The 288,358-nt window shown below is 37.1% G+C and overlaps 1 protein-coding gene and 1 non-coding gene across 3 annotated transcripts; both read left to right on the top strand.

Moving 5' to 3' along the window:
- The first annotated feature begins 75,302 nt into the window (after positions 1-75,302).
- On the top strand, positions 75,303-75,439 carry LOC131763149 (U4 spliceosomal RNA). The gene has a single exon (XR_009337543.1). It is a non-coding gene; the product is annotated as a U4 spliceosomal RNA (small nuclear RNA).
- Positions 75,440-123,520: 48,081 nt separating this feature from the next.
- Positions 123,521-225,111, top strand: MDFIC (MyoD family inhibitor domain containing). 2 transcript variants are annotated; one of them, XM_067041670.1, is made up of 5 exons: positions 123,521-123,660; positions 124,221-124,409; positions 145,332-145,454; positions 186,602-186,874; positions 224,838-225,111. In XM_067041670.1, the coding sequence occupies exons 2-5, from the start codon at positions 124,325-124,327 to the stop codon at positions 225,083-225,085; spliced, it is 729 nt and encodes a 242-aa protein (XP_066897771.1). In that variant the 5' UTR covers positions 123,521-123,660; positions 124,221-124,324; the 3' UTR covers positions 225,086-225,111. The 2 variants fall into 2 exon arrangements, with proteins under 2 accessions (XP_066897771.1, XP_058929940.1); XM_059073957.2 differs by having other exon boundaries at positions 123,521-123,948.
- The last annotated feature ends 63,247 nt before the right edge of the window (positions 225,112-288,358 follow it).

Below are 288,358 nucleotides of genomic sequence, written 5' to 3'. Positions count from 1 at the left end.
TCTGGTCTCTGTTTCCAACTCATCCTCCCCACAGCAGCCAGAGTATTTTCTAAAAGGCTGAAGGTCTTATTTCCTTATTAAAATGCTAATACTTGGCTTTCCAACGCTTTCAGGATACAGTTTTCACTGGCCACTAACATCACATCCCAGTAACATGGAAATGTTTACATATTGCTTCTCCTCTCTCCACCTTTCCCTAATACACATAAGCAGTATTTCCTCTGTTCTTCTCCTACCTGGTAAATTTCACCCACCTTTCAGTAATTCCTCCAGCAATCTTTCAGACCCCTTTCCCCTCATCCATAAACTAGGTTAGATGCTCCTCCTCTGCCTACTTAATCCCCTGTGCCCCTCTCTTAGCACCAACCTTCCCAGGTCTCATTATCTTTTTATCTCTCCTTATCACTCAAGAATTTGTGTGTGCCTCGAGGGTATTATTTATTTTATATAGACAGTACCTGGTACTTGGTAAGTGAAGGAAATATTTTTCTAGAATAACTAGAGGGGTGGTATAGGGAGGGTGGGAGGAAGCTCAAGAGGGAGGGGATATGGGGATACATGTATACATATAGCTGATTCACTTTGTTATACAGCAGAAACTAACACAACATTGTAAAGCAATTATACTCCAATAAAAATGTTAAAAAAAAAAGACAAATGAATGGTTGCCTCATGACTTTAGCCAGAATACATACTGAGAAATCAGCCTCCTGTTTAAGATGGTTTTCTATGAATTCCAAGGTGTTTCTTCGGTCTGACCTTCATAGCTTCACTTGTTGGTCCCCCCATGTGTCTCTTTTTGTAATTATTTATGGCAGCAAGTCTTTTCAGTCATTCTAGATTTGATTTGCTTAATTTATCCTTACTCCCATCCTTAGGATATTTATTGGGTAGCCAAAAGGGCAAAGGGAAATTTTTATTCAGGTCATGCCTTCACCTGAATAAAAATTCTTCATGGCAATGAAGTCAGCCTCCTTCTAAAGAGATTAAAAGCCTTACATCTGGGGAGTCATTTAATAAGATGTGAACATTCATATGTTGTTTTGCTGACTTTTAAAGGTAATTAAAGTTGTAAGTCAGCTAACAGTGAAGGTTCTTCGTTGATAGGAATGGTTGTTGTTCAGAAACACTCTAGAAGCTGACTAGTTAGAGAAGAAACTGTCCCAAAACCTCCCAAGCAAGAATCTGTGACATGTCTAGGAAGCAAGCTCATAAATCAAACTTATCTCACACAGTCATCATGCTCAGTGGAGTTTTGAAGGTTAAACGTTTCAGTTCCTAATTTGGTCTTATTATTTTAAATCAGATTACATATAGATTTTGGTTAAAGGATTAGTTACATTGCTAAATCAACAGAGCATTTTCAACTATGAGATTAAAAATAAAAAATATTCAGTGTATAAAAACACTTACAGGAGATATTTATTTTTATCATTGTTATTGGTAAAGTAATAAGCAGAACCTATAGGATTTCATAATTTATTGGTCTTAAGAGATAGTGATTGGGCTTCCCTGGTGGCGCAGTGGTTAAGAATCCACCTGCCAATGCAAGAGACATGGGTTCGAGCCCTGGTCCGGGAAGATCCCACATGCCGTGGAGCAACTAAGCCTGCGTGCCACAACTACTGAGCCTGTGCTCTAGAGCCTGCGAGTCACAACTACTGAGCTCGTGTGCCACAACTACTGAAGCCCGCATGCCTAGAGCCCGTGCTCCACAACAAGAGAAGCCACTGCAATGAGAAGCCCGTGCACCACAACGAAGAGTAGCCCCCGCTCGCCGCAACCAGAGAAAGCTCGCACGCAACAACGAAAACCCAATGCAGCCATAAATAAATAAATAAATAAACAAATAAATGGGTAGTGATTAAAGACTGTTTCTTTGCTACTATCTTTAGAATAGTGTATTTATACTGCTGTCCCCACTCACAGCTCAAGTGTTAAATTATAATAATTGACAAAATGTTTCTAAATTGTAATATACCTTTTTTTTTTTTTGAAGTAGTGTTGATTTCCTCCCTCTACTCCCTTTCCTGTCCATTTCCCTCATGGTTTCCTTTCTTTAAGTTTCTGTCTAGAACTAAACCCTGAAATGGAGAAGTGAAGACAACATTCTGTAATAATCAAGCAATTTTTCTTTTCTGTTAGTTGTGGCAATTTTTTTTAACTAGAATTTTCCTGATATTTCCCCTCAACTGTGTACTTCCCACTGTTAATACTAGCAACAGCTGTGAATATTGAAAGGAGCTTAACACATCTGGCTGCCACTGTCTGAGAATGTAAAAATCTACCATGCCTTTTCAAATATTCTGCTTTGGGGTATTATTCATTTACTTTTTAATTATTAGTATTTATAATCTTTTTTCTTTACACGTTACTTAAACGTTCAAAAGAAATGCTCCCTGGGCTTCCCTGGTGGCGCAGTGGTTGAGAGTCCGCCTGCCGATGCAGGGGACACGGGTTCATGCCCCGGTCCGGGAAGATCACTCAAGCCGCTGAGCGGCTGGGCCCATGGGCCATGGCCGCTGAGCCTGTGCTCCGCAACGGGAGAGGCCACAACAGTGAGAGGCCCGCGTACCACAGAAAGAAAAAAAAAAAGAAAGAAAAAAGAAACGCTCCCTCACTGCCAATCTGAAGAGCTGCTTTTTGAAGACATGAGCAGCATGAGGAGTGCCAGCATGTGCTGAACGGAGCCAATCTAAATAGTTGGCAGTTGGCTGCGGTCGGAAGTAATTTTGAATCATACTACATTTGCTTTTCAAAAACAACTGAAACGTGTATTAGTAGCTCTTCCCCCAACAGTGCTCATTGGAATCTCTTAATTTATCACTGTGTCAATTTTTTTCATTTATCTATGTAAGTATTTCCTTACAGTAAACCTTGAGACTTATGTGATGCGGTATAATTGAAGAATGAGAGATACCTTACAAAGTGGAAGCACATGACTAGGTGCTGAATGTTTTGGAGAAGAATTTCCATGCATTCATCACCTCAGATCATGCTAATTCCCAGGGGACTTGTGTCTGCAAAACCCAAATCTCTGCATTTACCCAGCAACCAACCAGAAAGCTTTTGGGGCTTTTTTTTGTTAATTTTGAATTTGTTAAATTATCATAGTTCCCCAGCATTTTTTTCTTCTTTTTAAATTACATATCAGAATAAAAGAGATATACACTTTTACAGACACACATGTACCTTAAAGTAGCACAGAATGGGATGAAATGCCTAAATCCTCATTGCTGCAATCTCTTTTTCTCAGTAATTTTTCTTTAGGCTCAGAACTTAGCTTTCTGATAATCATGCTGGGACCCAATCTTATTTTAATGTCTAAATTAACATTTCTCATTTACCTGGTTGAAGAATAATATTAAGCACTGGAAGTTTTATTAGAAATGGATAGAAGTATAAGCGGGTCTTTCCAAGTTAATTTTGCTTTACATTAGGCTCATGGTCTCAAGAATTTGATCATGGATGTCCGTTTCAATTAGAGTTTGCTTTGTTTTAGAGTGACCAAAAGTTGCAACCTTCTAGTAACTGACTAGCAGGTCATACTGAAAGAGCAGATCACCCCAATGAGTTTTCTGAGAGATAATTCAACCACCCAAAGGCCAGTTTTTTGATTTTCACCTAAAAGAGTCAGGATTAAATCCAGGTTTTTACTACTGTGGAGGATATCATGTCTATTGTTCTAAGGTAAAATGTTTATTTTAAAAATACAATAAGTGTCAGTAAAAATGGGCCTAGCAGATTTAATAAGTATGGGATAATTCCTTTCCTGGTGATATGTGACAATCACGAACATTTCTCCTGATATCTTTATGTGTTGATGAATTAGCCAATTTGCACTGGTAAGCCATGTCTGATCCAGTTATTTCAGTCACCTTAATAATCAATGCAGATCACTGCATCATCGATTCAGCAGTAGAGATGGGAATTAATCATAAAGACAGTTCCTAGACTGTGGTCAAATGCTCTGCCCACGAATAGATGTGGTCTAATGCCAAGGATTCTTTTCACAGGACTGTTTCTCAGGTTCCTCCTTTTTGATCTTCCTTTCGTTGGTGTAACTACAACTCCAGTTCAAGTCTTAAAACATCAGAAGCAACGTTGTGTTGATGACATCACACTTAGATGACAACCGATTTGAACTTTACGATAGGTAAGTCGGATTTTTAAAAAGCCATCTAAAGGTAGTTTAAAAATTAAATCTTAAAAATGACAGATTTTTTTTTTCTCCTCTCCTGGCCTGTTAAAATCGTTGAAAATAAACATTTGCTAAGCATGCACACACACTTGTGCTAACATACTTGATCTGTTTGATCACTTCCACGTGTTTTTGGCAAACACTATATTTTAAATATGGGATTGGGATTTTCTAAAGATATTTTTTTCTCAAATTTGTGGTCTTCCTGGTGTTAATACTTTTTGTATGGCTCTTCCTGCAATATCTGCAACGATAAGCGTGGCCTGAATTTTTGCATGGCTATGTGTAGTCTATCAGGTGACCTTCATGCCCACTGGCACAATAGTCATTAAAAGCAACTGGATTGTACTCCCTGTAAAGTTTGTGCCTGGCCAAAGGGTTAGGAAGTCTGAAGACATCTATAGCTACTATGATACTATGACTTAAAAATACTCGTTCCTCAGTGAACTTGAAGTAAATGACTAAATTAAGTGAAACTGAGAGTCTATTTGCGAAGTTTCCTAATGTGAGTAAAATATGTGAGAAGAAAGGACTCGATGGAAAAACATGATACCACAGGATGTTTTTCAAGTTTTAGTTCCACTGAACACCATGTGAGAAAGTAAAATTCCTCTGGAGAAAGCTGAAACCCACTCTGACATCTACCTAGCCTGAAGCTGTGTTTTACAGAGGTTTCTTCACCTACCCTGAGTTTAACAATGGGGCGTGCATTGACTTTTCGGTACAGTGTTCAGTAGATTATATTCTGTGGAATAAGTAGTTTGCCATACTCTAGAAAAGACCCATTGAATTTACAAAGCTTTATGGAATGTCTAGTTCATACTAGCCACAGCAGGACAAGATCCACTTGGGGGCATTATTCCTGGAAGGCTGTCAGCTGCTTTGCCTGATCATGCTTTGTGTGCCTTCTTCTTCGGGATCCATGTATTTGTGGGCCTGACTTTTCTTTAGACCTGGAGAGATAGTAGTTTATGACGACAGTTAATTAGTGTGCCTTGTGTGTTTTTTCTGTGCATAGCACTAAGCTTAGGTGTTGTCATTTTTTTAATTTCTCTCACATGTTTGCAGAAACAGTAAGAGCAATCTGAAGGGCAAGAACACATTTAATGGTCAAAAGCCTTGGACCTGATGAAGTTGGGTGCTTAAGGGCAAAAATCTGAAGATGATTAAGCTTGAGAGCTGTAGCCTCAGGAAGGTACCTTTACCTGGCCCTTAATTCCCTTTTCAAATGGTTGTCCTGTCATTTGCCTTCCAGTGCAACCTACCATTAACTCAGTAAGTAACAAACCCAAGAAGTAAGGCAAATATTTAAGTCAAGTGGGCTGTTTTAAATGCAGCCAGATGGGGGACTTCCCTGGCGGTCCAGTGGCTAAGACTCTGCACTTCCAACGTAGCGGGTGTGGGTTTGATCCCTGGGTGAGGAACTAAGATCCCACATGCCACGGGGTGAGGCCAAAAAAAAAAAAGTGGAAGAATAAGGAAACAATAAGACTAGTTAATAAGTTAATATCCGTTGATTACTCATTATAGATGAGGCACCAGGCCACAAACTGCACAGGAATATCTCATTTGATTCTAGCAAAGAAAAAAAAAAGTTATAAATGCAGCCAGAGGAAAATATTTTTTTTTTTTTAAGTTTGAGTTTTTTTTTTTAAATCTACATGCCAAATTACCAGTTGTTTCTTTGAAATAAACATTTCAATTGGTTAAGTGAACTAAGGCCATTTTTAGACATGGCTGTTGGTCTGAATTTGATGGCGTAACATCTTTTTAAAATTTGATCCCCAAATCCAAATAAAATCAGGCCTAAATCTACAAATTCTCAGAAGACTTTACCCAGGACTCAGGCCTCATCTCCATTTGCCAATGGAAGGATTTTTTTCTTAGTCCCCAGTTTCACTGACTTTCTAGCCCCTTGAAGGGCCCAACTTTGCATGGGGATCTCGGCTCTAACTCTCTACTCTGTGTGAAGACCTAAGGCATTGTCCTATCCTTATGAGGCGCTTGGTGATCAGAAATAGCAGGTCCTCAAAAGTAGCCCTTGAGTCAACTTCCATTTGTCACTCTGGTTAGAAATTCTCCTTCATCTTGGGACCCTGGGAGTTTCCATTAATTTATTGCAAGCTCAGCTCTGCATTATAAAAATATTACTGTATTTTGTGCAGCATTTCTAGGTGTTCTCTTAGGAAGAGTTTTAGGCTATGTAGCTGGTAATACTGCCAGAAATAGAGGTTCACAGATGCTTAGAAAATGTTTAGACTAAAACTACTCAAGTTGATCTCTCCAGCTTTAAAAAGCCTCAGGATGCAGAATACATGTCACTATAGCTTTTGTGTGTAATAGTTGAGGCTATTATGAATTATTCTATGTAGGCTGATATTAGGTGGTATGTATTATTGAGTCTATTTACTTAATCTCTTGAAGTTTGTGGACTGCATCTTCCTTTGCTTCTGTATGTCCCATGTGCCTAGGACAGTGTCAAGTACATAATAGTTTAGTAAACATTCATTGCTTGATTGAAGCAATCGTCACCTTCTTTCTTGTGAGTTGAGAACACTGTTGCCATCACTTTTTCTATCATTTCTTTTTATTTAAGCATTTGAATTTTTTTCCTTCCAGTGAAAGGTATTGAATACTTATGATTCAATAATCCCTCACCCTACCGAGGGCAGTCTTTTACAAGCAATTAGTATGGAAACTGAAGACCCAGTCTAATCTTTTTACTTCTCTCTCATTATTGACTGATATAACCCTGGACATTTCAGAGTTCTAAATTTTGGTTATGTTTAGGCCAGTTCAGTTCTTTTAATAGCTGTGATCTGATTTTTCAAAAAGGGCATTTGAAGAGAAAGGTAGAGTTAGTCATTTTTGAAGAACAGAGGAATGCTTTTTGAAGATAACCAGTGCAAAGGCCTAGTTTTATGTACTAGTTAACCTACAAGAGCTTAGAAATTCTGAAACACATGTGATGCACACCAGCAAATAGGGGATTTCTGAAATTATAGTTGTATGCTAATTACTCATTTTAAGCTGTGGTTTTTTGAAGTAGTAAATGATCCTAAACCCTCTGTCTCAGTGAGGGGGAAATAAAAAACTTCGAAGTCGGGGACTGTTAGTCACCAATATAGGAAATGCCACTTTTCTAAACCTGAATAGAAATGAATTCAATAAAAAGAGACATAAGGACGGATTTATAAAAGTAACGTTCCTTCACATAATGGGTTTCCTATTCTAATGTTTCTTTACTGTAATCCTTTAAAATTATGCAAAAATTTATTATTTAAGTGATAGTAAAGAATTCATTAAAAGATGAATAGTTCTGGTTTACCAATTCACTTACTAGGTCACTTAATTATTTAGTTCATTAATTCTGTCAATGTCAGACTTACCATGAACTCCAGTGATTTGCATAAGTTAAGGTTATAGTTCTACTGGTAATCACAGTCTAACAACTTCAAATAGGAATTTGGCATCATTTATACATTTCAAATGAAACAAAGTTTTTTTTTTCTTTTTTCTTTCAAACCAACCAGGGAAATCCAGCAGCTGAGAAATTGAAACAATATAATCTAGCTATTCAGCCTCCAACTTTATCCATTAAAAGGACCACGATGGGCAGCTGTAATGCAAAAACATCTCCAAAGAACAGGTCAGAAATCGCTTCTAGATTAAACAGTAGGAAGGACTCTACTTTTGAGACACATGCTTTACTTTAAAAAAATATTCCTCTCAAAAATATATATATTCACCTCAGTGAAAGAACTACGAAGTCTTCTAGGGATCCATATTTTATTTTATTTATTAAAAATGGTTACTCACTGGGAAAGCTTCAGGGAAAGCAACATCTCATTATCATAAGGGTCCTAGAGCAGAGCTGGCAGTTCATATATAATGAATATCATTTCCACCATATTAATGCATTCACATCACTCACAGGCACTGTTTACATTTAATACAAGTGAATTTATACAATATAAAATTGGCACATTATTAGAATTAACAATGGAATTAGTATAAATAGCCATCAGCTATTATTTAAACTTCACCAGAAGTCACTTGGACAATGCATAGAATAAGATTTTCTTTCTATTTTTTTCCCCTTTATGCAGTTTAACGTTATCTTAGCAGGTCTGAATAGAGACAGTCTGTTGTTTATTAAATAAAATGAAGAATTTGGAACCTTTGGACTCTGTAAGAGCACTTATAATGTATAAGCACTTTCTTGGGGTGAAATTCTTTTCCTAAGGCCCCCTGGGAGAAGAGCAACCATTTATTTTAGGCATGTTTCTCAGCAATCCATAGCCCATTGGTTTTTCCCATGACAGCACTATATGTACTCAGAGTTCTAGATTCGTTAACATTTGCTGACGGAGAAAGTGACAGAGTTAGGCGTGAAGAAATAAAGAAAAATTGGGTTCTCCTAGGACAATATTTTATATTACAGGCTAAAGGGAAAAATGAATCACAGTCATTCACAGAGGAGGTTATAACATTCTGCTGTTTCTACAAATCCATGAGTATGTGCATATATTCTCAGCTTGGCATGTATGTTCATGAAGATAATGAAATCATGAGAAATGGAAACCTGCTTTCAGAGTTGTACTTTGCTTAAAAAAAGAGGCAGTAACCCAGTTACTTCCATATCTGTGTGGTCATTTGCTGACAAAAATATCTTCATTTGATTTTATTGAAGGAGCAGTTGAAATTATGGTTCCTAGGAAAAGTTTGTGAGGGAAACTCCTCATCTGGGTCATTCACTTTGCCAAAAATATGGCAATTTATTTGCAAAAATAAAGACTCAAGCTGATGTTATCAGTTAGGAAGTTATCATCTGCAAGAAACAGAACCCGAACTCAAATGATCTTAAATAATGGGAATGTATGGTAAGTCAAGAGGTAGGAAAGTCGTCAAGACTTTTCAAGGCAGAAGTTTCAAAATACCATCAGGTCCTCAAGTTGTTTTCCACCTCTCCTTGGTTCTGACACCTTTATTGTGATGGCGTTACAGTTATGGACATAAGATGATTAAAGCAGTTCTAGCAACACATTCAGACATAGCATCTTCCTCAGAGTGAAAGGGGAGCATTCCTTCCTTATCTCCTTTTTTAAAAAAAGAAACCCATTCTGAAGATTCCACATATGCCTCCTAGGACATGGGTCATACCCCTTACCACCTCCCTCCCTTGCCCAAATTCTAATCACAGGTAAAAGCAACTGGATCCCCTCGATTAGTCCAGAACAATCAGAATTTAATAAGGGTCACCCTTTCTTGAGTGAAGTCTGGGCTTGCCAACAAGGAGAGGGGAATTGACATTGGGGAAAAACCCCAGTGATTCTTACACCTGTTATCCCAGAGGACCTTGAGGGAATTCTGGGCTTGCAAACCAAGGCTCTTGGTCATCTGCCATGAGACCTTCATCTGGGAAAACGTTATTCTGAAAAATTGTTTTCAGGGGAGGATGGTTCCACAAAGCTTAGGCCATTCCATCTCCAAAGGGGACAGTAGCAAGGGAGCTTTCGTAACTGTGCCAGCATGGGATTGTGGAAGGCATTTTGACCTTGGCAATAAAGTCACCTTAGCTTGAATCATTTTTCTAGCACTTACCCATGGGTTCATTGGCTAAAGCAAGAGTCTCTCTGAATGTCAGTCCCCTTATCTGTAAAAAGTCCCCTTATCTATAGTACCAGCCTCACAGGGTTGATTCGAGGATTCAGAAATGTATACGAAACTGTTCTGTAAACTGTAAAGCTCAGAACTGTGTAACTGAAAGGTATGATTATCTAATGAACCAGTCAATTTTACCTCTGCATGTCACACTTTTCCAGCCGTTTAGTCTTGTTTTCCTGCTGGCTCACCAAAGTAGCTTCCTGCTGTCTCATTACCACCTCATGTTTAACATGGCAAAGATCAAGATTTTAATTTTTTACCGGAACACACTCTTCTCTTTTCAACTCTGCAGTCCCCATGGGGAATATTACTTCAGTGCCAATCACACAGGCCTGAGTCTGAGGCTGTTTTAGAACCTGCTCTTTCAATGTCTCCCTTCACGGCCATGAGTTCATTAAAGCCTGCCACTTCCTACATAGCTTCTCTAATTTTCAGCCTCCCCCCTCCCGCCCCCCCCCGCCCACCACCAAAAACAAGTATCTAGTTCAGGTTCCTGTCATTTAACACCTAAACCTTCTGCAACATTTTCATCAGATTTGCTTCTACAATTTCATGTGAAATTTCCGGAGACAAGATTTAAAAAGTGAGAATTCCTACAACATGTCTCTTCCCACATGCTCTGCAAACCTGACCACCTCTCTGTTTTGCGACAATATAAAAGCCACTGTGAGGTGGGGTTTCCCCCTACTGCCTGGGGTTCTTTTTTTTTTTTTTTTTTTAAACATATTTATTGGAGTATAATTGCTTTACAATGGTGTGTGAGTTACTGCTGCATAACAAAGTGAATCAGCTATTCATATACATATGTCCCCATATCCCCTCCCTCTTGCGTCTCTCTCCGACCCTCGACCCTCGACCCTCGCTATCCCACCCCTCTAGGTGGACACAAAGCACTGAGCTGATCTCCTTGTGCTGTGTGGTGGCCTGGGGTTCTTAAATTGACACAAGACAGATTAACTGGAGGAAAAAACAAATTTAATTTGTATGTGCGGAGGTCTCATAGAAATAGGACCTAAGAAGTGGCCAAAGCTGGCAGCTTTTATACTTCTTGTAGACAAAAGAAAAATAAGTTTGTGAAGAGCTGACAAGATAAAAAAGCTTAGGAGTGGGTGCTTAGTTAGTGAAGAATCTAAATAGAGTTTGTGCTTGGGGTAGTACATTAGTAAAGAAGTAACAGAGTTTGTTTATATAGACTGTTAGCCCTGAATTCCTTATCTCTGGTGATAAGGATATCTCTCTACCTCTTGGTACAGGGAGGGTATTTTTCACAGGGGCAATTTATTTCCTGCTTTCATGGAGACAGAGAGGGGGGTCAAAGTGTCCTTCTTGCCCTGGCTGTTTCTTAAGTAAAGGTAATTCAAAATAATCAATATGTCACTTGGGCATATTTGGGGGCAGCCTGCCCTGAACCCCAACACTACTAAATGTAGACGCTTGATGTTGACATTGGACACTTGGGAAGCAGGGCCATTCTGCCAATCTGGGCCAGTGAGCTCTTTGAGAACTTTCTTCTCCCCTTTGTTTTGCACTGGGGAGGGCAGGCAGGAGAAGACCTGATCAATCTTTGGGGAAATGTAGGACTTCCAGAGCAAATCAGAACATAGTCTTCATTCTTTTTGCCCCAAGCCTCTGAATACTCATCTATGAACTCTAGGATGGGGCAAAGGTACCTCCTACTCCCAAGGTCAAGTTGGGGAAAAAAAAAAAAAAGAGAGATTGAGATAACGTTTGATTTGAGGAAATGGTGGACATGAGTTACAATGATAGAGACACATTTGACCTTCAGTTTGGATGGGGGGAGAGCTTTGGAGATGTAAGAAATCCATCCTAATTCATAATGGAATGAATTGGTGAGTATAATGGCAAGGAAAGGTCATGAGTGGAAAAGGGGAGTTTGACCATGGTACTGAGGTGTGTGATTGAGCTAAAGGCAGTACACCTGGAAAGTGTAAGACATAACGTGTCAAGTTGTTAGTGGGTAGTGCACGGGAAAATGGAAGATATGGAATGGACCATAGAGACATGATGATGGCTCAGATTGTTACATGCAGAGTGAAGGGCAGTGACGAGACACACTCAGATTTCAGAAGTTGAGGGGACGGTATGGGAAAGGAATGGGACAAATATGTGTTGAGCGCATACATTAGACACTCTACTATGTTCTTTAAGTACATCATCTAATTAAATCTGTAGCAATTCTATTAGCTAGGTATTATTATTATAGTTGTTACAGATGAGAAAAGTAAAGACGCTTGCTCAAAGTCACAGAGCTGGCAATTGGCCTGACTCCAAGAACTTGCAAATTTCTACCAAATCTCTGAATTCTATTGTATGATCACCTTTGCAATGACCACAAGGGGCAAAGCAACAGCAGGTGATTTTAGATTTAAAGGGACTGAAGCTCAGAGAGGTTAAATGCCTTGCCACACAGCTTGTTTTCTTTGAATCTGGAGTTTATTTTTTTTAACTTAATTTAATTTTTATTTTATATTTAAGTATAGTTGATTTACAGTGTTGTATTCCTTTCAGGTGTACATCACAGTGATTCAGTTATGCATATATCCATTCTTTTCAGACTCTTTTCCCATACAGGTTATTACAGAATATTGAGTAGAGTTCCCTGTGCTATACAGCAGGTCCTTGTTGATTATCTTTTTTATATATAGCCGTGTGTGTATATGTTAATCTCAAACTCCTAATTTATCCCTCTCCCACCCTTTCCCCTTTGGTAATCATAAGTTTGTTTTTCGAAGTCTGTGAGTCTGTTTCTATTTTGTAAATAAATCCATTTGTATCATTTTTTAAGTGAATCTGGAGTTTAAATTGGAATCAGCTTGGCTTCCAAACTCACTAAATTATACCCATGAATATAACAAGAAAAAACATAGCTTAACCTCAGCCCTTATATAGGGCTTCATATATTAGCCATCATTTCACGGATGTTAGCAAAGAGATTTCGAAAAGAGATAAGTGAATCAAGAGAGTGTTTTTGTATTGGGTAAGAAATGGGGATGCTGTGTCATCCTTATACTCTTCTGGGCTTGCCTTTACTTGGTATCCACAGTGATGCTCCCAGCAGCTTGACAACTCTCCCAGGGAGAAGACTAGAAATCAGGGCAGCGCCCCTCTAAGGCTTCAAGGAGTTTAGAGAGAAACCTTTGCTCCTTCTTAGGTGCTTTCTTTATTCCAAGTGCCCTTAGCAATAGCCACTCTCCTCTCCCTACTGTCTTTAGGTACTGCTTTCTGTCGATAAAGACCATCTTAGCCTCTGGAGAGCGGAGGTTTTCTGAACTGCTGGGGAAGGAGTGGGCAGGGACAGGGCAGAAAACTGTGAGACTGTTTGGCACATACATTCATCAAGCAAAGGTATGTTGAGCATCTACTGTGTGTTAGGGACGGGATGGTGAAAAAATATGGACCAGGTCCCTGCTTTACTTTAGAGCTGGGGTCCAATCCCCATCCTGCCACTTATCTGTGTGATCTTGGGAAGATACTTCACTTCCAGGGTTTCCATTTTATCTTCTTTAAGGACACACACACACACACACACACACACACACACACACACACAGTACTCAGTGCCCAGAACCATAGGTGCTGAACGAATACACAGTGAAGTGAGCTGAACGGAGAGGGGGGAGCACAGAGATAACATGTAAATGCGGATGTTTCTAAACGGTCAACTAGATTGTAATTATGTTAAGTAAGAACTTCCGTAAAGAAATGCCTGGTGACCACAGAAGCGTATATCATGTTGAACAGGTTTATCAAATGAGGGATTAGTCAATTTTGAAAATATGAAGTTGCTGAGCCTCCCCTCAAGAATACTCCTACTCCATTTAACATTTTCCCCTCCTATTTATCATCATTATGCAAATGATAGCGCTGCTAGGCTCTGACCACCTATTGAACCACAGCTTCTTGTCTCTATTTACAATGAGTTCAGCTAAAAGATAGCTAAAAAAAAAATTAAATAAAAAAATAAATAAAAGATAGCTAAGAAGATTGTGCCCACCGTTCCCCCCTGGCCCAGGGCCTAAAGGATATTATTAATGCTCCTGGGCAAAGATCTCCTCAGCATTTATTGATCCATGGATTGGATTATTAACATGATGCTTGCTTAATGTGACTCTCAAAAACACTTCTTCTGCTCTCCGGACCAAAAATGAAGTGGACCATAAACCTCCTCTTGTTAGATTTTTTTTCTCTGCTCTTCTAAATGACCTGCGTCCTACAGCATCTCCCCAGCCAACACTGGATCTTTTATGTTCCAGTATAGCGTTAAGAAGTGCACAAGGATTTTATAGAAAAGTTTCTCTTCAATAAGTATATTTTTTAGATATTTATTCTCACTTGCCACTTACCAGAAGCGAAAGTGTTGCATCAGAAAAAGCAAGAAGGTATGATTTACATTTGTTGTTGTTTGTTTGTTTGTTTTTCTTTTTTTCTGCTTAATAGCTGGGCTATTCCTTAACTTGGGCAAGTTCCTTAACTTTTTCTGGGCCTCGTTTATTAGTGTTTGGACTTTGAAACCAGCCAAAGCAAAGACTGGTAAAAGATGCTGAATGTAAACCCCCATAGGCAGACTTGATTTGTTTAACAATACAGGACTGAAGAGACAATCTTTTATAATTCATTCACTTGTTTGTTAGTTTTCTCATTCGCTTGACAGACAAGTAATCAGCCTCAACTGATTTGTTCTTCAGATTATACAAATGAATGATTCAAGTTAAATCCTGTCTTCAAGGAGTTTGCTGCATGATGGGAAGGAGCCAGATTGATAAGAAAGAACCCATAATGCAATGTGATGGGTGCCCAAAGTGTGTGTAAATCATTATGTGGGTAGAAGGAACTGAATGATTAATTCTTCCTAGGGGAAGGTTTCAAACGATGGGTAAATGGGATGTAGGAACTGAGGGAAAAAAAATAGTATGGGCAACAGAGAAGAGAAAGCAGAGGAATATTCCAGAATGTCTAGTCGTATGATTTCAACAAGAGAGGAGGGTAGACACAGAGTTTGGGATCAGATAGTCTTTGAAGGTTTTTTAAGAAGTGGAGTGGAATGATTAGTGGGGTGACTCTGGAAGCTGTGTGATAAGGGAAGAGAAGGGAGATGGGATGCGGGCCATACTAGTTTTAATGAAACTAGTTAATAAATGATTTCATTAAATTAGGAGAAAGATCAAAAGGCTGAATTAAAGCAGGGGCAATGGTCATGGCAAAATAGAGACCTCCAAAGGGATATTTCCAAGGAAGAAGAGACAAAGTTTGTTCCTGGGGATGAAGGGGGAGGAAAGGGGCAGTGGACGATAACCTATCCAGGCACACATCTATCGTTCTGTGTTTGTTGCTATCCCATTCACACCGAGTCTTCAAAGATTGGAAAGCATTTGACTCATGAGATCACATTTGAGAATTTACCTATTGAAGTACATGTTTCATCATAGATTACTTTCTTTTTTATATCAATATGAGAATCAGGGCACTATTTTGATTTTTTTTAATGTTTGTAGGTGAGTTATGTTTGTAGGTGAGTTGTATGTTTGTAGGTGAGTTATATTATCTATGAATTCTATATCAGTACAGTAGTGGAAGTGTTGCAAAAAGATGGATTATAAAAAGGGGTATGGTTCTGATACGGTTTCAGTTCACTGGACTAGAAGAAAGAAAGAGAAGGCCAGTTCAGATTTATCAGTAGCCTGGAAAGGTAAATGGTGCTATGTGTGTAGACTCCTGAATTTCAATCAAGGTTTTTCTCAATATGGTCTTGGTGGGGAGCTGAATGACTTTTGGTAAGCTCTAAGGTTCTAACAGCCCTATAATGTACCCTTAAAATGTTGATGAATTTGGTTCTTCATTCTTTTCCCAACTATATTGCATATTCTATGGTGTGTGCATGTAAAACGCATGGGTTCCTCTCAGCCTATTTACATCAACCATAGCTACTTGCCTTGGTCTATTCCTTAGTCCCCATTGTGTTGGTGACAACCTCACTGCTGAATAGCTACATTCCTTTTCCTCCCCTTGGTCAGTTTCAAAGCTTCCTCTAACAGTAACATTGCATTCCTCAATGACCATGACTTAACTGTAGCTAGGATGACCCTAAAATTTATCATTCATCTAGAATGCTTTTGAGAATGAAAAGGGATGCTATTAATAACTACTTGGGGACAATAAGAATAAATTGGGACTGTCCTGGAAAGCCAGGATATATAGTCACCCTACCCATACTTTCCAAGTGTGGTTGAAGAATTTGTAATTATTTATTCATCATAGATGTAACTGGGCATTTTTGCCTAGACCAAATGGTAACTCAAAACAAACCCTTTCCAGAAAATGAACGCTTGAGGCCAGGGGCCATTTAATTCATCTTTATGTCTCTAGTGTTCAGTTTATATATGAGAAATAGGGTTCAGAGCCCAGTCAAGAGATTTGGATCAGCTTGTAATTAACTGATCCACCTGATATCAAAGTCATCACCCAGCGATCAGAAGACCTAATAATGCTAATAAACAGCTACCACCTCCCAGAGTGGAAAACAACGTTTAATACAGTCATGTAGGTGGTTGTTTAGGAAATACAGGTACTTTTACAAAAAACAGAGGCTCTGAAAAACAGAAATACAATAGTCAAAATCTGGGCCTTTCCTTACAGCCCAGCCCAAAGCTGAACCCCCCTAGAGTAGCACATCTCAAACTTCATGTATGTATGAATGACCTGGAGATCTTGTTAAAATGCAGATTCTGGTTCATGGTCTGGGTGCAGCCTGAGACTGTGTTTTAATAAGCTCCCAGGAATGACAATGCCACTGGTCCCCAGGCCACACTCTAAGCAGCAAAGGCCTTAGAGTATTTCAAATCTAGTCTAGGTATTCATTTCCTGCTTTTAATTGTTTGCTTTCCCTCACGGGGCCAAGCACTCCTTTGAGGCCTCAAAGTATTTCATTCATCTTTCCGTCCCCAGGCCTTAGCACCGCACCTGGCATGGCTCTGTGCCTGGCATATTGTAGCAGCTCAATATAATTTTAATGACTGAAAGAAAGCACTTCAACCTGTGTCTTCTTACAGAACCTGCAGCCAGTAAATCACCCCTTTCCTCCTCTAGGAAGACTTAGTAGATGATACTGCCTTGTCTTTGTATATGACACACCGGGTCTTCAGCATATTCTTTTACCTTTCAAAGCCAATTTCTTTCTTTCTTTCTTTGTTTATTTATTAGAGGTTCTTAATTAGTTTTCTATTTTATACGTATTAGTGTATATATGTCAATCCCAATCTCCTGATTCACCGCCGCCCCCCACCAACCCCGCTTTACCCCCTTGGTCAATTTCTGATTCGATTTGACTTTTAGAAAACAACTTCCACTGAGTTGGATGGCCTGTCTCCAGACTCCAGCTAGTAAGTAAGCCCAGCTTAGCTTCAGCCCTTGACTAGGAATGTTGCCTAGACCCAAACTAAAACATCCACTCAAGAAGCTGCTCTTTATGGATTTGCCTATTCTGGATATTTCATATAAAGGGAATCATAAAATGTGTGACATTTTGTGTCTGATGTTAACTATATTTCTTGTTGAACTGTCTCTCTCATTGATTATGTGAATTTTTGAAATCATGACCAATTCTCGGTAAAGATCTGAACAAACCTAAATCAATTTTCCCTTGAGTTACACACTAATTGTATCCCTGGAAATCTGTATGTATGAAAGTCATTAGGAGACATTTGGTGCTTATTGTACAATAGAGTTTTCATCACAAACAGATTATTCAACTGCATGAATGTCCCTTGGGAAACTTGGTAGTTGTATGGGACATGGAAAAATTCTTTCATTGTATCTCATGAATTGCAAGGTTTCTTTCCTCCTTGGTCCCAATTATACAATGCCATTTGGGCCTCTAGTCATTTTCCAGGCAAAACCACTGCTGCTACAAATTTATAACATGTTCCCCACTCTGACTGAGAACCACTGCTTACTTAGCCTCAGAGATGAAGCACCTGTTCTTTCTCCTTAATGCTCATTCGTTTACCTGTGCCCTTGGTCTTGTCCCTTGTTTCTTTTAGTTACTTAGCCATCAATTATTCTTTTTCAGAAAATTTCAGCCTCTCATTTGTGGACTCCGCTTTGGCATCCAGCAACTGTCTATCTCTCTCTTTGTTATTATTAAACAATCAAGTACATGAATAGAATGAGTTATATTCTAATTTTAGCTTCCTATTCACCTCCCACCCCATGCCCTTCAGACTTTCTGCCCCCACATCAGCACAGCTGCTCTATCAAAGGCTGCAATACACTGACCCCTCCATCCCCCAGTCCTTCACCCCCAATCCTTGACCTGACTCTCTTACTTGACGTCTTTATGGCTTCTGATACTGTGCCCTCCTGGCTCCTCAGCCTTCTCTAACTTATCCCATTGCAGTCTCCTTGGCCTCTTCCATCCTCCGGGCATACCTTAAATGTTTGGTGGAATTGTCTTTGTCCATAGGCTCATGATTCCTGAAGCTCTATTTCCAATGAGATTTTTCCCCCGACTTCCAAGTTTCCCTCTGGAGTTCCAGACCTGCACATCCAACTGCCTGTAGTCATTTCCATCTGGATCTCTGAAAATGACAGCATTAAAAAATACAATTGCAAGTTAATGATCAACACATCCAAATCTGTGCTCACCACCTTCCTTCTGGTTCTCTCTCACCCTCATTATCTTGTTTATAACACCATCTAACTGGCATTCTTGACAGAAACCAAAGCCAGTTCGAACTATTCCCTTTGTCACCCGTCCTCTCCCCATCTCCCCTTCCCGTTAATAAATATCGCATATGTTCTTTCTCTTCTTCACCAGCCATCTCCACTATTCCTGCTTGCCTTCAGGTTTTGTCACCTCTCATTGGAGCTATTGCATTATACGCCTGAGAACAAAGAGCAAGGAAACAAATTCAGAAAGAAAAATAATTTAGGATAGAATATAAGTTGAATCTAAAATTTTTACTGTTAGTCTCACTCTCCCCCAAATTTGCCAGTTTTGATTTAAAAGATGTCACTATGCTCTTCTCATTCACTTACTCTTATCTGCTTTATGAAACCTCTGACCTTTTCAGAGTTTAACCTGTGAGTCAACACACAGCCCTTCAATCCAGGGGTCCAGCAGAGCTTTCCTTGAATTGAATTGAAAAGCTTTAGATTGTCTTTTCTGGACCTCTGATTAGCTTCCTGAATTGTTTAAAATTTATTTTTTTTGCTAATCACAAATAGATATTAAAAGAGAAAGATTATGGAGACTAGAATTTTCCAATGGGATTCTCAAACAACTGTCTGTCTTTCCCCTAGTCAGGAATTTCTTTTTCTTTCTCTGACCCCTTTGTGGCTCAGTGTTTTGTTCTGTGAATATTTTCCCTAATGCATGCAATGCAAATTTTTCTCATTCAGTGTAAGATTCTCAGTACTTTAGCAACTTTTAAAATGTGGCATCTGAGATGGATTGCTCTCTTGTTAAAGAACAGTACTGTTTTCAAGGAGCAGTGTGATGTGGTAGGTAGATTTATGTATGATATTTGCCGCATTCAAATCCTGTTCCTACTACTTAGATTTACTTGGCAAATATGTGCAATTAATTTAATCCCTCTGAGCCTCTGTTTTCTGGTCTGTGAAGTAGGGTAATGATAGGTTCTATTCTTTAGTTTTCTTGTTAGGAATAAATTACAGTGGACCCTTGAACAACACTGGTTTGAACTGTGCAGGGTCACTTATACACAATTTTTTTCCAACAGTAAATGCTGCAGTACTACACGATGCACGGTTGGCTGAAACCATGGACTCAGAACTGAGTATGCAGGGGGAACTGCATATATAACTGCATGTAAATTATTACAGATTTTTGTCTGCAAGGAAGTCAGCGCTCCTAACTCCCCATTGTTCAAGGGTCAACTGTAGTTAATTTGGTTAAACATAATGTCTGGCATGAAATAAGATGTGATAAAAAAATTGTACAAACTGATAGAAACAAATAGGGCTATAAAGCAATATGTAATCCTGATATAAATGTGTAATTCTAGCAGGAAGTCTACATGTTATTTTCCAACTTAATAATGCTGGCTTGTATTTCAGTTTACTCCTGCTGGTGGATTGTGTGACCAGGTGAAAAGTGGTACTAAAAACTTTATTGCTTGTAGGTACCTTTGCCCAGGTGTCCCCCTGGCTCCCTGGAGCTCACTTCCTTTGGGTCTCTGCTCCATTGACTGCTTAGCATGAGGTCTTCTGCTCTTTCTCTCCTGTACACCTTACTCTCTGGTTTATTTCCCTTTTCATTTTCTGTACATCCCCTGGCATTACATGTGTTTAATATATGTGATCTATTAGACAAATATTTAAAGTCTGTCATCCACGACTAAAACTTTTCTTCCGCAGGATAGTGTCTCTTCTGTTCCCTGATGTATCCCCAGACCCTAAAACAGTGCCTGGCACATAGAAATTGCCCACCAAATATTTGTTTAATTAACTTTATCTAATATCCTGGCAAAGCTTAGTGACTTCTGGAAGACAAGTGTTGTTTCCCCTTTTTACATAACAATGTAAAGAGCAAGATGGATAAAATTCAGCATGTCCTTGAACTTGAATGGGGAAAAAAAATTTCATCTCCTTTCACTAGCCCCTAACTGAAATTTAGCATTTATTCTTTAGTGAATGTAAGCAACAAAGAGCAATAGTATTAGAGGTACCTATCATTTTGTCATCAATCGATATGACATATATTTTTATATCACGTTACAGTAGTTGCAGCTATCTCAAAACATTGTTCACATTCATCGCTACTTCCAAATTACAGTATTTATGAGACCTGTCTCTTGATAGTGACATTTAATATAATAATAAAGAAGCACATTTATTACTACATCAGAAAAATTAATAATCGGATTCTTCAAAATCCTGTGTTATTTTACACAATTATAAAACCTCATTCGAGAAATCATCCATAGTTTTCACCAGATGTTCCAAGGGATCCATAGCACACAGAATCAGAACCCTGGTATAGAAGCTTGGGAAGGGAGGTGATTTATTTGTCCAGTTAGTATAACTGGTAAATGGCGGTTGTAGAACTAGAAGCCAAGCCAGGCCTTTTTGTATAGCCTTGTTGCTCTTTGTGATCAACATTAGAAGTGAAGGGGATACTTGTATATAGCGGTAGAAAAGGCGCTCCCTGGAGTTTTGCAGCGTGGTGGCCTTGACTGGGATCTTTGATCCCATGTCTACTACTCTTTCTCCACACCTGCTGCATGAATCTTGAAATACTCATTCTTATGGAAAGAATAGTTGATAATTCCACATTCCCTTCCATCTAACTAGTATGTGGGTCAGTCAGCATTGCCCATTCCAGCCACCTGGGTTAAGTCATGCCAGAATGTGGAGATTAAAAATTATCAGACTTGAGGAAAGCATCTCTCACTGGATGAAATTTACAGCTCTTGGTTGCAATTTCTTAACTGTTTGGGTCACTGGAGATTTCATGGTCTGTGCTCTGGTTGATGTCCTGTCCAAATTCTCCTGAGTGTAATTATTTTCTGTTGACCTCTGTTCCTGCATTTGTTTCACTTGGATATAACATTCTTCATTTAGGGTTCTAAGTTGTTTTTTGGCATTTGTACACATAGTTAAACAGTTGGCATGCATCAGTGTAGATTTCTATTTCAGCATATACCATTTTCAGAGATATGAACTCTTATGTATATTTCATATAACCGTTGAGTATATAATAATTCTAAAAGTACACATAGAAAGGTGAGTTAATAACTAAGATGGATGCAAAATATAGGGTAAATATATGTATGCACACATACACACATGTATTTATTTCTGAGTGGTAAATAATGGAATTGAAACTTGGACGTGCATTACCAAATTCCAAGGTATAATACCTGCATTGCCCCAAACACACACATGTGATGGTATAAGCACTAAGCCATAGTCATAGACAAATAGCTGTATGTGGCAGGTGGGGGTGTGAGAAGTTGGAAAAGAGTAAGCTGGAAAATCAAGATAAATCCTTAAAAGATTATTTTTAAGTCTAGTTATTAATGCACGTTGTAGCAATGCATTAATTTATTCCTTGACGAGCGTTTCTGCATAGGAGAGCTTGACCTTTGGTGGAGAAATGACTAGGCATTTGCCTATAGCTTCCACCTAATTGTGAAACCATAACTGTTTGATTTTCAAGAGGAAATTTCTTTGAATCTACAGCTAGCAAGCTGGAGGAACCAGCTGGACCTCTAACCAGATAAGGACGGGAACTGTTCCAGGGATGTAGTATAATGGGTGCCTTGTGGGGACGAGTCCCTTGTGGAATGATGGCTTGGCATACATGAAGTTCCCTGCACTATTTGTAGCTTCCTTCTTGTACAAATGCAGCATGTGTTTGTGCATTCTTGGTTTCAGAGTCAGCCTTTCCTTCTCGGGTACACCCTTTTCCTACCTTACAGACGAATATAACTCACTAAAGGGCACTCAAATGACTGGTTAGGATGTGACTTTCCCTGGTACACAGTAGTTATTTTTCCCTCAGTGTCTTCCAATGGTCATTTCTTTCAACATGTCGTTTCTTCAGCTGGAAATAATTATTGTAGGTCATGGCCTAGTTGCTCTTCCCTGTAAGAACCAGTCCCTGTCCTGGGTTTTATTTTGGCCAAAGAAACAGCTTAGCTAGGCTGGGAAACTATTTTCTACATGTCTTGACTCCATCCCCACCCTCAGATGGAAGGATTAGCTCAATCATCCCCCATCCATACATCACTAGCACATCCTCGTGGGGTGTCGTCCATCTGCAAGGCAGGGTGACACACCATATCTCTACGCAGTCTCTGTCCTTAGGGCACCATGTCCATAAAAATTAGCCAGCAACCTCACAAGATCATATAAGGTAAGTATGAAGGGAATATTAGCAAAAATAGAAGGTTCATTGGAAGTTGGAGTTAATTGGGAAATATTCATGAAGGAATTGAAAACATTTGCAGCTAGAAATTCCATGGAAAAATCTGCTTAGTAGTAAAAAGACGTTTAACCGTACCTAATAATGATGCAGAGACAGTGCTTATAAGTTATTAAAAGATATCCTTAAACATAAAAAATGTATGTGAATACAATCAGCTATTAAAGAACCCATTTAATTTGGGAAGAGGAAAGCAATGTTTAGAATCAGACTGACTCTCTGAGAAGTCCTTCCTTGCTTGGGATGTGTCAGGATAACCCTTTGTGTGTTGTTCTGTACCCAGTAACTTTCACCCTATTCATAGTGTCAACTTAAAATATGAGGAAAATGTAGACTATAAGACAAAATTCAGCATTAAAAATGGAAAGGTTAACAGAGTCTTCTCTGCCCAGTGCCTCGGGTTAGTTCACTTGCATTTTTTTTTCTTGTGAAAGAAGTAGATTCAAAGAAGTGCAGAAACAGGGGGAAATGAGCTTTTAAGTAGGTGGTAGAAGAAAAACCACACCGATAAAAGTTATAAACAATACTGCAGGGGCCCCTCACTAAGAGGGCTCTGAATACCCCATGAGGCATGTTTACCAGAAGAAGAAAGGTAGGGTTGGCTGGTGCCTCCTGAATGTGCATTCTCAGGAGTTGGGGACACACATGTGCTTTTATGTGTGTTTTCTCAGAGGGCATTTTCAGACTCCAGTCTTTTCTAATCACCGGCGTGTTTTTAAATTGAGGAACGTATGGGATTTCCATAGAGGACATAGATATGTAAAGGTCCATTAGGAAGTTATCTGATATTTAAATGCAAAAAAGGCAATTAAAATCTCACTCACTGCCCTTTTCATAGTTTGTTTTCTTTATTTGAAGCGGTCGGGAATTAAAAACAACTGAAATGTTATTTTTTTTTATAAACCTTTCAAGAAATTCATTTTTGGATTAAGCTGAAACATACAGTCAGTAAGCCAGAAAATGGACTATTTTCACAAAGAGTTGAGTGATGGAAAGCAGAAGCTGTCATGGAAAGTGTTATGTGAATAATCTCATTTTTTAAAAAAATGGATATAGATTGGAAGTAGGCATCTCTTTACTTTTTAAAAACTCTGGCAAATTATTTCCCTTTGGAGGATGATCATTTGAGCTAATTTGCCAGCATTCTAAATATTATGGGTCTTGTGACAGTATGCAATTTTTTTCTTTTTTTTTTGACAGGTTTCCCCCTGGTCTGTGGGCAAACTCTGGACATATCTCAACCAAAAGTCAAGGCTGTTCAAACTGTAAGTGTAATGACTGTCTCACTGGTTTTGATTGACAGGATTTTGTACTGTGTAATTCACTTACTAATGCAAATTGTGAATATAGTTTATACTTCCGTTAGCTCCCACTAAAATATTGCAATAAGGTATATTCTAAGATGGACTCTTCATGGATCATTTCTACAACTGTTGAAAAACATGGAGCCTTGGTTCTCAAAGTTTGGTTCCCCAACCAGCAGCTTCAGCATCGCCTGGGAACTGGTTAGAAATGCAAAAATTCTCAGTCCCCAGCCCAGGCTTATCAAATCAGGAACTCTGGGGATGGATCCCAGCAATTTGTGATTTTACAAGCTGTCCAGGTGATTTGGATGATCTAAACACTGAGAGCCAATGCTATAGAACACAGAAATTGCAGGCATAAGGGGAGCAGAAATAGAAATATTTACTACTCTAAAACGACGCTCAGTATCTTTTGGAAAAATTTTTTATCCTGGGGCAAATTTGACTGAACAAGATTTCATAACATGCCATCCCATGACATGATAAATTTAACATTTGCACATTCATTCAACGTAATCTAAGTATTTGAGAATTTCTTAAATGATCATCATATGGGTTGTTTAATACAGGGTGACTCTGACGTGCTATCTACTAGTAATTTTCCAGATGCTAGTTTTGGATGCAATGAGATTCAGAGAAAATTTTAGTTCTGCTAAACAAAGCTAAGGAGATCCCTGTTAACTTTAGCCTTTGAGAAATATTCCAAAAGTGAGGATTAATGGTAATATCACAATGACTGAAAATTCTCTCTGCTTGAAAACAATCTTCCTTCTGTCATTTGTAATTCTCTTCACATAACTTAGAAAAAAGGATCTGAGCAATACTGTCAGATAATATCTATATTCTGACTGTAATGAATATATATAAGGCGCTTACAATTATATTTAACAAATGCCATTTTATGATTCTGAGACTCCATTTCTCTTGGCAAGCTTTCACTGATCTCTGTTGCCAAAAAGGAGAAAAAGAAAAGCAGAATTGCAGGACAGAAAGAGCTTTGGCTGAGGAGCTGGGAAATGCAATCTCTAAACCTGGTTCTGCCACGGACAACCTGTAGATGTGAACAAGGCACTAAACATCTCGGGACCTCAGTTGTCTCCTCTGTAAGATGGAAAAGTTGAATTAAGATCTCCGAATTCTGCTTCAATTAACTCTTGTGGTGTAACAGACTATCATAAACACGGAGGCTGAAAACAGTAGCTATTCATTATTTCTCACGAGTTGGCAAATAATCTAGGTGGTTCTGCTGACCTCAGTTGGGTTTGACCAGTCTCCGCTGGACTCACCGTAGTAAGACAGGGGGAGTGGCTGGAAGCTGACCAGTCATGATGGCCTCATGTGCTTTCTCATCCCCCAGGAGGGCAGCCTGGGCTTGTTCTCATGCCCATGGCAGAGCTCCAAGAAGTCGATTCAAAGCATGCAGTCTTTTGAGGCAGAGATTCTGAACTGGCACAGCAATATAGCTGCCACCTTCTATTGGCCAAAGCAAGTCACATGGCAGGGAGATTCAAAAGATGGGGAAATAGAGCCCACCTTCAACGGAAGGCACCGCTAAGGTGCATGGCCAAAGGTATGTTACAAGAAGAAAATTGGGGATGCTTTTGCCGTCAATCTACCTTCCTAGCTTTACAGTACTATGAAATATCAGGAAATATGCTCAGTATAAAACTGTAGGATGTTCACTGTGGAGTGTTTCAAGTATACAGAAATATTTAGAAAAATGGAAGATGCAGAAAGGATATAACATATTTGTAAAAACTGGAGTAAGCATGTTTTAAGCAAGGCTTCTCTTTAATTATTGTCTGAGTTTCACATAAAGTCTGCTTCATCAACTGGATAAATATTTGACTGCTGTTCAGTAAATTGCATTAGTTTACTTTAACTGTATGCTCAGCCTTATTCAGGCATCCTACATTAGGCAACGTAGTGTGTAATGCATCTCTGCAGGTGACCAAAGCTATTCTCTCTATGAGGTAAATTAAAACTCATATTTTAAAAATTAAACATTCTTGCACTTCATGATTTCAATATTTAATTATAACCTGTGTCAAGGCCTAATCTCTGACTGAGTCAGGCATGAAATTAATCAAAAAAAAAAAAAGAGGCAAAAGCTTAGCAATTCTTCTACACTGTAAAAGTAATGTGGTTTCTTTAGTTTCACAGTGATATTTATATCCATTTTATAAAGAAGATTCCAGTAGCCAGTAAGTTGGGAGACTAAATTACCATAAGTGGGAACAGTGACCTGTTTAGAAAAATCAGTTACCTGAACTGTTGTTTATTAATTTTAACAGGAAACCAAATCTCTTTTCTTTTTAAAAGATAAATTATTGACCTTATTGGAAAAGATGATAGAAAATAAAGTGAATGTGTTGATATCCCGGGTGGAATAAAAATGAAATATATCCAATAGTACATTTGTTTAAAATGTCATGTTTATCCCCATTTATATTTTTTATTAGGTTTTCAAAAACTTCTTGTATGATAAAAATCCACACAAGTTTTGTAAGGAATATATGACTATAATAAGAAGCATTTGTTGCAAGTTTTCTTATCTACAAGAATTTGCATAGAATTTTTTTTTTTATAGGATTTATCAATCACAAGAGGGATGTACCACATGAGAAGAGGAAAATGCATGGAGGTTAGTTAGTAGAACTGGATAGCAGTAAGCCAGTGACTTCACAGCATCATGTACAGGTTACCAAGTCATGGTGATGAAACAGGAAAGTTAAGGAGGATGATCACATTATTTTCTTCACCACACGAGTGACATGAACGTGAAGGGATGAACCTGTGTTGTATGTAAACAGATTGTTCCAAGCCTGGATGCTCTAGAACATTTTGGATTCTGCAGTCTTGATGCTCCTGCCACTAATTTTGGTTACAATCAGTGCCGCCACTGATTTTATATATAATATACATATATATGTATACATATGAAAAAGATTAAGTATCTACAACATTTAAAATAGTTAAATAACATATAACAAAAGATTACCCAATAAAAATAAGCAAAACTTAGTAGAAATCTAAATGTCATTGTGAAAATACAAATTTAAACAACAGTGAAATATAATTTCACACCCAACAGGTAGGCAATAAATACAAAATCTGGCAATACTGAATGTTGTGCAAGATGTGGAGAAATAAGAACTCCCAAGCCATTTTGGAGAGGAATTTGGTGATATGACGTAAATGGGAAGATTTACTTATCCTCAGACCCTGCATTTCCATATCTTTGTACTAGATTGTCTATCATAACATTTGTCTTAAAAGTAAAAATTTGGAAACAGCACAAATATCTTTAGTGGTGTTAATACATTGTGGTAACTCTTGTGTGGAATAATATATAGTGGTTAAACAAGTAAATTAGAGCTATATACATGAACATGGATAAAATTTTGAAAATGTTCAGCAAATATAAAAACGTTATAGAACCATGTGTATGGTAGGGTACCATTAATGACGTTTAGAAACATGCAGTTCTGTCGTCTGCTCATGGATACATATCCTTGAAGGAAATGTATTAAAATGTTCATGGAACTGTGAACACAAAATTGATCTAGTTTCCTCCCTCCCTCCCTCTTTCCCTCCCGCCCTCCCTTCCTTCCTGCCTTCCCTTCTCCTCCTTTTCCTTCTCTCTTTCTTTCCTTTTCAGGTGCAGCTGTAATGTTTTTTAAATGTCTGAAGAAATATGACTAAATGTTAAGCTTTGTTAAAGGTGGGTGTAGTAAAAAGAACGTTTATTATCTTATTCATATATTTCATAATTTAAGAAAAAGATTATTTCTATTTTTTTGTTCAGATTTAATGATTAGCCCATATTGGTGAATCTTTAACGTTTGTAGGTTCCTCCCCTTCACTCCCAAATTAGGGCTCTGTGTTGTATCTAAGCCCAATGTAAGACCCGAACAAGCACGTATGGTAAACGCCTGTTTCACTGTGATATTACACACTTTACCTATAGAGTGGGTAACAATTCTGGCTCTAGCACCTGTGTTAGAAAGTATTCTACTATATTTTGAATTTGGAATTCAGAAGCTGGCTTCTGTGAGTGAATGAAAGGGCAAGTCATTATATAATATTTTCTGCCAGGAATATATGAATGATTGCCTAATGTTTTTCAGTATTTATGCTATTCATCAAAGATATTTTAATTAAAAACTGAGATCTACCCTCTGTTCTATGAAAATTACTATGCCTGTCCATTAAAGCCTGATCCAATAATCACATCGGTTTGGAGAATATTCTTACTACATGATTTGCCGCTGATTAGTGACATCTTCATTGGTGTTCCTCTTCTGTACAGAATATATACCCACAGTGGGTGCTTCTGTCTATAGCAACTACCCTGATCAAACTAACACATAACTGTCTGCTTTAAAATTTAACAGTGGAAAAATTCTGGCCATAAAATCCAAGTGACCCAATGGGAGGTGAGACACGTACCTGAGTCAAAGAGAACCACTTGATCAGGTAGGAGATGGTGGTTAATTTGCTTCCCTCCAAATAAATCTTTTATCATTAAGTTTATGGAAAAACTGATTTATCACAAATCTTTATCCAATAATTTTGATGTGGCATGTAATTTATTAGAGAGTATTCCTGTGATAAGTCCTGTAGTAACACATTATCTTAAAGAATTTGTAAAAGCCCCTGAGTTGTGCATTATCATTTTGCAGATGAGAAAACTGCAGATCAGACAGGTTTTTAAAATTGCCTGTGTTTATATAATGGGGAACTGGAGAGGTGGATTTCAAACCCTGGTATGGCTGATTTGAAAGTCCACAATGCTCTTCTCAAAGTTTTCTCCCAGTATTACTGCATTAGCAACAGTAAATCTCTCTGCTATAGCAAAATATAGCATTACCACTTATCATATAATGTTGGAAATTTTTAGTGCCAAATCCTAGGAAAAACAGTTTATGAAAGGAAAGGGAAAAAAGGAAAAGAGATCAAATAATACAGCTCTTTATCAAGGCAATAGTAAAGGAACAACATTGGCCACACCTTTGCCATTTCCTCTTAAAAAATATGTTGCGGCCTTCCCTGGTGGCTCAGTGGTTGAGAATCCGCCTGCTGATGCAGGGGACATGGGTTCGTGCCCCCGTCCAGGAAGATCCCACATGCTGCGGAGCGGCTGGGCCCATGAACCATGGCCGCTGAGCCTGCGTGTCTGGAGCCTGTGCTCCGCAACGGGAGAGGCCACAGCAGTGAGAGGCCCGCGTACCGCAAAAAAAAAATAATGTTGCGCGGATCATATTTTCATAAGCTGTCTCTGATACTTAAGTTCACACTCAAGAATACCTACATACATGGACAAGCTTTTGTGGTTTTTAAATTTGTAATTAATAATAAACTTCAAAACTACAAGTATTCATAACGTACCTTCCTACGTAGAGTTCCGGGTTGTATCTGCTTCAAGGCTTCTGGAATAAGTCAGGAAGACCTAGATGAAACCATCAAGTTCTGTTAGAGTCCAAATGGCCCATTCATCTCTTCCCTTTGGTGACTTGGAAACTGGGATTATCAATCTCTGGTTTAGTCCGAATCAGTAGTTCTTTCATTCACAATTTGGGAGACTATGAAAATACTAACTTCTGATGCTTATGTTAGGTGTGTACCTCTCAAAGTTGAGGTTGCTACCCATTAGTAGTTTGGGACAAACTAGTAGTTGTCAAAGCAATTAGTGGATTGTGACCAGCACTAAAAAAATAAATAAATAAAAGGAAAATAGAATAGAATAAATATCATAGTACATGACATGTCATAAGGGTACATAAATGCAAGTATTATTTCAGATATATATATATGTCTGAAATTCAGTGTAAGATGTTTTCCTTACTGTATACCATGATCAAAAGTCAGAAAAGCCAATGTAGGACTTCCCTGGTGGCACAGCGGTTGAGAATCCAACTGCCAGTGCAGGGGACACGGGTTTGAGCCCTGGTCGTGGAAGAGCCCATATGCCGCGAAGCACCTAAGCCCGTGTGCTACAACTACTGAGCCCGCATGCCACAACTACTGAAGCCCACGCACCTAGAGCCCGTGCTCCGCAGCAAGAGAAACCACCGCAATGAGCAGCCTGCACACCGCAACAAAGAGTAGCCCCTGCTCGCTGAATCTAGAGAAAGCCCGCGCAGCAATTGAACACCCAACACAGCCAAAAATAAATAAATAAATTTTTAAAAAAGAAAAAGAAAAGTCAATGTATTAGAATTAATTGGATCTGATTGGAACATTTGGCTGTCTTTCAATCAGGTAAAGTCATAGGCACACCCTCAGACCAATGGATTACTATTCTTAAGTAATATTAAGACAGTTATGTTAAGACAGTTAAATAACCACTGACTCATGAGAAATCTAATTAGGAAGCTGGTCAAGATTTTTTCATCTGTTGTAATTTCTATCTCCTCCCCTATTTTAAGATAGAAGTGTCCCTCAAATGACTGTCCTAATTGCTGACAGTACAATCATCTTTTCAGAAGCTTAAATTGTTATTAGTTTTTACCACTAAACTTTAGTCTATTGAATGGGGAAAAATAGTCAAGTCAATTGTGTGGTATAAAATGGAAAACAGAGCATCTGAATGGACTTCATCATTTTTTGGTTTAATTATTTTGACTTAAGGAAGACATAATTTAAATGTTATCCTTAACCACTAAAATAATCATCTAAAATATTCGTAATATCTAACATTTTTGAGTACTTACAAGCCAGAAGCTGTGCTAATACCCATTGTAACTAGAGTGTAAGAATCATGGAAGAAGGCATTTAAATGAAGTTCCCAGGCCCCTCCCCTGGACCTTATAGTTCATGTCAGTTATGCAGCCCAAGAACTTACTATGTAGAAACAGTTGTTATATATAAAATTGCATTGTCTCATTTTATCCTCACAAAAAGTCTTTGGGGAGCATATTTTATCATCATCCCCATTTTACAGGTGAGGGAACTGAACTGAACTTTACATAGATGAAGCAACCTGCCTCAAGTTACCTAGGTAGTAAGTGGAGAGGTAGGGATCCATGTGCAGGAGTCTCAGCTGAGATGCCAACACCCAGCATATAGGCTGCATCCAGTAATGAAACCAACCAATGATTCAAATCCTTTCCCAGTCTCCCTTTCTTAAACTTCCAAGCCAAGTTTCCTGGAGAAGAGTCCTGCCCTCCCACCTCCTCCGGTCTTTCCCCCTCCCTTTCCCTCAGTTCACTTCGTGACCCAAAAGCTGGTTTAGGAGGGGAGAATAACAGCTACCTCTTAAAAGGTAGCAGAGCCCCTTTGAAATCCTCAAGATGGCTTTGGTGCAGGATATGCCTGTGGCGTAGGGGGCACATTATCACTGGGTCCCAGAAGTACCATTATCTTTTATACTCCCTCCCATGTGGCTTCAAGGCTGTAGACAGAAACTGTGATTTGGCTGCTGAAACTTCAAGGATGCCGCTGATACCTCGTGTTTTTCAGGGTGGGAGAAGTTTGGCTCTGTCACTGTAAAAGGTGGAGACCTGAGAGAAACACTGGGGCAAGAGATCTTCTTTGTTATCATAATTGAAGAATTGTTGCCCTAAGCATACAAGATGGGAAATACAGTGTTTCAAATCTGTATAGTGTTTAGTACATTCACAATATTGTACAATCATTTCCTCCATCTAGTTCTAAAACACTTTCATCACCCCGAAAGGAGACCCTGTACCCATTAAACAGTCATACTCCATTCACCCTCCCCCAAGTTCCTGGGAGCCACAAATCTATTTTCTGTTTCTATGGTTTTGTCCATACTGGATATTTCATATAATATGTGAACTTTTCTGTCTGATTTCTTTTGCTTAGCGTAAAGTTTTCTAGTTTCATCCACATTGTAGCATGTATCAATACTTTATTCCTTCTTGTGAGTGAATAATATTTCATTGTGTGGATATACCACAATTTGTTTACCCATTCATCAGTTGATAGACATTTGGGTTGTTTCCACCTTTAGCTGCTGTGAATAGTGCTGCTGTAAACATTTGTGTACAAGCATTTGTTTGAGCACTTTTTTTTTTTTTTAATAAATGAAGACTATTACTTCAAGTGTTAACGATAAAAATATTTCAGCACAGCTGTTTCATTTAAAAAAGTGAAACTACATACTATGTTTCTAGCTCAGTAAACAGATGAACCTGATGGCTCTGAATATGTTTGAGCACTTTTAAAAATTCTTTTGAGCATAAATCTAAGAGCAGAATTGCTGGATCATATGGTAATTCTATGTTTAACTTTTGAGGAACCACCAAATTGTTTTCCACAGTGGCTGCTACATTTTACTTTCCCACCAGCAGTGTGTGAGAGGTATACTTTCTCTACATCTTCACCAATGCTTGTTCTTTCTTTTTAAGTTAGAAAAAAAATAATTCTAGTCAGTCTAGTAGATATGAAGTGGCATCTTGTGGCTTTGATTTGCATTTCCCTAATAGCTAATGACTTTGAGCATCTTTTCACGTGCTTGTTGGCCATTAGTATGTCTTATCTTCTTTGGAGAAATGTTGATTAAAATCCTACATTTAACTTTTCAATCCTCCTCGTGTCTTTTTGCACCTAGGCCTCTCTTTCCCTGTCTTCCTCATATGCAGTAATAATGGTGATAATTATAGTAGCTGCCCAATGCAAGGCACAGTGCTAAGCACTTTAAGTACATTATGTCCTTTAATTCTATCAGATTTTATCTCCATTTTAAAGATAAGAAAACTGAGCCCCAGAGAAAGTTAAGTTGACCATGGTTCATTAAAAACCAAGAGACAGAGACTGATTTCTAAGCCAGTTCTCCCTGATTTGAAAGTCCATGCTCTTAACCTCTGCATCAGAAGTCTGCAGTCTAGCTTATGTTGCTAACATATACAGTGAAATGATTTTTAGCTATGTACCATCTTATACATTTTTAATAATAAGTTTAAGTGACTGAAAAGGATGTAATTTCCCACATATTGTAAATATTATCATTTAAAAATGTAACTGTTAGATCAGTCTTTTAAATGTTTCCAAGGGACTCTAAATGCCATGGTGATATGGTATCCAAAACCACTGATTTAAAAAGTTCATGAACAATTCTCTTTTTATTTTGCTTGAAATTGTACTTTTATTATATTACTTCCCCAGAATGTTATCATAATATAACATATTTTTCATGCTTGAAAGTCTTTTATTGATCACCCTCTCAGAGTTTCCATATCAAAAATATGAATATAAATTAAAATTGAATTTTAAACAATTTCTTATAAAGCTCTGAGTATTAAGGATTCCTTCTGATTGAGTTATTATAATTATTGGTAGCAGTCAGCTGATAAAATCAACAAAAACAGATTACAGATTTTGAAAAATTACCATTAACTTTAACAAGTAAATTTATATTAGAAACATACCTTTTTAGTAGAATGGATGGGGCTGTTTTGGTACCTTGATTAAAGGAGAATATGTGCATACAATTTTTCAACTTGTCTCTCTGACACTCCAGAGCATTTTAACTATCTAATAACGCAACACATCAAATGGTGACATGTGAAAGGAACACTTTTTTTTTTCTTCTGGTCAGTTGGGAGGAGCTAATTTGAAAGGAGTTGTAGGGAAGGGAACCTGGCTGGTGTGCTGCCTTCACCACGTATAGGAGCGTTCGAAAACAGGACAGGTTTAGAAAAGGACACATATAGCAATTATGGACCTGGAAGTTGGTTCTTTAAAAAATGATTCATGCATCTCACTCCTTAGAGGCTGTCTGTGTACTCCCGGGGGTTTGAAGACTAGATTAATAAGCACTAGATTAATAAGCAGGGGCGGGGTGACCTCTCAAGACTTCAGCCCAACCCCACTAGTGGACCCCAGAAAAAATAGCCACTTAGTGCATGACTGCTGTCTGCTAAGAATTTCGCACATGTGATTTTGTGTCATTGTCAGAACAACTTGGCAAGGGAAGGTTATGTTCAGTGTACAGAGAGAGAGAGAGAGTAATTTGTCTAGATCACAGAAATTTTAAATGGCTGAGCAAAAACTTCAACTCATTCTATCTCCTCCTTTTTCCTTAATTCTTTATTAGGCTCATGTCGACTAGAAGCAATGTGATTCAATTCAAATAATTCTTGTTTGACTTTTTTTCAAACTTTTTTCAAAGCATTCTTTGTCTTCTGTTTAGTTCACAGGGAGAACAAAGAGCTTACCCTAAGTGTGTCTGTAATTAGTGGGCAATGAGGAGGAGAGTTTTTTTGAAGAGAGATGTCTTATATCCGCCATCTACCTGTGGCCATGGACCACTCCTTGGGCAATTTCAGTATGAATGTGGGCAAAGTCTCACACTGATTTTGAAAAGGTGTAGAGCTGAGGACCCCTAGCTCAGACTTTTCTAAATTATAAGGTTGTGACTCAGATTTTCACCGAAGAGATAATTGTCCGTGGTTGGGGGAAGGAGGGTCACTGCACAAAAACATTTTCTTTTTTTAAAGTGAGATTATTGTAAAACCAGGTCGCTAAACTGTTGGATAGTTTCATTTCTCACTCAGTCAAGAACTCAGATTTTTCAAAAAATATAAGACTGACTGTGTAATTTATTCATGAGTTGTAAGGTAATGTTAGGTTTAGCTCTCATTCTATAAATAGAGCAATAAAAGCACAGACCAACACCTTTCAGTTACCCTGTAAGTAACTTCATGGTCAGATTTATCTGGTATACTGAGCAGAAAGCCATTTTCTATCACATAATGAAAATATTTGGAAACCCACTAGAGCAATGAGAGTTATAGAACTCTTAAAACTGTAATTGTCTGATTCCATTATTAGAGTGGAAAGTATTTGGAAATGTTTTAGTTTCCAAGTAAATGGCAGTGTATCATTCTGAGATTACTGATTGATTGCCCCACCCCTTTTCTTTAAAGACTAAAGTACAATGAGGTCAAAAAGAGAAAAAGGAATATCAAAAGGAAAAAGAAAAATGTTAAAAGGAGGACTTTGCTTTTGATAGTATTTGATGGTTAGTATTCCTTTACGTGACAGGTGTGTAAACAAAAAGTATTTTAAAAGTACGTAGAAAGACAACGTGTTTGTAGAAAAATAGTACTTGAATAGTTCCTTTCCCCCAAATCCTACATGAACTTTATAAAGAAAATAAGCACATACACAAATGGAAAAATGAGCGTCTTGTTTGGTAGGAAAAACGTTAACTACAGGAAACTTTGAATTTTTAAAGGTTCCTTTCTTAGGCACTTCAGGCATTTCTTCCCCCTATCTTCTGCTTCTTGCCTCTTAGATAATTTCACTGCTTGTTAGAGGCTTTATTACAAGTCAGACAGGCTTACAACAATGAGATGAAACTGACTTTACTACTTTTTTAACACACTGTAGGAACAGGATCAGAGAAAGGTAGAGAACAAGGGTTTTGGATTATCAGGAGATTTCAATTATCTGAATTATCTGGATGCCCCTTATCCAGGCAATGCAGATTTAGTTATGGCTTACTTCAGTATTCCTCCATAAGTTTGTGGAAAAGCCCAGGAAAAAGACAAGGCATATTCATGAGCCAAGAACTCGGCTGAATACACAAAAAGAAAAAATAGCAGCTTGGCATCAGCTGTTATTCGGGAAAAATCCACTTAGTGAAGCTACCTTGAAAGAATGATAAACACTGGCAGACAAATTGGTCCATCATGGGACCAGTTTTACAAGATAAGTGAACACTTGCTTCTTTGAATCCAAGAACTATGCTGCAACCTGCCAAATCCTAGGCACAGTGTATCAAACAGCCGCAACAGGTTCCTTAGAGATCTCACAAATGACATTTCTTTACGTGCAACTTGATAAGTGTAATTCCCTATCTCCAGCTTTTCCTGTATTGCTTCATATCTAATCTAATTCTTTCTTCAAGAATTGTTTTATGCCTCTTAATGTATTGTTGGGAATTTGCTTTTAGGCTCTTGGGTAACAGGGGGAAAATGAATTGCAATCTAGTGGAATCTTGACAATGTAACCATTACATTGTGAATGCTACAACCGGAAAAGAAAGATGAAGAGAGCCGTGTTTGATTCTGGTAAATTGTATCCTTCACTATTTTGCTTTTGTGGAATAAATACAGTACATGAAATAGCTGTCTAAGGATAATCTGTTAGTTGTTTTACTCAAAGAAAAGCAGAAGGAAATCATTCAGCTTTGAAAGAACTGTGAGGATCATTTGCAAGAACAGACATATATTGTTATTTTGCAAATAATTATTTGATACATTTAATAAATGATACTTAACAGACAACATTTACAAAGTGTATCCCTGTCATGAAGAAAAATACACAACTCTTATAGTGAGAAAGCTACTGCTTTCTCATTTCTAGGATCAGAGAAATGACTGACAAAAAATTAATTTCAGCTTTTGAAACAGCAAATTTCTATAGTTGTTAAGCCTCAGTTATGTGCATAATGTCTATTAATAACTGTACTGTGTAAGTACAGTTCAATGAAAAGAAAATAATCTTTGTATGAACACACAGTCCAAGGAATATCACAAAACATTTCCTTTTTTGCCCTATCAAGTCACTTCATGGTTCTTATAGCGTGAACCTTAGATAGGCATCTTGAAGCCCATTTGCTTTCTGGTCTCCTTCTCCTTGCTTTCCCCAACATTGCACTTGGTCTCTGGTCCTCTGCCCTTACCTGTAAGTTTTCACTCTATCCAATTGAAGGTTGTGGACATTATTCATAGCTCCCTAATAAAAGTGCTTCAGTGTGTTCTCATGATTCCTTGCAAGAGAAAGTTTGTCATTTCAGTGATGAAAGAGAAATAACTATAAAACATTTAGAGAGTTTTCCTTCTAATTTTGATCACCTCTCAGAGCATAATATCTGGGTTAGTACATAAGGCTATCTCTACTGATTTATCAAAGCTGGGAGGGTCAAAGAAAGAAAATGGGGAGAAGAAAGAAAATCTCATCTTGCCTTATAACCCATAAACAAACTAACATTTTGAGCATTTATTTAGCACCATATTTGTAAACTTGATAGCAATTTTAAAATACCTTTTAAAATTTCATGCACATTTAAGGTAAGAACTTACAAACAATATATAAAGTAATGAAAGTTCAAGATGAATATGGAACTAAAATAGTGTCATTTGAGTTTAATTTTATTTAAAAATTATTTTAAAAGTATGATTAACTTAAAAATCATGCATCTATTCCAATATGTTACTGTTCCAGTAATGATAATAATGATAGCTAATATTATTGACTAGTTAATACGTATGTGGTACTGTTTCATATACTTTATAGGTATTATTTCAAAATGGCAAATTAAAAAAATAGTTATTATCTAAGATACTGGATCTGGGAGGCTTTAAAATAATGTGGCATATGTTTTTCTAATGGTTTCTGAGATTGGAACCTGATTGCTAGAGTTCAAGGGGCAAAAGGTCAGTTTGTGAAACTCCTGGGTCTATCATTCTTCTTAATAAATTTATTTAGAGACTGAAGTTGAGGAAAAGAAATCCTGGTGCAAATTTTTAGTTGCTTACATTTATCTCCGAAACTCTTGAAAACATTGTTATTCTGGAGATGAAGCAATTTTTTAATGTGACTATTCCAACTGGTTAAGCACCTGTAAGTAAATAATGAACATCCTTGTAATTCAGTAATTCCATGGCTTGTCGAGTAATGTGGTAGTATCCACCCTAGGATGAATGTTGTTTATGCTAGTTTTACTAACTCTGATTCTGTGGTCCTGGACTGCATCTCCTTCCCCATAACGAATTATAGGACACATATATCCCATGAATTTAAACTGAACACACTCTCCCGGTGTCTGTGATTTGCCTAATCCTTCTTAAAACATGGAAACTGCTTCCGAGCTGTCTAAAGATCTTCTCAATAGCAAGCATTTAACTTGGAAATTCCAACATGTAAAAGAAGAAATTATGTAAAGATATTCCTTTAGAATATAAAAAATATATATTCATATATTAAATTCCAACATGGAGTGTCCATTGCCTTGGATACAAGGGATTATCCAGAGGTAGAGTAAAATGGCCAGAGGGCATGGTTTCTTGAATTGCACTGTACCAATAGGATGCTTTCAGTTGCATCTTAAATTTAAATTTCCTCAAACCATAAAATAATTATTGGGTCATCCTCCACCTTCTCTCCTCAGCTAGATCCCTATTCCCAGGAGAATGCCATGTACTGATTAACTTAAATGTAGGTTAACAAGACCAATCACAATGCAAGGGAAATGTGTTTAGCTAATTGGTTTATCCCAGTTTTAGATCACCTCAGGAGCTGGGAGTAGCATCACTTTTACCCCAAAGCATTCTATTCCATAGTGAATGTGGAGTAGACTTGATAATGGGGCTAGAATCATAATGTCCAGTGCATCTGCATTTTTAGTATTGGACGTTTATTACTGAGGAATTTTCTTGTCTACTGCCTCGTATTTTTGGATCAAAGAAAAATATAAGTATTTCTGAAAGATTAGGAAGTCTAAATAGAAAAAACGGCAAGCTATCTCCAATTGTTAGGGACAATCCTCTTTGGATCTCTTGTGTTTCTGCATATCTCATGAGCAGAGGCATTGACTGCCTTTGTTCTAGATCACCTTTTCAAGGAGGTTTATATGGCAAACATCCTTGAAAAATGGAGATAGTATCTCCCTCTATCACAAAGGTCAGGCATGCTTACTGCCCTTTATAAAATATTCAGGTTCCCTAAGCTTGGGGTCCCTCTCTCATAAAAGCTCACTACATGTTTAGGCATCACCTGGCCTGCTTTCATTGCTCTGTGGAATTGGAGCTTGGGGAACTGGTGCAAATGCTCATACTCTGGCTACTTCCATTGCTGTCAGTAATAAATAGTTCTTTGTCTCTGACCCAGGAGTTTCCTGTCTTCTACCAGCATCTATGAACCTGTGGCAAGGTAACTTGTTAGCCTGCAAGTAGGGCAAATTTCAGACTCTTCACAGTTCTTAACAGTCAAATATGGTTAATATGTGAAACAGACAAATATTCCACCTTTAAGATTTCTTGCAATAGACAAGTAAACCTTATACTCTCTACTAAGACATCTATGTGATAGCCACGAAATTATTATATTTGCTGATTTTACTGGACTGCTAGCATTTCCAGGAGACTGCTACATCAGAAAAGTCACTCTCTACTCTTGCAGAATGAATTCCAATCCAAGGCTCTTTTTATTAAGTCCGTACCATACTTATTCTATCATTTCATTAATTGGCTTGAAGAATTAGGCAAAAGAAAAATCCTTGTTGACAATTTCACCCTGCACCTAGACTCTCCAAGCAAAGCCTTAGCAGGACTCCTGCCTTGCTCTAGGTAGTACTTTAAATTTTAGCAACGGAAACACTTTGGGGCCCACTTTCTGTTTCAGCAGTACCTGCCTTGCTTTGTATGTTAAATAGTACTCAGCATAATCTGTTCAGTCAATTTTAGAAGCAACTGGCCTGGGGTTTGATTTGTACCTGAGTTCAACTACTTAAGCTTATTTATAGTTTTGAATAACTGATCTTGCAGTTTTGTACTTAATATCCTAATACTATACAAGTTGTTTTATGTAGTTAAAATTACTGTGACCATATTTTTCTCAATTAGTAAAGATTAATTAGATTTGGCTTGCTTTCACTATAACTCTCTTTTACATAGAACAAAAGTGAGGCAATTTCTCTTTGGGTCCTTAAATGCCGCCTTCTGGGCTCTTTCTCAGTTTTACCTCTCTGAGCAAACCTTCTTTTGGGCTCCTAATGACCTCCACACCCCTGCTTACTCAGTTCTCTCCCTTCAAAAATCAACTTTCAGAAGAGTCTACACAAGTGTAAATTATTAATAGTGCTTAGTGCTATCATATAACATCTCCCTTCACAAACTGCTCCAACCCTAGCCATAAGCATTATTTTTAGTTATAGAAACTCTAATTTTAAATTTCAGAGGAGCTTTCAGAGATTGGAGGAGTATTCCTGGTACCCAGAAAACACACCATGTAACCTCTGCTTTTAACTTCTAATCATAATATAATCTTACCTTGTCCCAATTTTTCCTTCTATAAAATAGTATTCCCTGCTCCTATTTCTAAGATAATCCAAGTTAAAATAGCTTTGAGTAGAAGTAAAGTATAATTTTTTAAGCCTTGGTTCTCTCCTAGGGGAAACTAGCATTCCTTATGTTAAAAAAAAAAAAAAAAAAAAAAAAAGAAATAGAGCTTTGCTTTTAGTTTGTGCTACAATGGCCTATCATGCCTGTATACTAGGCAGGCTTGATATTTTCTATTTCTTTGCAGGAAGGAGTATTCCTGCCAGGCAGGCTGTCTGGCTGCCCAGCAGTGGGAATGCTTACTCTTGAAATCTTGAAATTAAGAATTCAGCTTTTGATAACTTCACAGGCAACCTGTTCTGTCATGTGTCTCGAGATTTAATAGATACTGGGATGCAATTATTGGCAAAGATTAACAACAAATACAAAATGAAATGATCAATTCTCAGGTATGCAACTTAATTGAGGTCATTATTGGAGGTGAAGCACAGTATAAATGGTTAAGCCACAGGCTCTGGAGCCTGACTGCTGAGATTCAAATCTTAGGTATGCCATTTGTTAGCTGTGTGACCTTGGCAAATCACCCAACCTCTCTGTGCCCCAGTTTCATCCACTATAAATTGAAAATGAGAGTACTTACCTTGCAGAATTGCCATGAGGATCAAATGAGTTAGCATATGTAAAGTACTTAGTACAGAATGAACACAATATAAATGTTGTTAAATAATAATACTTGAAAAAATGACAACCATGGGAAAAGAGAAGAAAGTTTTGAATGTGAACTAAAGTCCCAAAGGAGTATAGTTATAAAATCAGATTTTAAAAAAAAGAAGCATTAATATATCAACATTTATTGATGCATGGAGTGAACCACAGCCCTGCCTTCTTTGAGTTCACAAAAAGAAAGAAAATTTATATTAGAGACATTTACTCTATAGTTCTTCTGAATGTAATAAAAATGAACATAAAATGTCTTAAACTTGTTGATAATTCTCATATAATTCTCATATCTTATATCTGAATGAGATAATGTTCAATTTTACATACCTATTATCATGCCACATAGACTACAAATGCCCAGTAAATCCATAGATGTTCATGGCCACTCATGCAGAAATGAAATATTTAACTACAAAAATATCTTGTATTTAAGAAGCTATTTGCTGACATCTCTTCCTCTGATATTTGGAGAGCATTCAAAGTGATTTATGCACAGCAACTTGAAGAAAATGCTCCCATAGTGATTTTCAGAATATTTTGAGAATACTGCTAATACATATTTTAAAAGTGCTTTCTACTGTGAAGTTTTCAATTTTTTTTTATCATGTAAAAGCACATTGGGCAAACTAATCCTCTGGGGAACTCCTTAGTTTATCTCATCAAAAACAGTAAGAGGATGTGGGTGTCTATTTTTTGTAATAAAGCAGACAAAATGTGATGTGTATTAATTATGGTTATTAATTTAACTATTGTTAAAGGAAAGATCAATTATAATGCTTTTCTTGTAGAACAGCCCTTTATTACTTTTAACTAACACTAAACATTTGCAGAGTAGAAAATTATTTTGGTTCAATTAGAGCAGTTACTAAAGAAAGTTAAGCATTTGTTTTGTATTTAAAACTAACTAGAGCTGTCTCTTTTTGTAAGAAAACCTAATATATCAAAGTTCAGATTTGCCAAAGAGATGAACCAAAGGATGACATCTTGTGTTCCAAGTGATTTTTCATTTTCAAAAGGGTTTCTTTAAACAGTAGTCCTCCTATTACATGTCAGCATTAGTTGCAGACCAATCTTCTCAACAAAGTTTAGCGGGCCAAGAAATCTAAACCTTACATGTTAGATGTCACTGCTAATTGGAGTTCAATCATGTGTAAAGTTATAATGTAAGTCAATGGGAAATTGTGATTTCCAAAAACTTAATTTGTATATCACATATATGGTGTAAAATGAAGAAAGTTCATACCATGTGCCTTTAGAGATAGGAAGTATGTTGGGATATACTGAAGAACTCAGAGTTATTGGAGGGAAAGTTATGTCAGTGGTTACATCTCTGGCCACAGTTAGTATTACTGTTAGCAATTTATGTGAACTTCAATATCCAAATGTATTTTTACATGCTTAGAAGATGTGTTTATTTTTTTCACGCTGGAAATATTGATGCCAAAATTTTGGTGAAATGATTAATAAATAGCCATTTTGACAGATGGCATGGTGAAAACAGCATCTCACCTGACTGATAGAGATCTCAGCCATTAAAAAAAATGTATTCGGGGGACGCATCATACAAAAGCAGTTTTCCTGATGGGTGCATATTGGCTAGGCTGGTTGGACATTCAAATGCATAAAAGTTAGAATTAATTTTATAAAAACTGTGAGAACCAGAACCCAACAACATGATCGCATTTAACATTATTACTTATAGCTGATGTAAACTACATTGCTAAGAGTTAGAACAGTTAAAGTTTGCTTTATCAAGTGATAATCTACCATATTCTATGTGATTGTGAAATTTCTAATTTTTCTTGAGCTTCATTCCAAGGCTAGCAGAATTCTTCCTACACTCACAAGACCACCTCAGTTCTTCTAGAAATTTTAATTGGCACACCTAAACAAGGAAAGTAGAACTGTATATCTGACAAAGGATATTAGAAACCAGTATTACTTTGTGTTTTGTACAGGTGTAAATAATACTCTGTTTTCTTTTGAGATATATATATGTATTTACCATAGTTTTTCACAAATCAGAATCAGAATACATGGTCTTAAAATATGATGATCAGCTTGCTTCCATGCACAATCAAATCTGTGAGTATCTAGTTTGGTGCTAAAAGTAAAATTTCTAGGTAGAATACTATCCATAATCCTTTTGTTATCATATTTTCTCAGAGAATGGATATATAACACATGTCAGGCCTAAAGGTCATTAATTATTATAGAGGCTATTATAAGATCAATTTAATTTGCCAGTAATGTTGAATTACTAGGAAGGCAGTAAGTCAAAAAATTACAAGATTTGGTTCCAATTTTTCCCCAAAATTGATAGTTAATGATGTTTTCAGAATATTTTCAAAACATTCTAGACTGTTCTCAGAGTAAGTTTCTCTACCTACTGCTCTTTAGAATGTCATTTGATTACTTAATTACAATTGGATAAGATTCACAGTACATTGATAAAGTATAATAAATATGGTTTGAAAAGTAGACTGAAATGGTTGATTTGGTATTCATTAAATTTTCCAAGTAGTCCACTGAAACATGACTAAAAATGAGAAAAATTAGAAATCTTAACATAGTAGAAATTATATTACTGCATTTATTATTTGTAGACTTTTTGGTGATGGCCATTCTGACTGGTGTGAGCTGATACCTCATTGTAGTTTTGATTTGTATTTCTCTGTTAGCAATGTGGAGCATCTTTTCATGTGCCTGTTGGCCATCTGTATATCTTCTTTGGAGAAATGTCTATTTAGGCCTTTTGCTCGTTTTTTGATTGGCTTGTTTGTTTTTTTGATATTGAGTTGTATGAGCTGTTTGTGTATTCTGGAAAATTAAGCCCTGGTTGGTCACATTGTTTGCGAATATTTTCGTCCAGTCCATAGGTTGTCTTTTTGTTTTGTTTATGGTTTCCTTTGCTGTGCAAAAGTTTAGAAGTTCCCATTTGTTTATTTTTGCTTTTATTTCTTTTGCCTTGGGGGACTGACCTAAGAAAATATTGCTACAATTTTTGTCAGAGAATATTTTGCCTATGTTGTCTTCTAGGAGTTTTATGGTGTCATATCTTGTACTTAAGTCTTTAAGCTATTTTGAGTTTATTTTTGTGTATGGTATGAGGGTGTGTTCTAACTTCATTGATTTACATGCAGCTGTCCAGCTTTCCCAACACAACTTACTGAAGAGGCTGTCTTTTCTCCATTGTGTATTCTTGCCTCCTTTGTTGAAGGTTAATTGACTGTAGGTGTGTGACTTTATTTCTGGGCTCTCTGTTCTGTTCCATTGATCCCTATATCTGGGGATTTTTTGCCAATACCATGCTGTTTTGATTACTATAGCTTTGTAGTATTGTCTCAAGTCTGGAAGAAGTGGGAGAGGGTTCTGGGGAGGGACCTGGCCTAAAGATTAGAAGGGGGAGAGGATTCTGGGGAGGGACCTGGACTAAGGACTCTAAGAAGATTTTTCTTTTCTCCTGCTTTGTAAAACTCTTCTGTTGCCACTGTGTATAAAGTGCATCCCCTTTTCCAGGCAAATTATCACACTATACAGTTTGATTTTCTTCAGAGCACTAACCAACATTAGAAATCCTCACTTTTATATATTTATTAACCTGATTATTTTGTGTGTCCCCAGTTTATATGTAAATACCATGAAATCAGTAAGCATACCATCTTCTTCAGGCACATATGAATCAAGAACAGATGGACATAAAAACAATAATAATGACAACAGCAATAAAAGCAATTACATATCCTAGAAATAAAATACCCCAGTACTGCTGTCTAATTCACTAATTCTCTCTTTAACAAGGTCGCATCTAAAGTTTATCTTGTCTATTAAGGGATTTAAAAAATACTATTATTTCAATTATTATAATTTTATTTTGGGGATTTGTAATTTTTGTTATTGCTTTATGTCCATCTCCTCTTATCTTGTCTTTGCCTGTAAAAGACAGGTAAGTATCCTACTTTCACAGCATTTGCATTTTATTTGGAGAAGCAGACAAAAATCAAGTAAACAAACATATTAATGTGAACATTTCAAATGATAATTAGTGCTTTGGAGAAAATCAAAGCAGTATTGTGATGGGTATTATGGTGATTTGCCTAGAGAAGGGAATGAACTTTATGTAGAGAGGCAACAGAAAACTTTTACAAAGAAGCAGAAGAAAACAAAGTCCTCTCAGAGTCTTTATGTCAGGTTCCCTCACTGACCTGAAGAGGTCAGCTCTCTCTAGCTGTCTTTCTCCTCAGGTTTTATTTGCTGCTGCTAGAAGAGACAGTTTACTTAACCTCCAATACTTCAACAAGTCTTCCTTTCCATAATCCAAGTTCCCATTCTTCTTAGAGCTACACAAAGGGAAATAAACCAACCACTTTCATAGGAGGGAACAATTTGCAGAAAGTCTGCCCACCAGACTGACCACCATTTATGTAGAGAAATTCATTAACTGACAGAGACAATGGTCTCCATGACAGAATAGAAAACAATTGTATAGTCAAAAGTTACATGAAATAAAAGGTGAATTCAACCCTGAACCACAAGGGAAGTATTTTCCAAAGTATTTTCCTCACACCTCGGGATCAAGGTACATTATTAATTAAAAATACAGATTTCTAGTCCCAGTCCAGACCTAATGGCTCTGGGAACGGAACCTAGGAATCTATATATTTGATGGTCATCCAAAATGAAACATGCAAATATAAGTTTAATAAACTATCAAATGGTGACTTTTCTTATTTTAAGGTATCTATTTTTCAAATTTATTTTCTATGATTTAGATTTTACATGGGCTAGATAAAATTTAAGTAATGAAATGATTAAGGTAAATAAAGAAAAAAATTCAGAAGTTTAAACTGAGATGAATTATAAAATAATGGGCCATTCAACATTCTTACTATAGCTTTAAAAGCTATGAATTAGACAAGGAGGCCACCAGTCATAAAAATACAGAGATTATATATTACTGCCTTCTGATGAATGTAAGATACTTATTAATTCTATTATGGGATATTTTCATAACATATTCAAGTTTCATTTTGAGATGAAAGAGTAAATGTTCAAAGTACCTAATAGCAGATCTAATTCTCAAACAAGCCATCAATAATGTAAAACAGAGGATTCAAACGTCTTTTTTCTTTATGGGGAGATATTTTATTTTTTGCTAAATTCAGTTTTCTTAGTGCAAAGTACTGGGTAAACCCCGATGAATAAAGCCAGACTCATGACTACTCTCAAAGAGTTTACATTCTAATGGAGGGACACACCATCATCAATAAAATCACAAATAAACCTATAGTTATAAATTGACTTTTTCTACAGTGAATTGTCTAAATTTTCTATGAACTCCATCTGACAAAAATGAATCCAAAATAATCAGGCCCTTCCAGGACAACAAAAATTACTACAGGGACTGTCAGCTCCGTATTTTGTTTTGTCTTAGTTTAATATTTATCTCCTAAAAGTGTCATGTTTCTCTCTCTGTCACATAATTTATCTATAAGAACATCTGTTGTGTGTGTGTGTGAGACATCCATGAAATGATTAATTTGACAAAAGCCTTTGTAAATAGCTAATAATAGCAGTGAGCCTGTAGGGCATGATCACCCAGTGATGTGGTTAGAAATGGTCATCAGTATTCCTCAAGGGTCTCATGGGTTGAGAATGTTATTCTGTTAGAGAGTAAAGCTGTAGTTTTATTTTTGTTCCAGATATTCCAAGATTCAACAAACTTTTCCAAATGGGGAATTTCACCAGTCAATTTAAACTAGGTCTTCTGAAAACAAGATGACAGGATCCTCTTTTGGGGTGAAAAGGCCATTGTTTGTGCCTATGAACTTCAGCCACGAGTTTATGGAATTTCAACTTTAGCAGAGGTGTTAGCTCGTTTAAATTTTGTAGAAGCAATGATTTATATTTTTAAAAATTGCTTCCACTTTTTTATCAAATGTGAAAATTTTGAGGCTTGGGATTGCCTATGACTTAATATCTTTGACTCATAAGAAACGTACCAACTAGAGGAAGCAGCTACACCAGGAGTGATTAAGAATTCATGAGCATGCTAGGGTGATGAGCCATCTCTGAACCAATCACCTCCTGACTATCCTGACCCTGTTGCACGTCCACAGACACTGTTGATACCATGAGATGTGGTTCTTCACTCACTCTGCTCAGCACACACATCCTAAGTGTTAACTTATGGATATTCAGGAAGAGCACTAGGAGGGCACGTGGTATTTCTGTGTCAGCTAAGACAAAAGATTTGACATAGGCCATCAGCTGGCATTGACTCAGGTGTTCTAGGCTGCCTTCAGTAATGTGATGTGATGGCAACAGTAAAAGCTAGGTGGGGAAGAGAAGTCAAGGTTTACAAATCTACCATTAAAAAATAATTTGAACCTGTCAAAACACTTTTCAAACTTTCTTACATCCTGCTTCCTAAGTTATCATCCCAGAGGAAAATCAGCTGGAGATTTTCTGCAGTCCAGTGTTTGTATTGGGGTACAGGTAGCCAGGGCCTGGCCATTTGTGTCTTTCCCTATTATGTACAGTTCAGCATTTGTATAATTTATTTCTTCACACATATTTCATTATTATTAATCATCATATATAAGTAAGTTGCATCTTTTAATGACATAGGGGTTGAAGAAATAGACTGTGTGACAGTGCTGCACTGTCATCGTTAAGGGGATTTATTATTATGGAAATAAAGGCAGTTAAAAGACTCAGCTCAGTAGTCAAAAGTACAATTTGGGGTTTATTGTGCAAAAACCTAAAGTGGAAACAGTTCTTCTGAAACTGTTTAACATACATGTAATTCAAACAACTTCTTTACAAGGCCTTCAGTGCATTCATGCTAGTACAACAAAGTTCTCTGTCAAAGTTATTCCTTTCAAGCTTCCTAGTTTAAGCACAACATGAATACCTTGGCCATAGGAACTCCCTGAAGAAGCAAACACTGAGCTCGGTATCTCTCCTTCAAATAGCAGGATTCTGGAAGCCTCCTTTTGCTCCCTTCAGAGGCAATTAATGGTTTTGAATACACCTGGAGATTATTAATCCTGGGAGCGACCTCCAAGCTGCAGGTCACATTTCACTTTGGTCTGGTAAGAAACCAAATAAAAGAGAGATTTTTTTTTTTAATGTAGGCAATTTTTATTTTAATGTTTTTGCCTGCAAACTGTTCTGCCTTCCTTTGGCAAAGGAATAAAAATTTCCAGTCTAGGGAGCTTCAATGTATCCTATGAATATTACATTTTTACCTCAATTTAACCGTTTCAAACAGGAAAAAAAAAAAAAAAAAAAAGAGAGTTTGAAGACCCACGCCAGGCAGGGTGGTTTGGTTCTCCGGAGCTTACCTGGAGAGATGGCCAGTGTGGAAAGAGGGCCGGCGCACATCAAGGAAGGCACTCTTTTCAAGGCTGCTGTGTGATCACTGACTCATAATCCCAGCAGCTCAGCATGGTCTCAGGTACTTTTGATTTCTGGTTGTGTCATAATTGAAGAACAGATAGAGTATATCGTCAGTTTGGTAAGGTGACTTCAAACTCTTAAAAACAATGGCTCTCTCGCTTAAAAATTAAATGCGTATTTCTTACTGCACCGCATAATAGGGTTTACTCTAAATCAATGCTCTCAACCCTGCCTGCACATTAGAATCCCTAAGGGAGCTTTTAAAACAGTAGGAATGTCCAGTCCCGCCCAGTATCTGATTTTAATTGATCTGACATGAGGCTGAGACATTTTTTAAAAGCTTTCTCAATGATTCTAATGTGCAGCTGAGGGCTGAGAACCACAGCTCTAAATACTTACAATAAGTATGGAAATTATTCTGATCATTTGTCTAAGTATATTTCACAATTTAGTTTATGATACCTAGGAAGGGCATTCACTGATATATTATATTGCAACATCCTGAATCTTAGTTAAGGAAGTTTTGAGAGAGTGACTTGTTTGTATTTTTTGTTCTTATTCTCTCCCTTTGTCAGTGTTTTATTTTCTTTTTCCTGTCCCTCCAACACCCCCCCCTCAACATCCCCCCACCACACAAACAGGCACACACAAACACTTCTGGTGTTATAATTGTTTGTTTTTTAATTGGGAATATATAATCTTAATTGGGAGTATATAATATATACATCATTCAGGATAACCAAAAATAGTTATTCTTCCTCTTATTTCTGCCATCCTTCCTTCACCAAGCAAATATTTTTAGAGCATAATGAAGTTAATCAAGAGATGGGGAAAAAATTTCCCAACCCATGACAAAAGTAGATGATAATTGACACTTAAAAAAAATGGTACCCTGAAAAAACCATAATTCAAAAAGAGTCATGTACCACAATGTTCACTGAAGCACTATTTACAATAGCCAGGACATGGAAGCAACCTAAGTGTCCATCAACAGATGAATGGATAAAGAAGATGTGGTACATATGTACAATGGAATATTACTCAGCCATAAAAAAGGAATGAAATTGGGTCATTTGTAGAAACATGGAGGGACATAGAGACTGTCATCCGAGTGAAGTAAGTCAGAAAGAAAAACAAATAGCATATGCTAACACATATATATGGAATCTAAAAAAAAAATTTCTGAAGAGCCTAGGGACAGGACAGGAATAAAGAGGCAGATGTAAAAAATGGACTTGAGGACACAGGGAAGGGGAAAGGTAAGCTGGGACGAGGTGAGAGAGTGGCATGGACATATATACACTACCAAATGTAAAATAGGTGGCTAGTGGGAAGCAGCTGCATAGCATAGGGAGATCAGCTCGGTGCTTTGTGACCACCTAGAGGGGTGGGATGGGGAGCGTGGGAGGGAGACACAAGAGGGAGGGGATATGGGGATATATGTATACACATAGCTGATTCACTTTGTTATAAAGCAGAAACTAACACACCATTGTAAAGCAATTATACTCCAATAAAGATGTTAAAAAAAAATGGTACCATACATAATATGGATATACCTACCTAGAGTGAAACAAGGAATTGAGATAAATATTTTTAAAATTCACTTAAATAGTCCTACTGATTAAAATGAATATGAGTACTTTTTTTATACTTGAATTACTTGGGTAATTTAATATAGTTTTGAGCAAATTAAATGGCCAAAAGTAATAACTAATAGTCAAATCAAAATGAAGGGTAAGATAATGTGTAGTCCATATTGGAGGAGGAAAATGAACCTTCTAGATTCATAGAGAAGGAAAGTCCCTTGAAAGTCAAGTCCATTTGCCTTCATTTTAGAAATAAGGAAATGGAGGTTAAGAGAATTGCCAGTTTGTCTCTTGTCATTTCTTTGCTTATATTAAGAGCAAGAGCAGCTGGCTTCTCTAACAGACAACAGTAGAGTTTAAAAGTTAGAGAAGTTGGGCTTCCCTGGTGGCGCAGTGGTTGAGAGTCCACCTGCTGGTGCAGGGATCATGGGTTCGTGCGCCAGTCCGGGAAGATCCCACATGCCACGCAGCGGCTGGGCCTGTGAGCCATGGCCACTGAGCCTGCGCGTCCGGAGCCTGTGCTCCACAACAGGAGAGGCCACAACAGTGAGAGGTCCGCGTACCACACACACACACAAAAAAGTTAGAGAAGTTTATAATTAAGTGATTTATTTTATTATGAATGAGTCCAAATTAAAGGATATCCAAATGGATCTGTCACTTAATTTTGTACCTATGATGCATTTTATACCGAATAAGGAAAAAGCGAATATAGATATTTGAAGATGTTAATATCAACAAAATTAGAAGTATTTGAAAATCTCTTGCAACCCATGATGTGTGAATGTGTTACCATGTAATTATCTGGAGCTCTGCACCTTGAAATAGAGAGAAGCTAAGTGCCTGTGATTAGGCCCCATTATACATACTGAGACTATTACTACACATCACATCTCAAAATGGGTTTATAGTAATAAATACTCTTATCAAAAAATGTATACTAAAAGTAAATATTTTATTTTATTTTTTTATTTTTTTGTGGTATGCGGGCCTCTCACTGCTGTGGCCTCTCCCGTTGCGGAGCACAGGCTCCGGACGCGCAGGCCTAGCGGCCATGGCTCACGGGCTTAGTTGCTCAGCGGCATGTGGGATCTTCCCGGACCAGGGCACGAACCCGTGACCCCTGCATCGGCAGGCGGATTCTCAACCACTGCGCCACCAGGGAAGCCCTGATTTTAAAACTATAATGGTAAAATACATTTAATCACAAACATGTTAAATAAGTAGATTCTTCTAACAAATACTAAAATAAAAACATGAGATGTTTGATATAGGATCATATGCTTATTTTTTTCCCTTTCATTAATACTAAATGCTCGAGAGTTTGGTACTGTATTTCACCGTCTAATTGAACATTTTAATGTTCAAATGACAGAAACTTCAAATATATTGTTACCATAGTGAACATTATTTAAGATATTTTAAACAGCATGCATATCCAGGCAGAGACTATTATTCAACACCAGTAAAAGATATTTACCAGTGAGATTTGGGCAAAAAGATTAAAACTGCTGAAAGACATTGTTTCTTGGTGCTCTAGAATATAGCTAGAAATACTTAAAAGACCCTAATGAAATGGTCTTCATCTTGGAGGGCTAAATAAAATGTCAAAATAAGGTTGAAAGTTTCCCCAGTCTCTGAGACACAAATACCAAAATACTCTGGGGAATTCGATTTAATTGGTGTCTGGAGCCTACTCAACTGTGACTTATTTACATGGATCCATATGACAATCTAGGTATAGACACAGAACTAAAGACTTCTGAGAGTCCTTAGGATCAAGGTAGAAATGAGGTCAGCATTCTTGTTTCATTTTGGTTTGGAATAGAACCTTGGACCCATTCTGGAGCACTCCAGTAGCCCAAGGGAAGACTGGAATGAGACTGGCTTCTGGGAGAAATTACAGCAGTCATCAAGAGATGGGCTTTGGGACCGTATAGACCTGAATCCTAGTTTGAACTCTAGCTTCTTTACTAATAACCTTTAAGATATTGGCTAAATTACTTAATCTTTCTAAGCCTTTGTTTTCTCATCTGTTAAAACAGTAACATCTATTTTAAAAGGTTATTGTCCAGATAAAATAAGATCATCTATGTAGAAGTCTGCACAGAGCACCAGCCACACAGTAAATGCACACTTCCACTCATTCACCAAGTACTTCTATGGATCAGGAGGATAAGCTGCACAATTTTTGGCATCCAGCAGAAAATGAAAATGTGGGTTCCTTGTTCAAAAAGGAGGAAAAGTGCCATTAAAAGTATGAAAATACAAAGCCTTTTCTTTCTTCACTTTTCTCTCTTTTGATGTGTCATAGGTTTTTATTTTGGCAATTTATTGTTCTAATTAAGAAAAAATTAAAATTTTAAATTATTAACATGAATTTTATGATTCATCTTTATGTTATTCAATACCAGTTTTTTTTAACATCTTTATTGGAGTATAATTGCTTTACAATTCTGTGTTAGTTTCTGCTTTATAACAAAGTGGATCAGTTACACACATACATATGTTCCCATATCTCCTTCCTCTTGTGTCTCCCTCCCTATCCCACCACAATGCCAGTTTTAAATGAAAGTGTAAGAGCATTTAATCCATATCCAGATTTACCAAAATTAGTATTTCATACTAATTCATATTTCATAGCTCATACATGCATATATGTAGTTTGTAATAGAACAATAGAGATATTACACAAAACTAACTCAACTGATTTTTTTTTTACTTTTTAGTATGTGCACATTCTATTAGCACTGTCTCCTTTTGTACTGAGTAAGGAAGAACCAAATAGAGTAATAAATTTATTCTAATACATTTCCTTGACCATTCATGTTTCTTAGAACACCATTGCTGTTTGTATTTTCGAAGCAAGTTCTGGCTTAGATAGAAAGCATGGCCACGTGGGGCTGTCAACACCCCATTTACCTTGTAAGTAAGTAGGTAAGAAACTCACCTTGTAAATAACTTTGAATCTTGTTGAATGCCCATGTACGTAGGTCCATCAGAATTTTGTGCTCATGAGGCATCACAAACATGATGTGAGAATGGGGCAGCAAAGAAAAGAAGACATATATGTTGCGTGCATTTCCTCTGCTCACAAACATGCCTCATTGTCCCATTACCCTTTACTTAAAAAGCACAAGTTGAAAGATAAAATTATTATTGTCTAGATAGTGACAGCAGAGCGTTAAACTAAGTAGAAGGCCAAGTGCAACTGCACAGGTTGTGTACCCATAAAACCAACCCTGTGGATCAGGTATTGTTTTATGTGCTGAGATACTGTGCTGAACAGTACAGGCCATGCCACTGTTTCATGGAACTTACAAGGAAATGAAGAGATAAGTAAAGAAAATTCAGAGGGTGCCAGTGTAATTAAGAAAATAAAATAGGAAAAAGCATAGATTGTTACAGATCAGTGATTGCATGGACCACTTTAGATAGGGTTATTTAAAAAAAACCTTTCTCTGGAGCTGACATTTGAGCAGATACCTAAGTGACAAAAGGTGCTAGACAAACAAAGATATGGGGGAAGCAAGATCCTGGCAGAAGGAACAACAAGCACCGTGTTTCCAAGGGGAGAATGAGCTTGGTGAATTGCATTGTTACTCATAGTGGTGTACTGTAGCCTGTCAGTGTCAGGAATGAGCTGGCACCTTGCTACTTAAAAGTGTGGTCCCAGGACCAGCACCATCTGCATCCTTGGAGCTTATTACAGATGCAAGAATTTCGTCCCCTTCTCCAGACTGACTGAATAAAAATCTTCACGAGCAAAAGTCTAAATTTTTAGCAAGACCTCGGGTAATTTGTATGTTCATTACAGTTTGAGAGGGACTGCGCTAGAGGACCAGAGTGTCTGAAATATAGTGAGTCAATGAGATGAGCTTGGAGAGGAAGTTTGGGCTAGATCTTATAGATTTTAAAAACCAGAGAAAGGAACTTAAGTTCTCTTGTAAGTTTGAAGTAAACTATGGTAGAGTTTTAAAAGAAAGTGCAGTTGGGGACCATGAGGATTTTTCAGGCTTGGGAACCCTAGAAAGGGTACAGAAATGCTAAAAAAAAGGAAAAAAATGGGTGAAAACAATTTACCACTTTCCAAATTGCTCTAAAGTTTCTCACTGGTGGAAATGGCACAGAACAGCCGTATACCTCACCCAAGTGTTCTGGTCCTAAACACAGACCTCCAACAAAGCACATAGCATGTTGTGTCACTGTATTGTTTTGCATTTATATTTCTCCCTTTTCTACCAGCCAAAATTTCTTCCATAGCATAAACCACATTTTGACCTCCTTTGTACTCCAAGATCCTTGGGAGTGCAATAAGTGTTTATTGATTTGTGTTTATTGAGAAAGTGTGAGTCAAAGATACAGGAGATTTGGACATTCTTATAGGATACTAGCCTATCCCCAACTCTCCTTCATTTTCTGTGTGTTAGAGGAGCCCAGGAGGGCAGTGTTGAAGAGTGGCCCATACACAAAGCATGCAAATGGCAGACACCGTCTTCCCTGTCATCCCCCTGGGCTCGGACCTGTTGTCAGAACCTCTTGCTATCTTCTTGGACACTTGGCTCCTAAACCCAGAATCCATCCTTGTCTAGAAAAATTCAAGAAGCTCTAGTGCTGCCACTCCCACCTCTGCCCATGGGAAACTTAACTTCCCTTTGCCCAGGAGGAGGGACAGGGTCTCATATGCTGTCTCCAGTTGTTTCTGCTAGTGATTAAAAGTTGAGTTACAGTCAAAGTTGTAATCCAATTTATACAATGACAAGAGAATATGTAAGCAAAATTGATTATTATTTTTTCTTTAGGAAATATGACAATATTTTTTATTTTTCATTGCTTGATTGACATGTCAAATCTTCCTTGCATCCCTGTTTACCTTATTTGAAAGAGGATTACAACATTTTTTTAAAATTAGTGAATCATAATTTGATTAGTCTGAATCACATTGCATCAATACTATAAGCTTTTATTAAATCTAATTTGATTTCACTGCTGACAGCATAGAGAACAAAACAAGTTGGTTATCAATTTATTTATTGTGTGTCAGTGCTAAAAGTTCCCTTGCTTTTATTAATATAAACTATACTAACTTTAAAGCTGAATCTCTTTGAATCACCGTTTTAAATAACAGGCTCTCTTTTCATCAGTGAAAGTTTGGTTTGCTGGCATGGATTCACTCTTGAGCACATAATCATTTTAGTAACCTGTGAGTAAGTGTCAAACATTATGTGCTGGAACAGGGTGTCAACTATGACTGGCTTAATGGAGGCTTCTTCCTGTTCCAGACATCCATCGTTTCTATGGCTGTATCTTTGCCAAAGGACTAGGGTTTCTATTCCTTTCTAGCCCATCACTAGGTACAGTAAACATATTTCTCTTGCAGATTTTATCAGTGTCATATTATAGACACAAAATTCCTCAGGCAGAAGATAATCTTTCAGGTGGTTAAGAGTTTTATTTATTTATTTTGCACATATATAAATAGAAGATTGAGACTTCTTGCTATTCCAGCCATCCGAGGTGTTACCTTTGCATTTTGGTGCTAATCTGGTTCCTTAGGACTTTATACATCAAGTTTTAAAAATTAGAGAAATAGAAATTGAATCTGTAGTAGAAAATTACAAGAAGAAAATAACAGGCATCAGAAAATTAATCAATCTCACCTTGCTGTGTATACCACCTGTGTAAAATCCGGAATGGATGAAAACCTTATACAACAGCCATTCTCAGTGCTTTCAAACTTGTCTCTATATCTTGTTTGACTTGTTAAGCTGCAGGGCTTCTACCCCTTTATTGAGAACTTTGACTGCTGAGGCCACTTAACCTCATACTAGATTCTGGAACATGTCTTTTTCTCTGGAGGGAAAAGATAAGCGGTTACAGAATGAGCCCTGAATCAAGGCTTGCTTAGGTCCTCTGATTTGCAGCCTGGAATCTTACTTTCATGCGTGAATCCCTGCAGTGACTGGTATTATTTTCCCTGGGTCCATTTTTCTCTACTAGAGCTTCCCTTTGCCCATTGGATCAAGCCAATCCCAGTCCACCCACCTGCTCCACTCCCTAGCAAATGCTGCCACTTCCCTGAGTGCCCACGTGCCCATGCAGATTTAAGATGATCTGAGTCTTAGGCTTAGTTCCCTTGCTTTAACTAACATATTCACATCCTGTCTGTCTCTTGTGTTTCTAGGCTTATCTTTAGTTGAATTTTCCCATTTCGTCACTAACTCTTGGTCTCTCTCCCATGACTATCCCCCCAACCTCTATCTAGCTATATGGATATAATTGGATTTTTTATGGTTAGACTCTGTTCACACCCATCCTATTGCTTGTGCTTGAATTATGAGGTAGAGGAATTCTGAGAACTGTGGATGTTGATATACTATAATTCATGACAAAAATTATTAATCTTGGAAGACTTCATTTTTCTCCATAGAACATGTGATGAAAGTGATATGAAATCTGGATAATAATTTCTATTTTGGATATTTGCTATTACCGGATATTTTGCTAAGCACTCTTATATACATTGTTTGACATATATAATATCCTCAGCCTCAATAGAATCCCATGAGGTAGGTATTACATCTCATATTGTACAGATGAGACCCAGAGAGATTGAAACACACACCAAGGTCACAGTCAGTAAGTGCAGGAAACAGTATTCAATCTTCAGTGTGTCTAGGTACAAAGTGCATGTTCTTAACCACTAAGTTAACATGTGCTTAAAGATAGACTGTATTTCAGTTTATTAATGGCATACATTGCCTTCTACTCCAATAAGATTGCATTAATAAAGTTTTACTATAGATTATGTGCCAAGAAAAAACTGCCAAATATCTGATGGTAAAGTAACAGAGTGAGTAAAAGAAAATCTATCTAATAACTTCTTTCCTCTATCATATCCAAGATATTGGAAATGAGGCCTATGTGGAAAAAGACAATACTAGGACTGTTTTTCTACTTCAAACAACAAGCACTTCTAAATACCGACACAAAAATAACTGGAGTATGTGAACATGTTTTTTGTGTTTAAAAAAAATTTATTCCCTGTCTAGATATAAAAAAGGTCAAGATAGCTTATGACATTAAAACAATACAGATAATTGCAAATAAAGACACAACAGGAAGTAGAGGTTTGGGGCAGAAGCCAAGCACCATAGCTAGTAGAAGCGAAGAGGGAAGTCTGTGACATTATATAATTTTTATTGTCTCAAAAAAGAAGGCATACACTCCTAGACATCTAATTAGAGCAAGTGTTTTCTGATCCTGAGTCATTGTGAAGAATCTAGTCGTTTTCTCTTGCACTGATTAAAGGAGAAGGACGCCATGTTAAATCTTAAAGGGAGAAAAGATGGCTAACATTTGGTGAGTATCTATTTGGGCACAACTTCATCTGAGGCAATTTTACGTTGCTTAAACACATCCTCCCAAGAAATTTCTACTGTATACTTCAATCCTAGCACTTACTGAAATTATACTTTTGTTCCTCTCTGATTTCTTGATCATCTTTTCTTATCATTCATATCTGTGTCAAATGTCCACCTCCTAGATGGAATCTTTTCTGGCTCTTGTTTCTAAAGCAGCCATATTCCCACAAAGTCACCTGACCCTTCTGCTTTATTTTCTTCATAGTTCCTATCACTTACTTGAATTCATATTGAATTAGTTCTTGATTTCCTTGCTTATTTTCTGAATATTTTACTAAAATATAAGCTATGAGGACAGGAAATTTGTCAGCCTGGTTCAAAGATTTATCCTTAGCCCTTAGGACAAGGACTGACATAGAGTATGTGCTCAGAATAAATACTGGGTCAATAATGAATGAATTTTTTTATACCTGACTGCAGCACAAAGAATGGGGCCTAACAGATATTCTAAATATATTTGCCAAATTGAATTGAATTTCCAAAATTATCTGAACAGTGAGGAAACTGGACTTAAGGAAATTAAGTAATTTTCTGAAGGTCACATATTTAATAAGTGGAGAATCTAGAACAGGAACCCACGTGTGTGCAGACATCGTGTATCATTCAACAATGCTTCAGAGAGCTGTGAGAAAAGAGTCCAGGCATGTGGATTTCTGGTAATGCCGCTTATTAGAGGATGAAGCTTAGAGAATCTTGAGAGATGAATAGTTAATCTCAAGTGAGTTTTACACAAGGATAGAATGAAAGCCAATTCATGAGTCATTTCTTTGTATTATTAACTGAAAAAAGATCCATAGGCTTTACCAACTAGATATAGGTGATGCAGAATTAATATTATGGTGTAAAAGTTTAAGAACTCAAAATATATTTTCTTTCAGTAAGCCAGCCCACTTGCACATGGAAGTGGGCCAAGGGAGTACCTTTTGGAAGGACTAAATTTTTCCTTAAAAGGAGCCTTGAAATTGACCCAGCTCTTGAAAAAACTGTACTCGATATAAAATGTTTCATTGCTTCATTATACAACATGGAAAAGGAAGAAAAAAATTTTAAGACACATTTTAATAATGGAAACGAGTTGACCAGAAATGTTTCTGTGTGCCCTAAGAAATATTTAATTCTTTTGAAAAGTAGTTTATCATGATGGCCAATCGTGATGAGTGGGCTTCAAAATGCAGCCAAAGTAGGTGAATGAATTGACCTGCTGAATGAGGTCTTTAGGATTGTTTACCTGAATAATAATGTTTACCAAATATACATGGTAATCATTTTTACTAAGCTGCTGCTTCTGACAATGAATAACTACTGTCAGCTGCTTCTGAAAGTCTGCTCCTAGTTAGACATAATAAAAAACATACATCAGCAGAGAATGATTCATGATTTCCTGGTGTAGTGGAAATAGCATATGCTACAGTCAGTCCAGCCTAGTTTGAAATTTTAATTATGCTACTTACTAGAGGAAGTTACCCCTCTCTGCTTCATAAAGTTGTTCTGAAAAGGAAATGGAGTAATATATGTGAAGTATCTACCTGACCCAGCACCCGCCCAAAGTAGATGGGACTCAACAACTCTTCTATAATCTAGACACAAATTCCAAAATTAGGAGTCCCACATTTAGTCCAAGCCAAAGCATTAGTAAAGAATTCGATCTTCATTTGTATCTCTTTAGGAACATGAAATTCACCCTAATTCAAAGCTCACTTTAATATTTCCTAAACCCCCTCTTGTTTCCTCCACAATTTTCACGTCCCCACAGCTTCTCTGATGCCTTTCACTTAGCACTCTTCCTCTCTCAAATAACAATAAGATTTAAAACATATTTTTTCAACACCCATTCATGTAGTTACTGGATTTGTTTCATTCATGGTTGGTGTCTGCTAAAGGCTAGGGGCAAGTATCCAGTTGCTTATAGGGAATTTCATTATGATATGCTCCTGCATAGTAAATGTAAATGAAGGCATTCAGCCTTCAATCCAAAATTGGGCTTTGTAGGGTTTTAGGAAATTTTATTCAAAGATTGAAGAATGAAGTTATCCTGAGCTACTAGAGACTGGAAAACCCTTCCTGTCTGCTAAAATCTTCCCAGCATCTTGACCCTGAGCTCCATCACTAGAACTTGTTTTTGGTGTGTGGCCAAGATAGCCACAGAGAAAATCAGAGAGATCTTTTTGGGTTACAAAGAAGTCCAAGGTTGCTTAATAAATCTTGGCTATAATTTGTTTCCTCTTCAACTTTGAAGTAGAGCAAGACCTGTCCTTCAAGTCATGTTCTTCTGTCTGCTGATGAAAGGCTCATAGTGAACACAGGGCTGGAGCACTTTCAACCCTCTTATTGATTTACAACCCTAGATCCCAGCCCCTATCCACTCTGCTATACATTTGTTCTAGGTAATGTCTTCCAAAGAAATCAAGTCAAGATCACTTTATATCAGAGAATCGTCCCAAGAGATCCTCACTTAATCTCTGCTATTTCTCAGCATTTAGAAACTAACACTTTTGCAGCATCTGGATTCCATGAGTATCCAAGACTTTAAGCCTCTGCTCCTATCCCAGGTCCAGTGTTGTCTGAAAGTTTTTGTTTTCTGGCAGAAAGTAGCCACTGTGAGTATTTCCAAAGCCTACTTAATTGTGAACCACAAGATGGCAGCCATGTTTCGAGCCTTTCATCTCTGAGGAAGTATGGGGCAGCATCCCTAAACCCATGTGAGTAGCTCTGATAGTGATGTCTTCTTTCTATTGAAACTATATGTCTAAAGAGGTTGAGTTTTAAATTAATTTTCATTCCACAACTTCATAAAGTGAATTTTGAAGGTTATATATAATGTCATAAAGATCTGGCTTTCTTCCTAAAAGATGCACTCTTTCTTCCTAAAATATCAGGTATTCTTCCCCCAAATACAAATTCCAACATCTATATTGTATCTACCATGTCTCTCTAATGTTGAAGTTGTGCTCCTAGGCCCATAACATCTAATGTTCGGACAATGGGCACATTTTCCCCCACAGAGTTCCAGAAGTAAGGTGGACAATTTCTCTAACTCAATTCTAGAAAATAATGTTTTAATCTGAGATGTAGTTAAGCATATCACCTAAAAGTCAAACTCTTTAAGGAACACCAAGATATAAAAGCTGAAACCCAATAAGAACCCACCACGTTTTCTTGCTTTACTGAGAAACACTTGTGTAAGTTTGAGGTGTATGACATTATGACTTGGTACACATATATACTGTAAAATGATTACCCCAACATGGTTAGTCATAACATCCATCACTTCACAAAACTACTTTTTTGTGGTGGGAACATTTAAGATCTACTCTCTTAGCAACTTTCAAGCATATAATACAGTATTGTTAACTGTAATCGCCATGCTGTACATTACAACCCTAGAACATATTCATCATATAACTGGAAGTTTGTGACATTTGACCAATAGCTCCCCATTTCCCACCCACCGGACCCTGGCAACCACCATTCTACTCTCTGTTTCTCTAAGTTTAGCTGTTTTAAAAATGGATTCCATGTCTAAGTGAGACCGTGCAGTATTTAAGGTCCCACCTTTAATAGAGTTGTATTCTAGCAAGCACAATAACATTCTCAAAAGTCCTTTCCTTTGTATTTACCTTGCACCCTATCACCTGCTTTCACTAGGAAATGGTAATGCCTGACTTAGAAAAAAATGTGTTTATATATTCTGAGCCCGTCAGTATTTCATATCATTCCTCAAAGAGCAAGATGATTCCTAACTCTTCTGCCATCAGAACAAGTTTGAAGTCCATTGTCCTAAACTATTCAGTTCCCAAGTTTATAATCACCTTACTCCTCCTATACAGTTTTCCTCCTCTTCCACTCTCCTCAATGTCTTTAGCTAAGGCATAGGAGGTGTTTGTTATGACTCTAATAAAGGATAGAGATCTGTTCTTAGCCCATGGAGGACCTAGAGTGTACCTCTTTTCTTGCTCCCTCTCCAGCCAATGTCATCAATCTCATCACATGTGGATGCACACACACACGCACAGTCAAGCACAGGCACACACGTCTGCAGCACACAAGCACACTGCTCAGCTGCACTGCATCTCCGTGGTGTTGTCCTATCTCCTTTCTTGTTTATCCTCTTTAGTTTCCTTTCTTTTTCTATGATTATTCGATGGTTTCTCTTTTGAACTTTGTTTTCTTCATTGATATTTGCAAAATAGAACAGAACTATGTTGGCTTAATATGAAAAACTAGGTTATGGATCAGTTGTTTCCAAACCCAGTTCATTACCAGAATCCTAGTGAAAGGTTAAAGAATACATCTTGGCAGGTCCTCTCTCATAGATTAGTAGGCCTGGTGTGAAGTCCAGATACGTGTACTCTAAAAAAATGCCCCATGGGTGATTCTAATGGCCAAACCTGGTGCCTTTTAGCTTTAAATTCCCAGTACCTAGCTCAGGGCCTGGTTAGTAGATGTTAATAAATGTATTAATTACACAATTATTAATTAATTGATATTGTAGCAAATAGGAGTGATAGTTTACCACTATGGTAACATAGTGGTGACATTTACCACCATATTGTAGAGCAGAAAGTTAAATATTCCTCAAGGAAGTATTTTCTTATTATGAAAAACTTGGGGGAAATCTGAGTTCATCGGCAATAAACACGTTTACTTGAAGCAGAACTTCTCCAGTATTTTAATATACTAGGTGAAAAGTGAATCTTCGAGAGATATACATATTATCAAACAGTTGAGGGGCGGCCACGGGGCTGCCGCCTTTTGCTCACGGACATGGCGCTCGACCCCGCAGAGCAGCATCTCAGACATGTCGTAAAAGATGTTTTGATCCCCAAAATAATGAGAGAAAAGGCCCAAGAGAGATGTTCTGAACAAGTTCAAGATCAAGACCAGAAAAGTACTTTGACATCAGGGGTGGCCTGGAACTTTCTTTAACCTGGATATATTCTCCAAATCACTGACTCCTTTCATCCCTTGGGCCTTCTTTGATCATATTTCAATGTTTCTTTTGTATCAGTGTTTTCTGTGGCAGCCTTTTTGATCTATTGGCCAATAGGATTGGTTCTAAAGGAATTGTATAAAGTATAAGGAAGCATGGATTGTTTATTTGACACATCACAGAACTGTCGTTAAATATCACAGAAGCTTGATAAAATGCCTGCCCTCTTTATCAGTCACACACAAATGAAATATGTTATATTTTGCTAAATTCCAAAGATGGGTGAATTAGCAAAAAAAGAAATTCAAATTAAGAATGCTTAGGATATTCTTTAGGATATTTGCAGGCAGAGAACTATCAAGACATCATTAAAACAAATTGGAGGGCTGCAGACTGTAAATGGTCAAAGTAATCAATCTTCTATTCAACTCTGTTACTTGAACCTGCCAAAAACTTTTCATTTGTTGTTTGAATTGTACGTGTATTATCACATATATTTTTGACATTTAACTGCTTCACCAATGTTAAGTCACACTGAAGTAGAGATTCAACACATCTTTAGACTGGTTTGGATATATTAGGAGGATAATATATAAAATCACAAAATATGATTATCTGTTATGAATAAGAGTATGTTATATATTCTAAGAAATATAAAGAGATTTAAGGCACAGGTCCCCTTCTTTGGACCTACCCTGGACTGTGTCAGAGTCCCCAAGACCACCCCTGGGTTTGGTGATTTCCTACAAAGACTCATAATACTAAGTATGTAGTCATACTGAGGCTAAGATTTATTAGAGCAAAACCAGCAAAGGGAAAAGGCACATGCGACAAAGTCCAGAGGAAACCAGGTACAAGCTTCCTAGAGTTCTCTCCTGGTAGAGTCACTCAGCATGAGCTTAATTCCACCATGGTTAAACTGTGACAATGTGTGAAATGTTGTCTCTGGGGGATCTCGTTAGAGACTCAGTCCTCAGACTTTTAACTGGGAGTCGGTCATGTGACAGCCTCTGCATAGCATGTACCAAAATTCCAGACTCCCAGGAGGAAAGCAGGTGTTGAACACAAACCATGTGGTTTACCCAGACAGTTTATAGATGCAGTGAGCGGCTCTCATCAATTAGGGAATGGCAGAAACACTCCCCAAATCCAGGTTCTGCTGCCAGCTAAGGGCCAGCCTTGTAAGCAATCCTTTCTAAGGAGAGCGGTGTCAGCCTGCCATGGTAACTCTTTTCTACACATGGACACAGTAAAAGTTATTATGTATTTAATAACTTTATAATAATGAAATAATTATGCATTCAATCAAAGTTATTATGTATGTCTATTGGGCCTGATGTCATGCCAGTGGCATCTGGCATCATAAATAATAGACCTCTGTCACTCACAAGTACAGCTGAATGATTTTTAAAACAACTGAGCAAAGTATATGATATGGTCATTACTCATTGACTTAGTGGTTCTCAGTTACATTTATTAATTCACACTTCTGTTGCAGGACTTAATGATTGTCTTGACTTATTGGTCTTGTTTCTGAATAATGACAATTTTGTGATAAAATTATCTATAATTGGATATTAGTACTCTTGAATAAAATGGCTAGTACTTCTTTCACAAAGAAAGGTGCTTTAGTTTTAAAAGTTAAGCTAAATCTTTAATGGACTAAACTAGCAGGGAATATTGTCAGAGCAGATGAATCTAGTATTTTTAACAACTGATTTATGCAACTCATCTCTAAAGCCATAAGAGTGAAAAGTCTACATTTGAACACAAAACCAAAAAACTACATGGCTTGAAACTTAGAAATATTGTTAAAAGGAGTAAATATTATTACTAAAAATGTGAGTTATAACTTCAAAAAAAAAAAACGTAGTTGATTCTGTATCCATACATTTTAAGTTACTTTTTTAAAAAAAAACATCTTTATTGGAGAATAATTGCTTTACAATGGTGTGTTAGTTTCTGCTGTATAACAAAGTGAATCACTTATACATATACATACATCCCCATATCTCTTCCCTCTTGCATCTCCCTCGCTCCCACCCTCCCTACCCCACCCCTCTAGGTGCTCACAAAGCACGGGCTGATCTCCCTGTGCTATGCGGCTGCTTCCCAATAGCTATCTGTTTTACATTTGGTAGTGTATATATGTCCATGCCACTGTCTCACTTTGTCTCAGCTTACGCTTACCCCTCCCCATATCCTCAAGTCCATTCTCTAGGAGGCCCCTGACTTTATTCCTATCTTGCCCCTAGGTTCTTCATGACCATTTTTTTCTTTTTCTTTTTTAGATTCCATATATATGTATTAGCCTACGGTATTTGTTTTTCTCTTTCTGACTTACTTCACTCTGTATGACAGACTCTAGGTCCATCCACCTCACTACAAATAACTCAATTTTGTTCTTTTTATGGCTGAGTAATATTCCATTGTATATATGTGCTACATCTTCTTTATCCATTCATCTGTTGATGGACACTTAGGTTGCTTCCATGTCCTGGCTATTGTAAATAGAGCTTCAACGAACATTGTGGTACATGTCTCTTTTTGAATTATGGTTTTCTCAGGGCATATGCCCATTACTGGGATTACTGGGTCGTATGGTAGTTCTATTTGTAGATTTTTAGGGAACCTACATACTGTTCTCTATAATGGCTGTATCAATTTACATTCCCACCACCAGTGCAAGAGGGTTCCCTTTTCTCCACACCCTCTCCAGCATTTATTGTTTGTAGATTTTTTTGACGATGGCCATTCTGACTGGTGTGAGAGGATATCTCATTGTAGTTTTGATTTGCATTTCTCTAATGATTAAAGATATTGAGCATTCTTTCATGTGTTTGTTGGCAATCTGTATATCTTCTTTGGAGAAATGTCTATTTAGGCCTTCTGCCCATTTTTGGATTGGGTTGTTTGTTTTTTTGATATTGACCTGCATGAGCTGCTTGTAAATTTTGGAGATTAATCCTTTGTCGGTTGCTTCATATGCAAATATTTTCTCCCATGCTGAGGGTTGTCTTTTTGTCTTGTTTATGGTTTCCTTTGCTGTGCAAAAGGTTTTAAGTTTCATTAGGTCCCATTTGTTTATTTTTGTTTTTATTTCCATTTCTCTAGGAGGTGGGTCAAAGAGGATCTTGCTGTGATTTATGTCATAGAGTGTTCTCCCTGCATTTTCCTCTAAGAGTTTGATAGTGTCTGGCCTTACGTTTAGGTCTTTAATCCATTTTGAGTCTATTATTGTGTATAGTGTTAGGGAGTGTTCTGATTTCATTTTTTTACATGTAGCTGTCCAGTTTTCCCAGCACAACTTATTGAAGAGGCTGTCTTATCTCCATTTTATATTCTTGCCTCCTTTATCAAAGATAAGGTGACCATATGTGCATGTGTTTATCTCTGGGCTTTCTATCCTGTTCCGTTGATCGATATTTCTGTTTTTGTGCCAGTACCATACTGTCTTGATTACTGTAGCTTTGGAGTATAGTCTGAAGTCTGAGAGTCTGATTCCTCCAGCTCAGTTTTTCTTTCTCAAGATTGCTTTGGCTATTCAGGATCTTTTCTGTTTCCATACAAATTGTGAATTTTTTTGTTCTATTTTGTGAAAAATGCCATTGGTAGTTTGATAGGGATTGCATTGAATCTGTAGATTGCTTTGGATAGTATAGTCATTTTCACAATATTAATTCTTCCAATCCAAGAACATGGTATATCTTTCCATCTATTTGTATCATCTTTACTTTCTTTCAACAGTGTCCTTTAATTTTCTGCATACAGATATTTTGTCTCCTTAGGTAGGTTTTTTCCTAGATATTTTATTCTTTTTGTTGCAATGGTAAATGGGAGTATTTTCTTAATTTCACTTTAAGATTTTTCATGATTAGTATATAGGAGTGCAAGAGATTTCTGTGCATTAATTTTGTATCCTGCTACTTTACCAAATTCATTGACTAGCTCTAGTAATTTTCTGGTGGCATCTTTAGGATTCTCTATGTATAGTGTCATGTCATCTGAAAACAGTGACAGTTTTACTTCTTCTTTTCCAATTTGGATTCCTTGTATTTCTTTTTCTTCTCTGGTTGCTGTGGCTAAAACTTCCAAAACTATGTTGAATAATAGTGGTGAGAGTGGGCAACCTTGTCTTGTTCCTGATCTTATTGGAAATGGTTTCAGTTTTTCACCATTGAGGATGATGTTGGCTGTGGCGTTGTCATATATGGCCTTTATTATGTTGAGGTAAGTTCCCTCTATGGCTACTTTCTGGAGGGATTTTTATCATAAATGGGTGTTGAATTTTGTCAAACGCTTTCTCTGCATCTATTGAGATGATCATATGGTTTTTCTCCTTCAATTTGTTAATATGGTGTATCACATTGATTGATTTGCATATATTGAAGAATCCTTGCTTTCCTGGGATCAACCCCACTTGATCATGGTGTATGATCCTTTTAATGTGCTGTTGGATTCTGTTTTCTAGTATCTTGTTGAGGATTTTTGCATCTATGTTCATCAGTGATATTGGCCTGTAGTTTTCTTTCTTTGTGACGTCTTTGTCTGGTTTTGGTATCAGGGTGATGGTGGCCTCATAGAATGAGTTTGGGAGTGTTCCTCCTTCTGCTATATTTTGGAAGAGTCTGAGAAGGATAGGTATTAGCTCTTCTCTAAATGTTTGATAGAATTCACCTGTGAAGCCATCTGGTCCTGAGCTTTTGTTTGTTGGAAGATTTTTAATCACAGTTTCAATTTCAGTGCTTGTGATTGGTCTGTTCATATTTTCTATTTCTTCCTGGTTCAGTCTCGGAAAGTTGTGCTTTCCTAAGAATTTGTTCATTTCTTCCAGGTTGTCCATTTTATTGGCATATAGTTGCTTGTAGTCATCTCTCATGATCCTTTATATTTCTGCAGTGTCAGTTGTTACTTCTGCTTTTTCATTTCTAATTCTGTTGATTTGAGTCTTCTCCCTTTTTTTCTTGATAAGTCTGGCAAATGGTTTATCAATTTTGTTTATCTTCTCAAAGAACCAGCTTTTAGTTTTATTGATCTTTGCTATCATTTCCTTCATTTCTTTTTCATTTATTTCTGATCTGATCTTCATGATTTCTTTCCTTCTGCTAACTTTGCGTTTTTTTGGTTCTTATTTCTCTAATTGCTTTAGGTGTAAGGTTAGGTTGTTTATTTGAGATGTTTCTTGTTTCTTGAGGTAGGATTGTATTGCTATAAACTTCCCTCTTAGAACTGCTTTTGCTTCATCCCATAGCTTTTGGGTCATTGTGTTTTCATTGTCATTTGTTTCTAGGTATTTTTTGATTTCCTCTTTGATTTCTTCAGTGATCTCTTGGTTATTTAGTAGTGTATTGTTTAGTCTCCATGTGTTTGTATTTTTTACAGCTTTTTTCCTGCAATTAATATGTTATCTCATAGCGTTGTGATCTGAAAAGATACTTGATACCATTTCAATTTTCTTAAATTTACCAAGGCTTGATTTGTGACCCAAGATATGATCTATCCTGGAGAATGTTCCATGAGCAGTTGAGAAGAAATTGTTTTCTCTTGCTTTTGGATGGAATGTCCTATAAATATTAATTAAGTCCATCTTGTGTAATGTATCATTTAAAGCTTGTGTTTCCTTATTTATTTATTTTTGTGTGATCTGTCCATTGGTGACATTGAGGTGTTAAACTCCTGTACTATGATTTTGTTACTGTCAATTTCCCCTTTTATGGCTGTTACTATTTGCCTTATGTATTGAGGTGCTCCTTGTTGCTTGTGTAAATATTTACAATTGTTACATCTTCTTCTTGGATTGATCCCTTGATCAATATGTAATGTCCTTCTTTGTCTCTTGTAATAGTTTTGTTTGTTTGTTTGTTTGCGGTACGTGGGCCTCTCACTGTTGTGGCCTCTCCTGTTGTGGAGCACAGGTTCCAGGTGTGCAGGCTCAGCAGCCATGGCTCATGGGCCCAGCTGCTCTGCGGCACGTGGGATCCTCCTGGATCAGGGCACGAACCCACATCCCCTGCACCGTCAGGCGGTGTAGTCTGTCAGGCGGACTCCCAACCACTGCACCACCAGGGAAGCCCCTAGTCTTTGTTTTAAAGTGTATTTTGTCCGATATGAGAATTGCTATTCCATCTTTCTTTTGATTTCCATTTGCATGGAATATGTTTTCCCATCCCTTCCTTTCAGTCTGTATGTGTCTCTAGGTCTGAAGTGGATCTCTTGTAGACAGCTTATATATGGGTCTTGTTTTTGTATCCATTCAGCCAGTCTATGTCTTTTGGTTGGAGCATTTAATCCATTTACATTTAAGGTAATTATCAATATGTTTGTTCCTATTACCATTTTCTTAAGTGTCTTTGGTTTTTTGTTGTAGGTCTTTTCCTTCTCTTGTGTTTCCTGTCTAGAGAAGTTCCTTTAGCATTTGCTATAAAGTTGGTTTGGTGGTGCTGAATTATCTTAGCATTTGCTTGTCTGTAAAGGTTTTAATTTCTCCATCAAATCTGAATGAAATCCTTGCCTGGTAGACTAATCTTGGTTGTAGTTTTTTCCCCTTCATCACTTTAAATATGTCCTGCCACTCCCTTCTGGCTTGCAGAGTTTGTGCTGAAAGATCAGCTGTTAACCTTATGGGGATTCCCTTGTTTATTATTTGATGTTTTTCTCTTGCTGCTTTTAGTAGTTTTTCTTTGTATTTAATTTTTGATAGTTTGAATAATTTGTGTCTTGGCGTGTTTCTCCTTGGATTTATCCTATATGAGACTCTATGCTTCCTGGACTTGATTAACTATTTCCTTTCCCATATTAGGGAAGTTTTCAACTATAATCTTTTCAAATATTTTCTCAGTCCCTTTCTTTTTCTCTTTTTCTTCTGGAACCCCTATAATTTGAACGTTGGTGCATTTACTGTTGTCCCAAAGGTCTCTGAGACTGTCCTCTATTCTTTTCATTCTTTTTCTTTATTCTGCTCTGCAGTAGTTATTTCCACTACTTTATCTTCCAGGTCACTTATCTGTTCTTCTGCCTCCGTTATTCTGCTATTGATCCCTTCTAGAGAATTTTAAATTTCGTTTATTTTGTGGTTCGTCACTATTTGTTTGGTGTTTAGTACTTCTGTGTCTTTATTAAACATTTTCTTGTATTTTCTCCATTCTATTTCCAAGATTTTCCATCATGTTTACTCTCATTATTCTGAATTCTTTTTCAAGTAGACTGCCTGTTTCCTCTTCATTTGTTAGGTCTGGTTGGTTTTTACCTTGCTCCTTCATGTGCTGTGTGTTTCTCTGTCTTCTTATTTTGCTTAACTTACTGTGTTTGGGGGTCTCCTTTTCACAGGCTGCTTGTTCGTAGTTCCTGTTGTTTTTGTTGTCTGCCCCCATTGGCTAAGGTTGGTTCAGTGGGTTGTGTAGGCTTCCTGGTGGAGGGGACTAGTGCTTGTGTTCTGGTGGATGAGGCTGGATCTTGTCTTTCTGGTCAGCAGGTCCACATCTGGTGGTGTGTTTTGGGGTGTCTGTGGCCTTATTATGATTTTAGGCAGTCTTTCTGCTAATGGGTGGGGTTGTGTTTCTGTCTTGCTAGTTGTTTGGCATAGAGTGTCCAGCACTGTAGCTTGCTGGTCGTTGAGTGGAGCTGGGTCTTGGCATTGAGATGGAGATCTCTGTGAGATTTTCACTGTTTGATATTACATGGAGCTGGGAGGTCTCTTGTGGACCAATGTCCTGAACTTGGCTCTCCCACCTCAGAAGCAGAGCCCTGACGCATGGCTGGAGCACCAAGAGCCTGTCATCCACACGGCTCAGAGTAAAAGGGAGAAAAAAAAGAAAGAAAGAGGGAGATAAAATAAAATTAAATTTAATTAAAAAGTTATTAAAATAAAAAATAATTATTAAATTTTTTAAAGGAATAAAAAAAGGAAGAAAGAAAGAGGAGAGCAACCAAACCTAAAAAGAAATCCACCAATGATAACAAGTGTCAAAACTATATTAAAAAAAAAAGAAACTGACAGAACCCTAGGACAAATGGTAAAACAAAACTATACAGAAAAAAATCACAGAAAGTCCACCATCTCAATTTTGGGATGATTCGTTGTCTATTCATGTATTCCACAGATGCAGGGTACATCACGTTGACTGTGGAGATTTGATCCGCTGTTCCTGGCTGCTGGGAGAAATTTCCCTTTCTCTTATTTGTTTGCACAGCTCCTGGGGTTCAGCTTTGGATTTGGCCCTGCCTCTGTGTTTAGGTCGCCTGAGGATGTCTTTTTGGAGGTCTGAGATCTTCTGCCAGCATTCAGTGGGTGTTCTGTAGGAGTTGTTCCACATGTAGATGTATTTCTGTTGTATTTGTGGGGAGGAAGGTGATCTGCCCTTCTTACTCCTCTGCCATCTTGAAGCTCCTCTAAGTTACTTTTTATTGTATTTTATTTTAGGGAGCATCTTGGTGGACCAGTTACGCAGAAGGCAGTTTAGAGAAAGTTACTCTGAGACTGGGTTAGATACTGACAGAGCTGTCTGATGCTACACATCTGTGTGGGTTATTTGGATCAAATCTTTTCAACTTTGACTGCATTTTGGAATGACCTGGGGAATTTTTAAAATTCACAGATGTCTGGGCCACACCCACAGCCAACTTAATCAAAATCTCTAGGGATTAGGGGCTTCCCTGGTGGCGCAGTGTTTGAGAATCCGCTTGCCGATTCAAGGGACACGGGTTCGTGCCCCGGTCCAGGAAGATCACACATGCCGCAGAGTGGCTGGGCTTGTGAGCTGTGGCTGCTGAGCCTGTGCGTCCGGAGCCTGTGTTCTGCAATGGGAGAGGCCACAACAGTGAGAGGCCCGCATACCAAAAATAATAATAATAATAATAATCTCTAGGGATAAGGCCAGGTATTAGAGTTAAAAAAAAATTCTCAGGTGATTCTGATGTGCTCATGAGGTTGAAAACCTTTATTTAGAAAGCAAAATGTTAGATATATTCTAAGTTATTGGTTACCAGTAATAGTTAACATTTATTGTAAATTTTGTGCTAAGCATTTCCCTCCTGTGTTCTATAACTAAATCCTTGTGGTTATTTTGTAAGGCAAGTGCCATTTTTATCCTCTTTTATGGATAATAAAAGTAAGGCATTAGGGAGAAAGAGCAATTTGCCCAAGGACATGCAAGTTGTGAGTTAGGGGCTTCCTGTCTAGGCACTGTGATTCCAGAGCTTGGGCATTTAACCACTACTTCCCTAAATTCCTCTTTTGACAGACTCTCTATATGCTTGAACTAAGACATTATCTTCACTCACTATGTTAAATGGCTAACAGGAACTCGAATTAACTCAGTCCTAAGTTCTTCTACCCACATAATCAAATACTTCAGTATTTTGACCATAGTAATATATTTTTATATTTTTTAATCTACTCCATCAGAGACTTCTGTTAATAGTTGTACACATAGAACGTAACAGAAGTTGTTCCCGTCCTCCCTCCCACATTTGACAGTGAAGTAGGGAAGTGATTTCGGCCAAATCTTCATGCGAGTAAATTAAGGCTGATTCAGGTAGTCAAAATAACACAGCCCTGTTTTCTCTTGGGTTGTAAACTGTATTTGCTGAATTCACATCAACTAAGTATAGAAAAAAACAAACCTCTTAATCTAATTATCATTCCCTATTATAGCAAAACCTCAGTTGAATGGATGCCAAATAATGGAACTTTTAAATAATTGAGGACATTTTTTAACATTTTATTTCTTCCTCATTGAGAAGTAAAGGAAGAGCAAGTAGTTCAGAATCAAGAGCCTTCAAAAGGTTCATTGCTATTGTTCCTTCTTTTGAAATTCTGTCCCACTAATTATCTGCACATTTAAGTAATGTTAGTTTTCTCTTGGAATCCTTTAGAAATCAACACAGAGCTGGCTGGTATGACCTCAGAATCAGGAAGACAGCTAATCTTCCATTTGGAATTTAGGACATGCAAACTTGTATTGCTATTTATTCTTCTTTCTCTCTTAAACATCCATACTGTTGCTGCAATTAGACATTAAGTCCCTAGGGTCTGTACATTCTTTCCCTTTTGATTCTCAGCTCCTAGCAATAAACACATAAGGATTGCTGGGTGATGATGGGAGGAATACGGTACCAATCTCCTGTGCAGCTGGCTTTTACAACTGTGACATACAAGCAAATTGATATTCTTCAGGAATTTTAAGGTCATTATTGACATATGTTTACTATGCAGTATTTACAGTGCTATTTTTAATATTTATTTCAAAATTAGGCTGTCATATGTGGTATCATTCTTTCCCTATGTTTACACTATATTAATGTTACAGGCTATATCATATCTCCCCTCTCCCCAAATTCATATTTGAAGTTCTAACCCCAAGTATCTCAAGATGTGACTGTATTTGGAAATAGGGTCTTGAAAAGACAATTAGATTGAAATGAGGTCATTAGGGTGGGCCCTAATCCAATATGACTGGTGTTTTTTATAGGAAGAGGAGACTGGGATACTGACAGGCTCAGAGAGAAAGTCATGTAAAGACACAGGGAGAAGACAGCCATCTGCAAACCAAAATAGATGACTCAGAAGAAACCAACCCTGCCAACATCTTGATCTAGGACTTCTGGCTTCCAGAATTGTGAGAAATTTCATTTCTATTGTTTAAATCTGTGGTACTTTGTTATGATAGGCCTAGCAAACTAATACAATTAATTTAGCCTATTATAATCTTATGAGCCTACTTGCTGTTCTGGGTAAAATAATAATGTCTTACATTTCTTTAGTACTTTTAGCATTATTAAGTTGTTCAACATTCTATTTTGTTGTCTGTTTGGGTTTCCATAACCACTGGACAGAATACAAGGTAGATCTCTATTTCTTCTTGTCTCCTTTCCTGGAACAAAATTTAACCCAAAATGAACAAAGCAAATAGCATCCTTCCTGATACCTAGGTGTGAATTTATGTAAAGGTGAATTTTTATTTGGGAACTTTTAAAAACTCACTTTCTGTTTTGAAAGGAAAACAGAAAGGATTCTTCCCAAAATATATACAACAAAATACGAATATTTAGGAACTAAGTATGATGATTTTAAATGTCACCCTAAATCTCAGATTAGCCATTGGAAGGCTTTGGTGCAGAATCTGGCCCTCTTGGTGATGGATGTCAGATCTAGAGGCCTGTGTGGGCTCCCAGAGTTTTGAACATTAAAGATTGGGATGCTGTACAAATTACCTGAAAACTTTTACTGATACCAAACATAGTTTTTTAAATTGGCCTTCAAATATGTCCTTGTAAAAGAATTCCACACCAGATATCAGTAAGTACCAATAATTTTCAAGGGTCTAATTTTGTTGTGTAACAGACATTTTCTGTATTTAAATATTTTTTCCCCCTCCATCATACAATGTCTTTTAGTTAGCCCTCTTCTCCTTTGACAAACGTTACATTTCTAACCCCAGCTCAGTAACTTTATCTCTTTAACTTCATAACTTATAAAATGGGTAGAATAATAACCCTTGCTTTATAAACATTGTTTTCAGGTTGCAGAGGGTGAAACACATCAAGCATTTACTAGCTTGATGTTCATATTCTAGGAACTCAAATAACTGTGAGCATTATTATTATAATAACAATTAAAATATCTTTCAGTAGGTCTCTATGTATGTAACTATTTGTGAATTCACATAAATTATCACCATAAACAAGACCAAAAGACAACCCTCAGAATGGGAGAAAATAGTTGCAAATGAAGCAACTGACAAAGGATTAATCTCCAAAATTTATAAGCAACTCATGCAGCTCAATAACAAAAAAACAAACAACCCAATCCAAAAATGGGCAGAAGACCTAAATAGACATTTCTCCAAAGAAGATATACAGATTGCCAACAAACACCTGAAAGAATGCTCAACATCATTAATCATTAGAGAAATGCAAATCAAAACTACAATGAGATATCCTCTCACACCGGTCAGAATGGCCATCATCAAAAAATCTACAAACAATAAATGCTGGAGAGGGTGTGGAGAAAAGGGAACCCTCCTGCACTGCTGGTGGGAATGTAAACTGATACAGCCACTATGCAGAACAGTATGGAGTTTCCTTAAAAAACTACAAATAGAACTACCATACGATCCAGCAATTCCACTACTGGGCATATACCCTGAGAAAACCATAATTCAAAAAGAGACATGTACCACAATGTTCATTGCAGCTCTATTTACAAGAGCCAGGACATGGAAGCAACCTAAGTGTCCATCAACAGATGAATGGATAAAGAAGATGTGGCACATATATACAATGGAATATTACTCAGCCATAAAAAGAAACGAAACTGAGTTATTTGTAGTGAGGTGGATAGACCTGGAGTCTGTCATACAGAGTGAAGTAAGTCAGAAGGAGAAAAACAAATACTGTATGCTAACACATATATATGGAATCTAAGGAAAAAAAATGTCATGAAGAGCCTAGGGGTAGGATGGGAATAAAACACAGACCTACTAGAGCATGGCCTTGAGGATATGGGGAGGGGGAAGGGTAAGCTGTGACGAAGTGAGAGAGTGGCATGGACATATATACACTACCAAATGTAAAATAGATAGCTAGTAAGAAGCAGCCTCATAGCACAGGGAGCTCAGCTAGGTGGTTTGTGACCACCTAGAGGGGCCAGATAGGGAGGGTGGGAGGGAGGGAGGGAGGGAGATGCAAGAGGGAAGAGATATGGGAACATATGTATATGTATAACTGATTCACTTTGTTGTAAAGCAGAAACTAACACACCATTGTAAAGCAATTATACTCCAATAAAGATGTTAAAAAAATAGATAAATTATCATGTGGAGCAGTTATAGAATAATTTTCAATATATTTGAAAACATAGTTAAAAGATTTGTAGATAATATAAAGAAATGAGTATTTCAGATAATGTAGTGAAAAGCTGTTTATATGCAATATTTTGCTTAATCTTCAGAAAAACCTTCTGAATAGGTATTATTAACTCATTTTTACAGGTGTGAAATCTGGGTGTCAGTAGGAACATCCATGACCTGTCCCAGCAAAATCAGACAGAAGTTAGTGAAGCTCAGCTTTGTACAGTGGCTGTATCGTAGCCAATGAGGTTTATCTGAGGTGCAATTATTGCTAATTGAAAACTTTTCTCTAATGCTGAAAGGATGTGACATACTGTCAGCCTTGGCAATATGTGAGAGTCTCTACAGAGACTGAATTTAAAAAAAAAAAAAAAAGAGAGAGGGAAGCTGGAGCTCAAACTGAGGCTTTCACTTCAATCCAGTGTTCTTTCCAGTCTGCCACAGGTGAATTTCAGGGATTTTTTTTTTTTTTTTTTTTTTTTTTTTTTGCGGTACGCAGGCCTCTCACTGCTATGGTCTCTCCCGTTGCGGAGCCTAGGCTCCACACGCGCAGGCTCAGCGGTCATGGCTCACGGGCCCAGCCGCTCCACGGCATGTGGAATCCTCCCAGACCGGGGCACGAACCTGTGTCCCCTGCATCGGCAGGCGGACTCTCAACCACTGCACCACCAGGGAAGCCCTGATCAGGGATTTTTAACTGGCAGTTCCTGCTTGTTAAACTCTAAAACAAATCACAGCATAGAAATATTGTGCGCCGTACTATTTATTTTATTACCTTCTATTTTTCAATAAATAACAAACTGTAATGATATACTTGGGGCTGTTAACTTTCCTGCCTGGGAGTCATTATTGGTAATTCAACACCTAATTCTCTCCCACTCCTGAGGCTCCTCTTACAACACAGGCAATATGTCAGCTGCTCTTTGAGGGACATCATTAGACACAGTGAGAGAAAGTCCTTGCTATGTCTCCTGTAATGATGGGAGCTTGTTGTTCATTCCTTTTTAAAGGATCCCCTCTCTTCCTCTCAGATTGCAAATCAAAACTTGACAGACTTCTTTACTAATGTTTCCTTTTTTCACCATAGATACTGTCAAATTTGTAGTTAAATACAGTTTTCTCCTTGATGGCTCAAGCTTAGAGCACATTTTAAGTTCATCCTTTGCAAGTGGATACCACCTCGTGTATCCTTGTGTCTTGCCCTCATTCCTGGTTCCTTCTTTCTTTCCTCCTTCATGTTCTTTTCCTTCCATTCTTCCTACAAGTTGGATATTATTTTTATTTTGCTACACTGTATCTTTGTATATACCTAAAATCCTTCTTCAACAAATCAATCAAGCAGCGGTGGCTTTTGTATGTAATTAACCATCTGATTTCAGGATACCTGGCTGTTCCAAAGAAAAACCCAGAGATGTCATGTTTTTTATTTTGTTTTGATTTACCCAGCTGACTTACAGGGTAACAACCTTGGGATCTAAATATAAGAAATTCAGCACTGCTTCTGAGCAGCAAAAATGCTCATAAAGTGATTAAGTATCCCTGCAGAAAGTTGTAAGCGAGTTTGTCTATGTGAGAATTATTAGGCCACAGAATACTTTGTTGAGGAAAATGTAGGGAGAAAATAAAGCCTTTCTTATTAGTCATTTGCAAAAGAAAACTAGATAAGGCATTAAAAATTATACCATAGAAAAAAATGCTCTGCTAAAACTGGATTGACTGGAAGACCCAAGACTGTAATGAAATCTCCCATTCATAAATCAAATGACTGGATGAAGATTCTGCTTAGCAAAAAAATAATAATTATTCCTTTATATAATATGTTAGTCTCTCACAAAACATTTATTTAAAATATTTCAAATAGTGCCATCCAACTGCCTTCCCTTTCCACTGACCTCCTACCCAGCACCTTTAAATTGGGCAGCAGGAGATGCTGTAGTGAACATATTATCTTTATAATTTCACAAGCCCCTCAGCTGGAGTTCAGGATCAATTCTCACAATTTAATCCTATCTGCCAAAGAATTTTTAAACTACATAACTGACAAATAACCTGAGCTGTAATTTATGGATCCTTCCTCTGTGGGAAATAGTTACAGCTGGTTTTTAATACAAATTGCCTTACAGTGTTGTAAAAGCTGAGTGATCTTACCAAGACCAACTGACTCCAGAAACAAAAACAAAAAAATAAAACACAAGAGCAACGTCAAAACAGTTGCTAAGCCTTGTGTCTCTAATAAAGGACAAATTCTGGACCTAGTCACATATTTCATCCTCAGCCTAATCTTATTGTGTTTATTTTGTTTTGTTTTGTCTTTTTACATTTCATTGATACTCTTCCAGTTCTTCTCCCATAAAGGTATGATGGTCACATCATTGTTTATTTTCCTGATTGGAATATTATTGCTTTAGTAAAAAACTCTATGTAATGCATTTAGACAGTGACATTCTTTGAGTTACACATGTATACAGTTGACCCTTGAAAAACATGGGTTTGAATAGTGCTGGTTCACTTACACATGGGATTTTTCAATAGTAAGTACTACAGTACTGTAGTACTACATGATCCAGGGATGGTTGAATCCAGGGATACAGAACCATGGATATGGAGAATGACTGTAAGTTATATTTGGATTTTCAACTGCAGGAAGTATTGGCACCCCTGACCCCTGCGTCATTCAAGGGTCAACTGTATTTGGAAAAGATGTCAATTTTTTGCCTCATTTATGTGTCAGAACTCCATAATGCCTATCCAGATTTTCCCATGTATCCAGCTGCTTATTTGACATGCACAACCAGTCTTTTCAAAAGATGGACAGCAGATCTAAAACTACATTCATCATCATCTTTCCCTATACCTAGTCCTCTTTCCATGGTCCTATTTCACTGAATTCCATGGCTATTTTGCTTTCCCTCACTGAGTACATTCAATCCAATGCCTCCTCTAAAGCTTGGAATTCCATCCTCTCTCCTTCGCCAGTGCTGTTGCAACCTCTCACCTGGATTAATGCACATGGGCTCCTGTGATGGTTTATTTTATGTCACCTTGACTGGGCTAAGGGATCCCAGATAGCTGATAAAACATTATTTCTGGGTGTGTCTGTGAGAATGTCTCTGGAAGGAGTAGCATTTCATTCAGTAGACTGAGTAAAGAGATTCACCCTCACCAATGTGGGGTGCATCATCCAATCAGTTAAGGGCCTGAATAGAATAAAAAAGGGTGAAACAAGGGCAAGTCCTTTTTCTTTTCTTGAGCTGGGACCTCCATCTTTGCCTGCCTTCAGACATCGAAGCCACAGGTTCTTGGGCCTTTAGTCTCCAGGACTTAATGCTAGTAAGCAGCCCACCCCTCTCTACCTTGAGTTCTCAGGCCTTTGGAATTGAACTGAATTATTATAGCACCAGCTTTCCTTGTTCTTCAGCTTGCAGGGAGCAGATTGTGGGACTTCTCAGCCTCCATATCCCTGTGAACTGGTTCCTATAATTAATCTTTTATGTAAGTCTTTGTATCCTATTGGTTCCGTTTCTTTGGGGAACTCTGACTAAGACAGCTCCCAATCTTGACTCATCTCCTAGATTTTAGTCTTCCATTCTTTCCATTCATTCTCCAAAGGCAACCAGAAAGACCACCCCAAAGACTTGACACAATAATGCCAGCCCCCAGTTTAAAACTCTTTGGTGTGGTTGTTGGTTTATTTGTTTTTATTCTTTTAGAAGTTTTAAGCTCCTTACATAGTTACAGGGCTCTTCCAGATTTTCTTTCTTCCTCAGCCTCACCCTTCACCTTCTGATGTCCGTGATGATAGTCTTACCAAGTTACGTTTATTGTTATGAGGGCTTATATTCCCTTTGGCTCATTTTTGCTCCTACTCAGGCAAGAAATTTTCTTCCAATGACCTTTCCTCTACCAAGGCTCATTTAAGTGCCCCTGCAAGGTACTAGGATATGACTTTTCCTGTTATACTACTCGTCCCACAGTACTTTAATTGTTTATTTCTTGTTTGTGTCTCATCCACTAGACTATAAGCAATGTGTCCTGTTCATCTGCAAATGCACAGCACCCAACATGTTATTCAAGTCATGCATTTTCAATGCAATTTTGCTTCTGACTCTTCAGCTTTCTTTTCATATTTCTTCAATAACAACTCATGTTATATCTTCATTGTTTAAAAGATTTTTTAAAGTACTAACAGATATATTAAAGATTAAACTGCATATGAAATATAAAATGTACTAGATGATTATTCAATTTTGGCAAAAATTTAAACATACTCAGATTATGGGGACATCAAAAAGAAGCTATAATTTGCTAAAGATATTTATATACTACTAAAAACAAGATCTTTCAAAATTTTAGAGTATTTCCAGGTTGTGCCGCTTCTTTTGCGTTTTTTTTTTTTTCCCTCCTTGGCAAGAATTGGGTTTCTTTTTCCTATTGAACATGAAATGTAGTCACTATTAACTTGATTATATGATGCAAATGATAAAGCTAAAAAAAGCCTTTAAGAAGTTATTCTTCTGCCCCTGGATAAGGCTATACTTAAAACTTTCCAAAGATAAATCTGTTTAAGAACAATCTTAGAATGTATGTTTTAGGAACAATATAACATGAACATTAATTATAACTAGTATGTATGTGAAGATACAATACAATTCATTTATTCAGGCAATGAGTGATACTGCTTAACATTATATAAAATACTACAATACATTTAATAGTAGACTCCTAAATAACTTCCTTTAAATAATGAAATATTTATGTATACATTCAGATAGCAAAGATAAAATATCAGTCACATTTTTCCATTTGGGAAACTTTAGTGTTTCTTTGAGGAACATGATAAAAATCTCAGTTTAACAAATAGTGTAAGTTTGTAGTTCATTCCCGGTTCTGTGACTTTTCCTGTTTAGTTTTTAGCTTACTTGGTTACATAACCATTGCTTTTGCTTAAAGGTCAGCCAAGAGTAAAGTTATATCTTGCTGGAGGTGAGATGTAAACAATGTCTGATCTTGCCCTGCCATTTTTCTTAAATCTTCCACAGAGCTGGGTGAAATTGTGCCAGTATTCATAAAAGAAGATTATGTTTTAGAATCTGTATTGTATTATTCAATAAATATTTCAAGGTGTCTGCAAACAGGGATTAATGGGTATTATATTTCAGGAAACCAGAAAGGTATCAACCTGAAGAATTAAATAAAACACTCATGTCTGATGCTCATATAAACTGTAACTTAAAATAAAATGTGTGTAAACTTCCTTTTCCTTTTGTTTCATTTTCCTGTCATAAGGTAATACAGAATAAAATGAAATGAGACCAAAATGAAAGGAGATTAAAAAAAACTAAATCTGACCTTCACAATGAAAAGTAACACCTCTCTTCAATCATCATTGTTAATAGTCAGCAATGGCATCTGCATGCAATTAAAACATCTAGATGAAAAATGCATGGTTCAGAGTCTCAGTGACACACTGCACCTCAGTGCAATTGGAGGCATCTGGACATGAAGGTACAGTTACTATAAAGTTTTTCAACTGAAATTAGTGGGGAGATATATATTAAAACATTCAATCATCTTAAGAATGATTGGATTCTATGGAAATGTCTTGGCTTTTAAAACACATTCTATTTATGTCATCACTGTACATGTTAAGTTGGATCTTCATTCATTACTTTAGGGAATCATTAGTGATCTTAAATGCGTTTTTTTATTTGCTGTAAAACTCCTGCGAAGAGCCTAGCTGAATGCCCTATCCCCGTGTTTCTCTATCTGTTCCTGCTCTAGAAAATTCTGCAAGTAGGGCAGCTACTACTGCCTAGGACATCCTTTTGTCATTTAAGATGTCTTTTATCCTCATAATAATCAAATTCATTTTTATTTTTTAAATGAAAAAAATTTAAATATTAGCTCCTCTCCTTCAATTGTAACCTAGACCTTGAGCAGAGAAAAAAAATAATGTGTACTTAAAATCTCTTCTAAATGTTATTTTCATTGGTTTTTCCTTCTAAGAAGAGTCATATTTTTCAAACAATCCAGGTCACATTCTGGGCTAGGGTTAAGAACTCTAGGAAGGACTAGATCCTGACTAATTCTCCTTTTTGTATTTTTGTTTTCTCTCTCTCCCTTCCTTCCTTCTTTTCTTTTTTTTATCTCCAAGTAATTTTGTATTGAGATTTAATTGACATATAACATCATATTAATTTCAGGCATACAACATAATGATTCCATATGTGTTTATATTATGAAATGTTCACCACATCAAATCTAGTTAACATCCATCCAAGTGATTTTTATGCACATTAAAGCTTGAGAAGCAAGGCTTAGATAAGTGACTCTCAGCCCAGGCTTCCAATGAGGATCACATGTGGCGTTTTAAGAACTCTTGTCACCTGTGCCCTCCCCCACAAATTCTGTCAATTTGGGTGGGAACACCAATGTTGTTTTAATTAAGTGCTCCAGGTGATTCTAAGGTGAGGCCACGGTTAAGGGTGAGGGGTCACGAGTATATTAGGAGAGTTGAGTCAAGCCCGTAGTCCAAGGGGAGGTAACAGAGTCTGCTTTACGTGGGTCTGGTACGGGCAGGACAGTGTAGCCCACATTACCCAGTCTGTAGCAGAATTTGGGGGTGTCTGTGGGAAGAGAGGGTCCCTGGAGACAGTGAAGAAGAAACTCAAAGTTTAATCTTCATGTAGGAGCTCATTGTTTCTGAATTTCTCCTGAGACAACAGGGAAAATGTATTTCAAGTTCCTTCTTCCCATGGGTGTGAGAGCAGCGAAGGGTCTGTGCTGAAGCCTTTAAAGTCATGTTCTCAAGACGCATTTGTGATTTCTCCACCTTATCTCACCTGAGGAGGAAACCCAGTGAAGGAAAAACAAGAAATGGAAGGTTCTCAGGTAAATGTCGTGTCTTGGGTCGTGGGCAGTGTTCTCTTTTCCTCCTGAAATGTTGTGGTCTTAGAACGTGCTAACGTTTACTTCTGTTTCTCTGTTGTTAACAAGTTTGATTTCAACTACTTTTTTCTTTCTCTTTCTATGACAGTCAAGTGATCTTCAGAACACTTCTGCCCTTTATCCCAGAGCCTTCTCTCCATTTTCTCCATTCAGACTTCTAATATGCCTTGAGCAATTCTTACTACTAATGAATGACCTAAAACTACCAAAAATGTTCCCTTTGCATCAGACCAACTTGGGAACGTGTTGATATCCAAGATTCCTGTGTGGGATGAGGTGGGGTCCTGGGATATCAGTGAAGAAGGAGATCGTGTAGTCTTTAGGTCTCATCTGGATGCTCCATCAGCTCTGTGTAGACAAGGATTAAGAAAATCCATGTCAAACAGGATGGCATTAATGGCCCAGAATAACTCACAACTTCCTGAAAAAGAAGAGTAATTAGGAGAGACAGGATCTCTATAACACTCAAGATTAATGACAAATACTATTAGAGATTATAGAATACTGGCACTATATGTGGCTAGATATTTGAATAAAAGTGATGTTTTTCATGATCAGATCTAGATTATCATTTACTTGTTTTTCTGGCCAATAATGCCATAGCAGTGATTGTGTTCTTTGGGGAACGTTAATATCAATCTGCCCCATTACTGCTGATGTTAACTCCATACACTTGGTTCAAGTGCTCTCTGCCTGATTTCTCTACTACTCCTCTTTGTACTTTAAAAAAAAATTACTTAAAAACATAAAAATGTTCAAGGAAATGGATTTACGTTGAATTTTAAGATGCTACTTGTCCTATGAGACTCTTTTTTTGTGGTAGGAACCAAACATTTTGAGCTTATAATTAACTGATAACAGTATCAGTGTACCTGTTCCTGTATGGTTCTATACCTAAATCTTTTTCACACATGGTAACTTATTTGCTCAAAATTGGGTTCTGGTGGCAGCCAATCACTCCCATTCTTGGCTGCCATTATCTTAGAAGATGAATCACCTTAAATACCTTCAGCTTGGTCTTTGGCTTCTGTTTTCCCCATTTGAGACTTGCTGAAATTAGGTCTGCAGACCAGGGTCTGCCCAGCATGCCTCCAGAGAGTCAAAGAGATGCCTTTAACAGAATCCATTAAAGTTAACATTAAACTTGGCATTGGAAAGAGAATCTAGGAAAAGTACCTCACATATTTATCATTTTGGCTCATGGATAAGAAGTAAGAAAACAAAGCAAATCTGAATTTGAGAAGATATTATCATCGCCTAAACTCTGATACTTTCCCTTTCATTTTCTATTCCTTGAAAATGAAATTGCTATTTTGGGGGCTAACAGTTTCCAGCTATAGTTAACACAAGAATATTTGAAAATATCATCCTGAGCTAGTAGTAGTGTGAAAATCAGCAAGAAAGATGAACTTTCTCTATGCATATCCAGAAACTTTACTGGCAGTCTCATTTGTCAATTTCCTTACTAAATATAGCCTAACCTACTGCAATAGAATTTTAATCTCTGAGGAAGAAACTATGTATTATTTCTTGATATCCTTTCTTCCCTTTTTCTATAGTGATACAATTTGTGATTTTTTTTAACTGAGCAGATGCTATCCAAAAAATAAAAATTACATTTTCCTGCCTTTGTTATCTAGGAGTGATCTGGTACGTTTAGGTTCTGATAGATGGAATGAAAGGGAAAGTGGTATGTCCAACTTCTAAGATGTTTTCTTATTGAGAGATGGTATGTTCTTCCTTTTCCACCTTCTGGCTGGCAGGAATGTGGACATGATGGCCAGAACTGGCACAGTTACCCTGGACATGAGATTATCTGGGCAATGTAGGTCATGGTAGAGCAACAGGATAGAAGGAGCCTGGGTCTCTGACATCTTGAAGTGACATACTGAATCTGGGTCATTGACCTCTGAACTTACTTGTGTTTGAATCTTACCTGTGTATCATGCATTGATAACAAAGAAGCAGAAATGATTGCTTTATAGTAACTAGTGTAATCAATACAATTGCTTCTCAGTAGTCCAGCCTATACACTAATGAATGAATCATTATAAAATTTTTATGGCGTACCATATTATGGTCATATGCTTAATACAGTATTGGAAACATTGTTGCATTAAAAAACCCACTTACCTTTGATGACAAGCTGATAGGCAATTTCTCTAGGAGAGGCATAGTGTACTACAATGTAATTCTTTGCAATCAAAGTTATAAAATAAGAAAACTAACACATTTTTATTAAATATCATTCACCTTATGCCTGTATAAGGATAGGCATACAAGTCTTGCACACAGTGTTCTACATGATGAATACTTAGGCAACAATGATGGTGACATAAAAACATCTCATACAGTTCTTGCTGTGCAGTTATTAGATTTCCACATGCAGATGCTCACACACATACACAATAGATAAGTTTATTAACTGTGTGGCATGATGAATATTTACTATTCATTAAGTGGAAGTGGCATCAAAAGTTCTTTATCATCTTCACATCGAGTAGGCTGAGAAGGAGGAGGAAGAAGAGGGGTTGGTCTCGTTGTCTCAGGGGTGACAGAGGTGGAAGAGGTGGAAGGGGAGGAGGGAGAAGCCGGCGCACTCAGTGTTACTTTATGAAAGTACGTCGTGATTTCTGTCTGACTTTATTGCTTTTTAATTTCTCTAAATATGTTTTCCTATAATACCAATCCTTCTTCCACATCCAGCTTTAATTTCAGTACCAGTATCACAGAGGGGTGCATGTCATAAGAGAACTCAAAAGCAGTCTTGAATAATAGGAACACTTTTGCCCGATTGTCTAACGTCAGTTTGTTTTCTGGCACTGCTTTCTCCATCTTTTTCTTCGTGTGGCACTGGTTCAGAAGCACTCATCTCCATCAGGTTGTCTTCTCTTAATTCCTCTGGTGTGGTGTCTATTTGCTCTTCAATTCCTCCAAGATCCACATCTTCTTGGCCATATCCACAATCTCTTTCATGGTTTCTTTGATTGGTTCTGTCCTAATTCCTTTGAAGTCATGCACAATGTCTGGACTGGACACAGTTTTCTCCAGTAGGAATTTATTGTTTTGGGCTTGGTGGCTTTGATGGCTTTTTCTATAACAACAATGGCACCTTCAATGGTGTAATCCTTCCAGACCTTCATGATGTTCTCTCTATCTGGTTCTCTTCCATAGTGTTGATAATCCTTTCCATAGTGTACCATGTGTAATGAGCTTTAAAGGTCCTTATGACCCCATGACCTAGAGGCTGAACTAGAGACATGTTGGGGGACAAGTAGACTACTTGAGTGCCTTCAGTGTTGAACTCATGTGGTTCTGGGTGGCCAGGGACATTGTCTAATATCAAAACAACGTTAAAAGGCAGTCCCTTACTGGCAAGGCACTTGCTGACTTTAGGAACAAAGCATCAATGGAACCAATCCAGAAAAAGGGTTCTCATTGTCCAGGATTTCTTGTCGCAAAAGCAAAATACTGGCAACTGGTATTGATCTTTTCCGTTCAAGGCTCAGAGGTTAGCAGCTTTATAGATGAGGGCAGTCCTGATCACAAACCCAACTGCATTTGCACAGAACTGTAGATTTAGCCTATCCCTTCCTGCCTTAAATCCTGCTGTTCACTTGTCTTCCTTACTAATAAGTAAATATCTTTTGTGGTATTTTCCCCCAGAGTAGGGCACTTTAGTCTACACTAAAAACCTGTTCAGGCAGATACCCTTTCTCCACAATGATTGTCTTAATGGCATATGGGAACTCATCTTTTGATTTCTTGATTGGTAGAAGCTGCTTCTCCTGTTATATTGACATTTTTTAAGCCAAATCTCTTTCTAGAATTATCAAACCATCCTTTCCTGGCATTAAATTCTTCAGCTTGAGAGTCTTTTTTTTTTTTTTGCTTTGAGTTGTCATTTAATAACTTTGCTTTTTCTCAAATTATATTAGAGTCTTATTGGTATGATTTTCTTATAGAAATCCTGCACCCATATAAGAGCTGCATTTCCAATATGAGAAAAAAGTATTTCACCAAAAGTGCAAAGATTTTGCATCTACTGGCATAGCTGCAGTGACATCTTCATGAATTTCCTTTTCTTTTCTTTACAATGGTCCTTATGCTGAATTCACTTATCTTGAAAGGGTGGGCAACTGCAGCTGCAGACCTCAGTCTATGGTACATATCAAGCAATCCAACTTCTTCTTGTCATGTTGTGACTTTTCTCCTTGGGAATATTTGAAACATTACTAGTGGCACTTTGTATGGGTTTCGTGGTACTATCCAAGGTTTACACTAAACACTGTGAAAAATAGGTGAGAACTGCAAGAGATCACTTTTTACTGTGATATACAATTTACCGAAGAGAGGACTTCTCACATGGAGATGAGCAGCATCACATGGCGTTTTAAGCAGACACTTGCAATAGGAGCTCGCTGCAATAGCAACAGAGGCGGCTATGAAATTATTACACTAGTACAGTATGCACTAGAGTTAACTTTATGCAGTTATGGCATAATTCTGCATCTTTATGTTTGTTTACATTTCTCTGAACTGCGAATGGTTCCATGTATGGTCTGTAAGTGTGGTGTCTGTAAGTTCTGATAAATTTTAATTTTTTGTAATAGATTTGTGTGTTTTATGGCAGTAAATGATAAAATAGAGTAGTATCTACATATAACTTGGGTATTCATGACATACCTAACTTTTTCTTAGTTTTGGATATTTCCAGGCTACACAATTCATCTGCAAGTGTTTTTCAGATTACTTCAAATTTCCAAAAAACATTTGAATATATTTATTGAAAAAAATCCATGTATAAGTGGACCCATGCAGTTCAAAGTTGTGCTGTTCAAGGCATAACTGTATACATATGATATATGTCTTACGTATATGAGTTATATATATAATATATATAAAATCATGTTCTCTTTATCCATTCATCCATCGATGGACTCTTAGTTTGTTTCCATGTTTTTGGCTATTGTCAATAGTGCTGCAGTCAACATGGGTGTACAGATATCTTTTTGAGTTATTGTTTTTGTTTCCTTCAAATAAATACCCAAAAGTGGAACTGCTAGATCATACAGTAGTTCTATTTTTTATTTTGTGAGGACCCTCCGTACTATTTTCCATAGTGGCTGCATGAATTTGCTTTTCCACCAGCAGTGCACAAGAATTCCCTTTTCTCCAACCCTCACCAACACTTGTTATTTCTTGTCTTTTTGGTAATAGCCATTCTAACAGGTGTGAGGTGATATCTCATGGTTTTGATTTGCGTTTCCTTCATGATTAGTGATGCTGAGTACATTTTCATGTACCTGTTGACCATCGGTATGTCTCCTTTGGAAAATCTTTTCAGATCCTCTGCCCACTTTTTAATCGGGTTGTTTGTTTTTCTGTTATTGAGTTGTATGAGTTCTTTATCTATTTTGGGTATTAATCCATTATTTGATATATGATTTACAAATACATTCTCCCATTTGATAGGTTGCCTTTACATTTTGTTTACAAATTCATTTTTAGATATTATTCATCCTAGTACTGGTAACTATAGTACATGAAATGGAACAAACAATGTTGTTTTTCTAGTTGTTTGGGAATGAAATTCAATTTAACAAGTTGTATTTATCTGGATTGTAATAAAATGAAAAAATAGTTTATAAAACTATGGAATAGATAATTCTCACATAATATTAAGATAGAAAAAATAGTCATTTCTTCCATGGCCTCTTCAGTATTTAAATTTATTCTCAACATAGACTTCCTTAAACATCCTACTCCATATTTCTATAAAAGATAATCATCCACTTTCTCAGGTCCATGAATTACATTCTAAAAGTTCTTATGGTTCTTCTAAAACTTCTTTCACCTACAATATAGAAAAGCAGTTGAAATTCTATCCCTTCCATTTCATTTGTTAAGCTTTTTAGAGATCTAGATTTGACCAACATCATGATGGAATCTTCAAATGAGCATAGTTTTCAGTTTTTATTAATCTAAAATATCCCAATCTTTGTCTTTGTTAATATTATTTATTGCAAATTGGTTACACTGTTCTGTTTTGAGTTATAAATGTAATATATGTTAAGTAGATTATTTACATACATCACCATTTTGAATAATCAAATGAGTTAGAATTTTTAAAATAATAAAAATTGATGCATTTCAACTTTAAAAAAGAAAATAAATGAAAAGAAAATGGAATCACAGTGTTAGTGTGACTATGTAACAAAAGATCTGTGCTTGGGGGGAAAAAAGACCAGAAGGATATACCAAAATATTAATAGAATAAAAATCAGCTAAAATAGTATATACTGAAGAGTTTTAGACAATGGTTACAAAATCTGTTCTTTGCTTAGAATTGCTAAAGAGTTTTTAAAAGACAGAATTGCCTGGACTCCATCATGTATCTATTGAATTAGAATCCCTGTGGGTATGCCTGGTAATCTGTATTTTTAGAAAAGTTTCCAAGGGACTTTTTAGTCCATGGTTTTGTGTTTGGGACCTACCAGTCTAAAGAATACAGTATCTATTCATTTCTTTCAAATATTTTGATTTGTAGAATTTCCTTATTAGAGCCAAAACTTAACATACCCTTCACTTTTATTGAGAATGGCTATAAGAATTGACAACTTATAGAGCATTTCTGAATACTTTGCAAAATTAGCACTATGGAGAGGATCGGTGGATATGCATTAAGTCTGGTAAGTGGAGTGAGGGTTCTTGTACTCCAGGAGTTTGTTCTGAGGTTAACTTAAAAGGTGAAGGTCGACATGAATGAAGGCCATCAAACTTAGACTATTACAAAATGTACATGAGGTTTATGCATGTGCTAAAAGGGTTAATTTGTTACACATAAATATTTTTAATATATCAACATTTTTATAATTCTGCTTGTCCCTTCATTTTTTAATATATTAGGGACTAAAAAAACTGATGCGGCCTTGACCTCCCTCACCTTTGAATGACCCTAGCTAACAAATATCCTTTAGTTAATGTCTCATGATAAGAATTTCAGTTGAAAATCAGATAATGAAAAAGTTGTCTATCTTGAAGAATTGTGAGACTGGGAGTGAACATAAATGCTGATCCAAGTTCAAAGACTGACAAGAATAAAAATAGATACTCAGCTTTAGGTTTCTTTTTCTTTGTTTTATACACCTGACCCAGCAAACCAGCAGAACAGATATTCCATGAGCTCAGAGAACCATGAAGGTGGATATACATCTCCTTGTTGCCTCCCTTGCACTCACAGAGACCTGCATTTCAGCGGTCAGCTTTGCAGACTTAGGGATCAGTTCAGTGAGAGGAGTCCAGGGCCAGGTATTTCTGCTTTTTCTTTTTTCTTTTCTTTTTTCTTTTTTTTTTGGTGCCACCCTGCACGGCATGCAAGATCATAGTTCCCTGACCAGGGATTGAACTCTTGCCCGCTGCAGTGGAAGCCCAGAGTCTTAAACACTGGACCACCAGGGAAGTCCCTCTGCTCTGCTTTTTCTATATTGGGCTCAATGGAACTGGCATTCAGTGTCCCCCTTGAGTCATCACTATGCTATAGTCACATACTTCTGAGTTCCACCTTACTTCATGGTCAGGCCCAGAATGTGTCTGATCAAGCCTACCCCAAGGCAGTAACTCATCGTGCCATCATGTTGCCCTTGTCCTTGGCTGCTTGGATCTTTGGTACTGTTTTCACATTCGATCTCAGTGTGCATGTTCCATGGTGGCAGGAACTTAGTCGTGTGCTTCATTGAATCTCTAGCATCTTTAATCATGCTTGGTCCAGAGTGTGTTCAATAATTATTTGTTAAATAAATGAATGAATGCAGGAGCTTCTCTTAACCTTAAAACTTAACTTTAAAATTTTATAACAGGTCTTTTTGTTGTTCCTTTGAAAAAGCCTCCTCAACCTATTTTTTCTTTTCTTTTTTTCTAAAAATTAAGGTGTACCATGATACATACCTTAGTTATTTTTTACTTTTAATTTTTGTTCATTAATCTACCATCTTCACTATGTACAGAACAGTATACTGGCCACTTGGGGAAATACAAAATATATAGAAGACATAGCCTATAATGAGATGTTAAAAACCATTTCTTCACCTGCATATTTTTGGATGAACTATACTTAATAAAGTGTTAGAATATTTATAAATGGAATTTCCATACAAGTATACATTTATTGGTAAATAGATTAGGAAATAATTATGTAACTCAAGTTTGATGTTAGTTAAAAATTATAATTACTCATATCATAAGGTAATAAAGTTTCAATGTAAAAGATTTAATACAATGCAAAATAACAAAAAAAACCCAAAACACAGGGTAAACCAGGAAAGTTCTTCTTCTATCCCTAACTCCCTATTTATAATCACTTCCAAAGAAATAACTAAAGAAACAGTTAATAGTTTGGGAGTATTTCATCCATTATACTTTCTATGCATTTATATTAGTACTGAATAGATTTATGCAATTCTAATAAGGTTAAATTATTTGGCACTAGCCATGTGTTTAATTTAAGCTAGTTTCACATTTTGAATACTCATTGTGAACAATATTTTATTATTTTCTAAGCTAATTTATTTTCCACTATTTAATCATATTTCACCTTATTGTCAAGGTGCTAAGATGACCTTATTTTGAGAATATTTAGCTCTTGAGATAAGGCTGATATAAAATTTGCTTTATCTTTATATATACTTATATATATAAGATATTATATATTTTTAATAAAATAGCAAGTGACACTTTATTGTCATTTTTTAAAAATTTAAAGTGAATAATTGATCCTGTTTTTCTGATTACATAGCAGAGTCAGCCTTTCACAGAGGCATTTTTCTTTCTTCTTCTGGTATAACTCTACCACTCTGTGTCTTATGCTATTTGCAAATTGAATATTTCTAGGCAGGGGTTAAAAAAGGAAGTAGTCCTCCAATGATCACTGACATGTTTACTGAGAGCAGGAAAGATTCCCAAGAATAATTGTTAGAAAAGAGAATCTGGGGGCTTGTTGTTTGTATCCAGTTTTTTCCTCTCATTTTAGATTGGACATGGATGAGCCATGTCCAATCTAACTAGATCATGTTTTGATAGAAAGTTAAGCATTTAGGCTTCAGACAGTGTATGTCTTTAAATATATGCTCTTAGTGCCCAGGAATCTTCTTACACAAGTACATTGCTGTAATGTAGTGTTCAAATCAGAAAACTCAATCAAAATTTATAATTTCTTAAAGCATGTAACAAACCTAACAAAGAATGGGAATCATGCTCTCTGGCTCTGAGATGGAGTTTTTACTACTGAAAGTGCATAATCTGGATGCTAATTGTCAGAATAAAAATATACCATACCAAACTATAATACTCCAAGAGGCTGACTCAAGTCACAGAAACAAAAGGGAACGTCATGATTAACTCTCATTTACAAAATACAAACATAACGTGTCCACAAATTTAGATTTAGATCCAGGCTAGAAAGTATTTTATGTAAAGAAATTACTAAATTTTCACATTAGCCTACTTTTGAGTCATAATAAATTTCTTGAGCAAAAATGTCCTAAGAGTGAGAAAAGTATTCCCGCTTTGCCCCAGAGAGCAATGCTGTGATTAATTCCACCACCTGGAGCAAAAGAACTTAGAGCAGAAGATGTGTCTTCCATATGACAATCCCAACTGAGAAAAATAATTTTTTCAAATGTTCTCTAATATATTTTTGTTTCTCATAATAGATAAGATTTCTAGTGTCCATACTGTTGAAGCTTACATGCTAGATGAATTGTCTTTTGTACAATATTTGGGGTATTTTTCAAATCTTAAAATATCAACTGGAGCCGTTCAACTCTCTATGTATTTAATTCACGATTATATTGTCTGTTAGAAAGGGTAATTTTTAGTGAGGTTTTGGGTTCTAAGAATGTACATTTCCTATATGTAAGCTTTATGTTAAGCACCTTACTTCTGAAATAATGTTTTAAAGTCAGAAATATTTTCCTAGTCACTGAACTAAACACTTAGATTGAACAAAAGTTAAATTTCTAATGTGGCTCGTGGTTTCATTTCTTTAAATTAGATGGATTATAATACTGGGACTTTAGTATTTGTGAACAAAACTATCCAGAGAGTCTGTTCAGTGTGTGGGTGTGTGTGTGGGGGTGTGTGTGGGGGGGTGGTATTAAGGGTCAAGAAAAAGTTTCAAAATATAACCCTAGTTTTAAGTGGTATTTAATAGATTACTTGAAAACTAGCTTTTATCCCAAGTAGTATAATGAAATTACACTCTCAGAGATTTCTGGTAAGGATTTAAAGTCAAAAGCAGAGACTGTTTCTCTGTCTCCAGTCTCTTGCCTTTACAGTAACATATGTCATGCCTCTGGCAACTGTTTCCTATATTAACTACGATATTTGGTCACAAGTGACCAAAAAAAAAAACAACTAAAAATTGCTTTTGCAAAAAGAGTGTATTGGCTCATGGGACTAGGAAGAACAGGGGTGTGTCTCTTCTTAGTCAAACTGATTCTATAAACTAATAGAGTTCTTGTCATTCCGCCATCTTTTCTGAAGTCAGCTTCCTTCTGTGTGTCACTCTTTCCTAATTAGAAGGGATACTGTCCATCTGGTAGAGAATATGACTACTCACAGCTTGAGTCATTTTCTTACAGTTGGTGAATCATAGGGAAAGAGAATTTCTCATTTCTAGTAACTCTGTAAATCTCTAGGAAGGGCTCTCCTTGGGCCTAACTTTGACCCATCAAAGCTCACATCCATCCATCCCTACGACCATGCGGCAGTGTGCAGTTATTGGAAGCCCCAACAGAACCATGTAGAGTTGGGAAGCAGGATGTCAGTCCCCAAAGGATTCGGAGAGAAGGTGAAGGGTGTCGGGAAACATTTCTTTGTTCCTAATTCCCTTTTGACATCTCTGATTTCTTTTTCCCAACTACCGCATTGTCTTCTCATCTTCTTACCTCCTACCTCTCATCTAGACTTAACATTCTAATCTTTAAAAAATCTATGTTCTCTCCCACAAATAGCTCATTTTAACACACAGTTTCAACTAGTATCTACTGAGAAGCACTGTAAGTTTATATTTTTACACATCAGTACAATCACCTTCTACTTGTCACACAAGAGCCTAGGTGTGCATTACAAGTTTACCCATCCTCTAGAAGCTTATATGCTATAGAAGAAATGCAAATAGGCAACATCCATGATAAGGTTAATATTTAACTGATTTTTTAAATCTTAACAGAAAATTTTATGAACCACATTTTACTCTTTCCCAGCACTGCTGAGACTTAAATATGGAATTGGCATTCTTACTAACAGTTAGGTAAGAACTGTAATTAATAGACCTGTTTTTCACATATCAGAAACATTAAATGCATATACCTTCCCAAAAAACATCTGGGAAAACTAATCTCTGAAGGAGAAACCTTTGCAATATCTTATACACTTATCAAGTTTCCTCATTCCAGCACTCTGCTGAATCTAGTGACCTGAGTCCTTTTCACTGTCTACATTAGTCACATCCTCAGTTCATTCCTTCATACAATAGAAGCAGACAGAAAATCCCTTTTAATATATCACAGCAAAGTATAATTTTAGAAACCAGCCTAACTGTTCTGCTACAGGTACTGCTCATCCCAGTGTCTGTACAAAAATGGACCACCATGAGGGAATGAAGCTTGCATTCATTTGATTCAAGGTGGTCAACTTGACATCACTGTGTATCAACCTTTATAGGGCAGCTAGAGGCAAAATGTGGCAAATGCCAAAAGAAAGGAAGCAAGTGTTAGGGGAGTAGAGAGGGAGGAGAGATTATTCTTTGAAGGGGCAGAATAGATGGAAAAGCAAATTGGGGAAGAATATGTTTGTTGAACATTTTCAACTTTGAGAAACATCCATCCAGAAATTGAAAATTGGAATTTAGGTTTCAGGAAAGATTTCTGCTGGAGTTTGAAATATGGGAAGCATTTAATTAATCAACTTCTACAAATGTTTATCCATGTGAGTGAGCAAATAATTTCTCAGCTTCCCAGTTTCCCTATCTTCAAAGTGGGGAAAACAATGTATAATTATTAGGATTTCTATGGGATTAGAAATTTATGTAGGAAAATGTTTTTGTCCCATTCTTATTAACTAGTAAGCCACTGTTATCAGTATCCCACTTGCCATTAACAGTGTGCTTGTCTCTGTCATGCTGATGGGAGTGAATAAGTTATCAAGAAAGTGAGTTTAATAGAAAGGACCACCATATTTGACTCTTCCAATGACTGCATTCGCTGGCTATTTTTCACTTTGTCTTGACCCTCTTTTGTTCATCTCCCAGGACCTTTATTCTATGTGATTCATTCCTTCACTTTTTTTGGATTATTTTTAATAGTTTTATTCATTGTTTTTGTTTATTTTATTTATTTTTTAATTTATATTTTATATTGGAGGATAGTTGATTTACAATGTGTTAGTTTCAGGTGTACAGCAAAGTGATTCAGTTATATATATATATACGTGTATTTTTTTAAAATTTATTTTCCCATTTAGGTTATTAGAGAATATTGAGCAGAGTTCCCTGTGCTATGCAGTAGGTCCTTGTTGGTTATCTATTTTAAATATAGCAGTGTGTACATGTCAATACAAAACTCCCAATCTATGCCCCCCACCCATCTCCCTTGGTAACTATAAATTCATTCTCTAACTTGGTGACTCTCATTCTGTTTTGTAAATAAGTTCATTTGTATCATTTTTTTAAGATTCCACATATAAGCGATATCATGAAATTTGTCTTTCTCTGATTTACTTCACTTAATATGATAATCTTTAGGTCCATCCATGTTGGTGCAAATGGCATTATTTCATTCTTTATTATGAGTTAGTAATATTCCACTGTGTATATGTACCACATCTTCTTTATCCATTCATATGTTGATGGATATTTAGGTTGCTTCCATGTCTTGGCTATTGTAAACAGTGCTGCAATGAACATTGGAGTACATGTATCCTTTCAAACCATGTTTTTCTCCTGATATATGTCCAGGAGTGGGATACCTGGATAAAACAGTAGCTGTATTTTTACTTTCTTAAGGAACCTCCATACTGTTTTCCATAGTGGCTGTACCAATTTACATTCCCACCAACAGTGTACAAGGGTTCCCTTTTCTCCACACCCTCTCCAGCATTTATTGTTTGTAGATTTTTTGATGATGGCCATTCTGACCAGTGTGAGGTGATACCTCATTGTAGTTTTGATTTGCATTTCACTAATAATGAGCAATGTTGAGCATCTTTTCATCTTCTTGGCCATCTGTATGTCTTCTTTGGAGAAGTGTTTATTTAGGTCTTCTGCCCATTTTTTGATTGGGTTATTTGCTTTTTTGATATTGAGCCACATGAGCTGTTTGTAAATTTTGAAGACTAATCTCTTGTCAGTTACATCATTTGCAAATATTTTCTCCTATTCTGAGGGTTGTCTTTGCATTTTGTTTATGGTTTCCTTTGTTGTACAAAAGCTTTTGAGTTTAATTAGGTCTCATTTGTTTATTTTTACTTCTGTTTCTCTGGGAGATGGCTCAAAAAAGATCTTGCTGTGATTTATGGCAAAGAGTGTTCTGCCTGTGTTTTCCTCTAACAGTTTAATAGTATCTTATGTTTATTTTATGTTAATAGTATCTTGTGTTTAGGTCTTGAATCCAATTGAGTTGATTTTTGTGTATGTTGCTAAAGAATGTTCTAATTTCTTTTTTTTACATGTAGCTCTCAAATTTTCCCAGCACCATTTATTGAAGAGACTGTCTTTGCTCCATTGTATAGTCTTGCCTCCTTTGTCATAGATTAATTGACTGTAGGGGGCGTGGGTTTATTTCTGAGCTTTCTATCCTTTTCCATTGATCTATATTTCTATTTTTGTGCCAGTAACAAACTGTTTTGATGACTGTAGCTTTGTAGTATACAAACTTTAGTATCTGAAGTCAGAGAGCCTGATTCCTCCAGCTCTGTTTTTCTTTCTCAATATTGCTTTGGCTATTTGGGATCGTTTGTGTCTCCATACAAGTTTTAAGATTTTTTGTTTTAGTTCTGTGAAAAATGCCATTGGTAATTCTGATAGGGATTGCACTGAATCTGTAGATTGCCTTGGGTAGTGTAGTCATTTTGAAAATATTTATTCTTCCAATTCAAGAACAGGGTAGGCTTCCCTGATGGCGCAGTGGTTGGGAGTCCACCTGCCAATGCAGGGGACGTGGGTTCGTGCCCTGGTCCAGGAAGATCCCACGTGCCGTGGAGCAGCTGGGCCCATGAGCCATGGCCGCTGAGCCTGTGCTCCACAATGGGAGAGGCCACAACAGTAAGCAGCCCGCGTACCATAAAAAAACAAAACAAAACAAAAACAAAAAAGCAGGGTATATCTTTCCATCTGTTTGTGTCATCTTCAATTTCTTTCATCAGCATCTTATGGTTTTCAGAGTACAGGTCATTTGTCTCCTTAGGTAGGTTTATTCCTAGGTACTTTATTCTTTTTGATGTGATGGTGAATGGGATTGTTTCTTGAATTTCTCTTTTTGGTCTTTTGTTGTTAGTGTATAGAAGTGCAACAGGTTTCTATGTTAATTTTGTATCCTGCAACTTTACCAAATTCATTGATTAGCTCTAGTAGTTTTCTGGTGGCATCTTTAGGATTCTCTATGTATAATATCATGTTATCTGCAAACAGTGACAGTTTTACTTCTTCTTTTCCAATTTGGATTCCTTTTATTTCTTTTTCCTCTCTGATTTCTGTGGCTAGGGCTTCCAAAACTATGTTGAATAAAAGTGGCAAGAATGGACATCCTTGTTTTGTTCCTGATCGTAGAGAAAATGTTTTCAGCTTTTCACCATTGAGTATGATGTTAGCTGTAGGTTTGTCATATATGACCTCTATTATGTTGAGATAGATTCCCTCTATGCCCACTTTCTGGAGAGTTTTTATCTTAAATTGGTGTTTAATTTTGTCAAAAGATTTTTCTGAATCTATTGAAATGATCATGTGGTTTTTATTTTTAATTTGTTGATGTGGGATATCACAATGATGGATTTGCAGATATTGAAAAATGCTTGCATTCCTGGGATAAATCCCACTTGATCATGGTGTATGATCCTCTTAATGTATTGTTTGATTTGGTTTGCTAGTATTTTGTTGAGTATATTTGCATCTATGTTCATCAGTGATATAGGCCTGTAGTTTTCTTTTTTGGTGGTATATTTGTCTGGTTTTGGTATCAGGGTGATGATGGCCTCATAGAATGAGTTTGGGAGTATTTTTCCCTCTGCAATTTCTTGGAATAGTTTCAGAAGGACAGGTGTTAACTCTTCTCTAAATTTTTGATAGAATTTGCCTGTGAAGCCACCTGGTCCTGGACTTTTCTTCAGAGTTGTTTAATCAGTTTCAATTTCAGTACTGTGATTGGTTCATATTTTCTATTTCTTTCTGGTTCAGTCTTGGGAGATTGTTCCTTTCTAAGAATTTGTCCATTTCTTCCAGGTTGTCCATTTTATTGGCATAGAGTTCCTTGTAGTAGTCTCTTTTGGTCCTTTGTGTTTCTGTGGTGTCCATTGTACTTCTCCTTTTTCATTTCTAATTTTATTTATTTGAGCCCTTGCCATTTTTTCTTTGAGTCTGGCTAAAGGTTTATCAATTTTGTTTATTTTTTCCAAGAATCAGCTTTTAGTTTCATTGATCTTTTGTATTGTTTTCTTTGTTTCTGTTTCATTCATTTCTTCTCTGATTTTATTTCTTTCATTCTACTGACTTTGGGTTTTGTTTGTTCTTCTTTCTCTAGTTGCTTTAGGTGTAAGGTTAGGCTTTTTGTGATTTTTCTTGTTTCTGGAGGTAGGATTGTATTGCTATAAACTTCCCCCTTAGAACTGCTTTTGCCCCATCCCATAGGTTTTGGGTCATTTGATTCCATTTTCATTTGACTCTACATATTTTTTTTTGAATTTTTTTTTTTACCTAGCAGGTTCTTATTAGTTTTCTATTTTATACTTATTAGTGTATATATGTCAATCCCAGTTTCCCAATTCATCCCACCACCAGCACCCATACCCCCACTTTTCCCTCTTGGTGTCCATATGTTTGTTCTCTACATCTGTGTCTCTTTCTGCCTTGCAAACCAGTTCATCTGTACCATTTTTCTAGATACCATATATATGAGTTAATACATGATATTTGTTTTTCTCTTACTGACTTACTTCACTCGATACGACAGTCTCTGGGTCCATCCATGTTTCGCCAAATGACCCAATTTCATTCCTTTTTATGGCTGAGTAATATTCCATTGTATATATGTACCACATCTTCTTTATCCATTCATCTGTTGATGGGCATTTAGGTTGCTTCCATGACCTGGCTATTGTAAATAGTGCTGCAGTGAACATTGGGGTGCATGTATCTTTTTGAATTATGGTTTTCTCTGGGTATATGCCCAATAGTGGGATTGCTCGGTCATATGGTAATTCCATTTTTAGTTTTTTAAAGAACCTCCATTCTGTTCTCCATAGTGGCTGTATCAATTTAAATTCCCAACAACAGTACAAGAGGGTTCCCTTTTCTCCACACCCTCTCCAGCATTTGTTGTTTGTAGATTTTCTGATGATGCCCATTCTACCTGGTGTGAGGTGATACCTCATTGTAGTTTCGATTTGCATTTCTCTAATAATTAGTGACGTTGAGCAGCTTTTCATGTGCCTCTGCACCATCTGTATGTCTTCTCTGGAGAAATGTCTAGGTCTTCTGTCCATTTTTTGATTGGGTTGTTTGCTTTTTTAATATTGAGCTGCATGAGCTGTTTATATATTTTGGAGATTAATCCTTTGTCAGTTGATTCATTTGCAAATATCTTCTCCCATTCAGAGGATTGTCTTTTCGTCTTGCTTATGGTTTCCTTTGCTGTGCAAAAGCTTTTAAGTTCCATTAGGTCCCATTTGTTTATTTTTGTTTTTATTTCCATTACTCTAGGAAGTGGGTCAAAAAAGATCTTGTTGTGATTTATGTCAAAGAGTGTTCTTCCTATGTTTTCCTCTAAGAGTTTTATCATGTGCAGTCTTACTTTTAGGTCTTTAATACATTTTGAGTTTATTTTTGTGTATGGTATTAAGGAGTGTTCTAATTTCATTCTTTTACATGTAGCTGTCCAGTTTTCCCAGCACCACTTATTGAAGAGAGTATCTTTTCTCCATTGTATATCCTTGCCTCCTTTGTCATAGATTAGTTGACCATAGGTGCGTGGATTTATCTCTGGGCTTTCTATCCTGTTCCATTGATCTATATTTCTGTTTTTGTGCCAGTACCATACTGTCTTGATTACTGTAGCTTTGTAGTGTAGTCTGAAGTCAGAGAGCCTGATTCCTCCAGCTCTGTTTTTCTTTCTCAAGATACTTTGCCTATTTGGGGTCTTTTGTGTTTCCATACAAATTGTGCAATTTTTTGTTCTAATTCTGTGAAAAATGCCATTGGTAGTTTGGTAGGGATTGCATTGAATCTGTAGACTGCTTTGTAGTACAGTAGTATAGTCATTTTCACAATGTTGATTCTTCCAATCCAAGAACATGGTGTATCTTTCCATCTGTTTGTATCATCTTTGATTTCTTTCATCAGGGTCTTATAATTGTCTGCATACAGGTCTTTTGTCTTCTTAGGAAGGTTTAATCCTAGGTATTTTATTCTTTTTGTTGCAATGGTGAGTGGGATTGTTTCCTTAATTTCTCTTTCTGATCTTTTGTTGTTAGTGTATAGGAATGCAAGATATTTCTGTGCATTAATTTTGTATCCTGGAACTTTACCAAATTCATTGTTTAGCTCTAGTAGGTTTCTGGTGACATTTTTAGGATTCTCTATGTATAGTATCATTTCATCTGCAAACAATGACAGGTTTACTTCTTCTTTTCAAATACGTATTGCTTTTATTTCTTTTTCTTCTCTGATTGTCATGGCTAGGATTTCCAAAACTGTGTTGAATAAGAGTGGCTAGAGTGGACATTCTGGTTTTCTTCCTGATCTTAGAGGAAATGCTTTCAATTTTTCACCATTGAGAATTGTTTGCTGTGAGTTTGTTGAACATGACCTTTATTATGTTGAAGTAGGTTCCCTCTATGCCCACTTTCTGGAGATTTTTTTATCATAAATGAGTGTTGAATATTGTCAGAAGCTTTTTCTGCATCTATTGATATTATCATATGTTTTTTATTCTTCAGTTTGTTTATATGGTGTATCACATTGATTGATTTGTGTATATTGAAGAATCCTTGCATCCCTGGGATAAATCCCACTTGATCATGGTGTCCGATCCTCCAAATATATTGTTGGATTTAGTTTGCTAGTATTTTGTTGAGGATTTTTGTGTTTATATTCATCAGTGATATTGGTCTGTAATTTTCATTTTTTGTAGTATTTCTGTCTGTTTTTGGTATCAAGGTGTTGGTGGCCTCATAGAATGAATTTAGGAGTGTTCCTTCCTCTGCAATTTTTTGGAAAAGTTTGAGAAGGAAAGGTGTTAGCTCTTCTCTAAATGTTTGATAGAATTCACCAGTGAAGCCATCTGGTCCTTGAATTTGTTTGTTGGAAGATTTTTTTTTTTTTTTTCCGGTATGCGGGCCTCTCACTGTTGTGGCCTCTCCTGTTGTGGAACACAGGCTCCAGACGTGCAGGGTCAGTGGCCTTGGCTCACGGGCCTAGCCACTCCATGGTATGTGGGAACTTCCCAGACTGGGACACAAACCCGTGTCCCCTGCATTGGCAGATGGACTCTCAACCACTGTGCCACCAGGGAAGCCCCCACCATTAAGTTTTGAGTCCTCAGGGACAGTATTTACACCTGGAAGCCAGACTTTCATGATTAGTTTCTCAAACTTATTTTAAGAACGACATGGAGAAAAGGAAAGAGGAGAAAGAGAAAAAGGGCCTGGATTTAGGAAGATACAAGTGTTTATACAAGTATAAATGTGCACAAAGAAAAGGAGAATTTTGTAGTAATTAGTAGGAATTGCACATAGTCAATTTATACATTATGCACACACACACACACACACACACACACACACACACACACACACACACACACACAGAGTACCTGTCTATTAAAAGCATGTTTGGGCTTCCCTGGTGGCGCAGTGGTTGAGAATCCGCCTGCCGATGCAGGGGTCACGGGTTCGTGCCCTGGTCCGGGAAGATCCCACATGCCGCGGAGCAACTAAGCCCGTGAGCCATGGCCGCTGGGCCTGCGCGTCCGGAGCCTGTGCTCCGCAACGGGAGAGGCCACAGCAGTGAGAGGCCCGCATACCGCAAAAAAAAAAAAAAAAAAAAAAAAAAGCATGTTTTATTTTTAAAAATGTGTCAATACATCTAGGGTATTGACAAAGTTTGAGCAATAAGTTTTTGTTGCTTTTTTTTTTTTTTTTTTTTTTTTTTGCTAGTTTTAGACATAAGCAGATTCCTCCTTGAGCAATATGATTTTTTTTTATCAGGAATAAAGCTGATCATGAAGTGATAATTTCCTGTAGGATTAATGACTGAGCCAAGAGACAGTGACTGTAAGGCTAGAAGTGAGTTACTGGGTGAATAAAATATAACTATTTTTAAAACATTACAGCCATTCAGTGTTTTTTGTTTATGGGTATTTCTGAGACACCCCAACATTTTCTGTGCATATAGGTGCCATTTTACATTGTATGGTTTCTCTCTTATGATCCCTTATGAACTCTTGTGCTTACTGTTAAATAATTCAAGGCAGAATTATATTTTTGTTTTGAAATTCCTCATAGTGCTTAGTTCAATCCCTAACAGCATGTATTTTTATATAATTAATAAATATTCACTGTATGTACTACCAAAAATCTGTTGTTTTCTGGGTTTTTTTCTTTTCATCATTTTTGATTAACATGAACTAACAGAGCACATTTGTCCAATACTGAGATAAGTTCTAGAAAGGTTTTTTTAAATGATTGAAAGAAATCCAAGAAAACATGGCCCCTACTCTCAAGGAACTAACTCTCATGTCATATAATGTCAATACTATCTCAATTTTTATTTGCCTAGTGGGTTTCTACTTTCAAAGACCATTTGTCTACATCTAGTTTTTCAGACTTTTATTCTCTACAAAGAGTGGAAACCTAATTATTTTTGTAGGAATTGAAATATTTGCCTCCATCTGTCATTTCTACTTTCTTCCTTTATTTCATCTTTTCTATTTAAAAGAAAGATACAATTGATTGATATCTTTAAATACTAAGATGACAAGTGAAATGATGAAAATTCAGAAGAAGCGATAGTGTATGTGACAGTCCATAGTACCAAAGCTAAGGTATCAGTGTCTGAGAATATTTGTTTTATGGATCTGCATTGCTTCCATAACTCAGAATTGTATAATTGTTTTAAAGAATAATTTAGGGTGTCTATTTGTCATCAATTAAGAAAGAATTCATAACATTTGAGTTTGTACTACTATTTGAATTTTACTGCTGAAAAGAACTTTTGAGCTAACCAATTCTGGTTAGATACTTTTACAGATGAGTTAATATCTGCACAAGTCCCGGTGACAGACTTGCAAGGTAAAGGCAGAACTTTGCACAGAACCCCAAATCCATGACTCATTCAATCTGGGGATCTTTGTTTTAAACTATGTTTCTGAAAAATACCATGTGATATATTTTACCATTTATGCCACATACATCTTACTGTCATAGCAATTCTAACATAATTGGATACATAAGGCTTTGTCCACGTGACACTAGGTGAGCTTACCAAAAGGAACAACATTTTAAAGTATCTATTTCATTCATTCATTCATTCAGTAATATTCAGAGTGCCTACAATGGGCCAGGCACCTTCAAGCTATAGGAACCCGGAACTCTAAGGTAGACATAGCCACTGACCTCTGAGTGGTTCTTGTTTCTCAAACTGAGAAACAAGGTTTTCTGTTTCTCAAACTGATTCTTAAAAACCTGTAACTCCATGAAAGTATATCAAGGATTAGGTAAAAACAGAGGTTTCCACAAGTCAATAAATATTTTTAAAGTAAACTATTCATTGATACTTATCTATTTTGCTCATGGTGTATGGGAGGATTTCACTTGAACAAAGAATTCTAAACATAAACCAGCAGAATCAAGTAGCTTATAGAAGACAGAATAAGCTTTATTTTGGATAAAAGAAGAGTATGTCACCATGCTTCGATAATAATAGGCAATGTATTAAAATGTATTATAAACAGATTCCTGATTTCACTCTGTATATGTCCCTATTTTCTTTTTTTGTAAATTGAAGTATAATTAACATATAACATATTAGTTTCAGGTGTACAACATAATAATTCTATATTTATACATATTGTGAAATAATCACCATAATAAGAGTAGTTAACATCTGTCACTGTACATAGTTACAAATATTTTTTCTTGTAATTAGAAATTTTAAGAGCTATTCTCTAAGCAACTTTCAAATATGCAATACAGTATTGTTAACTATAGTTACCATGCTGACATTACATCCCATGATTATTTTATAATTGGAAGTTTGTACCTTTTGACCACCACACATTTTGCCTGCTCCTTACTTCCTGGATCTAGCAACCACCAATCTGTTTCCTGTATCTATGAGTTCAGGTTTTTTGTTTGTTTGTTTTTTTACATTTCTATATACAGTTGAGATTGTATGGTATTTGTTTTTCACTGTCTGACTTATTTCACTAAACATAATGCCCTCAAGGTCCATTCATGGTGTCACTAATGGCAAGATTTCCTCTTTTGTGGCCAAATAATATTCCTGTGTGTGTGTGAGTGACAACTCTTTTATAAATTCATTCATTGATGGACACTTAAATTGTTGCCTATCTTGGCTATTGTAACTAATGCTGCAATGAACATGGGGGTGCACATATATTTTCCAGTTTGTGTTTTCATTTTCTTTGGATACACATCCAGAAGTGGAACTGCTAGATCATATGGTAGTTCTTTTTTTCACTTTTTGAGGAACCTCCAAATTGTTTTCCACAGTGGCTGCACCAATTTACATTCCCACCAACCGTGCACAAGTGTTCCCTTTTCTCCACATCCTCATCACCATTTGCTATTTCTTGTCCTTTTGATAATAGCCATTCCATTCTGACAGGTGTGAGGTGGTATCTCATTGAGGTTTTGATTTGCATTTCCCTGATGATTAGTGATGTTGAGCACCTTTTCATGGATGGGGTGGCCTTCTGTATGCCTTCTTTCAAAAAATGTCTATTTAGGTCCTCTGCCTAATTTTAAAATCAGATTTTTTCTTTTGCTATTGAGTTACATGTTTTCTCTATATATTTTGGATATTAACTCCTTGTCAGATATATGATTTGCAAATATTTTCTTTGAATTTTTCATATTTTTTCAACTATAGTTTATTACAGGATATTGAATATAGTTCCCTGTGCTATATGGTAGGACATTGTTGGTTATCTATCTTATATATAGTAGTGTGTATATGTTAATCCCAACCTCCTAATTTATCCCTCCACCACCTCCTTTCCCCTCTGGTAACCATAAACTGGTTTTTGATGTCTGCGAGTCTGTTTCTGTTTTTTTTTTTTTTTTTTTTTTTTTTTGCGGTATGCGGGCCTCTCACTGTTGTGGCCTCTCCCGTTGAGGAGCACAGGCTCCGGACGCACAGGCCTAGTGGCCATGGCTCACGGGCTTAGTTGCTCCGCGGCATGTGGGATCCTCCCGGACCAGGGCACGAACCCGTATCCCCTGCATCGGCAGGCGGACTCCCAACCACTGCGCCACCAGGGAAGCCCTGTTTCTGTTTTTTAAATAAGTTCATTTGCTCATTTGTTCATTTCATATTTTAGATTTCACATATAAGTGACATGATATGATATTTGTCTTTCTCTGTCTGACTTACTTCACTTAGTATGATCTCTAAGTCCATCCATGTTGCTGCAAATGGCATTATTTCATTCTTTTTTATGGATGAGTAGTATTCCATTATATGCATACCACATCTTCTTTATCCATGTTGAGTTGATTTTTGTGTATGGTGTAAGATAGTCATCCATTTTCATTCTTTTGCATTTGGCTGTCCAGTTTTCCCAGCAGTATTTATTGAAGAGCCTGTTCTTTCTCCATTGTATATTCTTGGTTCTGTTATTGTTAATTGATTGACTACATATGCATGGGTTATTTCTGAACTCTCTCTTCTGTTCCATTGACACATGAGTATTTTTATAACAATATCATCCTGTTTTGATTACTATAGCTTTGTAATGTCATTTGAAATCAGAAAACTTGATGCCTCCAGCTTTGTTCTTTCTCAAGATTGTATTGGCTATTTGGGGTCTTTTGTGGTTCCATACACATTTTATGATTGTGCTATTTCTGTGAAAAATACTATTGGCATTTTGATAGGGATCGCCTTGAATCTGTAGATTACTTTGGGTAATATGGATGTTTTACAATATCAATTCTTTCAATCCATGAGCATGGAATGAATTTTTGTGTTTCAATGCCTTATGAATGTCTTATAGTTTTCAGTGTATAGGTCTTTTACCTCTTGGTTAAACTTATCCCTAGGTATTTTATTATTTTTGATGTAATTATAAATGGGATTTTTTTCTTAATATCTCTTTCTGGTCATTATTAGTGAATAGACACACAATGGATTTTTGTATGTGGAATTTGTATCCTGCAACTTTACCAAAGTTGAATTTTACCAAATTCACTGATTTATTCTAACATTTTTTGATAGTCTTTAGCATTTTCTATATATATTATCATGTCATATGCAAGTAGTGACATTTTGACTTCTTTCTTTCTAATTTGAGTGCCTTTTATTTATTTCTTGCCTAATTGCTCTGGCTAAGAGTTCTAATATTAATGTTGAATAAACATGGTGAGAGTGGACACCACTCTCTAAATATTTTCACTATTTATTTCCACAGATATTTTTTATAATTTTAATAATTTTGATACTCATCTGATCACCATGTTGAAGAAGAAGCTAATTCTCTATAAATGTAAAGTTTTACATTTAAAAGAATGCCTTCTTTTTGAATGGCATGACAGTTTTATTTCACAGTTGATAAAGTGTTAAAGAATTAGGCATTTGCTATTTAGGCCTTTGATGTTAATTACATGAGTGCATATTACTGAACGTGTTGACTACTGGCTGAAGCAACATTATTTAGATTATGAAGTTACTTTGGTACACTGTACATAATTGGAGTCTCCTGACAAGATGTCTTAGAATTCATGCTCTTATTAACACACTTCCTGAGTGGAAAGGTCTCTATCCTTCATTTTGTGCTATTGTGAAAATTGATTCAATTTCTCTAATGGGACATAAAATATTCTTTTCTAGAGAGCTCTTGAATTTCTCAGCTACATAAAGTCATTTAGCTTATGGCGCTGCAACATTATCCAAGGTAATTAAAAATCACAAAAACTCACAGATCGTATTGCTTTTATTTACTTGGTGACTAGCTGACCTTCAAAGATTCATCAGGAAAGTAAATGACATCTTGGGTTTATATTATGAGGCTGGATAGTTTTTCATCAACTAAAAGAATCCAGAAATTATCATACCATATGATTTGTTAAAAGGCTGTAAGTTTAATTTTATTTAAATCTTGCAGAGTTGGGGGAATTTCAGTAGTTTATTCAAATTTTGCATCTATTCAGACGTTTAAAAATAAGCGCTAAGCAATGGGCACAATGAAAATATGTTCATTATAACTATAATTGCTAATTCTTTTACCTATATAGACTGTATTCTGTTGACGATATCAGCAGAAAGAATTTTGTTTAAAACTTTTTGATTTGGTTATGTAGTACTTTGAAAACCTAGGTTTTCTATTATTTTCTGCTACAAAACTTAGAAATAACATTTAAGGAATGGTAGAATAGCAAGTAATGTGTTTAAGCAAGTCAATAGCTTTGAATATTATAACTATTTAAAAAAATGTTGCTATGCATTCAATATGATAAATTCATATTCTGCAAATATATTCTACTGTTAATATGCATTCACAGTGTACATGGATAATGGTTCCCAAGGAAATGTTATAAGATATGCTCTGAATATGTATGAAGAAAAATAGACATATGTATAGGTTCAAAAGGGTCCTATAGTAAGGGTCCAAAAGGCAGAATATATGGTTCTATTAATACTCATTCACTGAAAATACTGAAGAAACAAAAAAAAGCCACCACATTACAGTAAAGTCTGAATGCATATTAAATGTGTACCACAAACTTAGCAAGCCTTTACGAGTCCACTGATTCTACACAATATGATGGTGGTATTTTTTTTTTTTTCTTTACAAAACATTAGCTCATCCATAAACATAGAAAATGATTTAGATTGGATAATACAGCTCACATTTTAATAAGATTAAATGCTTAGAAGATATTTGCACCTGTGTTCCATTGATCAAAGTACAGGCTTGGTGGTTTTGCTACCCTTATGGGGGAATAAACTCCTGAGGGGCTGATCCTCCCACAGAGTAGAGCTATCCGTTTTGGAGAAAATACAAAAACCCCAAAACAAAAAATCAACTACCTGAAGGCTATGGATAAAGGCAAAGGACAAAAGCTAAGAAATTTTAGTGGCGAGTCAAAACCTGAATGAAAGAAATGGCATGGTTTGAGTTTCTGGGTTTTGCAAGCTTTGGATTAAGGGCAAAAAGTTGAATCTCCAATAGAAAACCCATGGTATTTTTGGTCTAAGGAATCAGGAGACAGCTCAAGGTGGCCAATGCTATATGAAAATGACAAGTAGCCCTGAAAATAGCCAGAGAAGGGTAATCTCAGGTTCTATATATAAATTCTGACCCAGTCCCTGAAGAATACATAAGGACCAAAAATTAAACTGAAATTTGAGATGCCATAGATGAAGCAGAGTTTTCAGTTTGAAAATCAAATCAAGTTAATTACCTGCCAAGACAAAAATAACAACACTTTTTACAGGAAGTCTAGTCTCCACAACATAACACTAACAATATCCAGCATATGACACATATAGAAAAAAGAAAAAGATAAGAGTAGAATTCAATGAAACAAACAAGCAATAGGGAACATCTAAAAGCCAAAAGCTGGTTCTTTGACACAATCGACAAAATTCATCATCTACTAGATAGTATATCAAGGAAATAAAGGGGAGGTAGGGAGGGATGGAGACACAGATCAAGACTGAGTAATGGATGGTCATGGCATCTCCTACAGATATTAAAATGATAACAAAAAATGTTAAGTATGACTTTTTGCCAACAAAATTAACTACTATAAATACAACTTACCAAAATTGACATAAGGTAAAACAGAAAATCTGTAACCTCAGTACAGGCAAAGATTTCCTAGAACACATACACACACAGAAACACACACACACACACACACACACACACACACACACACACACATACACACAATTATACTTCAGGAAGGTTGTTAAATAAAATTCAGGTTTGGGAAATAGATACCTGGTATTGTATTTTCTAACTATAGTGCTTTAGAGTCTTTGAATATGTGCATAGGGAAAACACTAGAGAAATGTTATTATGCCTAAACACACTGTGGTAGGAAGCTTTTGACATGGTTCACAATGAGCTCTATCTCTTGGTATTCAATCCCTCATGTAACCAACTTCCTTTTAGTGTGGCCTGGACCTAGTAACTTGTTTTTAATCAATAGAACTAGGTGACAGAAGACCATGTCTTCTATATTGCTAGCACCCTCTGTCTTGCTGGTACTCTCTTGCCCTCTTGCTTGCTGGCTTTGATGAAGCTAGGTGCCATGTAGTGAGATATTCTATGAAGAGGTCCAAGTGGCAAGGAATCTTTAAGGGCTGTAGTAGATAGCACATGAGGAACTGACACATTAGTCCAACAGCCCACAAGCAACTGAATTCTGTCATCAGTCTCATGACTAAGCTAGGAAGTGGATCCTTCCCAGTGGATCCTTGAAATGACTGAGATTTTTTGAAAGACCCAGAGCCAGAGGATCAAGTTAAACCATCCCTAGTTTCCTAACTTACAGAAACTATTAAATAGTAAATATTATTTTTAATCTGCTAAATTTGAGGGTAACTTGCAGCAACAGAACTGATACACACAAACATACACCTACCATATGTTACAAATTGGAGGATAAAAGAATGAAACAGTTTTCTAATTCTGAATATTCATGAGTAGAAGTTATAGAATTTTGAAATTTTAGAGAAAGTGGTCTTAAAAATCACTTACTGAAGCCATTTTCTTTTATTCTCATGAATAGTAAAGTCAGTAGGTGATTTTTAAGACTACTTTATTGTTGGATTTATCATTTCTATCTTTTAAAAAATCGTTAGTTTATCTTTATTTAAGTCTAATAGCTTAAAATATTTGTTGTCTTTAAAGTTCCTTAAAATGAACAGTTTTATTTTTTATCTTTTAATTTTATTAATAAAGGCATTTAAGGCTACATATTGCCCTCTGAATACAGCTTTTCCTATATTTTCTAGGTTTAGAGTCAAAATGTTCTTAATTTGTGTTCTAGTAAGTTCATGATCTGACTTTTGATTTCTTCTTTTATTTAATGATTTTACAGGAGTATGTTTCTTAACTTTAAGGTAGTTTGGAAAACTTTGATCATTGTCTTATTACGTTTTTTTACTACATTTTAATCAGTTATTTATCTACATAATACTAATGAACAATGGGAAATTGAAAATTTTAAATTCCATTTAAAATAGCATAAAAAAGGGGCTTCCCTGGTGGCGCAGCGGTTGAGAATCCGCCTGCCGATGCAGGGGACATGGGTTCGTGCCCCGGTCCGGGAAGATCCCACATGCCGCGTTGTGGCTGGACCTGTGAGCCATGGCCGCTGAGCCTGCGCGTCCGCAGCCTGTGCTCCACAACGGGAGAGGCCACAACAGAGAGAGGCCCGCATAGCACAAAAAAAAAAAAAAAAAAAAAAAAATAGCATAAAAAAAAGTAATATTGTTGGGAGACAATTCTCTATTTGTTTCTCTCATTTCTGCATGTCTCACCGATGCAGACACTGCCTGTCTTTGTTCTGGACCATCTTTTCAACTGTGCTTGTGTCACAAAAAACATTGGAGGACAGAGATAGTGCCTCCCTACAGAGCAAAGGGTAGGCTTACTTATTGTTTATTATAAAACATTTAGGTCTCTAAGCTTGTGCAGTTATCACAAGACCTTTTTGCATCATCCCATAGGAACTGGAGTTTGGGGACGTGGTGCAAGTGCTGATATTCTGGCTTGTGCTATCTCTGTGTGTACTTAACTGTCTTTTGTCTCTGAGCCATAACTCAACTGTCTTTTGCCACCACCCATGTAACTGTGACAGGATAACTTGTTAGCTTGCAAGTAGGGTAAATCTTCAGAAAGATCATAGTTCTTGACAAAAACACTTAGGAATAAATCTAACATAACATGTGTAAGGCCTTTACATTCAAATTATAAACATCAGTGATATTAAGGAAAACACCTAAATGGAGAGAAATAACATTATTGTTGATTGAGAGACTCAATATTGTTATGATGTTCATTCTTCCTATACTAGTTTATAGATTCCATGAAATCATTTTCAAAATTTCAGCAGGTTATTTTCAAGATATATGACAGGTTATTCTTAAATGTATACAGTAATTCAGATGATTTAAAATCAAACCAATTTTTACAAGGAACACTGTTGGAGGACATGTACATCTGATTTCTAGACCTACAATAAAAACTGCAGCTATAGTGTAGTATCTGGGTAATGCCAGGAAAACAAGTTGATGGAACAGAATTGAGAGCCCAGAAAGAAACTGACAGATTTATGGTCATTTGATTTTTAATGAAACTGGCAAATTAGTTGAATGTGGAAAGGAGTCTTTTCAACAAATTGTGCTGGAACAATTGGATATCAACATGAAAAAAAGTGAATCAAGATCACTCTTTCACTCCATACACAGAAAGAAGAATTTGAAATAGATAGTAGACCTAAATTTAAAACTCAGAACCATAAAACTTCTTAAAGCATAGAAACCCACCTTTGTAACCTCAAAGTAGGCAAAAATTTCTTGGACAGGTTGCAAAAAACACAAACCATAACACTTTAAAAACAATAAATTGAACATTATCAAAATTTAATATTTTGGCTCCATCAAAAGGCTCCATTAATAATATGAATAGACAAGCTGCTCTCTGGGGAAAAAAATTACAGCAAATATATCTAACAAGGGATTTGTACCTGAATATAAGTACACAGACACACACATACATGGAAAGTAACAAACTCAAGCAACTCAGTATAAAAATGGGCAAGATATATAAATGGTTAATAAATGAAAAACGTACAACGTCACTGATGAGCAGAGAAATTCAAATTAATATCACAGTGAGACACCACTTTTACCTACTACAATGGTTAAAATTTTTAAAAATGCTGACAACATGAGATGTTACCAAAGATGTTGAACAAATGGAATTATTCTGTATTGCTTATTGGATTGTACAATAATATAAGTTCTTTGAAGAACTCTTTGGCAGTTTTTCATAAAGTTAGCTATATGCTTACCCAGGTATCTCACTCCCAGGTATTTACCCAAGACAAATAAAAATATATGTACACACAGACTTGTATTCAAATGTTCATAGTAGATTTATTCATAATAGGCAAAACTTCAAATAACTCAAATATCCATCAGCAGTTGAATGGATAAATAAATTGTGGTATATCCACATAATGAAATAATTCTCAGTAATTATAAAGAAGAAAGGACTGACACAGGCAACAATATGGATGGCTATGAAAATTATAATGTTAAACAAAGATAACCCAGACAGAACAGAATACACAGTGTCTAAATCCATTATTATGAAATCCAGATGAAGGCAAAACTAATCCATGTCAATAGAAATTAGATAGTTGATGAGTCAGGTAGCAATCAGTGAGGGGGAATAATAACAGGAAAAAGGCAGGAAGAATATTTCTAGAAGGATGGAAATATTCTATAGCTTGTTTTGGGTGTTGGTTACATACATATACCCAATTGTTAAAACATCAAATTAAGCATGTATAATCTGTGCATTTTATTGCATTTTAAATATCTCAGTTTAAAATGTCAGAATATCTGATGCTTTAGGGAGGTAGAAGAATTCACTTATTTACCCATAGGTATGACAGAAAAAATTCAGGCACTAACAGAATAGGCACACATTTACCCTTTGGCTGAAGGACAGCTCTTGTGTTTATTTGCATTAAGAAGCAAACAAACAATGATCCTGAAACATCAGCTTAAGTGCTGGGCACTAAGGCAATTGCCAAGGCTTAAACTCTCTCTTTATAGTTCTGAATGGTGTTCTTTTGTACTCTGTAGATTTAGAAAGAAAAAAAAAAAAGGCTAAATGATTGTGTTAGTTATCTACAGCTTCATTACAAATTACCCCAAAAGCTATTGGCTTAAAACAACACCCATTTATCATCTCATGGTTTGTGTGGATTTCTTTCATTTCATCTTGCTTAAAGAGTGCAGTTTTTTAAAGTTGTTTTTTTTTTTTCAGCTTTTAAAATTTTTATTTATTTATTTATTTTATTTTTGGCTGTGTTGGGTCTTTGTTTCTGTGCGAGGGCTTGCTCTAGTTGCGGCGAGCGGCGGCCACTCTTCATCGCAGTGCGCGGGTCTCTCACTGTGGAAGCCTCTCTTGTTGCAGAGCACCAGCTCCAGACGCGCTGCTCCGCGGCATGTGGGATCCTCCCAGACCAGGGCTAGAACCCGTGTCCCTGCATTGGCAGGCAGATTCTCAACCACTGTGCCACCAGGGAAGCCCAAGAGTGCAGTTTTTAATGTATATGTTGCCCTGGGTCAAAGACAACTAGGGAAATATTTCAAACTGCTGGTTGTTTTACTATAGTTTTTATCTTTCTCTTGGATTAAGGTTTCAAATTCTCTAATTGATCTCTTTCCCCCCTTGCCCCATTGTCTATCCTGATTCGAGTAAGGGGCAGGAGGAACATATGTGGCTCCTTGACTTAAGAACCTGTGAGTCTTGGAAAGCATTACTTTAGTAGAGCCCAAGAAGGGAGTGACTTAACTTCTTTATGCTGAACTAAACATCAGAATAATTTGAGTTATTTAAGAATCTTCCATAGCTTCGTTTCTAAGGTGGTTTTGCTAAATTTGGGAATTATATTCAGTGTTTTTAATGGCTTTTAAATAGAGATGCTAAGAAAATCCCAGGCTCTCTCCAAGGACTGATTACAGGGGGAAAATAAAAAGGTCCTAAGAAGTTGCTTCCTTCTTGTTGTGAAAGAATTCACATCCTTGTATGAAAGAGGTTTAGTGTCTGTAGTGCTGAATGATCACAGACAATGTCCATCAGCTAGTATCTAAGGAGAGAGCACTCTGGGTCTCAATGCAGACTAAATGAAATATTCTAATATTATTCCAGCAATTTTAAGTGTCATGATTTCATTTTATAATGGTTTGTTTCAACCTTACCTTTCTTATCATCTTTGGCCTTAATGATTATGTTTTACATGATTCAGAGATTTCCTTCTGTTTTCAAACTATTTTATAATCATACCTTTTATAAGCACCATTCCCTCTTTTTTGTTTAAAAAATTAACTTTATTAGTGGGATTTCCAAGTACCACCTTCTTGATTACAGAGAGACCCAGGAGATAGTTCTTCAGAGTCTAAAAAGTAAAGACTCTAAGATGAAAAGAGACAGATGACACCAAAGGACTCCAGCCAATGTCATATCCCAGCAACACTGTGGGGCAAGATTATTCTACTGTTGGTGGTATTGGTGGTACAGTTTATGGTGTAAATACAAGTGAGCTTTCTAAGCATACTCTTTTTGTGTGTGTGTGGCTGTCAGGTGGATTTATTTTAAAATTTTTATTGGGGTATAGTTGATTTACAATGTTGTGTAAGTTTCAGGTGTACAGCAAAGTGAACCTGTTATGTACATACATACATCCACTCTTTTTTAGATTTTTTCCCATGTAAGCCTTTACAGAGCATTGAGTAGAGTTCCCGGTGCTGTACATGTCATGTGAATTTTTGCGAGCACCACATAGCCAATAGCATCTTCAGCATACTTCAGATGGGTTTTTGTTTGATCACCTGGGGGAAATTTAATAAGAAGTCTCATTGTCAGAGAGGAGAAAACTTAGTCTAGAAATCCCTCTAATAGAATTCTGAGAAGAATTAAAAACTTCTGGAATGTATAAATGAGATCCTAATTTGATATAGGCATACATGTTGTAAGAAATGCAGTAGAACAGGTATAAGGTTTGGAGTTCTCTGAATGCCCACTTCACCTTCTCCTATAACTTTGCACTTGCTGCTTCCTTTCTCTTTCCTCCTCACCTTCCTATCTATAGTTAAGTCCTTCTCATCCAGGCTCTTCTCCAAACCCATTTCATTCTTCAGACTCTTCTCTCTTAGGATTGGGTTTGTTGCTGCCTCTTGTGTCCCGTCATAGGGCCCAATTCCTACTTCAAAGCATGAATCCCATTATATTTTATTCTTCTCTTTACTTGATCCTTTCCCTTACACTACTTTTAAGTTCTTTTAGAGCAGGGGACTTTGTCTCTAATTCTGTGCCCCTCTTACACACACTCACAGCATGCCATTGTTCTTTACTAGCCACTATTTGTACTTAGATACTTATATGTGTGATTATTCGACAAACGTCTACGTATCCTAAGACTAAAACTTTGTGAAGACCAGGACACGTGTTTCACTTTTCATTTTATTCCAGTGTTTAGCAGAGTATTTGACATCTTGTAGTTGATTTAAAAAAAAAATGCTGCCAGGACCTAACTGGAGACCTGGGGTAGAGCTTATATTCAATAAATATCTGATGAATAATTACATGAAGATTTCAGTTACAGTCTGAGCTTTTCAACTTACTACTTAATTGTTCTCCATTGAACCTCTCTCAAACGTTGTTTCCTTATTTTTATAGAATGGGGATTAAAATATTGTACATTTAATACATATCAGAAAGGGTTATCCCTAAGATAAAATTGAGGATGCATGGTAAAGAATGTGTAAATTTTAAAGGACTTGGTATATGATAGTCATTATAATTAATTATAAGAGATGGGCTAAACCTCTGGAGGTATTGGACCTATGTCAACATGGAAAAGGCTTTTGATAAAAGAGTTGAGTCCCTTCAGGGATTCAGAGTAGATTGCTTTTCCCTTTGATAGTGAGCGAATAGCAAACATCAAATAATTAATAGTACACTGGGCCTAAAGAGCTTCAATTTCACTTTTTCTAAAGACAGTTGTATTAGTTTTCTGTGGCTACTGTAACAAATTACCCCAAACTTGGTGACTTAAAACAACAAAAATGTATTCTCACAGTTTCATTAGCCAGAAGTCTGAAATCAAGGTGTTTACAGGGCTGTATTTCTTCTGGAGGCTCAGGGAGAGGATCTGGGCCATGACTCTTTTAGTATCTGATAATTACCACCTTCCTTAGCTTGTGGCCACCAGACTCCAACCCCTGCACCCATTTTCATAGTGCCTTCTCTTGCCTGTGTGTCTGTTATAAGGACACTCTGTAGTAGACAGGATCCTCCAGAAAAACAGAACCAATAGGAGATATATATGACTTCTTGTAAAGTATCAGATGGAGGCTGAGAAGTCCCAGGATCTGCCGTCTGCATGCTGGAGACCCAGGAAAGCATGTGGAGTAGTTTGAAGGTTGAGAACCAGAGAGCCAATAGCACAGATTCTAGTTTGAGACTGAAATCTTGAGAAAGAGAAGTGCAAAATGTGACAGAAGATTGATATTCTAGCTCAAACAGTTGGGCAGAGCGTGAATCCCATCTTCCTCTACCTTTTCGTCCTTTTCAGGCCTTGAAAGTTTTGGTTGATGCCCATCCACACTGGGGAGGCTCATCTGCTTTAAACAGTCCACTAATACAAATGCTAATCTCTTCCAGAAACACCCTCATAGACACACCCGGAAGTAATATTTAACCAGCTATGTGGCCATTCCCTGACTTAGTCACGTTGACGCCTAAAATTAACCATCACAACTTCTGTTGACATGAGGGCCTACCTGGGTGATCCAGAATGATCTCTTCATTTCAAAATAATTATGTCTGCCAAGGCCCTTTAACCAAGTTAACCAAGTAATGTAACACTCACAGGTTCTGGGGATTAGGATGTGGGCATATCTTTTTAGGGGCCAATACCAGCAGACTATAACAGTCTATATGAGAGTGAGTAAGAAAACATGGCTTTGTATAGATGGGCTGTTGTAACCAAAGTGTTCTGGTGTTGCTGTGTTATCTTTAACACAGATAAATTAGGTAATCACCTCTGTAGTGATTTTAGAGATATATGTAAGATACGCCTCTTTCAAAACATATCCTATAACATCTTCGTTACTTGTCATTTTATTGCATTGCCTGGTCGTAAGACTTGCTTGAATTTTTGTTTGGTAGATTATTATTACTTTATTATTTATTTATGTATTAATTATTGGCAGTAATAGTTGTCATGGTTTTGGACCTCTAGAGCAAAGAATTGAGTTTATCAGCCCCCTTGGTACATTATCATGGTCTGTCCAAGTCCCTTTTCTTGTATATATGCTTGTCTGCCTCTATATGTTCTCTCTGATTCCTATTCTTTTTGTTTTTTAACATCTTTATTGGAGTATAATTGCTTTACATGGTGTTAATTCCTGCTGCACAACAAAGTGAATCAGCTATACGTATGCTTATATCCCCATATAAGTAGGAATCAGGATTCCTACTCTTCACTCTTTTCCTTCCTCCCATTGCCATTCTAAGATGTGTATGTAAGTCCTTTTTCTTGTGTGTGTTCTTATAAACTGCACTCCGTTGTTTTGTGTGTATATAATTTTAATTATTAACTGGTGCTGCGCTAAAATCACATTGTTCCTTACTCCCTTCACTAAGCACAATGTTTAAAGATCCGTTCCGTGGCTGACATGTGCATGTAATCAGTTTCTTCTATAGTAGCTACACAATACACCAGGCTCTGCAACCACGCCGTAAACTGCCTGCTCCCCCAGGGATGGCTGCCCAGGTTGACTCCAGCTCCCTGCCACCAAAACAACATGGCAGCAAATAATCTAGGTCCCTTTATGGGCCTGGATACATTTTAGGGGGACTATGAACATGGGAACAGGTTTGTTGCTCCTAGAATTAGGAGGACTATGACTTACTAATACCTTTATGTTTAAGGTTGGAAACCTGGGTCAGCAAGAGAATAGAATGCGGATCCAGGTGCCTGGGGAGGAGGTACTGTTCAAAGTAGGAGAGAGGAGAATAATGGGAGGTGGGAGAATATTCAAGAAAGCTTTGCCTTCTTCCCAGAGTAGATTATAGGTCTCAGGATTGAATGAACAATATAATCAATCTGTAATCCTGCATTTTTTAATTTAGCATCTATCTCTTAACAGAAAATTTGGAGAAATAGAGGCATTGGTTTAAATCCCAGAGTTGAAAGTTCCTCTCTTTACCTGAGTCTATAAACGAGTTTAAGGGACCATGGTGACAAAAGACTCCTCATCTTCTACATTATTTCAAATATCTTTGTCTGGATCATCATGCTAAAATTATTTCTAATTGTGATTTTAGCACATCAGTCATCATTTTCAAGGACCTCTTGTATTTACTACTTTTCCACAGTACCTTATATATCCAGGTTCACTATCTACGTACCTTCTTCTTGGCTGCATATGATAGAAGCACATTTTCATTTCGACCTTCACTCCACTTGTTCTCTGACATGTGCCACTTTCTGCCTTAGCCTCTCCCTCCCTTCCTTCAAAACACAAGCAGGAAAGTACAGTGACAGCAAGGAAATACCTGAAGGCCAGTGCCCCAGACCAGAGGAGTCAGACAACCGAAAGGGACACTAACTGAGAGCTTGGTGGGAAGGACAAGTCAAGCTAATTCAGCAACAGGAGATTCTATGCTGCATTCTTTGGCCACCCATTTACAACGGAAAATCGTTGGAACTCCTGAATCAGATATGCCCTAGCTTCACCATCACTTAGAAGTGATGGATTCCTTTACGCGGCTTATCCAGATAATCTCAATCAGAGCAAGAAGCCTGGATGTTTAGAAACTTAGCTCTATAGCGAACCTACAAAAGGACCTTTGCCGAGTCATTTAACTTCTCTGGGGCTTTCACACTTCTGTGCCTGGATGTTTAGAAACTTAGCTCTATAGCGAACCTACAAAAGGACCTTTGCTGAGTCATTTAACTTCTCTGGGGCTTTCACACTTCTGTGCTTTGTAGGTATTATCTCTTCAGTCTGGAATTCCCTAAGCATTTTGACAGGCAAACTTTTACTCATCAGCAGTACTCAGCTTGGTATCTTCTTCATTCTGAAACATCCCCCTGCTCTCCCCGCCCACGCTCGAGCAGTTAGGCGCTGCTGCCTTCAGGTTCCAGCTGTACAGTCATTATTGATGTGAATGGCCCTCTCCCGCTCTGCTCTCTGCCTATCTCTTCCCTCACACACTCTGAGCTCCCAGTCTTTCCTCTATCTTTGAACTTCTGATGCCCAGCATATGGTTTGGCATATAGTAGATTCTAAGTATATGTTTGTTGAACCTAATGAATGAACTTTATGTCTTTATATTTCTTTATATGTTAAATGAAGGAGTTGGGCCTTTCGGTAGTTTTCAAATGTTCAAAAAGTGGAAGAACCAGTTTTCTCAGTTAAATTTAAGGGAAGGACCTATGCATTTTGGAGAAAAAGAACAAAGTGCTCTATTTGAAGTAAGGATGGAATTCCAGAAAACTGTCCACTTGACCTCTCCTCTTCAAACAGAGCACCAGGAGGTGGAGAAATACCGTTACAACAAATTGGCCTAGAATTATGATTGCTCATTTCCCTGGCAGCTATAAAAATGTAATCCTGTGAAAGTTATTCTTTCAAGTAGCAACATTTTCTTATGTGAACTTTTTTTTTTTTTTTGGTGAAATTTTTCCTAAAATGTAAAAATACTGACCTGCCTCCTTAAAAAGCAGAATGCAGCACTAACATAACTGAATCCTTCCTTAATGACTCAGGCCCTCATTAGGAACAGTCTGTTTCACTGAGTTGAATTCACAAAGGCATTGTTATGACGTGTTTATTTCCCAGTATCTTCCCTGTCTGTCAGCTGTCATTTCTTCTGCTGTCACTTTTTTCTGACCTAATAGCTCCCTGAGCTAATCTCTTTTCCTCAAAGCCCCTGTGCCCTGAATCTTCTGTGAGGTAAAACAATAGAAAATAAAGTTTGTTGAAAAATATATGTGCACCAAAAAAGATGAGTAGAATTTGAGAAAGTCGAGGGCCGTTGTGTTGGCATTATGTGAAGGTCATGGAGGTTACCTGAGGGTACTAAGAGACTCAGTTTGTATGTTTGTATGTCCTTGGGTTTGGGGATTGCTAAAGTCATGCTTCTGCCTAAATGAGGTAGGTATACATGTTTTGTAGAAAAACTAACCTTGGTACAATCTGGGTGAATGTACTGATTGTACCTTAAATGATATAAAGCATTTAAATCATTTTTTAACCAAGTAAGCAGTAAAATACTTTTAAGCGTGAACCCCTAATTTATATTTATTTATAAATTATACATACTTTTGTACTAGTACTTTGTATAAGTTTTAAAACATACTTGAGAATTGAAATGACAAGTGATGACATAAAAACAAATATAAATACTCATTGTACTGTTTCCTCCTCACATTCCAGAGAATTGTCTTGTCTACCCCCTGGGAAGTATGCACAATAGCACACCCCAGTTGTAGACCTCTGGCTTAGATAACTATGCAAAGATATTAACTTCGAGGTTTGCTAGGCAGATAGGTCTCTACCCAACTGAAAAGTAATTTAGCTGCTTTTCAAGACATTAAATCAAACTAAAAAAAAAAAAAACTCCAGAAACTAACATGTGGCCTAGAATATAATAGGTGCACAATAAATGTATGAATGTTGACTGAGTGATGAAGATGTGGTAGTCCACAAGGATGCTTTATAAATCCTTTTAATTAGTTCATTTCATTTGCTTAGCTCATGTCAGATCTCTTTCACAACGTGTTTACGTATTATTACATCATCATCAGTGTGTACATCACTAGGCAGGAATGGTTGTAAGGCACAGTGGGATTTCAGTGGCAGAGGGCTTTGAGCCAGGGCTAGGGTATTTAATTCTAAAGGAAGTCTGGTCCCCAGGGAAGGTTTCCATCTATCAACATGACTAGAGTTTGAGACATGATCAAATCCAGTTTAATCAGGACCATCAGGTGATACACCTGGGGCATCTGGGCTGGTGGAGGGGCACAGGCAGTAGTAGTACTAAATAATGGTGATTCTCAAAGCTCGTCAGATAAAAGTATTATCGCATGAGAACGGTGTGGAGAAACGGAGAGGGGCCAGTAAGGACACATTTGCATTGAGTTTCAGGGCATAGCTGTGTTTTAAGCCTTCTGGTCTTACACAGCATGCTTACCTTGGGTACGTACTAATGACCTCCTTGCCAGTAAATACCATCTACGTGCTTGTATTCCAGACACCTACCAGCAGCCTACTGGGTGGTTCCAATGAGCCATTTCACAGGTTCCTCAGACACTACATCATCCACATGACTAACTCAGCAGCTTTTCCCCAAACCTGCTTCTCCTGAAGGTTTCCATCTCGGTAGGTAGTATTACCCCCATTCGTGAAGATGCAGAAAACTGGAAGTCACCCTTGATTCCTCTAGCTTCCTTATCCTTTATCTCAGCCTATTTGGCTCCATTCCCACTTCTATCCATCCCTTGCCTCCTAATTGGACTTCCGAGCTCCAATCTCAGTGCCTCCAAATCATTTTACATATTATACCAGAGTGGCTTTTATAAATAGAAATTTGGAAAATATATCCTCCCTGTTCAAAGTTGCTAAGACCTCTACTCTTCAGCTTCCCTCTCTCTCCCCCTCGCCTTGGGTTATCCTCTTATACTGAACTTCTTTCAGCTCTTCACTGATGCTAGGCTGCCCTCAAACCTCTGCACTTCCACCCACACTGTGTAGACCAGTCTTTTCTCTTATCAATTTCTTCTTCTGCTTCCAGGAGAGACATAACTTTTTCCAGAAACTTTTCCCTGATTCCTAGACCAGACTGTATCTCCCTGCAAAAAAGAATGATCATGGCATTCTAGAACTTTCCCTGCCATCTCATTCAGCGATTGTTAAGTGGTTGTGTGTCCATATTTCCTTCTAGACTGAGTTCCATGAAGGCAATGGCCATGTTGATCATCTTCACTGCTACATCCCCACCACCTATGACAGTGCCTCCCACTTCCGTACATATTTGTTGAATAAAAGAATGAGAGGATGAGGGCACTGGAGTGCTCTTCAGGAACTGAGCTAAGTGATGAGTCAGAAAGACTGAAATACAGCAAGGGATGGGGTAAATGGACAGCCTAGGGAACACTTAGGAGCCCATACTTAATTGCTGGTGTATCAAATACTAAGCTTATGGACTTCTAGGTGCTCCTAGAAGGAAGACCTGAGTTTACTTAAAGACACAAGATAGGCTTTCAGTCAGACAGACTTGAGCTATAAATCCTAGCAGTGTAATGCTGGCAAGGTACTGGTAGGGCTGATGTCAGAAGTCTTTGAGATAATTTGTGTAAAGTATAGATTGCACATGTATACCAGGCATGGTTACCTGGTATTTTGATGTGGCCCTTGTGATATAGTCATTATGCCATGTTCAGCACTACCCATCAAAATGCTTCTGCTGAATAATAATAATAGTTAATATTTTTGAGTTCCTTTCCTCATAGCTGATGTTCTTCTGAAAATTATCTTATTTAGTCCTTATGGGACCTTGTGAAGAGTTTCTTTTATCATTCTCACTTATGAAGCAACGAAGGCATAGAGAGATTGACTAACTTGCTCAAAGTTTTGCTGAGCAAGATAAAATATAGCATTTGACTGTCTTGGTGATTCTACCACACAGACTCTCATTTGTTCCTAATATTTTTATTTGAATCTTATTTCTTCACTGTTAAAGAGTAAGATGTTTAAATTTAATTCAAGGAGTATTTATTGAATCACCTACCATGTGTGCAACATTAAGTACTGTGTGAAATTAAATTAACAAATATTTACCACTGACTATGATTTTCTAGAAGAGTGCTGTAATTTCTTAAATATTCGTGGAGTTTAACATCTTAGTGAGGGTACATTTTGTAAAAAGGCAAGGCAATATATAAAATAGGGATAAAATATTAAATCGGCATGAAGCTTCCTCAAATGTTTGCTCTCTAATGGTAATGCAGTTGCCAGAATTGATCTGTTTTCATCAAGCAGATTCCAAATAGTCCAGGCCCCCAGACAAGTTTTCAGAGAGTTAAGGCACTTTTATACACACCATTCCTAAAATCTCTAAATTAAAAAAAAAAAAAAGTCATTTGTTAGTCACAGGTCATCGGGCAAACTGTCATTCGTCTTTTGGGGCAGAATATGGTCTGAATAACTGTCAGCAGAAACTTCAAAGGCTGTGTTTTTCAGGTTTAACTGAAAGTATGTTTGGTTCACCAATTCTTTAAAGGTAAGAAATAGGACTTCTCAGTCACTTGGAATCAGTTCCAGTTGGTTTTTTGAAGATATGAAATTCCTGGGATATTACTGATACCCCTAAAAGGAAGATGTACATTTTCTCCAATGTACATTTTCTCCAATTTTGAGAACATTACTGTCATTACTCTTGTCCTAGAAAGTCAGAGAATGATTTTGTTCTAGCTTTCTACAAATTTTGCATTTCATTCACAATGAAATAAAGAGCAAAAGTTATCTGAAATACTTTACATCTGCAAATTATTTTATACTTGTTATTCTTGGCTTATCAGATTAAATTGCAATCAGAACGTCTCCTTTATAAATGGAGAGTTGATCAGCCTTTTACTTCCGACCACAAGTTTATCTCACCACAGAAGTCATCTGTGGAGAAGGCATTCGCCTGTAATAGGCTGGGCCTGAGGCCCTGGGCCAGCGCATCCTCAAGGGTGTCACCCTTGCCTGCCTGGACACCTCCAGGGTCTTCATGCAACTGCAAAAGGTTTTTCCTTATCCGGGATCCTGTTTGACCAATACAAAGAAAGAAAGAACTGAAAAACAGAATAAAGGTTACTTTAGAGTCAGAGATGAAGAGATTAAACACTCAGCTAGGAGTCAAGGTTTCAAAACCACCCTTACTGTATTCCACCAAGAAAGTCTGATACTTTTTTCGTTTTGCACTGTTCACCCTAAAGGCTTCTACTTTCCTCAGGGCATCCCCAGAATGTCAGTGGGTCTGAGGGAGAGCTGGGAAGAGGAGTAGGGAGAGGGGATGTGGTGACTCTCTGGGTGGGGGGCACTCTGGGGCAATCAGGGAAGAGCCTGCTCCTTCCTTTTTCCTCCCCCCGGCGTCCCCCCTGCCCCCCATCCTCCCCAGCGCCAGCCCTGCAGGGCTTTGGCCTCCTGACCCAGACAGAGCCAGGCGCTAGGGAGCCTGTGGCCGAGCCCGGGTCGCGCCGCCCCCAGCCTCGGGGCCGAGAGCCAAGAGTTCGAGGCCTCCCCGATCCGGATATGATGAAAAGGAGCCACAGAGGGAGAAGTGTTTCTGGAGTAAAGGCGCGCTGTAAGGGGGAAAGAGAGGCAGAGGGGAAAGAGTCCCCCTCGGAGGGGAGCCAGCGGGGCTGAGCTGGCTGGAAAGAGGAGGCGGGGAGCGCCCGGCGAGAGGAACGGCGGCTGCCGCTGTTGCCGCCACTGCGGTGTGCGCTGAGCGGGAGGGAGGAGGGGAGGGACGCCCAGGGGTGGCCGCCGTCGGGCCAGCGCGACCCACGGCCCCTGCCGGAGCCTCGCTAACTTTCCGAGGCGGAAGAGGAGGAGGAGGAAGGGGCTTTGAGTGAGTTGGGGGGATGCCGAGGTAGGTGGCGGTCCCCCGGGCGGGAGGAGGATGGGTTCTGATCCCAAATCTGATCTCCCTTCCATCCTCTCCCCCTTGGGTACCCCCGCCCCCCTTCGACCCCCTAGGACTCACTGCTGTCAACTTGCTGGGTAACAGTTTTCCTCCCGGGTTTCAAGTGAAAACTTCCCCGGGGTGGGGTTTGGGGGAGGAAAGCAGAGGGGGAGGGAATGTCCTGCAGGGGTGGTGTGCTCTTCTCTCAAAACACTTTTTTTTTTTTTAATCCCCGCCAGAAGCGGTCAGTTGTCTGCGCCCAACATCTCCAAGCCTTTAGTGCGTCCGCCCCGCAGGGCGGCGAGCTAGGCGGAGGCGCGGCGAGGGCTCCGTGAAGCGGCCCATGTCCGGCGCGGGTGAAGCCCCCGCTCCCGGGCCCCAGCTCGGGGCCGAGGCGGGCGGTGGCCGGCTGGGCGCCGCGGCCCAGGGTGAGTGTCGCTTGAAAGTTCCTTTGTCATTGTTGCATTTTAAAATGTGTTCGCACATTTACTGCTTGGGGTCTGTGTGTGGGGAATTGGTGTGAGGACCGAGCCAACCTCGTCCTTGTGAACTTTTGCATAGTTAGCGTTGTTACTCAAGCAAGTTCTCCAGCATTGCAGCCCTAGATCAACAACCGGATAAGAGGGCGGGATCCGTTGGTGCCTCCACTCCCCCCTTCCTTTGGCTGCGGAGAAACAGGATGACAGGATCGCTTCTTTCTTAAGCATATGCATTTCAGGGCCCAAGACCCGACAGTGTGGGCTCTGAAGCACTTCCTCACTACTTCTCTTCAGTTCTGTGCCTTCATCAGATCAAGGACTGCAGCTGCTTTCTGAACAAGCCTGCACTCTCGCTTCATTCTGTTTCTTGTGGGCTCGTCTGCAACTCTGATAATCCAGGTTTCTGTGACCAATTGCTTTGGGATGGCTCATGCATACGTTTTCAGTAACTGTTTTTGTTTTGAAATACACAGGCTTCAAAAGAAATGCTTTTCAAGAATGAATTAGCTCTTTGTGTTCTTCCAAATGTAAACACATTCAGCCTGTAAAGAAAATACTTCTGTTTCTGGGAAAATTCCGCAATAAGCTTATTAACAAGTCAAACAGTATCTTTTCTCTTGAAGGTAACATACTTCAGGTTTTCATTGGTGACAGAGAGCAAGGATCTTAATCTCCTGATGTATTTTCCTCTTAGGGTGGTTCTGATTTAAAGAGTTCTGACACTGATACAAACTAAATAATTTTCCAGGGCTCCAAAACCTATTTTACTTTCTCTCTTGATTTTAAGCCTATCTGACACACGCCCCCCGCCCCCACCCCCTTTAGCAATAATGTAATGAGCTTCTTGGGATTCTTTTTGTTAAGGCAGTAAAAAGTGGAAAAGAAGAAGTGAATGTCGAACCCACAGTAGGTAAAAGCAGAAAACAGCCATGGCTAAATTAAAATGTGGAAGTCAAGGGCTGTTAAATTGAATTATGTTTATCATTGGTGGTTTTTTTTTTTGCTTCTAAACAGTGAGTCATTTTTTCTAAACAGAGAAAATCAGAAAATCAGAACTAGAATGATAAACACGTTTTCTCAGAAGCAGCCCATGTTCCTCGCATTGTATTGCCAAGGCAATCATTTTCTTGTCATTAGGTATGCCCTCAGTAGTCATATCGACTCCTTGATGGGATGTTTAGGTTCACACTTGAGGTGTTCATCACTATTGTTAACAAATGCTTATGTCAAAAATCAACCTCAAACACACTAGAAAAACAATTGATTTAGAACTAGTGATATCTACAATGTCCAACTTTAATAAAACACATTTTTTAAGTCAGTAGAAGTTGCAGTGATAATGCACTGTACAGATGTAACGCTGTAAGGTATCACATGATCTGACTTTAAGAAGCCGGCATCTAGAATGGTCTGAAGGAGAATGTAGACTGCATACAACACATTATCAGTGTGGAAACTCTTGGGTTATATTTTACCTGAAAATTGACTTAACCTCAGCAACTTTTTTTTTTTTTTTTTAGTAGTTTAACTTTGACTCACCACATCCTGTAAGTAGGCATCAATTTAATTGTAAATGTAATATAAAGTTGAGTTTTTAAAAAAGAAAATCCTCAGAATCTTGTTAAAAGATTGTGTGTTAAACAAGCAGATTTCATAAGCTGAAAGGAAAAAGGTTTGGAGCAAGTGGGTAGGGAGAAAGCTTCAAGATGTAGCCACCATGGTTCGGGTGGTTTTATTGGCAAAGACGTTAGTGAAGAACCTTTGCCTGCGAGCCACTCTCCTCTTAAGCTCTTGCTCGAGTTCTTTCATCCTCATCCTTCTGTCCTTGGGTTATTGATCATCTTTTCAGAATAATAGTTGAATAGTACTCTGGTAAGATAAGGCTGCTTAGTTAATAGAAACCTAATTTTAAAATTTTATATATTAAAATCAGTGAGAAAAATGGAATGTTCTATGAAAGTTAACAGAAAATGTCTTTTCATGAAGGGGGAGGATAAGATCAAGTCTTCCCCCCGAACAAAGTACAATATATATGTGTATTAATATGCATGTGCATATATATACATATTATATCACATAAAGACATATGAGATAATCTATACATATATTACTGTGTTGTGATGCACTATCTGGACTACTAACCAAAGGCATAGAAAGTTAAAGATGAAAGTAGTTTTAGGGGGTCTCTAGTCTGAACTCCCCATCAAATCTAGAATTTCTTTCTACATCCTTTTAGGTGGTTAGTTAGACACCTACAGTGTAGCGCGTTCTCCTTATCAGCAGTCATAGTTATGAAAGTTTTTCATATTGAGAGCATAGCTCTCTCTCTTTAGAGCTTCTCCCCTTTGGCTGTGATTCTGCAAGCACAATTCTATTGCTCTGAAAGCATTAAAAATCTTATTTGTGCATTCTGAAAATTGTTACAGAGCAAGGACTTAAGCTCATATGCCGCAGGCTGTCAGAGGGAACCAGAATGGGTGTGGGCAGGTAGGGAGCAGTGGGGACTGTGGACCACTGTAGAGCTCAGGCCCAGGAGACGGTACTTCTCAGCTGCAGCTCATTGTTGCCATTTGGGTTAATATCTTCCGGTATTTCAAGAGATCCTGGAAATATGGAGTTTTATGTATCATTGCTCCCTTTTTAAAAGTTGGCAACTAATTAAATTCAATTTTTATCCAGGCCAAACAAAACAACCACACCTGCAGGCTGGAAATGGCCTGTATGCAGCTGATTTGTGATCTCTATTATAGAAAATAGAAAGTAAACCTGTGATTTAAAACTATTTCCCTGTTTATGACGAACTTCTGAAAGACTGACTTGATTTGCCTTCTCAAGCAAAGTACGTGTATAAATGTCTCGATAAGTGAAGGACAGTTTGGGCCAAACTTATTTTTGTTTTAAGAGAGAATGGATCTTGTATATGGGGTTCACCTAATTCTCATTTTTTTCTTTTTTGGATCAAGCATCTTAAAATTCATTGTGTTATCAACCCTGATAGGTATTTGCTTTTTTGTGCAAAAGTTATTAGAATCCATGTGATTGAAAGAGCCTTTTAATTAAGTGCTTCCATATTGGTGACTTGTAACTAGAAGGATCTTTAGATATAACTTAGTCTAACTGGCTCACTTTCTAGAAGGGATGTCCAAAGACTTTAAGTGACTTGCCCAAGGCCTCATACACAGTAGGAATGAGGGTGTTTTGTGGTAAATGTGGTTGAAGTAGAGAATGAATACAGCTGTTTTCCTGTGGATGGATGAATTGAAGATAATCAGCTTTAGATACTGCAAATCGCTTGAGCCTGTTCCGGCCCCTGCAGCCCCCCTCCCTCCCCCATTGCATTTGCCAAGATTTAGACTGTTGGACTGTGTGCTGGAATATTCTTTAATGTGATAATGTGTGATTTAATGCACTCTTCTCTCTTGGGAGAGTCCTCTGAGACTATTAGGCGGACTTTTCATAGCAGGATGCAAAATGCCAGTAAAGTTAATTAAAAATAATTTAAAATAGAAGCTAGGGAGAAGATGTTCAAGTTGAAATTACACAAGAAGAGCTTTGACTTAGAAGCTTAGCTGATTTGTCAGGAATTTATAGTGGCTAATCAGGTTTCCTGTATGGGAAGCCTGTTTATTTCAATTATACCACGTATGCTCGTAATAGCCACATTCTTCAACTTTTATCAAATCGTTTTATCCTTTTGATTAAGAATGGCATTTCTCAAAGTGTGTCATCTTTGGGCAGCTTCTATCCCTGGTCCTCAATCGGGGATGATAGTGCCTTCCAGGAGACATTTGGCAGCCTCTCCAGACATGTTTGGTGGTTGTAACAGGGGTGGGGGTGGCTGCTCTGGGGATGTAGTGGGTGGAGGCCAGGGATAACGCTATACATCTGACAATGCACAGGACAGGGCAGCGCCTCGCAGCAAAGAATTATGTGGCCCAGAATGTCGATGGTGTTGACATGCTATCCTAGTCTCTCAAGGCTACTGACATCTTTGGCTCCACTCCAGAGTTACAGAATCAGCATCTTGAGAGTAAGACTCAAGAATCTGCATTTTTAACAAGCTCCAGGTGTTCTTTATCTCTAGTTGAGGATCGTTTTCTGTAGAAAGACATGCTATATATATGTATGTATATATATATGTATATATATATATATATATTTTTTTTTTGGTAGAAAGCCTTAAAAAATCTTGAGAAAAGTCCCCTTTTCAAATTCCAAACTTTAAATCATATCTCTCCACGTGTACCATCTCTTAGAGCTCGCCAGCATTTTTATCCCATATCCCAATTAATAAAACTAGGCCTGAGTATTCATCCTCAAAAAAGTTTCCTGTCAAGATTATATGTACTATAGTACAAATATATTGTGAATATTAGAAAAGAAATATATGAATAAAAATTTAAAAGGATGAGATCTTTTAATACTTCTGCTCACCTCAGTAGATATTTTGGTCCCAACACCCTACACTTCTCTCTGGAGATCCCAGCATTATGCAGTAATAAGGAAAGAAGTCCCTAATTTGCATGTGAGCTGTATTCACTTGTAAATTGGATTTTTGGAATCTGGATTATCTTTTCTCATAGAAACAGAGCGATAAGTTATGTTTACCTCCATAATCTCAAAAGATTGTTGAAAATTTTATTAAATTTTATATATTTACAATGATAAATTATAGAGAACATACTCTTATGATTCTGGCAACCACATACAAATAACCAAGAACAAAATTGAGTGAAACATTTTGAATACAGATGCTTGAGAAAGAACAGGCTTAATTGGAAAACTATAAGGAAACTTGTCTAGATTTGGAAGAGGATTTGGGGGCATTTTCAAGCACCTTGGACTTTATATTCCCAATTCTTTTTATGCCTAAAGGAACTAATGTTCATTTTACAAGTTTAGTTAGAGAAGTGCAAGCCTTATCAGCTAAGCATAGTCATTTTCCTTCTGCTAAGTAAAAGAATCAAATGCGTAAGAGGAGGATGTAACTGGGAAAAAAACTTGGGAAAATATGCTTCAGTTTCATCTCTACCATAGCCTTTTTGTTTGTCTTCACATCGTTTATTTCTGCCTTAGGTGCTCTGTGAATGTTCCGTCATATAGATATGATGCTATATGACAGATACAGAGAGAAATAGATTGATGAATGAAATCTGGGACTTGCAGGGTGATGGGAGAAATAAATAAGTTTACACATACCTATAATTAAGGTAGATGGAAAGGTTGTAACAGAGGCACAAAGAAAATGATGGCGAACATGGGAGGGAGAAAGCATCTCTAGCTGGGGCATTTGGAAAAACCTCAAAGAAAACTTTTGATTTGAGTTGGACTAAGAAGCATAGTCAAACTCGCCTTTGTGGACATGGATGTGAAAAAGATAAGCTAAAGTAATTTTGAGGAGGGCCCTGATTTTCCTGCTGAGGAATTTGTATATCTTTTCTGTAGGCAATAGAGCCATTGAAAGTTCTTGATAAGGGTAAGGATAGGACCAAATTGGTGGGGGGTTTTTTGGTGTTTTTTTTTTTTTTTTTTTTTTTTTGCGGTACGCGGGCCCCTCACTGTTGTGGCCTCTCCCGTTGCGGAGCACAGGCTCCGGACGCACAGGCTCAGCGGCCATAGCTCACCGGCCCAGCCGCTCCGCGCCATGTGGGATCTTCCCAGACCGGGGCACGATCCCGTGACCCCTGCATCGGCAGGCGGACTCTCAACCACTGCGCCACCAGGGGAGCTCCAAATTGGTGTATTTAGGGAAATAAATCTGGTGGCAGTTCGAAGGATGATTTTGGAGGGAGAGGCAAGAGTGAAGGCAGTGATTTTCCAGGAGGCTATTATAATAGCCTGGCCAAAGATAAGAGGACCTAGGGCAATATCAGTGGGAGTGGAATTGAGAATATGGATTTAAGAACGATAGCAAAAGTAGGATAGAGCTCTATCTTGCTGTGAGAAATTGTTCAGGGCATTGATTTTTACTTATTCATTTTTGAATCTCCTGAAGCCAGGCACAGTGTCCAAATTTTGTTCAATGGAATTGATGTGGTTGGGCAAAATATTTAATATGGGGGAAGGTGGAAAGGTAGAAATTTAAGGTAATCTACAGGTTTGCTTTTTAGCCTGAGTGGAAACATGGGAGGAGCTGTTGAGTCTTCTATTGATCATGTTGGTTCCATGGAACTTATCCTTAAGCCAGGATAGCCAGTAGGCCACCGAAAAAGAGAATTTGTTACTAGGAGAGTGGTGAGGGTCAGGCGCACAGACTAAGAGTTCACCACCAAGTAGCTGATGGATGGGCACAAGAGGGAGAGAGGACTGAAGACAGATTGGGAAGAATGGCTGCCCTTTTGGGAGGAGAAGGAAAAGAATACAGAAAGAGAGTCCATAAGGATTGGTCACAGAAGTGTTAGGTGTTTAGAGGTCATGGAAGATGAGAAGAGTTCGGGTTTGTTAAGGAAGAAGCAGGGGGTATAGAAGGCTCCTTTTGGATGGGCGGATTTTGAGCATGTCCACCACACACTAACGGAAGGAAAGCCAGGGGATAGAGAGAGAAAAGATGAAAGAGCATAGGGTGGAGCCGTGCTGCAATGGGTGTTTGTAATTGAAAGAGTAAAATTGTAGGAAGGAAGGAGATGATGAGATCAGTCTTAGGAAAGTTGGGAATGTTCCCCTTTGAGATGGGGATGGGAGAAAAGGATGAGTGATCATCTAGAGAAAATTTCATGTGAGAAAGAGATTATTGAAGGCCTAGATGTTCTCAGCAAAATAGATGTAACATTTGCTGAGAGCAAGGGGGGGGTGTTAGGATGAGTCAAGAAATTTGAGATGTGTAGAAAAGATTGAGAAGAATGAAGAATTCAAGAGGGAGTCAATCTGGGGCAAACAAAAGGACTGCTCAGTAACACTGAGGGCTTAACAAAGAATGAACGGCATGAATTTTTAGTGGACACGGTCAGCATGGTTGATTGCCTTTCTCAGCAAGAAGCATTCAGGACGTTGGGAATAGAAGCATAGAAGCAGATAGAATGGATTTTTGGAATTAGCGTGGGGTTGGAAGTTGGCAGAATGGAAGCAGTGGAGGGGCTGGGGCAAGGGAGGATTAGGCATGCGTGGGAAGAGTGTCTTTGTACCAACTGATCTTGTGTTCCAGGCTGTATGGGGAGCTGGAGAGACCAGCAGTGCAATTAGAAGGCTATGATTTCTGGCCGGCAAGAATCATGCCTGTTGGCCTTGTTTGGTCAGTTCATATACAAGGATTTAATATACATAACTGAGTGATCTTTACAGGGCTACTGGGGAAGCTGTGGAATTTTTGGGTGTGTAAGAGCCTTTCCTGTTTTCTTTGAACCTCATTTCCTGGATCTTGGTGAGGTGATTTCATGGAAAGTTCTAATAAAAGTGTGCAATTATTTTACTAGCATTATATTTTTATAAAAAAAGATGGGGTAAAGGAAACACATAAATTGTCACAATCTAAAGTTAGGCCATTTGCAAATGGAAAATTAGTTAGAACAACAACAAACAGAGGAGGGAAACAATTCAACCAAATTGTTTTTCTGAGTCAATGTAATTATTCTGCTGTATAAAGGCATGGGATGTGATTTTTATGTTTCTATTCCGAAAAATCTTTACTCAATTTTTATTAAGGGGGGATTGATTCTGCACTGGCTAGAGTCTAGATGTTTGGATAGTTGAACTTTGGTGATTCATTGGAGCAGATAAAAGCCCCTGCAGCCCTTCCTGCTATCTTAATCAGTCCTGGGTTTTAGGTGATTTTCTCTCTTTGTCTTTACCTTTTTTTCTCCTGTGTCTCTCTTTTTCCCCCCTCTTCTCCCTCTTGCCATTAACACTCTACTGAAGTTACCTAAACCTTTCATATTTTCTCTTGACATTAGCATACACATCCTGAAGGAGGTAAGCTTTTTTACTGTAAGTTTTTGAAACTGAGTTGTATTTTATAGGTTCTAATCGCTTAGAGTTCACTAAGTAGGAACTATGAAGAGTTATTTTAACATTAATTTCGTCTGTGGTTTCTACTTGCAGTCTACTTCTGTTTTCAGATTCACACCCACATGATCTGAAGTAAGATGATTCATATGCATGTGCTTTTATGCCCGATTTTTTTAAGTAGTTTCAGGAATAAAGTCTGAAATACATTTTCATGCTAGCACATATATTTTTTCAAATATGTCGACATATTTGAACAGGAAACCCTGTCAACAAATATTTCTTGTGTGCCTACTATGTAGAAAATCCCATGACGATTGAAAATGTATAACACAAAGTTCTGCCCAGAAGGAATTTGTAAACTAGGTGAGAGAGAGGATGTTTACCTGTGTGCCAAATTAAACTGTAATCCCTTGTCTAAATATCAGTTCAAGATTACGACGAGTACCATGTGACAGATGAGTTTATGGGCAGTTGCCAGCTTACTGGTACAGTTCTGGCTTCTGGAGGTTGAAAGCGAATCTCAGAATAACGAGTCAGTTTTGTCTGGGTTGGGCTGTGAGTGACCCCAGCTGAAGAAGGCACAGTTTGTAGGTCTTCTTGGTTTGGATTATGCAGAGTTGAGCACCAAAAATAAGACACCTTGTGGTTGAGCAGGTGACAGGCCCTCTGAAGGCAGGTGGCAGAGGGCAAGGGAACAAGCTTCCTCTCCTCACTTTCTCTACTCCAAGAAATGGTCTTCCTACTCTTTTTCATAGGGGATCAGTCTTTAATCTTCTGGGTCTCTATGAATATAGACCTATCCTGTTCTTATTTTTTCCATCACATCATCCAAGCAACATGCAGAATTTTAGAAAAATTTTCTGAGGGGTTTTACTCTTTATTTCTTACTGAGATACAAGGTGAAATTATGGAGCATGGGAAAGGTGTAGGAGTTTACAACCTTAAAATGTGTACAATGTTAAAATAACTATCAGTTTTTCATCCATATGCAAAATGAATTTAATTCTTACTGAGCCAAGGAGTAGCATGTTCAATTTTTGTGTTAGAAAAATATTTCTGGTTGGAGCAGAGAAAGATGGGAGGCCCTGGTAGTGCGTATGGGCGAGAAAGGATCGATTTAAGAGAAATTGGGATGCTGTAACTAGTCGGATCTGGTAATTGATTGTTGGGGCAGGGGAAATAAGGGGAAAATAGAGAGCTAAAAGTGATTCCGTGAATACCATTGACCAAAATACAGACTACAGTTGGAGAAATAGGCGGGGACTGAAGAGAAGTGTTGATGAATTTTGGGAAATGTTAAGTTTGAATTGCTGAAGATATAGTCGTGTAGAGTTGAAACTCCAAATCTACAGGTCAGGGCAGGAATCAGGATGAAGGTAATGGATCTACAAGTTATCCTCTTGGAGGTGACTGAAACTGTGGAAGTTAATGAGATTGCAGAAGTTGTAAGGCCAAAATGGGTTGGTGGTCTTAAAGGAGAATTTAAAGTAGGCAGTGCCCCAAAGAGATGGTCCAGAAGGTCAGAGGCTGTGTTGGTGAATTAAATGAGAGGGCTCCTGGTTTTGTCCTTTAGGAGAATTACCAGAGAGGAAGAATCCCCTGACTTCTAATTCATATCTGTCATTCTGAAGTCCAAGAAATCAATTTCAGTATACTGCAAATTCTCCTATTATCTTATTTGTGGCTTCACCACAATTTGTAATGCTCTTCTCCATCCTCTCTCATTTATTTCAAGATCAGGCTCAAATCATAGCTTGGAAATGCCTTTACAAATTAAACAACTTCCTTTGGTTCACTTTTGACTTCCAATGGCCTTCCTTCTTGTAATAGTGCCAAATAAGGGTTGAATATCCTTAACCAGAGAGCTTGCGGCAGAAAGTGTTCTTGATAAAATCACTCAGTTTAACTGAGAGGTAACAGAAAAATTTTAAAAATTGTGGCACTTAGAATAATGATGATGCTAAAAAACTAAAGATGGGTGTGTACCCTTATTTTAAAAAGGGGGAAGAAAGTAATATCCTCAATTCCTTTTTATATTGTAACAGGGTTAATTGACTGCTGAGTAGGGGAACTGCTCTGGATTTCAACAGTCAGTAAGGCAAATTCTTTCATGATAGCTTTTTAGATAAGAGTAAGAAGACTATCGTGCTTATAAAAGTGGATAGAATATGGAAGAGGGAAGATTAGGTTTTGATTGCAAAGAGCAAAATATGATGAATCAGTGAAAATTATAAGTAGATTTTGGACAATTGAAGTAAGCTGTCTTCTGAGGCCGTTTCCCTATCCCTGGAAGTATTCATGCCTACTCTCCTTGGCTTATTCCTGGCGAGGCTGGATGTTGATTGTTTTTAACTAAATTCATGTTTTCAGGTTGGGCTAAGAGATCTTTATGAGCCCATGTCACTCCAAATTCCATGAGCCTATGAGAGTTTGGCTTTAATATGAGTATATTTGCTGGTAGAAAGAACACAATTGAACTTGTATCTGAGGAGGCAGGAGTCAGGGGTCAGTTATCCTGAAAATACATTTTTAGGATGAGGAACTTTAGATTTAGGTGTAAGAGGTGCAGGAGATTAAGATGACTGAGATAATGTGTCCTGGTCCCCTGTACCACCCTGCTTTTATCTAACCTCCCCACTACTTTTTTTTAATGCAAAGTGTCTAATTCTTTCTCCACACATTTATTTAGAGTCCAGATTATTGAGAGATTATTTGCACTACTGCTGCATTTTGCACCTATTCATTTGCGTATCTGTATTCAATTGCATATTCATGTAATTTTTTGGTAATTGTTTTCCCCTTTGCTGTGTTTAAAACCTGTTGTTCTCTACCCACCCCCAACCTGTAAACTAGTTGAGTCAATGTCATTTTTCTCATTCTTTTGAATCGAAACACACCATAAGCTTCTAAATGCATAAGAAGCCCTTTGAAGGAGTGAATTTAGATTTTGCTCAGAATCTTATTATTTTTCAAGGTAATGGTAATAACAATTAGTTGATTAAATTGATTTAAGCATTTAATTCATTCAACAAACATAGTATATCTGATTATATAATAACTTATAAAATTATGAAATTTTGTGCATATGCTCATTCATCTGTTAAAAATGCTTTGGTTATCTTAAAAATGTTGTTTTGGACAATGAGATTTTAATCTGTGTTAGAACATAGGCTAAGCAGGTAGGTTTTGCAGTGTTTCTTAAAGTGTCATTAAGCTTGAGGGTTTTTTTTTTTTTTCCTTTTTTTGGATCAGTGAAGAAATAAAATTCCAGAGCCTCAGGTCTTCCTGAAAGCTGCCTTATCTTTGGTTTTTAAAGGTTACATTTGGGAAACATTTGTAGATTTCCACATTGTTCTTAACCTCTGGGAAATAGAGACCCAGATTTTTTTTTTTTTTTTAACTTTTCCCAGACATTTTAGTCTCAGATTACTTGAGATTTCATAATCTGGAATACACATAGATGATCTGAAATAATGCTGGTATTTGAATGGAAGAGTAAAAATGAAATGGTTTAAAGTTTACAGATAAAGGAGGTATGAATATAGATTGCATGGCAGTAAGAATATGCATATTATGTAGATTATAAATGATTTATCATAGATTAAAATCAAATATTTAATTGAAGTAGATCTAACATGCAACAGTCCCAAATTTTAAGCATGAAGAAAGCTGCTAATGCTCCTTTCTATAAGAACTAAGTGAATTGTATACTGATTAAGTTTTATGAGGTTTTATAAGGCTTTCTGCCAAGGACCATCATTTATATTAGTTCTTCGCAAAGTAAGCATATAAAGTACGGATAACAAGTAGACCAATGTACTTGATGATTGGCCCGTGTACACCTACCTCTGCCTAGTTTAAAAGAACATTTGAGGTAACTTTTAAGAGTACATTTTTGAAAAGAGATTCAAACAGAATAATGGGAAGTATGGGTAGCCCAGGAGATCCAAACCTGAGGGAAAACAGAAATGTACAGGTATAACTGTAGGGTCCAACCCGGTTACTCAATTTTGTCTGCAAATTTGAGGCAAAAAGAAAATATTTTTCTCTCATATGATTTTCATTGTCCATAAGGAAAAAAAAATAACATATAGCTTCTCAGAAGAAGGAATAGTTTTCCTTATATTCAGTCTGGAAACAGATTTCTAGCACAGTTTCTTACATAGGGATTACTGAATAGATAGATACTGTCCTCAACAGTATCCCTAAGGTTTTAAAAAGGTGCTTATTGTAATGACACTTAATGTAATATTAATAGCAAGTGTGAATGAGCCCTTATTGTATACCAGACACTCTGCTTTCCAGGCATGGTTCCGTTTATTTCCGCATCCACCTTCTGATGTAGGTACTGGTGTTATTCCCATTTTAAAAATTAAGAATCTGACAAAGGTTACGTAATTTGCTCAGGATTCACATAGTTAGTGGTGGACCCAGGCACTCTGATTACAGATCCTGTGCTCTTAACCATTTCTCCAGTAAAAAGTACAGTTTAAGGATAGTATTTCTGTCCCAGAGAACCTAATGAGAGTCTTTATTTATCAGGAAGGATTCAAATATCTGGACTTTTAGGTGACAATATTGTCTCTATTTCTTGGAAAACCATGGCATGAACAGTATTGTACATGTTTTAAAAGTTCATTCGTAACTTTGGCAAGCTCATTTCATCCTCATACGACATTACTAAATTCTTCTGTTACTCTTATTTGTTAAAACCATTTAACTATTGAGATAATAAATGTGCTTGACTACAAACTGTTGGAAAAGAAAATCCCTCTTCAATAGTTTGAATGATTGTCTTATAGAAGTAAGTTTAAGTTTATTATTTCTACCTACAGTGGGCAGAACTAGAACTAGTTAAAGATCACCTGTCAGTGTATTTATGCTCAAAATAAAGAACAACTTACTACTGAATCAAACTGACGAAGAATAGAATGTGTTCCTTTATGGGATATCATTCCTTAGAATTTTGGAGAAAGGCCGAGTATTGCAGGGGGCTTTCTATCCTGGGAGGGATATGAAATTAGCTGAGCTGCAAGATCCTTTCCAACTCTGCATTTCATCATTCTATTTCCAATTTAATATCTATTTCTGAGACTTACTCTGTAGTCTCATCAGTAAAATTGAGCTAACGTTTTCTTTATTGTATGGTTGATGGGTTCTGAAGATCAAATAAATATTATATATAAGTCCTTTGAAAATTGCTAATACTGTAATTACAATAATTCATTAATTCTTTCAACAAAAGGAAGCATTTTTTCTTTTTTTCTTATTTAATAACTACATATGAGCTGAGTGGCTGTTATATGACACATATAATATTTTACATGTATTATTATCCAATTGACTTATTTTTAATACATTTAGATTTTTCTCTTTTTTTAATCACCATTCACTTATTTTATTCCCCAACTGCCTGAGATAAGTAAAACTCTCAAAGTTTTAAATTTAGATAATGCCAACTAGGTAAAATATTATACAATTTTAAATCAAATGGAAATTCTGTTTACCTGAATCTGTCTCATTATCCTTTAGCAAGAAAAATCAAGATCGGAGACAGATTGCTTCTCACCATCATGCCCTTCTTTAGAAAAATAGCATAAAATAAAGAGTATTGATCCTGTAAGATAGACAGTCATTTCTGAGTAGGACATATTATAGTTAAATTGATCCTTTAGAATGACTACTTTTTTTCCTTTGACTCTTTGGCATAATTCATGCTCATCATTTTCTTTGAAAATTAACTCAAATCCAGTGCTTTACAGAGGGTTTTCTAGGTCTCTCTCCACTTCATTCTAAACACCCTACAGTGTGTATATGAAGTTTTGGCTCTGTTGTTTAGCCCTTGCGCAGACTCAGATTTACAGATTTTTAGAGCCAAAAAAGTTCTCTGCAGCCATCCAGCTCAGTGCCTTCATTTCTGGATAAAGAGAATGAGACCCAGCTCCAATCACAAAGCTGGTCAGTTTTTGAGCCAGAATTATGACCCAGGGCAGTTTTCATTCCCTTCTGTTGTGTAGTTGCTTGATTGTTCTGTGTGTGTTTGGTCTCCCCAGCTAGAGGATTTGTTGTCGGGGACCAAGCTTTTTTCCCCTCATCCAAAGATTCTTCTTCATTGTCCCTATTCAGTGGAGGCACAATAGAATGCTGGGAAGCTAGCCATTTGGTAGCAGATGCCAGTGGTATATGACTATCCTTTGCTCTAGTGCTATTTTTAAACTGTCTTCAATTTTCGTATTAGTATTGAAAACATATTTCTTATATGTTTATCTATTAGTGGAACTGTTTAGTGTTATATGTAATTCAGGTTTTGTATTCTCAGAGTTGTCCTGACACAGAGACAGAACTAAATACCTCTGTATTAATTACTGATTAGATAAAATTGTACTTTCTGATAACTTGGGATACTGTGACAAAGGGGATGAGAAGCAAGGTCTGTGTCTCAGTGTTTGATGGGCTCTTCTAAGTTTTCTGTAAGTTGTGTAGTACAGAAGAGCTTACCTAGCACAGTGCCCCTCAAACCTTGCCATATATGATGATGACACCCCCCTCCCCCCATACCACCTGAATTGAAACCCCTGAGGTTGGGACTTCTGTATCTTTATGTTAAAGTGCTCTGTGGTAGAGAACCATTGGCATGGAAGAACAGCATCATTGAGATAAGGTCCCCTGTTAAGAGAAAGTTGCTAAGTTGGGAAGGAGTGCTTGTATATATATAGTTGGGGAAGAATGGATGTGTATATAGAAATCTTGTAGAAAGATACAGATTGATTTTTTGCATCATTGAAATTACTTGATTGCTTTTGGGATATGTCTTTTGGGTCCACATAACAGTTGAATTGCAACTACAAAACTTCATAAAGCCAGAAAGGAATTAACTAAATAAGGACTATGGCTTCTTCTGCTGCAATTCAGAAGTGATAGACAATCTACACTGATAACAGAAATCTGTTATTAGAAACTGCTCTTTTGTCATCTTAATGAGTAGTGGCTAACCCAAACCTATTGAAAGTTGTAGTAAGATTGGTTCTGTGGCTGGACATCATGGGGCCCATTTTACAGTTATCTATCAATTAAATCTCACATTTATTCAATATTAGATATAACTGCATACCATTTATGAGTCTTACATATTAGTATTCCATTAAATATTAAAGAGATGTTAATAAAATAAAACTAGATATATTAGGAAATCACAGAACAGTCAAGTGGTCACAGAAGTTTATAAAAGTAGAGAATTAGCAAGTCAATTTAAACTTGGAGTTTTTTCTGAGCCTTGCTTTGGGCTGGGCTCTATGGATTATAGCAAAAGCCTGAGACCAACTTTTTTTTTTTTTTGAATTTTATTTTAGTTATTTTTTTTTGCACAGCAGGTTCTTATTAGTTATCCATTTTATACATATTAGTGTATACATGTCAATCCCAGTCTTCCAATTCATCCCACCACCACCACCACCACTACTTTCCCCCTGTGATGTCCATACGTTTGTTCTCTGCATCTGTGTTGCTATTTCTGCCCTGCAAACTGGCTCATCTGTACCATTTTCTAGGTTCCACATATATGTGTTAATATGTGACATGTGTTTTTCTCTTTCTGACTTACTTCACTCTGTATGACAGTCTCTAGATCCATCCATGTCTCTACGAATGACCCAATTTCGTTCCTTTTTATGGCTGAGTAATATTCCATTGTATATATGTACCACATCTTCTTTATCCATTTGTCTGTCAATGGGCATTTAGGTTGCTTCCATGTCTTGGCTATTGTAGATAGTGCTGCAATGAACATTGGGGTGCATGTGTCTTTTTGAATTATGTTTTTTTCTGGTTATATGCCCAGTAGTGGGATTGCTGGGTCATATGGTAATTCTATTTTTAGTTTTTTAAGGAACCTCCATATTGTTCTCCATAGTGGCTGTATCAATTTACATTCCAACCAACAGTGCAAGAGGTTTCCCTTTTCTCCACACCCTCTCCAGCATTTGTTGTTTGTAGATTTTCTGATGATGCCCATTCTAACTGGTGTGAGGTGATACCTCATTGTAGTTTTGATTTGCATTTCTCTAATAATTAGGGATGTTGAGCAGCTTTTCATGTGCTTCTTGGCTATCTGTATGTCTTCTTTGGAGAAATGTCTAGGTCTTCTGCCCATTTTTGGATTGGGTTGTTTGTTTTTTTAATATTGAGCTGCATGAGCTGTTTATATATTTGGGAGATTAATCCTTTGTCTGTTGATTCATTTGCAAACATTTTATCCCATTCTGAGGGTTATCTTTTTGTCTTGTTTGTAGTTTCCTTTGCTTTGGAAAAGCTTTTAAGCTTCATTAGGTCCCATTTGTTTATTTTTGTTTTTATTCCATTACTCTAATAGGTGGATCAAAAAAGATCTTGCTGTGATTTATGTCAAAGAGTGTTCTTCCTATGTTTTCCTCTAAGAGTTTTATTGTGTCCAGTCTTACATTTAGGTCTATAATCCATTTTGAGTTTATTTTTGTGTATGGTGTCAGGGAGTGTTCTAATTTCATTCTTTTACATATTGCTGTCCAGGTTTCCCAGCACCACTTATTGAAGAGACTGTCTTTTCTCCATTGTATATCCTTGCCTCTGTTGTCATAGATTAGTTGACCATATGTGCGTGGGTTTATCTCTGGGCTTTCTATCCTGTTCCATTGATCTATATTTCTGTTTTTGTGCCAGTACCATATTGTCTTGATTACTGTAGCTTTGTAGTATAGTCTGAAGTCAGGGAGCCTGATTCTTCCAGCTCCGTTTTTTCTCCTCAAGACTGCTTTGGCTATTCAGGGTCTTTTGTGTCTCCATACAAATTTTAAGATTTTTTGTTCTAGTTCTGTGAAAAATGCCATTGGTAATTTGATAGGGATTGCATTGAATCTGTAGATTCCTTTGGGTAGAATAGTCATTTTCCCAATATTGACTCTTCCAATCCAGGAACATGGTATATCTCTCCATCTGTTGGTATCATCTTTAATTTCTTCATCAGTGTCTTATAATTTTCTGCATTACAGGTCTTTTGTCTCCCTAGGTAGGTTTATTCCTAGATATTTTATTCTTTTTGTTGCAGTGGTAAATGGGAGTGTTTCCTTAGTTTCTCTTTCAGATTTTTCATCATTAGTGTATAGGAATGCAAGAGATTTCTATGCATTAATTTTGTATCCTGCAACTTTAGCAAATTCATTGATTAGCTCTAGTAGTTTTCTGGTGGCATCTTTAGGATTCTCTATGTATAGTATCATGTCATCTGCAAGCAGTGACAATTTTACTTCTTTTCTGATTTGGATTCCTTTTATTTCTTTTTCTTCTCTGATTGCCATGGCTAGAACTTCCAAAACTATGTTGAATAATAGTGTTGAGAGTGGACATCCTTGTCTTTTTCCTGATCTTAAAGGAAATGGTTTCAGTTTTTCACCATTGAGAATGATGTTGGCTGTGGGTTTTGTCGTATATGGCCTTTATTATGTTGAGGTAGGTTCCCTCTATGCCCACTTTCTGGAGAGTTTTTATCATACATGGGTGTTGAATATTGTCAGAAGCTTTTTCTGCATCTATTGAGATGATCATATAGTTTTTATTCTTCAATTTGTTAACATGGTGTATCACATTGATTGATTTGCGTATATTGAAGAATCCTTGCATCCCTGGGATAAATCCCACTTGATCATGGTATATGATCCTTTTAAAGCGTTGTTGGATTCTGTTTGCTAGTATTTTGTTGAGGATTTTTGCATCTATATTCATCAGTGATATTGGTCTGTATTTTTCTTTTTTTGTAGTATCTTTGGTTTTGGTATCAGGGTGATGGTGGCCTCGTAGAATGAGTTTGGGAGTGTTCTTTCCTCTGCAATTTTTGGGAAGAATTTGAGAAGGATGGGTGTTAGGTCTTCTCTAAATGTTTGATAGAATTCACCTGTGAAGCCATCTGGTCCTGGGCTTTTGTTTGTTGGAAGATTTTTAATCACAGTTTCAATTTCTTGTGATTGGTGAGACTAACTTTTGAGCTAAGACATTTAGTTTTCAAAGGAGGCAAAGTTGGTTAGACTGATGATTGTGATTTAATAGTAGTTACATATTTATAACTTCTTGAATATAATGAGACAGAGGATGATAATTTTTCTTTTCTTTTTCAACTTGAGGGCTCCTGGGATCATCTAATTCTAGAATTTCACAGATAAGGAAACTTCAAAAAAATGTGATAAGTGTCTCTTAATAAGTATTCAGAGCAGGAAGAACTTTATTTTCCTCTTAGTAGTGTGTCACTGCGAAGTTATGTGTGTACAGATCACATGGCATTTTCATTTAGTCAATGGAGAGTTGAGAGGGTCTGTGTTTTAGCACTTGAGTATTGGACATGATTCAAATGTGAGTCAAGTGTGTCTAGAGGCTTTATTCATACCTATTTTGTTTTAGTCAGCAATGCTTCATAATGCTCTGGTTTCATGAATTAATTTTAATGGAATTAAACTTGAACAGCTCAAAATTATATAATTAATTTCATTCAGCTACAATTAGAATTACTAACTGAATCAAGCCTACTAGCATGACACCTGGCGGCAGTCAGCTACATGACAGTAGCAGCAAGTATGTAGGACTCTGCGGTGAGAGAGTTCCTGTGTACTAGTGAGTTGGTAGAAAAATCTTTTCTGTTGATCATCTCAGAAAGGCCTTGGGTTGACTGTAGCAGTGGAAAGATTTCTGGAGTTGTTTTAAAAAGTCAAGATTTTAATTGAAAGTAACACATCTCAGGAAGATTACATTTTCTCTAGGATAATGCTGAGTAAATGTTACATAAATCTAGAACATATTGGTTTAGCATGCTTCTAATTTATATTTTACTGCTATCTGAATATGGTTTTGCTTTCTAAAAATACTTAGCATTGAAGACCCTATTTTTTTCAGAAATCTTAGCCTCTGGATTTATTCCTGAGTGTCCGTGTATTTTCATGTGTTGAAATGTGTTTTATGGCAGAACTTTTCAATTGTGAAATCCCCATGGTACATGAGAAATTTCTGCATATGCAGAAATTTTTTCCTTCCACTGGAAATGTTAATACAGTTGACTAACAACTTCTGTTTGAATCTCTTTCCTTTTCCTTGCTTCCATGGCTTGACGTTATCTAGTTTTTCTTCCTTCTCTGACTCCTTTTTAATTGTACAGGCCCCACTTGATAGTCTTCTTTTAATACACTCACTCTTTTGTTGAGTGTATTCATTTGAATGGCTTCAGCAATCAGGTTTAGGAAGATGACTGTTTCTCACTATATCTTATTTGTGACTTGCAGATTCAAATGTTCTACTCTAAACTCATCCACTAGATTGTAAACTCCATGAAGGTCTGAGCTGTGTCTCGTAACTGATTGTATCCCCACTGTATAGTACGATGCCCAGACATCTACCATGTACAAATATATATTTTAAAAATTATTCTCCTGGTCTCTAGGTTTTTCCAGTCAACTCCAGACTAAGAGAACTCAGTCAGCTCCAATCCGATCTTCTCTGATAATCTGTGAATCCTCTAGTTATTTTCTCACAATTACCTCCTTTCCCTTTTATTTTTTTTTGCGGCACGCGGGCCTCTCACTGCTGTGGCCTCTCCCATTGTGGAGCACAGGCTCTGGACGCACAGGCCCAGCGGCCATGGCTCACCGGCCCAGCCACTCCGCAGCATGCGGGACCCTCCCAGACTGGGGCACAAACCCGCGTCCCCTGTATTAGCAGGTGGACTCTCAACCACTGCACCACCAGGGAAGCCCTCCTTTCCCATTATTTATCCAGTTGTTGAAACTCTCATCAACTTCTATCTGGACTGTGCTAAGTTTCCCTTTTAGTTTTCCTTACTCTGCTCTCCCTCCTAGATGCATCCATACTCCAGTGATTCTCAAGGATGTAAGTAAAGTAGAATCACCTAAGCCCCCTTCCCCCAAATTAAATTAGAATTTTAGGTCATGGGGCCCAGGAATCTTTTTTTAAAAGTCCCCTGAGTGAGTTAAAGTACAGCCAGGATAGAGAACCACTGGTGTGTACAAGTTCATTAATCTTTCTTATGTGTGGCTTTGATTAGGCAATTCATAAAGATTCAGTGGCTACTGTCACTTATTTATCTCACTTTGAAATAAGGTCCAGATTTTTCACCTTGATATTCAAATATCCATAGCATGTCCCTATTCAAACTTTTACCATCTTATTTCCTAATATCCCTCTTTAAGTACTTCACAGTGCAGAAAGTTGGAATTTTTGCCCCGGTGTCGGCTTTTTGAGTTCACCCATGCTGTTTTGCTACCTGGAATGGCCTTTCTCCCATCTCTACTTTGAGAATTCCTGCTGATCCTAAAGACCATCCAATATGCAGCATTTTCTGTAGCACCTTTCTTGAGCTCTCAATACTGATGAGTTTCTTTTTCTTCCTTTGAAACTTTTTTTTAGTGCTCTAGACCTCTTATAATGTTAATTTTACCTTGTTATAGTCTGCTTTTTGCCTGAGTTATGTTCCTAATAAGACATTATTTTTCCTTACTTCTTGGCTTCCCCCTTGAGAACCCATAAACCCACATATAAATCTCTCATCTTCTTTGATGCTTTCCCTGCCACCCGTGCCCTCTGCATGTATGGACTCACTTCCATCCCTAATGTAACCGTTCTACATTTTTCTATTATGGCACATCATTTGCTATTTCAACGACTTCTTTATGATAATCTTAACATAATTTTTACAGTAAAATCTTCACTGCTAGTCATATAGTAGGTGCTCAGTAAAGCTCTGCTGTTGAGTCAATAACATATGCAACAGTTACTAGAGATACTGCTCCCATTTCTTTAAATTATGGCAGATTTAGAAGCATTTAGAAAAAAATCTATAAATGAAAAAATAGAAAAATATGTAACATTTAATGATAAATATATATATATTTTTTTATTTAGAAAAATGTGATAAAGAAAATACTGAGAGAGATATAACTCAAGCCACTGATAGCTGCTTCACACATGGAGAGATGCAAGACCAGTCCATTTGGGGAAATTGTTCGGATGACGAACTCATCAGAAGTAAGTATTTTTGGAGAAAAATTTTTGGAGTGCTTTGGGGACATGACTATGATAATATTCTCTCAGTTAATCGTCTAATATAATTCTGCTAGAAATCTGTAAATCAACAGAGTTCATCTGAAAGTGTTTTTCATGAGTCTTTTTAAATGCAGAGCTAAAAGCAGGGTATAAATAATACTATCTGTCAGCTTTCATCCCATCTTTAAAAAGGAAGAATTGACCTATACATTTTGGACTCCATCCTCAGCGAGATTTAAACAAAACTTAATACCTTCTTGAGCAGTGACTAAGTAGAAGTCAGACAGTTCTAAGTATAAACAGACTGTGAAACTAAAAAGATAAAGATGGAGGTAAAGGACAATGAGTAGTACTTTGGTAATGCCATGTGGTCCTTGTTCTTCTGGCCAAATGATTCCAAACTGTTTTTTACAGTTAACACTTTTATCACTACTTGGCTTCTTTTTATTCTCTTTCTCTTCTTAAAATTGCTCTGTAGAATATATAAGAAGCTTTGGTTTAGTTTTGTTTTACACTGGGAATACACTGAAATGTCAGTATCTTTTGAGTGCTCTTCAGAATGCCTGTCAATGTCAGGTTTTACTTGTTCTGGTCGCTAAATTCCCCCAGGTGGATTCAAGATGAATTTGCCATATAATGAACAATTTTCTGTAGTGAATGTGTAAGTAGAAAGAACACTACTGTGCCACACCTGGAAGGGCATAGGAGTACTACATCTTTTGAAATTCTCATTCATGGTAACAGAATTATCGTGTCACTTCTCAGTTTTCCAGAGTAGACACAGGAGAAGTTTTATTCTGGGAATCAAGTGTTGTTTTACTTTATTTTTTTAAATTTAATTCTTCAGTTCAGACAACTACATAATACAGACCCTTTTTTGTGTTACATATTACATTTACTTTGAATATTGGAATATTGCCTTTCCTCTCTAGAATGCCCAGTATCTGGCCCTAACTGAAACCAAACAGAAAAAAAGCAGATAGAAGGAAAAAGCCAACTTTGTAGAAAACAAAAAATAACAATAGAAACAGTACTGAAGGAGACTTCAAGTTTTCAAACAGAAGTTCTAAAAGTGAGTGTGTTTTAGTTTAATTTTAGAACCATTTTGGTTTTTTACACTTTTCTATTTGGGAAGGGAATAGAAAGGAAATGAAACTCAGAAATTTGTGAGGAGCAAGATTTATATAGCTTTCTGCAAAGAATCAAATAAACATTATTTCAAGTAAACATTTATAGCCGAAACATATATTGGTTGTCTTCTATCTAAATATTGACTCTACTGTTGTGAAACTTAAGGTTTTGTGAGATACTGGCATATTTTATCTGTGATTTCCCAAACAACCAGAGAGTTAGAGCGAGAAGGGGTCTTACAGACAATTTTAACTTCACCTTTTGGGAGGCATAATTGTTTGCTCATTTTTTTTTTCCCATAGTCACAGGATTTTAAGTGTGTGTGTTTCATTTAATTGATTTATTTCCCTAATCTCCCTTCCCAGGGTCCATACTAGGAAAACGTGAGTAAGAACTCTTAGGACAAAACCCAAAATATAAATACTGTTGTGTAAGGATGTGGCAAGTCATATTAACATGTTAAAAATTTTTTGTGCTATTTGATGAAGCTCATTTTAGTTGCAGAATTCATACCATTAAAGGGAATGGATTTAAAATGAACTCCTCTCTCTATTGTCTATACTGGTTACATGGACAGTGATAAAAAGAAAATATTGTAAAGTGCATGAAATAGATTCTTTATTGAGATGATGATGCAGCCTGTATCATGGGGCACTGGAGTATTTGGGAACAACTGTCTAGTTGCCTACTAACATGCACTGAAGGAATGCAGAGAGAGAGGTTTATGGCCCCCTCTGAGAGGGCTGCTGGGAAAACCGACAGATGAATGGATATTGAAAGATAATGGCCAAAGACAGTATTGCCGCTCTGGCCCAAAACATGTTGCCAAGAATTTCCAGATATTTGTGGGTGACTTTGGACTGTGAATTCTGATGAACAGAGTTCAAAAACTACATTTTTGTTATTTTCCTGGTCATACTTTTCTAGACAAAGGCTACTCTGTTGGGTCTACAGAAAAACTTGCTATCTCGATTTGCTGGGATGGAGCATTTTATGTCATCTTTAAAACCAACTTAAGTCTGGATAGCATTTGCAAGTTTGATAATCTGATAGCTTCTGCTATTCCAACTCCCAGATACTAAACTCTACAAACCTAGCCTGACTTTCCATCTTGGGCTTTCCCCATTGAGTCTCTGGCCATCTCTGTGTCATTTAACATCTGTCTCTTTTAACCCTGCAGTTAGGGAGATGCTTCAGCATCTAGCCCATTTTGGGGGCCCAGTGAGTCTTTTGGAATAACAATAGGCCCTGGAAAGAAGGCGGTGGCTCAGAGCTGCATGGGGGAGGAGGGGAACATCTGTGGTGAGTCAGGACTGGGCTGGCTCCTGTGCCAGAGTCCTTTGTGGCTCCCTGAGCACCGTGGAAGAGGAGGACAGCTTGCTCTCATGGAATTGATTTTAGTTTCCCACTGTAATGCGAGGTTGGCTGGATGGAGGCATCATCAGAAAAATGAGGCCGGCTAGGGTGTGGGAACATTTTCAAATGTGCAGCCCACTCTTTTTCCAAGCTTCCATGGGACAGTTCAGCTGCATAAGCAAGAAGTGAAGGGGAGTGACTGTTTAATGAGACCTCTTTTTCTTATCTATTCTTGAGAGTGGTGAGTGAGGGCTGGCTGCTAATGTCTCTGTTGTCCCAGATGCCTGCTGCCTTCTTTGTTGGATGTTTAAGGCATAATTTATAGGGCACTGTTAGCTGTCAGTGTGATGAGGCTGTTTTTACTTTTCTGAGAATAACCGGGCTCTGGAAAGTCAAGGGAGTGGCTGCTTTGGAAATTGTATTCTAATTAAAGGGTGTATTCTCAGGCCTCATAAACGAGATCCAAGCTGAGAATAATTTCCAAATTATTCTGTGAACTTTAACCCTGACCTCAGTGGACCACCCACTTGGGGCTCAAAGTTGGTGCAGCCTCTACACAGGTCTTCCAGCCTTGTGTGCCTTCTCTGGTCCTTCTAGAAAACATCACAGGTGGCAGACCTGAGGTATTATGCTCTCAGGGCCTAGATTTCAAATTGGTTGCCCTTGAGTTGCTGACTTATTAGAATCCTTTCTGGAAGTTATAAATAAAGGAGAAGAAATCCATATGGAATCAAACATTTCAAATAAATAGGCCATACACAATCTGGTCAGGGAATGTGCATTGTGATTCTCTTTCTTATGAAATTTAAATGAAAAAGATGATTCCAACCACTTAAATTTGTTAAAAAAAATCTAAATCAAATCAGTAAAGAATTAAAAACATAAGGAGGTTTTGTGAGGAAATTTTATAATTGGAAAGGTTTTTTTTTTACTGTATCAATTTTTATCATTTTTACAGTTTAAAAGTCATTCGTATTTGGAGAAAATATTTTGGGGTATAATTTAATTTCTGGAATGGGGCTTACATTTTTTAGAGTTTGTAAGAGTATCTTTCTATGGTTAAGACTGGCTTCTCCCCTCAGATTAGCATATATGGGACAGTGTAGAATTTGGAGCTATGCCTTGTTTTACTAATCACTAGTCCTCTGACTTAGTGGAATAAATGTTGCAGTGAAGTGACTTCCTCAATTAATATTAATTTTTGTATTTAACCCATAATATGCATAAACTGATAACAGGCAATAGGCAACATTTCATGTTTTAATTAGACTAGAAAAGGAACAGAAGTAACATTTCATCTCAGTCTTTGGGGGGATTTCTAAGGTAGTAAGGAGTGTGTATGTGTGTGTGTGTGCGTGTGTGTGTGTGTGTGTGTGTGTGTGTGTGTGTGTGTTACTGTGCTTATACTCATAGGCATGAGTAAATTTTCCTTTAATTTAGGTCAAATTCTACTATTCTAATTATTTCCTATGGAGAGAGAGCTTACATTTTTCTTTGTTCTTCTTTCTAAAATGCCTCAGGTCTCTCTCTCAGTTTTTTCTAGGTCTTTCTGAAAATTCTTACTACTTAACTTTATCCTTGGACATTGCTTTTTATATAAACGCCTCCTAATTCTAAATGTCATTACTTCACCCTAGAAATTTTCCTTAGCTTCTCTTCTGAAATAAATTTCCCATTAAATGAAACTATTTTGCTCAGCCAGTTCTCTCCTTTGTGATTTTGTAGAATTCCCATGATCTGAAGCAAAGTTAGAATGCTCTACTTAAATGGTAATCCCCATTCTATTTAACCCATTTATTCATTTTGAAGAGGTTTTAGCTCTCATAATAGTAAGCACTTAATTGGTAGTAGAACGCAAGCCCTCGTTCTCTAATTCACACTCGCCTCTTCTTTATGGAGCTGGTGCATCATGCTTTTTCACTTATACTTCTACTTGAAACCTTCGTCTTGGCGTCCTCCGAGTCTCCTCTCAACAGGCTTTGTTGTTAGGAACTCTATCATTTCTTTTACTAGCCTTTGCCAGCTTATTGCTGATCACCCCTTAATGAATACCATTTCATCACATTAGGTAATGCTTCCTCTATCTAAAATACTGAAAGAAAGGCAGAGACTACTCAGGTGTACTATTTATATACTTAGAGCTTTTCTCACTTTGACTATAAGGAAAGAACACTGAGAGGTCGGGATTTAAATGTTTTCAGCGGCTCTCATGTTTTAATGCTCATCTCAGTAAGTATTATTGGTTTTCTTTAGAATTCTCTTTATATAAAAGAGGCCAAAAACAAGCACCCCGCCCCCTTTCCCCCCAGGTAAGTACCACCCAGTAGGACTGGGAGATGTGGCTTTCCTGCTATGTTTCTTAGGTAATCTGAGAGTCTTTCCCTAATATCAATACTTCATGTTCAGTCATTTGGGAGCAAGTCATGGTGACTTCTATCTTGCTTAGTGTCTAGTCCTCTATTGGTCTCTCAGAAGATTTCTCTTTTTTAATGTGCTGACCAAATGGTGATGTAGCTACAGTTTGGATGCTTTACTTGTTGCTATAGAGAGGAATCTTTAACCATCAATCAATCCAAAACCCAACTCATGGTTTGATTTTAGGGTTGTGTGGGTAATCAATAGCCGTTTTTGATGGCTACCCATATTTAACACATTGGTCAATGATAGCCATTAGGCTGTGTTCTAGAATGGAGCTCAAGTTCCCTGACACACTTTTTCCTCGTGGTGTGTGCATTACCCCATGCTCATCTGGGTTCTGCCCAAAAAGCTAGGGAGAATGATTGTCCATGTTTTGTTTTCAGCATCTTAGATTCAGGGACCTGGAGACCAATGAAAGCTGACTGCAGGGTTCAGACCTTCGATGCATCATTAGTACTTGTGTTGAGCAAGTTCCCTAAACCCTATGAGATCAAATTTCTCATTTTTAGAATGGAGGTACTAATTCTGTATACCTCATTGTGTTATTTTAAAGGTTATACAGGAAAACGCATTGTATGCTTAATTAGCACAGAGCTAAGTGGGTAAACACTCAAGTGAATTTATCATTTTTTATTATGATTATTCTTGGGCCCAAGTATCAGTTATAAGACTTTTTTTTTTCTTTCTGTGGTTCTAATGGGTTACGCGTCCAGGCATCCTGGGTACAGAGGCCAGGTCTTTCTGAGACCATTGATATTTATGTCCATAACAGTAGCCAGCATAGTGGCTGCTACATGGTTTATGATTAATAAATGCTTGATTACTTAAGTGTATTGAATTAGTGAGAGGAGGGAAGAGATTCCTGGTTCATTCATGTCAAGTTCCATATGGAACTTCCAAGTTCCATAGATACTCTAATGATATAAAGCTATCAAGTCCTAAGTTTGACTGCTGTTCACTGATAAGGCTCTTCTGAAGCGTTTTCGGTGAACTATGGCAGTGCTCTGGATAACGTTTATTGTCTGCCTAGGTGGGTAGGGATGACGCTTTATGTAGGGCCTTTTTTGGTCCCCTATTCCTTATTTTTCTTGCCTACGTACAAGAAAAATTTTGAGACTACTTTAGTTCCCTTCCTTCCTTCTTTATCTTTCCTTCCCTTGCTTTCTCCCTACCTACTCACCCTCCTCCCTTCTTTCCCTCCTTTCTTCTTATATCTTTTAATGCCTTACTAAGTTAGTTTTTATGTTTTGTATTCTATAAAATACAATATTTTTATTATTGTTCTTATTATTCCTATTAATATTATCTTTTAATCTATTACTTTACCTTTCCTCTTTATCAAATACCATGACTCATTCAATTTCCAATCTATATCCTACTACACTTTCGTTAAAGATTTTCAGATATTCCTAAAATCTTTTGCTCTTTACTGGGGGAGATGAGATGGTATTGAAGTACAAGTGGTGGATGAGGGCCTAGTGAGGGAGCCAGATTTATTCCTTTCCCATTTGGGAGTTCTTTGAACCTCAGGGAGGAGCTGAGGCCTGGGAACTAGCTTAGAGACCACCCTGAAAATGCTAACCACTGAAGAAATAAATAACCTTTAATGATCAAGACCATAAATACTGCGGTCTAGATAATTTTAGTTCTCAAACCTCAAACTTCCTGGATCTGAACCCTGTGAATTTACTCATAGATTATTATTTGTAGAACATGTGACTATAATGAACTTTCAGGATTAGGAAAATCAAAATATAACTTTGAAACCTGAATAAAAAATCAGTTACATTACGATGGAGTGCTAATAGTGTGCCAACATTGTGTTGTGTTGGATACAGTGATGAATAATACAGGTGCGGTCTCCACATTCAGAATTTACAGTCTGGTGGAAGAGACAGTTCATCTTGAAATGATAGTGTGTGTTTTGAATGCTGTGATGGGAAAGCGCAGGTGGCTGTGTGTTCACATTTGGGGAACACAAATACTCAGGTAGGGGAGAGTCCAAGAGGGCTTTCCAGAGGTAGTGGTGTCTGTTTTGACACCTGAAGGAGTTGGCCAACTCAAGCAGAGCAGGGGAGGGAGTGGAGCCAGAGTGTTCCAGGCCCAAAGAACAGTACACCCACAGGTCTAGAGGCAAGAGAGAACATGGCCAGCTTGAGGAGAGTTGGAGAAGTTTTGTGTAAGCTGGGATGTAAAATGTGAGATGAGGGGTGAAAGATGGAGGGAAAGAATCTGTTAACAAGGGTTGGGGGAAGATGGAAGGTATTGAAGGGAGAAGTGACTTAAATTTATATTTTAGTTGGGCTGTATTTTAGTGTGACTGCTTTTGAAATAGTTAGAAAATAAAGAAGAATGGGAAGGACTGAAGGCATTAGGAGATCAACTGAGCCTGTTGTGTTAATCCAACTGAGAAAAGAAGGTGGCTTGGACTGGGGTAGTGGCAGGAGGGTTTGCAAGTAGATGGATTCAACTTTTTATAGGGTACAATCAATCAGTAAGACCTCTGGGGAAAGGGAATGGCAGGTGCTGGGAAGGAGGCCAAGGTTTTTAGTTTGGACAAATGATAGTTGTGATGAAAGGACAGTGGGGCAAAGGAGTTAAGGACATTGTCCAACTAGGGCTTGAAGTGATGGGCTGTGAATGGCAGATGGGTAGAGAAAGAAGTAAAGACAGGAAGGATCTTACAGATAAGAAAGAAAAACCAGTGATACTAATGAATCCCTAAAGATTTTTGTTTTTTTGTTTTTTTTTTAAGAAACGAAACAACAGAGGTATAGATGCAGTAAGTGAATGGGATAAGTGGAAATAGAAGGTGGGTTATGAGAATGGGAAACAGCAATTTAAGACTTCGGAGGTGGAACGATCCCAGGTGAGGAGAAGGACCGAAGTGTGGCCCTGAGGATGGGCAATGGAAATAGCTTTTCCTAAACCCAGAGTACTCGATTGGGAAGAGGTTTTGGAAGCCTCATAAAAATCGCCATATTTGGCAGGTGGGGAAACAGAAATCCAGATGTTTCCTCCAATCAACATGGCACAGCTGGGGCTTTATCTATGTTTTTCTTGCATCTCAATATCTTGAATTCCTCACCAAACCTTAGTGGCTAAGAAGAAGGCAGCCAGTTTCCATAGTTCTTGAGAACTTGTCTCTGGGTCTTTGCTGCTTTGTGCTAAGGTCAGTCACCTGTTGTAGATCAGAGAGATAGTAGTTTGATATTCTCTAAGATGAGAACCCTGAAATGAGCAAAGAATAATACACATGGTTTGAAGCTGCTGGTTTTCTTTACTGGAAGATTCTAAAGGATCTTCTCCATCTAGTCCAGTAGACGTACAAAATTGGGACTTAAAAAAAAGATTAATATCAGTCAGTGTGTGTGTATCAAATTATATGTGTGTGTATTTATTTTTTTCTTAATGGAACATGTCTCCTCACAATAGTTAGATCTAGGGAATAATGTGAAATTGAGTGAGGACATACTGGTGAAGAAGACTTCCATTTAATATTCTGTATGCTATCTTCTGCATTGTATTTTTCCCCCCATGAGGTGAATTATTTTATTGTATTAAAAGCAATAATATTTGAAAAAGAAAATTCTCCCATATATCAAAAAATGATCAGGGTGAGAGCCTAGTTTCCCAAAGCTGCATTAGAGCCCAGTTACCTGTAGGAAATGCTCAGGTCACAGGTAAGCCAGGAGATTCCGCTTCCTTCAGGTTCTGCAGAAGACAGGACCAGATATATCATTTTGGAGGTGGAGAGCAGTGTAAGATGAGAATGTAGGGCCCCTTGTTGAAAACTTATGAATCTCACTGTGGCAACAGCAGAGCGTTAAACCAAGCACACTGGTCCTTTTAAGCTTGGGGCTCAGTGCTCTTGCACGGGTCACATGCCTATGAAGCTGGGCCTGGCTGGAGCCTTGAGAGAGCAGGGATTTAGTTCTGGTAAGCAAAAAAGGTATACCTTGTATGCATTTTATAATTTTTTGAGTATGTTCCTGAAATTCAAGAATGAAGGATTTTTTCTGGGCTTGTCAAATCAGTTGCTATGTTGTTAGTCACAAGCATGAGTAGCTCCGATAGCTACGTGAAACAGCTGCCATGCGGCAGGCTCTCAAAGGGAGACAGTGGCTCCCGGCTCTTACCCAGCCACAGAAGGGGTGAGATCTGCTTCCAGCTTTACCTAGGCTCAGTACTGAAAGTGAGGGGCTGCATCGGATTGCGGAGCATCGGTGGAATTCCCTCTCCACCCCTTTCAGCAGTTCCATTGCTCTTCAACTTAGCACAGCTGGGAGTCAATACTGTGACTTGTCCCGTGCTTCTTTCAAGGAGTCCTTCAGGACTTGGTGGTCAATCCGAGCTCCATGGTTCTCCACCGGAAGCTGGATTCTTCCCAAGTCCCTGGGCTCTGTAGCAAGAGACACAAAAGTCAGGGAAATCTTTTAAAACCCTCAGATGCTGGTTTAGAGGGTGAAATTGCATTAAGTGAGCCAGAGAAGAGAGTGGGTGGAGAAATTTGTTCTGCTTTGGCATATTATACTTAATTAAATACATTTTCCATGGTTCTTGAGAACTTGGATTGGGAGATTTAAGATTCCCACAGTCTCGAATTGTCACAAATAATTGATTCATGCTGGTGTGATCATAATAAGACCATACGTCTCATCTTTGGATGCTGCCCATACATTGCTTGTCTTTATGAAAAAGATATTCACCTATCTTCTATGTAGAGGCCTGTCTTTGCAGGTTATCTTCTCCATATTCCTTCAACATTACCAAGGTGCTGTCATAATCACAAAAGGTGAGTGATAACGTAGGTTGCAGCGGTGACAACAACACACCTAGTGAATAGTGTGATCGTGTGTCATTAACATTGTCTTACTAGTCCTCTGAGGTAGGCTTTTCTCATTGCACTTCTCCCATATCCAGTAAACTTTTTGAAGTCTTACCAAATAGCTCTGAATATGAAAATTTACTACTGGGAATGTAAAATTTAACCCATATTTTTACATATTTAGGACTTCAATATTTTTCACTTTAGCCAATTTAAGAGGGTCGACTTTAGGTCTGGCTTTTTGCAAAAAACAGAACAAAAACCATTTGGTATTTTTTATTTAGATACGCATGACTTGCCTTTTAATTTTTTAAACAAAAGATTCCTTTTTAATTTATTAAATTTCAAAGATTATACATATAATGTATATATAAATATACATATGAGTCTGTTTTTATAGAGGGTTGAATAATATTTTTGCCATGAAGTCCAAATCTGTTTGGACTAATTCACGGCAGGGTGAACAATTAATTTCAGGCTACGAAATCTTCTCATCATTTCTACTTTAAATTTGAGCCTAGTTGCCAATCTGGTACCTGGAAAGTTGATGTGAAGGGGTGTTGGAAGTACATTAATTTCCTGTTAACATTGCAAATCAAATGGCAGAACCATAGTCAGTCGTTGTGTGAACTGGTGTCGGGTGTAATATAGCTGTGACTCTTTATTCATGCCGTGAGCTCCACGTTCTAGCATAATCAGTTTTATGCTTAACTAGTATCTTGTGTGTCCTCTAAGTCAAGGCTTCCCAGTGTTTGACTGATATAGAGCTTCTTTTAATTTCTTTGAAATCACATCAATTCTTGCCTTCTTTAACTCTAAAGACTCTATGTCTATTTCACTTTAGCCACCTTACAAATATGGACACACCTTGGACCTTGCTGTCAATGGGATCTGCTCTATTCTAAGATTTTGAAATCAGAAATTAACTTTCTCCTTTCTTTCTGCACTTTACCTTAATAATAATTTTGCCTAATCTGCTAACTATGTTCTTTTCCCCCATAGTATCTCATCTCCTCCTTCACTTCACCTACCATTTTTTTCATGGCCATCTGGGACCTGCAAATGATCCTTCATTATTCCCTAAATTCTACAACCTTATGCTGTATCTGCCAAGCTTACACTGAAACTAAGGTAGCCGACCATACCATCAGTCTTCTCACTTCACATTCCAAGGGCTGTGGATCATAGACCAAAAATGTTGTGTTGCAGACGGAACAGCTCTGGTATAAATACGTGGTCTCTAATCTCAATTAAGGCATCTCTGCTAGTACTAGAGGTACAGTTTCTGGTTGACTTCCACTTGTGGTCCATTCTTGCCTTTTTATTTTAGGACATTTTTTAATAAGGACTCAGATTATGTTCTCATTCCTTCATCACAGAGACATGTTATGTTCTATTTAAACACCAGCTCCTTGTATTCAAAGTCTGTTCTGGTCTATATAGCTGATACCTTATCCTTTCTTGATCTATGTTATGGAAGGGTTAAATACAACTAAAATAGGCTTCTTATGGGTCACTTTTCTCAGTCCAGTGGCCTCTTCTCAGTCCTCATTTTTTTCTGTAAAATTTGATAGGACATGTTTCCTTCTTGAAATTCTTCCTCCTCCTGTTACACTTGCCCCTCTTTTGGCCTCTGTAGCTATAACTGGCTTCCTTTCAGTCCCTCAGATGCCCTGAGTCCCTTTCTGTCTCTGGGCTTTTGCATTCCAGATCTCACCGCAGGCTTAATTGTCACTTCCAAAGGGAGGCTTTCCCAGACCTCTCAATCTAAAGTGGGTTTCCCTATTTCTCATAGCACCTTTTCCTTCCTAGCCCTTGTCACAATTTGTAATTTATTTTTGCTATTCCATGTCTAATATCTGCTGGCTTTACGTCGCATTTCTAGCAATTAGCATTACTCTAGGACCACAAGAAACTTTCAGTAAACTATTTTGGATGACTGTGGGAATAAAATAAATTTTACTCTGTCCTCCACTACTTCCTTTCATGAACTTTTCCCTTAGTTAAAATATGTTCCTGCTCTTCCCTCTACCTGTGGAGTATTTTCCTTCTCCCAAGCTTCACTTGTGTTACCTGTCTTTCCACATCTCCAGCCAGACATCTGTGATTTCTCCCTCATTTGGACTTGCAGAGTATTTATCTTCATCTCTCCTAAAGGACTTATTAATTTCAAAGTTGTAGTGCATGTGTGGATGGCCCTCTTCCCTGTCACGAGCTGAAGGCTCCTTAAAGGCAGTATTGGCATCTCATTCAGTTTTGTATCCCTCACAGTGTCTAGCCCAGGGCCATACATGAGAGTTTGTTCCCAATAGGTACATGTTAATTGTTGAATAAATGAAAATCGGTACCTTTTGACTGCACTTAGCTTCTCTGTAGGAGTCTGACGGCTTTGAATTGGTTAAGCTGTAGTAATTTGTCTTAAAATGTGGACTGACTTTCTTTGCTTCTCTTAAGGAGCTAATTTTCTGTCTACAGTTCATGTATATCAAAGGATGCTTTTTATTAGTTATTTTTTTTTTTTTTTTTTTTGCGGTATGCGGGCCTCCCACTGCTGTGGCCTCTCCCGTTGCGGAGCACAGGCTCCGGACGCGCAGGCTCAGCGGCCATGGCTCACGGGCTTAGTTGCTCCGCGGCACGCGGGATCTTCCCGGACCAGGGCACGAACCCGTGTCTCCTGCATCGGCAGGCGGATTCTCAACCACTGCGCCACCAGGGAAGCCCTATTAGTTATATTAACAATGTTATTACTTAGAGCTTTTTATAGTTAATGAAATTTTTCATATTGATGATCTAACTTGGCCTATCAGTAACTTTATCAGGCAGGTGGGATAAATATTATTATCCATAGATGAGATTGAGCTCAGAAAAGTCAAGCAGTGTGCCTAGGGCTGCACAGCTAATATCCCAATTACCTGGCAGTGATTCTCACGTGGGGGGTGGAGCAGAGGAAAGGGTAAGGACTTTGTGCTGTTTGTGGTCCCCTAGAGAATGCCTTAAAATCACAGGGGGCGATGACAATTTCCCCAAATTATAAGCATATTCCAAGCTGATAATTCTAATCCATTTCCTAGTTGGGATTTATTGCCATTCTACCACTATGAATGATATGACTGCATCCTGCCTTTGTCTTAGGTCAGAATAAAAAGTTGGGAAAATGACAGTCATACTCCTTTGGAATGTCATCTTTGTTGTGATAAATTCAAGACAATTCCTGGGCTCAATATATACTTGATATCTTAGAAAAAAAGTCTTCTTTACTTTTCAGAACTATTTACTCATTGCTTCCATGAGAACGTGTTCTCATTTCGGGAGATGGGCAAAGAATCTTGGCATCTGCCATTCTTTCTGTGGTATGAAGATAGGCATTTTCCTTCTACAACAAAAAGAGATCTTAATAGAAGCTGAAGATCTGGGGGATGGGGATGGGCAGGAGTTTGATTCAATAGTCATACTCCTTTGTGCAAAGCAATTGTTCTCAACTCTTCACATTAGCTTAAAAACAGGCCCCACCCCAGACCAATGACCTCAGACTCATTTAGGAGTAGGGTCTAGGCAATCTTAATTATTAAAAGCTCCCCAGTTAGTTCTGAGGTGCAGCTCAGACTTAGAACTCGTAAAGTTTTTAATCAAATATGTTGCCCTACAACAAATAACCTTGTATGATAAGCTGAAAAATAGTTTTTTATTTGAACATTTAAAGACTTTTTCTTTTTCTTAAAGTGGTTCCTTAATAGTTGTGACCATAAGACCCAGAGGAACTGATGAATATGGCTGCCTACTGGGGAGAGCCCAGGTGCTGGCTACCTGTCTTAGCCCTCTGGGGAAATTGTTTTCTCAAGAGATGTTTACATTGTTCAGAATGTGTGTTTCTTTTAATTTTGCTATGTAGCACTTTAAGTTTTATTACATTGGTAAAGAACGATTATAATTTGTACCCCTAGCCTTGTTAAATGAAAAGACTTGAAAATCTAAAATTTGATGTGACTATAAGGAATTATGGTGTATCTTAGGATCTTGACATTTATGAAGTCAAAATCGAAGTTTGTTACATAAGTCAAATGTTTCAAGTATGAAAACGCTTTTGCCTGTTTTTCTTTTCTGAAGAATTACAAATGCTTGCTTCTTTCATCTGCTTTAGACACTATGTTCTGAACTAGAGTAAGCTGTCTCTTTCAGCTAAAAATTTCTGGAATAAGCAGCCTTCCAAACACTATATCTGAGTGTCTTATAGATATATTGGAAAGAATATCTCCCTAACTATTAAAGCTAGAGTTTGTTCTTAGAGTAAAGCAAAGTCTCTTATAATAGAGATACAGTTTACCTAAGAGTCATATTAAGAAGTAAAAAAAAAAAAAAAAAAATCAGCTTTTTGAATAATATATGAATTCATATAGTATCTGTGGTATCTAGGCATTTGGGACAAAACATAATTAGTTTCAATTCCCTTTGAGAGGGAGATGTGGATGTTAAAATAAATTGCTGATGAAGCATATACTTTGGAGAACAGTGTATTTCAAAACTTTGTGCAATATCAGCTATTTCTTTCAATGGTATGGAAGTATAGCCTAAGACTGAGAAGATTTATTAGGGGCGGTTTTAAACCATTCTTACTATATAGAAGTTCATAGTTTGCTACTTAGAACTGGATACCAAAAAGAAGAATAATAGCAAATATTTATAGGCCTGCTTGGAAAACATTAATTCTATACAACTTCTGGCACCATTGTTTGTAGCCAGTAAACCAAATACTAATCACTTGCTTGTATAAGAATAATCAGTATCACAATATGTAAATATTCAGAAGGGCTTGGTTATATAGTTATTACAAGTTACTCCTTTACAAAACACTGAATAATGGACCTACTCCAGAAAAATCAGCACTTACAGAGTAAGAAGACTTAGATTTGTGCAATAAATGTATTCTGGGGGAATGGGAGAAAATATTTGCAAATGAAGCAACTGAAAAAGGATTAATCTCCAAAATTTACAAGCAGCTCATGCAGCTCAATAACAAAACAACAAACAACCCAATCCAAAAATGGGCAGAAAACCTAAATAGACATTTCTCCATAGAAGATATATAGATTTCCAACAAACACATGAAAGAATGCTCAACATCATTAATCATTAGAGAAATGGAAATGAAAACTATAATGAGATATCATCTCACACCGCTCAGAATGGCCATCATCAAAAAATCTAGAAACAATAAATGCTGGAGAGTGTGTGGAGAAAAGGCAACACTCTTGCACTGCTGGTGGGAATGTAAATTGATACAGCCACTATGGAGAACAGTATGGAGGTTCCTTAAAAAACTACAAATAGGGCTTCCCTGGTGGCGCAGTGGTTGAGAGTCCGCCTGCTGATGCAGGGGACGTGGGTTCATGCCCCGGTCTGGGAAGATCCCACATGCCGTGGAGCGGCTGGGCCCGTGAGCCATGGCCACTGAGCCTGCGCATCCAGAGCCTGTGCTCCGCAATGGGAGAGGCCACAACAGTGAGAGGCCCGTGTACCGCAAAACAAACAAACAAACAAACAAAACAAACTACAAATAGAACTTCCATACAACCCAGCAATCCCACTACTGAGAAATCCCATATACCCTGAGAAAACCATAGTTCAAAAAGAGTCATGTACCAAAATATTCATTGCAGCTCTATTTACAATAGCCAGGAGATGGAAGCAACCTAAGTGTCCACCATCGGATGAATGAATAAAGAAGATGTGGCACATATATACAATGGAATATTACTCAGCCATAAAAAGAAATGAAATTGAGTTATTTGTAATGAGGTAGATGGGCCTAGAGTCTGTCATACAGAGTGAAGTAAGTCAGAAAGAGAGAAACAAATACCGTATGCTAACACATATAATTGGAATCTAAGAAAAAAAAAGGTCATGAAGAACCTAGGGATAAGACGGGAATAAAGACACAGACCTACTAGAGAATAGATATGAGGATATGGAGGGGGGGAAGGGTAAGCTGGGACAAAGTGAGAGAGTGGCATGGACATATATACACTACCAAATGTAAAATAGATAGCTAGTGGGAAGCAGCCGCGTAGCACGGGGAGATCAGCACGGGGAGATCAGCTCGGTGCTTTGTGACCACCTAGAGTGGTAGGATAGGGAGGGTGGGAGGGAGGGAGACGCAAGAGGGAAGAGATATGGGGATATATGTATGTGTATAACTGATTCACTTTGTTATAAAGCAGAAACTAACACACCATTGTAAAGCAATTATACTCCAATAAAGATGTTTAAAAAATACATATTTATATATATTCTGAGGGAGAAAAGGAGGAATAGAGTTTGGGATAAATTGACTTTATTAAGTAAAAATGAAGAAACTACCTGTATGGAAGGAACTATTTTGCTACCAGGAATAAATATTCCAAACTTGCACAGTAGAAAATCTAATCATTCTAACCTTGAGGGACTTCTTTCAAAGGTTTCAGTTTTATCATGGAAATTAATCAGGCTATGATATATATATAGTATGTGTAGTATAAGACCCTATGCAAGCAATTTTCCATCGACTCAATTTTTTGAGACACATAAACAAAATACCGTACCTTCTCGTTTTTTGCGCAACTCTTTGAAATTTGCACTCTGGGAAATTGGCACAGGTTGTCATCCTTATTTTAAACATGTTCAAGAGTCTTCCTGAGAAATGGAGCCCATTACTTAGACAAGGATTCATCACTCTGCTCCTCGTCGTCTTTTTCAGGTTTGCTTAGTTTGATAAACACTGGATTCATGATCAGCTCCTTGTCCCCATTAAGCCTCCAGAAAATGAGGGGTTTGTCACAACACTCACTGGGAAGAACTCTGCCATTTGGTTTGTTTTTCTGATGACATCTACAGTGTTAAAGTAAAAATATTTAAACAAAACCGTTCACAGAGTGCATACTTAATGTGCTAGAAGCACAAATGTGTGGGAGTATTCATTTTCTTTCTTTCTTTCTTTTTTTTTTTTTTTTTTTTTACTAAAAACAAACAAACAAAAGCCCAACCACTACTTCTTGGATCTAAAAAACAAAACAGGATAACTCAGCTTACAGAGTCAGGATCTACCATTCTAGGAGGCTGAAGAGCTGCGATTATAGCTTGGTCAGTAATAATGACAGATTTTAGTGTCCATTTTAGTGTATGAAACACTAAATTATGAGTTGAAAAACAGGTAGTTTATAGCCCTAGAATAGCATTCCTTGGAGGCTGTGGACGATGTTGCATCATTTCAGGGTGGTTTTCTTTTTTTCCCTTTTAATTGCAGGTACAGTGTTGTTTTCACTTCTTTGCATATTAATACAAATATGAAAATATTTGTTGATGGTCTATTTGGAAAAGAGGCTTATTACTATGTACATTGCACCCTCATTGTATCCTTATTTTTTTTTTTTTTTTGGCACACAGTATTAAAACTTAGTCCTTTGGAAAATGTCATAAAGACGTTTCATTATTCAGATAACTTAATTTTTATAAGTCTTCATAAGGGCTACGTCAACTTAGAGAGTTTCCAGTCAGTTGGGCCTGATGCAATCCACTCTAGTATGCCTTGCAAACTAACTGCTGAAATCTCACGTACTGTTAATGATTATGTATGAAGACTCTGGAAGAACTGGAGGTGTCACTGGAGATGGATACAGACATAACATAGTGCTTTTTTAAAGTAGGGGAAGGTATACATGTGGCAAGCCAATTAGCTTGACTCCCAAATTCTAAATAGACAAAGCATTTGGAGGAAAATGGAATAATGGCCAAAAGCTTGACTGACTTGTCTCCCAGCTCCATTTTGACAGGAGTGAGCCTTCTGGTCAGACATAGTAAAGCAGCAGCATGTAACACTGGTGCTTAGAGAAAGGCTGTGTGTATGTAGAGAATGTAAGGGGTGGAGTGCTATGATTTGGATTCTAATCCTGCCCAAAACACATTAGCTGTGGGGCATTGGGTAAGTCACTTGTCATCCAGCTTCAACTTCTGCATCTTTAGAATGCAGGAGGTAGTGAGGGAGGAGTACCTTCCCTCACTACCTCATGAGGTTGGTGAAGGGTCAAACATGGAAATCTAAATGGAAATATTTTAAATCTAAGTTTATAGATGGATAATAGTTATATATAATGATGAGAATAACTAGTACCTGGGTTAAAGGTCAAAGTGCAGGACCACTTTGAGTTATGCCTTGAAAAGAATGGAATCTCTTCCATAATTGCATTTTTAGGCTGATCCAGAGGTACTAAGCAGAGAACCAGGGAAGAAAATGGGGTGTGATTCTCTAAATGCTCTCACTGGTTATCCAGAGTTGGGGGAAGAGTCAAGTACACATATCATGGCCCCTTTCATATGATCTTAAAAATAACCACCCAAAACAGATCATCAGAAAACGTGCACTGAATAGGCCCCTCTTATATTTAAAGCTGAAAATTAATTTTAAAATAAATGAAGTCTCAGATAAAAATATACAACAGAATATTCTTCTACAAAAAGAATACTCTTTTTGTCCTTGATTTCTGGTAATATCCCACTGTATTAGTGTTTTCAGTATAAAATGATGCTTCTACCTAAGTTACTAATCAATAGGAATTTACTTCTGTGTGGATTTATGTGCTTAATAAATGGAATTTTGACTTTTCTTAACACTAAATTAACTACTTTAAAAATGGAAAAAAAAAGAATGTGCAAATACCAATATACCAACCATGCTCAGGTTTAACAAGTGTCAACATTTTGCCAAATTTTCTTGTTTTTTCAGTTTGTTTAAAAGAAAAACAAAACATGTTTTGTTCAACCTGGCAGATTGAACATATATATTCCTTTCTCTTTGGAAATCTCCCTTAAATGATAGTAAGTTAATAATATTTAAAAAGACAAATTAAAATAGAGAGAGAGAGAACAGACAAGGACACAACAGTGGATCGAAATGTTAAGAACTTTCTGAATGATGGAAAGTAGATGGAAAAATAATAACTGAGTTTGTAGCACTGAAAGCCAGAACTGAAGTGTCAGTATAATGCAATATGGTGCTTAATACCCCCTAAAAGTTCAAGATTCGGAGACATCTGGGATATTGGAATCTGGGGTGAAATTTGGACTGAGAAGAAGAGGGCAGGTGGAAAGTTTGCATACACAGGGCTTAGACCATCAGATCCCTTCCACCCACTGAATCTGAGCAGCTGTGCTACTCCCACCCCCATTGCAACCCTCACAAGACACAAAAGAGTGATGCTCTAGAGAATTTAAACCAGGGAGGCTCCAGACCTTGGACACCTGGAATAGCAGATCATGGGAGCAAGTGACATACTGACCACAGGGTGCTTGGTGACAGTTAACTCCCTGCATGACAAGACACAGATGCAGTCCCAACCTCCTTTCCCCTTAATCATTGATGGTCATGAACCAAATATCATACAAACCAGAGAAAAGTAGTTACTTTTATATTTTTCTTGCTCGTTAGTTTTCCAATTTTGGAAAAAAAAAAAAAATGGAAGAGATTTCATCTTACCTCCTGTCACTTACCATAGTCCCTAGTAGCATTCCTGAGCTCCCAACAACTGGTTGAGAGCAGAGGGGCTATGAACCTAGTTAAATTAGTCATTGTTGGCTGTAGGTAAATAGAAAAGTGCTCAATCCCTGCTACCACTCCTTCAGGTTAATCTTGCTCCCAATGAAGATCCCTCTGTTTAAGGTGTCATACCTTCTCCCCGCCTCATACTTCTTTCTCTAGAAAAAGAAGAAAATTTTAATAACTGTGTGAATAGATATTATCCAGGTGGCTTAGATTTTAAATGACAAGGTCCTAATGAGGTGGGTACTTAAACTGATTCTTTTCGGATTGTTTTCTAGATATCATGTCATATATACATTGTTTTTCTACATGTTGACAGTGAATCATGGATCTATACTCTTGTAATATTAAAATTAAGGAAGGTGCCTTAGAGATCAGTGCGTTCAACCTCTATTTTTTCAGTAAGCAGGAAGAAGTAAACAGTTGGTCCAAAAATAATCAGGTAGTTAGTGGCAGGAGCAGGGCTATAATTTTTGAAAATGGTTTTTGATTATCAATGAGAATATCTAGTTACCCCTTGCAATTTGTAAACCACAGTGTGGGAATTGAAAGGTCATATTAATAGAACATAATTACTAGAAATTAATAGGAAGTTTAAAGTCCCCAGGTAGATACATTTATTCAATTCACTGTCCAGTTGCCCATTTTGTTCTCCCTTAAGAGTTTACCTTCATGATAAAAATTGCTTTGGTCAGCATTCTACCCATCTGTGGTTCTGGTATTAGAATTCTGATTCTTTCTCCAGTGGAGTGCATGAGCCAAGAGACAAGGAAAATCCCTGGAGGGAGAGTATGTTTTTTGGAACCTCACCAAGATGTTACTAAAGCATGTGTGTTGCTCAAATAAACCCTGTGGAGTTGGAAAAAGGTTGAGACATCCTGCTAGAGAATTGTGTTTTAATTGAGTAATGGAATCCGATTTAGGAAATTGGAATAAAATATGAAGATTAGTACAAATCATAGTGATAGTGTTATTTCTAAAATCTGAGCAGATTCATAAGAATAGTAGCAAGATTCCCTCACAGCCATTCATTTTACTATTAAAGAACATCAAATAATTCATGCTATTCTCTTTAGCCTCAGAACAGTTTTCACCCAATTTCAGTATAAACAGATTTGTGTGTTTCAGGAAAATGGATGTATGAGTTTCTTTCTTGGAAGGTAATTAAAGGATAAGATTTCTATAAATGTTTCCTAATATTCCAAATTGTGATTGTATTTTACATTTATATACAGTTGATGGCCCCTTTATGTAATTTCCTAAGAACCCTTTTATTGAGAGTGTCTTGATTCACAGTAAGTATTTAAGCCAATTTCTGGTCAGTTATACTGAGGGTGGTCTTATAAGTGAATAATTTATTATAATAACAGCTTATATAGTAAAGCATAATATCTGGAAAATACTGTCAGGAATTGTTTATGGAAGCACAGTCTATGATTTTTCTACTATATTTGTTTATAAGTTGAATTAGGCAATAAATATGTGGTCCAAAGGGCTGTGGAATATTCTCCAGCCAAATTGGCTTCCCATCAGTTGAGCAAATGTGCTGAGCCCTCTTCTGCTTCAGGGCTTGTCATGAGTTGTTAACCTGGCCTGAAACCCTGTTACTCCTCTTTGCAAGGCCCCTTCCCCTTCAGATCTCTGTAGAAATGCCATTCCTAGCTATCCAGACCAAAATAGTTTCCCTTGTTATTCTCTCTGGTAGCAGTACTTTTCCTTTATAGTACTTACCATCATTTTAAATTGCATATTCTATTTATTTTCATTTAATGTTTAAAGTCTTTTTTTCACCTCTATTTAGTCTCAGCATTCTGTCTGATACATAGTAGATGTTCAATAAATATTTGGAAAAAGCATGCATAACACATAAAGAAAACATAATTTCATAGACAATGAGCACTTCCACCCACTCTTTTATCTTCAAGTGCTAAGATAACAATCTTAGTTTTTTCCCACTGGCTCCAGTTATTATTTGTGTGTTTTTGTCTACTATTGGAAAACAGAGCATCGTTCTTTCGATTAAATTAATATGGGGTCAGTGGTGATGAATAAACTTGACATTCTCATTTTTCCAATTCTTTTGAATTACAAATAATAATTGGCCATTTAAATGTGTGGAATATTTGTGGAGCTTTGGAGGATGCAGATAGTTGCTATGGGTTCTAAAAATCATCTGGATTAAGTAGAAGTCATTATATCAGGGAGGTATGGGAGAATGCAATTGTGCTTATGTTTCCCTTGTTTGCTTTTCTAGGTATACAGTATGTACTTATTAAGATTTTATTTAAATGGCTGAAATTGGGAGCTGTAAAATGAGTATTAGTTTTTCCTTGTGTCATTCCTTCATTTTTTTCTAAGTGACCACTGTTCAAAGTGCTGAAGCAGATATTCTGAAGTGATGGGCACTTCAGCACTTAATAAATGCTCATTGAGTGACTATACAAGTGCATGAATGACATGTTTCTTGCTACAGAGGAGCCTGCAGTCTGGTCGAGAGGGCAGACCTTTAAACAAATTTTGCTCTAGGGTTAGAGAGGAAGGAGACTTGGGTTCAGCATGTGATGCAGTGCTAACAAATGAAACTTGAGGGATGTCTCCTGGAGGGTTTCTGGGAATGGTATTTTTATATTCTTAAAAGGGACAGTTGGAAAGAGCTCCCTCTTTTTTTCAAGGACTGTCATCTCTGGATATGGTGCTTGGACCGGTGTCAGGGAGTCTTGTAACTATGAAGGGAACAGTCAGATGGGAAAGTTGACATGCCAGGGATGGTGGTGAAAATATATCGATAGGACCTGTGAAATTCATAATACTAGAGCTACCGCGTTTGGATTTCTTTTTATGCAAGATAATGTGTATCCGTAAGCTCTGTGAGGGCAAGGTCTTTGTACATTTTGTTCACTGTAAATCCCTTATGCCTGGAACAAAGCCTGGGACTAGAGTATATACTCAACAAATATTTTATAATAACCTATTTAATTTATCAATAGTATGCAGCCAAAGGTACCTTGATGGATTTTGTATGTTGTAAGGGCAAAATTAGAGGAAGACATGTTTGTATAAACGGTCTCAATCATATTCATCTTTAAATGTGGTTAATGAGTTTGTTCCTCTGTGTTTAGTCATTTCCTGGTGCTTATGTTTGGGAAACATTTTATTCTCACAGAAGCTAAAATTGTCTTGTTACATTGGTGAGGACAAGAATCTAAAATTCACATTCCTCCAATCAGTCTCCAAAAATTTAAAGCAGCCCTGTAAGTAGGTGGGGGAAGAGCTTTTATCTCAGGAGGAGAAAGATAACGAGAAAATAGTGTTATTTTCACTTTTTCACTTGCGTATTGAAACCTTTCCAATATGTTTAAGTTTATAATATGTTGTTCACATATAAGAAAGAATTTTAAATTCATATATGTGAACCTACCTCTACAGGTTTAGAAAACTGTACTGCACCATTATTCTGAATACTGTTGTTAGTTAGTTTCTGGGATAAGCAGCTTATTTATTACTTCCCTATGGAGGAGACTCACAGGATCTCCTGTTAGGGTTGGATATGACAGTTAGGACCATCCCAGTCTTAGAGTCAATTCTGAAAACTTTGCTTGGAGACCTATTTTCAAATGATGTCAGAGACAGCATCATCTATAATGAGAACTGCTATTAAAAGTTAAGTACAAAGGTTTCCTTGTCTTGGGTCATATCTTAAAAGAATTTGTTGAAGAGTGAAAAGCCATATTAATAACAAATACTCACCAATGAACTTTGATGGTTATGTGCTCTATTAAAGCTCTGAGGAATTCATAGTAACAGAATTTACTTTTTTTTTCTGATTCACTTGTATAAGCTATTGGAAATAAATGGACTTTTTAAACGTTCAGTTAGCAATTCATAGTTTTCTCTCCCTAATTTCATGTCTCCTAACTGGAACTTCATTTACATTGCCACTCCTATAATCTCAAGGAGATACCAGTTTCACTTGTACATTAAGTAGGATTTACTTTTATTACAGGGAGGGGGAAAAACTTTTAGCTCTATAATTTGGTACTGACTTTCCTTAGGCTGTTTGCAAAAAGGTCACTTAACTAGTATTTTTGATGCATTTCACTACACATAGTTTGATATCTCTAACTGAATCTTTAATTCCCTTGTTATAACAGAGTTTCTTGAATCCTTGCTACAGCTTCACCATCCTTATATTATGCTTTTACAGCAATTCCCTAGACTCATGAAGGTGAAGGATGAAGTTTATAATGGTATTGAATACCAAACTGTTGCTTGATTTATTCAGGAAGGTTGTTATATACTGGGATCAAGTGACAGCTTAAAAGCTAGTATAATTTATCATCATCAGTTAATTTTCACTGGGTGTCCACTGGGTGCTGAACATTGTACAAGGCTTTTTGTCAGCAGGTATGTGCCTGATAAGGTTGAAGGAACTCTGAGAAGACGGAATCTTGCCCTTAAGGCACTTGCTGTATAATCAAAGGCAAGTCAGCAAACGCCTAGAGTTGTCAAGCTCTGTGTACAAAACCTATGTAACTGAAAATATTAGGGTTCTTGTCAGCAAATGGAGGTCCCACTCTCATTAATACCTATATAGCCACCAGAAAAAAAGGGGGCATTGGGTGGACCAAGAATAGGTATCTACTATGGTCCAGTCCCTGGTGGACTGGCACACATTTCTGTGTGTGTCTACACAGATAATTTTTTTTCTCTACATATCATTTCAAAATACTCTTACCTAATGAAATCCAGTTATCTTTTGAACAAACATCATGTACTCTGCCTCTGCCTAATGAGAGACAAATCAAAGTTACATCCCGATGATATATCTAGAGCTAGTGTCATATGGCTATTCCACAGATCTCTGGGTGATCTTTATTCCTCTGGAATGATCCAGAAATCTGCTCTCAATCAAATTTGGACGTAGTGACTCATGATCTTGGAAATTATGGCTTAAAACGTATCTGATTGTGTAAGGGTGAAGGAAGTGCAGGATAGCTGCCATGTAAACTCAGTGACAGAACTGGTTTAAGGAATATCCATGTTCCCCTGATTCACGATAGTCCAGAAGATGCTGTGGCCAGAGACTATCCTAAGCATCTCTATTCAGTTTCTTCCCTAACCTTGGGTTTTGTGGCTAGTGGATGTGTTTACCTGAGGTATATCTGCTAAGAAGTTTTCCCTTGTTGGGTCACCTTCATGGCCATCTCTGAGAAGGGCTTTGGAGAGAATTCCCTTGCAGTGGCCTTAGCAGTTTTTTTCTGGTTGGTAACAAGGACTAAGATTCGGGGATTGCCTTAGGGTGGAACAAGTCACAGGTCTTTATTTGCTAGGCTAGGGATTTTTTTTTTTTCCTAGCAGTATAAATTCTTTAACATCTCTGTTAGGTGCTTATCAATATCCTTTTTTTGGAGGTAGTGGTGGCATACTTCATTTTCTGGTAACTGGCACAAAAGTTGTGTGTCAAATAATGATCTTTGACTCTGGTCCCTTGCCTTGCCACTTCTGTTTCAGAGTTCAGAGGTCCCTCTGTCTCCTTTAGTCTTGATCTAATGGCTTCCTGTCACTAGCTCTACTTATGTGGGTGGTGAAGATTGACCCAGGCTGTATGCTTCCCCAGGCTGTATCCCTTGTGAATGAGTTACATGAACTACTTAGTGAGTAGGAAAGGCACTTAGAGCCTGGAGGTTCAGGCTTCTGCAGCTCTTGCACCTCCTTAATATCCCCTTATTCCATTTTCCAGCACTTCACATTTACCCAGTCAGCACACTGTATTCAGACTGTAACAAATAATTTGGCTGCTGAAATTCAGGTAACATATCTGAACTTTAGTGGTCCGACATTCCTGGCTCCCAGGACTATTTCTTATGGGTTTGTATCTGTGAGTTGCACAAAGGCAATTGGGGGCCAAAATCTAGCTCCTGCTCTCCTCACCAAGGTTTGCGCTCAGGCAAGGAAGGCTTTTTGAAATTTGTCTCTACAGAGGGCAGTGCCTTTTTCGGTTTACAGAGTAGCAAATTTATTTGTGTGATGCTGTCTTTGGCTGTGTTGTTTACAGGTAAAAAAAAGCTTTCTTTAATAAAACTGACCCCGTTTTCTAGTCAGCTTTTATGTTGGCCAGTTCGAATGGAGTTTATTGTTTTATTGTAGCAGCTACTGAAAGCCATGAGAAATCCAGTATACCAATATACCGGTAGATTTCTGCAGAGTCCCCTACAGCTCCAGCCTTCCTGTGCATGCAATCTGTGTCCCGAGGACTGATGACTGCTTATTTTAAATAGCTACTTTGCTACTGTTTCATACTGACAGTTTATTTTCCAGCTAGGATGGAGTGATCCTCATTTTCCCCAAACTTGTCTTTACTTAGTTTCCCATTTTAATAACCTACTCCTGATGCAGGTTTTTATATTATATAACAGTCCTTCGTTTCAAGGTTTTTGACTTGTACCTTGCCTTACCAGAGAGCCTTATCACATAGAGAAGGGCTGAAGGCACCCAAAGGCAGGCTGTGTCGAGGACCTACGTCAGAAAGCAGTCTGCACCTATCCAAGTGTGTCAATGTGTATATTAAGTTAAAACCTAAGAGTGCTGCATGCTTCTTAACGGGATGTCTTCTTACATGCTTTGTGGTCCTTGAAAGCTGTAATCAGTGTGTAAAGACTCTGGGTGAATTCTGAAGTTTCAAGTGTTTGGGATTTTCAGTATTTGCTTTTTTAGTTGCCAACTACCCTAATTTTACTATAGTAGACGTCGCTTAATGTTTGTAAATGGTGACTTGGTTAAGCATTTCTGATGTGTTATTTAAAAAGTTAATACTTGAATATGTTCTCTCCCATTGTGATAGATGATCAGGTGCTTTTAAAGTGATTACTTCTAAAAACAAATAATAATACTTTAAAAAAGCTTTTTCTATAAACCTCATGGTGAAACACTAGCAAGGTCAAAGAAATGTTTAACTAATGGTCTGAAAATTGAAGTGAGCTGTAAGTACATAATACTTCCTGACTTGCTATTGTTTTGAGAATTCTGAGGATGACTTCTATTTGTTGAAACATAACACAGTAACAGTAGGACTTTTCAAACTTCTGCTTGCCCACTATTGGTCTTAAAAACAACAATAACAACAAAGGAAATGCCTTTTTATACCTAAAAAAAGTATATCTGATATATATATATATATATTTGTCCTGAATATGCCCATTTTTACCTATTAGAAAACTCAGGAGTCATTCTTCAAAAGAACATGTAGGCATTACATTCCTTTTAAAGTTACCATATTAAAAAATATTTCAGTATGTAAAATAGGTTTTTGGAAGATTGTGTCTTTGTGCTATTTTTTATTAATATATTTTCAGTCATACAAAAAACACCATTTAAGCTATTGATTTTCTGCAAAATATAAGCACATATACATTTATTTAGATATTTATTATACAATTATAAATAATTGTGCAGAGGTCACTTTATCAGTTGAATCAAATGAGGGAAATACCTATTGAGTCTGAACAAAGGAGACCACAGCAAACAGAGGTCTCATCTTCACTATGGGATTAGATGGGAGGATGATATGCTCTTTTAATATATAAATGAAGCTTGTAGACAGCAATCCATAATGAAAGCTGCTAACTTAAACTGAAAATATTCTATTTTCAAATATATGGGTGGTGGGCTCCTATTATCCAGATAAGTTAACTAGAAACTGATATTCAATAGCTGGTGTAAAGTAAGGCCAAATTTGTCATCCATTTGAGGATAAAAACAAGCATGAGAGAAAAGCTGCACTTAGAGGGGATATAATAAAATTTGTGTTATTCATCAATGTACTGTCTGGGGACTTTTCAGTAATACATGCAAATATTAAAAGAAAGTGTAGCTCGCTTTCTTTAACGATCTTTATTGTTGAATTTATTTTTCTGTTTGTATATTTATTTGAAGCCTGTTTATTTACAAGAAGGGGTTGATTTGGGGTTGATTTATAGAGGGGAAAAGAGCACCTGGTAACAGAGAATAAAAAATAAAAGGCAAGTAATAAATCAGAAGGAAATGGCGGGGGAGGGGATTAAGTAGGGGAAAGTGAAGAGGGAGAAATCAATGGGGTGGAACTGGGAAGATAAACCTCTCCAGGCCCATGAAGATCTGTCATTTTGCCAGTGAAGGTCCTACAGCCCAGGGAGAAGTAATACCTTTCTCAAGCTCACAGAACCAGGAAATACTGACTCCAGAATTCAAACCCTAGTGGGTCTTGTTTGTCAAAGCCTGCACGCACCCCACCATCTGTTGTTGGCACTATCTTGTTGAAGAAGACACTTGTGTACCAATTGCTCCTGATACAAAGGAGACCGACTGGTCCTAGCTTGCCTGGGACTGTCCTGCTTTTAAAACCACCGTTCTACCTCTCAGCACCTCCCTCAGTCCTGAGCAAACTGTGGTGGATGGGTCACCCTGCTGGCTTTCCTTCCAGCCACCGTAAAGGAAGAAATTTGGCAGAGTTGTGTCACTGTCCTCGAATGGCAGCTGAAGGCTGGGGTACTTTTCCTACAGAACTGCGTGATGCATGATTATCCTTCAGTGATAGTCGGATCCTGTGTTAAAAAGCTGAGTTGCTGCCTTCTAAGATCCACCAGAGGCTGTGGCTGTGGATTTGGCAGTGGTCTTTCCACTGCTACTAATATATTGTTTTGCTTCTTTCTTGCTAGGGAAGTGTGGTGTCTTTTGGGTCATTTGGGCTAGGGCCAATTTACATATATGTTGATATACTACACATAGTTGTTCATAGGCTTTGATAGAAGCTATGAATGTTTTAAAATGAGTCCCAGCATTAATTCCATAGCTAACTCAAAGTTTCTTTTTTTTTAACATCTTTATTGGAGTATAATTGCTTTACAATGGTGTATTAGATTCTGCTTTATAACAAACTGAATCAGCTATATGTATACATATATCTCCAAATGCCCTCCCTCTTGCATCTCCCTCCCACCCTCCCTATCCCACCCCTCTAGGTGGTCACAAAGCACAGGGCTGATCTCCCTGTGCTACGCGGCTGCTTCCTACTAGCTATCTATTTTACATTTGGTAGCGTATATATATGTCCATGCCACTCTCTCACTTCATCCCAGCTTACTCTTCTCCCTCCCCGTGTCCTCAAGTCCATTCTCTGCGCCTGCGTCTTTATTCCTATCCTGCACCAGTTTCTTCAGAACCATTTTTGGATATTTTTGGATTCCATATGTATATGTTAACATATGGTATTTGTTTTTCTTTTTCTGACTTACTTCACTCTGCATGACAGACTCTAGGTGCATCCGCCTCACTACAAACAACTCAATTTCCGTTCTGCTTATGGCTGAGTAATATTCCATTGTATGTATGTGCCACATCTTCTTTAACCATTCATCTGTTGATGGACACTTAGGTTGCTTCCATGTCCTGGCTACTGTAAATAGAGCTGCAGTGAACATTGTGGTACATGACTCTTTTTGAATTACGGATTTCTCAGGGTATATGCCCAGTAGTGGGATTGCGGGGTCGTATGGTGGTTCTATTTTTAGTTGTTTAAGGAACCTCCATAATGTTCTCCATTGTGGCTGTATCAATTTACATTCCCACCAACAGTGCAAGAGTGTTCCCTTTTCTCCACACCCTCTCCAGCATTTATTGATTGTAGATTTTTTGATGATGGCCATTCTGACTGGTGTGAGGTGAAACCTCACTGTAGTATAGTGATTAGTGATGTTGAGCATCCTTTTATGTGTATGTTGGCAATCTGTATATCTTCTTTGGAGAAGTGTCTATTTAGGCCTTCTGCCCATTTTTGGATTGGGTTGTTTGTTTTTTTTATATTGAACTGCATGAGCTCCTTGTAAATTTTGGAGATTAATCCTTTGTCAGTTGCTTCATTTGCAAATATTTTCTCCCATGCTGAGGGTTGTCTTTTCGTCTTGTTTATGTTTCCCTTTGCTGTGCGAAAGCTTTTAAGTTTCATTAGGTCCCATTTGTTTATTTGTGTTTTTATTTCCATTTCTCTAGGAGGTGGGTCAAAAAGGATCTTGCTGTGATTTATGTCGTAGAGTGTTCTGCCTATGTTTTCCTCTAAGAGTTTTATAGTGTCTGGCCTTACATTTAGGTCTTTAATCCATTTTGAGTTTATTTTTGTGTATGGTGTTAGGGAGTGTTCTAATTTCATTCTTTTACATGTAGCTGTCCAGTTTTCCCAGAACCACTTACTGAAGAGGTTGTCTTTTCTCCATTGTATATTCTTGCCTCCTTTACCAAAAATAAGGTGACCATATGTGTGTGGGTTTATCTCTGGGCTTTCTATTCTGTTCCATTGATCTATATTTCTGTTTTTGTGCCAGTACCATACTGTATTGATTACTGTAGCTTTGTAGTTGTAGTATAGTCTGAAGTCCAGAAGCCTGATTCCTCCAGCTCTGTTTTTCTTTCTCAAGATTGCTTTGGCTATTCGGGGTCTTTTGTGTTTCCATACAAATGGTGAAATTTTTTGTTCTAGTTCTGTGAAAAATGCCATTGGTAGTTTGATAGGGATTGCATTGAATCTGTAGATTGCTTTGGGTAGTATAGTCATTTTCACAATGTTGAGTCTTCCAATCCAAGAACATGGTATATCTCTTCATCTACTTGTATCCTCTTTAATTTCTTTCATCAGTGTCTTATAGTTTTCTACATACAGGTCTTCTGTCTCCTTAAGTAGGTTTATTCCTAGGTATTTCATTCTTTTTGATGCAGTGGTAAATGACAGTGTTTCCTTAATTTCTCTTTCAGATTTTTCATCATTAGTGTATAGGAATGCAAGAGATTTCTGTGCATTAATTTTCTATCCTGCTACTTTACCAAATTCATTGATTAGTTCTAGTAGTTTTCTGATAGCATCTTTAGGATTCTCTATGTATAGTATCATGTCATCTGCAAACAGTGACAGCTTTACTTCTTCTTTTCCTATTTGGATTCCTTTTATTTCTTTTTCTTCTCTGAGTGCTGTGCCTACAACTTCCAAAACTATGTTGAATAATAGTTGTGAGAGTGGACAACCTTGTCTTGTTCCTGATCTTAGAGGAAATGGTTTCAGTTTCTCCCCATTGAGAATGATGTTGGCTGTGGGTTTGGCATATATGGCCTTTATTATGTTGAGATAAGTTCCCTCTGTGCCTACTTTCTGGAGGGTTTTTATCATATATAGGTGTTGAACTTTGTCAAAAGCTTTTTCTGCATCTATTGAGATGATAATATGGTTTTTCTCCTTCAGCTTGTAATATGCTGTATCACGTTGATTGATTTGCGTATATTGAAGAATCCTTGCATTCCTGGGATAAACCCCACTAGATCATGGTGTATGATCCTATTAATGTGATGTTGGAATCTGTTTGCTAGTATTTTGTTGAGGATTTTTGCATCTATGTTCATCAGTGATATTGGCCTGTAGTTTTCTTTGTTTGTGACATCTTTGTCTGGTTTTGGTATCAGGGTGTTGATGACCTCTTGGAATGAGTTTGGGAGTGTTACTCCTGCTGCTGTATTTTGGAAGAGTCTGAGAAGGATAGGTGTTAGCTCTTCTATAAATGTTTGATAGAATTCGCCTGTGAATTAATCTGGTCCTGGGCTTTTGTTTGTTGGAAGATTTTTAATCACAGTTTCAATTTCAGTGTTTATGATTGGTCTGTTCATATTTTCTATTTCTTCCTGGTTCAGTCTCGGAAAGTTGTGCTTTCCTAAGAATTTGTTGATTTCTTCCAGGTTGTCCATTTTATTGGCATATAGTTGCTTGTAGTAATCTCTCATGATCCTTTTTATTTCTGCAGTGTCAGTTGTTACTTCTGCTTTTTCATTTCTAATTCTGTTGATTTGAGTCTTTTCCCTTTTTTCTTGATGAGTCTGGCTAATGGTTTATCAATTTTGTTTATCTTCTCAAAGAACAAGCTTTTACTTTTATTGATCATTGCTATCATTTCCTTCATTTCTTTTTCATTTGTTTCTGATCTGATCTTTATGATTTCTTTCTTTCTGCTACCTTTGGGTTTTTTTGTTCTTCTTTCTCTAATTGCTTTAGGTGTAAGGTTAGGTTCTTTATTTGAGATGTTTTTTGTTTCTTGAGGTAGGCTTGTATTGCTATAAACGTCCCTCTTAGAACTGCTTTTGCTGCATCCCATTGGTTTGGGGTCATTGTGTTTTCATTGTCATTTGTTTCTAGGTGTTTTTTGATTTCCTCTTTGATTTCTTCAGTGATCTCTTGGTTATTTAGAAGTGTATTGTTTAGCCTCCATGTCTTTGTATTTTTCACAAGTTTTTTTTCCTGTAATTGATATCTAGTCTCATAGTGTTGTGGTCAGAAAAGATACTTGATACAATTTCAATTTTCTTAAATTTACCAATGCTTGATTTGTGGCCCAAGATATGATCTATCCTGGAGAATGTTCCATGAGCAGTTGAGAAGAAATTGTTTTCTCTTGTTTTTGGATGGAATGTCCTATAAATATCAATTAAGTCCATCTGGTTTAATGTATCATTTAAAGCTTGTGTTTTCTTATTTATTTTCATTTTGGATGATCTGTCCATTGGTGAAAGTCAGGCGTTAAAGTCCCCTACTATGATTGTGTTACTGTCAGTTTCCCCTTTTATGGCTGTTAGCATTTGCCTTATGTATTGAGGTGCTCCTATGTTTATGTTGGGTGCATACATATTTACAATTGTTATATCTTCGTCTTGGATTGATCCGTTCATTATTATGTAGTGTCCTTCTTTATCTCTTGTAATAGTCTTTATTTTAAAGTCTGTTTTGTCTGATATGAGAATTGCAACTCTAGCTTTTTTTGATTTCCATTTGCATGGAATATCTTTTTCTATCCCCTCACTTTCAGTCTGTATGTGTCCCTAGGTCTGAAGTGTGTCTTTTGTAGACAGCATATATATGGGTCTTGTTTTTGTATCCATTCAGCCAGTCTATGTCTTTTGGTTATAGCATTTAATCCATTTACATTTAAGGTAGTTATCAATATGCATGTTCCTTTGACCATTTCCTTAATTGTTTTGGGTTTGTTATTGTAGGTCTTTTCCTTCTCTTGTGTTTCCTGCCTAGAGAAGTTCCTTTAGTATTTGTTGTAAAGCTGGTTTGGTGGTGCTGAATTCTCTTAGCTTTTGCTTGTCTGTAAAGGTTTTAATTTCTCCATTGAATCTGAATGAGATTCTTGCTGGGTAGACTAATCTTGGTTCTAGGTTTTTCCCTTTCATCACTTTAAATATGTCCTGCTACTCCCTTCTGGCTTGCAGTTTCTGCTGAAAGATCAGCTGTTAACCTTATGGGGATTCCCTTGTATGTTATTTGTTGTTTTTCCCTTGCTGCTTTTAATATGTTTTCTTTGTATTTAATTTTTGATAGTTTGATTAATATGTGTCTTGGTGTGTTTCTCCTTGGATTTCTCCTGTATGGGACTCTCTGTGCTTCCTGGACTTGATTAACTATTTCCTTTCCCATATTAGGGAAGTTTTCAACTATAATCTTTTCAAATATTTTCTCAGTCCCTTTCTTTTTCTCTTCTTCTTCTGGTACCCCTATAATTGGAATGTTGGTGTATTCAGTGTTGTCCCAGAGGTATCTGAGACTGTCCTCAATTCTTTTCATTCTCTTTTCTTTATTATGCTCTGCTGTAGTTACTTCCACTCTTTTTTTTTTTTTTTTTTTTTTTTTTTTTTTTTTTTTTTTTTTTTTTTTTTTTAGCGATACGCGGGCCTCTCACTGTTGTGGCCTCTCCCGTTGCGGAGCACAGGCTCCGGACGCGCAGGCTCAGCGGCCATGGCTCACGGGCCCAGCCGCTCCGCGGCATGTGGGATCTTCCCGGGACCGGGGCACGAACCCGTGTCCCCTGCATCGGCAGGCGGATTCTCAACCACTGCGCCACCAGGGAAGCCCTACTTCCACTCTTTTATCTTCTGTGTCACTTATCCATTTTTCTGCCTCAGTTATTCCGCTATTGATTCCTTGTAGGGAATTTTTAATTTCATTTATTATGTTTTTCATCATCATTTGTTTGCTCTTTAGTTCTTCTAGGCCCTTGTTAAACATTTCTTTTTTTTCTCCATTCTATTTCCAAGATTTTGGATCATCTTTACTATCATTACTCTGAAGTCTTTTTCAGGTAGACTGCCTATTTCCTCTTCATTTGTTTTGTCTTGTGGGTTTTTACCTTGCTCCTTCATCTGCTGTGTGTTTCTCTGTCTTCTCATTTTGCTTAACTTACTTTGTTTGGGGTCTCCTTTTCTCAGGCTGCAGGTTCGTATTTCCTGTTGTTTTTGGTGTCTGCCTGCAGTGGCTAAGCTTGGTTCAGTGGGTTGTGTTGGCTTCCTGGTAGAGGGGACTGGTGCCTGTGTTCTGGTGGATGAGGCTGGATCTTGTCTTTCTTGTGAGCAGGACCATGTCCAGAGGTGTGTTTTGGGTGTCTGTGACCTTATTATGATTTTAGGCAGCCTCTCTGCTAATGGGTGGCGTTGTGTTCTTGTCTTGCTAGTTGTTTGGCATAGGATGTCCAGCACTGTAGCTTGCTCATCCTTGAGTGGAGCTGGGTCTTAGCATTGAGGTGGAGATCTCTGGGAGAGCTTTTGCCTTTGATATTACATGGAGCTGGGAGGTCTTTGGGGGCCTGATGTCCTAAACTCGGCTCTCCCACATCAGAGTCACAGTCCTGACACCTGGCTGGAGCACCAAGACCTTGCCAGCCACACAGCCCAGAAGAATAGGGAGAAAAAAAGAAAGAAAGAAAAATAAAATAAAGTTATTAAGATAAAAAATTAAAAAATTATTGAAAATTAAAAAATTTTAAAATAATAAAAAAATTTAAAAGAAACAAAGAAAGAAGAAAGCAACCAAACCAAAAAACAAATCCACCAATGATAACAAGAACTAAAAACTATTCCAAAAAGTGAACAAACAAAAAAAACCAGACAGACAGAACCGAAGACAAATGGTAAAAGCAAAGCTATACAGACAAAATCACACAAAGAAGCATACACATACACACTACAAAAAGAGAAAAACGAAAAAAATATATACCTTTTGGGAAGTCTGAGGTCTTCTGCCAGCATGCAGTAGGTGTTCTCTAGGAGTTGTTCCACATGTAGATGTATTTTTGATGTATTTGTGGGGAGGAAAGTGATCTCCACGTCTTACTTCTCTTCCATCTTGAAGGTTTCTTTTTCACATTACAGGTGTAGGAGCAGGTTTTGTTGAGAGACAGGTGGAGAAGCAGGTTGGCATAGAGCAAGCCAGCTTGCTGCTGCCTGTAGTCCGGCCCTCGGTTGCCACGGCCGTCTGTCAGTCCCATGAGCCTTGGAGGGAGGACGAAAGAGGTGTCCCCATGGCCGGGACAGGCTCTTAGCATAGGCGATGGGAAGGACCTGAGTGAGGAGCTAAGGTGGCTATGGCTGCTCCTGCTGTGGATGCCACCAATTCCCCTGGGCCGGAGGTGTTGTAGAGGCTGTGTCCTCAGGATTGTGGTGCCCGGAGCACAGCTCTCACCTCAAGGCATATTTCTTATGTAACAGTATGAGATGAGTATTCCAGGTCACTGAGAGGCTCTCTTCCCTGCTGCCATGCAGGTTCCTTCTGTTCAGTTTCTCCAACATCCCTTAAGATATTTCCCTCAGCTGTGGTCAAAGCTGGGTTGCCCAAGTACAAGAAAAATAGTATAGGGAGGACACACCCAAGTCTTAAGGCCCTGGCCTAGAAGTGACAAGAATAATTTCTTCTCTCAGTCCTTCATGGACACGTGGCTGAACTGAACTGCAAGGGAGTCTGGGAAATGGGTTAGCCCCATGCCCAGGACAATGGGGAGGATGGATCTGGTGAGCAGCTAGCAATCACCCTCTTCCAGGCTCTACTTAAAAATGTTTAAGTACTTCCTAAATGTTCTTTATGAATGGAGAAAAGTGCTCAATTCTCCAAACTTCTAAAAGTTGTATTTTGTTGTTTTGGGAAGAAGTACATCTAAGCCCTGACATCTGGTGATTTATTTTGCAATACTTAAAAAGGAATTACTGTTAAAAATGCTAACCATTGTTATAGCATCATAAGACAATCCCCTCCATCCTGTGAGGCCTCAGTCATGTAGTCAGAATTTAAGGATTCTCAAATGATCAAGGTTCCAAAAAAATTACAGTTCCAAAATATATCTCAATATGTTAGTATACACATCAAATAAAATGAAGATGGAAAATCAGAAGGCCCTTGGCGGGGAACTAAGGACACAAGAATAGAAAATGCCAGGAGCTTCCAGAGTGTGTGTTAGGATGCTGGGTCCACCCGGGGTCTGCATACTGAGAAAGGCTTGCATCAAGCTGATACCTGGCTGTCTAATAACACATTTATTTTAGTTGACTTTAGCCTAAATTTACATTATAACAATAAAGTAGTATAGTTTTGTCATATTAGTGTATATTGAAGTAAGAAACTTTTAAAGCTATTATTGTATGTAGATGCATATTTTATGTATATATAATAAAACACTATTTTGTTATAGATATGTATAAATAAAGTGTGTCTGTGTGTGTGTGTGTGTGTGTGTGTGTATCTGTCTGTCTGTCTGTCTGTCTCATAGTGACTGTGGAGTAGCATAGTACTTGGTACCAAATAAAAGCTTTGTAACTATCCCTAGGAAGAGTAAATTCGGTTTACACCAAGTCAGTTTCCCCTGTCCATATGCTATTCTCCATAGTCTATTTTGTTCACTTTGTTACTGACAATTTTAAATCCTAAGCATTTAATTTAGATTTTTTTTGTATGTGTACAACAACCATTTAAACTGACTAAATGGCATGAGAATTCTTTTGTAATTTTATTAAATCTGACTTGTGTAAAGAGACCAGCGACTGAAGATGATTTGCACATGCTAATAGATTATACGCTATAGCAGAATGTTGCTTTATATTGCTACTCCAGCAGCTGCAGTTTCAAGTATAGTTATTACTAGCTCCAATATCACCCAGTTTAAAAAAAAAAATTTATCAAAAGAGGTTCATGCTATTGACTCATTACTCCCATATTTATTATTATTGAAAATCACTAGATCTAATTCTATTGGTTTCCTTCCTGATTGAAAACATTTGAACCTAGAAAGCACAGTATTTCTTAAGACATTTGTAACTATTCATCATGGATATTAAAATTACAATCATGGTGCATTGTGTGAACAATGATTAAAAAAAAATTCTTTACACATATGGTAAGCGGGTGACCAATGCTATCCAGGTTTGGAGATGCTGAATGTTCATATAACTGGTATTTGAAATTTTGATGTGTATTGCATTTGTTACTGAATATCAAGAATACATTTTTTTGCTCACATAGAGTAAGTTTAAAATGGGATCTTTTGTAGAAGCACCCATCCTGTTTAGAATGATATAACAGATGCTGAATGTTCACATATCAAACAAAATGCCAGCCTTCTGTAGAAAAGAGGTGTCAAAAAGTTTCTTTGTACCTTTAACGCATGTGATTATGTAGTACAAAATGCAGAGTTTGTAAAATTTCTTGAATATACAGGCAAAAAAATGAATAATTCAAAACAACTCATAAGTTCTACATTCTATTGTCCCTTTATAACGCAGGCAGAAGATAGCAGTGCACTCCCAATAGAGCTGAATTTGCACAAGTTACACCTCTGAAAATGCCAGATGGTCTATGGTCTACTTTTGAGAGCTGTCACATATGTAAAGATTTGAAAAAAGAAAGACAGCTGAATGAGAGCAGTGGATCATTAAAGGGAGAGTGAGGGTCCCTAGGCATCACTTGTGTTTTAAGAAGCATTGTGTCGTTCCCATATTAGTGTGCTTTTTTTTTTTAAAGCCATATACAACTTTTACACAATAAGGAAAAGAAATCTGTTTAAAGCCAAGTAGTTATGGTTTAATCAGTCAGACGTTTCTGTTCTTTATTCAAGAATAAAATCACATTCCCAATTTGGTTTTAGTTGTACTTTTACTGTAAGATTTAATTCACATCTATGAAAAATTATCAATGAAGTTAAATGTCTTTTAAGATAATTCATATATCTAGGGTTTATCCAGTTTTGATTTGACTTACATATTGCATGCATCTGACAAAACTATAATGTTAAGAAACTGGAGTGAAGAGATAATACTTGGTTACTTGACCCATAATAAAAACTACACTAAAAATAATTAGGTGGCAGTGAAACAAAAATGAATGTACTATCATTTATCTGCCAACAGAAATAGATATCACTTTGAAGATTGAAATGTAGATAAATCATTAAGGATATATTTGAATATCACTCCGGCCATACCCAGTAATTTGCAAATAGTCAATTTTGATAGTAGGAAAAGGTCAGACCTGTCAGTTTTAGAATTTGGTGGTAAGACCTGATGTCTTTTGCTACCTTTATTTTTATTTATGGAGAATGTTTATTACATAATAATTTTAAATTGATCTTGGATTATGGAATATGGCAGGGCCTTTTTGATTGATAAGTCTCCCCAGCATTGGTCAGTAACATTTCAACTTAACCCAGCTCTCAGATTGCTTGAATTATTCTTTTCAGAGAAGAAGTGGCCCAAAACATCCCATTTATTTGGTGCGATTATTGGAGGGAGCTCTGAAAAGAACACCAAATTAGGTTTAACTGTCTTCTTTGGCATCCCGTTAAATACATATGCATAACTAGCTTTATGTTCAATAGCAGTCATTAGGATGTCATTCTAGTTGATACAAGAAGTTACAGGAGCAGCAAATTAATCTCTGGATCAAATGATTGCACACCCATAAGAAACAGATCTCCTGCACAAGCCTTGATTGTTGATTTCAGTTTTGAGAAGGGCATATATAGCTAGTAAACAGAGAAGCAACCTTCTTTTTTTCTTTTCACCAGAAGAGAAAAACAGAACATTTTGATAAATTTTATAGCTTTTACTTTGTGTTATTCCCAAATAATAAATGTTTAGAAAACTATTCTCCTTTATCACTAAAAAACTGAATAACTAAGAGGAGTTCATATATTAGTTTTATAAATTGGGTATTATTGTTAATAGACTTGGTATGAAAGGATGCTTTCATTAAGCAGAAAGAAACCAAACTTTTTTTCTTACAATATGCACACTCATGAGTAAAATATTCTGGTATGTTAAGATGTTTTTCCTTAAGAGACATAGGAGATGTGAACAAGAATGGAAGTAAACAATGTGTGCTAAAGAGCCACTCAAATGCAAGCTGTCTTGTTTGTCAAAAATATATACCAAGTCTTAGGTAGTCCCCAGATGACAGATAATTAGTCCATTTTAGACTTACCAGTGCCATATATAACTGTTACAGTTTTGCATGCAATACTTTTTCTAAGTCAAAGACCTCTTAGTATTCAGATTTAATTTACATTTCTTAACTGTTCATAATCATAAACAGAAAAGACTAAAACAGCAGCTTCAGATTTTAAAATTCCAGGAAATTATATAATAGTAAAATTTGACACTGAACGGTTTTTGTTGTTGTTGTTTTGATGAAATGCTACGATTGGTAACTCTGCTTAGGAGCTATACAAGCAAGGTAAATGTTGATTTTAAGAACCTCATTACTTAACCAATGTAAACAGATAACCTTTTGGGGTGAGATCAGGGCTCTTAGCTGCAAAAACCAGAATCCATTTTAGCGAATTTCTAGAAAGTAAATGTATTAGTAGCAATAGACTCTCCCAAGAGTTACACAGCCAAGGATCATGCCCATCTATTCAACGGGGCTTCCCTAATGAAAACCCTACTAATACTGCACCCTAGGCCCACTGGTCTGCTAGGAAGTGGACACCAGACACTGCACCCACTGCCAAGACCAACAAATGCCTTCTTCGCTGTCTGTGTGAGAGGCTCCACGACTGAAGTGTGGCTGCCATCTTGCATTGGTACTTCTGCACCTTCTGCTCTTCTGCATACTTCTCCTTGGTAGAATGTAAGCCACGTATGTGCCCTCTAACGCAAGAGGATGTAGGGAAGAGATAGAGGATGTTATCAAAAGCTATGAGGGTGTTCAGAAATGCTGGGCAGACAGATGATCACTACTCACCCACTTGTTTTGTGATTTGTTGTCCAAAGAATCAAAGTAGTTTGCCCTTTTTTTTTTTTTTTTTTTTTGCGGTATGCGGGCCTCTCACTGTTGTGGCCTCTCCCGTTGCGGAGCACAGGCTCCGGACGCACAGGCCCAGCGGCCATGGCTCACGGGCTTAGTTGCTCCGCAGCATGTGGGATCTTCCCGGACCAGGGCACGAACCCGTGTCTCCTGCATCGGCAGGCGGATTCTCAACCACTGCGCCACCAGGGAAGCCCAGTTTGCCCTTTTTAGTGTCATGCTAATAAAATGTTCTTTTATAATTTTATTTTAAGCTCTTCATATATAGACATTTAATACATCTGAAATTTCTTTGTATGAGAGATACATGCATTTGCATGTTCATACATATACATTTTGGGGACTTTCTCTTCTGTTCCATTGGTTTATGTCTATGCCTGGACCACCACCATACTGTCTTAGTTACTGTAGTTTTAAAATAAGACTTTATATTTGGTAAGTCAGTCCCACATTTGTCTTTTTCTTCCTTAAAATTTCCTTAGTGATTCTTGTTCTCTTACTTATAAATTTTGGGATCAGCTTGTCAAGTTCCACAAATAAGCCTTTTGGAAATTTTATGGGAATTACATTAAATAAATTGGGGAGAATTAACATAAGAATTAACATATTTATACTCTCTCCGTTTATTAGGGTTTTCTTTTATATCTTTCAGTAATATTTTGTAATGTTTGCCACGAAATCTCTGCCGCCTTTTTTCTAGCATAATTTCTAGATACTTTTAGGGTTTTTTGTTTGTTGGCTTTTTTTGGTTTTTTTGTTGCTATGAAGAGTTTTCTTGCATATTTGCTAGTTGCTTACTGTTGGCTTGTAGAATTTGGTTGATTTGAATATGATTCATTGTGTATAAGTCTTGCTAAATTCTTAGTTTTTCAGAATGTATAGTCTCTTATATTTCCCCTGGAATATTCAATTATGTACCCATCTAAGAAATTGTTTCTTCCTTTCCAGGACTCACCCCTGTTTTTGTTTCTTTTTGGTGTTTATTGTTTTTGCCAGTGTAATGTTGCATAAGAGGGTGAAGGTGGGCATTCTTTTCTTGGCCCTGACCAAACAGGAGCACTTCTCCAGTGTTGACTTTTAATGTTGATAGATGCGTTTTGCCAGATTAAGGAAGTTCTTTTCTATTCCTATCTTTCCATAAATGGTTTATTTTAAAATCAAATTAAAGAATGTGGAAAAGGTTTTCTTCTTCAGAATTTAAAGTGGAATTAAAAAGAAAAACAACTATCTCATTTTTTCTTATCCAGCTTTGATACCTGACCTCATTGTTCCTTGCCTCTTATCTCAAAAGGTAATTGAGCAGTTTATCATTTTCAGGGATATTGCTATAATACTGCTTGTCTATGGCACCTAAAAAAGGACCTGGGACTTAGAAAACAATCCACATTTGCTGTTGAATGAGTTTTGAATTAACGGTTTTCAGATTTGCAACTTAAATTTTTTAAAGAAAAAAGATACCTTTTTTTCTCCTCTTTTTATATCCCTTGTGGAAAGTCACCCTTGATGACCCCCTTCCCATTTTCCCTTTTAGTAATTATGTTTTTTCTATGTTCATGTTTATTCATGTTTTCCTTTTTTTTTTTTCCTCTTCAGTTTTAGTATCATGGGTAAAATCCAAGAAAGTCTGTTACTGAGTCTATTTTGATTATTTTCAAATATTCATTTTTTTAACTGGATAAACTTTGCCTGTTTTTTTCACTTAGCCCAACCTCAGCGCTTGCCTCAGCTTCAAACTGCAGCACAGGAAAGTGAGGAGGAAATAAGCAAGATAAAGAACGGCCACCGAAGTCTGAGCAATGGAAATGGAATCCACCACGGGGCCAAACATGTATCTGCAGAGAATCGAAGACTTTCAGCACCCGTTTCTCAAAAAATGCATAGAAAAATTCAATCCAGCTTGTCTGTAAACAGTGACATCAGTAAGAAGAGTAAAGTAAATGCTGTCTTTTCTCAAAAGACAGGCTCTTCACCTGAAGGTAAGTGTGAAATATATGCATATTTTATTTGACCAGATGTAAAATCATATTCACGAATAATTATTTGATCAAGCAAACATAAATGAAGAATCTTGCTTATCCTCCAAACAGGAATTTTGGTAAAATGCAGCTTCCCCAAAGGGAAGCACAGGCCGGGAACGGAAGCGTTGGCAGCTGACATCCTGCTTTTAGATTGTCTTCTAGAGTGAATAGTCATTACTTTAAATATGACTGCTGTACTTTTTTTAATACCACCTTTAAAAATACAAATACAACGTTTTGGTGGCATATGAATGTATGTATGTTTTTCATCCCTGATTCAATATGTTATACTGTGGTTCAGAGATACCTGCTAGTATTTTTGTCTTGCAAATCAGTTTTTAAATATGCAAAACTAAAGCAAAGATTTGGTAATTTTCATGCTTTTGCCAGGGAGTGGGCTAGGAGATCTGTGTTGCTTGATGGACCAGCATCTTCCAGCTACCAGTGCTGCCCTGGACAGCTCCCCTCCCCCAGCCCTGCCTCATTCCAAGCTCGCTGTGGTCTGGCCTTTAGCTCCTTCCCTAGAGGCATTAGGCTGCGTTCTCTGACCTCTCAGGAATTAGTGATTACCTTGTTAATTAAATACTATGAAGCTGGAAAAGCTTTTCTTTATCATAACACAAACCCATCTGGCGATGTTGGGTTTATAACCTACAGATTCCTTTTATTAAAATGGTGGTGGTGTTATGTCAAAAAAAAGAATAGCTTTCCCTCAAGTTTAAGGTCCCAGATTTCTCCCAGCATATATGCATGTTCCTCTGCCCTACCTCTTCCCTCCTTTCAGCAGTTCCTGGGCATAAAAAACTCAAATCTTTTTTTTTTTTTAATATATATATGTATTTTTTCTGGTTCAGGTATTGTGTTTGTGTGTGTGTGTGTGTATATATATATATATATATATATATATATATATATATATATACATTCATATAGATAAAATATACAATATTTTTCTTATTCTCCTTACCTTTCTATTTTAATTATCATGAAATCTTAAAGAAGGGAAATTCTGGGGATGCTTCTGTGAAGTTGGCCATGCTTATTCAGAGAGAGAGAAATTGAGTTGTAAATAGGAAATTGTATTGAGAGTTACCAGTAATGAGTGGGAGAAAGGATATTACATTTTGGCTACAGGTGTCTCAAACTCAACTGAGGTAAAGTGTTAGGTTGATCAAATGATATGATAATAAATGGTCTGCATAGTTCCAGGTCAGTGACACTACTTTCCAAACTAATTAGATTGAAAGGGACATGATTGACACTTTAAAATGAGTTTGACATGTAAGCTGCATGGTCATCTCTGAAGCACAGGTAGGCTGTTAACTAAACTGGCTCTCCAAGGAGTTGGGAAGGCAATGCAATTTGATAGAGAATCTTTGCTTCTAGGTGATTGGGTGAAATTATTGAATGCAATTGAAATCTTCTTGTTTTATACAATTGAATGCAATTGAAATCTTCTTGTTTTATACAATTTGACTTTTCTTATTGTGCCCCTAACCTCTAATTTTCCATTTGATATTTACTGATTTTAAATAATGGTAACATTTGCATATCCAACTTGAAATAGCTTATGGAATTTTTATAAAATTTGTTGTTATTCAATACCATTATTGAATACCATACTTGTTTTTAATACCATGTCTGAATTGATTTCTAATGGAAGAATGCAGCTTTGTAAGTAACATATGAAGGAAGAGGAAAACCAGTAGTTATATAAATGAAATATAATTCTACTCTCCCTCTCTCTCTCCTCTTCCTTTCTTTTTCTCTGCTATCCTCCTCTTCCCCCTTTTAACGACACATACTTATGGCTGACTACAAAGGTGTGGATAAGGGAAATCCCTTGTAATTCTTCTCATTACAAAATCTGTTCCAGGTTGGATCGGGGATATGACGAGTAGGAAATGCCAATGGAGTTGTCTAAATATATTGTACAATGTCCTACCCATTTACTTCACTCCTACACTATACAATTTAGCCTGATGGTAGGTTCCTTTTATTGTGATTACTTGAATTTAGATGAAAATTCCATTGTCCTACTACATATTTTCTCAGAGATAGACATCTTCCTGCTTTTTGCTGTTATTTAAGGTTGTGCCTTCAAATTTTGTTTCTTCTGACTTTCAGTTTTGAAGGAAAGTTTAAACAAACAAAAAGCACAGAACTGGTAGATGGCAAATTAAAAGGAAAAGGACCTCAGCTCTGCCACCAACTAGCTGGGGCACTTGGGTCTGGGGCTGCTCTTTTCTAGAAAATGCCTTGGATTAGAAATATAAAAGGTTAGGTTTGATTCCAGGATTCTGTGGTGCTTTCTTTATAGCAAAGCTGCTTCACTCTCAGAACAGGTCTCTTGCTGTATAGAATATGTGAATTCTGGGCAAGTAGAAATCTAATAACTGCTGATAGAACAGGGCAATGGCAGAAAATTTTTTTAATTATTTCTTTTTATTGAAATATAGTTGATTTACAATGTTGTGTTAGTTTCAGGTGCACAGCAAAGAGATTCAGCTATATATATATATATATATATATATATATATATATATATATATATATACACACACATACATATTTTTTTTACATTCTCTTCCATTATAGGTTATTACAAGATCTTGAGTATAGTTCTCTGCACTATACAGTAGGTCCTTTGTGTTTATCTATTTAATATGTAGTAGTGTTCGTTTATATTTTAATTGCAAACTCCTACCTAATTTACCCCCCCCTGCTTTCCCCTGTGGTAACCATAAGTTTGTTCATTTGTATCTTTTTTTAAGATTCCACATATAAGTGATATATAATATTTGTCATCTATACATCTATACATATGATATTTGTCTTTGGCTTATTTCACATAGATGAACCTAGAGATTATCATACTATGTTGATGCAAGTGGCATTATTTCATTCTTTATCCATTCATCTGTTGATGGACACTTAGGTTGCTTCCATGTCCGGGCTATTGTAAATAGTTTTGATAAACAGAGATAGTATCTGGATTTACAGGAGGCCTATATGTCAGAACAGTAGAGCTTGAACAGGCTTGATTTGTGATACTATTAAAAATGGATAGAAATTATTTTTTAAAAACAATGGGGAATTTAATGACTAGACTTTTCTCAGTTTTATGTTTGTCTTTTTGTTTCACATTTTTCTTAAGTCTTCATTGTCTATGCCCATTCTTATAGAAAAGTGAACAAATGCTAGCAAAACAATATTCGCTGAAAACAGTTAACCTTGCCCAGTTTGGCAATGTGTGTTTTTTTATGGATAAATGGTGCTTGTGGTTATGATTTTTGTATTGCACATAAACAATATTGATAACCAGAGGGACATTTTTCTGGTTCAGATGGTGGAATTAAATGTATAACTCTTTCACAGTCTTTCATTAAGGGCACTAAGGGCTACTTTGCTGACCAAGTTTGGAAAACACTGCTATGATGTGGGTCCATTGCTTATACAGAGGTAAGGATGGACCCAGCCACATAATTGGGTCAGTGGGTTGGTGACATCTTTTCATATGTCTTTAACTGTGGGTTATTTAAGGCCTCAGTACAAATAGACATATGTTTCATCAGATTCTCTGTTTAAGCTATGTTGGCACTGTAATTCTATGAACTGTATGTAATTATAAATGAGAGAACTGAGGCACAGAAAGGTTAAGTGAACGCGCTAAAGTCAAATTAGTACATGATAGAAATGAGAGTAGAACCTAGATTATTCTGGCTCTATAGTCTATGCTCAAAACCACTGCAGTATTTTGCCTTAAAGTTCTCTGGGGAAAAGGTAATTTAGTGGCCATTCTAACATCACATGGGATGTTGATATCATTGCTGCTGTGGGTCAGGCAGGGATCTTCTGATTAGTAAACATTTGCCGCCTTTAAATTCTTCTGACTAAAATTTTAAAAACAGTTCTCACACCTGTGTTCTGTGTCCATTTTCCTTCCCTACTAGACCATAAATTTCTGAAGAGGCTGGATTGGGTCTTTTAAAAATTTACAGTGGTGTTCAGTACTATAGCTTCATAGAGTTTCCCACGAATTAATAAGTGATGCAATGTTTTATTCCAAACCACTTCCTTGAAACTAGCACTGAAAAGTTAAAATATGTACTCATATTCATTAAAAAAATGTTCTTTAAAAAAGTTCCTTTTATGAAATAGAGGAAAAAAATACCCATGTGGGAAAATATTGTACATTTTATTTAAAGATTATTAAATTAGTAGATTTCTACTTGTTTTATATAATTAAATATTTTCATACATACTTCAATTTCCTGATTGCATCACCCAGGTAGAAAGTTTTAAGAATAAATGTTTAAGATTCTTGACCTTTGAAATAATTATAGTATAATTTAGTATCTTATAATATTCAAATTACCAAGGGTTTTCATTAGACTCTAAGATGATTTTTTCTTATAGGAATAGTAAATCCTAACACATCTTAGGTGTGCCAGTTATAGCTATATGTTTTTGTAAAAATTAAGTTTCAACGAAGATATTTTTGGAAGAGATTTTTATACTTTTTAGGAATGTTTGATAGTTAACATACTTCATATTAAAATATAGATTTAGTACTTATAGAGAAATTGCATATCCCATCCCAGCAGCTCATTGAACATAAATGCTAAACAAAAGTGTCAGGAGCATTGCATATATGGCAATGTCTAGGAACAGTCTCGTTTTAAATCATAGAGGCAGCATAGCCTGGTGATTAGAGCACAGACTCTAGAACCAGTCTTCCTGGGTTCTAATATTGGCTTTACCAGTGGCCCATGTTGTATCCTCGGGTAGGTTACTTAATCTCTTTGTGCCTCAGTGTCTTATCTGTAAAATGGGGATGTAATTAGTTACCTGTATCATAGGATGGTTGTGAAGAGGAGTTGAGTTGATGTTGCATTCAGTTGAGTTAGCATATACTTCATCCGGCCCAGGCTCTGTTCTAAGTGTAGCTGCTGTTATCATCATCATGAAGGAGCACACAGGGAAGGAAGGGTCAGGAATGTCAGCTTTCTGGACAGGGCAATGCATGGATGGAGACCTGAAGGATAAGACAAGGTTAGCGAGTTGAAAGAGGCATTCAAGGCTGAAGGGGGCTTGTGAAATAATGTATTTTGTTCAGAGAACCATCAATCATTTTTTGCTGAGGAGTCAAAGTAGGAAAGATGAGACTGGAAAGGACCAGTCCATAGGCAGCTTGGGATGCCCTGTTCTTCCAAAACTATGTAGCCAGATACTTACAACTTCTCTGAAGGACATCATTTTATAATCACGAAATGTGTTTCTTTTTTCTCCATGATGCAGAAATTCTACGGTTGCAATTATGTAAAACCAGAATACTGCTATATGTTAAGCATCTGTACTCTGCCTTTATAATCTTTTTGTATTTTAGTAATGAACTATTACCATAGATAAAACGATGAATTGGTTTTAGACTTGTTGAGCTGGGGATGCTAACAAGTTCTTTAGGAAAGCTTTGGACCTAGAGGGATGGACTTAACCTCAGTCCTCCCATTTTACTCGTTCTCTCTGCTTCCTTTTCTTTAAACTAGTCTCTTGGCTTCTTACCTTTTCTCGGTCTTGGTTTTAGACTCCTGTTCCTCTTCTTTTCAGTGTATTTCCCCTTGCATTCATAGTGTAGCCATATTTCACAACTACCATAGGGACAGGCATCATGTTATCAGGAGGAGGAGTACCTATGTCTCCTTTGGGAGGCAGTCTGGGTGGGGCACACAGCCTTCAAAGGAGATACAGCACAACTGAGCAGGACAGTTTGAAAAGTCCACTAGGTGATTCAGATAGATTCCCTCCGGCTCCTTCCTTGACCTCACCATTTCCCCTTCTCTCCTCATCTGCAAACCCTGGCTTAACTCCTTGCCCTTGAAATTGTGCCTTCTCTGCATGCTTGAAGTTTCCTGCACACATGGTTAATGACACAGCTGAATGCCTTTGCTGCTTCTCTTCCCTCATCCTGGAATGTTCTTATAACTTACTTTGCCTTCTTGACCTCTACACATTTTTTTCAGAACTCAATCATCATCTCCTGATGCCCCAGTTTTGGGCTAATTGCTCTTCTTTTGGGTGCCCATAGTATCCTCCAAATACAAAATGATACTGGAGTTTGTTTCTTTTACTGTCTGTCTTCCTGCACTAAAAAGTAATCTCATTGAAGGCAAAGACTCTGTTCTATTCATCTTTTAGCTTCAAGCACACAGCCTAGTGCCTGACTTATCATAAATGTTGAAACATAACATTTTTCAGGTAAGGAACATAAATTGGAGAACATAGATTCTTATTCTTTAACATTTCACAGACATTATGGTTGAAACCTCAAGAATTGCTGAAAGCCTTAAGGGAGATAATAAGGGGAGATAAAAGGGAGAGCAGATATTTGAGCTAAAAGAAAGGCGAAAAAGAAACTCAGCTGAGGCAGGGCAGACTTGGAACTCAGAACTCCTGTCTTCCAGCCCCATCAGGTTTTCTCATTATTCTGTATGGCTTTTCGGTCAACTATACATGCCCAAATCCTAAAACCATAAAAAAAATTAGAAAGGTAAACTTGGAATTGAATGGTTCATTCTTAGTTTTTAATAGTATTGTAAAATCTTATTCACTTTTTCCCCCCATAAAAAATTCTCTTGTACTAGTATTTTAGTGGAATGATAATAATAGGACTTCATGATGTGACCATAGTATTATAATCTGAGATTCCAGAAACAAATTCCCTGCAACTTTGGCAAGATATATTGCTGCATCCCTCAAAATACTTAATTTGCTTGGATGATGTTGTGTTGTGTTGTGTTTTGTTTTCTCAGGCACAGTGCCTTCCGTTCCATGTCAGAATACTTGTGTGGGAGAAAGGTTTAGAATTCTGCTTTCTGATGCAATATTTGCCAGTCCATTGGAAAACAGGATTTTAATAAATTTCATTGCTCAGCCAGCAAGCTAAGTGGAACAACAGTAATACAAAGAGAAGGGTGTGTGAATGTGTGTGTGGAGAGCAGGCATGATCAAAGTTGACTATGTCATTCTGCACATATAAATCATTGCTTCTTATTTACTTGAAATATTGAATCAGCTGTCCTTAAAAATTAAAACAATTATCTATCAAAGTATTTATAAGTGCTAAGTGTTACTTTAGGACCGAAAGTAAATATTTAAGTACACTTCCTTTTGAGTTTAGGAAAATAGGTTAACTTTGTAATTTATGATCTATAGTAAATTATTCTCATATCCATGCACTTGATGAAAAGCAAAGGTTTTACAAGGTTCTGAAATATATATATATATAAATTTGACATTTGAAACATGGAAACACCTCAAAATATGCCTTAAATCTTGGAGTGCTTCTTTTCTAATAACTGACAGCTTTGTGAGCCATGTTAAAGAAGAGATAGACATAGCTATCCACTGTATGTGGACTCCACCTTTGGTGTTTTGGTTTTGTAGGCACGCTTAGACCACTGCTCTAAGAATTTAAATTAGCTTAGCATTCAGTCAGGAGATGGGTGGGGAGGAAATAAGACAATGGAGATACAGATAGATTGGCCAGGAAGCATTGGCGTGTGAGGTAGCTGAGTGAAGAGACTATTTAGAAACCCAACTTCAGAATAATAGGCTAAGTGGAAAGAAGAATAAATCTAATGACCCTATTAATATATCCAGGTTTTAATTTTTTCTTTATCTAGTGATGGTAAGTTTAGGTGATGTTTTATTAGGTGAAACAGTAACAGGTAGGTGCAGCAGCCAGGCTTGTCCCGAATTACTCAGATTACAGTTTGTTTTCAACCCCAAGAGTTGTGCCAGGTGTGGGCAATGAAGGTTTTCTTTAGGGTTTCAGGATTGAGTTTAAGGGTCCTGGCCCAGGACTAAAGCTGAATAGAACGGAAGTAGCAGTCAGGTATGCATTCTAAGCAGGACTGCCATTCATCGTCTTGTTCAACTAGTTGGGAGAATGAATAGAAATTAGGAAATCATGAAGAATATCGTTTGAGGCTGACCATGAGTTGAGTTTTAGACCTATTCCATTTCAAATAATGCTATACAATCCATGAACATTTGGAAATATACCACTGGAGCTTCAGAGACGGAGTTAGGAGCAAACATACTAAATTTATATTTGTTCTCGTAGAGGGGATGTTTGAAACGATGCATCTGGATGAGATTTCTTAAATAGAGATTTAAGAGCAAAGGTCGCATGGCTGAGAACTGAGTGACTCAGGGATCACTGGCAGCTAGCCAGCTTGGTGGGATGGGAGCGTGGATTCAGCTTGAGCACTTGGGAGACAGTCCCATGGAAAGTTCAAACTTTTCTCCAGAGGTGACGTCAGAGTGAGGCCGTGGCACTGATAAGATAGCCTAGGGGAGAGGTCAGAGAAGAGAAGAGGAAGATGATCTGGCCCAGAGGAATCAGTAAGAAAGGTGAGAGAAGAAACAAACTGGAGAGGGTGGTGTCATGGAGGCCAGAGAAGAAATGTTTTAACTCGAGGAAGAGGCCTACACCCAATATTGCACCAGTTATTGCTGACAGCCTCAGTGGGATGAGAACTGAAATAATTCAGTTGGATTTAACAATGTGGATGTCATTTGGTGACCTAATTAAGAGCCATTTTTATGGAGAAGCCAGAATGATGGGGGTTGTGGATGAAACACACCGATGACAATACCTCTAGAGAGGCCAGAGTCCACGGAGGGTTGTTTTGTTTTAAGATGGGAAAGGTTTGCATATGTTTACATTTGGATGCAAAGGATCTAGGAGAGAGGGAAAGGTTGAAGATTTAAGAAGGTAATAATGATACCCTTATTGACAAGCCAGCATGTCATTTCTTTAGAGTTTCGATCTAGAGTTCAGTATACTGAATTATGTAAATGCACATCCGTTATCAAAGCATGAGAACTGAGTAACCAGAGAAGCATTTACTGAATTGTTAACCTAGGTAACTTCACTCTTTATGGGTTGTACGGTTGATTAATCTTAGAAGCTTTTTGAGTAACTTCTATGGAATGCATTGGTATGAAGAAATGATTAAAAAGCCTATCAAGTCCCCACTCATACCTCATTCCAGGAGCATTAATTGCATTTGAATGGAAGGCATTGACAGGGCAGACATTTATGATTCTGAGTTCCAAATTCCTGACTTGTGTTTGGGACCATAAGTTGATGGAAGTTGATAGCTTCTTATACTTTAGATTGCTAAGGCCCTTGATTGAATTTAATCATAGCTTTGACACACAGTATTGTATAAGACAGGAAATAGAACATAAACAAGTAAACACGCAGTTAAAGAGTTAGAAGAAAGGTGTAGGAAAGATGAGTAAGGAAACTACTGCAGAATCCAGTAGCTTAATTTTAAAATGTTTTCAAAGTAAATTTGTGTTTTAATGTGGTCTACTCTTCACTGAATTACTATCACCAGCAAAGGCTTTAACAGGTTAAGACAATCAAAATTCCAATTAATTTAATTGTGATAGTCTCTTAGAGAGTGATCCTGATTATATTTGGTTCATGGGCTTCTTTGAAAAATCCAACAACAGTTATGATTCTTTCCCTCAGGTTTCTAAGGTAGTAACAAAATCCTGTTAGATCTTGTGTTATTCCTGAAGGTAACAAAAGACCCTGGATACCTTCAGGTGTCTTATTCTAAAAATCAGATATCTCTAAGAACTAAACAGTAAAGTGAGGAGCAGATTATGGGGGACCTAATGAGCCACTGTAAGGATTTTGAGTTGAGTGAGGTGGGAAGCCAGTGACAGGGTTTGAGCAGATGACTGACATGACCTGACTTACCATTGTTAAGTCTCACCTGCCTTTGGTGCTGAGAGTAGACTCCAGGTATCCAGTGGCCAGAGAAGGGGGGCCTGCTGTGTGACTCTTGCAGTAATTCAGATGGGAGATGATGGGGTTGGATCAGGGTGGCAGTGGTGGAAGTGGTGAGATATTGTTGTATATGGATGTATTTTGAAGGCAGAGTAAGATTTCTTGAAGGATGATATTTCACTGTGAGAGAAAGACAGGGATTAAGGATGACTCCAGATTATGTGGCCTGAGCAGTTGAAAGTATGGATTTACCATTAACAGAGATGGGAAGAACAGGGTTTGGTTTGAAAATGTTGGATTTGAGATGCCCATTGTCTTTCCAAGTGGTGATGTGAAATAAGTGGTTGGATAGAGGAGTTTGGAGGTGAGAGGAAAGCTCTGCATCCTGAGATGTTTTGTGAGTCATCAGGGTACAGAATGTTCAGTGGCTGGGATCCCCTAGGATTTTGGTCCTCAAGTCCAGCACCTGGGTACCTGGCGTAAGAATTTCTGGGCAAAGGGAGTAGAATGTGCAATGTCACTCTGGGTATAGACCCCAGAGGATCTAATTCATTTGGAGTGGAGTGGGGCCAAGGCATCAGCATCCTTTAGAAGCTCCCCATGTGATTCTAATATACATGAAGGTTTGAGAACTACTGCCCAGGAAATAAAGTTGATTAGTATTCCAAGAACTGAGCTATGGACCAGTCCAATGTGTAGGCATCAGAAAATGAAGAGGAATTGAAGAAAATGGGATGAGTAGTCAGCAATGGAGAAGGAACCAATAGAGAGGGGGCCACTTGGAAACCAAATGAAGAATGTATTTCAAGATGGAGAGAGTGACCATGTGTCAAATGGCAACTGAGAAGACCAGTAAGATGAAGAAGTGACCATTGACATTGTCCTGTGAAGGTCATTGGTGACCATCATACTTTTGGTGTTGTGATGAGGACAAAAGTCTGACTGAAGTGGGTTCTAGAGAGAATGAAAAGAGAAAAATTAAAGATTGCAAGTCTAGGCTACTCTGTTCAAGGAGTTTTCCTAGAGGAGAATAGTAAAAGGGCTGTGAGCTAAAAGGGAATATTTTTAGAAATGGGATGTATTGGTTGAGTGTTGTTGGTAATAAGCTAGTAGAGGAGAAGAAGTTGGTAGATTCTGCAGGACAAGGATGTCCTTGAGAAGGTGAAGCAGAAGAGATCCATTAGAAGGTGCCTATCTTGTAGTAATTGATATCTGTATCTATTTCTTATCACCCCTTTCAGATTTTATATCATTAGCAGAAAGTGGCCACATTTTGACATTATCTCTTACAGTGCCTTCTTTAGTAGGCTTACACATGTGAGGCACTTTGTATTTATTTAACCCGTGATCTTTCAAATGACCAGTAGGAGTTGACATTGTGGATTTACAGTTTTGCAAACCTTCCATCTAAGAAACTGTTTATGCTAGAAGTTTCCATTCATTTTAGAAGGATTTCAAAATATTATTTCCTAGTTATAATAATAGCACTAGACACTGCATTATACTACAATTCCCAAAGGAAGAAGTTTTTGGGAAGAGATGCAGGATGTTTTGAATCTTCTGACAAAAACTGGCTGGTGACTCATTAGTCTCTTGTAGTTTATGAAGTATATACACAAGAACAATAGAGCATTGTTCATTTAATTTGTCGTCAAATATTTGAGGTGACCACCTAGGGTACAACTTTATCTTAGCTGCTCATGACAAATCAAAACATTATATTTTGTGTTTCACCGTAGCCTAAATTTTTACCACTTTAGCTAAAGTGTTTTTCACTTTTTAAAAATTAGTTTCATTTTTAAGGATAGAAGAATAAAAATATTTACCTCAGCTGATGAACTGAAGAAAATATTGATGTATAATTTGCACCTCAGTTCACGTCTAAATGCCATGTGGTCTGCCCGTTGACAACCTGGAGGAAAGCGAAAATTCAAAATTTTAAACCTAAATAGATTATTCACATACCTTTGTCTTTAACTAAAGCTGTCTCAGTAATACTATATTTTTGTATTGTTATCTTTGGTGCTGTTGTAAATTTCCTTCTTTTTCCCCAGTGTTTTATTATTAAATTTTTTTTCCAATTCCTTCCTTTGTCTGCCTGCCACCACTCTCTCTATACACTTAAAGGATCTAGCGTTGTATTGGCTAAATAGACACTAAAATGTTTATGAATAGAGAACTGTAATATTGGAGGGAAATTAACTTTGAACAAAGAATTTTTGAAAAAGAAGATTCTTAAGGAACAGGAACACGTCTAGAAATATGTCTGTTTTGTACACTCATCAGAGAAGCTTCCATCTTTAAAGATCTGGCCTGCAAGCCCAGAATTTTTGTTGTCTTATTTTGGTTGTTATTCTAAAGCATACCTTCTGTATCTTTGTCCACCTGTCTGTCAGTCTTTCAACACCCTGCCTCCTCATTTCTTTTTCTTACTTTCTTTCTCCCTCCTGACTCATTTCAGTTAGAACTTTTGCATGATTTCACTCAAAAATTTACTGCAATTTAGAGGAACTCAAATGGCAGTGATTCATGACATTTTCAATAATGTTTTAATACTCTTTTCAGATAAAACTATCTGAAACTATTCTTAGTTTGTATGTTTGTGAGTATCGGTATATAGCTTAAAAGAAGCAACTCCAAAATTCTCTAAGACCCAAGACTTTTAACAGTGATTCTTTTCTAGGTTGAATTAGATTCTCATGATATTTGAGTTGATTTCTTCTCTTTCAGAATACATAGTTACTTTGCTTTTTTTTTAAAAAAAAAAAACCTGCATTCTTAAATGACCCTGCCTGAGTCCTAAAACTAATTGAGGTAACACAAAAATACTAGCTTCTCTTGGAAGTTTTCTCATTAATTTTCATACTTACATATAGTGTTAAACTATGACAGTTTTCAGGACCTTTTATAGTTAATTTATATAACTCTCAACTAGTATAGTATGAAATAGGATAGAGGGGAGCTCATGGTATAAAGTTGCCATATTTCTGAAAAACGCTTGTAATATGAAAAATTTTTTATATAGAAGGGTTCAGTTGAATGCACAAGGAAGCTGTTTGAAAGATCCACTTACGATCCTCCAGTTCAGGAGTTCTTAGCTTTGCGGGGAGCCCATGACTTTGATGGGGAAAAAATAAGTCAACTTAATATCAGTAACCTCTAAACTTTGAAGGAAATGCTAAATTTTACTTAATTCTAAATGAAAGCAATAAACTTAAGTAGCGTTAGTAGTACCTGGGACTTTGATATTTTTACATTACATTACAGTTATTTCAGAAATCATGAAATATTATTTATGTTAGTCACTACTTTAAAATTATAGTAGTTATCAGATCATCTCTAGATCTTGTTTTTAATGTGTTTAAAAAAGAAGCACATATTTATCTCAACTTGTAATACTATGATAACTATTCCAGCATAATTGGTTTCCATTGAAATATTTTATATTTCATTTGACACATTTAAAAATATTATTTCGTGTCCATGGCACTTGGAAATAAACAAGGATCCCTGCCGTAGCTCCCTTTGCATCCTAAGCATTCTTTGTAGTATAACATTCTTCCAAGTATAAATTTCTTTCATAACATACGTGTTTTGTAAACTTACATTTCTGTGTGCAGTTTTCATAATGCAGAGGACACATTTTTGTAAATAGCTTTTTAATTTTTGCTCATATTAAATTGAGGACGTAGTCTAATTTCTACCTTAAAAATTATATCAAGTAGTAAATTCCTAAGTTACTGTTGTAACTTAGGAATTATTTTTACATTTTAATGATATTCTTTTATCAAGGCATTGTCAGCAATACCAGGACACAGAGGCATGGATAAAATTAACTTCATGGTTTTGCCTGCCACCATTTGAATAATCTTAATGTAACTCTCCATAAATAAGTATGGGAGAAAACAGAGGAAAGAATCGAAGTCAACAACCTGGTGAAAAATGTTTCAGACTAATCACTCTTTCGAAGGGATTTTAATTGATATACAGCAGAGTGTGGCCTCAGGCCCCTTCCTAGCACAGGTCCTTGGTAAGTTGTACGGGGCTCCCTACTTCTTGTACACTTGACAGAAGGGAAAATGGAAGGTGGTAGACCTCTCTCAAGTGGATATAGGAAGCAATTAGAAGAAAAAAAAATTGAAAAATTATAAAAGTTTGCTCAGGGAAATTAATCATTTCCTATTTTGAAGGGAAAAATAGTCATACAAATAAATAGTAGTTGTCTCCTAAAGACTGAGAAATCCAGGAGTTTGGGGGAAATGTGAAGATAATTGAAAGAAAAGAGCAAAATGGATTAATATCCTACTTTTCCAACCATGTATTAAACCTGCCTAAATTTCTACTCTGACTTCTCTTGGGAAATCAAACTGGAGGAACCGGCCCTCTTGGGGAATAACATCCCATAACATAACATAATTTAAAGTTGACACTAGAAGTTGAAGTTTATTTTTTTCCTAATAATTATGCTCAGTGAGGGATGCAGAAATTGTATTTTGGAATGACAGAAGAGTAGTTACTTTAGAAAGAGCTTTTTAACATCTATGGTAGCTATGTCCTAGAAAATGTGTTCTGTAGAGTGATAGGAGAAGTGAAAGTAAACCCAAAAGGAATCTTTGCCTCAGGCCCTACAAACGAATTTCATCAAGTCAACAGATATAAGGATCTGCCATGTGCCCAGGCTTGTGCACTAAATTCTGTACAGCAGTGCCATTTTATTCTTTAACCTAGTGCCTTTGATTACTGTTGTTACTTTTTAAAAAAATATACTTTTAGTCAGAAATAAGTATGAACATACTGGCTCTTGAACCTCAGTTGACCATTTTATAATATATATATATATATATATATATATACATAATAGTATCTATATAATGGCATTTAATATATATGCAAATAATATACATTTAAATATATTCTAATATATTCTTTTTATATGTATTTGGAATATATATATATAGCTCTCTTGACGAATCTCCTAACTTGCTTGAGACCCTGTCATTCTGACATACTTGTCTTTCAGAACCCCAAATCTACACTGTCTTTTCACCTTCTCTCTATACCAAGGAGCTGAACAATAGTGAAGAAACCTTGATGTCCATAAAAACCGCTGTCACGGGGCTTCCCTGGTGGCGCAGTAGTTTGCCGATGCAGGGGACACGGGTTCGTGCCCCGGTCCGGGAGGATCCCACATGCCGCGGAGCGGCTGGGCCCGTGAGCCATGGCCGCTGAGCCTGTGCTCCGCAACGGGGAGAGGCCACAACTGTGAGAGGCCCGCGTACCGCAAAAAAAAAAAAAAAAAAAAAAAAAAAAAAAAAAAAAACCCGCTGTCACTCACTACTCATGCGTGGTCTTGGGTCTCAACTGGATTCTCACAGACCCTCAGGTACCAGGATACAGGAGCAAACTGTGCAGACCTGCCCTCTCCCATTTTCCACAATGACTGTTTTATTTTGTTGCTACTCTTTCAACAAAGTTCTGTGAAACTTGCCCTCACTCTGCCTGGGGAGAAGAGGCCATCCAGCATTTCCTCAGTATCTCTCCACCTCGAGCCTCTCCTGCAAACTTACCTAAATAATCTGAACCTGTTTTTACCTACCACCTCACCTTCTGCTGCAGCACATCCTGTTACTGCAGGTCCTGCCATCCACTTAGTCCTCTGAGTACCCCTTCCCGTATTATTTTAACTCTTTCAGTTACGCAAGTCTTTCCTGTCTCACTGCATATATGTTGTGAGCGTATCCAAGTGTTTGTGTACGTCTCTTCCTCAATTCTGCGTCCCTTTGTAGTGCTTCCTCAGGTTTTTCTTTCCCTTCACAGATTTCTTGAAAAGCTATCTGCATTTGTAGTCGCTATTTCTCTATTCAGTCGTCACGCCTTGTCTCACTGCTATTCATTTCCAACCTTGAAAGTTCTCTGGCTAAACAGAGTTGACACCAGAAATATTTTTCTCTCTTGCTTCCAACGCACATCCCTTTCCTGGAGTTTCTGCTCCCTTGTTAAGTGCTCAGTCTCCTCTGCCTACTCCTCTTCCTCAGTCCTTTCCTTAAATGCTGTTGTTCCCTTGCATCTCTTCTCTTTTCATTCGGGACGTTCTCCCTGGGCTACTTGATTTTATTCACTCTTAAGAGTTTCAGCTACGTCTTACTCCCTAGCCCAGCTCTGACTATCGCCCAATCGCCAAACTAGTGGACATCTCTATTTGAGTGTTCTCAGGTTTAACCTGTCTTACATTCAGAATATTTTAAACAAAACTATTTTGCTTCTTCTATTTCTTTCTTGGTAAGTAGCTCCAGGAAGTCACACTTGACTCTTCTCTTCCCATCACTGCCTCTCCAGGGTCTTATCAACTCTTACTAGTCCCACCTTCTTTAACATTCCTCAGAGTCATCCTGCCTGACCCCCACTGATACCATATTATTACCACTGATGCTGTCCGTACCTCCTCATTTCTGAAATAGAAAATTTAAGGCTTTCTACCTGGTTTTCCTGCTCCAACAATACTGAGCCACTCTTATCTCTGAAACTATCATATTCTTGCCTGTGTGCCTTTGCATAGCCTCCCCACTACCTATATCCACCTTTGCTTTCTCTTCACCTAACAAACACATACTATCTGACCATCTGCTCCTGGGACTTAGCTGGCTTGGAGTCAACTTCTGTTCAGCATTAATTAACTTTCCACTGTGCTTTGACCTTTGTGTTAATCAAGCAATGGCTCTCTTCAAGGCCAAGAAAAGACCCTAAGCTTTAAACTCTACTGTTTGTTTATCATCATAGTGCTTGAAAAGCATTTGGAGATCATTTTCCCCCACATGCTATGCATACGGACACTGAGCCTCCTAGTGACAGAGTCAAGACTAGACAACAGGTTTAAGTTTTCCAGATCCTAATAAATAGGATAATACTTGGCCGTCTGTGCCACTCATGAAGATGGCAGGGTGATCATAAATGGAAACATCTTTGGTTTTGATGAGGCTTCCAGCAACAGGGAAGTAACATTCTTGGGGGGCACAAAACCAGACATAGAAACACCAACCACCACCACAGACACTTAAAGCATTTCTTTTGGTAGTTCTGCCATTTGCTGCCTGAATTGTCATAGTAGGTAATGAGCTGTGACTCAGGGAAACCTCAGCTGGGGGGTGGCCCTGATGAAGTGCAGAGGATTGGGAAGCAGCTAAGTAAGAGGGTTTTTATCTTCTTTTCCACAATTTACAGTATTATAACTAACAGGGCTACACAATTTTTTTTTTTTGTATGAGAAAACCTGGTTTATCTGCTGTTGTCAATGCTAGAGTATTGCAAACAACAAGATCATAGATTTTTCTTGGCTCTGGAGTTTTTTGTATGCTAAATTAAGGTGGAGGTATTTATACCTTATAATTTCAATGTCCTGTTCATCTAAGACTTGAAATGGTGCCTTAAAAAAAAAAATCAGATGGTATTAACAGCTAACATGGGTGGAGAGAGAGCTATGTGGAAAGAGGAACAATGGCATCATTGATTCACAAATTAATTCCATAAATAACAGGATTTACCTCCCGTGCACAGCTTTGAAATGTGCTTTGGTATCTCATTTCGCCCTAACGTTTTACTCGGCTTGTTTCCCTTCATCTTTCCTGCAGTGTCTGTTGACTGCTGTGCCTCTTTGGTTGGGGCCTGCCTTTTCTGTCAGGGCCAGGGAGCACATCCTGGGCCTTCTCAAGTGAGGCTCCTCCTGCCTGCGTGAGGCCTGTGCGTCCTGCTGGGGATGCTGCCCTGCCTCCATGGGGGCCTGCAGGAACAGTCACTGCTGGAGCCGCTCAGCCCTTTGGACTCTCGCTAAGGAACGCTCAAGTGCCTGGAAAGTTGTTGTGCCTGACCCCAGCCTTGTGTGTACTGTCAGCTTCCTCGTAGTGTGTTTGTTTACTCCCACACTGCCACAAAAACTTCGTGTCACATGGCCAACCCTGGGGGCTCTGTAATAGTCACTGATATTCGCCTAAAAACATTCTACATGGGGAGTTCCGGTTCAAGAAGGTGACATAGGAAGATCCTGAACTCACCTCCTCCCAAAGACACACCAAATCTACATAGGGGACAAGTTCCTCTTTAAAAAGAACCCTAAAAACTAGCTGAGCAACTCCTACACATCAGGCAAAGGAGAAACAAAAAAACCCACATCAAAGAAGAGAGGCTGAGACACAGTCTCACCATAAACCCCGCCCCTGGTGCAGTGACCCACAATCAGGAGAGAACTCAAAACCTGGAGTTTCTCCCTGAGGGTGAGAGGTTTAAACCTCATATCAGAGACACCAACTTTTAAGACCTGCAATGGAGAGATGAGCTTCCAAAACATCTAGATTTAAGTACCAGTGGGACTCGTTTCCGTGAGACCAACAAGGCTACAGTGACTGAGAAACAGCTCTTAAAGGGCTTTTTTGCTGTGACTCACCTGTTACCTGAGACCAGTGCAAAGACAACCAATCGAGAGGTGCCAAACATTATGTGAAAGAGACTTATTTGCTTAACTTAAAGTATCAACCTGAGGGGCAGGCATCTAATTTAACACACATCTAGGGGCCTACTGAAGTTCTCTCTGGGGACAGAGGAGAACTGTCCCCAGAGTGGGACAGCGTCCATCCTGTGCCCCCCCCCCCGCCTCCCTCCAGTTCACTGGGTATCTCCCAGAAAGGAACCTGTACCCTCCTCTAGCACCCTGATTCTTATGGCTGCTGCCCAGGGAGATCTCTGGATCACCTAGCTCTGGTGGCCACTGGGGCTTATGCTCAAGGGTCCCAGAAGACCATCACCAAAGGACAAAGAGTTCTTAAATGGCCACCCCCCCCCCACCTCTGGACACATCAAGAGGCAATAGTCTAAGAAAATCTTTCTGTGAAAGAGGCCTATTAGCTTATCTTCATAGCTATGGCCTGAGGGGCAGGCTTCCAATTAAACACACCTCTAAGGGCCTGCTATGTAAACCTGAGGGCAGGCACTGTCTCTGTGCTCTTCCTCCATTGTGCTCTGGAGCACCCATATATCCACCAGGGGAGCTTTTATACACATCTGGTGGCCAGTTTTTATGGTTGCCACCCAGGGGCCAGGGAATGCTCCATGATCACCTAGCTCAGGAGGCTAGCAGGTCTTGCATTCCTAGGTCCCACGGTATGTAACAAATGGAGAGACAGTTCTTGGCTAGCTGTCACTCCCAGGGCACTTCACAGAAGACTAAAACACACCCCCAGTGTTTTTGTGAAAGATGCCTGTTTTCTTGAACTGAGTTTTGGCCAGAGGGGCAGGCTTCTGATTTGGCACTTATCTAGGGGGCTGCAGAGCCACACTTGGGGATGGAGGTCAATGGATGCCACCTTTGCACTGCCTCTCTTCCTTGCTGCAGATCACCAGTATCTCCTGGAAAGGAACCTGTAGACTTGTCTGCCCTGAATTTGTGACTGCTACCCAGGGGATACCTCTAGATTGGTGGCCAGTGAACTTATGCTTGTGGTCCCACAGAAGTGTAATATATTTAAAAGGTGCTAACTGAGGTCTAGCTTCTAATCCTGGACCTAGGTGCTGACTGAAATTCTCCTCTTAGGGACACTGTTAGGTCTTGGCACACCCTCAAATACCAGGAGCTGCTAAAAATAAAATAGGCTGCTTCAACAATCACAAAGGTTTGAGAGACAACCAAAAGCTAGGGCAGGATTGGACAGTAAGGTTTATCTCCTATATGAGGCTACTCCTTCAAGACTCGGAGAGGTGGCTATTTTCTCTAATACATAAAAGTCAACACAGGGTGTCAAAGAAATTGAAGAAACAGAAATATGTTTCAAAGGGCAAAACGAGAGAGAAAAAACTCTCAAAAAAAAGCTCTTAATGAAGAAGAGATGAATGATTACCTGATAACAGTTCAAAATAATGGTCATAAAGATGCTCACCAAACTCAGGAGAAGAATGGATGAACATAGTGAGAACTTCAACAAAGAGATGGAAAAATGAGACAGTACCAAACAGAAGTCACAGAGCTGAAGAACACAAAACTGAACTGAAAAATACACTAGAGGGGTTCAACAGCAGACTAGATGAAGTAGAAAAAAGGGTCCGTGAACTCGAAAACAGGTAGTGGAACTCTTTAATCAGATCAGCAGAATGAGAAAAAAGGGGGGTGTGTGAAGATATTTTAGGGGTCCCAGGAGGAGAAGAGAGAGGGAAAAGCATGGCAAATTATTTTGAGAAATAATGGCTGAAAACTCCCCTTACCTGGAGAACGAAACAGATATCCAGATTCAGGAAGCCCCAAAATTTCCAAATAAGAGAACCCAAAGAGACCCACAAGACACGTTATCATGAAAATGTCAAAATTTAAAGACAGGGAGAGAATCTTAAAAGTAGCAAGAGAAGAACAACTTGTTACTCATAAGGGAACACCCATAAGACAATAAGCAGATTTTTCAGCAGAAACTTTGCAGGTCAGAAGGGAGTGGCAGGCACAATGTATTCAAAATGCAGAAAGAAAACTTCCAACCAGGACTACTTTACCCAGCAAAGTTGTCCTTCAGAGTTGAAGGTGAGATAAAGATTTTTCCAGAAAAGCTAAAGCAAAACAAGTTAATCATCATTAGACTGGCCTTATAAGAAACATTAAAGGGACTTCTTTAAGCTGAAGAGAAAGAGCACTGATCAGTAACAGGAAAACATATGAAAGTATAAATTACAGTGGTAAAGGTCAATATATAGTAAAATTCAGAATAATCTAACATTCTAAATGTGGTAGATTAATCACTTATAAAAAAATTATGAGGTTAAAAGACAAAAGTAGTAAAAATAACTTTAACTACAATAAATAGTCACCCCAACAAGAGGAATATCACATTTGTATATATTTATGCACCCAACATTGGAGCACCTAAATATATAAAGCAAATATTAGCAGATCTAAAGGGAGAAATAGCAGTACAATAATGGGAGGGGACTTTAATATTCCACTTTCATCAATGGATAGTTTATCCAGACAGAAAATCAGTATGAAAACATTGGCCTTAAACAACATGATGAACTTAACGGATATATTCAAAACATTCCATCCAAGAACAGTATGCAGGCTCCTTAAAAAACTAAAAATAGATCTACCGTATGATCCTGCAATCAGCCATAAAAAAGAATGAATTAATGACATTTGCAGCAACATGGATTGGACCTAGAGATGATCATACTAAGTGAAGTAAATCAGACAGAGAAAGACAAATATCATATGATATCACTTATATATGGAATCTAAAGAAAATGATACAAATGTACTTCTTTATAAAACAGAAACAGACTCACAGAATTAATATTGTTAAAATGGCACTACCTCCCAGAGTAATCTACAGACTTAATGGGATCCTTATCAAATTACTCATGACATTTTTCACAGAAATAGAACAAATAATCCTAAAATGTATATGGAACCATAAAAGACCCAGAATTGCCAAAGCAATCCTGAGGAAAAAGAACATAAGAGGAGGCATAACCCACCCAGACTTCAGACAATACTACAAAGCTACAGTAATCAAAACAGTGTGACACTGGCACAAAAACAGACATACAGATCAATTGAATGGAATAGAGAGCCCAGAAATAAATCCATACACATATGGTCAATTAATCGTTGACAAAGGAGGCAAGAATATAAAATGGGAAAAAGACAGTCTCTTCAGCAAGTGGTGCTGGGAAAGCTGGACAGCTGCATGTAAATCAATGAAGTTAGAACACACCCTCACATCATGCACAAAAATAAACCCAAAATGGCTTAAAGACTTAAACATAAGACATGACACCATAAAACTCCTAGAAGAGATCATAGGCAAAACATTCTTTGATGTAAATCATACCAATGTTTTCTTAGGTCAGTCTCTCAAGGCAATAGAAATAAAAACAGAAATAAACAAATGAGACCTAAACAAACAAGCTTTTGCACATCAAAGGATACCATAAACAAAACAAAAAGACAGCCTACAGAATGGGAGAAAATATTTGCAAACAATGAAAGCAACAAGGGCTTAATTTCGAAAATATACAAACAGTTCATGCAACTCAACAATGACAAAAAAAAACACCTAAACCAAAAAATGGGCAGAAGACCTAAATAGACATTTCTCCAAAGAAGATATACAGATGGCCAATAGATGCATGAAAAGCTGCTCAGCATCACTAATTATTAGAGAAATGCAAATCAAAACCACAATGAGGTACCACCTCACACCAGTCAGAATGGCCATCATTAAAAAGTCAACAAATAACAAATGCTGGAAAGGGTGTGGAGAAAAGGGAACTCTCCTATACTGTTGGTGGGAATGTAAATTGGTGCAGCCACTATGGAAAACAGTATAGAGGTTCCTGAAAAAACTAAAAATAGAGTTGCCATATGATCCAGCAATCCCACTCCTGGGCATATACCCAGACAAAACTATAATTCGAAAAGATACATGCACCCCTATGTTCACAACAGCACTATCTACAACAGCCAAGACATGGAAACAACCTAAAAGTCTATCAACAGATGAATGAATAAAGAAGATGTGGTACATATATACAATGGAATACTACTAAGCCATAAAAAAGGAATGAAATAATGCCATTTGCAGCAACATGGATGGACCTAGAGATTATCATACTAAGTGAAGTAAGTCAGAAAGAGGAAGACAGATACTATATGATATAACTTATGTTGATTTGTATCATATTTTAGATTCCACATATATCTATTAAACAAAAGCAGACTCACAGACATAGAGGACAGACTTATGGTTGCCAATGGGTGGGGGGGGGGGGTTAGGAAAGGGAAGGAATGGGAGTTTGGGATTAGCAGAGGCAAACTATTACATATAGGATCGATAAACAACAAGGTCCTACTATAGAGCACAGGGAACTATGTTCAATATCCTGTGACAAACCATAATGAAAACCATGAAAAAATGTCATTTGCATAACTGAGTCACTTTGTTGTACACAAGAAATTAATACAACATTGTAAATCAACTATATATATGTATATAAAAAAACTGGAATATATTCACAAATGTGTAGTGATTAGACAACATGCTATCAAACACCAGTGCGTCAAAGAAGAAATCAAAAGAGAAATAAAATACCTTGAGACAAATGAAATGGAAATACAACATATGAAATCTTATGAGACAAAGCAAAAGCAGTTCTATGTGGAAAATTTACAGTAATAAATGCCTACCTCAAGAAACAAGAAAAATCTCTAAAAGCCTAACTTATACCTCAAGGAACTAGAAAAAGAAGAACAAACAAAGCTGTAAGTTAGTAGAAGGAAGGAAATAACAAAAATCAGAGTGGAAATAAGTGAAATAGATAAACAAAATTGATAAACCTTTAGCTAAACCTTTAGCTAGACTCACCAAGAAAAAGGTGACTCAAATAAAATCAGAAATGAAAGAGGGGACATTATAACTGATACCATAGAAATACAAGGGAACATAAGAGACTACTACTATGAGCAATTATACACCAACAAATTGGACAACTTAAAAGAAATGGATACATTTCTAGAAATATGCAACCTACTAAGATTGGATCAGGAAGAAATAGAAATCCAAAAAGACCCATTTTTAGGAAGGAGACTGAATCAGTAATAAAAAACAAAACAGACAAAAAACCCCGAAAAAACCCCAAACCTTCTAATAAACAAAAGTCAGGACCAGATAGCTTTATTGGTGAATTCTGCCAAACCTTTAAAGAAGAATTAATACCAATCCTTCTCAAAATCTTCCAAAAACTAGAAGAGGAGGAAAAACTTCCAAATTTTTGTGAGGCCAGCATTACTCTGATAACAAAAATAAACAAAGACACCACAAGAAAAGAAATTACTGGACAATATCCTTGATGAACAGAGATGCAAAAATCCTTAACAAAATATCAGCTAACTGAATTCAACAATACATTAAAAGGATCTTACACCATGATCAACTGAGGTTTATTGCAGGGATGCAAGTATGGTTCAACATCCACAAATCAATCAGTGTGATACACCACATTAACAAAATGGAGGATAAAAATCATGATCATCTCAACAGATGTAGAAAAAGCATTTGACAAAATGCAACATCCATTTGTGATAAAAACCCTCAAAGTGGGCAGAGAGGGAGCATACCTCAACATAATAAAGGCATATATGACATGCGCACAGCTAACATACTCAACAGTAAAAGCTGAAAGATTTTCTTCTAGGATCAGGAACAAAACAAGGATGCCTATTCTCACCACTTTTATTCAGCATAGTACTGGAACCCTAGACAGAGAAATTAGGCAAGAAACAGAAGTAGACATTCCAATTTAAAATGAAGAAGTAAAACTGTCTCTGTTTGCAGATGACATGATCTTGTAGAAAACAGTGTAAAGACACTTCCCAATAAAACACAGACTTACTCGAGCATGGACTTGAGGATATGGGGAGGGGGAGGGGTGGGCTGTGACGAAGTGGGGGAGTGGCAGGGACATATATACACTATCAAATGTAAATTAGATAGCTGGTGGGAAGCTGCTGCATAGCACAGGGAGATCACCTCTGTGCTGTGTGACCGCCTGGGGGGGTGGGATAGGGAGGGTGGGAGAGAGGGTGATGCAAGAGGGAGGAGATGTGGGAGCATGTGTGTATGTATAACTGATTTAGTTTGTTGTAGAGGGAAAACTAACACACTATTGTAAAACAATTATACTCCAATAAAGATGTTAAAAAAAAAAAAAAAAAAAAAAAGACACTTCCCAAAACTGTTATATCTAATCAATGAAGTCAGTAAAGATGCCATATCCAATATTAGTATAAAAAAATATGTTCCATTTCTATACACTAATAATAAACTATCAAACTTAAGAAAATAATCCCATTTATAACTGCATCAAAATGAATAAAATACCCAGGAATACATTTAACCAAGGAGATGAAAGACCTCTACACTGAACACTATAAGACATTGTTGAAAGAAATTGAAGAAAATAAAGAAATGGGAAGATACTTGTGCTCATGGATTGGAAGAATTAACATTATTAAAACGTCCATACCCTCGAAAGCAATATACAGATTCAATGCAATCCCTATCAAAATTCCAATGGCATTTTTCACAGAAATAGAACAAACAATCCTAAAATTTGTTTGTTCCAATCCTAAAATGGAACTACAAAAGACCCAGAATAGTCAAAGCAATCTTGAGAAAGGAACAAAACTTCAGAAATTACGTGCTCTGATTTTGACTATATTACAAAACTATAGTAATCAAAGCAGTATTGGCATAACAGACACATTGACCAATGGAACAGAATAGAGAGCTCAGAAATAAGCCCACGGATATTGGTCAATTAATTTATGACAAAGGAGCCAAGAATATACAATGGGGAAAGGACAGACGCTTTATAAATGATGCTGGGAAAACTGGATAGCCACATTCAAAAGAATGAGACTGGACCACTATCTTACACCATACACAAAAGTTAATATAGATTGAAGACTTGAATGTAAGACCTGAAACTATAAAACTCCTAGCAGAAAACATAGGTAGTAAGATCCTTGATGCAGGTCTTGGTGATGATTTTTTGGATTTGATCCAAAAATCGAAGGCATTGTCTTTAAAGCAAAAATAAACAAGTGAGACTACTTCAGACTAAAAAGCTTATTCGAAGCAAAGGAAACCATCAACATAATGAAAAGGCAGCCTACTAAATGGGAGAAAGTATATGCAAATTGGGATTAATATCCAAAATATATAAAGAATTTATATAGCTCAATAGCAAAGAAACAAACAATATGATTTAAAAAACCAGAATGAGATATCACCTCACACCTGTTAGAATGGCTGTTTTCAAAAGGACAAGAAATAAGAAGTGTTGGGACTTCCCTGGTGGCTCAGTGGTTGGGAGTCCACCTCACAATGCAGGGGACATGGGTTTGATCCCTGGTCCAGGAGGATCCCACATGCCGCAGAGCAACTAAGCCCACAAGCCACAACTACTGAAGCCCATGCGTGTAGAGCCTGTGCTCCTCAGCAAGAGAAGCTACCGCAATGAGAAGCCTGTGCACCGCAATGAAGAGTAGCCCCCACTCTCTGCAACTAGAGAAAAGTCCACGCGCAGCAAAGAAGACCCAACACAGCCAAAAAAAGAAAAAAAAAAGAAATAAGAAGTGTTGGTGAGATCGTGGAGAAAAGGGAAAACTTGTGCACTGTTGATGGGAATGTAAATTGGTAGTCACTATGGAAAACAGTATGGAAGTTTCTTAAAAAATTAAAATAGAACTACCATATGTGGGCTTCCCTGGTGGTGCAGTGGTTAAGAATCCACCTGCCAGTGCAGGGAACACGGGTTCGAGCCCTGGTCTGGGAAGATCCCACATGCCGTGGAGCATCTAAGCCTGTGCACAACTACTGAGCCCACGTGCCACAACTACTGAAGCCCACGCACCTAGAGCCCATGCTCCACAACAAGAGAAGGAACTGCAATGGGAAACCCTGTGAAGCCCACGCACGGCAATGAAGGGTAGCACCTGCTCATCACAACTAGAGGAAGCCCATGCACAGCAATGAAGACCCAAGGCTGCCAAAAATAAATAAATAAATAAATAATAGATAAGTAATATTAAAAAGAAAAAAGAAGAAAAACTACCATGTGATCCAGCAATTCCACTTCTGGGTATTATCTGAAGGAAATAAAATCACTAAGTCGAAAAGGCATTTGCAACCCAGTGTTCATTGCAGCATTATTTACAGTAGCCAAGATGTGGAAACAATCTAAGTGTCCATCGATCAATGAATGGTTAAAGAAAATGTGGTGTATATTATACCATGGAATATTATTCACATTAAAAAGAAGGATATCTTGACATTTGCGACAACATGGATGGACCTTCAGAGCATTATGCTAAGTGAAATAGATCAGACAAAGACAAATATCATTATGATCTTATATGTGGCATCTTACAAACAACAGCAGCTAGGAGCTATAGATACAAGGAGCAGGTTGCTGGTGGCCGGAGACTAGGGGTGGGGGTGGGCAAAATGGTTGCAGGGGGTCAAAAGCTACAAATTTCCAGTTATAAAATAAATAAGTCATATGGATCAACTACAGTTAATAATACTGTAGTACATATTTGAAAGTTTCTCTGACAGACATTAGATCTTTAAAGTTTTCATCACAAGAAAAAAAAAGTTGTAACTGTACACTGACAGATGTTACTGAGACATATTGTGGTGATCATTTTGCATTATATACATATATGGAATCATTACATTGTACACCTGAAACCAATATGTTGTTTGTCAACTATACCTCAATAAAAATGAATAAATAGCATCCCGTATGGCAAAGGTATTATTTTACTATCATCACCATCATCACCTTTTACACGATCACCCAACTGCAGTACTACATGGCTTTAAAAATAAAAAAGGCTGATTTTTCTCATAATATACCTTGCACAATATTTAAACAAACACGAATCAGAAGTGAAACTGAAAGGTGAATTGTTAAATAAAACACAGTTGCAAAAGTAAAAACAGGAAAATATTAAGTTAAGCTTTTGGGAGAGATTTCTTACATCATTTTTATACAAATATATATTTTCCTTAAACCTAGAGGATTTACTTATTTTTTGTCCTAACCATAGATGATATTGTGACCAACTTTAGCAGACTGTTTATACAGTGACTCTTTCTAGGAAAATGCTTTTAAGATCTAAAGTAGATTTTGTTATCCAAAAGTTATATTCAACCTTCCTATTAATTAAACTTTTTGGATTAGAGATATTTCAACTGGCCTACTTAATAACATTACCATTGAGTAGGTTCAAGTATGGTCTTCCTCTGTTTTTGCTTTCTAGCTTCCTGAGAAAATAAATGGATAATAGTTTAAATATGGAAAATGATTATTATTTTTAAATCTCCTGTCATAGCCAAACATAAGATTGACTAAATCTTTCTGGGCAGATTTCTGCTCCACTCTTCTGCAGATTCTGTCTCTTAGAACTACCTTCCTGATTCTCTCTTTTTAAGTATTTGAACTATGAACAGCCTTTCATAAACCTCCTTAGGTTAAAATTGAATGCCCCTAGTTTGTTGTGGTAATCAGAGCGAATGAAACATCGAAAGGTAGAGAGTTGTACCCTCTCTAGAATAAATATTTTGCCATTATCTTTGTTGCTATCACAGTAATATTAATAAGTATGTACATGAATTCTTTACTGAGTACTTTATATGCATTGTCTCTTTTAATCCTTACCTTAACCCTATGAGGACAGTACTGTTATTACCAGCTATCAAATGTGTGATCTTAAAGTACTGTAGAGATTCAGCAAACTCATATGCATAATACTTGCACCATTGCTATTTTTTCACTTTTCTTTCCCTGCCTCTCTGTCCACATACGAACTTTGCATTTTAAGTGTTTTAAATAAACACCTCTACTAACTGAGTGTTTACGCCCTGGCAGATTTCTGTGTTAAGCTCCTGGGAAACAAAAGGTGACCTGATATATATGTTATCTTCCTAGACTTTATAAAGTGTGACTCTTTAGAAAGGAATACTTGAATGAGTGCTATAGTTAAGTCATGACCAACAATTACTGGATCAAATCTCTTTTGAGAGTTTGGAATATTTAATGAATCAGCAACAGATCAGGCAGCAGGGTAAACAAGTAAGAGAATCAAAAAAAATCTGTGCTCTCCACTTACTGTAATTTAAAATATGAATGCACTTCCCACAGGAGGAGAATGGATTCTAGGATTTGGACACGTGTTAGGTATATGATTGAGGAGTCCTTTTGTGGGGTGTGGGAGAATGGTACTGTTTTTTTCTATAGGTCTTTTGAGTTTATTGAGAGGAAAGATAATAGTAAAGGTTATTGTTCAGTTTCTCTAAGTGTGGTCTTCTTTGTGCTGCAATGGAAAATGTAGCTCCTCTCTTTCTTTTACCTCCTGACCTATCTCACTTTCTTCCCTACTAGGAAAATGTTGACTGTGTTTTGGCTAAGATGCATGGCCTCGCGGGGAAAGCAATGTGCCAGAGGGCTCTGTGTGGGAGGCGTACTTCAGGCCAATTTATGCAAGCAGCAGGTCATTCTAGGGCTGTAGGCCAGAATGCTGTGCGTCCTCTGGCTTGGAGACATGCAGCTACTTGGAGCTAAGCTACCGTGCCGTCTTAGTAAATATTTCCTGCCCCCGTGATCACTGGAGGAGCAGAACTCCCTGGAGATGTCTGTGTCTCGTCCCTCACAGCTGGCTTTTCACAGAGGCCAGATACTGACTTAGCCATCCTGGCTGTGATTCAGGATGACCAAAACCCACTTTTAGCCTGCTTTTTGATTTTGTATTGAGAAACAGTTGCAGCAAAGCAATATCTGGGAAGAGGAATGCCTCTTGCTCTGCATGGTGAGTCCCCCTGTGCCCTCCCAGGGCAGATGTGAGCCATAGCAGCTAAAGACATGGGGACACCTGTGGGTTCTCTGTGGCTTTGATTATAAAGCTAGAGTCAGGTTTGATTGCAATACAATTTCCTAAATTACTAATTACACATAACTGACTGCTCATGCTTTAACCTGCATTTTGCTCTTTGGCATACTGTTGACCTATTGAAAAAAATAACGAACCCCTGTTTCTTAGTATATAGTCTACATGATGGGGACCTGATTAAGAAAGTATTTTCAAGCATTTTCAGTCATAGGAAATGTTATTAGAGATCAGTCAAGATAAGACACATAAAAATCTACCTTCACTTAAAAATGGGTTGTGGGTTATTCTCAGAATTCACTGTTCTTTGCCCTTCCCTGTACTCTGCTGTATAGTGTCTTTGTTCCAAAACATTCAAAGCACCTGTCACACCACATCTTAAAAGAAGGAAACTAAAAAAAATAGACTTATTTAGAATACAGCCGAGTTTCCTGTGCAGAGTTTTCTGATGGTTCTTAGGGTTCCCTTCACTATAACTGCTTTCCTCACATTTGCCTAGTATTTTGGGCCACCTATAATTGGGTAAAACAATTTGGGATTTTATTATTAAATTCGTGTATTCTTATAAAAATAAGTCTTCAATCTCATTTCAAGAGAACAAAGGGCCCTCAGATCAGTCACAGATATTTTCACCAGTCACCAAAGATGCTGTTTAAGTAAGTTTCAGTTGTTACCTTCAGGGTGTTGGGAAGCTAGACACTTGCCAGATATGCCAGCTGCATGGATTTAACATTGATGACCTTTCAGAGGACTCAGAGATTTTGTTTGGGTTTGTGTCTGCAAGTAATTCATAACAGTTTTTTTAAAAGTCAAATGTTGTGCTAAAGATTTCCTTTTATGCTTTCTTTTTAGCTCCTTGGCTGCTGGTATGTTTCTCTGTTTTCCTAAATTTACAGTAGCTGTCAGTCTTGTGCTGAGTTCTCCTCTCAGTAATACACTGAATTGTGCAATTCTTTTGGGCCTAGTTTGGAACAGGCATTCTTCCCAGAACCTAGTTGGCTTCTCAAAGGTTAAACACTTGTGGCAAAAAACTGCAAATATGACCGAATAAAACCATGAAAATGAAAAACCACAAGAACAGCAGGAAAAACAATTATTTCTGACAGTGAACTACATGGCTGCAGAGGACTCCTCTCTTTTAAAGTTTGTTTCTCCATTTAGGTCTTCTTAGTTTGCTAATTCTTATGATCCTCTCTTTGCTTCAAATAAAACCAACAACATAATGCCTTTTATGATTCTCCATCCCCCTGGGGGTGGGAGGGGTGGCAGTGACAGAAACTGTAACAGCTGTTTCTTCTTAGTTTATTTTAACCTTTTCAGTACCCCAAGTCACAATCAAACTACTCTTTCTAGAACACAACTGAAAAGAAAAATGCTTTTGGAAAGGAATACAAACCAGATTATTAAATTGATTTGATATAATTTAGGGATTCATTCTTTGGTTTCTTTTCTGTTGTCATGTCTTAAGTATTTTTCTACTTATAAAGTACAGAAAATGAATGTGTTTCTGGTAGATGTTTCTGTAAATGCACCTTGCTTAATATCACTTTAATCTCTAAAATGAATTTTGGTTTGTGGCTTCTTTACGTGCCCTATTCATAGATTTGATTTTTCAGAGCAGCCCAAAGTGCTTGTCTAGTAAATTATGTAGGACCTATGTTTTAAGAGGATGACTATTTTTGTTAAGTTTTAGTATTTACATAAAGGGCTTATTCTTTTGAGAACTCTGTCATAACCATATATTTTACCAGTAGAGTTCCTATGTAATCTCTACAATGCTCCTGTTCATATAAATATGAACCTTTATTTTTAAGTTTTAAATTTAGATTTCTTTTGATTGACACATCATCTCTCTCTTGGCTGCCTACTGTATTATGTCTGTTTCAACAATGTAACTGGAAGTTTATGAGTTCTCCAACTCATCAACTTTGCTCTTAACTTGTTAAAGGATAACATTTACTATCAAGTCTTCATTAAAACTAAAATTCAGAATCATCTTTAGAAAGGAAATGTGAATCGAGGCTGAAAACAGATCAGCAAGACAAATCAGAAGAAATCAGTTGGATTTATAACTGATCTTCTTCCCCCCAGGAAGATGAACTAAGTGTTAGAAGTGACCCGTCCCTGTATTGGCAGCATAGCATTCTTGATTAGACCATGGATTACAGAGGCAGATTGTGTGGGTTCTGACCCTGCCTCTACTACTTCCTGACTCTGTGACTTTGAGAAGATTTCCTAAGTTTTCTGTAATCTGTCTGTGGTAAAATGGGGATCATACCATTACTGCTTCTTAGGGATGTTATTTGAATCAAATGAATTAATATTTGTAAAGAGCTTAAAACAGAATTTAGCAGAATTACAAAGTTTCTTAAATAGTTAAAAAAAGTGAAAGAGTGATGAAAATATCTCTTCTCCTAAGATTACACATTCTTAATTAATAAATGCTTTTTTCTTCATTAATGCCAGGCTTCTTAGTCTCTGTAAAACCACTACTTGTATCTATTATACAAATTACACTATATGACCCAGCAATCCCACTACTGGGCATATACCCAGAGAAAACCATAATTCAAAAAGACACATGTACCCCAATGTTCATTGCAGCACTATTTACAATAGCCAGGTCATGGAAGCAACCTAAATGCCCATCCACAGATGAATAAGATGTGGTACATATATACAATGGAATATCACTCAGCCATAAAAAGGAATGAAGTTCGGTCATTTGTAGAGATGTGGATGGACCTAGAGACTGTCATACAGAGTGAAGTGAGAAAGAGAAAAACAAATATCATATATTAACACATACATGTGGAATCTAGAAAAATGGTACAGATGAACCGGTTTGCAAGGCAGAGATCGAGACACAGATGTAGAGAACAAACCTATTGACACCAAGGGGGGAAATCTGGGGGATGGGGGTGCGGTGGGGAGTGGGATGATTTGGGAGATTGGGATTGACATATATACACTAATATGTATAAAATATATAATAAGAACTTGCCATATAAAAAATAAACAAAATAAAATTCAAAAAAAGAGAAATTACACTATGTTGTTGAAGACAGTCTAGAAAATGAGTGTTCAATCTATTTGCACTAGAATTTATTTTTTCAAGTTGCAAATGAAGCAACTGACAAAGGATTAATCTCCAAAATTTATAAGCAACTCATGCAGCTCAATAACAAAAAAACAAACAACCCAATCCAAAAATGGGCAGAAGACCTAAATAGACATTTCTCCAAAGAAGATATACAGATTGCCAACAAACACATGAAAGGATGCTCAACATCATTAATTGCTAGAGAAATGCAAATCAAAACTACACTGAAATATCATCTCACACCGGTCAGAATGGCCATCATCAAAAAATCTAGAAACAATAAATGCTGGAGAGGGTGTGGAGAAAAGGGAACCCTCTTGCACTGTTGGTGGGAATGTAAATTGATACAGCCACTGTGGAGAATAGTACGGAGGTTCCTTAAAAAACTACAAATAGAGCTACCATATGACCCAGCAATCCCATTACTGGGCATATACCCTGAGAAAACTATAAATCAAAAATAGTCATGTACCAAAATGTTCATTGCAGCTCTATTTACAATAGCCAGGACGTGGAAGCAACCTAAGTGTCCATCGACAAATGAATGGATAAAGAAGATGTGGCACATATATACAAGGGAATATTACTCAGCCATTAAAAGAAACGAAACTGAGTTATTTGTAGTGAGGTGGATGGACCTGGAGTCTGTCATACAGAGTGAAGTAAGTCAGAAGGAGAAAAACAAATACCTTATGCTAACACATATATATGGAATCTAAGAAAAAAAATGCCATAAAGAGCCTAGGGGTAGGATGGGAATAAAACACAGACCTACTAGAGCATGGCCTTGAGGATATGGGGAGGGGGAAGGGTAAGCTGTGACGAAGTGAGAGAGTGGCATGGACATATATACACTACCAAACGTAAAATAGATAGCTAGTGGGAAGCAGCCGCATAGCACAGGGAGATCAGCTGGTGCTTTGTGACCACTTAGAGGGGTGGGATAGGGAGGGTGGGAGGGAGGGAGATGCAAGAGGGAAGAGATATGGGAACATATGTATATGTATAACCGATTCACTTTGTTGTAAAGCAGAAACTAACACACCATTGTAAAGCAATTATACTCCAATAAAGATGTTTAAAAAAAGATTTTTCAATAACGATTTTTTAAAAAAAAGCTAAAGAAAAAAAATTGATTAAATGTACTCTTTGTATATCTAAAAAGACCAGGTATTCTGAAATTGTTCAGTGCAATGTTCTATATACACTAATTAATTATGTAGCTAATTGTATGTTTCTTATACCAAGCTGGGTTAAAACTGGCAATTATGATATTTGCTTATTTTTTCCTTTTAGTTAATTTTTGGCATTATATATATGAATACAGGGGAGTACAAAATAAATATTGTTATATATTCCTCAAAAAAAAGAATTTATTTTTTCATGTTCCTTGTTTACTAAAAATACAAAGTTTAACAGACTTAAATTACTTTGTAGATTTTGTTGGCTAAAAGGAGTTTGGAGAGATTCTGTTCTTGGCTTAGGGCTTCTGATTTTCGTATAACAACCGTCCTTATTGTCTAAGATCTGGAGAAGGGACTTTGATTCTCAAATGAATATGTTCTATGAGCACCCATGAGTTGTTTAGTTGGGAATGTCACTCCCATTACTCTTCATCCTGAGGGCAGCTGATCTCACACATTACATTCAGTCTCTCCCTCCTGATTACTGATTGTTTCCCACTCCCTTTCTGTATATCGGAATGGCTGGACTCCCTTGTTTTGAATCAAACGCTAAAACTTTTTATTTCATTCTGCTACTGAATCTTGTTAATGCCTCCTCTCCTTTTCACTGACTCATCTGCCAAACTTGGCTATCTGCCACTTGACTTCCTCAGCCATATTATCCCATATCTTCAGCGAAAAACAAGATTTGATTTGAATTTCTCTTCATCAGTTCAAACTCTCAAGGTCTAAACGTTAACTCATCTGTATCTTATCTCTTTTAACTACAAAGAGCCACATACTGAGAGAGGACAATCATATTTGACAAAGGACTGATGTCTTGACTATATCAAGAACTTCTACAAATCAATAAGAGAAAAAGGCAGTTCAATAGAAAAGTGAGGGGAATACATGAACACCTGTTTCAAAGAAGATGAAACATGAATGGCCAACAACATGATAAGATGTGCAAACTTTTTAGTAAACAAGTAAATGCAAAGTAAAACCACCATGAGATGCCATTTCACACTCAATGAATTGGCATATATGACAATATGATAGTTTCATAGATTGGTGAAGATGCGGAACAATGAGCATTCTCATACTTGGTTGGTGGGAATACATTTTGGAGCAATCACTTTGAAAGCAAATGTGGTATTACCTAACTTGATTAAACATATGCGTATCCTGTGGCCCAACAATTCTACTGCTTGTTATTTGGCATGTGTACCCTAGGAGACCTGCACAAAACTGTTTCAAACATTAATGCTTGGAATAGAAAAACACTGGAAATGACCAAAATATTCCTAAGTAGGATGAATAAATAAATTACAGTGTATTAAATCAATGGAATACTGTACATCTAGAAAACAAGTGAACTTTTAGCTACATGAATCAAGAAGGGTAAATCTGAAACACATAATATTGAGGAAAAATGCTACTTATGGGAATTTACATGGTATCATTTCCTTTCTGATAGATTATGTAGGGATATTTACACATTCACTGTTGTATAAAGTACAATGAAAAGCAAGGGAAGAGGAACATGATTTAGGAAGGGACCAAAGGAGGCTTCAAAGGTATCATTACCCTCTATTTCTAAGGCTGGGTGGGAAGGCCATTCTTTCCCCTTTAAGATTGATAGATTCACTACATACAGTTCAATGTATATTTTATGATAAATACATAAAGAATCTAATGCTCAATAACTATACTTAATGTTTTTCAGTATCAAGTGAGTTTTTGTGGATTCCTCCTCTTAGTCTTGAAATATAAGCATTCCACAGAACACAAAGTTAAGGTTAGAAGTGTCCTTAGAATTAGTTAATATGGATATTTGTTTGAAGGCATATTGAATAGAACTGGGTTGCTTGCCAGTTAAACACTAGTTTCTTAATAGGAGTAATAATAATAAAGCTAGCTCTTTATAACATTTCAGATATTTTACAAATCACGATGATGACATAATCCTGGAAAAACTCTACTGAACAGATACATATAAGACATTAGGATAAAAATTTATAGAAAGACTGTAGAAAGAGGGAAACTATAGACTCTTTAGAAACAAAGAACTTTCCAAGGCTGTGGACTTGGCTCCATGAAGTTGATTTTACTGTTCTCCTAATATGATTGGATACAGTAATTCCCACTTATCCGTGGTTTTGTTTTCCATGGTTTCATTTACCCACAGTCAACTGCAATACCAAAGTATTAAATGGAATACTTTAGAAATAAACAATTCATAAGTTTTAAATTGCATGTCGCCCTGAGTAGCATGATGAAATGTCATGCCTTCCCACTCCATCCCACGCAAAACATGAATTATCCCTTTGTCCAGCACGTTTTGCCTGACCATCACTTAGCAGCCCTCTTGGTTATCAGACCAACTGTTTCAATATTGTACTGCTTGTGTTCAAATAACTTTTATTTTACATAATAATGGCTCCAAAGCACAAGAGTAGTGATGCTGGCAACTCAGATATGCCAAAGAGATGCTGTAAAGTACTTCTTTAAGTGAAAAGGTGAAAGTTCTCAGTAAGGAAAGAAAAAAAAATTATATGCTGAGGTTGCTAAAGTCCATGGTAAGAATGACTCTTCTATCCATGAAAGTGTGAAGAAGGAGAAAGAAATTTGTGATAATTTTGCTGTTGTACCTCAAACTGTAAAAATTATGGCCACGGTACCTAATAAGTTTGTAGTTAAGATAGGAAAAGCATTACATTTGTACAAGATATTTCAAGAGAGACTACATTCACATAAATTTTATTACAGAATATTGTTATAATTGTTCTCTTTTTCTAGCAGTTATTATTGTTAATCTCTTTGCCTAATTTATAAGTTAAACTTCATCATTGGTGTGTATACATGGGAAAAAAAAATAGTGTATATAGAGCTCAGTATTATCCGTGACTTCATGCATCCACTGGGGGTCTTGGAATGTATGCCCCAGTAATAAAGGAGGACTACTGTACTACTTAAACACATTAGGGGAAGATGGAGAGAAACTCACAGTCTTTCAGTTCTGTGATCTTTTTCCAATTGCTCCATAGACAATTTTACATGAGAGTGGGCTTAGCACTGAGAAGATTGGGAGGAAACATTGGTGTGTTTTTTAGCTTTATTTTTTTCTTCCACACCGCATGGCTTACGGGATCTCAGTTCCCTGACCAGGGATTGAACCCGGACCATGGCAGTGAAAGCCAAGAATCCTAACCACTAGGCCACCAGAGAATTCCTGGACTTTATTTCTACAGCCAACTCTGGAGTTTTCCTTTTTGAGTTTTTTCTGACTCTCTCCCCTTTTTGCCATCTGGCATGTAGAGTATGTATTTCCCACATTTTCCCCTTTTACAAAGTTACAGACTCTCTACAAAGTTAGAGACTACAGAGAAACGGCAATGTTCAAGGAGTTGGGGAGTTTATGACAGAATACACAATTTGATGAAACTCCATCAAAGGCACTCAATTGTAAGGCCAAATACAGAAATACACAAGTCATGTGACAGTGGGATGCCGGTAGGGATTGTTCTGTATTGTTGTTGTTGTTGTAAGCAGAATCCCCTCATTAAAGCTTGCATTGTATGAAATTTAAAAAAGAAAAGAAAAAGAAGGAAAGGAACACAAATACAAACCCAGAAATAATCCTGCCAAAAATGCACAAATATTTCTGAAAATAGACAAATGTCTTATAACATTGGTCTTAAATTATTTTATTGCATGTGTTAAAGTCCTCCAGAAATAGAAATTTTCTTCAGTTGTTCCTTTTAGTTGCCCCAAACTGCTACAGGAAAGAAGTTTAGAACATGGTGTACTAAATTTATTAGATTGTAATCCATTTGATTTCTCACTTTTTTACATCAGTTCATGAAATTTATTGTTTAGAGAGGCATCACTAGAGATGTCTCGGGAAATAATAGAAATGTAAAGTACTTTGCCACCCAGGAAGTGGAAAAGCAATTTCTATTTTCTGAAGAACTATAATGTCATGGAGTCATTTAGCAGAGAGCAGTAGATAGGGAAGATGGATGAGAGGCATAGAAAAGTGGAACCCAGGACCAAGGACCAGTGCACAGTGTGTGAGTAATACTCTAACCCACATGCACACACACATATACACAAGTACAATCTTTTATTTTTTTTTTTCTCCCAGATCCAGTATCTACTTCTAAAGATAGCTCATCTAGAATTTAACTTGTTTCTTTTTATGCTTCCAGCCCACAAAAGATTACTAGGACTGCATGTCATTAGGTTCTGGATTACTTAATTATTTTCATCAATTCTTATTATTCAGTATATTGATGATTTATATATTTTGTGTTCCTCCTTTTTCTGACTATGTGGCCTCCTCCCAACTGAAAATGAAGATTGCTGTGTCCACTGTATCCTGGCCTGCCTGTTCTGTGAATTCCTGACCCTCTGCAATATTGTCCTGGGACAAGCTTCGTGTGGCATCTGCACCTCAGAAGCCTGCTGCTGTTGCTGCGGAGATGAAATGGGAGATGACTGTAACTGCCCTTGTGACATGGATTGTGGCATCATGGATGCCTGTTGTGAATCATCAGACTGTTTGGAAATCTGTATGGAATGCTGTGGAATTTGTTTTCCTTCATAAATATTTATCTTCTGTTTGCATTAAAACTGGAGAGTGTTTTAAAATTTTTCTTTTAAGGGGAAAGGAAAGCACGTGGTAAGATTCTCATCAAACAATCCAGTATTTACACTGTTAACTCATTATTTTAGGAAATCTCTGAGAGCCTTTTTTTTCCTCTAACCAAATCTACATGGTTTAATATGTGAAATTTTAACTACTTTTAGACTTCTTAATAGGTTACAGTGACTGAGGGACATTTTGACAAAACAGAAAGAAAGGAAGGAAGGCAGGGAGGGAGGGAGGGAGAAAGAAAAAGAAAAAGACAAAATGTCTCCTCCTTTGTTTACTTATTTCTATTTATTTTAACCATTCTTAGGAGCCCCTTGCTCCAAATGTATTATTTCTCAGTGGTTATTTAAATCAGACGATTTATTTGTGATGTTTATTAATGGTTAAAAGTATTCTTTAAACTTTGGGAAACAAACCCACACAGTTGTTGGGGACCCAGTGTTCATCTCCATGCTGTGTTCTCCACTCGCTCAGCAAACGCTGAGTGCCTACTGTGTGTAATCTCCTGCTGCAACACAGAGATGGATGTCATTCAGCTCCAATCCAGAGGAGCATAGGAAAGTTTAGAAGAGGAAAGAGACCTGTAAAGAATAAACCAGCCCACAAGGCATACTGAAGTGAGGATTATGAGAGAGAGAAACTCAAAAGGCTATAGGAATACACAGAAAGGAAAGCTAATGTCTACTGGAATATTCAGAAGGCTTCAAGGAGGATGTGGCATTTGAAGGAGGCCTCTTAGGATGAGTGATTCATCTGCTGCTTGAATGAATTAGATTTAGGACCAAGTTTTAGGTGACTAGCCTGAGCTGTGTGTGCCCTTGAGCAGTTAGAAGAAAAACGCCTTAAGTGTGTATTTTCTTTTTTTAAACTATAAAATTAACTAATAGTATGCATTTTTTACATAACTTAGATGTTATGATAAAGTTTTGATAAAAACAGTGCTTTATTAAAATAGCTATATTTTTTAAAGAATGTGGAATACTTTTGAAAAGTTGCACTTAAATTAGGAGATTTTTTAATATTAAAATCTCAGCATTCTGATTTTGATTTATTCAAAAGCTTTTCTTTTTGGGAGCTTTAAGTCTTTTGCTGGGGGGGGGGTTGTTAAGAAACAACCCCCCCCCCCAATATTTATAAACACAGTTAATCTTAAATGCAAACCATTCCTTCCAACTCAGTAGGAATCTTGACATCCACTACTATGACCGGATTTCAGTACTTCAACTTTATATTAAATTAAACCATTATGGCAGGTTATAAATATCCTTAAGTATAAGGAAATTAGTCAGTTACAAGACTTACTAAGTGTTAGCGACTTAGTAAGTTACAAAGTTACTAATACATAGAGACTTTGTGTGATGTAGATGAAAGGGAGAGTAAAGTTTCATACTACCTGCTCTCCTACTAAGTTTGATGTCCCCAAATTGTAGTTTGGTTTGATTTAATGTAATTCCTTGTAGAAATTTTGAAAGTATACCTTTGGATGAATAGTTATTTTTGATTCTTGCAGTTGAATATCAAATTGATAGTAAAAACAAATGCATACTTTTAGGAAGCCTTTTAGCAAATTTAGGCTTTTAAGAAAGATTTTAAACCTAAAGCATGGGTATGAGACCCACGGTTTTTCCTTTGAGATGAAATTTAGTTTCTACTTATATCATTACTTAAAAGGCTTAAAAAAGAAAAAAAAGTTAGCAGACTCTTGAATCCCCCTTTCAGTACTGTTTACACACACACACACACACACACACACACACACACACACACACACACCACACACTGTTAAATTGTCCGTTTTAAATAGAGTTCTAATAAACAGCTGTCTTTCTGTTCCTTGTCTAAAGAGCGTCTTTGATGTAACAAATGAAATATAAGAACATCTTTCTACTATTTCATAGTAACCAGAGTCTGAGTATTTACATATACCCAAAGTTAACTTATGCATATATATTAGGATGTGAGAGTATCAACTTTATATTGACATATAAAACCTCCTAATGACCTGGAATCATTAAAATATTATACTTTTTGTCCTGCAAAAATGTTCAGCCAAATGGTTTGACTAATATTTAAGTGTATTCTGCTACTATTTGCGATGATGATATTAGCACTTTTAAAATAGTGTTTCTCTGTAACAGAGAGCATTAGTTGATAGCAGAATTTTATTCTCATATTTATATTCATAGTACTTTTGCTCTATTGTCTATTCTGCAGTCATTCCATAAAGTACCATGTATGATTTTTTAAAAATAAATGAAAAAAAAACAAAAGTAGGCAAATGTGAAAATAGTTTCAATATGTATTTTAGAATTTCTGTATGTAAAATGTTTTGTTGAATTATATGGCCATCATGACTAAGTGCTCTAGTTTACAGTTATAGATTTGGTCTCTTTTAAAATGTGGAAACTTAATCTTAAATATTTTTAAACTGGATCTGTATTATCCCAAATATATTATTTTGAAATTTTAAAAATGACTTCTCTATTGTTCTTTAGCCTATTTTCAATCTAATTGATATATTGATATTTTTAAACAAATTCAACTATAACTTAAAACCTTAAGCTTTTCTTTTTTCCTTACATCCATCTCTAAAGATTTCCTAGTCTCATTATGTAAATCACATGACTCGCGCCCATAAATGAACTATGAAAGATTCAGATCAGTTTATACTGCAAATCATAGTTGACAAATGATTTCAAAACATAGTTTTCTTTTAAAAATTCACAATAGAGCAAAATGCATGTTTTGTACGTATTTTTAGTAAATTGCTTTTACTCATTTGCTTTGGAATTATCTCCCAACTTATAAAAAGTGTGGTAGGTTTTTTTTTTAAATATGTTTACTGAAATTAAACACAAAATAGCGGTGGAATTGGGTATTAAATTTAATGAATTTCACCCAAGAGTAAATCATCAGAAGTACTTTCAACTAGGGTCTTTAGTGTCACAATTTTTAAGTAACAGGAAATGTTTTACTGTTAGTTTTTAACCCTCCAAATCACTTTATTTAGGAGAAGCCTTTTTACTTAGGAATATAATAATTTTATTTTTGTGTTCTTATAGTATATATCACTATATCCATTTTCCTCACCTGAAGCAGTCAGTGCTTCTCTGAACAGTTCAAGGAGTAACCAAGGCAACCTTATGTAATAACTTTTCATTCTTTATCCATACAAACTCTATCAGTGCCCTAGATTCTAATGTTATAAACGTCAAACTCACTGCCTAACATAAATAAGACTTGAGTCCAGAGTCTCTGTGGCTTGCTTTCTTGAATTCCAGTTTAAATGCCTAGATTTACCCAACCATCTAATGAATAAGTTTATTTATTAATAAGATTATTTTTCAAATTATTCAAGACCTTTATGCCCTTTCCAATTACTTGTGATTTGTAGGCCTGTAGGTTTATTACATCTAATCTGACAGGCAAGAGAAAATTTAATCAGATACTATAATATCCATTTTTCTCTTATTTTAATACTAATACAGGAAAGCATACCATTTTTGTTTTAAACAGCAGTTAATATAGGGATAGAGTTTATTCTACACTATTTATATTTTAAAATCGAGGATTAGGTACTACAAGGCAGTCTTTTTAACCCTTCATCTCCATGTCCCCTATAACCAATAAATTTAGAGTGACTATGTTCTCTAAGCCCCTCAAGGGAGTCAGAAAACCCTCAGGATGTTTCATCCTAGGGATGAAGTTTGGCACTTCCCGTGAGAAAACTGTTAGTTCCAACAGTGAGGCTACTGATATTTGCTTGCTCACTTCAAATTACTTTTAGAGATTCTGGTTAAAATGGGAGAGGTTGTGGAGAGGGAATACCGTTATGATGCAGCCCTAATGTGGAGGCTGGTTTTTGCAAAAACTGTCATTGGTGACTCAATCCACCATGTATTTTCACACTGCAAAATTCCCAGTGAACAATGGCTGCTCCCTCTGCTTTAAAGGACTATGAATCAGTATCATCCGAATGATCAAATTTTAATAAAGTCAACCGGCAATCTGTATGTGTAAAGGATTCTAAGCAAAGCCATATCTGAGCCTCACCTGGAAAGTAGGATCTCTATCTAGGCAAGCAGAAATCTGCACCACCTCATTCTTTATCAAACTGGGACAACCGTGTGACGTCTTCCACTAGGGCAACAACCATAGCCCCCAAGCTGCCAAATGTCAACCTGAGTAGTTCCCTGCCTAAAGCGGCCACTAGTTCCAGTACTGTTGTTTGTCCATTATGTATGCCCTTGATCCCTCACCTCAGCCCTTGCTAAAAGAGAATCTTGAATTTATTTGTGAGGTGACCATGAATAAATCACTTTAGATAACCATGCCTGGATATTTTACCAACATCGAGTATAGCTATATGTGTTAAAGACAAAGTATAGCTCTGCAATTAAGTGTTCCCTTTCAGGCAGGTCTTTGTTTGAGGTTCAGTGGAGAATGTAATTATTAGGAAAATAGTGAAAAGCAAATTCAAACAAATTCTAAGTTTAGCTTGAAAAACTGAAAAGGTTCTTAAGTTCTGTCTGATGCATAAAGGGGTAGAAGCAAAGGAATTACATTCCAAAGCCAAGAAAGAGGGTGTACAAAAGCAGCTGATCCACTTGACATAGTTCATAGCCTTTTGCAAAGGAATAAAAGCCCGTTGAGCAGGGAACCAAAAGATCTCATTATAGGATGAAGCCAAGCCATATTAAAGCTTGTGCACTAGTAACTATGTCTAAAAACAGCCTGCTGTTTTATATTGAACCAATACATTTCTTAACTTGGTAGGTTGCAGTGTAAAGATGTACAGAGCCTGTCTGCTGGATGCTATGCCAATTACAGATGTGGCAGAGTGGTGTCAAACACCTACAAATAGTTAGGATCTCAAGCAATCTTAGAGTGAAACAAAAGAAGTTTTAAAATGTCATCTCAAAACCTAGATAGCACAGTTCATCATATGTGTCTGACTCTCAGAGTCTCGAGATCACCTTTATTATATAATTTAACGTGGACGTCATATGATCCCTCAATCAGAATGCACAATTCTTTCAAGGACATGAATAGTGCCTGAGAGATAAGGAGAATACCTTTTAAAAGTAACACCTTCAGATGACAAGGCACCTGTGATCAGCTCGGCAGGAAGTGCGTTTTATTGGTGTCGAGGTGAAGGAGGAGGGAAACGCCCATGAATACATATTATATTAGATTTTGTTAGATCATCAGAAAGAATAATTGGGCATATTTACACAATCACATTTTAGTAAACTATTATGCCAGCTTAACGATAATACATATTCTGGTAAAAGTACATTAAATGGCAATCCTAAAGCAATTTGGCTGCTGAGGACATTATATTTTTTTATCTAATTATTCACAAATTAATGAATAAAATTAAATTCAAATCGCTGAAGAGAATGAAGCAATGGTGAGAATCAGAACTACAGAGTAGTTAAAGCAAAGATATGCAATGCATAACAGAATTAAAGCATTTCTTTTATTCAAACTCGGTGCTTAAAAAAGAACAAATCCATCATCTTGAAATTTGACTTGTAGCTTGACATTAAAAATAATATGAGTAGAATTTTCAGTGGGGTAAGCACAAAACTAGTTCAAGTTGTGTCACTCTCAATTACTGTACTCAGGTGGTGTGCCCATTAAAATTCCCACTTGTGGGTTCCGCTCACTATGCAAATGGGGTCATTACCTGGAGAATTTAATTGGTTATGACACTGGGAGTAGGACTTCTCCTTTCAAAATAAACCTACTTACACACATTTTCACTAGAAATTTGACTGTTATATATACTTTGGATTGTTTTGCCCTATAAATATTTACTAAAATTAAACTGCCTTTGCTTGCTTATTTCTTACAAATAATTCAAAGTGGATCCGAATTACTTTGTGCACATGGTTTTATTTGTTTCTCTATAAGGCTAGTTAGAATGATCTTTTGTAAAAATCATATTGCTAACAAAATAGTATTTATAAAAATCTTTGTATCTTTCACCCTACCCCTTACATGTGGGTACATTTCCAGTGAAGGTTTTCATCATTGAATAGTATCTGTTTTCTCTTTCATCATAGTTCTAAATATTCACTTTGAGGGGCTTCTTCCATTTTTCTCCTTTTTTGTCACTTAACAAAAAAAAAGGTACAGTTAAAGAGCTGACCTGCCCTCTTGGGTGTATAATATACATAGCATGGCTGAGAAGCCATGCCTGTAACACTTGCAAGGCCCTTATATTCACTGATAAGAGCGGGTGAAGATATTAAGTTGTTTGTAAGAATAGTTCTAGAGACAGTTCTACCAAGAACCACGAGACATTTAAAAATTTTTAAATTTTAAAAGAACAAACAATAAATCATTATGAAAAGTACAGTTCTCCATATACCTACCATCTGTTTCCACTAACTGTGTCAATTTCAACTGGAAAAAAACCCGAGTTTATAACTAGATAACAAGAATATTGATAATGGCCTGAATTTACAACAAACACTGAAATTACAGTATGGTTTAGTGAAATGTAATATTAAACTGGACACCCAGGAATTTAGTTCCTAGACACTGTCTCAACCAGCAGTTCCCAGAGTGAACTTGAAGTGGGAACAGAATTGCTGTAAGTATTAATGATATACTCTCAGAGAAGTGCTAATAGTTCCTTGGAAGAGAGAGGGGTTTGCAGTCTAAATTTGTATTACAATACCAAGTTGTACAACAAGCCCATGCTTATCTGGACCTAAAGAGAATATTTTTCCTTTAATGTAAAACAGAATATTCTAAAATCAGAGAAAAAATAATTCTAAGGATGACAGAGAAGAAATACTACAAATTTGTAACTGGACCATTGGGCAGGATTTTTAACATCTGTAACTATGGGAAATTTCCCATAGAATATCAAACATGGATCCAAGTCTCTACATTCATTTTTCTATGATATTTCTAATTGTGCCCGGAGGATAAGAAGGAGTTGGCGCATCCAATAAATATAATCATTTACATGCACAGAGCTCCCTTTGAAGTTAATAGGACCTATGGAAAGGGGAGTTATGCACCACGAGAACGGAGTTCAACCTGAGTCTAGTTCTTTCTTTTTAACATGCAGTGGTATTGCCAACGCATTTGGATTTTCTTACTGCTTATCTTTTCTTTGTATGTGATGTTTCAGCTGGAGTTGAGTGAAGTGCTCCATGTGTAGAGGAAAGATAGCCCCAAAGAGAGGATGTGATGATTGGCAAGCTTATACTCAGGGACCAGCTTTTTAAGATCGTATCCAAAAGTGATAGGGCCTGACATTTGTAGAGCTTGTTTAACTTTTCAAAAGGAAGCCATATACATTTTCTCATTTGATCTTCACAACTCCATGATTTAGCCAAGATACACATTTTAACCTCCATTTTACAGATGAAAACACTGTGACAGACTGCTTAAGTTCACTTCCTAAAGCCACACAGTTCCTGAGAGAATGCAGGAAACCTGATTTCTATTCCCAGGTCTTTCCATTAAAGAGGTATATTTTTTTAAGCAATCTTATATATAACTTAATATAATAAAGAGATTCAGCTACAACGTCTCTGATTGAAACTGGAGTGAGGAAGTTGGGAACTGAATTCTTACCTGCCTTGTTCCTTGTTTCCCATCTTTCCTACCTTCAGTGGATATCCTGGCATGGGCTCCAAGGGAGACTGAAAATCATAGCTACTTATCTGAAGATACTTATATGTGCTACTTATTTCTTATTATACACATTGATCCCAAAGTCAATCAACTCACGATATTTCACTGTCCTGTTCCTACTTATCAATGAGTCTTTTTGTTTTTTTCCTACATGGATGAGGAGTCAAGAGTTAGATGTTCTTCATAAGACTGTTTGCTGGTCATTCTCCATAGGTCCCTGCAGATCTGTTCTCTGTCTCTGCCTGCATTGTGCCAGGATCCCTTGCTTTCTGATTTCTAATTGGCTCTGGCTGATGGCAAGCACTAATGGGAAATCAGAAGGTGGGAGGAGAGAGAGGTCAAGGTACTAATTCCCACTGTGCTCCTAGGCCCCCTTCCTGCCAGGCAGTGATTTTTAACAACTCCATTCCTCCATATAAGGTGATCTTGTGCAGTGACCCCTGTCCCATAGCTACAGCTCCGTAATCTTGCCCCCTCCGGCACGGGGAAGTAATATTTCCCACCTCTGCTGGTCCCTGGCACTTCAAAAATCCCTGTTTTGTTACCTTTCAACTGAGTGTTCCTCTGTAAACAGTCCCTTTTATTAAATGCTCTTCAATTAAGACCCTTTGAGTGAGCCATCTGTTTCCTGCCAGTACTCTGACTAATGAGTAAAAGTGAGTTTGTGTGTGTGCAAATGCACATGTTGTCTGAATCCAATACTGTTATCATGTGTTTCTAAGATTTATCGAAGTAACGTAAATCCTGGTGGTCTCTTAGATGTGTCTCTAACGTGGACAGTCTACTCTAATATCGCAAGAACTACATTAGACACTCCAGAAATGTACTTGACACCTTCAGGTTCAAGGATCACACCTCTCCATGCTAATATTTGAGACTATAACAAGCTGAGGGTGGGAGACGGAAAGAAAGAGGGTATCATTACCATGAATGGTCCAAAGTTTATTGAGTTTATAAAGCTTTAGGATCCCTAGAGATAATGAGGTTTTCCTGTTTCCCTACAACCTAAAATGATTCAACATTATCGACATAAGCAGACTCACAATAGAAACCTTAGCCTGGAAATGAATCCCTCCAGAAATGTCCTGTCTGGGGACTCTATGTGAATGTAACCAGTGGTAATAAAACAATTGAATATGACATCTGTATGCCTTCAGAGTCAAACAGTTCTAAGCTAAAGTGGGTCCAGTATCAACCTTGGTCCTCCAGTTCAACCCCCAAGTTGGTAAACTGACAACATTTTAATTGATGCCTCAATATTCACCCAGTTAGTCAAGGAGACTGCTGATATTTGTTCCAGACCCTGTGCCGGGAATAGGGATAACAAGATGTCCATTTACGAATTCTCAGTTTAGAGAGAGAATGCAGATTAACTTGATAGACTTAAAGAGTTATAATAGAGACAGTATATTTGCTAAGAGAGGGGAGAAATGGAGGCTGACCAATGCTCACCAGGAGAGCCAGGAAGTTTTCCTAGAAGAGGTAATATTTGAACTGGGATTTGGAGAAAGTAAATAGTTATTGGTGCATTCTGAAGTTGCAGTAATGTTGGAAAGGATAGAGTTGGTGATTATGGGAAGAAGTAGAACTGAGTCCAACAAGGCAGCACTTTAACTGCTTTGCTGAAGTTTTCTGAACTCTGACGCGTAGGCAAAGTGAAGCCTTCTGAGGATTTAAATCAAGGAAATGGCAAGATCAAATTTATATTTTGATATAATTTTATTGGGGCAGCAGAGGAATGATGGATTAGAGGGGACTGAGGATGAACGTGGGTCGGGAGTTAAAAGATTGTGGGTTCATCGGCACAAAAGATGGTGAGGGCCTGACCTAAGGCATAGACTGTAGAAACGGATGGGGGTGGGGCGCCATGGGGAGGGACTGAATTGAACACATTTCTGAAAGAGAATTGAAAGACTATTCCAGGTGAATGAACGTGTTAAATGTGCCCTGTGTTTGCATACAAAACCAACTGTATGAATGTTAAATCAAAGTCAAATGCATAGAAATTTTGAAGTATATACATGTTTCAGGCCACCAGTGTCATGTCTTCACTAGTGAGTTAATGGATCTGAAAGTACCTGTAAACAGTTTCACCAATATCAGGAAACTATGTCAGAATTCCATTTAGGGTTTACATGATGGGAATGGTAGTATACATAGTGTTCAGGTGGGTGAACCAGTGAGAAAAATGCTAGAGTAAAATTTTCCACTTCCCTAGTATGCTAGGGATATATGCTAATGGATGTAAGCCAGGGGTTAACAGGGAGAAGTGAGAGAAAAACAGAAGCAAAGAGACATGGACAAAGGATCTCCAGAGTGCCTGGCATATAAGAGGTGTTCATTTATATATTCACTGAATTAATATGTGAACAAATGAATAAATAAATGAACATATATGTATATGTATCTCATGAATAACAATGTACAGAATTGGATTTGTATTACTACAACACACTGGATGAAAATTACGAGTGTAATAACTGAAAGAGAGGGGAAATTTTCACTGGGTTCCGCACACAATGGATGGGTCATTTTTAACTAAATCGACAGATCCCTAACCAGTTACTGATTACTGACTGGTTAAATGAATCATTCTTTAATCGGCTTAGTGAGTAAGTCCAATTCCTATCATGTCTTAGGTCATACATTACCTAATACATTGTTTCCTTAGTTCTATCTAATAAAGTGACCCAAACCTGCTTTAACTATTTTATTCTTCCCAAAAAATTTGCAAAAGGATCATAGAATTAAATTCTGTTTTTTTACAAAATAATTATGTTAAAATGTAAATACTTAAATTCACGTTGCAAATACTAATGAATTTTCAAGGAGGTCTTTAAAATATAGGTGTGTCCTAAGGATCATAAGGGAGAAGGAGAGTCACCAGGGCAAAAGGAAGCCACTTGTACCTGGTGGTGGAGGCTGGTACTTGAAGGGAATCACAATACAGCTGCCCAGGTGGAAGTTTGACTTGCATCTGGCAACTAGATCATAAAATATGAACTGAGGGCTTTTATCTGTTCATGAAAATATTTATTAATTATTGAAAGTATGGAAGACAAGGCAACGGAAATCCAAACCAAAGCTTAAATTGGCTAGATTCTTAAAATGTTTATTTTGATTCCTTGAGTGTTTTTGTTTTCGGAGATCACATCATAGAATAAAAGGAGTCATATGCTAAGGCTTTTCATATATTATGAAGTCAAAAGGTTGCCATTTATTTAGATTACATTTTCCTTTAAACAAAACTTTTTGTTGTTTAGGTTCTTTGACCTAAAATATGATAATTGTACTGACGTATATAGGTGGTACTAGTAATTAGTCAGAGGCTAGCTCAAAACATATCTATTTTAAAAATATTTCAGTGCATAGTGTTGGCATTTTTAATCATTTCTTCTTTAAAGAAGACTATCTGCCTGGGACAAAAGACTATTTCCATGGGGAGTAAAGTTCATATTTAATGAGAGAAAACATGTTACTTTTATGCTTTATTTTCAACAAGTGTCTGATTTTGAAAAGTATCAAATGCCTGCATATATTTGTGACAAAAAAGTTGTATTCTTTCTATACTCACTCAAAATTTCCCGTCATTTGGAAGATGGCAGATTGTCTTCAAAAAGTTTTTCTAAATGAAAAATATGGTGGGATAATACCCTGCATAATTACATGCCACGTTTGCATCAATAAAGAATTATACTTGTAAGTTTTACAACTAGAAGTAGCACTGTGGTTGTCATATATTACAGCACACACAATTTGATTGTTACAGAGTAGACATCTGCCAGAAACATTTCAGTTTAGCATGATGAATTTACCTTAGCCCTGTCAAGAATCGCATTACAATGCCAAAGGATTGCTTTGAATATATGTTGAAAAACAGAAATAAATTTGTTGAGGTAGGGTTTCAAATCCCCTCAGAATCATGTCATTACTGGTATTGTGGCTAGGCACACATGAGCTCACGTTACTCCAGGGGGGATTTGCCAATAGTGAATGTCTCTCATTTAATCAGGACAGCTAAAGAAAAGATATTGTTGACTGTGGATGATAGAGGAGTTTATCAGCATCACAGCAAGGATGCTAGCATACTCAATTTGCATAAATGTATAAGAATATTTAAAACATAATCCCTTTCTAAGCCATTTAAACACATTTGCATGGGAAGTGGTTTATCTGCAGCCCCCTTTTCAGCTTAATGGTAAACTTCTCTGAAAGATTTAACTAAACTCTAATAGAGACCATATTTATCTCAAAACACTTAATTGTAGGCATTGTTGGTTCAAATGGTAGAAGTTACACTTTCCTTGTGTGTGAGATATAAGGTAGACAGCAGGAGATGCAAACAATTGGTAGATTATTCCCAATCCACTCTAGAACTATTGATAAGTCTATGTCTATGGTCTTTGGGAGCCTAGGTAGACAACAGTCTCCTCTATAGCCAGCTTCAGAAATGCCAGGCACAATTTTGCTCTAATTTCCTGAAAGGCCTATGAATTCTATCAAAAATTTGCTGCATACTTTGGAAAGATTTTATTGTGTAGACATAACCACATGATAGGTTTCTTATATCCACAGCAAATTTTATAGTCTAAGATACAAAATAAAGACTACTGCCTTAATAATACCAAAGGGCCACATCCACACAGGCAAGATTGTGTGCAAGGTTCACAGTTTAACTACCATAAAATTTAGCTGCTGCTTTCATTTGAGAAATGTGGCAGATAAGAGCAGTTTCAATATTGCACCACTGCATTAATGTAGATGTAGTGCAGATATATTAAATTTTTTCCTCTCAACACCATGCTCTAAGAAAGTAGTAAGAGTATTATGCTTGCATGATACTGATTTGACATGTAGTCTGAGAAATATATGAAATGTTGTATTTTTAAAGGACCGGGCTTATGAAAAGTCTTATTTGAGGGAGTGTGGAATCAATTCGTAGGGATAGTTTATGGTCTAGAAACTCCTACAAGGTAATGGAAGAAACTGGTATATATGTATTAAAAAAATATGACAGAAGAAATATTAATAACCTATATTGAACTTCATCAAGGAAAAATAAAAATCATACAATATCTAAGTTTATATGTGCAACATATCAATAGTATTCAGTTAGTCTAGAAACACTTTATATCATTTTTCAGTTTGCCTTCTGTATCTTCTGATTGCTTCCAATTCAGCTACAAATACAAATTTCTATCACAGTCACATAAGCTAAGTATAAAAATATGATTTAAGTATAAAGTAATCCCAGAAGTAAGCTTTTTATGTTGTGTTGACAAAAATATATGCACATGTGTGTGTTTGTGTGTGTGTGTGTCTGTGTGTGTATCTCCTTGTTGGATGTAATCACCTATATATCCTGCAAGAATAACCAGAATAACTGTTTTGAAGAAGGTTTGCTGACTCTTCTCTAGCAAAATCTGACTATATTACAGGCATTAGAATCCTAGTTGTCTCCTTCTAACAGGAATAACTCATGGCAAAATAGCCCAGCTAAACAGAAGACATGGATAGGAAGAGAACAGAAAAATACAATCATACTGTATTAAGAAAATAGTAACAGAGACCATTGACAGTGTATCAAAAAAAAGGATTCACGGAACATCGTATCGTGGCACAAAGAATATCATGTCACTGCAAGACAGCAACAAAGAGCACTGCACTCATAGGGGAAGTTCTTTTTATTAGAACTATGAGAAATCCTTTTTCATATGAATTCAGAAATCTCGGACAGTCTAATAGGTCTGCTATCTCTCCAACAGATCTTCTATATTAAAATCAAGAAGAGTTTCAAATCTTTGCTACTTGCTCGATATAGTCTAGCAAGGGGAATTAACACTATAAATCAAATCAAGTTCTGCTGAACTTACTTGTATGATGAAAGCATGTCGAGTTTTTCATTTGTGAAAATTTCAGAGTCTTTTTGGCAGCCCGATACCACTGCTTATTGGGCTCCACCTCTGGCTTTTACATCAGGAAAAATATGAGATACTCAGAGTGCTGCTAAACGTTCTGATATAGAAGCCTGGACCCTCAAGATTCTCAAAAGGGAAATTCCAGAATGCAAAATATTTTCAAAATAGAAATGATCATTCAAATCATTTAACATTATTTTGTACATGTTGTCTTCACAGAGAAAACTTTTAAAGAATAAATTGAAATCTGAAATTAAATTAACCCTGAGAGTACCACAGTTTGTATAAACAATAATAGTACTTAGGAAATTTAGCGCTAATAACCTGCAGGATATTTTTTTAAACTACACCCACAGCCCTGAACAGCTGTCTGTATCTCTTTTCTCTTTGCGTTCTATCTGCAGACGTTTTTCTTCTTCTGACTTTCCTTTTATATTCAAGTTCCATTTTCATTCATCATTCTTCATTGCTTCCTCCAAATTGCCTGTTTATAATATCCTCTCCTAGAGTCCACCATCCTCTTACCCCTGTGTTTCTCTTCAATGCCTAATTCTCTCTCGACATTCTTAGTACCATTCAGCTAAGTTCAGCACACGCTTTTTAAAATTAATTAGTTAATTAATTAATTTACGGCTGCGTTGGGTCTTCGTTGCGGTTCACGGGCTTCTCATTGCAGTGATTCTCTTGCTGCAGAGAACGGGCTCTAGGCCCGCAGGTTTCAGTAGTTGTGCCTCGCGGGCTCTAGAGCGCCAGGCTCTGTAGTTGTGGCACACGGGCTTAGCTGCTCTGCGGCATGTGGGATCTTCTCCCACCAGGATTCGAACCCGTGTCTCCTGCATTGGCAGGCAGATTCTTAACCACTGCGCCACCTGGGAAATCCCTCTGCCCACACTTTTAAGTGGCCACTTTCTACTATGCACTGGGAAGACAAGCTAAACCAGAGCTGGCTCCTGCATTTCCAGAGCACACGGTAGACCGAGGGAAACAAAGACGTGAAGAAATTATGAAAATGCATTGTGATATGTAGAGAAATGTGAAAACTGTTTGGGACTGCAGAAGACCAAGGCTTGGGAGGAACGAGAATTAGGTTGGAAATATCATTTGAGCCAGTTCTTGAAAGATGATTTCACATTTCCCAGGCAGACAAGGAGAGGAGGGAGGACAGTTCAAGCGGAATGAACAGCATCTACAAATAAATGAAGCTGCGAAGAGCACGCATGTCCTAGTAAGACCAGAGAATGTTCAAGTGGCTAAAAAACAACTTACGTGGGAGGGACGGGGTGGAAGATGAGACTGAGAATATAAGCTGTGGCTAAATTGTTTTTTATGCTTTGCCAAATAATTCAGATCTTATTCTATGTGCCATAATTTTAAGCAGGAAAAGGCAGTTTCAGATTTGTGTTTTAGAGAGGTCATTTAGGCAGATAGATGGGAAGATACTGGAAATGAGGGAGAGAGAAGGAAGAAAGTGAGACCAGAGATGCTGGTCTGTTGTTATAGAGAGGTCAATGATGGTCCAATACTTAAGGCTCCTAGGTCTATGGCAGTGGGGTTAAAGGATGGGGGATGAGACATTCAGGAGATAAACTGATGATTGAATATATGGGACTTAGTAACAGGATATGAGAATGAGGAAGAGAAAAGAGTCAAGGATGATACCAAAGGTTTTATCTTGAACCGCCTTATGATCATGTCGGTAACCAGGATAAAGGAAGTTTGATGAATGCAATGTGCTAAGAATAAGGGTCGCCTACGCATGGAATAGCCAGGCAGCCTGACACGGGGAACGGGAGGTCAAAAAAGAAGTCAGGACAAGAAAAGTAAATTTGAGAGTTATTTTAGTTTGGATAGCATTGCTCTGAAACCAGAGTCTGAAGCAAGAACTTGTATTTAGTTTATTTGGGAGGTGATCCAGAGAGCAGGACTGAGGGATCAGGGAGAGAGACACAGGCGAAGAGGGAAACCAATTTAAAGGTGTTACTGAAGTTGTCACTGTGGGCAATGGGCCTCAATTCTGCTAGTACCAGCTAAGAACGGCACAGAATGTTTCCCAGAAATGTGTATCTGAGGACAAGAGGCCAGGGCATTCATCTATAACATTCTATTCCATTGACCGACATTCCCTGAGGGTATTGACACCCACACTTCCAAGCTGTGCTTGCTCTGGCCCACCTAACTCTCAGAGGTCTGAACTAGAAACTCTGGTGCAGAAAGCCAGTAAGGGGTTACTGGATGCCAGATTTGGTCAGCATGAGATAGGTAGAAGCCCCGTGGAACTATCAGCCCCATTCATAGCTAAAAACAGAGGCGTCACTTAGCAAATGTGAGTCAGGGTACCCCATGTATTTGCTATAAAAGATAACCACAGATAGGTGCTAGTTGAAGCTCCTCAACTTAATGAGATCACTAGAGTAAACACACAGACCAGCACCTCTTGACATGGTCAGATTTCACAGTAAACCTATAAAAAGGATGAAATATATTTGTATTTATTTTTAGATAAACTTTTCTGAGAAATAAGTCCAAAGCTTTCATCAAACTCTCAAAGTATTCCTTGACCCAGAAAAGTTTAAGAAACACAAATTTGGAGCAAGAGTGGAAGTACAAGAAAAGAAGTTTTGGAAAATCACATTTAAGGGTTAGAGAGGAGAAGATGGGGAAAGAAGTGTTAGTGCCCAGGCTCTGGGACCATAAAGGCTTGGGTTTAATCTAGGCTCTATTTGAACTTGAGCAGATGATTGCATTCTTTGATTCTCATGAGCTCCTTTGTAAAATAGAGATAACATTTAGATCACAGGGGTGTTATTAGTATTATAAATAGGAAATATGTGCAAAGTACCTAGGATAACGTAAATGCTCATTAAATAATGAGTTACTACAAAAGTAGAAAAATGCCAGGAAGAAACTATGTAATGGAATTCAAGAAACAGTCACAGAAAAGGAAGCAAAGGATAATTTTCACTAGGCAAATATATAAGAGGACTTTGAAAACAGTTCATTGAATTTTTGATGATTTTTGTCAAGAACAATCAAAATACGTTGGGTAGAGAAGGTCAGGAGACTAGTGAGTTGAGGAGTAAAGTACTGGATTATTAAAGCAGACTCATACTAATCTGATAACTCTCCCAGTATCAAGCTTTATAAATAATTTTAAGGATGTCCTCGAAAAGAAGCACAGATAAAACAGAGAGGTCTGGGACGCCCACATAGCTTTCCAAGTGATTCCTCCTGCAATAGAGATCCTATCTCCGGCCCCAAATAACATAAGGCCTCCAAAAAAGGTTTTACAGTGTTACCTGACACAATCAGGAACATATAAGTTATGAAACATCTCCATTTTACACCCAAAAGAATTCTATAATTTATGGGACATTCTCCAAGAGTCATGCCTTATAAATCCATACATAGATCCTGGATTTATTTACTATAGTAATCCTTTAGTCAGGGGCCTCTTGCTGAGAGAATTCTGTGAATAAGGTCACTTTCTTCCAGCAAATATTATTAGCCTATTTACATGTAAGTCCAGCTGATAAGAAGATTAGATCAATTCACTTTTCCTCATTTTCTTTTACCCAGGGGTGCTCCGCACTCCAAAGGAGACTGAATGGATCATAAGCCAACTGCTTGAAATTTTCTCTATAGCACCCTATTCATTGCCCCACCCACCTTTAACTCAAATGCCTGTCATACTTCTCTTCCGGTAGATAAGTAAGCTTTTTTTTTTTTTTTTTTTTTTTTTTGCGGTACGCGGACCTCTCACTGTTGCGGTCTCTCCCGTTGCGGAGCACAGGCTCCGGACGCACAGGCTCAGCGGCCATGGCTCAGCAGCCTAGCCGCTCCGCGGCATGTTGGATCTTCCCAGACCGGGGCACGAACCCGTGTCCCCTGCATCGGCAGGCGGACTCTCAACCACTGCGCCACCAGAGAAGCCCTATAAGTAAGCTTTTAAAATTTTTTGCCGTATATTCTTCCAGAATTCTCTTTAAATATTTACCTTCTATTTGTGTATTTGGGCTCAAATATGGGCTTATACTCTACATGGTATGTGTGTATTCGTATATACATTCTTGTTCTGTTTTGTCCTTCACAGTATGTCTCAGAGATCTTTCCACATCATTCTATAGAGACTTAGTTCAACTTTTTAACGATGTCCGCAGCTGTGAAGGGTCTGAGACTTTAGTCTATTTGCAAGTTAAATCTAGCTTGCCACAATTTCATGGATACTGGTAGACAACAGACACCTTTGTTAGAAACAAAGAACTTTTTTACTAACTGCGAGAGCAACATCCAGAGTATCAGCATTTATAGGAATTTCCTGAACTCCAACTCCCGCAGGGTAACACAAAGAACAGGCAATGCCTGCATATGCAGAAGATTGAGTGACCCAAGCTTAGCAAGCCCAAATCTTTATTAATCAGCTGTGAGCAAACCAGCTATACTTTTTCCCTGGAGGAAGATATTATGTTTATTATACTGGAGAGTAAACAAACATGGCCTGAGCTCCAGAGGGAGATACGATCTCTATCTTCCAAGGCTATTCATTACACAAACATTCTTGCAGGACATGCAGAAATGTGAGCCCTGCCATGGAGGATTGTCTCCCAACAAACAAGTTTAAATAATTTCATAGACATTAAATATTTTCCTATTAATGGTCATTAACAGGAAACAGAGAACAAGTTTTTATTTCTTGAATAATTATTTTCCCGGAGTTACTTATTGAATGAACCAAACTTTTTAAGTTATTGTCAAGTTATTCAATTATATTTATTTGATGTGAATTCATTTTCTAAATTTGTATTTTGTTTGTTGTCTTTCTTAGTGGCAGTTTCTCATGTGTTTTGAATGTTTATTCTGAATCTTCTTCTTGAATGCACTTTAATTTTTTTTCTCTCTCTCTAAATTCCAGGTCTTCCTCTCTACTAAGAATTTTTGAGTTGTTCTATCTGGTCCCCTAGGGCCACCTTGTCAGAATCAGGTCTTAGGCTGGTGACTAGCTGCTCTCAACTGGGGATGTTTCAGATTGACTAATTGAGCCAATATCTGGTTTGGGTTCAGGCCTGGCTTCAAATCTGAGTTCCCTCCCTCCAGTCTCTCAAAGTATGTGTCATCTTTTAAATCACAGTCCTTAGTGATCCAAAGCAGCTATTTTCATTGTCCTCTCAAAGCACAGTGGGAGCAGGGGGCAAGGATAGGAAACAATATCCCAAACCTTTGTTTTAAGAACTGAGGCTGATGTAATATTCATTACATCACAGTAAGTGAACCTCCTGCTGTCTTGACCTGATCTGGCTATGGAACCCAGCATGCCCACAGCCTCAGCTTTACTTATACTATGTGTACCTGTTCCAGTAGTCTATTCCACAGAGCCATTCAGCTTGCTATGAGCTCAGATACACAAAGGAAGCTGTGTGTGTGTGTGTGTGTGTGTGTGTGTGTGTGTGTGTATACGTATACATACATACATATATATATATATATATATATATATATAGTTTCTTTTTCTAAAAATTATATTTTGTTTTCCACATTGCTATGTATTTTGAGCATGGGGGACCTCAAAGGATGAACTTAAAATGCTGCCTTGACCGCTTGACTGGAAGCAACGATAACATAATAAAAACTAATTTATACAACTGAAAAGCAGAAAACCAACCAACCAAAGAAAAAAACCCTCAAAATGCAAAAAAGCCCCAAGAATTTGATTAAAACATGGGCAGAGGATCTGAATAAAAATTTTCCTGAAGAAGACAAGCAGGTGGCCAATGGGCACGTGAAAAGATGCTCAAGATCACTAATCATTAGGGAAATCAAAACTTCAATAACATATTACCTCACACCTGTTAGAATGGCTATAATCAAAAAGATAAATAACAAGTGTTGGTGAGGATGTGGAGAAAAGGGAACGCTGTGCACTCTTGGTGTGAGTGTAAATTGCTTCAGCCACTATGGAAGACAGTATGGAGCTTCCCCCCAAAATTAATAATAGAACTAGCATATGATCCAGCAATTCCAATGCTTAGTATTTATCTGAAGGAAACAAAAATACTAACTTGAAAAGATATCTGCACCTTCATGTTCATTGTAGCATTGTTTACAATATGTGAGACATGGAAAAAACCTGTGTTCATCAATGAAAACATGGATAAAGAAAATGTGCTATATATATATATATATATCACATATATATTTATATGTATATTTTTTCAAATATATATCTCACACACACACGCACACACACAGAAACGGAGTATTATTTAGCCATAAAACAACATGAGTGGAACTTGAGGGCATTACACTAAGTGAAATAAGCCAGAAAGAGAAAGACATACTGTATAACCTCCCCAATTTGTGGAATCTGACAAAACGAAACCAAAAAAAAAAAAAGCAAACTTGAATTCATAGATACAGAACAGACTGGTGGTAGCCTGAGGCAGGGGGTGGAGAGTAGGCAAAATGGGCAAAGGTGATTAAAAGGTACAAACTTCCAGTTAAAAAAAAAAGTAATTGGGCTTCCCTGGTGGCGCAGTGGTTGAGAATCCGTCTGCCGATGCAGGGGATACGGGTTCGTGCCCCGGTACGGGAAGATCCCACGTGCCGCGGAGCGGCTGGGCCCGTGAGCCATGGCCGCTGAGCCTGCGCGTCCGGAGCCTGAAGTAATTTATACAGAATTGTGGAAATGCATATAAGCCTTTACAAGGTTATAAATTGACACCTAAAGTTTAGGATTATTTCTGAGCTGGGTTTAAATCAATAGAATTTTTCTATTAGAAGAGCAACTATTCAATGTACTTCCAACCTCAGAACTTTCTTCCATGCCCTAATAACCTGATGACCTTAAGATACTTACATACTTGCCATATATAAAATATTATTATCAGCTTTACCAAGTCTACCAATTACTCAGAATCTAGACCCAGTTTTCTGGGAGGCGGGGACCATGGAGGCAGAAGAGATGGGGAATCAGTATGCTTAATTTTTAAATGTATCAGTTCTATAAATATTTAAAAATGAACATTTTTTCAGGCCACTCATAACCATAAGTGGATCCCAAATAAAACAATTAAAAAATAAGAACTTACATTTGAATAAAGCTCTGAATCCAGTGAAAACGTTTTACCATTTAGAAATCTGAAAAATATGTAAAAAAAAAATTTGTCTTTTAAGAAATATGGTAACTCAAAATAGAATAACATAGCTTTTAATTTCCTATTGTTATTTATAAATGGTATAAAGCATATTTTTTTAAAAAAAACTTTCAAACTTTCAATAAATTGTTAGGCACAATTAATGAAGGACAATGCAATCAGATTTTGAAGGACTTTTTTCTCTAATATTGTGTACTTTTTACTTAGATTGTCACTTACCTAGTGACAATGTGAATTAAAATAAGGAATGTATATATTTAAAAATAGCAGAGCTACATATTCATATGGTAAATAATTAGATAAACCTAAAAAATTACATCCTTTATAAATCTTTATCTTAGCACAAAACCTAAAATCTATCCCCAGCCAATTTCCCTGTTCTACAAATAGATGAAAACAATGCCCTTTGAGAAGATAAGATTTATTGAGAAGTGTTTTTTACCTAATTCTTGAGAGAAGCGACCAGAATTATAAGACACAAAACATGTGTTGCTATTTCACATATGTAATATTTAAATTAATGATGGTGCTTATTGAAATGCAGTTCCATACCGATATTTGGTACATTTTTTTTCTGAATTTCTCTAGAACTCTGTAGTATATAGAAGTTTAAAATCAGCCTTATGGATTCCTTAGATCAGTAAAATTTCCAGAAACGGCTGTGAGAACAAACGTAAGAATTTCAACTATTTTATTTTGCTAAGAAAAAACATTACAAAAAAACTCCCTGTTAATATCACCAAAGATTTTAACAAACAAAATTAATCAAAGACATAATATCAAAATAAATTACAAGTTTTCTCAAGAAGTAGTGGTTGGCAGAAACAAATATATATTACTTGCATTTCTTGTTTTGAAGTGAACCCATGAACACTTCATTGTTGACTTATTATTCAAAAAGTATTTACTGAGAGCGGTGTGCTAGGTTCTGTTCTAAATGCTAAGGAATAGCAGTGAACAAAACAAAGTCCCTCTTTCAAAAGGATTAAATTCCAGGGAGAAGAATTGATAAACAAATGTACAAGTATAAATTTTCTCCATCTGATGTTATAGCAGATGGAGAAAAATAGAGTAAATGGAATAAGCCTTGCCAGAGTGGGACAAGTGGCTATTATTTGATATAAAATGGTCAAAGAAGATCTCTTTAATAGGGTGAAATTTGTGCAGAGGCATGAAGAAGTCAGAGAATAAATAATGCTGCTATCTGGAAGAAGTAAGTTCTTGGCAGAGAAAAAAGCAGTGCAAAGGCCCTGAGGGAAACACATGCTTAATGTGTTAGGAACAATGGCAGAGAGCTCTGCATGGCTGAAGCAAAGTGAGCCAGGGAAAGACTATAAGGAAAAGATAATAGAAAGTTCATGGGTAGCCAGATTACATACGGATTGTTAAATACTTCAGCTTTGAGTGAGATGAGTAGCAAATGGAGAATTTTGAGCAGAGGTGTAAAATGATGTGCCTTTTTAAAAATTTTCTCTCCCAGTAAACTTTTCACTTTGAAATAACTTTAAATTTACTCAAGATTTGCAGAGATAGCAGTGGGAGTTCCCATACATGTACATCTCACTAGTTTCCCCATTGTAATCATCTTACATGGTTTCTTTGTCAAGGTAAATAACCAACATTTGCACGTTACTATTATCCGCATTCCAGACTTGCTTGGATTTCATCAGTTCCTCCATTAATGTCCTCTGTCTGTTCCATGATCCAGGCCATGCTTTGAATGGCTTTAGGTTGGCAGGTCCCCATGGTCTCTTCTGGTCCATTATAGTCTCTTCATCTTTATTTTTCATGACCTTGACAGTCTTGAGGAGTAGTGGCCAAATTATTCTGTATAATATCCCCCATTCTGGGTTTGTCTGATGTTTAGCTCATGATTAGAATGAAGTCACCCGTTTTTGGAAAGAATTCCCAGAGGTGAAGTGCCCATCTTGTCATGTCATATCAAAGGGGTTATGATATCTGCATGAACTCATTGATGATACTGACCTTCATCATTTGGTTATGGTAGTATTTGCCACATTCCTCCACTTACAGTTACTATTTTTTCCTTTCTATATGTCATGCTTTGGAAGCATGATTTATGTTTTAAAAGGATAATTTTGATTACTATATTGAGAATAGAGGAGATGCAAGGAGACAGTTGGGAGGCTGATGCTGTAAACAAGGAGAGAGATGCTGCCTGCAGTGCGCTCAACTGGAATGAACCTCCACATAAATTGAAAGAAGGTGACTTTTCACTTGAGAATATCTTTGAAGAAGCAGTAATAATTATTAGCAGTATTAAATCCTCAACCCTTAGGCACAAGACTTTTAAAATATACTGCTTGACAAAATTAGAAGAACACTTCTGCCTGCTGCAGTAAAATGATTGTCTTGAGGAAAAACATTTGTATGATTGAATTGTGAGATGAACAAGCCACTTTTTTCATGGTACACCATTTTTTACATAAAAGAATTACTAGTAGACAAACTATTGTTATCCAGACTTGGGTATCTAGCAGACAGTGTCTTGAAAATTGATGAACTAAATCTGTCACGTCAAGGAACACAACTGGTGGTATTTGTTGCCAGTAACAACGTTTGAGCTTTCAAGTGAAAATTAGTTTTGAAAACTTGTATCCAATACTCAAAATCTTTTTTAAAAAAAGATTTAAAATTAAATCACCCAAGATAGCAATGAATGTGATTTTTAAAGTATTTTATAATGAAATGTGTCAACATTTGGAAGATCTTATAAACTCAGGGAGCCAAGTTTTCCAAAGACCAATGAACGATGTTTAAAAATCATGTGTGGGTCAAAGACCATTCAAAGTGTAAGACAGGTCAATGGATTTTAATGCGACAGTACAAAAAGTTTATTGATATGGCTTTAGATTTCTCATTGCAACTAATCTCTAAGAAATTACTACTACTTGTAATTTTCTTTTTTTTTTTTGGTGAGGCATAAAAAAAAGAATACCCATGATTATATGAAAAGGCTATTATAAGATAAAATAAAAGAGTATAAGATACTCTTTCTTTTTTCCATTGACATATTCATGTGAGGTTGGATTTTCTTCCTATATTTCAACCAAAGACCATATTGCAACAGACTGAATACAAAAGCAGGTATCAGACTCTTGCTTTCTTCTATAAACTCAGGCATGAAAGAGATTTGCTAACGTGTAAATCAATGAAATTTTTCTTCCTGAATAATTTCTCTTGGAAATTACTTCACAAAAACATGCTATATGTGTTAATGTATGAAGGCTTACTATTGTTATTTTTGGATGAATTAATAAATACAGATTTTTTTAATTTCTTGATTTTAATTTCTAACTTAGAAACTATTGACAGATATAATCAACATAAATACATATTCTTTGGAAGTAAATGATAGAGAACTGTTGCTCCAAAAGACAGTGCTGAACAGGTCATACCTTTTACGTAAATCTTTAGTGACTTAGGCTTAAAAGCAATGGAGACATCATTAAGAAAAAGAGCAACTGATGTGAATGCACAAAACAATGAAATGACTACGACTCAAAAACACATATATAATTATTAGGCAAATTGTGTAAGTGGGAAGATTATTACAACAAATATTTACAGGCAAAGTATCACTATCTTTTATATAGGAATACATTGCTTTTTTTCATTTTTAATAGTCAATCCTCAATTTCATAAAATATTCTCTCTCTTGCTCCCCACTCTTATCTTGCTCACACTTTTCCTCTGTCAGGAAAATATACTTAAGAGTGGTTGTCTCTAATTGGTGAGATTAAGATACTTTTAATGATTTTTCTTCTTCTTTTTGTAATCTGTATTTCCCAAATCTCTAGTTTTTAATGCCGGGAAAAAAATGCTAACAATGTTTAGAAGCCAGATATTTTAAAAATCATTTTTAATCTGATGCTTCATTTACACTGGTATTCTTTATGCAAAACTGAACATCACTTATCCTGAATCATTAAAATTATTTGAATAAAACAGTAAGATTGCTTAAATTCATTGGTATATGATTTCCTTATGGACACTAATAATTACAGATGTTTTTGATGCTTCCTTCAAGCACTTAGCACTTTGTCAACAGTGAAATATATATAACTTTCAAAAACAGTCCCAGTTGTTAGAAAATTTATAAATGTCATTGATTATTAGCAGTTCTGATATAAAAATATAAATATACTTAATAAAAGAAACATGGAAAACATTGGTTTAAATAGGTTTGGGTAATGAATATTGATTTTATTTTTTCTTGTCTTATCAGCCCCCTATTACTAAGACAAGTCAAGAATTGTTACTGTCTGGTTGCATATGATTTGAAAGATTGGTCCAATAATCTGAATTGTAGAAGAATTTGAGTAGTTTGTTGTGTTCATTACATTCACTTTCATTTCACTACAAGATAAATAAGAAAGAATATTTTGAATTCTTAAAATTTTATCTTCTTATTTACATTTTTAACATTTTAATATTTCCTTAATTTTTAACAATTAAAAATTTTAAAGTTAAAATGAAAAAAGTAAAACATTCTATTTTATGTCTTCTCTGCAGTGGAGTGAGATTATGACATTTTTGTTCCACAAACCATCAAACCCATCAGCAGAACTTCTGTGTAGTAGCTTAAAAATGTTGGTTAATGTACAGTTTTAAGTTTTCTTATTTCTCCCGAAACACAATAACCAACTAAATTTAACCAAACTTAACCAAAGTCAACCTCTCTCTTCCCCAAATGGTTCATGTTTTTAAAACTGTGCTTTCAGAGGACTTGAAATGAATGGCTTGGCACTATTCTCTGACATCTTCAAGTACTCTAGTATTCTTGGAGAAATTAAATGGTGAGTTTACTAATAGTATCCTCTATTTTGAATTTCTTTTACCTGCTCCAAAGTCTGAAAAACAGTTGAGCTTCTAGTGATCATGCCCATGAAACTGCCTTTGTGAGAGCTGTCTTTAGACACTCAACACCCAACAGAATATTCTCTTACGTGATTAAATTTACAATAATTATACTTGCTTCTTTTTGTGTTATCCAATAACTAGTGCTTCCATATTTCCATTTTCACTAGGCAGTAAGGTATCCGTTTCTATTGTAGCCTCCTATAGTTATGAGCCAGAAGAAATATCTACCATTTGAATTTCTTCTTTTAATGCTGAAATACAGCCTCCGTTTCTTCCCTTTGTTTCCCACTGTTCGTCCATTTCTCACTTGCTTTTGGTCTCTTTTACTTGTTTGCATCATTATTCAGCTCTTCTTTTGAGGAGACTTCCTCAAAATAGATTGCCATTAGGTCAGAAGTCACAGCTTCCTTTAACTTGAGTTCACTTTTCAGCTTCCTTAACCAAGCGCATGAGCAGATGGTCATATTTGTTGTTGAACAAGTTAGACAACAGTACAGAAAAGAACTACTTAGGGGTAGTTCAACACTTGATGATAATTCTCCTAAAAATAAAAATCTTGAGGCAGTTGAAGGGAAGGTGTTATTTCTCCTTTTATCTTACAGTTTGGTTTGATCAATTTGCCTACTTTTGCAGAGGTATTGAAGACGTCTCATTTTTGTGTTTATTTCTCCCAAATGGAATAAAACTTTTGGTATGCTTTTATTCAACTTTGTTCCTACATACATTTTTATTTTAATCAAAAGCTTTCTTGGAGTGAGTGAAGGCCAGCTATGGAGCTAGTTTATGCCTTTTAAAGCTTTGTTTATCACGGAGAGTGACAGTCTATCATAGAGGATTCATTTTGGTTCAAGGACATATTATTGTCTTGATTGGGCTTATACATCAAGGGAAGAATTAAAGGGTTCTGATGAAAACTTTCCACCTGACACACAGGTGGCTGAAAGTATGTGCTATCCTTTCTTGGGTCCTTTTGTCACCTTTCTTAGCTTTCTTGTTTTGAAACATGATAATAGTAGTATTTGAGTTTTCTGGGGATTTTTGTTCTATATTGCATGCTGTGAAAGGATTTTTCTAGGTTCTGCTTCCGGGCTCCCTCTGATCTTGTGATGTTAAACACACTGCTGTCTTCCCTCGGCATTACTCTCATCATTTTCTTCTCCACTTGTTCCACTTCTGTCCTGTGTATGTGGGAGGGGGCTGTATAGAAGATGTGAGAGGAAATTTAGTAGAATGACAGAGTAGGGGGATGTCAGGGAATCACACTGCTGAAAAAAAGGCCTCCACAACTTCTAAAAGAAAAAAGGATAGGCTGTACTGGTCTTTGCATTTTTTTTTTCCCAATATAACCACAAAAGTTAAACTTTTTCCAATGAAGCCTTTAGAAAAGAAATACTGTCAATTATCTTTGAAGTTTGATACCATCTTGTTCCTAGAGTTGTGTCCCAAATTCATGAAAATTCATGGTTTGTTTTCTAAACAGTAGAGAATGATTTACGCAACGCAAATCCCATATTTTCTAGTGAGACAAATGTCATTTTGACCTTGAAGAACTGTGCGAATTATGAAAATAAATATTTCAATAAAGCATGACATCATATCTTGATTCATTTTGCATTGTGTGTGTTTAAGGAAATATTAGAACTTACTTCTGATAGTTTTAATACCTTGGGCAATATGTTGACTTTTGCTTTCTGTCTTGACCCAGGTCATGTTTAGAAATTCCACTTGGTATTAGAACCAGATTTAGTCAGTCAACAACAACAAAGGAAAAGAATATTGGGTTTTTTTGGACTAGGTATTACTTTTAAAATATTTTTCTTCTGCCAGTCATTTTGGTGAGAAACATATACACAGACGAATGCAAAGGGAAGCAAAATGTTGACAAACATCTTGAAGAATAATTTAATAGGGATCAAATTTCTTGCACATAGGATCTTTCTAGTATCACTTTCTGCTATTCAGGGCTTCAGTTTAATCTTTCTTTGATATCATTTTCTGGAATGACTGGCTGGAATTATAAAATTAAAACAATCTGCATGTGCTACCATAGATTTGATTGTTCTAGATGTTAGAACTAAATTTAGTACTAACCATGAATAAGCTTTGATGGTTAAAGAAAAAAATAAAATCAGTTTTGGGGAGAACTTCATACTTCATCATCATCAGAAGTATTTTACATTCATTAAAGAGATTAGCATAGCTTTGGGCACACAGTAGGAGACAGAAATAGATATAGACATAATTTTGATGAATGAATACATGAAGATATACATCAAGTGAATTAAATAGCTAACAACTCTTCAGAAATTTTCATTCTAAGAGAATTAATGCTTAAAAATAAACATGTGGTGGACAACTAAGACAACTGGAAAATAAAATGAACAAATGGTAAACTGACAAAATTAACTCTTTTCTCAGTTCCCTAGCAAAACATAAGTGCATTTGTGAGTAATAACAAGAATGTTGCTGAAATCTCAACTCTGGCTCCTACCTCCTTCATTCAGTAATGCACACAGTGTGATGGATTTATATTTTAAAACTTCTGAGGGCAATTACAATTGCTCTTATTAACATATTCAGCATAATGAAAACCATTTGCTGTAATTAACACATTGTTTTATTCTCTTTCTCTGTGTCAGTCTCTCTCTCTCTCTCTCCTGTTTTTCTCCTCTCTCTCCAGGTCCAGGCATATTATAATTAGCTCAAACAAGAGGCTTCTTTAGATTCATTTATTGTTCATTCACTCATTCATTCATCCATTCATTTTCATTCATTCATTCATTCAATTTCTTTTATCCACAGCCCCCACTCCCCTCTGCCTCAATCATCTTAATATATATATAAATATAAATAAGTATACATATATGTAGTATGTGTGCACATATTTTAAGTGTGTCTTGAGTGGTTTTTTTTCACATACAGCTTTTTCTGTTGTTGTTGTTGTTGTTGTTGTACATGGGCCTCTCACTGTTGTGGCCTCGCCCGTTGCGGAGCAAAGGCTCCGGACACACAGGCTCAGCGGCCATGGCTCACCGGCCTAGCCGCTCCGCGGCATGTGGGATCTTCCCGGACCAGGGCACAAACCTGTGTCCCCTGCATTGGCAGGCGGACTCCCAACCACTGCGCCACCAGGGAAGCCCTCACATATAGCTTTTAATTATAAGTGCTTATTTACTATCCAATTATTGCACATTGGATTATTTATATTTTCCACTCAGATCAAGTTTTTAGGATCCAATCATGCTGCTTATACATATCTCATCCATTTCTCCTGCTCTCATACTATCAGTTATATAATAACGGGTAAATGACTTAAACTAAGCCTCATTCTCTTCATCTGTAAAATGGGAGATGATATATCTACCTTACAACTTAATTAGAATTAAATACAATTAAAAATTCATTTCCTCTGTTGCACTAGCCACATTTTACCTACCCAGTCATGTGTGTCTGGTTGCTACTATATTGGACAGTCCAGATATAGGACTTTCCCATCATTGCAGAATGTACCACTGAGACCAGTGTTTTAGGAAGCTCATTCTAGTGGCGGGCATAGAAGATGCATTGGAAGGGAACAAGATTAGAGTCTAGAAGAACATCTTGGGAGTCCAGACAAAGGCCTCTATGAAACAGAAGCAATAAAGATAGAGAAGATGGGATAGATATGAAAGACATTCTTTGTAACTAATTCTTTGAAAAATATATTTATAAACATATTTTTTCCTGAAATTCTCCTTAAAAAATTAATAGAACTTTAATTGTACTGCCAGTGGGACTTTTAAAAAGCTCTCAGTAGGTATTACCAGATTGCTTTATAGGAAGGTTGGATCCATTTGACCCCCCTCCCCACCAATACCCATTAACAATGAATGTCATCACTGAAAACAACTTTTGATTATGGAAACATGGAATCTCATTTTTAAAAACTTTTACTTTTCCTGGCTTCTGTCTTTCAAAGGTTTTTTGGTATGCCATAATATTAATTTTCATACAACCCAAACTATTGACTTTTTCTTTTGCTCTAACAATATTTGTACATTTAATGATTCTTCTTCTTTAGATGACACATGTATACATTGTCGACCATTGAAGTGTTCTGTGTGTCAATGAAAATAGTGTTTATGAGAGTCTTCGGTAGGATCAAGTAGGATGGAAGGGGTAATACTTGGGAAACCATTACAATAATACAGGGATGAGATGTACTTTGTTTTAGGTGATAGATGTAGGAAAGAGAAGCAAGAGATAATCTGAAGGAATCATTAACACCTTTCAAAGATTGCCTAGTTATATGGGATCAAAAGATAGGAATCAGAGTGTCTTCCGAGTTTAACCCAGAATAACTGACACATTTGTGGACTCATGATTAAGACAGTTAAGTTGTGTGGCGACAAGGTAAGTTTAGAAACACTGATTTGCGTAAATAGGCACATGACCAGGTGGAAACTAGCAGGGGTGGAGGCAAGGAATAATACCTCAGTTTAGAGGTAAGAACCAGCAAAATGGCATTGGATTCAGAGGAGGAAGAAAGCACTTGAATTAAGAAATGGATGAACTTTCTGAAGCAGATGTTTAAAGAGAGAGCAGTAAAATCTCCTGGTTTGGTCAATTCCTTTCCTCCCTTCCAAAATCCACACTGTTCTTTATGCACTTAGAAGGAGAGTCTTCAGTAGGATCAAGCAGCTATAGGTAACATACCACAAAACTCTCTCCTTTCCCAGGTGAGCAGCTCAGAGCACATCTTTATGAAAGTGATGCTGCTCTTTTCTTTCTATACTGCCATAGCCACCGAGCAGGTTACCTTGCCCCACTCCCAGTCAGTTCTCAGCATGGAAGTTCTAAAGCCTCTGAGCCAATCACAGCACTCCTCTGCCTAAAACCCAGAGTGAAAGCCAAAGTGTTTTCCAAGATGTCCTCTAGGCTCAACTTGATTACACAGTGTATGCACACCTACCTGTTCTCTAACCTCATTGGTCACTTACAGTCTCCACCCATTTTTGCTTTTCCAGCCATTAGGCTCCTTTCTGTCCCACAACATGCCATGCACACTCACATCTTAGGACTTTGGCTCTATCTGTTCCTTCTACCTGGAACACATCTCTCCCCTTATCACTTGGCTAATGCTCTAAGATTTTAAGTCTTTGCTTACGTTTGAATGAACCTTACCCTGACCCTTCTCTCTGTATCCTCGTTGAGTAAAACTGAAACTTTAGAACCATACTTTATTTCCTCTTTGTATTATTGCATATCCCCTTTTCATGTACAAATCTAATTTACTATGTTAATTTTCTGTTTTTCTTTCTCCAAAATGTAAGCCCCGCCAAGGCATCTGACGGATCTGAACACAGTCTGGCCCATAGTAGAGGTTCAATAAATATTTGTTGAATTATTTCTTTCCTCTACACTGAATAACTTCTGTTCTTTCTACTTTTGCTGTTAAGTAACTTGGCCATTTTTACCAGAACTCAGAACCATGTTCTTAAGAATTCTATTTTTAACCTTGTTTTTCTCAAAGTAACCTTACTGAGGCAGTCATCCCGATGTTAAATTTTTTAGCATTTGCATTTTATATAATCCTCTGGCCTGCTTGTCTAAATGACATGTGTCAGGAAAATGGTGCTTACCAGCCACTCACACCTGTTTTGTTAATGTTTGATGACTTGTCTTATTTTGTCTGGTTCACTTCATAATTTCTTGAAAAATTTGGCAGAGCCTTTCCCAATGGTGTGAAAGCATTTTCTAAGGGTTTGCTGATGCTGTGACTATTTCCCTCTGGTGTTTAAGCTTTTGAGTGGCTTAAAATAAAAGACTGAATTATTCCTCTACCTGGCAGTATTTATTGCTGCACTTCATCAACCCAATCCTACTAAATCATGAATTTATTTTACTGACATGCCTACATAGGCATGGTGAAAAGGAATCTGCATAAATGCCACAAAATAAAGTACCTTCTTTATTTCATCCCTGGCATTTGTATAGAGCAGAAGACTCCTCTTGCAAATTCTCTTCAGTTTTTCTATAAAGCAAAAGCCTGTCTCCCTAAATTTGAAAATGGCAACAAAATCAACATGAAATTTTTTTAAAGAAAGATTTTAGAAAGGCTTTGAATTGGTATCATGTTTTCAGGCACTTTCACAACATCAGTGGATGAAGAAAGGTTCAAGAACAATTCTGACTCATCTTTTCTTCTTGGATCCAGGCCACTGTCTCCTCATCTTTCTAGAAATTCAGTCTGCTACTTTTCCTTGATATCTTGTTACACCCATCCTCCTGAGAGTGTCAACTCCATATTGCATTTTGAACTTTAGAATGCAAAAGAAAACTAAAAAATTATTTGTCTAATTCTTGCATCGTTTGAAATAGACTGAATTTAGACTGAATTTCAAACATTGAATTCCTCATCCAGTGCTTTTTCCATACTATTTCACTTTCCATTCATAGATTTTTTACCTTGAAAACCTAAAGTAAGGGGGAAAAGTCTGGCTCAAATTGTTGCTGTCATATAGACAAAATATTATTTTCTTCAGTTTACAGATAAGGCAACTGAAATCTAGAGACTTTATGAAACTCTCCCAATGTCACAGTTAAATTGTTGCTAGAATTCATGCTGCTCAGTTCTTCAAGCCCTCCAATTTATAATGACATAAACAAAACTACTTAACATTAAGCATAATTGCAAGTCATCTCAATTAATTTTCTACTCAAATAAATTGTTATTTTGTTTATAAATATTTATAGAATTTTCGGCACTGGTGATAGCCTGAGGTTTGTATTTCATATTTTGGAGGAATACCTATTCTTCAAAATATAGGCACTGTAATTTTTGGTTGTTCATGAAATATTTATTAATGCTAATGCCAATAAAAATAATGCCATGGTGATTATGCTCTTCTGTCGTTAATGCCCTGAAAGAAGTAATTTGCAAATTGGTATACTGTCACTCAAAGTATTAATTTACCACATGTGGGTAACAAATTACTTATGGAATCAGGCTAGGCACAATTGTCAAGGCTCTCTGAATGTGAATGCTACAGGGGAGAGAAATTTCAATCAGTTGCCAAATCTCATAGATCTGTTTCCACAATGTGTCTCACATACATTCCCTATTTCCTCTATTGTATTTCAACTGTTAACACCTCAGTTCAAGTGGTTCTTACTGTATTAGCAATATGCTGTTTTGCTGTCATTTGACATCTACCCCAAGCTATCCTATGCAGCTGCTAGATCAGCCTTCTCAAAAGAGGTACAAAGTATTAGGTATAAAATAAGCTATAAGGATATATTGTACAACACCGGGAATATAGCAAATGTTTTATAACTATAAATGGAGTATAACCTTTAACAATTGTGAATCACTATATTGTATACCTGTAACTTATATAATATTACACCCAACTATTCTTCAATTAAAAGAAAAAAAAAAAAAACACAACACAACATGGCTTCACTTCTTGATTTGTTCCTGAATGAAATCTAAACTCTGGCTCTGCCCTTTTGCACCTACAGGTGTACACACACACACACACACCTTCTCAATCTCAATGCACTTTGGAATCTTCCAGAGAACTTCAAACATACTGACTCTGAGTAATTGAGGAGTGTGGTCTGAGCCTTCAGGTTTTATAAAACTCCCCTGGTGATTCTAATGTGTACTCAGGGCTGAGAACCACATTAAAAACAACATATTAAGAGAGATAACTTGTTGTAGAAGGGAAAATAATACCTCCTAAGAGCCAGGAGACTAGTGCTCAATTCTGGATTTTGCCATTGAACAAAAGATATCTAATATATCAAATAATTCCACTAAATCTCACTTCCTCCTCTATAAATGCAACATGAAGGAATTGGACCAGGTTAATTTAATGTTAACATAGCACTTATGTACTCAGCTCTGTATTTGAAGCTGAAAATTTAACATTGAACAAGAAAACAAGTCTCTGCTCTAATCAACTTTACAAAGCATGAGATACAGTGAATACGTTAAAAAAGTAATTACAAGTTACCATAAAAACTGTGAAGGAAATAATTTATGATATTATGAAAAAAACTTAGGGTGGGGATGAGCATTATAGTAAAAATAGTCAGAAGTCATGATTCTCACTTTTTAGATGATCTTGGTCTCAATTTTGTAAAAATTAACAAAGTAGACCACATCAGTAGAGGAAAACAATAGATTCCTGAAGGTCTTCATATTTAATGCGTAATATCTCATAGACTGAAAATTCTTATTTTCAGCAGCATTAAGAGATTCTGCTTCATTGTTTCCTCCACTTTATACACCCGTGTTTTGATAAAATAGATATAATCTACCCTTTCAGACTCTTTAAACATAACAAAAAATTAGATTAGGATGACTGAACTCAAAATAAACAATTGTCCATACTGTACAATAAGGCTCTAATGCAAATATCCAATTCTTTACTGGGGATTGAGGAAAACTGAGTCCCTTGTTTCTGAAGCACAGTCTCTGAGCAAAAATGGCTTTCTCAACCTTATAAACTGTCCAGATATTGGTAATCCTTGGGTGTTTGTCCACACTGACAGTGCTGAGATGGCACTTTCCTTTCCTGGGGCCATCTTTGTCAGATCTCTTATGGTGGGAATTCTAAGGACCCACTTAGGGCTGAGAGAGGCAATACTGAGGGCAGTTTCTGGTGTTAGGAAGTCTTGTGCTTTATAAGCTATTCATGAAGTAGACAATCTGGATCCTTGTTAACAAGTCCAAATGGAATAAGACAAGAAGTGTGAGCCAAGATTCCAAGCCAAGTGAGTCTGGAAGCATGAGTTGGCTGCCATCTGGAAAAATTCCACAAGTCAAGGAGCAAGCAGATTATGGAGGCTGAAGATGCAGATGCATCTGAAAGTCTAAGGAAAGGCTGAAACAGTGACACTTTTTATCCAGGAAAATTTATGTAATTTTGCTCTAGTAGTCCCATCCCCTTTAAGTACAAACATTGTTGATGCTATTCTTAAGGAGATATGATTTCTCTAATGCCCTTGAAAAATTCTCTGGTTATTTTTTTATGTCCTTGTAAATGGCTGCTCTGTCTCTTTAGTCATCATCGTCTTCATCATCATCATCAAACTACAACTAGCATTTATAGAAGACTTGTCACCTGTCTGGCACTGGGCTAAGATCTTAACCCTTTGGCTTCTGCTCTGCTTCTAATCTGAAAGCTAAGCCTGAACTAGGATTTTAAAAAGGCTTTTTACAGCCAATTGCTTTTGGCAGAGAGAGCAGGTGTGTTCTCTGATGCGTTCTCTCTGTATGTTTTTTGGAAGACTAACAGCCTCCCTGCTCTCAGGGTTTTGCCTGAAGAATTTCATGTCTGTGATTATGCTACATGCCTTATGAGGGTTACACAGTCGAAACACTGTCAAACATTATGGGCAAGAAAACAGTAAGCTTAGGCTGATTGGTTCTGCTACCCTGAAGCCAGATAGCAGGGTCAGGGACGGGTGCTGAGAGAATAACGCAGCAGTGTTCTGGGGTCTGAGGTCTGAGAAATCAGGAGAGGACCGAACTTCACAGTAATTGTTCTGAGAGTCCCACAGAGCAAGTGTAGCCTTCTGACTTGGAGCAGGAAGTGCCTCAGGAGTTACTGTATTCTCATTACTCTTGCCTGTTGTTTTTTTGTGGGTCACTTTCTCTGGCCAGAGAAGATCTGAACTACTTGGGGAATCAGGCACCAAATCCCTGATGCTCTCACCTCTACCACCTTCCTCCACAGACTGAGGAACGGCCCAAGTCACAGAAATCCTAACACCTATTTGCTTTGTGATCCAGCGTGTGAACGCCCTTTCAAGTCCACAGGCTCCACTGCTTTAAATAGATTTAAACATTATATGTAATATCCAGACATTATATATAATAACTCTATAAGGGCCCCAAACATTCGACAAAGGTAGAGGATATGTGTGGGCAGCCTCACTAAAAAAAGAAATGCAAAAGAGCAGCACTTTCTCTAAGGCAGACACTGTTACACAGACTGGAGATATATTAACTCATTCAATCTTAAGAAGCTTATGGAGTAAGTTCTATTATTATTCCAATTTTACAGATGTGGAAACTGAGACAGAGAGAGATAAAGCAACCACCCAAGGTCACAGAGCTACTTAGGGCAGAAGCAGGACTTGAACTTAGGAAAGAAATTTGGCTCTTCCAGCTCGGTTCATAACCATCACACGCCACAGAAAGTTTTATCTGAATGTAATTTATAAATTTCACCCTGTGTTTGTTTTATGTAGAGTGTTACATAAGGTGGGTGAGGTCAGGTCTTCCACAGCCTGCCACTTAGACACAAGATTAATGTGTTGAAGCAACACCAGGGTCAACTATCATGCTGCTTTGTAAATTAACCTTGGTTGTGCTTTAGTCAGTCTGCATTGGGAAATGAAAGGTTTTTCATCTTGGGTTTTCCTCATTTACTTACAGGCAATGCCAGCTGTGCCCCAAGTGGCTTACTTCTTGACTGTAATATCTAATGGAACATTGCTGTAAGATTACAATGATTTTATTCAGAAGATTGAAATGTGATTATATAGGCTTGGGGGATACAAAAATACAACAGGATCTGGTGATGTTTGGGAGCATAACTTAAAGAAAATGCTCAAAAATATTCAGTGAGAAGGATGTCAGTGTTGTTTAGAAAGCATATGCCTGTAAGACCTTTTGTACTATTATTTCCATGAAAAAATAGGTTGTCTTGGACACAAAGGGCATCGTTTTTGTTAAATTAAATGCCTCAGTAAAATAATTATGAACTGCTTCACTCCACTGTGCCTCACTCTATCCAAGGGTGGCTACTCTTAATATTAAACAATTTATTATTTTCTAAGGAGTAGCAAGAGAGCAGTTAGCACATATAAGTTAAAGAAGTGCCATCACAAACACAGGGGCAGATAGAGAAGTGTGGAACTCTAGTTTATAAACTGGACAATAAAGAGCTTAATGTATGTCTACATAAATAATCTGCATTAGACTCATGGTGGTCTATCCTTATTTCAATGAAGAAACTTTATATATGTTTATTACACCCATTAGTCTCACTTTGTAACCTATCTCATGCTGTGCCAAAAGACTCTAATTTGTGATTATAAATCATATTAGAGTGGTTCCAAAATGACTCCCTCAGGATGCCACTTTCCTATGCATGTTTCATAGGGAACTGACATTATTCTACTTGAATATGATGATACGTCTTTCCATTGGTAGTATTGTGCCATAGGACAACTGAAAATTGTTCAGCCATGAGAAGCTGAGTTGGAGTCAATAAGATGCTCAGATTTATGTAGGACTGAATTCATTCTGTAAAGCTACTTTTCATCAATGTTGGATGCTTTTGCCCAATTGGTTTTACCTTAACTCAAAAATTAATACATAAGTAAATAACAGATTTATAGCATTCAAGTCAAGAAGTTAGACACTAACAAATTAAAACTAAAGAAAGCAGGTGAAAAAGATTGTTTAAAGGTAGAAATTTATGTTTTAGAAAACAGTACGTTTTCCAAGTAAATACAAGCACTTATTCTCTGAAAAACCAATAATATAGACAAACCATAAATCCACGTTATCAAGAAGTAAACACAGAGCGGGACCATACTATACTGACTATTTGTAATTTACCTCGACACCTCCTCATGACATTAGCCCTGATTTTCACTTAATGAGATACCTTCCCCCACCACCAGTTCAACAGCTACTACCCAACTCTAAAGAAGGAGCAGGTAACTTAGATCCAAGCCAGTCAGTGTTGCCTATAGTAACCTGGATATTATACAGCCACATGGCTGATGTTAGTCCTGAGAGAAGCACTCAGGATATTTGCTGGAGCAAATGCTCCTGCTGTTGTATGCTTTATTTGAAGCTGGACATATCTGTTCCTGGGAGATACTGGCTTCCATATTGTCACATAAGAAAGCCTATTTGAGTCTAGTCAAAACAGAGGCAGTCAATACAAAAGAACAAAAAACTTTTTTTCTGGTAACATATTTTGAGCCCCAGTATTCAGTAATGCCTGAAGTGAGATTTAACTGAACTTTCAGCAATGAAAATCAATGAATTGCCACTTTTGCTTAAGTCAATTTGAGCTGGGATTTTCTGTCACTTGAAACAAAAAGCATTCGACACTAAATATATACTAAATTAGGCAAAGACACTAAATCAGAAATGAGATGAGAAATAAAACCACAGACTTGGAAGATATTTTTTAAATTAAAAAAGTGAACATCGTGCATAAAATTGGAAAATCTCAGTAAAATTATTGTTTTCCTAGAAAATATATAATTTGCAAAGATAAACTCAGAGTAAAAAAATTAGACCAATAACCAAAATAATAAGAAAACACAATAGAAAATGAGGAGTACAAATAGGAAATTCAAAAAAGAACACAAGTAATTAGTAATTAAGTGAAATCAGTAATAACTAAAATTTAATGGAAACCATGAAAGTTATTATTTTTATTATTTTATACAAAAAAAGGCATATGTTTGGTGTTAAAGAAAAAGAATGCCCTTCTTCAGTGCTGGTTTGATTATGTAGATATAAACCCTCTCATTCAGTGTGGAGTATAAATTGATACCACTTTTCTAAAGGACAATGGAGAAAATTGAATCAAGCCCTAAAGAAACATATAGTCCTTTGAAGCTATCCCCCCGAAATATTCAGAGGCACACATAAAGATTACAGAGAGAAGGATGCATATCGCAGGGTTCGTTACATTTATGATGAATTTATAGCAGCCTAATGCTCTGAAGCGGAGGATTAGTTAAGTAAATCATTTTACATTAAAAAAAGATGCAACTTTATGAATCTTAAGTTGCTGATATAGAAGAATATGTACTGCCAAGGGAAAACTGTCTTAAAACTTCTGTCATTAAGCCTGGAAAAACAAATAAAAATGCAAATAGGTTTTCTAAAAGGAGAATATAATAATGAATAAACATTTAATTTTCTGTGTTTTCTATATTTCTATCGCGTATGCATTATTTTTTTAAAAAAAGAAAAACACAGGTTAAAACTTAAGTTTCAAAATTTTGGCTTGCTTTTTTATCTTCCTCAAGTTTAAAAATAGCAGACAGATATAACTGGAGCATCTCTTTGTAAAGTAAACTGACTATATATATATACTCTATCTAACAGTGAAGTACTCCAAATTGTGTGCATCTAGTCTGTCAGATTCCAGGGAGGAAAAAAATCTCTGAAATTGACATTGTTGTTGAGTATTGACCACCCTCAGGTGATTCCCACAGGTTCCAGGTTGATAAACTGGGAAGGGTTGAAAAAAAAAAAAAAAAGACCATCCTCTCCAAAGTATTAATTTATCCCTGAAAGTGTTTCAGTGGATGTCACCTGGATAGAGAGCTCTAAAAATGAAAGCTGGCCCTATTTAAATATTTACCACTTCAGGTGAACATCTGCTTTTCCCTTTCTTTTTTGCCTCATTCCTTTTTTTCCCATTTCTTTGCAAACAAAACAAAACAAAAAATAAGCTTCATGTTACAATTTTTCTAGTCATAAATACAGTTGACCCTTGAACAACACAGGTTTGAACTGTGCCCAAACACTTATATGTGGATTTTTTTTTTCCAAGGAATACATACTACAGTACTACACAATCACAGCTGGTTGAATGTGCAAGATGCCAAACCACAGACCTGGAGGGCCGACTGTAAAGTTACATGTGGATTTTCATACCAGCGCTCCACACCGTTACCAACCTTTTCGCTGCCTACTTATAGTTCGCACATTGAACACCCCCGCCCCCTTGATTTTTGTGGGAGAAATACACAAATATTTTCAATATACTGTTGTATTACATTTCAGAAATAAATAGGGTGCTTTGGGAGCCCAGAAGAGGGGCACTCAAATTAGTCTGGTAGTTCTGATAAGGCTTCTTGGAGGAAAATGCTTGAGCTGAATCCTAAAAGTGGCAGAGGAGTTCGTTAGTAGGAAAAGACATGGCTGGTGCTGGTATGCTGACCTCACATCCACAGGAGGTGGGTAGGTCATGGATCTGGCCAAGGGAAAGTTCAGTTACATAATTTGCAAAGCCCAGTGCAACTGCATGGGCCGCTTACCCATACAGCTTGCCCTGGCAGAGAGGGATGTATGCAAGTTCTCCCACGCGCACAGCTTGAGAGGCGGGGGCCGAGGCAACCTGCAGAGCCTACCTGTTTCTGAAAGGACAGCATAGTCTAGTCTGAGGGTAAGCAGGCCCCATACTGCCAGAACTTCTGCTTCTCCAAGAGAAGCTAGAAACTGAATGGTTAAAGTTTAACTCTTACAGTTTGAAAACATTTAGCTCAGTTAAAAACAAATTAAGATACACTGCACAAGACAGAACAGCAATGCTGCAGGCCTCATCTGGCAGGCCACTGGTTTGCTCCTCTGATCGCAGAGCATTCTTCCAGCCAGAAGTTATTGACAAATCCTAATGAATGGAAACATTTTCCAAGAGAATCTTTTCTAGATGTTTATTTGGAGGAATTGTTAGAGTTTATAAATAATAAAGGTTTAGTACAATATTGAGAATGTACTCGCATGTTCTGAATGCTCAGCAATGTTCATAATACTTAAAAAAATGCTTCCTTTCTTATATATTAGTACAAAGGACCTTAAAGAATGATGACACCACCCAGAGTCACCTATGAAACTTTAAAAATATAGATATCAGAGACCCACCTCAAGCCTACTGAATCAGAATATACAGGAATGTAGACCTGACATTTGTGCTTAGAAAAGATTTATGCACATAGCTGAGAACTACTTAACTATATTAGTCTTTGGGATGTTTCAGTTATATTTTGCTACTAAAATCACTGATAAGTGTAAATATTTCTATCGAGTTTCTAAGTAACATGGTGATATTCACTATTTTGTAGTTAGTAAACGTTTCACATATATTAAAGAAATAATACAAATATAAGGATTATGACTAGAAATAGAAATGGGACAACTTATTGACAAATATTAATACATACTACACATATAAATAATGTATTACATAATCAGTAAATTTTATACATTAAAATTATATCATATCTTTGTGATTCCAAGCAGTCAGAGAAAGAGTCACCTAAAATATTGATATCCACCCTTCCACTAAGATCTCACTTAATAGGTATAAGTATAGGTGATAAATAATTTATAGATTCCTGCCTAGCTATACGAGATGCATATCTTTGTCAATATAAGTTTCTAAATATGCACAAATTACTGGAAAATAAATTTAAATATATTAGATCCAGTGCAATGCTGGAAATAATTTTCTCAATAGTAATAAATAGTTGGCCTGTTAATTTTTAAAAGGATTTGAGGAAGTAATTCTTCTAGAAATCCTTTGGAACATTCTGGGGACGATTATAATCATGCAACAATGAGTGCATTTTAAACAAATGGCATTGTGCATGCATGATTACCAAGTTAGAGTAACTTTTGAAGAACCACCCTTCTCTTAAATGTTTTGCAGCTTTGGTTGCCATAACAACGTAATATTGGTCCTTTACTCCTGAAAAGAAAATTTGCTGTATTTTTTCTTATCCCTGAAGAAGTTTAAGAAATGATAGGTGAAATATCACATTTAATACTACCAAATTCGGTGCAATGTAGAGAGACACTTGGGGAAACATTATCTATAGAGTTTCATTAACCATGTTAATTCCCATACCAGGGTACTTCAACATGTCTTGTCAATATTGCATCATATTTTAAAGTTGTAAAATTATTTTGCTTACTAATACCTATATTTTTAACAATATAATCTTTAATCCAATAATTGTCATGCTGAATTATATTTAGGAAATTTTATATATAAAAATACAGTTGACCCTTGAACAACACAGGTTTGAACTGTGCCCAGCCACTATATGTGGATTTTTTTCCAATGAATACATACTACAGTACTTCACAATCACAGCTGGTTGAATCTGCAGATGCCAAACCACAGATGTGGAGGGCCGACTGTAAAGTCATATGTGGTTTTTCAATTGTTCAAAGGATCAGTGTCCCTAACCCCTGCATTGGTCAAGGGTCAACTCTATAGTTGTTTGCTTTAAACAAGGTAAACTGTGAAAAAGTTGAGACCCAAATGTCTCTCCCATTCAGAACCAATCTTTCTCCTTAGCTGAGTCACTTTTGATTGCTTATGAAGAGAAGGTTGTAGGTTAAATAGCTAAGAACTTAAAGAGCAAAAGATCATTAAAAATTAGGTTTAGTGTTGTGGAAATTTAACTAAAAAAGCTAAAATTAAATAAGTAAGGACAAAAGGAATATTGAAATAAATAGAAACCCTGACCGGAACCCACGTCCCTTCTTTGGAAGTACCCCTCTCATGGCCCCTGTTGAAAAGGTGAATCCTAGTGACCAGGTAGGCACTGTGTGATTCTGATCTGAGGGACTAGGTTTGAATATTCCCACTATCTATATTCAAATTCTCTAAAATGAATCAATTTCCTTGATGCCAATACTACAAAGAAAGATTTTCATGTATGTTTTTGTGGGATAATTACTACTGCTGAATGGTGATGCAGAATAAGTTATAGTGGCCACTCTGAGACAGTATTCCCCCTGCAGACCTGCATACCACGGAGATCTCCTGGGAAGGGAACTAGGTGTCCAAACCACCATCCACTGGCTCAAAGAAAAGAAACAAAAACCCAACAAACAAAAAACACCCATATGTTAGTTTTGACTCTTCCCCTCCTTACACCTCTGACATATAATTCTTCTACAAGTCTTGCCAAATATATGTCAAATTGTTCCATTTCTTCCAATTTCTGCCGCCATCATTCTTTTCCAAGCCACACCACCTCTTTTAGACAATGGCAGTAACTTCCTAACTGACCTTCCTGCATTCATTCTTGTTCCTCTTAAACCATTATCTACATAGCCATCAGAATAATCTACTGAAATCAAATCAGACCATGTTATTCCCTGGTTTTTAACTCTTCAATGATGTCTCATTACTTTTCAAGTAAAACGCAGAAGCTTTAGGGTCAGCATCATCAAGAGATAAGGCAAGGATACACCTGATTCTTTCACCACCATGAGAGAGATACTGGGCCAAGGGGTAATGCTGAATATGTAATTTGGGTCTCTATTACAGTGGAGAAAATTTGTCCCCTCAGTTCTCTCCCTTTTAACAAGTCAGGCATTAGAGCACCCTTATTAATGATGGATATCAAGCTGTCTAGACACAAGAGAGCATAGATTTGAAGGGCCAGTGTTATAAAAATTGGAATTGTCTGTGAATTTCAGGTGATAGCAGATGAAGACCCTGGGGCTCAGGTGGAGAAGACTGATTTCTTGTTAAGTTGAGCTCAGAGTCCTATCCTCCATTGGAAGAAGGGGCTGGTCCCAGCTATCTTGTCCACATTCAGGCAATCCAGAATGAACACCCAGGCTATTTTTGGACAGTCCTGCTCTTTGCATAACATCCAGATACTCTCTCCTATAATTTCATTTTCTTCTGAACATTTATCAGAATCAATCTTATCTCATTTATTTAAAAAAGAATTTAAAAGTACTTATTCATTCCTACTCTGTGTCATTATTCTAGATACGTACTTGTTTACTTATTAAATATCTATGTTCTTCACAAAAAGGTAAACTCCTTGGGCAGGGAGTTTTCTGTCTTGTTCAAAGCTTTATCCTGAAAATAGGCACTACATAATATTTTTTAAATGAACTAATGAATGAATTACTAATTGCCGATAGGAGTCTTTCAAGCCTAAAAGAAACATTTTATTTCAACTTATCAGGTAACATTAATTTTTAAAATAGGTTTAGGTTCTAAACTTAACCATGTCTTTCCAAGTGACACAGTTCTGTCCTCTTGTTTAACAAGTATTCATAACATTTATCATTCAAAATGAATTACTTTTGAGAGTGAAAGAGAGGCTGTTTAAATTATGCCAGGACACAGAGGAACTGAATAGACATTTTTCCAAAGAAGAATCCAAATAGCCAACCAAGTATATGAAAAGATGCTCAACATCACTGATCATTAAGGGGAATGCAAATCAAAACCACAATGAGATATCACCTCACACCTGTTAGAATGGCTATCATCAGGAAGACAAGAGATAAGTGCTTTTGAGGATGAGGGAAAAAGGGAAACCTTGGGCACTGTTGGTAGAATGTAAATTGGTGTAGCTATTATGGAAAACATTATTGAGGATCCTCAACAAGTTCAGAATAGAACTACCATATGACCCAGCAACTCCACTTCTTGATATGTATCCAAAGGGAATGAAAACAGGATATCAAAAAGATATCTGCACTTCTGTGTTTACTGCAGCATAATCACTACATATTCACTTGGCTATTATTCACAATAGCCAAGATACTGAAACACTTAAGTGTCCATCAAGAGATAAATGCATAAAGAAGATGTAGCATATATATAATGGAATATTATTCATCCACAAGAAAGAAATCCTGCCATTTGTGACAACACAAATGGACCTTATGGGCATTATGCTGAGATAAGTCAGACAGAGAAAGACAAATACTGTATGATATCACTTATATGTGGAATCTAAAAAAGCCAAACTCATGAAAACATAGACTAGAATAGTGGTTTCCAGGGGCTGGGGGAGGGGTGAGGGAATTGGGGAGTTTTTTGTTTTAATATAGCAGATTCTTATTAGTTATCCATTTTATACATATTAGTGTATATATGTCATTCAGAATTGGGGAGATTTTAAGGGGATAAACTTGCAACTCATAGGTAAGTTCTGGACACACAGAGCATAGTGTTTATAGAGTCAACAATACTGGATTATGAACTTCAAAGTTGCCAAGAGACTAGATCTTAGTTGTTCTCACAATAATAAATTATAATTATGTGACATGACAGAGGTGTTTGCTAACACTGTGGTGGTAATCATATTGCAGTATACAATGTAGCAAATCAACATGTTGTACACTTTCAACTCACACAATGCTATACGCCAATTATACTTCAATTTTTAAAAAGTGTTCCAGGACAACAAACATACACTGAAATTGCCCTGGGCAATCCAAACTGCATGGTTAGCTGACTAAATTATATTCTACAGTTACAAACTCTGTGTTTCAAGCCTCTAAAATAATTTTCAGATTAATACATGACATTTCTAGTAATCACATTATTTCATGTATGCTCTTAAATTTTGCAAGAGTAAGTTATATTTTGGTAGTTGTTACCATGATAAAGATAAAAATGAACACAACATGCTTACTATGTACCAGGTGATACCTAAGTGTTTGACCTATTTTAACTCATTTAATCCTCACAACAACCTTATAAAGTAAGGATTGTTATTATCTTCATTACAGAGATGAGAAATTGAGGCGCAGAGAAAATAATTAGCTCAAGGTCACACAGCTGAGTGTGATCATGAGTAGTGGAGCCAAGATTCAAACTCAACCAGTTTCCTCCATAGTTCATGATCTTGTTCATCATGGTTTCAGGGCATGGACAGATGGCAACTTACATTCAGTGTCTAACTGCTCTTCTCCACACAGTAATTTGTATGGCGGTAGCTATGCAATGGTTTGAGAAATGCTTTAGAACTTGACATAGGCAAAGCAATGACAGGGAATGTCAGGCACACTGCAAAACATAGTTTACTTGCCAAGAACATTCTCATTCTGGGTAGGTCTTAGTTAAACATAAAAAAAGGGAAAAAAAGAAAGAAGATCCTGTTTTTATGTTAGAAACATATTATCTGTTAATTTTTCAAATAGTAGGCTAAAAATAAAGAAATATTAGGTCATAAGCTATGGGAAATGAGAAAATAGTCTTTTTTTTTTTAAGGGTTTTTTAAAAAAAACTTATTTATTTATTTTGGGCTGTGTTGGGTCTTCGTTTCTGTGTGAGGGCTTTCTATAGTTACGGCAAGCAGGGTCCACTCTTCATCTTGGTGCACGGGCGTCTCACTATTGTGGCCTCTCTTGTTGTGGAGCACAGGCTCCAGACGCCCAGGCTCAGTAGTTGTGGCTCATGGGCCTAGTTGCTTCGCGGCATGTGGGATTTTCCCAGACCAGGTCTTGAACCCGTGTCCCCTGCATTAGCAGGCAGATTCTCAACCACTGCACCACCAGGGAAGCCCCAAGAAGAATAGTCTTGAATGAATTTATTAATAAAATAAGAATTTGGTGTCAGGCAAATGAAATTAAAGTCTGAAAGACTTTTAAATCTATTATCACTGACTCAAATACAAAATATTATTCCTGATTAAGAGCTTAAAATCTTAGATGTAAGTTGCAGCATGTAGGAAACCAAAAAAAGCCTCAAGGAAGATGTTTCATGAAGAAGTAATACAATTTTTAAGGAAAATTATTTTATAGAATAAAAAATAATACATCTTTACACGATGGTATGAGTTGTAATGTGATTCATTTATAATATATTTTAAACTTCAATAGTTTTTAAATTTCTTGTTTCAGAATTACTTTTAAAAATAACACACTGGGCTTCCCTGGTGGCACAGTGGTTGAGAGTCCTCCTACCGATGTGGGGGACACAGGTTCGTGCCCCGGTCTGGGAGGATACCATATGCTGCGGAGTGGCTGGGCCTGCATGTCCGGAGCCTGTGCTCTGCGACGGGAGAGGCCACAACAGTGAGAGGCAGCATACCGGAAAAAAAAACAAACAAAAAAACATACTAATTTTCCACGGTTTCATGTAAGGCACTTAGAAGTTGCCATTCCATCCTAACAAGTGAAGAGCTGAACAGACTGAAGAGTCAACGACTCTTCTTGGGTTCTTAAGAGAGGGGAGGACACAGGGCAAACGGATGCTCCCAAGATTGCAGGTACAGACAGGAGACTACATGGAGTAAGGATTTAACAGAGCAGAGACTCAAGAGCAGATGCCACCACAGGAACCAGCGCGAGGGTAGGAAAACCTGAACTGTAATCGACAAATTGCTGGAGGCTCAGCATGGGCAACTCTGACAGTTAAAATCTCCAGGGTCACCCAGTCATGGCGAGGGGCGTGTGCAGTATTATAAGATTTACCTTCAGGAGCGTGACCAAGTTTCCACGTCGGAAAAGACTTCTCTCCTGATCCAGCAAGGGGAAGGGGAAAGGAACCATTTTGAAATACACTAGAGCATGCAGGCCTCCTTAATAAAGCCTGCCCTCAGGGGAAACTAATTAACTGGAGCCTAACCTGCTGGGGTATTATCAGAGCCTAACTGACCTGGGGGAAGGGAAATACCTAATTTAAACCAGCTTTAGCCTTCCATGTGACAGAAAGAACAAAAGCAACTCCATCCAATACTAGCCATCTTGTCCCACCCAAGGAGAGAGAAAAAACTGAGAAACACCTGTGAAGTTCATGGTCCAGTGGCATAGTTCATTAAAAGGCTGAGCCCTTATCACAGGACTATAGAACACTTCTCCCTCACCCAACATCACATTACTAAAGGCCTATTTATAGCTGTTCCTTTTACTGGGTATATCTGGTTATCAAGAAAAAATCACAAGGCATACCAAAAAACAAAAACACAGTTTGAAGAGTATCAGAATTATCAGACAGGGAATCTGAAACAACTTGTTGGGCTGCACACAAGGCCTGCACCTGCCCAGATTTAAGACTGAAGAAAGAGCATGGAGTCAGCAACAGAGATGTCAATGGTTCAATGGATGGGGGAGCCTACATGTTCAGTCTATATGTCTGAAGCAAGGTCCTGGAGTGACACCCCACTGTATGCGTGTATAGTGGGCAGGACATGGCAGCAGGGTTTGCTCCTGGGGGAAGGGGAGATTACCAATTTATAGGGGAATTGATGTCAGGTGGACTCATTAGTTACCAGGGAAACCAGTAGAGGGGCAAGCCCCTCACCGCCTCTTTGTTAAGAACGATCACTAGCTGGGCCCTGGGGCAAGTACATATGAAGGTCAGTCATGCGTGTAGGGTGTAGGTGAAGCAGGTACTGGTCAGCAGGAAATGTACAGGGAGCAAGAGAACAGCCATCTTGAATGGTCTGACCATACACAACTGTAATTAATATGCCAAGGGCTCTAATGGATAAAATAGATAGCATGCAAGAACTGATGGACAGTGTAAGTAGAGAGATGGGAATTTCAAGAAAGAATCTAAAAGAAATTCTAGAGATCAAAAGTACTGTAACAGAAATAAAGAATGCCTTTGATGGGCTCATTAGTAGATTGAACAATGCTGAGGAATCTCTGAGCTTGAGGATATATCAATAGAATTCTGGAAAATGAAAAAGCAAAGAGAACAAAGACTGAAAAAAAAGAACAGAATATCCAAGAACTGTGGGACAACTATAAAAGGTATAAATTACACATGATAGGAATAACAGGAGGAGAAGAAAAAGAAACAAGAAATATTTGAAACAATAAATGATAGAGAATTTCCCCCAAATAATGTCAGACACTAAATCACAGATCCAGGAAGTTCAGAGAACATCAAGGAGGATAAATGCAAAAACCAAAACACACCTATGTATATCATTTTCAAACTACAGAAAATCAAAGATAAAGAAAAAATTCTGAAAGAAACCAGAGGGAAAGAACTCCTTACCTGTAGAGGAACAAAAATAAGAATGACATCGAACTTCTCAGAAACCATGAACCATGAAAGTAAGAAGAGAATGGAGTGAAATATTTAAAGTTGAGAGAAAAAGACCAACAACCTAGAATTCAGTACCCTATAAACTTATTCTTCAAAAGTAAAAGAGAAATAAAGACTTTCTCAAACAAAAATTGAAAGAATTTGTTGCCAGTAGACCTACATTGCAAGAATGTTAAAAGAAGTTCTTCAGAGAAAAGGAAAATAATATAGGTCAGAAACTTGGATCTATATAAAGTAAGGAAGAGCACCCAAAAAAGGAATAAGTGAGGGTAAAATTAAACCTTTTATTTTGTTATTTGTAATTGATCTAACAGATAACCATTTGTAAAAAATACAAACTGTTTATCAACTATGTATGTATGCTTATCTATCACATATATCTTATGTGGATATATATATATGACTTATACATGCTTATAAATAAGAAATATATGACAGCAAGGATGCAAGGGATGGAAAGGAGAAATTAGGATTATTTTGTTATTCACTATCTGTAACAAGGTATAGTATTATTTGAATGTGGACTTGGGTTAGCTGTAAATGTATATTGCAAACTCTAGAGAAACCACTAAAAAAAGTTAAAAAATGAAGCATAAACAATATGCTAATAAAGGATAGAAAATGGAATCCTATAAAATGCTCAATTAAAATGATAAAAGGCACACAAAAAGTGGAAAACAAATACGAACAAAGAACAAAGGCAACAAGTGGGAAACAGTAACAAACATGGTAGATATTAATCCAACTATATCAATAATCACTTTGAATTTCAATGGTCTAAATATACTGATTAAAAGATAGATTGTCAGAATGGATCAAAAATTAGGGCTGAACTATATGTTGTCTATAAGAAGCCCATTTTAAATATAAAGACACAGATTAAAAGTAAATGGATGCAGAAATATATCTCATGTTAACACTAATTAAAAGAAAACTGGAGTAGCTGAATATTAATTTCAGACAGAGTCAACTTCAGAGCATGGAAAGTTATCAGGGATAAAGAATAACATTTTAAAGATAAAGGGGTCAATTATCCAAGAAGACATAATAATCCTTAATGTGTATATACCTAACAACAGAGTTGCAAATTATGTGAGGCAAAAAACTAATAAAATTGCAAAGAGAAATAGAGGAATCCACTATCATAGTAAGAGATTTGACACTTCTCTATCAAAAATGGACAGATCACACAGGCAGAAAATCACTAAGGACATAGTTGAACAACACCATCAATTAACTGGATATAATTGACATTATGGTCAATACTCTATAGATAGACTACTTCATTCAACAACAGAAGAAAACACATTCTCCTCAAGCTCACATGGGACATTCACCAAGATAGATACATTATTGTGTGTAAAACATACTTTAGCAAATTTAAATAAATAGAAATCAAGCACTGTATGCTCTCAGATCCCAAAAGAAAATAACAGAAAAATAGCTAGAAAATCCCCAAATATGTGGGAATTAAATAACACATCTCTAAATAACACATGGGTCAAAGAAGATAGCTCAAGAGAAATTAAAGAATATCTCGATCAAGTGAATATTAAAACACAGCTTATCTAAATTTGTGTGATATAGTGAAAGCAGTCCTTAAGGGCTATTTTGCATATAATAGAAAAGGAAGAATATCTAAAATCAGTAATCTAAGTTTCAACTTTAAGAAACTGAAAAAAGAATAGCAAGTTTAATCCAAAATAAGCAGAAGAAAAGAAATAATAAGAATTAGAGCAGAAATCAATAAAATTGAAAATGATATCAATAGAGAAAATCAATGAAACAAAAATCTGTTTCTTTGAAAAGATCAATAAAGTTGATATGCTTCTTTACAGTATGACTAAGAAAACAAGAGAGAGGACAAAAATTACTAACATCAGAAATGAAAGAGGGAATATAACTACAGATCCTATGGACATTAAAAAGAGATAAAGGAATACTTTAAACAACTCTATGCCCATATGTTTGATAATCAAGGATGAAACTATCAATCCTTGAAAAGGACAGTATGCCCAAACTCACAAGAGAGTAGACAATTTGAATAGGCCTGTATCTATTAAAGAAATTTAATCAATAATTAATAACTTATCTAAAACGGAAAGTACCAGGCCCAGATAGGTTCATTGGTGAATTCTACCAAACATTTAAGGAAGAAATTTTACAAATTCTCTATGATCTCTTCCATGGGATAGAATCAGAGGGAATACTTCCTAACTCATTCTTAAGACCAGCGTTATCCTTATACCCAAACCAACAAAGACATTACAAGAAAAGAAAATTACAAACAAACATCTCTCGTGATTATAGGAATTGCAAAATTCCTCAACAAAATACTATCAAATCAAATCCAACAATGCATTAAAGAATCATATACCATGACCAAGTGGAATTTATCCCAGATATGCAAGGCTAGTTGTTCAACATTCAAAAACCAATTACTGTAATCCATCACATCAACAGGCTTACAAAAATCATATGATTATATCAATAAATGCAGAGAGGTATGTGGAGGAGTGGTAAGTGAAAATATCTAAAGAGCTATTTTCTAGAACATCAATTCTTCTCATATTTTGTAAACCACCTTGTTACACAAGATGTTATGGAAAAACCCAAACAAACTTTTTGGCCAACCCAACACATTATCCAAGTTAATAATATGTTTTTTTTTTTTTTTTGTACATTTTAAAATCTTTGTTTTATATTTAAGTGCATTCAAACTCACTGACAGTTCTTCCCCCATTGTCGGTTGCATTGTTTCTCAGTTTGGAACTTAAAAAAAAAAAAAATCACCCCTTGGAAGAGGATTTTAGGAAATAGTTTTTTTGTTTATTTTGCTTGCTTTATTTTGTTTTTGTTTTTTTCTAGAAAGTTCATGCCTGCTGCATTTCCTCCATGAAATTCTGTTTCTCTGATAAGTCGGATGATAACTTGGTTGAGTATACATTTTTGACTCATGCTTTTTTTTTAACCTCACTGCTTTGTACTTATGGCTTAACTATCTTTGGGTGTTGACAGATGTCTTTCTTCTTTTACCTCAGCATCTCCCTCAAGCATTGTTAGTTGGCTGGCTTTTTAATATCATTTAAAATATTTACTATTTCTTTATTTTTCAAAAGAGGTTCATGAGTTGTATATTCTCTGAGTATTTTGTCTTTGTTGCCATTTTTTAATTCATAAAATATCTTCATGATGCCCTAATATTTGTTTGATAACTTGATTGTATGTAATAATCTTTAGTTACACTTTCTCTCCCATTGAATGTTGCTAACAGCTGTTCCCTTGTCTTCTGATGTCTTCCTGCATTAGATTAGGTTTGGTATAGGTCTGGAACCAGTCTGACATTTCACCTCTTTTTATTCCTACACACATATACATCCACATGCATGCACACATGCACACACACACATGTGCACCACACACACACACACACAAACACACACACATTGGTTTTGACTGACGAATTCTTTCTTTAACCTCCACAGTTGAAAACTTCATCAGGATCTTTCCTAGTGTAGATTGTTGTCAGATATTTTCCTACATATGCTTCAGCTCTGCAATTCAATTCTTCCTTATTTTGCTTGATTATACTTTGAAACCTTTTTCTGTGCCTTTGTTGATTTCCTTACTTTAGGGACACTAATTTAGATAACTGGTGTTAGGTCTGTCTATTCAATTTTAGTCCAAATTTCCCCAAATTGGGGTGGGAAGTACAGTATTAGGGGATAATCTTAGGAATTGTAAAGTTATCTTTTTTCCTAATACTGGTAAGTCCATTTCAGTATTCTGTTGTATTTCAGTATTCAGGAATTCAATTTTACAACATAACCAATGCATTTATTTGTCCTATTCCCAATAGAGGAATTTATAAATGGTATATGATCTTATTTATTAAATAAGTATGTAAAATGGTACACAGCCATAGAGTGCAATACAAAAAGAAACACAAAAATATTCAATAGATGAACAGAGACAGAAATATTCATGTGTGATATCATTTGATATTTCTTGATTTGCAATGAAATATTCTTACTCTAAACTAAAGACCTAGTTTGAGGCTTTTCCAGGAAAAGAAATTACCCATATTCCTAAAATTCTAAAAATTCTTTACTGTTTTCATTTGTGCTATATGCTGTGATGCACACTACATAATACTAATTTTATGAACTAGAAAAATATAGCTTTGGAATCCCTTGGTGTCTTGAATAATTTTGGTGAATGCTGTGGGTAGAGAACAATAAAACTCTGAAGTGATTATGCACAGGCACCTCACTTACTTGGTTCTCATTTGAACTTCTCAAATTACTTAATTTTACATCATTTCAAAATTGCCTTAATTGATTTTCAGATTTTAAGGGTCATCACTGGGATATATTTTTATTTTACTGCTCTGTCTCTGCTTCATTGTTTTTCTCAAACCTAGCCCATTGAGATCTCTTGATACAGGCATTTTCTTCTCAGCCATATCTTATTGAAATGTCAACTAGTATTAGAGTTTTCCTTTCCCTGGATTTTTGAAGCTCAGGGTAATCTTGGCTTTTACATGATACTTGAATAATGTTGCCAATCCCCTGATAAGTTGTTCATATCAGCTATTTAGCCCTGATACCTAAAGCCTGGGAATAGCAATGATTCTCTTCATATTCTGCTTCTGCATTCCAAGGGTTATGAATATTAAGTTTTACTTGCCCCAAAGCAAAAGTATATTCACCAAGATATTTGCTGAGATCAGGAGTCTCTGTGCCTCATTTTAAAACAATAGCATTAATAAGAAAGCAACACAAAATGTATGGTATTTGAAAAGTAAGAGAAACAAGAATTCATAATTTTTAATAAAGTTAAAAAACATCCATTGGTTGAAAGTTACTCTGTGTAATGTAACACAGCACCTCACATGAGATGGATGTTGAATTCTCTCTTTTAAGAAACAATTCACAAGAATGAAAGGATTCTTGGATTTTGACACTTACTACCCGGATTGCATTTGTATGAATTTCCACAAATTTTAAACTTTTTAGACAGTAAAAATTTCAGAAACTGATTCTATATGATAAGTTACATTTATATTTTATTTAAATCATATAAAAATATTGTTTTCAAAGTAAACACCAACCTAAACATAAAAATTACTTATTCCTGTTGAAAGACCTGGCTAATATAATTACAGCATTATACTAAAATATTGTAATTTTTTTTTAAATAAAGAAGAATCGATTTCAATTCCAATTAGAGTTTTTTGATCAGACCCTTTTTTCCTCAGAGACCATAACAAGATAGCTCATCCAGGAGGTTAAAGGACTCTGGCACTGTGACAGAGGAAACTTTGAATTTTGTTTGCCTTCTTCGAGCTAATGTGCATATTTACCTTATTCAACTTATAAAGGAACAACTGGGACTACGTTTTGCAATTTTTTCGTCCAGCTTTTGAAAGAAAGCAGACTGTTGATTTGGAAGGTTCCCCAGACACAGATGCAGAGACTAAAAGATCTCTAAATTTAAATTCCAAAGCATGCACATTGTGCTGGACAGTGGAATAGCAGCCACAGTATGCCATAATCAAAACTTTAAGGCAAGTCCGGATCACCTGCTCTCAGGAGCTCTTAACTCTGTAAACCTCCTTCAACAGGAGTGTCTCCCTCGGCCATGTTTTTTTCTGTTTTGTTTTGTTTTTTAGCTTTCTCATACTCAGCAGGGAGAAATCTTTAGAGCTCCTATGCTGCTCTCAAACGACTACTCTCAAGTCTCAGATCAAATCCAAAAGAAGTTCAAAGAACCTATAAATTAGCAAAAACCAAAACAGAATGGAAAAATCTTTTTTTAAAAAGAGAATACCAAAACTCAGCCAACTAAACTGACAATTTGGTTCCAGGTCAACAACAGCAACAGCAAAGAGAAAGCTCATATCTTACCGAAAAGACGTAAGCGACAGTGACTTTAAAGTGAGGCAATTAAAACATGTTAGGTCCAATAACTGCATTCCACAGTTTTAAAACTTTAATAGTTATGAATTGCCTATGAATTGAATCCAGTCCCTGGTTGGACTGATGTTTAAGGACTTCCAAAAGTTGGCAGCAACCGACTTTTCCAGCCTCATTACACCAAAATGCTTTGTAAAATGTTCCATCCAAGTACCTCTATTGCCAGTGAAAATCATGACATACCCCAAGGGTCTGAGATACCTAATATACTTCTATCTTTGAAATGTGTGCATTTTGTTTTAATAGAAAAAAAATGCTTGTACTTACTTGTCATTTGAATTAAGTCTGTATTCCCAGAAATGGGCCATATTAACTCTGTAGCTCAACCTAATTTCTAGCACACTGCCCTGTGGATTGGAAGATATTAGCATTCCTGTCTGAGAAGCTGGGAGGTGGAAAGAGCCAGAGCCTCAGGTTCTAGTCCTGGGCTGCCATTAACTAGTTATGGGATGCTGGCTGGGCCTCTTGTATCATTCTTGGCACCCATTTCCCATCTAAAAAATGAAGCCAGATGTGGCCAGTGGATTTCTTTTCCTTTTTTTTCTTTTTATTTTGTGACACAATTATGCATAACAGAAAATGTGGAGTTCTTCGGGAAGGAGAAGCCAAGATAGTCATACAGGCACTTCTGGGCTATGAGGTTTAAAATCACAGGACTGGATGGTATGAACTGCCTGGTCCTTCTTATTTAAAAAAAAAATTTTATTCATTTATTTATTTATCTTTGGCTGCATTGGGTCTTCTTGCTGTGCATGGGCTTTCCCTAGTTGTGGTGAGCGGGGGCTACTCTTCGTTGAGGTGCGCGGGTTTCTCATTGCAGTGGCTTCTCTTGTTGTGGAGCACGGGCTCTAGGCCTGTGAGCTTCAGTAGTTGTGGCACAGGGGCTCAGTAGTTGTGGCACACAGGCTTAGTTGCTCTGCGGCATGTGGGATCTTTCCGGACCAGGGATCAAACCTATGTCCCCTGCATTGGCAGGCGGATTCTTAACCACTGCACCACCAGGGAAGTCCCAGTCCTCTTCTGATTATACTTTAACAGCATTATTTATCATTGCTTTTTCTCATTCTCCTTGCAATATTTGCACTCTCTCTAAAAGCACTATAGTCTCCCCATATCTCCAGGTTTTTCTACCACCTTGCCTTTGGGCTGAATTTCTTCTATACTGCTCTCCCATTTGCTATTAAAATTTTGTCTACCTCTCAATAGGCTGTTTCATTACTATCTCCTGAACACTTCACTTTCCTCTATCAGAAGAAATCCCTCACCCTAATTTCAAAAGACATTGTGCTTCTTCTATTTTACTATCTTGATCAGTTATATATGTATGGATGATCCCCAACTTACAATGCTCTGACTTTCCATTTTTTGACTTTATGATTGTGCTAAAGCAATAAAGCATCCAGTAGAAACCACACTTTGAATTTGGATCTTTCCCAGGCAGCTATACAATCACAAGGATAAACAACTGATACACTTACAACCATTCTGTACCCATACAACCATTCTGTTTCCACTTTCAGTACAGTAATTAATAACATACATGAGGTAGTCAATACTTTGCTATAAAACAGGCTTTGTGTTAAATGATTTTACCCAGTTGTAGACTAATGTAAGTCTGCTGAGCACGTTTAAAGAAGGCCAGACTAAGCTATGATGTTCAGTAGGTTAAGCATATTAAATGCATTTTCTTTGTTTTTTTCATGTTTAACAATCTTTAATTCAAATGTGAAAGTTCAATACAAACTATTTGTAGAGCTTGGGACTCGTTCTTTAAAAAACAAGAATGGAGGAATGCAGGAAAATGTTCTTTCCACTTTTTCTTCAGAAACTTTCAAGGAAAGGATAGATGACAGGGCCATAAAAGGTCCACTTAAGTCATACCCACTTTCTCCCCCTACCAATAGTCTTACACCCATTCCATAATCTTAATACATATTCCTGAATGACGATTTACAGTTCAGGTTTGCTTACATAGCCATTTAAAAATACTTAGCACCAGCTTGCTTCCTATAATGTCAAACAAATCAAATCATGAAACTATTCAATATGCATTTCTTCTTTTTAAAACAAGGGGGTACTTAAATGTAGAAAGCAATATTTAGCCTACAAATATATTTCCCAGAAATGGCATATGCCATTCAAAAGCCTAGACACTCTTATAATTTCCAAGTGGAACACCTAGCCTCATGTGCATAGAAGCATGAATGGCAAAGTTGAAGATCAATATCATAAATATTTTTTCTATTTATTTGAAGCACAGTAAAAAAAACAATTGGTAAACTTTGGAAATTCAGTGGCACAAGGTATACTGCCATAACTTGAGGGACATTATACAGTATAAACAAAAGGGAAAAAAAGGAAAAAAAATTCCCATTTCAAACACTGCATTACATAATTTTGCCTGCCCAAACATAAATGCATTTTCGACTTAGTGATATTTTCTTTTTTTTTTTTTTTTTTTTTTTTTTTGCGGTATGCGGGCCTCTCACTGTTGTGGCCTCTCCCATTGCGGAGCACAGGCTCCGGACGCGCAGGCCCAGCGGCCATGGCTCACGGGCTTAGTTGCTCCGCGGCACGTGGGATCTTCCCGGACCAGGGCACGAACCCGTGTCTCCTGCATCGGCAGGCGGATTCTCAACCACTGCGCCACCAGGGAAGCCCTCGACTTAGTGATATTTTCAATGCACGATGAGTTTATAAGGGACATAACCCCATCATAAGTTGAGGAAGATCTGTATATGCTTTCTGATCTGCTAGATTGTGAACTCCTTTAGCAACACAACAGTGTTTTAATCTGTAGCAGGAAATAATAAATTGCTGTTCCTTACCCCCCAAGTTGTCAGAGCTAATAGAAACTGATGTACATCCCAGAAAACTAAATGAAAGCAATTTATAGTTAATGTAATTGTTTTAATGTAGGTTAGGATCTGGAATGAGTCACACCCTCTACAGGAAACTAAAGCTCACCTTGGTGAGATTTGCTTTAGGGCCACCTCTGGGCCAGATTGTGCCTTTGAGCAAATAAGAGGTACCCCTGTTGGTGGACATAGACCAGTTATAAGGCACATGCTGGAGAAGTCAGGTGCAGGCTGGAGTTCAGCCTCTACCTGCCCTTTCAGCTGGGTGATTGTGCAGAGCGCAGCCTGTATGTCTTGCACAACTTTGTATGTTGACCCTGCAGGCTTCCTAGGTAAGTAGTGAGAAATTTAACTGGTAGAGTGAACTTGAATCGCACTTGCTCTCCTAATGTGCAATAGTAAATTCTCAATTCCAAGAGAACCTCTTAGAGCTTCTAGATAAAGCTTGAGTTCCTCAATTTGCAAATTATAATTAGGGCAGAGTTGGGGTAGAAGAAGAGAACGGAGTGGGACAGTGGTTTGTGAGGTGGGGCAGGTTGAAACAGAAAACTAAGTAAGGGAATTAAAGCAAGCAGCCATGAGCCAGGGAACAGTGATGGAGTGTGCCAGCCTTTTCTAGAAGGCCCCAGTCTTAAGCTTGAAAGGCCAAAAATGACACACATACTTGACTGCTCTGATAAATTTTACTCTGCTCTGCTATAAATGAAATTTGTATTCTTCTTCTAGACCAGCATTTGGTCCTGGAAACTTGGTGAAGGAGGTTCATTTGGGTATGGTAATCATCTATTAGAAACCCATTGAACTGGATATGTTCTTGCTCCTATGACTACTTGGCTCAGTAACCATTGGTTACTTAAATGGACTTGGAGACCTAAGAACTAAGAGTAGCAGAGATGACTCCATTGGATAAAAGGGTCAGATATTACTGTGAACATCTTTTGTTGAAGGTAAGAGTCGGCACCTCTCACACTTCCTGGTTCAATAAACTTTTCTTCAGTGAATTAATGAGCCAAGGTAAATTACCTATCGTATTCATTCTTAGTGTTTGTAAATTATAGCATGATTGAACTTTGATTTCTTCTAGAACTGAGGAGACAACTCCAAACTTAAACTGAATCTTTTACCTTACAATTTAAAATTTTCTCAGGATACATTTCTGGTCTACAGTAATAGCCCCATCTACTCAGTTACCCTAGCCAGAAACCTTGTCATTGATATTTATCCTTCTTTTCTCTCCAAATTAAATTCTTAATTTAAATTCTTGCTTTTGAACTTGCTTTAAATTCTATAAAGCCTTCTCATCACCCAGAACAGAGAATCCCAACCTGGCATTTACAACTACCTATATCAAAATTACTTGGTCATCGCTTAAAAATTAAGCCAATTAAATCCCCACAGCTCTGCTCTAGAGGCATCATGAATCAGAATCCCTGGAGTTTTGGGATCAGGAGTCTGAGGGTCATTGCTTATTTTCCCACCCTCAAAGCCCTCATCCTCCTCCCCTTCCTAGCTTCCATCCCTTTCACATCCTCTGTTCCAATGTTTGCAGCCTTAGTTTCCTAGAAATTTACCAATTTAGAATATTTACCACTCTCCTCTTTGTTATATTCTTGGTACACTCCTACTTATTTTTTAAACCTAGCAAAAATATTGTTCAGAAATGCTTATAAACCCATTCCTCACATTTTCATAGAAAGCAAGGGACTTCCTCTCCACCTGCCAGGAGGCGACAGTATTAGAAAGTATTTAATCCCTCATCATACCATAAGAAAGATGGAGTGATATACAGTCATGAGCAAGTGTTTCAGGCCTTTTAGAGTCATACTGCTTTGTTTTAGACCTACCTGGCTAAAGTAGGTGTGGCTTCTTCTTCTCCTTTTGGATCCCAGTTCTCTGAGGTCCATGAGAGCTAGGACCCTCTATGTTGCAGCCTGGGTTGATATCCACTTTGTAGGTCCTATTTCCCTGTAGGGTGGAAGCCAAAGTCAAATATTAAGGAAGTAGGGTAAGGAAGTTGATTCTGGCTATAGTCGTAAGCCATGATCTACAATCCACCTTTAGCAAATAAGTCATCAACTTGATCTCTCTCTGACTTCCCACTCATGGATATCTTACTTAGCAAGCATTTAACATACATTTTTTTGATGAATAAATTAATGAATGATGTTGATTTGTTCCAATGCTTCAGAGCAGCATACAGAAAACACTCTTAGAAGCAGCTTTTCTGATATTCTAACCTAATTTTTCTCATTCATAATCACACTAACCTGACAGAATTAAATAAAGGAAACATCTTCTAATGCCTGTTTCCTTTCCTCTTATCATGAACCCAGTAAGCAGTCTCTTCTATAATCAAAGGACCACATCTACTCGATAAACTGTCTCAAGCTTCTTTTAATAGAGCTTACCAGCTCTTGGATTTGCTCATTTCTTTAAATGCAATGATTGGTAACTTTCCTAGAGCTCCAGATAAATTATCCACTTATATCCCCAGACAATCACTTTTAGCAAAAGTTTGTTTGGGATTGCCAAAAAAAACAGAAAACAAAAAAACAAAAACAAAAAAACACAATGAATACCTCAGAACATCAAAAGTAAAGCAAAAAAGTTATTTTATAATAATATGTATATAACTTACTTATTCTTAACAATAGGTAATTTTAAGCAAAACTATTATGCACTTTTGCTATGTTCCCTTTTCTAAATGATAAACATTCAACGACATTTTATGGCCATTACTTTATTATGACAATGATTGTGGATTCCTGGTAAGTCTTAGATTATCAAATTATAAATTTGAAGTTGAGCTGTAAACCATGACACCACTTCAACATTTCCTCTGACCCAATCCAGATAACATTCCAATATCGTGAAGCACTTTGGCAGTGTTTTGACTGTTGCCTTTTCTCAATTGCATTCCCAGCCTAAAGTGCTTTTATTTGACCAATCCAATCTTTTCAACTTTCATTTGCTAACAACAGCTGATTGCTCTTGTCAAAAAATCATGTCACAATAACTATGCATTAAATTCTTAACCTGGCTGATAGTTGCATATGAAGAGCTGTTGCAACTGAAACAGTCCTGCTGTGGAATAGAAATATTTAAAAAATTAGCTTAAAATAGGTGAAAAACGTCTGCTTGTTAGCTCTCCTTTTTTTCTCAGAAAGTAATGTTTCCTGTTGTATTTCTAGCAGAGGTATCATCTTGTGAGTGGATTAGCTGTGAGATAAACTTCATTTCGACCAACACTTAACTACTGATGGACAACTTTAGAGGTCACAAATAAGGTTCTTTATCAAATGAAGGAGCAAAATAAGTTTTATGCAGTTCCGAAGAAGCAGGGAAGGTAATTTCTATTCTTGGCAACAATATTAATTATTGTTACAGGAACTATGTTTTAGTACCTGTTTCTCTGTGTACCATCCTGAGTGCCTTCCCTAATCTAATTCTCATGACAACACTGTGAAACAGAAATTATTCTTCGCAATGTACAGATAAGAAAATTTTTCAGAGAAAAAATATTTTTCCTATTTTCACACAGTCAATAAATGAAAAGATTACAGACGAAATATCGTGTTTTAACTACTGCTTCTTTCCTGAACACTTTCCATAGTTTTTTGTTTTCATTTTTTCTAAACAGTTCTGGCATTGGGACCGAAAGAGTTTTCCCTTGTTCTGAGATGCAATAAAAAAACTCCTGCATTAAGAACAATGACCTATTTTATGACCAAAAGAGTACTTTAGGAAAAACTGTTTTAGTTAACTTTGGATTTAGTGAGTTTGGCATCAAATATCCTCTCCTACTGCTAGATCCTCTGAAGGTCTATCCCAACTGTTAGTTTGGAAAAAATGGCCTCCATAATTATAACCCTAGAATACTCAGCGAATTTGTCGAATTGAACAGAAGTAAACTCATCTCCAGCAGAGATACTTCAGTGAATATTTTGGGATGTGTTTCATGGGGGCTATTTGTAGATCCATAAATTATACTTTGTAGGTGGCTATCAACTCTGCCCCTTGGTAATCTTGGCCCCAAAGCTATAGTTTTTCTGAAAAAATTAAAGAGTTTCTGGAGAGTAGAAAGAACAGGATTTGGGCTCTTGAGAAGTGAGAGGAACCAAGCAAAAACCCTGTTCACAGGACAAGTGGCATAAGTCAAGTCAAAGTGTTTCAAAGCTTTTTTAGATCCCATATGTAAGTGATATATAGTGGTGATCGTACTGCAATATATAAATGTATCAAAGGAACACACTGTACACCTTAAACTTACACAATGTCATATGTCAATTACAGCTCAATAAAAATACAATTAATTAATTAACTTAAAAAAGTGTTTCAAAGCAAAGATTTACACATGCAGGGACAAGACAGAAATCGATTTCCTGGATCTAGAGACCAAAGGCACTTGGGGATAGCATGGAGCTGAGCTTCTGAGTTATAGGTTCAAGTTCAGGTTTCTTAAACACTTCTTGAAAGGGAGAAAGGAAAGTGCTTAAGGTTGTATTTCTGTGTGTGTGTGTGCTGGTATGTCAAGCAGAAATGGAATGGGTTTGTTATATTACTTAAAATTGGCTTTTCATGAAAAAAGAAACCCTTTTTATTTTCATAAATTATGATTATAAAGTAGATATCCTGAAATTTCTCTTCTTCCTCATAGTCATCATTATATCATCATGTATAACAGTGGTTCTCAATCTTAGCTGCTCATTAGAACTACTTGGAGAGATTTTAAAAATCTCAGTGCCCAGGCCACACCCCAGACCAATTAGCACAGAATTGCTGTGGAAAGCAGGCAACAGTATTTTTTAAAATCCCCAGGTGATGCTGAAGTCAAGCCAAGGCTGAGAACAATGATCATTATTTCGTCATTTTCCATCATCATTATCACATAATTTTTATTTGATGTTTAATTGTCCAAGACATCAAGGTACAGAACACATAAGGAAAATTTCTTAAAATGGATGCCTCATCATCCAGAAGTTACCATTCCTTTCTTTATTTATTCAATAATAAACATATTCAATAAATATCGACTAAAGGCTGGATGCAATGCTACATGTTAAACCAACAGTGGTAAACAGAGTAGAAATAGCTTCTGACCTCTCAGAACTTCAGCAGAATAGACATAGAACATAGAGGGGAGGGGACCATAGGAAATTTTCTAGCTATAGTCCTGCTGGCCGAAAGCAACCACCGACACCACCGCCAAAAACACTTCTGCCTAATACGTTAAATAAATTTGTACCTCTTGATGAAAATCTTGGACAGTCATGATGTATCTTTATTCAATGCAGTAACAATCATAGGAAAAAGACTAATAAAAACCTGAATTCTTTGTTAGCTGACTGTCTACAGTTCTGTATCCTTCAAAATATAAGTGGTCATTTTAGAGAAGTTAAAATAGTCACTTCAGGTGAAAAATACGTTAAATTGATCTATTAAACAAATGCACAGAACATAATTAAATTAGCAAAAATGTTAGAAGAACTGATAGTGAACATAAAGCTTTTTTTAATGATGAAATTGTTCTAACCGATTTTTTATAAAGTTTTGATTATGTTTCCTGGTCAAATATCATTAGCATATAATAAAGGTATCATGTGGCATACATCTGTGTCAAAATTACTGTGGGCTTTGGGGTTTCCTCGCTGGGACTAATACATAGTTGAGCTAATTAGTCTTCTATTGTTCTTTTAACAGCAAGGCCAATGAGATATTCTTATTTAAAATGGCAACATAAGAATTCTTTTTTTTCCTCCAGTGGTCATATTTCATAGGAGGTATTTTTTTGAGCATGATATTTTAAAATCAGGTATATTTTAATAAAGCTAATTTGTAGGTAATTGTAGGACTATATATGTACATGGTAAATTATGAATGCTAGAATATTAATGAACAAATTATAACAAGTTTCTCTTCCCTTTATTAAGCATTAAAATGAGAAAAAAAATCCATAACAATTGTGATGGTTATGGCTGATGCCCTTTTGACTGTCGCAATTTTGAAGATAACTTTAGTCAGCTGGAAAGCATATGTTAAAAGGGAATAGCTCAAGTGAAACGAATTCTTCTTGCTTTTGTCTCCAGGTGAACTGCACTGTGAAAGGACACAAAATGCGTATGCATTGCCTGAGAGAATTGCAGTATGAGATAAGGTGTATCTGTCGGTTAACTGAAAACCTCTTTCTA

The sequence above is a fragment of the Kogia breviceps genome, chromosome 9, assembly GCF_026419965.1.
Source record: "Kogia breviceps isolate mKogBre1 chromosome 9, mKogBre1 haplotype 1, whole genome shotgun sequence".
In the NCBI taxonomy this organism is placed as follows: Eukaryota; Metazoa; Chordata; class Mammalia; order Artiodactyla; family Physeteridae; genus Kogia; species Kogia breviceps.
This window is presented reverse-complemented; position numbering and strand designations above follow the sequence as displayed.

Coding starts and splice junctions, on each gene's coding strand:
- MDFIC (XM_067041670.1), top strand. CDS start 124,325: ATGTCCGGCGCGGGTGAAGCCCCCGCTCCCGGGCCCCAGCTCGGGGCC. Junction 124,410..145,331: donor GCTGGGCGCCGCGGCCCAGG/GTGAGTGTCGCT, acceptor TTTTTTATTTAG/AAAAATGTGATAAAGAAAAT. Junction 145,455..186,601: donor GGATGACGAACTCATCAGAA/GTAAGTATTTTT, acceptor TTTTTCACTTAG/CCCAACCTCAGCGCTTGCCT.